This window comes from Macaca thibetana, chromosome 5 (assembly GCF_024542745.1).
Source record: "Macaca thibetana thibetana isolate TM-01 chromosome 5, ASM2454274v1, whole genome shotgun sequence".
NCBI classification, from domain to species: domain Eukaryota; kingdom Metazoa; phylum Chordata; class Mammalia; order Primates; family Cercopithecidae; genus Macaca; species Macaca thibetana.
This window is the reverse complement of record NC_065582.1, coordinates 160981277-161241116: the sequence shown is the minus strand read 5'-3', so window position 1 is coordinate 161241116 and position 259840 is coordinate 160981277. Positions and strand designations below refer to the sequence as shown.

General features: G+C 43.9%; 2 protein-coding genes across 3 annotated transcripts; one reads left to right on the top strand and one right to left on the bottom strand.

Moving 5' to 3' along the window:
- Nucleotides 1-54411: 54411 nt before the first annotated feature.
- Nucleotides 54412-172357, bottom strand: SEL1L3 (SEL1L family member 3). Of its 2 annotated transcripts, none has more exons than XM_050790674.1 (24): nt 172037-172357; nt 155010-155580; nt 142904-143030; nt 141137-141258; nt 140683-140798; nt 137806-137864; nt 129302-129434; nt 127137-127269; nt 125456-125596; nt 111794-112005; nt 109531-109710; nt 97665-97784; nt 95081-95221; nt 91060-91122; nt 89071-89247; nt 85864-85991; nt 83049-83132; nt 74295-74385; nt 74079-74163; nt 71847-71956; nt 65303-65430; nt 64016-64118; nt 63862-63934; nt 54412-55560 (listed from the first exon to the last, which is right to left on the bottom strand). In XM_050790674.1, the coding sequence occupies exons 1-24, from the start codon at nt 172112-172114 to the stop codon at nt 55421-55423; spliced, it is 3315 nt and encodes a 1104-aa protein (XP_050646631.1). In that variant the 5' UTR covers nt 172115-172357; the 3' UTR covers nt 54412-55420. The 2 variants fall into 2 exon arrangements, with proteins under 2 accessions (XP_050646631.1, XP_050646630.1); XM_050790673.1 differs by lacking the exon at nt 172037-172357 and adding an exon at nt 171273-171660.
- Nucleotides 172358-222860: 50503 nt separating this feature from the next.
- On the top strand, nt 222861-237908 carry SMIM20 (small integral membrane protein 20; the record flags this gene model as incomplete). Its single annotated transcript, XM_050789967.1, has 3 exons — nt 222861-223104; nt 236412-236468; nt 237254-237908. Coding segments are annotated over 3 exons (339 nt in total), but the record flags the coding sequence as incomplete, so codon positions are not given.
- Nucleotides 237909-259840: the final 21932 nt, after the last annotated feature.

The following is a 259840-nucleotide window of genomic DNA, read 5'->3' as shown; positions in this document are numbered from 1 at the left end:
ATTAACATTGTAGCAGGTCAAGCAGGCATACTCACCCTGAGCAGAATGGTTGAGTTCTTTCCTCAGAACTGAAGATCTCCTCACCACGCCTGGGCAAAAGCATTTAAGTAGTTTTCTTCCCCCATCCACAGAAAGCCATCCGCCACCCTCAGGATGATTTCTGTGGGCCACGTATTCCAGTAATACTCTCAGCTTTGCAGAACCTCAGGCCCCATCCCACAGGCTGTAATTCAGTAGGCTGAGGGCCAGGAATTTACATTTTTAGAAAATGCCCCAGATTTCATAAGTTCTCAGGTTTGGAAAATAAAAATAAAAATAAATTAAGGCTGAGTGCGATGACTAACGCCTGTAATCTTAACATTTCAGGAGGCCAAGGCGGGGGGATCACCTGAGGTCAAGAGTTCAGGACCAGCCTGGCCAACATGGTGAAACTCCGTCTCTGCTAAAAATACAAAAAAAATTAGCCAGGCGTGGTGGCACATGCCTGTAATCCCAGCTACTCAGGAGGTTAAGGCAGGAGAATCTGGGGGGTGGAAGGTGCAGTGAGCCAAGATTGCACCACTTCACTCCAGCCTGGGAGAAAGAACAAATCTCCATCTAAAAAAAAAAAAAAATTAGATTTAAAAAAAGAAAATGCCCCTGCGTAATTCTAATGCAGGTGATTCTCAAACCATACTTTCAAAAACCCTGACTCCAGCAAAGGGCAAAAACCAAGACCTTTTTCTTTTTTTTTTGAGACGGAGTCTCGCTCTGTCGCCCAGGCTGGAGTGCAGTGGCGCGATCTCGGCTCACTACAAGCTCCTGATCCCAGGTTCACGCCATTCTCCTGCTTCAGCCTCCCGAGTAGCTGGGACTACAGGTGCCCACCACCACACCCGGCTAATTTTTTGTATGTTTAGTAGAGACGGGGTTTCACCGTGTTAGCCAGGATGGTCTCAATCTCCTGACCTTGTGATCTGCCCGCCTCGGCCTCCCAAAGTGCTGGGATTATAGGCGTGAGCCACTGCACCTGGCCAACCAAGACCTTTTTGAAAACACAGTTTACCAGGACTTCTCTTCTCCTTTTCTACCTTTCCCTCTCTTCCTCCCTTCCTGCCTTCCTTGTCTTTTCTTTCTTTTTCTGTTTCTACTTTCTTTTTCCTCTTCCTCCTCTTCTTCTCCCCTCTCTTCCTCTCTTCCTCCTTCTCTTCTCCTCCTCTCTTCCTCCTTCTTTTCTACTTTTTTCTTTTTTCTTTTTTTGAGTTGGAGTCTTGCTCTGTTGTCCAGGCTGGAGTGCAGTGGCGTGATCTCGGCTCACTGCAACCTCTGCTTCCCGGATTCAAGTGATTCTCCTGCCTCAGCCTCCCAAGTAGCTGGGATTACAGGCACGCACCACCACACCCAGCTAATTTTTGTGTTTTTAGTAGAGACAGGGTTTCACCATGATGGCCAGGTTGGTCTGGAACTCCTGTCCACAGGTGATCCACCTGTTTCGGCCTTCCACAGTGCTGGGATTATAGGCATGAGCCCCGCACCTGGCCTGTTATAGGTCATTTTAATTTTTGTATTTAATTTTTCTACCCTCTTCCCATTTTTTTCCACCATGAACTTCTATTATTTTGTCATTAGCAAGACAATATAATGAAGCATAAAAAATTTTGAATTGATACTGGATTAGGGTGGGCACTAAATTTTCTTTAAAATATGAAAAAGAAAAGAAAAAGAAAACCTAGGCTGGGTGCAGTGGCTCATGCCTGTAATCCCAGCACTTTGGGAGGCCGAGGCAGGCAGATCCCCTGAGGTCAGGAGATTGAGACCAGCCTGGGCATCATGGCAAAACCCCACCTGCACTAAAAATACAAAAATTAGCCAGGCATGGTGGTGCATGACTGTAATCCCAGCCAGTCAGGAAGCTGAAGCACAAAAATTGCTTGAACCTGGGAGGCAGAGGTTGCAGTGAGCCAAGATTGTGCCATTGCACTCCAGTCAGGGCAACAGAGTAAGACTCTGTCTAAAACAAAACAAAACAAAACAAAACAAATAAACAAAAATAGCTGGGTATGTGGCAGGTGCCTGCAATTCCATCTACTCAGGAGGCTGAAGCACAAGAATCGCTTGAACTCTGGAGGCAGAGGTTGCAGTGAACCAAGATTGTGCCACTGCACTCCAGCCTGGACAACAGAGTGAGACTCTGTGTCAAAAAAAAAAAAGGAGAAGGAGAAGAAGAAGAAGAAGAAGAAGAAGAAGAAGAAGAAGAAGAAGAAGAAGAAGAAGAAGAAGAAGAAGAAGAAGAAGAGGAGGAAGAAGAGGAGGAAGAAGAGGAAGAAGAAGAAGAGGAAGAAGAGGAAGAAGAGGAAGAAGAGGAAGAAGAAGAAGAAGAAGAAGAAGAGGAAGAGGAAGAGGAAGAGGAAGAAGAAGAAAGAAGAAGAAGAAGAAGAAGAAGAAGAAGAAGAAGAAGAAGAAGAAGAAGAAGAAGAAGAAGAAGAAGAAGAAGAAAAAGAAGAAGAAGAAAGAAGGAGAAGGAGAGAAAGAAAATCTTGCATGACTCCCAGGAAGCATGTCAACTGGGAAGCTGGATTTTGCTCAGAAGCATCCTTTGCTCAGGGGAAACACATCATCTCCTTATATCTTATCTCAATAAGGGACATGTTTCTAGGAATCCAAAGAAACATCCCAAGTGATAGTGTGTACTCAGGACAGGAAGTTCCTGTGGTTCGGGGCTGCTGAGGTCAGAGCCTAGAAAGAGAAAGGGTACTAGAGGTTAAAGAACATCCGCCTCCCAGGTCTGCAGAGCAGATAATTTTCTTATTATTCTCTGTCCTTCCCTCTCTATCTCCCACCCTCCTACCCTCTCCTGCCCCACCCTCCAACACATCTCTGGGGCCTTTCTGGTCTCCTGTCAGTTTGATCCTACACTGCTTTTCTCTTAGCGTGAAGGCCAGAGTCATTATCAGTGCTCTCTCCTGTGAAACAGAGAAGAGGAATAATCATATTTTCTACAGAAGGGTGTTGGAAGAATTAAATAGAAATGCTTGTGTGGCTGGGAACAGTGGCTCACACCTGTAATCCCAGCACTCTGGGAGGCTGAGGTGGGAGAAATGCTTGAGCCCAGGAGTTCGAGACTCGCCTGGGTAACAAAGGAGACACCGTCTCTACAAAAAAATTTTAAGAAGAAATTAATCAGGTGTGCAGCGCATACCTGCAATCCCAGCTACTGGAGAGGCTCAGGTAGGAAGATCACTTGAGCCCATGACATCTAAGGCTACAGTGAGCTGTGATCACGCCATTGCACTCCAGCCTGGGTGACAGAGCAAAACCCTGTCTTAAAATAAATAAATAAATAAAATAAACAAACAAAGAAATAAATAAAGGCCAGGCACGATGGCCCACACCTGTAATCTCAGCACTTTGGGAGGCCAAGGCGGGCAGATCACCTGAAGTCAGGAGTTCGAGACTAGCCTGGGCAACACAGCAAAACCCTGTCTGCACTAAAAATACAAAAATGAGCCAGACGTGGTGCCACGCTCCTGTAGTTCCAGCTACTCAGGGAGGCTGAGGCAGGAGAATCGCTTGAACTTGGGAGGCAGAGGTTGCAGTGAGCCAAGATGGTGCCACGCACTCCAACCTTGGTGACAGAGCAAGACTCAAAAAAAAAAAAAAAAAAAAAAAAAAAAAATGCTTGTGAAAGTGCTTTGTAAATTGTGCGCAGACAAGCCACTGGTCCCTCCCCCTTGCAGTCATTCATTCTCTCTACAGAATCCTAGTAAGTGTGACTGTGTTCCAACAAGTACTCCAAGCACTAGGAATCCCACGAGTCATGAGATGTACTGACAAGGCACATTCTAGGGAGAAAGACAGAGAAGTAGACAGTTCCCAGGGGGTAAGTTTTGCTAGGAGGCTGGGCAGAAGAAGTCACCTCAACTGCAGATCTGATTTATACCCGCCACTTAATCGTTCTGTATGTTTAGGAGAGTTGTTTCACCTTTCTGATCCTTGGGTTTCTATCTCAACAATGTGAACAAGATTTCTATTTCACAAAGTTATTGTAAGGATTAAATGAGATTTCCCGAAATCTCAGGTATTAGCATTCTCCCTTAGAATGCTTGCTCCATCTCCCTGCAGCCTCTACAATTGATTAACATTGCCACCTACTTTTGCTTCATCCTGAGTAATATGTGTGAATCGTGGAGTTAGTGTGCAAGTCCTATTGTTTTCCTAATAAACAGTAAAGCAAATGCTTAGCTGTTAGCATTTTAACAGTTCAATAGGGTCCCACCTAGAAATAGCGCGTGTGCCCCAAGAGTATAAGTACTGAGATCCATAATTAAAGCACAATCCCATTGCATGGCTTGGTGTTGGTAAGGCTTGAACACACACAATTTTATTGATTCTAAGAAGTAAGAATGGAGTAGATGAGAGGACTCAATGCATAGAAGGAAGGATGAGGGGAGGGAAGAAAGAAAGACTTCCATTGGGGGTTGGGAGGTGGCATCGGAGGATAGCCCTGGAGCCTGCAGATCACCAGCCAAGTAGAAAGCGGTTGAGGACTGAAATGGGGGAAAAGGAAGTGCTTTTTAAGGAAAGAACAAAGATCAACTGGGCTCGGTGGCTCAGGCCTGTAATCCCAGCATTTTGGGTGAAGGATGAGCCTGGGGCTATAGATAAGCTGAGGTCTGATGAAGAAGGGCTTGCATGCTGGCTGGGAAGTTTGGACTTGATCCTGATGGATATGGTGAAATTCAGCAGGCGTTTGAGGCCTGAATGCCACGTGTTCCAATTATAGCCTAAGAAGATCTCAGGAAAATTATTTAGAGTTGGTCAGCACAAGAGGTACGCAAGGATGCGTGTACCAAGGTTTCGAGCCTGATGCATTTGTAAAAATACCTCTTGTGCTTCTGATTCTCACTTCTTTGTGTTTTTCCTCCTTGTTCTTTAACAGAGGCTTTCAAATAAATCAGTCCGTATGGAGGTATACATTTATTTCAGCAGAAATAAGCAGTATGTTTCTGATATAAGCAACTGCTATCTTAAACAGCCACAGCTCTTTGAGAAATCAGAGGCTGATGAAAGTCAGAAATCTAGGATCTGTCTTCAGTTCCTTCTGCTGCCCCACCCTCCTAGGGGAGACCAGGGTCAACAGGCCTATCCCCTGCCCCTCTCTTTTTTATTTTTATTTTTTCTATTTTGAGACGGAGTCTCACTCTGTCACCCAGGCTGGAGTGCAGTGGCTCGATCTCGGCTCACTGCAATCTCTGCCTCCCAGGTTCAAGTGATTCTCCTGCCTCAGTCTCACGAGTAGCTGAGATTAGAGGTGCGCACTACCACACCTGGCTAATTTTTGTGTTTTTTTTAGAGATGGGGTTTTGCCATGTTGGCCAGGCTGATCTCAAACTTCTGACCTCAAGTGATCCTCCTGCACTGGCCTCCCAAAGTGCTGGGATTACAGGTGTGAGCCACCGTACTCGGCCTCAACTGCCCCTTTCAATACCCATCAGTTCTAGTCCTTCCTCGCTGCTCACTACTCCTGCAGTTCCTACCCTCATTGTCTCTTATCTCAATGCTTTGTAATGGTCTATGAACCAGTCTCAATGCTGGTTTTATCTCAATTCCTCGACTTAGTAGCTAAGAATTCTGAGTAGCTAAAGGATCCTAAGCAAAACCTTCAATCCTACTGTCTCAGTTTCCTTGTCTGTCAAACAGAGATAATAAATGAATATATCTGCCTCATGGGTTATTGTGGGGATTATGTGAGCTACTGAGTTGAAACACTTATTATACTACATGGCACACAGTAGAAGTTCAGTAAAGGCTTAGTATTAATATTATCACTCCACTCCCACCTCCCATTTTGTTCATTAGAATGCCTAAAAAAATCAAATAAAATAATTGCCAGGCATGGTGGCTCATACCTGTAAATCCCAGTGCTCTGAGAGCCCAAGGCAGGCTTACCTGAGGCCGGGAGTTTGAGACCAGCCTGGACAACACAGCAATAACCTGTCTCTATAAGAAATAAAATAAAAAATTTTTAAAAAAGCTGGGTGTGGTAGCATGAGCCTGTAGTCCCAGCCACATGGGAGGCTGGGGCAGGAAGATTACTGAGCCCAGTTCGAGGCTGCAGTTAGCTATAATTGTGTGACTGCACTACAACCTGGGTGACAGAGCAAGACCCTGTGTCTGAAAAAAAAAAAGAAAAAAATAGAACCAGTAAGCCAGTAGTATTATTAATTGGGCATGTGGGGGATCGCACCGTAATCCCAACTCTTTGGGAAGTCGAGGCCAGAGGATCACTTGAATCTAAAAGTTTGAGACCAGTCTGGGCAACATGATGAGACCCTACCTCTACCAAAAGAAAACAAAATTTAAGGGCTTAAAACAACAACGATCATTGAATATTATTATCTCTCAGGGCTCTGAAAGTTGACTGGGCTTAGCTTGGTTGTTCTGTCAGGGTCTCAAGAAGTTTCCAGTCAGACGGTGGCTGGGATTGGAGTCAGTGAGTAGGCGAGTCAGTCTTTCTTACTCACATGTCTTGTAGTTGATGTTGGCTGCTGACCTCCTAGGACCTTCGCTGAGGCTGTTATTCAGAAGTGCATGTGGCCTCTCCTTCTGGCCTGGACTTCTTCACTGCATGGTCCCTGGGTTTCAACAGACAGTGTCCCAAGAAAGAGAGTCAGATGGAAGTCGTATCACCTTTTGTGACCTAGCCTCAGAAGTCACGCAATGCCATTTCTATCACTTTTGAAGACTGAGTTCTGATTTTTTATCTTGCCCAAATTCCTACCTAAGGGGTCTAAGGAGTCATGCCTTATAAACCATAAATTCTCATCAGAGGGGTTATTTGACCCTATATATCGTGACTTAGTTTTCAATCTGACTCTGGCATAACATTATGACACAAGGAAAAATATTTAACCACAAATATATTTCCATGCCATACCTTGCAATTGCCCTGCAAAGTCTCTTGGGGGAAAAATCCACATTCCATAGAGAATGACCTTTCCCCTTTGTTTTTCTTCCTTTCTTTCCAGATCCAGGCGATAATCAACCAAGAGCCAGGCACCCTTTTAGGTCCCATAAGAAATATTTTACGGCTGGGCGCAGTGGCTCACTCCTGTAAGCAGACTTCAGAGAGAAAGCAGGTTGTGAAAACATTTCTTTTGCCAGGTGCAGTGGCTCACGCCGGTAATCCAAGCACTTTGGGAGGTTGAGGTGGGTAGATCACAAAATCAGGAGTTTGAGACCAGCCTGGTCAACATGGTGAAACCCGGTCTGTACTAAAAATACAAAAATTAGCCGGGTGTGGTGGTGTGTGCCTGTAACCCCAGCTACTCGGGAGGCTGAGGTAGGAGAATCACTTGAACCCGGGAGGCAGAGGTTGCAGTGAGCCGATATTGCGCCACTGCACTCCAGCACCCTGGTAGCTGGGACTACAGGCATGCACCACCATGCCCAGTTAATTTTTGTAGTTTTAGTAGAGACAGTGTTTCACTGAGTTGGCCAAGATGGTCTCGATCTCTTGACCTCATTATCCGCCTGCCTCCGCCTCCCAAAGTGCTGGGATTACAGGCATGAGGCACTGCACCCAGGCAAAAGAAACATTTTACAACCTGCTTTCTCTCTGAAGTCTGATATCTGAGAGATTCCTCTGCACAATAAAACTTGGTCTCCACAATCCTTTATCTTAACCTGAACATTCCTTTCCATTGATCCCAGGTCTTCAGATAAACTCAACCAATTGTCAACCAGAAAATGTTTAAATTTACCTATAGCCTGGAAGCCTCTGCTTTGAGTTGTCCCACCTTTCTGAACCAAATCAATGTATTTCTTAAATGTATTTGATTGATGTCTTATGCCTCCCTAAAATATATAAAACCAAACTGTGCTCCGACCACCTTGGGCACATGTTCTCAGGACCTCCTGAGGGCTGTGTCATGGGCCATGGTCACTCATATTTGACTCAGAATAAATCTCTTCAAATATTTTACAGAGTTTGACTCTTTTTGTAGACATTTTCTTTCTTTCTCTCTCTCTTTTTTTTTTTTTTTAAATTGAGATGGAAGTCTCACGCTGTTGCCCAGGCTGGAGTGTAGTGGCATGATCTCGGCTCACTGCAACCTCTGCCTCCTGGGTTCAAGCGATTCTTCTGCCTCAGCCTCCTGAGTAGCTGGGACTACAGGTGTGCACCACCACACCTAGCTAATTTTTTGTAGTTTTAGTAGAGATGGAGTTTCACCATGTTGTCCAGGCTTGTGTCGAACTCCTGACTTCAAATGATCTGCCCACCTCAGCCTCCCAAAGTGCTGGGATTACAGGTGTGAGCCACCACGCCCCGCCTTCATCGACACTTTCTATTCACTGGTGGGTAAATCACTAAAGCCAGCCCTTATTCAAGGGGAGTGGAAGTAAACTCTACTGCTTGATACAAGACTATCAACAAATTTGCAAATATGTTTTAAAACCACCCACGTTCACCCTCTGGTCACAATTTATTTACATTCCTCCCACATGCAAAATACACTCATGTCCTTTCAAGACCTCTGTAAGACTCTTGTACTACAACATCAGGCCAAGGCATATAGTTCAGGATCTTGTTAACTAAACCGGGACCAGGTGTGGATGCAGCTCCTTGGGTGTGATTTCTTGGGTGTAGCTCCTTGCGTATCACTCCTCTCAATCTGAAGTCCTGTGAGCTAAAAAAACAAGTTGTCTGCCCTTTACACACCCAACATACAATGACAACACAGGCATAAATTTATTTTATTTTATTTGTTGAGACGGAGTCTGACTCTGTCACCCAGGCCAGAGTGCAATGGTATGGTCTCGGTTCCCTGCAACCTCCGCCTCCCAGGTTTAAGTGATTCTCCCGCCTCAGCCTCCCGACTAGCTGGGACTACAGGCACGTGCCACCACACCTGGCTAATTTTTGTATTTTTAGTGGAAACTGGGTTTCACTATGTTGACCTAGGCTGGTCTTGAACTCTTGACCTCGTGATCCGCCTGCCTCGGCCTCCGAAAGTGCCGGGATTACAGGCGTGAGCCACTGCGCCCAGCCAACACAGGCATAAATTAATAGATCCTCCCTTTGGAAATGAAGAAAACAGGAAGCACACACAGTCACTGATCGATAGTAACTCTGAAATTCAGCTGGTTTCATGCTGCCAATTTGTTGATCAGGGTGCAATCCTCCTGCTTGGGTGTAATTCTCCATAGGTCTTGGCTCCACTTTCTGAACTCATGCTTCTGTCCTCTGAATTAGTTTGCCTTTCCTTTTTCTTTTTTCTTTTCGAGACCGAGTCTCACTCTGTTGCCCAAGGTATAGCGCAGTGGTGTGATCTCGGCTCACTGCAATCTCTGCCTCCCGGTTCACACGATTTTTGTGCCTCAGCCTCCTGAGTAGCTGGGACTACAGGCTATGCACAGCTAATTTTTGTATTTTCAGTAGAGACAGGGTTTCACCATGTTGGCAAGGCTGGTCTCAAACTCCTGACCTCAGGCGATCCGCCTGCCTCAGCCTCCCAAAGTGCTGGGATTACAGGCCTGAGCCACCATGCCTGGACTAGTTTTTCTTTTCTATAAAACATAGCTTTGGGTTGAGAGCAGTGGCTCACACCTGTAATCCCAACACTTTGTGAGGCTGAAGTGGGAGGATCACATAAGGCCAAGAGTTCGAGGCTGCAGTGAGCTATGATAGTGCCATGATCTCCATTCTGGGCTATAGCACAAGATCATATCTCTAAAAACAATAATAACCATAAATAAAACATAGCTCATTTTTGCAACGGAGTATGCTTCCTCCCTGAAGACATTTGAGAGCCCACAGTTTTCTTTTTTTTTTTTTTTTTTTTTTGAGACAGAGTCTCACTCTGTCACCCAGACTGGAGTGCAGTGGTGTGAGCTCAGCTCACTGCAACCTCCACCTCCCTGGTTCAAGCGATTCTCATGCCTCTGCCTCCCAAGTAGCTGGGATTATAGGTGCGTGCCACGATGCCCAGCTAATTTTTTGTATTTTAGTAGAGGTGGGGTTTCACCATGTTGCCCAGGCTGGTCTTGAACTCCTGAGCTCAGTCAATCCACCCGCCTCGGTCTCCCAAAGTCTTGGGATTATAGGCGTGAGCCAACATGCCCGGCTTTCTCTTTTCATTCCCAAAGTGGGAGAATTGCTTGAGCCCAAAAGTTCGAGATCAGCCTAGGCAACATAGTACGACCTTGCCTCTCTCTCTCTCTATATATAACAATATGTGTATGTGTGTGTGTATATATGTATATAACTATATATATATATATATATATATATATATAAACAATAAAAACCAAATTTCTTCTTTTTATAAGGACATCAGTCATATTGAATTAGGCCCAGCGTAATGACTTCATTTCAACTTGATTGCTTTTATGAGGACATTATCTCCAAATAATGTCACATTTTGAGATACTGGGGGTTCGAAGTTCAACATAGCTTTTTTTTTTCGGTCGGGGGGTGAGCGGAGAGGTGGATAAAATTCAACCCATGACAGCTACGCTCAGTTAGGTGGTTCTCACTCAGCATCTCTCAAGCAATTACTGTCAGATGCTGGCTTCAGCTGGCATCATCTCAAAGGCTTGCTTACTCACATGGCTCGTGGTTGATTCTGGCTGTTGGCTGGGATCTTGGCTGGGCTTTCAACCAGAATTCTTACATGTGATCTCTCCACATGGTCCGGGCTTTTTCAGAGCAATGCAGCCAGTGACAAACAATTAGACCCTGCCCCTTGAGGGGAGAAATGTCAATAAATTTGCAGACAGATTTTTAAATCACCACATCCTCCATCTCCTAATCCTTTCACAGTGCTGCTGACAGCAAGAGCGTGGTTTTTCTGAAATGCAAATCTGACCATGCTATTTTCTTTCTCATAACTCTTTAATAGTGCCTGATTTCTTTCTTTTTCTTTCAGATGGAGTCTCACTCTGTTGCCCAGGTTGAGTGCACAGGCACAGTCTCGGCTCACTGCAGTCTTTACCTCCTGGATTCAAGTGATTCACCTGCCTCAGGTTTCTGAGTAGCTGGGATTACAGGCGTGCACCACCACATTCGGCTAATTTTTGTAGTTTTAGTAGAGACGGGCTTTCACCATGTTGGCCAGGCTGGTCTCCATCCACTTGCCTCGGCCTCCCAAATAGCTGGGATTACAGGTGTGAGCCACCGCCCCAGGCCTCGTTTCTAATGAGATAGAGGCCAACCCCCTCAGCATGACCTTCAAGGCCTTCATTTCTGCTGTCCTCTCTACCAAGAACCACATTGATACCTGGGAGCCTGTCAACATGAGGCCTCCTTTCAGGGCATTGGAAGTCATGGAATATGATGCTGTTCAAGAAAGGTAAATTTGCAGATAAATACAAAATGAAATTGAAGCAGAGATATGCAGTCACCCAAAAGAGACAGAATGGTTTCCAGACCCAAATACTTGGCTGTAAAACCAACGGAAAGGGCTGTCATGTCCAAATTGAGATTGTGCTTATCAGAAGCGGAGCTGGGCAGCCACAGAGGCTGGCAGCATCCACTCCAGCTTTGTCAGCAGACAGGGAGCCCTGGCCCAAGGGCCTGGCCTGATGATTCTGAAATTTCTACTATGGAAATAAACTATTTGAATACCCTAACTCATTGGGACTAACTTACTTGTTCCAAAGATGCATGTAGCCACTCTGATTATGATCTGGCTTCCCATGTAGCTTATTATGGGAGAGAATTAGACTGCTATGATGGTCCACATACTTCTATAAATGAATAAACTAGCCTTCTGGAGTTAGTCATCAGCCTCCGAGATTGCATTAATGGGAGTCTGTCATGCTCTGCGTGCTCAGCTGTTTTCTGAGCTCATGTGGCTAAGGATAAACAAGGGTGAATGTAGGGTGGGGCAAAAGAGGCACCTTGGACACAAAATTTAAGGAGGCACTCATTCTCAGGGTCTTGCAAGTGTGTTTTACTCTGTTTCCTGTTGCTGTGACATAATACCTGAAACTGGGTAATTTATAAAGGAAATAGATTTTTTTAGCTCATGGTTCTGGAGGCTGGGAAGTCCAAGATGAGACACCTACATCTGGTGAGGGCCTCATGCTGCTTCATAGCATGGTAGAAAGCAGAAGGGGAGAGAGGGCGTGTGCTAGGGAAAACAGGGCTGAACTCCCCGTAACTAAACCCATTTCCTTGAGAAAGGCATGAATCCCTCTGAATGACCTAATTATCTCATAAAAGCCCCACCTTCCAGCACTGCCACAGGGGCAATCAAATTTCTACATGAGTTTCAGAGGTGACAAACCATATTTAAACCATAGCAAATTGCTTTCTGAAACTTTGTGCCCTAGGTGCCTCTCTTGCCTCACCCTAGTCTCAGCCTGATACATTCAGCAGAGCAGGTGCCATGTTAGGGAATCACCATTCTCTGATAAGAGCCTAAGTTCCTAGTCCTGAAGGTGAGATTATAATCTGCTTGCTTTTCCTCTAGGCAAGTGGTCCTTTTTTTTTTTTTTTTTTTTTTTTTTGAGACAGTCTCACTCTGTTGCCCAGGCTGGAGTGCACTGGTGTAGTCTCAGCTCACTGCAATCTTCGCCTCCTGGATTCAAGGGATTCTCCTGCCTCAGCCTCCTAAGTATCTGGGATTACAGGCATGCACCACCACGTCCAGCTAACTTTTGTAGTTTTAGTAGAGATGGGGCTTCACTGTGTTGGTCAGGCTGGTCTCGAACTCCTGACCTCAAGCCAGGCGTGAGCCATCACACCTGCTGGGTGGTCCTTTTGACAGAGAACTACATTTTCCAGCTGTGAGTAAAATGCAAGCAAGCTCTAAAACAGCCTCCCAGGGACATGAGACCCAAGGAGACAGGAGGAATAGGGGAAAGCGTAAGGGAGGTTTAGGGTAACAGTAACACTACTTTAGAGGAGTAGGGTTTATGCTGATTGGGGAAGAGATTAGTATCAATGTCCTAGGCATTCTAGGACAGTGTCCCTGTGGAGGACACTGTCCAAGGATATGGATTGGCCCTCAATCCCATAGACACAGGCTGGCTAATAGACTGGTATCTTTCAGTACCAAATATGTATCATACTTTCTCCCACCTCCAGCTCAATCTTCTATTAATAGCAAGCAAGTAACCCCTCCCTCTCACCCCTTAGTTAGCCCTGGCCCTAAGCAACTAAAGCATACATTGAGTAGCTAAGGTCATTTCTTCTGTTCCCTGGCCAGCTTTACATTGCTAATTACACAGGTAACTCCAGATCCCACTGGACAAGATATTGGGATCTGGGGGGTTATCAGAGAGCAGGGACAAGGCATCATCCTATCAGTGGTAAGACAGCCACCTCTGTTTTGAACTCCTCACATCCAGCGTAAATAGCATCCTCTTATGCAGTGCTGGAGATGTCGCAAGCATGAGTTAGGAGTAGGATGAAAGTAAAGGACAGAGCGAGGTCTCAGATTTCCTATGCATCTGCGCTGGCCAATATTTTAGTACTCCTTTCAAATCAGTGGGTTAATGTAGTGAGGCGAGACCGCATCAGGTTGGTCCCAGGCTGGTACTTGGGATTAATGTATCATGAAAGGAATAAGGGATGTGGCTGTGGTCAATTAGAAAGCCAATGGTGTTGGGAATACTAGTTGGCAGAGTTCGCACTCCCAGCAAGCGGGGCTTTCCCTTTGTCCTGCAGTTTTCTTTCTGTCTTCACCTCTCACCCTTGGCACCCTCCGATGGGCTTGGCCTAGAAAGTTACTTTGTACAGAGAAAGCAATGCAGTAGAGTGAGAAACTCTTCAGTTTTGGCAAAAGCCAGATCTGGCTTTGAATTCTCAATCTGCTACTGACCATCTATGAGGTATTGGTCAAGTTAGTTAACTTCTTTGAGCCTCAGTTTCCCCAGCTGCAAAATGAGGACTGTATACCTACACATAAGTGTGGTTGTATTTGCAAAGTATCTGACAGGTAGTAGATTCCAGTGATACTAGTTATACTGAGGTTAGTTCTTTCGCATCTTTTTTTTTTTTTGAAATGAAAAAATCATTTGAAAAAAAGATTTTTTTTTAATTGATTTTTACAATCTTAATAGCATTGAAGCAGAAAGTGATTGTATTAGAATTTTTGGAGAAAGCTTTCTAGTGGATTCTTTGGGCAAGAATTAATAACGATGATAGATAACATAAATGGAGTATTCACCATATGTATGGCCCTCAACTAAGTACATTGCGTGGGCCAGGCACAGTGGTTTACGCCTGTAATCCCAGCACTTTGGGAGGCCGAGGTGGACTGGTTACTGGAGGTCAGGAGTTTGAGACCAGCCCGACCAACATGGTGAAACCCCATTTCTATTAAAAATACAAAAATTAGCCAGGTGTGGTGGTGGGTGCCTGTAATCCCAGCTACTCGGGAGGCTGAAGCAGGAGAATCACTTGAACCCAGGAGGCAGAGGTTGCAGTGAGCTGAGACTGTGCCACTGTACTCCAGCCTGGGCAACAGAGTGAGACTCCATCTCAAAAAATAGCAATAATGATGATAATAATAATAATAAACTAAGTACATTGCATGAACTAAGTCATTTTATTCTACCAGATCTGTGAAGTGGGACTACTGTCATCTCTATTTTACAGATAAAATGAAATACCAATGTCTCCTAGACAGCATGTTTACTTTCTGTATTGTTTGTTTGCTAAAGAATAGCTTTGTCCCTTTCCCAATTAAAAAATATATATATATTGAGGGGATGGCCAGGCACAGTGGCTCACGCCTGTAATCCCAACACTTTGGGAGGCAGAGGCAGGCGAATCTCTTGAGATCATCAGGAGTTTGAGACCAGCCTGGTCAACATGGTGAACCCCATCTCTATGAAAAATACAAAAATTAGCCAGGTGGGGTGGCACACGCCTGTAATCCCAGCTACTCGAGAGGCAGAAGCAGGAGAATTGCTTGAACCCAGGAAGCGGAGGTTGCAGTGAGCTGAGATCATGACACCACACTCCAGCCTGGGCCACAGAAACTTTGTCTAAAATAATAATAATAATAATTATATATGAAATTTTGTAACACAAAATTAACCATTTTAAAGTGAAAAACTCAGGGGCATTTAGTACATTCACAATGTTGTACAGCCACCACCTTCATCTAGTTATTTATTTATTTATTTAGATAAAGTCTCACTCTATCGCCCAGGCTGGAGTGCAGTGATGCAGTCTTGGCTCACTGCTGCTGCAACCTCCTGGGCTCAAGTGATTCTCCCACCTCAGCCTCCCAAGTAGCTGGGACCACAAGTGCGTGCCACCATGCCTGGCTAATTTTTTTTTTTTTTTTTAGATGGAATCTTGCTCTGTCGCCCAGGATGGAGTGCAGTGACCCGATCTCAGTTCAATGCAACCTCTGCTTCCCAGGTTCAAGTGATTCTCCTGCCTCAGCCTCCTAAGTAGCTGGGAGTACTGGCATGGGCCACCACACCCAGCTAATTTTTGTATTTTCAGTAGAGATGGGGTTTCACCATGTTGGTCGGGCTGGTCTCAAACTCCTGACCCCGTGATTCACCCACCTCGGCCTCCCAAAGTGCTGAGATTATGGTCATGAGCTACAGCACCCAGTCTATCTAGTTTTAAAACATCTCCATTACTCCAAAGTAAAACCCCTTACCCATTAAGCAGTTTCTCCTTGTTACACACTTCCCCGTCCTCACCCACTGGCAACCACCAATCCATGTCTGTCTCTATGGGTTTATCTATTCTGGATATTGCATGTAAATGAAGTCAAGCAATATATGACTTTTTGTTTCTGACTTTTTTCACTTAGTATGATGTGCCTGTGTTTTTGTTGTTGTGGTGGTTTTTTGAGACAGAGTCTCACTGTCACCCAGGCTGGAGTGCAGTGGCACGATCTCGACTCACTGCAACACCCACCTCCCGGTTCAAGCAATTCTTCTGCCTCAGCCTCTGGAGTCGTGGGGACTACGGGCCCCTGCCACCATGCCCAGCTAACTTAGTGCAATGTTTTTATCTGTATTTGGATAAAAACATTATGTTAAGATATACAACTCAATAAAAACATTATATGAAGTGAAAAAAGTTTAATGTTCACCTGGTATCATGTGTTCATCCACATTGCAGCCTGTATCAGTACTTTTTTTTTGGCTGAATCATACTCCATTGTATGCATATACAACAACTTGTTGAGCCATTCATGGGTTGAGGAACGTTTGGGCTCTTCACACCTTTTTGTTATTGTGAGTCATGCTGCTATGAACATCCATGTTCATGTACTCGTCAGAGTGCCTGTTTTCAATTATTTGGGGTATAGATCTAAAAGTGGAATTGCGAGGGTCGCGCATGGTGACTCATGCCTATAATTCCAGCACTTTGGGAGGCCAAGACGGGCAGATCACCTGAGGTCAGGGATTTGAGACCAGCCTGGCCAACATGGTGAAACCCCGTCTCTACTAAAAAGAAAAACATACAAAAATTAGCCGGGCCTGAGGGTGTGCGCCTGTAAGCCCAGCTACGTGGGAGGCCGAGGCAGGAGAATCACTTGAACTTGGGAGGCAGAGGTTGCAGTGAGCCGAGATCACACCACTGCACTCCAGTCTGGGTGACAGAGTGAGACTCCGTCTCAAAATAAATAAATTAATTAAAATAAAAAATAAAAATAAATAAATAAAAGTGGAATTGTGGGGTCCTGTGGTAATTCTGTGTTTAAATTTTTGAAGAACCATCAAACTGTTTTGCATGGTGACTGAGCCACTTGACATTCTCACCAGCAATGTATGGGGGTTCCAATTTCTCCACATCCTCCTCAACACTTGTGAATTTTCTTTCTGTTTTAACACCATCCTGGTGGTTTGAAGTGGTAACCCTTTGTGGTTTCTATTTGCACTTTTCTAATAATGAATGATGTTGAGTTTCTTTTCATGTGCTTCTTGGCCATTTGCATATATTCTTCAGGGAAATATCTATTCAAGTTCTTTGCCTGTTTTTTAAATTGGGTTGTTTGTCTTTTTAAGTTGTAAGAGTTCTTTGTATATTCTGGATACTAGACTCTTATCACATAAACAATTTGCAAATATTTTATCCCAATCATAGATTATCTTTTCACTTTCTTGATAATGTCCTTTACATTTTTTTTTTTTTTTTTTTTTTCTTGAGACAGAGGCTTACTCTGTCTCACAGGCTGGAATGCAGTGGCACAATCTCGCCTCACTGCAAACTCTGCCTCCCTGGTTCAAGTGATTCTCCTGCCTCAGCCTCCCAAGTAGCTGGGCTTACAGGCCAGGTCACCATGCCTGTCTAGTTTTTGTATTTGTAGTAGAGATGAGGTTTCACCATGTTGCCCAGGGTTGTCTTGAACTCCTGGCCTCAAGTGATCCAACAGCCTTGGCCTCCCAAATTGCTGGCCTCCCAAAATGCCTGGGATTACAAGCATGAGCTACCATGCCCAGCCATTTTTTGTTTTTAATTTAAAATCTTTTATTTCTTTTTTGAGGCAAGGTCTCACTCCATCACTCAGGCTGGAGTGCAGTGACATGATCACAGCTCACTGCAGCCTCAACTTCCAGGACTCAGGTGATTGTCCCACTTCAGCCTCCCAGGTAGCTAGGACCACAGGCACGCACCACCATCCCCAGCTAATTTTTGGTATTTTTAAAGAGACAGGATCTTGCTATGTTACCCAGGCCAGTCTCAAATTCCTGGGCTCAAGCCATCCACCCACTTCGGCCTCCCAAAGTGTGGGGATTATAGGCATGAGCCACCACGCCTGGCAATTTCTATTTTTTGTAGTGATGAGGTATGGCTTTGCTGCCCAGACTCTTCTTCAACTCCTGGGTTCAAGCCATCCTCTTCACTTGGCCTACCAGAGTGTTGGTGAGGCTGGAGAATAGGGTCTGGAGGTAGGGAACTTGAGGCCAATTTGTGCTGACTTCCTACAGCTGAATCAAGGGAAAACACCAAGGTCTGGGGGCCAGGAATCTAACCCCAATTCATGAAAATTTCCCAAGGTGAAATCAGAGGGGAAACACTTGGGTCTGGGAGCAGGAACCCTAAGGCCAATTGGCAGGAACTTCCTAAAGCTAAACCAAAAGGAAAAACCCAATCTTCCCAAGCCCAAGTAACAAAGGATCAAAGGCTACTTACTCCCCTACAACTTTCCCCCTCCCCCAGGATAGAGAGGGAGAGTGCCCTGGAGTGGTCGAGGACTGAGCAAGCACTACCCCTTCATCTGCACAGGGCATCAATCTTGGGTCTTGGGTTAGCCATGGGCCAATTCACCTCAGCCTTTAATTAGCCATGGGCCAAATCTTTCATCCAGATAAGAGGTAGCTGATAGGAACCTCAAACGGACTACTTAAACCCCCAAAAACTTTGTAGACGGGGCCCTTGAGCTGCCTGCTTCATTCCACTCCCACCCTATGGAGTGCTTTTTCTTCTTCTTCTTCTTCTCCTCCTCCTCCTCCTCCTTCTTCTTCTTCTTCTTTTTCTTCTTCTTCTTTTCTCCTTCTCCTTCTTCCTCTTCCTCTTCCTCTCCTTCTTCCTCTCCTTCTTCTTCTCCTTCTCCTTCTTCTTCCTTCTTTCTTCTTTCCTCTTCATCTTTTTTTTTTGAGATGGAATCTTGCCCTGTTGCCCAGGCTGGACTGCAATGGTACGATCTTGGCTTACTGCAACCTCCACCTCCCGAATTCAAGCGATTCTCCTGCCTCAGCTTCCGAATAGCTGGGATTACACGTGTGCCCCACCACACCCGGCTAATTTTTTGTATCTTTAGTAGAGATGGGGTTTCACCATGTTGGCCAGGCTGGTCTGGGACTCCTGACCTCATGATCTGCCCACCTCAGCCTCCCAAAGTGCTGGGATTACAGGCCTAAATCACTGCTCCCAGCCAGAGTGCTTTCTTGCTTTAATAAATCCCTGCTTTCGCTGGGTGCAGTGGCTCACACCTGTTATCCAAGCATTTTGGGAGGCCGTGGCAGATGGATCACTTGAGGTCACGAGTTCAAGACCAGCCTGAACAATATGGTGAAACCCTATCTCTACTAAAAATATAAAAATTAGCTGGGCCTAGTGGTACATGCCTGTAGTCCCAGGTACTCAGGAGGCTGAGGCAGGAGAATCGCTTGAACCTGGGAGACAGAGGTTGCAGTGAGCTGGGATCATGCCACTGTACTGCAGCCTGAGTGACAGAACGAGACTCTGTCTCAAAAACAATAAATCAATCCCTGCTTTCGCTGTTTCATTCCTTTGTTACTTTGTTTATGTACTTTGTTCAATTATTTGTTCAACCTGGACATCTCACAATGAAGGGCTGCCTTCCAGTAATACTGGGATTGCAGGTGTGAACCACCATGCTCAGCTGATAATATCATTTGATACAAAAAGTTTTTAACTTCCATGAAGTCCAGTTGATCAATTTTGTCATTTGTGGCTCATGCTTTGGTGTCACATCTAAAACTCCTTTGCCAGCCGGGTTCGTGGTGGCACACACTTATGGTCCCGGTTAACCAGGAGGCTGAGGCAGGAGGATGGCTTAAGCCCAGCTGCAGTGAGCCATGATCACGCATGTACTCCAGGCTGGGCAACAGAGCGAGACTCTGTCTCCAAAAACAAAACAAAATAAAACCATTGCCAAATCCAACGTCATGAAGATTTACTCCAATTTTCTGCCAAGAGTACTATGGCTATTATAATTAGGTAGTTGATCCATTCTGAGATAATTTTTTTTTTTTTTTTTTTTTTTTTTTTTTTTTTTTTTTTGAGACAGAGTCTTGCTCTGTCACCCAGGCTGGAGTGCAGTGGCATGATCTTGGCTCACTGCAACCTCTGCCTCCCGGGTTCAAGAGATTCTGTTGCCTCAGCCTCCTGAGTAGAGTAGCTGGGACTACAGGCGTGTGCCACCAAGCCCAGCTAATTTTTGTATTTTTAGTAGGGATGGGGTTTCACCGTATTGGCCAGGCTGGTCTCGAACTCCTGACCTCAAGTGATCCACCCACCTCGGCCTCCCAAAGTGCTGGGATTATAGGCATGAGCCACTGCACCCGGCCCTGAAATAATATTTGTATGTGATGTGAGGGAGGGGTTGAATGTAATACTTTTGCACATGGAAATTCAGTTGTCCCAGAACCAATTGTGGAAGAGTCTATTCTTTCCCTACTCGTGGAGAAAGATCCTTACATGATTTTGATCTCTGTGGAATATGCATGGAGGCAGGTAAAGAAAAGTCAGCCACTCCAAACCCTGGTCTGGAAACAAGCAGGGAGGCCAGGATAAGTTGATCAGCATTTCAAACAAAGGACAAGGAAGAGGAAAATTTCTAGAGTCACAGCCCTACGTGTAAGTGGGGGAGCTGTTCTGTGTGTACAGTTTTATCAAATGTAAGTTGAGTGGCACTTTCAAACTGATTTAATTTATAAAATGCAGTCGATAGAATGAATGTTGCAAACCAGGTGGTAACATTCAAATCCCATAGTTGGAGCTCAGTACATTCAACATACCCACACACAAGGCTACTCTTTGTACAAGGGAGCTGTAAAGATTTCTATCATTTAGGTAATTTACTTCTTCTGCTTACTTTTTTTTTTTTTTTTTTTTTGAGACAGTCTCATTCTGTCACCTGGTCTGGACTGCAGTGGCGTGATCTCAGCTCACTGCAACCTCTGCCTCCTGAGTTCAAGCAATTCTTGTGTCTCAGCTTCCTGAGAAGCTAGGAGCATGTCATCATGCCTGGCTAATTTTTGTATTTTTAGTAGAGACAGGGTTTTGCAAAATTGGCCAGGCTGGTCTCTAACTCCTGACCTCAAGTGATATGCTTGCCTTGGCCTCCCAAAGTGATAGGATTACAGGTATGAGCCACTGAACCAGGCAACTTAGGAGGGTTTTTATAGAGATAAATCAGTTAAAATATGTGAAGTCCTTAGAATAGTCCTTGGCTCTATAAGTGGTAGCTATTTGCCATGATGATGATCATGATGATGAATGATGATGATGATTATTATTTTATCATCTTCATCATTATGTTCTCCTTACTCTTTAAGCAAGGGGGAAAAAAAGAGCAGTTTACAATATCCACAAAACAGCAATATATCAAATAATAGTTTTTTTTTTTTTTGGAAATGGAGTCTCGCTCTCTCTCCCAGGCTGGAGTGCAGTGGCTTGATCTCGGCTCACTGCGACTTCCGCCTCCTGAGTTCAACAATTCTCCTGCCTCTGCCTCCCGAGTAGCTGTAACTACAAGCACCCACCACCACGCCTGGCTAATTATTTGTATTTTAGTAGAGACGGGGTTTCACCATGTTGCCCAGGCTGGTCTCGGACTCCTGAGCTCAGGCAATCTGACCGCCTTGGCCCCACAAAGTGCTAGAATTGTAGGCGTGAGACACCGTGCCTGGCCAAAGAATAGATTTAAGAAAATATTTGTTAAACCTTTAGAATAAAAATTATAAAACTTCATTAAAAGCCTTAAAGAAGATGATGATTCAATTTATCTATTTATTTTCCCCCCACCTGCACCACCAATGATGATGCAGTTTAAATGATTTGTCTAATAAGGCAAGTCACTCCTTTTTGTGTTTCTCCAAAGTTGTCTTAAGTACTTTTTGTCCCTTTGCTCTTCAAAAAAAAATGTTAAGATCAGGTGAATTTACAGATGAATTTTGGGGGGGGCTTGAAATCTTTATGAGGTTGAGTTCATGCTCATGGATGAGAAGACTTGTTGTCATAAAGTGAGGGGGTCTGGAGTAGCTGAAGCCCCATGGGACCATCAGCCTTTTCCATATACTCCAAAGTACCTTGCAAAGATGATACTTTTTTATGTGAACATGATGTACAAATATTACTAAGCACCGGAAGAGACCAGAGGGCTAAAACAGGGAACTCAGAAATAGAGCCTCATACACATGGAAATTTCATTGTCTCCAAAAGTGCCGTTACCAGTCTGTAGCGATGAAAAGGATTATTCAATAAATGGTACAACTACTTATGTTTACGGACAATAAAACAAAATGGCTTTTTTTTTTTTTGGTGAGACAGAGTCTCACTCTGTCACCCAGGCTGGAGTGCAGTGGTGCAAGTTCGGCTCACTGCAACCTCCGTCTTCTGGGTTCAAGTAATTCTCTGCGTCAGCCTCCTGAGTAGCTGGGACTACAGGCATGCACCACCATGTCCAGCTAATGTTTGTATTTTTTAGTAGAGACAGGCTTTCTCCATTGTGCCCAGGCTGGTCTTGAACTCCTGGCCTTAAGTGATCCGCTTGCCTCAGCCTCCCAAAGTGACGAGACTACAGGTGGGAGCCACCGCCCCCTGCCAAAAATGCAAAATATTACAAACTTTTTTGAAATGTAGCATAATATTTTGATGATATCAGATCAGGAAAAAACCTAACAAAAGCAGAGAAAGCTCAAACCATAAAAAACAACAACAGCAACAACAAATAAGTTGAACCATATGCGTGGGAAAAACCACTACAGTTTATATCACTGATAAAGACCTAATTTCAACAAGAAAGAAGTTTTTCAAATCCATAAAGTTGCAATAATTTGATATAAAGAGATAGATCACAGAAAAGTATACATAAGTGGTCTGAAAAATCTAAAAATACTACATTTTTGCACCCTAAGTTCAACTTCATTAATAATAATAGAAATACAAATCAATGGTCAGGTGTGGTGGCTCACACCTGTAATCCCAGCACATCAAGGCAGGACCATCACTTGGGCCCAGGAGTTGGAGACCAGCCTGGGCAACACAGCAAGACACCCTCTCAATAATTAAAAATTAATTATTTTTTTAAAAGAGAAAGAAATACACATAAAAACTATATTGAGATCCCATTTTTCACCTATCAGGTTGGTAAAAATCCAGAAGTCTGGCTTATGTTATTGTCCATGGTAGAGGAAATGACCCTTTTACAATGCTGTGGGGAGCCAATTTTTACAACCCCTATGGAGGAAATTTGACAATATCTATCAAAATTACAGTTGTACCTACTCTTTGTCCATTTCCATATCTGGGAATGCTTTCCCTAGACATCGACACACGCGTGTGCCATGATAAAAGAACAAGGTTACTCAGTACACCCTTGTTGTGACAACAAAATATGGGGAAGAAGTCACTAACTATTAACCTGGTTAAATATAAATTATAGTAAATTCATATTATGAAATAGTATGGAGCTATAAAACAATAAAGAAACTCTTTTAAATATATTGCTGGTGTGGAATAATCTCCAGGTTATATAGTAAAGGAAGAAAAAACCCAAGATGCGTAACAGTGTACACTAATATTTGGATTAAAAAAGTGAAAATATTTGTTGTATTTTGCTTTTATGTGCATAATTCTGGAAGGATACTAAAGGGAACTGGGCGATTTGAAAAGCCAGAGAATAGGCTTTTTACTATATGCTCTTTTGTACCTCTTGAATTTTAAGCTATGCACTGTATGCATTATCTTTCAAAAGAAAGAGCAATATATTAAAATTGAGCACATTTGCTACATTGAAGTTAAAATTTTTGATATAATAAAAGGTATCATAAGAGGTTAAAAGACAGTGGGAGAATATATTTTCAGTACATGTAACTGAGAAAAGATTTGTATCCAGCGTTCCAAATCAATAAGAAAAAAAAAATCCAATATGAAAATGAACAGAAAATACAATCAAAACACTCACACAAGAAGACACGTAAATGGCTAATTGACATAATAAGAAAGGCTTAATATAGTGATCAGGAAATTATATATTAAAAGGAGTTATCATTTTACTACAGTTGATTGGAAAATGTTTTAAATTCTGACACATTCAAGTATTGGTGAGGTTACAGAATATAGAGAACACTCATAGCTTGCTGGCAGGAATGTAAATTGGTATTACCACATTGGAGAACTCCATGGCAATAAAGAACATATGCATGCCCTTTGACATTGTAGTTGCACTTTTGGGTACATAATCTAGAAAACTTCTAGAACATTCGCATAAAAAGATACATACAAAATATTCATTGATGTATTATTTGTGTTAACAAAAATCAACAAGAAAATGAATAATGCTATCATTACAAAATGGAATATCATATAGCAATATTCCTATTCCAAGATTCCTGTATGTATCAACAAGAATAAAGTGTAAACACGTAAGGTGGAGTGAAAAGCAAACGGTTTGAAGAATATTACTTAAATAAAATTTTAAAACATTCAAATAATTCTACGTAATGTTTGTGCTAATCTACATATGTAGTAAGAGTATAACAAGTAAGCTGGAATTAGAAACACTAAATTCAAGAAAAGGCCAGGTGCAGTGGCTCATGCCTGTAATCCCAGCACCTTTGGAGGCCAAGGCAGGTGGATCGCTTGAGCCCAGGAGTTCGAGACCAGCCTGACCAACGTGAGGAAACCCTGTCACAATTAACAATAGAAAAATTAGCCGGTCGTGGTAGTGCATGCCTGTAGTCCCAGCTACTTGGGAGGCTGAAGTGAGGGGATTGCTTGAACCCAGGAGTCAGAGGTTGCAGTGAGCCGAGATCACGCCACTGTTCTCCAACCTGGATGACAGAGTGAGACCCTGTCTTGAAAAGCAAACAAAAACAAAAACAAAACTCATGTAACCCATAAATATATACACCTACTATGTAGCCACAAAAATTAAAAATAAAACAACAACAACAACACTAAATTCAAGTCACGGTTACCTCTGGGCATAGAGGGAGGATGAAGCTTTTCCTGGTTGTGTGATAAGAACTAGTTTTTTTTCTACCACAATAGGAATAGCGAAGAATGGTTATGGGATATTTTTTGTGGCTATAATATTTTGTTTTATAAAAACCAATGATTGGGTGAGGTACAGTGGATCATGCCTGTAATCCCCGCACTTTGGGAGGCTGAGGCGAGTGGATCACCTGAGGTCAGGAGTTTGAGACCAGCTTGGCCAACATGATGAAACCCTGTCTCTACTAATAACACAAAAAATTAGCTGGGTGTGCTGGCATGCACCTGTAATCCCAGCTACTTAGGAGGCTGAGACAGGAGAATCGCTTGAACCCAGGAGGAGGAGGTTGCAGTGAGCCAAGATCATGCCACTGTACTCCAGCCTGGGCGACAAGAGCAAAAACCCTGTCTCAAAAAAAAAAAAAAAAAAAAAAACTGATTGAAAGAAAAAAAGGAAAAGGTAACAGCTGGTTGGTGGGTACACTAGCATTTTTATTTGTTTGTTTGTTTTGAGACAGAGTCTCACTCTATCGCCCAAGCTGGAGTGCAGTGGAGCGATCTTGGCTCACTGCAACCTCTGCCTCCCAGGTTCAAGCAATTCTCCTGCCTCAGCCTCTGAGTAGCTGGGATTACAGGCATGCGCCACCAGGCCTCGCTAACTTTCTTTGTATTTTTAGTACAGACGGGGTTTCACCATGTTGGCCAGGCTGGTCTCAAACTCCCAACCTTAGGTGATCCACCTGCATTGGCCCCCTAAAGTGCTGGGATTACAGGCGTGAGCCACCGCATCTGGCCTTTTTCTATACTTTTTGATGTTTGAAATAGTTCTTTAAAAATAAAATGAGGCCAGGCACCAAGGCTCACGCCTGTAATCCCAGAACTTTGGGAGGCCAAGGCGGGCGGATCACAAGGTCAGGAGTTCAAGACCAGCCTGGCCAATATTGTGAAACCCCATCTCTACTAAAAATACAGAATTTAGCCGAGGATTGTGGAGGATGCCTGTCATCCCAGCTACTCTGGAGGCTGAGGCAGGAGAATCACTTGAACCCGTGAGGCAAAGGTTGCAGTGAGCTGAGATTGGGCCACTGCATTCCAGTCTGGGCGACAGAGCGAGACTCTGTCTCAAAAAAAATACAAAAAAATAAAATGAACAGAGGAGGAATTTAGCATAGAATGCTAAGGAGCAAAGATATTTTTGCCAGGGTTTACTTTCAGTTGTACAATTTGTAAGCACTGTGACCCTGGGCAAGTCACATAATCTCTTTAAGCCTCATTTTCCTCAGCTGCAAGACGGGGATAATTATAATAGCTAGAAGATTAACTAAGATAAAGGTTAAACAATCTTATGAATGCATGATCCTCGTACATGGTAAGTGATAAGTTCCTAAGACAAACAGATGATTCTAATCCTTTAAAAGTTGAGAAAACCATGTTATCAGGCATGGGGGCATGAGTTAGCAGTTCCTGCATGCTTTCTAGATAGGAAAGAAGTTGCAGGCTTATATTGTTAAGATCCACAATCTAATGTTTTGGTTAAACTATAGCTACAGCATGCAAAGCCCATCATATTTTTAGGGTTTAAGGATAATAGATAGATAGGCACAAGATGTATAAGTATTAATGTATTTTCTCATGTAAAGGAAGGTGTAATACTGTTAATATAATATGCAAGTGTCCCTCTTTGTGTCATGATTAGCATGTACAGGGAGTAAAGGGCTGTAATTAGTATATTAAGTCCTATAAGCATAATAGTGACATTTGATGTGGGGAATGAGGCCATAGTCACAAAGAGTTCTCCTGCTAGATTAATGGCAGGCGGTAAGGCAAGGTTAGTAAGATTTGCTAGAAGAGGCTACTAGTGGGAGCACTGTCTGAAGGCCTTGGGTAAGTAATATGGTTAGTCTATGGACTCACTCATAGTTTGAATTTGCTAGGCAGAATAGTAAGAATGAAGTGAGTGCATGAGCAATTATAAGGGTGATTGCACCTGTAAAGCTTTAAGTTGTCTGGATGAGGATAGCCATAATAACAAGTGCTATGTGGCTTATGGAGGAGTAGGCACATGTTTGTTTCTCCAACATGATTTTAGATCGGTTTGTCGTAGACAAATAGAGCTGTTCCTCATAGGGACAAGATGAGGAACGGATAGGCTATATATTCTGTTAGGGGGTTGAGGATAAGAATAAGCTGTATCATACCGTAACAGCCTAGATTTAGGAGTACTGCTGCAAAAACTATTGAGCTTCCATGTGAACTTGGAGAAGTCACAGGTGAAGTCCATATAGAGGTATTTTTACTATAAAAGTCATGATACATGCTAGTCATATAAGATTATTGGATCAGGAGGTTAATAACTCTTAGGTAGTAAGTATTATTACTAGGCCGGGAGTGGTGGCTCACACCTGTAATCCCAGAACTTTGGGAGACCGAGACGGGCAGATCACCTGACGTCAGGAGTTTGAGACCAGCCTGACCAACTTGGATAAACCCTGTCTCTACAAAAAATTCAAAATTAGCCTGGCGTAGTGGCACATGCCTGTAATCCCGGCTACTTGGGAGGCTGAGGCAGGAGAATCGCTTGAACCTGGGAGGCGTAGGTTGCGGTCAGTCGAGATTGCACCATTGCACTCTAGCCTGGGCAACAAGAGTGAAACGCCGTCTCTTAAAAAAAAAAAAAAAAAGGTATTATTACTAGCATATTTAGTGACCCTGATATCTTTTGAGTATAAATGAGTGTTACAAGTAGAGGAAGGGATCCTACTAATGTGTAAAATAAAAAGTATGAGCTTGCATTGAGGCATTCTGGGTGGTTGCCTCAGCAGGTGATGATGATTAGGGTAGGAGCTAGGGTGGCTTCAAAGAGGATATAGAATATAATTAGTTCTGTGGCGGTGAATGCTATGATTAAAAAAGTCTGTAGGGAAGTCAATATATAAATATAGAACATTTTTCGTGGGAGTGATTCATTGGACAGGTGATATTGGCTTGCTAGAATTGTAAGAGGTAGTAGTCAGGCTGTTAAGATTAGAAGGGGTGATGTCAGCAGAACAGAAGAGAAGATTAATGAGAAGTTGGATGAGTTATTGTTGAACTGGTTACAAAATAGTAGGCTGATGAGGCTGATGAGTAGGCTGTGGATAACCATGTTGATTCAGATTATAGAATTTTTAGAGAATCATGTCATTGGTAACAGTGTAATTGTTGGAATAATAATATTTAGCATTGAAGTAAACTTAGATTTTGTACGTAATCTAGGCCATATGTTTCATTATGAGATTCAATGAGATTTCAATATGAGATTGAAACTAGTAAGGCAAGGCCCACTGCAGCTTTGCAGACAGCAAATACTAGGAGGATAATGGCTATTATGGATGCTAGAGCGAAATGTATAAAGTTATGAGAGTGTTTATAATAAATACTGATAGTATTATGCCTTCTAGGCATAATAGGGATGATATTAGGTGGGATTGATAGACGAATACTCCTAGCAGTGATATGGTATATGCTAATATAATATTGATATAAATCGAGGGCATTTGGTAAACATGGTCTATCATAATCTAATGAGTCGAAGTCATTTATTTTGACTTAAACTATTGACCAATTCAACTCAGTCTAACCCTTTTTGGGCTCGTTCATAAGTCAAGCCTGGGATTAAAATGGTAACTAATAGAAGGGCTGTGCTGATTATTAGTGTCAGGTTGGTTGTTTGAAGGGCTCATGGCAGGGGTAGTAGTAAAGCGATCTCTAAGTCGAAGAAGAGGAATTTGGTGGCTACTGGGAAGAATTCTATGGAGAAGGGGAGGCAGGTGGAGGTTACTGGGTCCAATCCACATTCATAGGAGTTGGATTTTTCTATATAAATATTTAGTGGGGGAGCCAAAATACTATTAGTAGTAGTAATAGGGCCAGTGAGGTGTCGGTTACTAGGGCTAGTGTCAGGTTGATTACTCTCTTTCGGATAGTATCAAAACTAATTGATTGGAAGTCAATGGTACTGCTTATACTAAAAGAGTAGGATCCTCATCAATAGATAGAGACGTATAATAATAGTTATACTACATCTACAAAGTGTCAATACGAGGTGGCGGCTTCAAAGGCAAAGCAGTGGTTGGATGTAAAGTGGAATTTTAATTGGTACAGGAGACAGTGAGAAATGTTGATCCAATAATAACGTGAAGTCTATGAAAGCCTGTGGCTGTAAAGAATGTTGAGCCGTAGAGTCCATCAGAGATAGCAAAGGGGGTCTCAAAATATTCCTAGACTTGTAGAAAGTTAAAGTAAATGCCTAAGGCAATTGTGATGGACAGTGCTCGAAGTATCTGCTTTCAACTACTTCTATCAGTCTGTGGTGAGCCCAAGTAATTGAAACTCTTGATGTAAGAAGTATAGATGTATTTAGAAAAGGGACTTGTAAGGAGTTGAGGGGAAAATGCCTTTTGGGGGTCAGTGTCCCCCTAATTCTGCAGCTGGGGCTAGACTAGAGTGGTAGAATGCCCAGAAAAAACCAGCAAAAAAGAATCCTTCTGAGATAATGAATAGAATTATTCCATATTGGAGGTTTCGTATTAATCAGCATTAGTATAATCTTCATTTGACCAGGAAAAGGACATTTTTGAATCACTTTGACTCTCATCTCTTGACTCTCTTTAGAAGGTGAGATTTTGGTCTCAGATTTGCATGAGAAGTAACTGAACATAAGGATATAAGCTTGTAACTTTTATTTTTTTTTTAAATGCCTGGTATTAAGAAGCTGAGTTCTGATAAGGAGCTGCTAATTAAGTCTGCAAGGATATGGTGCTGATTAATCCAGCTGTACCTGCTGGTAGAAATCCTCTGAAATAATGAAGAGCTGTCAAATTCCTCCAGCAATGTGGGACCACAGGTACAAGCTCAGCTCTTTTGCGTTTGTTTTCATGTAATCTGCCAGGATAACCACAGCGGCACTTACTGCAGGCTTCTCAGTAGAAAGATAGAAAAAAATACATCTGACCAGTCCTTCCACAATGACTTACTGTGTACTTTCTCTGTGTCAGCATTGTACGAATGCTGGGGGTGTCTCAGAATTGACCTTGACTTAATATTGCAAAAATTCTACTGGGGAGACAAAGCAAATACCAAAGAACTAAGACTTGGACAAGATGATAAAAGTACATAACTGTTTCATGGAGTGGTCAAGTCAATGAGCCAGGGAAATTTACAGGAGGAAGGCTTCAGTAAAGGCTGAAAGGCAGCAGCTCCAGCTTTGGTGTGGACAAATGGAGGTTAAAACAACCCACCTCCCACTTCCATGGGAAGCCTACACTTCTCTGCCCCTTGACTTTGATACTCATGTGACTTGCTTTTGCCAGTTGGACCTCAGTGGAAGTGACGCGATGGACATCTTCAAATGTGTTTGCATGGTTGTGCTTTCGAGCCTTTTTGCCATGAGATTGCTGGAGAGGACAAACTTTTACACTACCCTGTTATATTTTGTTCCTGGGGGTCTGCAAATTAAAGTAACAAAAGACAGGGGAATGGGAGAAAAGGCATACAATTTTTATTAATGTTTGTATGCACATGAGTTTACAGAAAAAAAGTAAAACTGAAGCGGTTAGACTCAGGGTTTTATATACCATTTTAACAAAGGAAAGGGGCTTTGGGCTTTGAGAAATGATGAATCATGGGGAAAAAAGTGACTAGGAAATATATGGGAAGGTAATGGAAGACGAGTTATTTTAGCAAAGTTTGTTTATGCAGACTCGTTTAGGTGCTCTCTCTGACGATGAGAGTCTCTCTCCTGTTGGTACAAAAGAGGAGGTTAACTTCACAGGATAAATTTACATCCTGCTTTTAGGCAGAAAAGGGGAGAGTAAGAATTCTTTTGCAACTACTGACTCTTAATCATCCTTATGCCAAGGTGCATTTTTTGGTGTGGCATACTCTGATCCCATTTAAGATGAACATGCCTCACTTGCCCACTGATCCCAGAAGAATAAAAATACATAGAGCAAGTGTAGATGTTGTGAGCTATGCAAAGTCAGACATAACCAGGTTCACACAAGTCTGTGTCTTTCCACAAGGTAAGACTTTTACTGCTGCCATTTCGATTATAAGAGCCACAAGATATATGGAGTTCCAAAGGAGGCATTTTTTTTTTATATAAATAGGGTCTTGCTATGTTGCCCAGGCTGGTCTCCAACTCCTGGACACAAGCAATCCTCCTGCCTCAGCATCCCAAAATGCTAGGATTACAGACATGAGCCACCATGCCTGGCCAACAATTCTCTTGAGTATCACCTGTTTACTCGGTAGTCAGAGTCATAGGCACGCAGGCTCAAGTTACTCCATAGTCAGTCAATATTGCAAACCATAAATAATAATTGTATGCCTAATCAATACATAAATGTTCTCGATTAATATTTCACACAAAACAGAGTAACTTTTTTTTCTTTTTTTTAAATCATACTTTAAGTTCTAGGGTACATGTGCACAAGGTGCAGATTTGTTACATATGTATACATATGCCATGTTGGTGTGCTGCACCCATTAACTCGTCATTTACATTAGGTATATCTCCCAATGCTATCCCTCCCCCCTCCCCCACCCCACGACAGGCCCCGGTGTGTGATGTTCCCCTTCCTGTGTCCAAGTGTTTTCATTGTTCAATTCCCACCTATGAGTGAGAATATGCGGTGTTTGGTTTTTTGTCCTTGTGATAGTTTGCTGAGAATGATGGTTTTCAGCTGCATCCATGTTCCTACAAAGGACATGATCTCATCCTTTTTTATGGCTGCATAGTATTCCATGGTGTATATGTGCCACATTTTCTTAATCCAGTCTATCATTGATGGACATTTGGGTTGGTTCCAAGTCTTTGCTATTGTGAATAGTGCCACAATAAACATACAATATACAATAAACATACAATATACAATAAATATACAATACAAACATACAAAAAATACACATATAAAGCATGTGTCTTTATAGCAGCATGATTTATAATCCTTTGGGTATATACCTAGTAATGGGATGGCTGGGTCAAATGGTACTTCTAGTTCTAGATCCTTGAGGAATCGCCACACTGTCTTCCACAATGGTTGAATTAGTTTACAGTCCCACCAACAGTGTAAAAGTGTTCCTATTTCTCCACATCCTCTCCAGCACCTGTTGTTTCCTGACTTTTTAATGATTGCCATTCTAACTGGTGTGAGATGGTATCTCATTGTGGTTTTGATTTGCATTTCTCTGATGGTCAGCGATGATGAGCATTTTTTTATGTGTCTGTTGGCTGCATAAATATCTTCTTTTGAGAAGTGTCTGTTCATATCCTTTGCCCACTTTTTGATGGGGTTGTTTGTTTTTTTCTTGTAAATGTGTTTGAGTTCTTTGTAGGTTCTGGATATTAGCCCTTTGTCAGATGAGTAGATTGCAAAAATGTTCTCCCATTCTGTAGATTGCCTGTTCACTCTGACGGTAGTTTCTTTGGCTGTGCAGAAGCTCTTTAGTTTAATTAGATCCCGTTTCTCAATGTTGGCTTTTGTTGCCATTGCTTTTGGTGTTTTAGACATGAAGTCCTTGCCCATGCCTATGTCCTGAATGGTATTACCTAGGTTTTCTTCTAGGGTGTTTATGGTTTTAGGTCTAACATTTAAGTCTCTAATCCATCTTGAATTAATTTTTGTATAAGGTGTAAGGAAGGGATTCAGTTTCAGCTTTCTACATATGGCTAGCCAATTTTCCCAGCACCATTTTTTAAACAGGGAATGCTTTCCCCATTTCTTGTTTTTGTCAGATTTGTCAAAGATCACATGGTTGTAGATGTGTGGTATTATTTCTGAGTGCTCAAAACAGAGTAACATTTAACATGAAGAGAAAAAGGAACAGGAGAAGGGGTTAATGAACGAGTCCAAGGAGAGTTATGTGGACAAGGAGAGTGCCCTGGCCTGAGCCCAACAGTCATCAATGTCTTGCAAGAACAGTCCTTAATGTGGGCAGAGCCTTCAGCAGCAGATGCCAGGTGCTGACAATGAGTGAAAGCAAGACAGAGTCTGTCAAGAAGTCCATTTGCAGCTGGTGACGTTCTGCTCATTTTATGGCCCTGGAGTCCTCTGCTGAGGACTGATAGTAAAGGGTTATGCCCTTATCTTGTTGGGTGTTATCTCTGTTGATTAGGACAACATATGAGCCCAGCTGGCTTGATGCCTTTTGAAATGTAAGTTAAAGTATTTTTCTAAGTTGGAATTACTTACATCAAGGGTGCTGTATACAGTAGACCTACTGCAGAGCCTGGAACCCAGCCCAGCTGAGTCCAGCTTAGATGAGCTAAATCACAGCCAACCTACAGGTGCCCGAGTGAAAGACAAATGTTTGTGTCTCTGAGATTTTGTGGTTGCTTGTTCAACAGTATTATTGTAACAGTAGTTTATTCATCCATAAAATGGGGAAATGTATACCTTAATTGCAGTGGTATTATAAGAATTCAGTGAAATAGAAGCCTAAGGTCTCAGATTTCAATACCCTAAGAATGCAACTGATGCAACTGTGGTCACGTCAATATTGCTACCTGATTTGCAATGATTCTTGTACTCATGAGGAAATTCCCTTCCCAGAAGAGGGTTTGTATATAATCCTGATGTTGCTTAGTGTTATGGCATGCCCCTCATCACCACCACCAGCTGCTGGTCCTCACAGCTCTGCCAGGGCCCCACTCTAAGTTCAGGCTCAGCACCTATTGATCGACTCAGGCTGGTCATCTGGGGAACTGCAGTGGAGATTCACCAATAACTAACAGTGAACTTGAACTTCATGATGCAGGACAGCTTGACTCATTTATTCATATAGCAAATATCTATCATGTTCGTATTACTCGCCAAGCAGTGTATTTAGTGTACTAAGCCAGATTCAGGACTTACAGCAGTTGCTTTGACAAGGGGAATGAGGATAGAAAATATTCTCTCCCTCAATCATACTCAATTAGTGAACTCCACAGCCCGGTAGGGCCCCAGAGAGTCATAATTTAGTGAAACAGTTCTTTCAGTTTTGAAACGTTTTTAGAATGGCAGGCTCAAGAAAAGATCCTCTGGACTGGGTGTGGTGGCTCACACTTGTAATCCCAGCACTTTGGGAGGGGGAAGAGGGTGGATCACTTGAAGTCAGGAGTTCAAGACCAGCCTAGACAACATGGTGAGACCCCATCTCTACAAAAAATACAATAATTAACCAGGCGTGGTGGAGAATGCCTGTAGTCCCAGCTACTTGGGGGAGCTGAGGTGGGAGGACTGCTTGAGCCCGGGAGGTTGAGGCTGCAGTGAGCTGTGACTGTGTCTGCACTCCAGCCTGGGTGACAGAGTGAGACCTTGTCTCAAAGAAAAGAAAAGAAAAGGCAAAAGAAAAGAAAAAAAGGCCAGGCATGGGGGCTCTCTTCTGTAATCCCAGCACTTTGGGAGGCCGAGGTGGGTGGATCCCGAGGTCATGAGATTGAGACCATCCTGGCTAACACGGTGAAACTCCGTCTCTACTAAAAATACAAAAAATTAGCCAGGTGTGGTGGCAGATGCCTGTAGTCCCAGCTACTCGGGAAGTTGAGGCAGGAGAATGGCATGAACCTGGGAGGTGGAGCTTGCAGTGAGCCGAGATGGCGCCACTGCATTCCAGCCTGGGCGATAGAGCCAGACTCCATCTCAAAAAAAAAAAAAAAAAACAGAAAGAAAAAGAAAAGATCCTCTGGTAGTTAAAACAGTAAACCCAAAACAGTTCTCCCCTGCAGCCCTCAGGGCCGGTGGTTCAGCCTGGGTCACAGCTCCCTAGGGTCAATATCCTCCTCAGCCCCTGTAAACCCTTTCCCACCAGTGGTCCTCAAATCTATCAGGCATGTCTGTGCATGAGTCCCACTGAACAGCAGTCAGGATATCTTCCCAGAGGACATTTCAGCCCCTGTGCACATGCTAGTCTGCAAATGACTTCCTGGGAGGTGCAGTATTCTTCGACTATTTCCAGTGCATGGATGGGGACTTGCTAGGATCCCTGCTTACAGAATAACAAGGAAAGTGTTAGCAGAAAGGAGTCCCAATCCAGACTCTAAGACAGGGTTCTTGGATCTTGCACAAGAAAGAATGCAGAGTGAGTCCACAGATTAAAGTGAAAGAAGTTTGTTAAGAAAGTAAAGAAATAAAAGAATGGCTACTCCATAGGCAGAGCAGCAGCCCCAGCGCCCTGAGGACTGCTGGTTGGCTTTTTTTTTGAGACAGTGTCTCACTCTGTTGCCCAGGCTGAAGTGCAGTGGCACGATCTCAGCTCACTGCAATCTCAGCCTCCCGGGATCAAGCAATTCTCCTGCCTCAGTCTCCCGAGTAGCTGGGATTACAGGCACGCGCCACCACGGCTGGCTAATTTTTGTATTTTTGGTAGAGATGGGGTTTCACCATGTTGACCAGGCTGGTCTCCATCTCTTGACCTCGTGATCCCCCCACCTTGGCCTCCCAAAGTGCTGGGATTACAGGTGTGAGCCATCGCGCCCAGCCCAAATTTCCTCTTCTTGTAGGCCATCCTGTTGGAATAGGGCCCACCCTAAAAGCCTCATTTTATAATAACTTAAGCACATCTTTGAAGGCGTTGTCTCCAATGTAGCTCATCATACTCTTCAAATGTTAATCGACATTATTCTTCCAAAATGGTTGCTGATCCCTTACTAGCTTTTTGTCATTGTGTTTTTATTTGAGGGTGCAGGCAGGATCCTCATACATAACCAGTGTGGAAAACCTCCTTGCAGGCACCTGGGCTTGTCCTGGCTGCCTTTGTCTGTGATCCTGCCCAAACTTTCCCTTTCCTACTCTTTTTTTTTTTTTTTTTTTTTTTTGAGACAGAGTCTCGCGCTGTCGCCTGGGCTGGAGTGCAGTGGCCGGATCTCAGCTCACTGCAAGCTCCGCCTCCCGGGTTTGCGCCATTCTCCTGCCTCAGCCTCCCGAGTAGCTGGGACTACAGGCGCCCACCACCTCGCCCGGCTAGTTTTTGTTTTTTTTTTTTTGTATTTTTTTTTAGTAGAGATGGGGTTTCACTGTGTTAGCCAGGATGGTCTCGATCTCCTGACCTCATGATCCGCCCGTCTCGGCCTCCCAAAGTGCTGGGATTACAGGCTTGAGCCACCGCGCCCGGCCCCTTTCCTACTCTTGAAAGCTGCAAGTCTGGCATCCACAATCTCTGTCCTATGTAGGGGGAAGAATAGGACAAGGGCTTCACAAACCAGCATTCCCCTGAGACACGCTGGCACTACAGGTGCAGACAGGACGCCTGGGGTGCATCCCAGCATGGTAGGCCAGAGTCAGAGGGGAGAGATTGGGTGCCTGTCATGGCTAATTAATTAAAAACAGTGTCAGGAAACAGGCTGTGCCCATGCATCACAGCCCGCTGATTAACACCCTTCCTGATTCTGTGGGCCCTCAGCAAGATGTTCTGCCTGGCTGAGCAGCTTGGCCGTAGGAGTTGACATGGAATATGAACCAGGCCAGTTCTCAGAGCTCAATCCAGTATGTAGTCTTCATGGAAAGAGCAGACACTAGAAAATAGGAGCTCTCCTTACGGGGTGCCAGCCAGCTTTTGTTTGAAGTCCCTGGTTTTCTTATGTTTTCTTATGTTGACCACAACGGGAATGACCATTAGTGTTTCTAATGCCCCGGGCTTGTCCCCTGAAGAATAATCTGAGTTTCCCCTAAGTGATGCTCACGCTGTTTACCGCTCTGCAAGCTATCAGATGGCCACTTTCAGTTTATTGACCCATGGAGAGATCAACTGACATTCGTTCTGGTGGCCACATTCTCTGGCTTTCTGTTTGCAAAGTTTCCAGAAGGCAAGTCTAGGCCTGTAGAGAGGCTGCCTCTTCCAAGCTCATTCACAGATGAGTTCCTGGCTATGCTGACCACCTGGGCACCCACGGGCCATTCTCATCAACAGCAGCCCTCTGCTCCTTTCTGTCTCCCACTGTTCCCTGAAGCACCGTAGGCACGTCCTCACCCCCATGCCCTTGCTCATCAGTTCTTCCCACCTGGCATGCCCTTTCCTACCTACCTGTCCAAAATCCTGCCCGTCCATCAAGGCTCAGCCCCCACACCTATGGCTATCTTACACTTAATGTTACCAGTCATTCCCCTTGTGAAATAAAAGTAAGAGCCAGCCAGGCATGGTGGCTCATGCCTGTAATCCCAGCACTTTGGGAGGCTGAGGTGGGAGGATTACTTGAGGTCAGGAGTTCAAGACCAGACTGGCCAACATGACAAAACCCCATGTCTACTTGGGAGGCTGGGGCAGAAGAATTGCTTGAGCCTGGGAGGCAGAGGCTGCAGTGAACCTTTTGCCTAGGCTGAACCCCAGCCTAGGCAAAAGAGACTTGTCTCGGAAAAAAAAAAAAAAAAAAAAAAGGTAAAATCCTAAGCCCCCTGATCAACTGAACAGATTCCTCTTAGCTAAGGAGACCTTAGAAAAACTTTTCACAAAACTAAGTTTCCGGCCATGACAAGATGGAAGGTCAGTCACACTTCACTGCGTCCCTTTCCTCACTGTCACTTGATGTTTTGTTTTGTTTTTCTCCCAACTGTTAAACAGAAACAAGCCTTGGAAAAAAAAGAATGGAAGATGCCTCCGCTGACTTCAGTTAACCTCGTGATGCCAAGGCTGGATTCCCCTCCTGTGTTGAGATTTTGACATGACAGCTGACTGGTTTACAAAGCATTCCTTCCTGATAAATGACCACCAACCATGCACTGGTTCTGGCTGGTCTATGGAGGCTGTACACAGAGTTTCTTTGTTTCACCTTTTGACATAGAGACCTAATTTTATTGTGTTTTAATGTTAAGTCTCCACCCCAAAGTGAACATGGGATGTATATAACACATGCTTGCTTACCACGCATGCACATGACCACCCTTCATGAGTGTTTGTAGCTTCTCCTATAACCTGTTAAATACGTATATTTAGGCCGGGCACGGTGGCTCGCACCTGTAATCTCAGCACTTCGGCAGGCTGAGGCGGGCAGATCACCTGAGGTCAGGAGTTCGAGACCAGCCTGGCAAATGTGGCAAAATCCCTTCTCTACTAAAAATACAAAAATTAGCTGGGTGTGGTGGCGCACGCCTGTAATTCCAGCTGCCTGAGAGGCTGATACAGGAGAATCGCTGGAACCTGGGAGGTGGAGGCTGCAGTGAGCCGAGATCATGGCACTGCACTTCAGCCTGGATGACAGAGCAAGGCTCCGTCACGAAAACAAAACAAAACATATATTTAGCCAACCCATTTAGCATAAAACCCGGTCCACCCTTCATCTGGTGAAATGCCTGCATTCCATATCAGTCGGAGGCTCCACTTCTCAGCTTGCAATGTTGTAACCTATCATAAAAAATCAAGTTATCCTTTATAAATTCATAAATCTCGTGATTTTAAGTTGACATCTTTCTTCTTCTTCCCCTTTCTCTCCCCCTCCGCCTCCCAGGTTCAAGCAATTCTCCTGCTTCTGCCTCCCAAGTAACTGGGATTACAGGCATCCGCCACCATGCCTGGCTAATTTTTGTATTTTTAGTAGAGACGAGGTTTCACCACCTTGGCCAGGCTGGTCTCGAACTCCTGACCTTAAGTGACCCACCCACCTCGGCCTCCCAAAGTTCTGGGTGAGCCACCAAGCCCGGCTACTGAATGCCTTCAAATATTCCTCGTATTATGTTGGTAGTGGGGTTGCGAATTTATTTCCTAGCACACTAGGGTGTGCATTTGGATTGCATTTTCTTCATTTTGTCTATAAACTAAGTTTTATTTGTTTTTGAGTGAGCACCTTCTGGACATTGATGGGGATACATAGAGGAGTAGGGTGAGGAAACTAGTTAGTCTGATATAATAAATAGCACAGTGCCTTTGGCTAATGCTCTGTTTCTCTAGGTCAAATGGCTTCTCTCTTAGAAGCCCCCCAACACATATGCACAATTGCTCTGTAAGTTGGTGTAAGGGTAGAGCCTGCCAACTGCTTGTGGTGATGTGTATAATGTTTTTATACTACCTAGTCGTTGGGCCAGCCTCTGATGCTAACATCTGCAATCAATAAACCTGTAGTCCCTTCTCTTGGTTTGGACTTTGCTTCTGGGCACTTTCACCCACTTCCTCTCTCTCACTGGTCCCACTTCCGGTTTTTACGGATGTTAAAAGATCCTCTACGGCTGGGCGCGGTGGCTCACGCCTGTAATCCCAGCACTTTAGGAGGCAGAGGTGGGCGGATCACCTGAGGTCAGGAGTTTAAGACCAGCCTGGCCAACATGGTGAAACCCTATCTCTGCTAAAAATACAAAAATTAGCCGCGTGTGGTGGTACATGCCCCTGTAATCCCAGCTACACAGGAGGCTGAGGCAGGAGAATCACTTGTACCTGGGAGGTGGAGGTTACAGTGAGGAAAGGTCATGCCACTGCACTCCAGCCTGAGCAACAGAGCGAGACTCTGTCTCAAAAAATAAAGTGAAGTCAGATAACAGCTCTTTTCAGTTCTCTGGTTATAAGCATCAGGGCTGTCTCCATGAAAGCTGCAAAGGAACATGAGTTTGAAGGGAAATTAAAACATATTGCTTTAGTATTTACAAATATTATCCTCCGTTTCATCTTGTTTAACACTTGTGCTTTTATTTAGCTTTTAGATTTGTTGGTCCTATCTCTCTAAGTGAGTAAGATGTTTGTTTTGCTGGCCACGCAATTTCACAAACTATTGTATACAGAGTAACTTACAAATAAAATTTGTACAGTTTATATCTTAGGATACAAGAACATTACAAATAAAATTGTACAGCTTCATTAAGGTACAATTGACCTATCATAAGCTGCACATATTTGAAAAATATGATTTGATGAGTTTTGGCATAGGTCTACGCCTGTAAAATCCTCACCACAATCAAGATGATAAGTGTATCCATCACACCCAGAAGTTTAAAGAGCATTCTTCCCTCCCTGCCTTCTACCCCCACACTTCGCCCAGGCAATCATTGGTCAGCTTTCTGTCACTATAGGTTAGTTTGCATTTTCTAGAATTATATTTAAACAGAATCATTCGATAGGTACTGTTTTTGGTCTGACTTCTTTCACTCAGCATACTTATTCATCAATGTTAAATGTGTATTAGTAGCTCATTCCTTCTTATTGCTGAATAGTATGCCATTGTATGGATATACCATAATTTGTTTATCCAGACTTCTTGTTCATAGGCATTTGGGTTGGTTCCAGTTTGGGACATATTACAAAGAGGACTGCTATGGGCCAGGTACAGTGGCTCATGCGTGTAATCCCAGCACTTTGGGAGGCCGAGACGGGTGGATCACCTGAGGTCAGGGGTTTGAGACCAGCCTGCCCAACATGACGAAAACCCATCTCTACTAAAAATACAAAAAGTTAGCTGGGCATGGTGGTGAGTGTCTGTAATCCCACTACTTGGGAAGCTGAGGCACGAGCATCACTTGAACTTGGGAAGTGGAGGTTGTAGTGATTGGAAATCACACCACTGCACTCCAGCCTGGGCAACAGAGTGAAAGTCTGAGAAAGAAAAAAGAAAGGAAGAAAGGAAGAAAGAAGGAAGGAAGGAAGGAGAAAGAAAGAGAAAGAGAGAAAGGCTACTGTGAACTTTGGTGTACAGGGAGATATAGTTTTATTTCTCTTGGATAATTACATGGAGGTGAAATGTCTAGGTTGTATGGGAAGTAGATTTGCCAGATTTAGTAAATAAAAATACAAGGCATCCATTTAAACTTGAATTTCAGATAAATAAGAAGCAATTTTTTAGGATACATATATCCCATGCAATATTTAGAACCTATATTGACAAATTATTCACTATTTGTCTAAAATTTAAATTTCACTAGTGTCCCTTATCTGACAATACTAACTTGGGAAGTGTATGCATAACATTTAAGAAACTGTCAAACTGTATTTTCCAAAGTAGTTGTGCCATTTTACATTTCCACCAACAGTAAATGAGAGTTTCAGTTGTTTTAAGTCATTGTCAACACTAGTCTTTTTAGCTTTAGCTATGATAATGGATATGTAGTGGTATCTCAATGTGGTTTTAATTTTCATTGAATAATGACGTTCAGCCTACTTTCAATGTACTTTTTTTGCCATCCTTACAGTTAGTTTCGTGAAGAGGCTTCAGTTTATTTGCCCCCCACCCCACCACATTTTCTTTTTTTTTAAGGTATTGGATTGGGTTTTTGGTCTTTTATTATTGAGTTTTAAGTGTTCTCTGTGTGTGTGTGTGTGTGTGTGTGTGTGTGTGTGTGGTGGGGGCACAGAGTCTTGCTCTGTTGCCCAGGCTGGGGTGCAGTGGTGCCACCTTGGCTCACTGGAAGACATACCTCCACCTGCCAGGTTTAAGAAATTATCCTGCCTCAGCCTCCCAAGTAGCTGGAATTACAGGTGCACACCACCAAGCCAGGCTAATTTTTATATTTTCAGTAAATATGATGTTTCACCATGTTCGCCAGTATGGTCTCAAACTCCTGACCTCAAGTGATCTGCCCTCCTCTGCCTCCCAAAGTGCTGGGATTACAGGCATGAGCCACTGCACCTGGCCAGTCCTCCAACTTTGTTCTTTTTTTCCCCAACATGGCTTTAGCTATTCTAGGTCCTTTGTATTTCCATATAAATTTTAGAATCAGCTTGAAAATTTCTACAAAATAGAAAAATTTTGCCAGATTTTGACTGGTATTGCATTGAATCTATAAAACCCATTTGGGGAGAATTTACATCTTGAAAATATTAAGTATTTTGATTTATGCAGATGATATACCTCTCCATTTTATTTAGGTTTTCTTTAATTTTTCTCAGTAATACTCTCAGTTTTTAGAATACCAGTCTTGTAAGCCTTTTGTTAAATTTATCCCTCAGTATTTCTTACTGAGTGATGGTCTAGTAAATAGTTGTATTCTTAATTTTTCCTTTCAGTAGTTTATTGCTAACATATCAAAACATAATTTTTTTAATGTTGACTTTGGATTCTACAACACTGATAAGATCATGTAATTGTTATGGTATTTTTTTCTTTTTGTATATGCCTTAGCTTTTTTTTTTTTTTTTTTTTTTGAGATGGAGTCTCACTCTGTCGCCCAACTGGAGTGCAATGATGTGGTCTTGGCTCACTGCAACCTCTGCCTCCCATGTTCAAGCGATTCTCCCACCTCAGCCTCCCCAGTAGCTGGGACTACAGGCGCACACCACCACGCCAACTAATTATTGTATTTTTAGTAGAGATGGGGTTTCACTATTACTGGTCTCGAACTCCTGACCCTATGATTTGCCCGCCCCAGCCTCCCAAAGTTCTGAGATTACCGATGGGAGCCCCCACGCCAGGCCAGTTTGTTTGTTTTTACAAAGGACTTCCAGTACAATGTTGAACAGGACTGACCATAGCAGACATCCTTGCTTCGTTCCAAATCTTAGGGAGAAAGTGTTCAGTTTGTTGCCATTAAGTATAGTGTCGCTGTAGGTTTTGTTATAGATATTTTTTATCAGATTGAGGAAATCCCTTAAGTCCCTTTCTCTTCCTAATTTGCTGGGGTTTTGTTTTTTGTTTTTTGGTTTTTTTTTTTTGAGACAGAGTCTCACTCCAGCTGTCGCCCAGGCTGGAGTGCAGTGGCGCGATCTTGGCTTGCTGCAACCTCCATCTCCCAGGTTCAAGCCATTCTCCTGCCTCAGCCTCCTGAGTAGCTGGGATTACAGGCACCCACCACCACGCCCAGCTAATTTTTTTTTTTTTTGTATTTTTAGTAGAGACCGGGTTTCATCGTGTTGGCCAGGCTGGTCTCGAACTCCTGACCTCAGGTGATCTGCCTACCTCAGCCTCCCAAAGTGCTGGAATTTTAGGCATGAACCACTGTGCCCAGCCTGCTATGTGTTTTCAATATAAAGGGACACTGGATATTGTCAAATGCTTTATCTGCATCTATTGAGATGAGGTTTTATCCTTTTTTAGTCTGTTAATACAACTAATTATATTGATTGGTTTTAAATGTTAGACAACCTTCATTCCTGAGATAAACTACACTAGATCATAATGTCTTCTTCTTTTCATTAATTGCTTGCTTCAATTTGGTAATATTTGGTTAAGGATTTTTGTATCTTTTTTTTTTTTGAGATGGTCTCACTCTGTCTCCCAGGCTGGAGTGCAGTGGCCCAATCTCGGCTCACTGCAACCTCTGCCTCCCGGGTTCAGGTGATTCTCCTGCCTCAGCCTCCTGAGTAGCTGAGATTACAGGCGCCCACCACCATGCCTGGCTAATTTTTGTGTTTTTAGTAGAGACGAGGTTTCACCATGTTGGTCAGCATGGTCTTGAACTCCTGACCTCAGGTGATCCACCCGCCTCAGCCTCCCAAAATGCTAGCGTTATAGGCGTGCACCACCACGCCCAGCCTTTTGTATCTATGTTTATGAGGAATATTGATCTGAGTTTTGTTTACTAATTTTGCGATATTTTGTCTGATTATGACCTTAAAGTAACACTAACTTAATAAAAAAGTTCAGAAGTTTTTTCTCTATTTTTCTGAAAGATATTGTCCATTTTGGCGAGCATTCCATGTGACCTTGAAAAGAAAGTATGTTTTCAATTGTTGGGTGTGATATTTTATAAATGTTAGTTAGGTTAAGGACGTCAATAGTGTCTTTCAGATCTTCTGTAAACCTATCTTGTTTTTTTTTTTTTTTAGTTGTTCTATTACTGAGAGAAGTGTGTGAAAATCTCTAACTTTGTAGATTTGTCTATTTCTTTTTATTTCTATCAAGTTCTGCTTTATACATTTGTCATACTTTGTTACTGGATATATATATATATATATATTCCATCCTACTGACCTTTTTGTCTCTTGTAATACTCCTTATCTTGAAGTCTATTTTATCTAATATTAATAGCCACTGTAGCTTTCTAATTCACTACCTGTACCTTTTAATAATATGCGACTCTTTTTTCTTTTTTCTTTTTTTTTTGAGACAGAGTCTCACTGTCACCCAGGCTGGAGTACAATGATGTGGTCTTGACTCACTGCAACCTCCGCCTCCCGGATTCAAGCGATTCTCCCGCCTCAGCCTCCTGAGTAGCTGGGACTGTAGGCGCCCGCCACCATGCTGGGACTTTTTGTATTTTTTGTAGAGACGGGATTTCACCATGTTGGCCAGGATGGTCTCGAACTCCTAACCTTGTGATCCGCCCGTCTCAGCCTCTGAAAGTGCTGGGATTACCAGTGTGAGCAACCGAGCCTGGCCTCAAACTAGGTTTAAACAACAAAACTTTATTTCTTACACTTCTAGAGAATTGGAAGTCCAAAATCAAAGTGCTAGCAAGGTACATTTTATCCTGAAGCCTTTTTTCTTGGTTTCTAGGTGGCCGTCATCTTGCTGTGAGCTTGCATGGCCCCTCCTTGATGCATATGTGGGAGACAGCGCAAGCTCTCCAGTATCTCTTTTTATAAGGGCATTAATCCTATCATAAGGGCTTGACCCTCATGAACTCATCCAATCCCAATCACCTCCCAAAGGCCCTAGCTTCAAATGCTATCCCATTGGAAGTTAGGGATTCTACATTTGAATTTTGGGAGGACATAAACGTTCAGTCCATAGCAAAAATACAGTAGTCCCTCTGTATCTGTGGGGACTGGTTCCAGGACCTCCCTCAAATCCTTGCATGCTCAAGTCCCTGATATAAAATGGCATAGTATTTACACACAATCTATGCACATGCTCCCATATACCTTAAATCATCTCTAGATTACTTATAATACCTAATACAGTGTAAATGCTGTGTAAATAGTTGTTACCCTGTATTGCTTAGGAAATAATGATCAATAAGAGTTCATACAGTTGCAATATTTTTTTTTTCTTTTCTTTTTTTTTTTTTTTTGAGACAAGAGTCTCGCTCTGTCACCCAGGCTGGAGAGCAATAGCATGATCTTGGCTCACTGTAGCTTCCGCCTCCTGGGTTCAAGTGGTTCTCCTGCCTCAGTCTCCCGAGTAGCTGGGATTACAGGCACATGCCACCACACCTGGCTAATTTTGTATTTTTAGTAGAGACAGGGTTTCACCATTTTGACCAGACTGATCTTGAATTCCTGATCTCAAGTAATCCACCCGCCTTGGCCTCCCAAAGTGCTGGGATTAAAGGCATGAGCCACTGCACCCAGCTTGCCATTTTTAAAAGTAGTATTTTTGACCCAAGGCTGGTTGAGTCCACAGATGCGGAACCCATGGGTATGGAGAGGACAACTGTACTATTTATTTTTAAAGGCTTCTTTCTGGCTGGTTTCTTACTGCAAAATCCAGGTAAGTCCATTGGGGCTTATCTTGTTTTCTAGCTGTGTTTGTTGTCTGCTTTACTTAACGCTTCTGTACAGGTTTTGTCTGTCTGTTGGTTAATCCAACACAGTCTTCCTGACACTAGAGCTTTTGCACCCTTCAAAAATTGCTTTCGTACATCTCATTAAAGAAACACCAAGGCGTCTTCACTCTGTCTAAAGTCACGGCGAAAGCCACAATGCAAAAGATTATATCGTGCACTACATTTCTTTGCCTTCAAAGACACTCAGGTTGTGGCTGATTGAATACCAATAAACACACACCAATTCAGAGGAGCAAGGCCAACTTTCGTTTGTTTTTCTTTATTTCTTGTATTTGGACCTCAGCTACCCATAGTTGAGGTAATCATTCTCCTCAGTTCACGGCACATCATAACCATTGTGTGCAAGACTCTGCTCTTGCTTTATTTTAGTATTTTTTCCTTTCCTCACACAGTCCCTCTCACAACCCGTGCCTCTGAGAACCTAAGTGGTCACACTAATGCATTTGACATATGGTTTAGATGCGTGGTTCTTAGCCAGGGCAGTTAGGCTCCCTCTACCACAGGAGACATTTAACAATGTCTGGAGGCATTTTTGGTTGTCACAACTGAGTGGGTGCTACTGGCATCAGCTAGAGAGAGGCCACAGAGATACTGCTAAACATCCTACAATGTACACACAGCTTCTCACAACAAAGAACTATCTGGTCCAAAATGTGAATAGCACCAAGATGGAGACATGATGATTTAAACCATATGCATATTAGAATACACCACCAGAAGTGGTGGTTCACGCCTGTAATCCCAGCACCTTGGGAGGTCAAGGAAGGCAGATCACGAGGTCAAGAGATCGAGACCATCCTGGCCAACATGGTGAAACGCCATCGCTACTAAATATACAAAAATCAGCTGGGTGCGGTGGCGCACACCTGTAGTCCCAGCTACTGGGGAGCTGAGGCAGGAGAATCGCTTGAATCCTGGAGGTGGAGGTTGCAGTGACCCAAGATTGCACCAACTGCACTCCAGGCTAGTGACAGACAGAGACTCCATCAAAACAAAAACAAAAACAAGAACAAAAAAAAGTGCGTATTCTGAAAGAAAAAATTGTGTATGTGTGTACAGACACACAAATCTGTATATATACATATAAGCGTACATTCACACATGTACATATATAATATCCTTTAGGGGGTTGATTTTTAACTTTTACAACTAGTATTGAGATATAGCTCTGATTCAGTTTCTTATTTTTTTCATTCATCAATGTATTTTTAGCTTAATTAATTTATTTAATAGAGATGAGGTCTCACTATGTTGTCCAGGCTGGTCTCAAACTTCTGAGCTCAAGTGATCCTCCCACCTCAGCCCTCCGCCTCCTACTAAGTGCTAGAATTATAGGCGTGAGCCACCAAGTCTGGCTATTTCTAACCTTTTAAACATATCTGTTGCTGTGCATAAATCTAGTTCCTCATGGCCGGGTATGGTGGCTCATGTCTGTAATACCAGCACTTTGGGAGGCTGAGGTGGGCGGATTACTTGAGTTCAGGAGTTCAAGACAAGCCTAACCATCATGGTGAAACCTCATCTCTACTAAAAATACAAAAATTAGCTGGGCGTGGTGGCGCACACCTACAAGCCCAGCTACTTGGGAGGCGGAGATAGGAGAACTGCTTGAACCCAGGAGGTGGAGGTTGCAGTGAGCCGAGATGGTGCCATTGCATTCTAGCCTGAGCTAGAGTGAGACTCCATCTTAAAAAAAAAAAAAAAAAAAAAAAATCTAGCTCCTAACTTTTTTACTGGTGCCTGGTTTTCTATGACAACCATCAAGCACATCCATTCCCTTACGGATGGACACATCCAGGATCCCGGCTGCTCCAGCTTGCTCTCTCAAACAATGCTGTGTGCATCACCCTCCTTCATCCATAGCCCCTACTGGACCTGTGCAGGGTTTGGGAAGCTCATACTTGGGAATGGGTTTTCTGAGCCCTAAATGCTTTTCCTGCCATATTGTTCACCTGTTTACTCAGCCACCAGTACAATGAGACTGGAGAATTTGTTTCCCCACATTCTCAGGGTATTACATGCATTTTTTTTTTTTTTTTTTTCCTGAGAGAGAGTCCTGCTCTGTTGCCCAGGCTGGAGTGCAGTGGTGCAATCTCAGCTTACTGTCACTGTGTCCGGAATTGGTTCCTTCTGGTGGGTTCTTGGTCTCGCTGACTTCAAGAATGAAGCCACAGACCTTTGCGGTGAGTGTTAACAGTTCTTAAAGATACTGTGTCCAGAGTTTGTTCCTTGAGATGTGTGTGCAGTTTCTTCCTTCCGGTGGGTTTGTGGTCTCCCTTGACTTCAGGAGTGAAGCCACAGACCTTCACAGTGAGTGCTACAGCTCTTAAAGGTGGTGCGCCCAGAGTTGTTTGTTCTGCCTGGTGGGTTTGTGGTCTTGTTGACTTCAGGAGTGAAACTGCAAACCTTTGCAGTGAATGTTATAGCTCATAAAAGGGGCGTGGACCCAAAGAGTGAGCAGCAGCAAGATTTATTGTGAAGAGCAAAACAACATAGACTTCACAGGGTAGAAGGGGACCCCCAGTGGGTTGCAGATGCTGGCGCAGGTGACCAGCTTTTATTCCCTTATTTGGCCCCTCCCACATCCTGCTGATTGGTCCACTTTACAGAGCACTGATTGGTCCATTTTACAGAGTGCTGGTTGGTCCATTTTTGCAGAGTGCTGACTGGTGCGTTTACAAATCTTTAGCTAGACACAGAGCACTGATTGGTGCATTTTTACAGAGTTCTGATTGGTACATTTACAAACCTTTAGCTAGACACAGAGGGCTGATTGGTGTGTTTACAATCCTTTAGCTAGACAGAAAAGTTCTCCAAGTCCCCACGTAACTCAGAAGCCCAGCTGTCTTCACTTCTCACAACCTCTGCTTCCCAGGTTCAAGGGATTCTCTTGCCTCAGCTTCCCCAGTAGCTAGAATTAACAGGTGCCCCCCCACCATGCCTGGATAATTTTTGTATTTTTAGTGGAGATGGCCAGGCTGGTCTCGAACCCCTGATATCAAGTGATCTGCCCACCTTGTTCTTTCAAGGTGCTGGGATTACAGACATGAGCCACTGTGCCTGGCCGTGTTACCTATATTGCTTTTTTTTTTTTTTTTTTTTTTTTTTTTTTTTAGACGGAGTTTTGCTCTTGTCACCCAGGCTGGAATGTAGTAGCGCGATCTTAGCTCACTGCAACCTCCCCATCCCGGGTTCAAGGGATTCTCCTGTTTCAGTCTCCTGAATACCTGGGATTACAGGCAGCTACCACCACGCTCAGCTAATTTTTGTATTTTTAGTAGAGACAGGGTTTCACTACCCCCAGGATGGTCTCAAACTCCTGACCTCAAGTAATCTGCCTGCCTCAGCCTCCCAAAGTGCTGGGATTACAGAGGTGAGCCACCACGGCTGGCCATATTACCTATATTTCTAATGTTTACGATGGGTGTGAAGTGATATATTTGTGTTTTAATTTGTATTTCTTTGACTTCAAGTTAGGTTGAGCAGCTCTTCATCTACTTTAAGGCATTAGATTTTCTCCTTCTATGGACTGTCTGTTCTTGTGCTTTGAATATTTTTTCTACAAGGTTCTGCCTCTTTGTTGTGGTTGATTAACATACACTCTGCACATTCTAGATGTTGATACTTTAGGTGTGGGATGTTGCAAATCTCACACCTTAATACACCAACTTTGTCAGTGGTGTTCTTTCTTGAACAGAAATTCTTTATTTTTGAAGAAGAGAAATCTGTATTTTTATGTACTGTTTAAGAAATCTTTTGTCATTCAAAATGTGTAAAATCTTCTTACATTTTCTTTTATTTATTATTATTATTTTTTTGAGATGGAGTTTCACTCTCGTTGCCCAGGCTAGATTGCAGTGGTATGATCTTGACTCACTGCAACCTCTACCTCCTGGGTTTGAGCGATTCTCCTGCCTCAGTCCCCCAAGTAGCTGGGATTACAGGCACCCACCACCATGCCTGGCAAATTTTTTTTGTAGTTTTAGTAGGGACAGCATTTCACCATGTTGGCCAAGCTGGTCTCGAACTCCTGTCCTCAAGGGATCTGCCTGCCTCGGCCTCCCAAAGTGCTGGGATTACAAGTGTGAGCCACCACGCCTGGCCAAATCTTACGTTTTCTATTACTAGCCTTGTAGTTCTGCCTTTCACAGTTAAGTCTTTAATTCGTTTGAAGTATTTATTTATTTATTTAGATACAGTGTGTTGCTCTGTTGCTCAGGCTGGAATGAAATGGCACGATCTTGGCTCATTGCAGCCTCGATCTTCTGGGCTCAAGCAATCCTTCCACCTCAGCCTCCCAAGTATCTAGGACCACAGGCATGCACCACTACACCTGGCTAATTTTTGTATTTTTTGTAGAGATGGGGTTTCACCATGTTGCCCTGGCTGGGCTCCACCTCCTGCACTCAAGCAATCTTGGTGCAATCAGGTGCAATCAGGTGCGTACCACCACACTCAGCTAATTTTTGTATTTTTAGTAGAGATGGGGTTTCACCATATTGGCCAGGCTGGTCTCAAACTCCTGATCTTGTGATCTGCCTGACTCAGCCTCTCAAAGTGCTGGGACTATAGGCGTGAGCCAGTGCGCCCGGCCAAGGAGTAGACTTTTTAAATTTCCTTGATAAACATCTAATGAGTTCATAGTTTGGTTAATTTCTAGATACTTTACGACTGTGTCACTACTGTAAATGAAATCTTATTTACATTTAATATTACTTAGTATTTAATTTTCTAGTTATTGCTGGTGTAGGAAAACACTGATATTTTTTTAATTGGCATTTTGTCTTGCAACTTTGTCGGACACTTTATTGAAACTCCAAATGACCTACAGCTTGGCATCTCCCTCAATCAGGGAGCAGAAAGAAAGACTACCAGAGTACCACTTCCCCAGCTCCCAAAAGCTGGGAAATGATTAAGCAGTAAATGAATTTGGAGCTCTCGCTCAGACTTTTCACAGTGAAGTCATTAAGAATGAAGAGAAGGAGATTCAAACCATGAGTTATGAACCCAAATGCCTGCATAAAGGAATAAACGGACTAGGTGTAAAACAACAGGGAATGGTGGGGACTGTGGCAAATCGGAAAGGACAGACTCTAACTAAAAAGGGAAGACCTAGTTAGCCTCAGCTAATTCTTGCCATGCAGCAATGAAAGCCCAGTTTTTTCACATCATTAGAGTTTTTAGGAGAAGCCCCAAATCCTTGATTTTACAATATTAGAAATTAATTGAAAAATTTAAAAATACTGAGTGGGCCAAAAAAATTGTATCTGTGGGTTGGATTTGTTTCAACCTACTGGTTGGCAACCTATGGTCTAAGAATGTCCCAAGGGGTGGGGACGATAGGAAAGTAACTGAATATCACTTCTGTACCCTACCCTCTGTTAACCCAAAATATCTGAGACAGGTCTCAGTCCATTTAGGAAGTTTATTTTGCTAAAGTCAAGGATGTGTGCCTGTCACACAGTCTCAGAAAGTCATGATGACATGTGCCCAAGGTGGCCAGGGCACAGCTTGATTTTATACATTTCAGGGAGACGTGAGGCATCAATCAATATATGTAAGATGAACACTGGTTCAGTCCGGAAAGGCAGGACCACTCAAAGCCGGCAGGGGGCTTCAAGGTCACAGATAGGTGAGAGACAAACAGTTGCAATCTTTTGAGATTCTCATTAGCTTTTCCAAAGGAGGCAGTCAGATACGCATTTATCTCAGTGAGCAGAGGGATGACTTTGAATAGACTGGGAGGCAGGTTTGCCCTAAGCCATTCCCAGCTTGACTTTTCCTTTTAGCTTATGATTTGGGAGTCCTAATATTTATTTTTCCTTCACACCTCCTATTTCCTTTTTCCTTCCCTCCTACCCCACATTGCCTTTATTGTGCAGGGTTCTATTCCGGCCAGCTTGGACGCTAGGCTTGTGGAAATTCAGTTTAGAATTTAAGGAGAGAAGAGGAAGGTTGGGGCTTGAGAAGGTGTGTGCTGGATCCAGATCATACAGCCTTGAGAAATCCCCAGAGGACAGATGTCTAAGGTGGGACACGAATTGACAATTAGCTTACCAGCTTCGCCTGAACCCAGGTTTGACCCCAGAACCATGCCAGCATTTCCCAACCGCATTTGGAGCCGAGCAGACCAGGATGGATCCCAGGAATAAGTTCATATGCTGGACCGGAACCAGCCTCCCATGGTGTAAGGGCTGTTGGTGGTAAGGGCTGAATTGTGTCCTGCCACCAAATTCTCATGTTGAAGTCCTAACCCCAAGTACCTCAGAATGTGACAGTATTTGAAGATACAGCCTTTTTTTGTTTTGTTTTGTTTTGTTTTGAGACGGAGTCTCACTCTGGCACCCAGCCTGGAGTGCAATGGCACGGCACGATCTCAGCTCACTGCAACCTCCACCTCCCAGGTTCAAGCGATGTGCATGCTTCAGCCTCCCGAGTAGCTGGGATTAGAGGCATGCACCACCACACCCAGCTAATTTTTGTATTTTTATTAGAGACAAGGTTTCACCATGTTGGCCAGGCTGGTCTCAAATTCCTGACCTCAAGTGATCCAGCCGCCTCTGCCTCCCAAAGTGCTGGGATTACAGGCGTGAGTCACTGCGTGCTGGCGCCCACTGCAGGCATTCATTAATTAGAGGCCGGGGTGCTATTTAACATTCTACAATGCACAAGACAACCCTGCTCCCCAACAAATATGTGTGAGTCTTAATCCAATATGGCTGATGTCCTTATGAGAAGAGACTAAGACACAGACACGCGCAGAGGAGAGACCATGTGAAGACCCCGAAACATGACCATCTACGAGCCAAGGAGAGAGGACTTAGAAGGAATCAATCCTGCTGACGCCTTGATCTTGGACTTCCAGCCTCCAAAACTGTGAGAAAATAAATTTCTGTTGTTCAAGTACCCAGTATTTGGTACTTGGTTATGGCAGCCCCAGCAAACTAATACATTAGGGTTTTTTTTTTTTTAGAAATTGGGGTACAGAGTTGGGTGTGAAGATTTCTGGGGATCAGTGTTGGAAAATCCTATAAGAACACGAGGAAAGGCCAGGCATGGTGCCTCACACCTGTAATCCCAGCACTTTGGGAGGCTGCGGCGGGTGGATCACTTGAGGTCAGGAGTTCGAGACCTGCTTAGCCAACATGGCACAACCCCACTTCTACGAAAAATACAAAAATTAGGTGGGCATGGTGGCACGGGCCTGTAATCCCAGCTACTCGGGAGGCTGGGGCTGGAAAATCTCTTGAGCCTGGGAGGTGGAGGACGCAGTGAGCCAAGATCACGCCACTGTCCTGCAGCTTGGGTGGCAGAGCAAGACTCAGTCTCAAAAAAAAAAAAAAAAAGAACATGAGGAAGGCAGACTAGGGCAGAGTGAGAAGTTGCATTCAGTGAGGTTGCAACCAACATGGAGTTTTGGAGCTGGGATGCCCTGCCCTTCAGCACTGTTCCAAATTGAGGCAAGGGACCTCTGTTTTCCTACATCAGTCATTCTCAAGGTGAAGGGAGTGTGATTTTGCTCCTAAGGAGGTGTTTGGCTGTCACACTGGGAAGCAGGGGTGGCGAGTGTCCACTGCAGCATTCATTAATTAGAGGCCAGAGGTGCTGTTCAACATTCAACAATGCACAAGACAGCCCTGCCCCCCAACAAAAAACCATCCAGCTCAAATGTCAGTAGTGCTGAGATTGAGAAACTCTGCCTACATCAAGGAGCCACTGGCCATGGGCTGCTCTTGCAAGGGTATGCCCTTGGGCAGATCCCAGCAGCTTAGGGCAATTCCCAGTGTGGCGTGTAGCTGTGAGCTCATGTTCCCAACAGATTGGAAATGCATGTGTTTGCCATGAAGAGAGGATCTCAGCAGAGCAGAGTCACTCTCTGGCCCCTCAGACTGCTCTTTCTTATGTTATAAAAATAACGACCTACCATATTTAGGACCTGATATACTTTGGATACTTGCTTTGCTCAAATCTCAGTATTGAAATGTAATCCCCCATGTTGGAGGCGAGCCCTGGCAGGAGGTGATTGGATAATGGGGATGAATTTCTCATGAATGGTTTAGCACCATCCCATTGATGCTGTCCTCATGATAGTGAGTTCTCGTGAGAGCAGGTTGTTTAAAAGTGTGTGGCAAAAAATATAAAAAATAAAAATAAAAAAGTATGTAATAGGCTGGGCACGGTGGCTCACACCCATAATCCCAGCCCTTTGGGAGGCCAAGGCAAGTGGATTGCCTGAGCTCAGGAGTTCAAGACCAGCCTGGGCAACATGGCAAAACACTGTTTCTACTAAAAATACAAAAAAATTAGCTAAGCATGGTGGCACATGCTTCAGTCCCAGCTACTCAGAAGCTGAGGCACCAGAACCTAGGAGGGGGAGGTTGCAGTGAGCCAAGATCGTGCCACTGTACTCCAGCCTGGGTGACATTGAGATTATCTCAAAAAAAAAAAAATATATATATATATATATATTAAAATGTATGTATATTCAAATATATATTTAAATACATATATTCTGTCTCCATATATAGATAGATATAGAGCTCTATCTATCTGTAGAGAGAAACAAAAATAATATAAATAAAAGTCTGTGGCACCTGCCTCGGTCTCTCTTGCTCCTGCTCTGGCCATGTAAGACATGTCTGCTCCCCCTTTGCCTTCTGCCATGATTGAAAGTTTCCTGAGGCCTTCCTGGAGGTCAAATAGCTATCAGCACCTTGTTTCCTGTACAGTCTGCAGGACTCTGAGCTAATTAAACCTCTTTTCTTTATAAATCACCCCGTCTCAGGTATTTAGTTAACAGCAATGCAAGAACGACCTAATACAAGACCATATCCTGTAGGCTTTACATATATTATCTCGCTTAGGCCTCATAAAAAGCCCAAGAGGTGGCTTTCATCGCCCCATTTTATAGCACAGGAATCTGAGACTCAGAGAAGGTTAATCACTCACCTAAGGTTACTGAGCTTGTCAGTTACAGGACCAGAATTTGAATCCAGGACTGTCAGCCTTCAACCTCTGGCTTTTTTGCAAATAGGAGAGACAACATTTGCTAAAACAAGAGCAGCACTCATAGGAGGAGGAGGATGAACTGCAAGCTTAGCCTGGAATGAACATAGAGCCCAGGTTCAGAGCAGCACGAAGCCCTGAAACAATGTCTGATACTGTGCGAACATTCCAAGGCCAGGCCTGAGCTCAGGATTCCTGGGGAGAAGCCTCCTGCCACCTTCCTATCTGCAAACGTTCATGGGTTATGAAAACTAAGCCCTCTCATCAGGAGGACTTTTCTTTTTTCCCTCCTGAAGGAGAATGCATGGACCTTTAGACTTTGTATGGTAACAGTAATTATAAAAAAAGGAAAAAAAAAACACTTTCTGGTAGTCAATTGTATAAAAATAATTTTATTTACTACTGTAAATAAAGTAGTGCAAAGAGTAGTTTGGACCCACAATATTGCATTACTGATTTATTTACTACCTTAGCAGCATGTAGTATACAGACATTCTGCTCTTTCTCTTCCTCTCAAACACACACACACACACACACACACACACACACACGCACACACACACATCCCTGTACAGACTCAGGCAGGCATAAGGGGTAGGGATGAAACTATAAGCTAAAGGCTTACTTTCTGCATATTCCGTTGCTGCCAGTCTATTCTAATGGGTAATTCATGGAGAAGACTACAGTTTAGTACTAAGAATCTTCTAAATGTAATTTCATGGATTGCAATTGAAATGTAAAAGATATCCGACAATGTCATTAAATGATTCGGAAGCGCTGCGACCCTAGACAAATTCAAGGAGAAAAATGTAAACCAATTTACAAAGCTATCGCCCTCCCTGCATTTCCAGGCATAAACAATTTACTTCAAGGTGCCTTATAAATGCTAGGTCTTGGAAGTCAAAGAGAAATCTATCACTTCAGCTTTGAGGAACAGGGCTGTGGCAAACACAAGTACCAAAACATTATCTACTCTGTAGAGTAGTCATAACTTTCTGTTCTTTGATAAAGGAATGAACCACGCACTACGATTCTTAAGACACATCTCAGTGTATAAGAATCCAGATCTGCCACATGGCAAGCTGTGACTCCTAATACATACAATCACTGGAACAAAGGCTGTGATGACCCAGTAGCCCTCCCCACATGCCCTGTGATCAAGATGTTCCTTGTATGTGTTTGATGACCTTTGGGATTACCATTGCCTGATCTGGGTACTTCCTTGTAAGTTGACTTTAAAAAAAAGGACACCAATTGCAAAATTTGCATCCAGTTGACAAGACATTTAAGGTGTTTATCAGGATCTTGCCCTGGCCCCAGCTTCCCAATATCAGCTGTTGAAAGGATTCTCTCTCATCCGGAGAGAACCGGAGTGCACAGTTCACCCACGTGGCTCCAGGTTATTAGTGACTGTGGGCTGGTCTTGGTCAGAGGCATCTGCAGCTGGAGTCACAGCTGGACTTGCAGTGGACGTGGCAGTGTCTGGGGAGGCCCAGGATGGTCTTGGAGGGGGATCACTCGCTGCAGAGACACATGCACAGCAGGTGCTGAATACTCAAAACAGTGCATTCAGGACGTACAACCACACCTAGATTGGCAAGCCAGGAGAGACGCATCTAGTCTAATGACTCTAACACTAACTAGCCAGGCAACTCTGGACCCATTATCTAAGTTTAAGAAGATGCCATCACATGCTGACAATCTGATTTCTAAATAAAAACCCTTCAAGAGTTTCACCTCCAACTGCCAATGCTCATCTCCCAGGGGACATTCTAGGAAGTTCAAGAACGGGTCCCCAAACTTCTGGCTTTTCTGGATATATGCAGGAATTCTCCTTCGGGCCCCTTCCAGTACCTACAGAAGAGGCCGTGGATTCCAACACTCTTCTGAAAGAATAGGAGAGTGATGGGGAGGGGCAGGGTGTTGTAGAATGATGTCATTTCTAAGGTCATTAAAGCCACTACTCTGGCAGGTGATCTAGTGATTAGAGCCCTAATGATGAGGTACAAAGACCATTTTGCAACAGTCAGGAGAACTGGTCTGGGCAAGTCTCATTTATCTGCTGCTAACAAGTGACCTTGGGATAGATACAGACGGCAGACATTTTGGTTGTAGAATGTTTGAGTCTCCTGGGCCTCGGTTTCGTCACTTGTGAATTCAGAGTCTTGGATTAGATGATCTTGAAACCCACTTTGATCCTAAGACTTACCTTCCTGATGATCTCTGAGGAAGTTAATGAAGTACTAAGGCATGTATTTTCAAGCTCAGGGAAATGTTTAAATCACCATGGTAACAAGATAAATCAGCAATCAGTTTTTTGATTTTTTTTTTTTTTTTAAAGTGCCAATGTGTAAATGTAGAAAGAATGTATAATTAGCATTGCCACCGTTTAAATCTTTGGTAAGAGCGTAGTAAAAATGTTTGATGTCTCTACAGGAAGTTAGTCATTATCTGTGTGAGGACTCCCCCTCTTCCACTGGGGGTTTGCAATCACTGCACAAGACCCCTACAGCCCGGCCTAATTTTAAAGTGGCCTCTTTGTCTGTGCTCACCTGGAATGTGCACTAATTTTATTACTGGCCTAGAATCAAGGTAACCAGGACAATAAGCATGCTGTTTAAAAAATTACAGAGTATATTCCAGAGCCAAATAGGAGTGATTTGTGAATTATTTGCTTCCTGGGGGACCATTTTCTGTACATTAGTGAGAATTATCAAGAACTGGCCCAAACTGCAGCCCATGGGCCAAACGTAGTCATTGCTTGTTTTTGTGTGGCTCATGGTTTAAAAACAGTTTCTACACGGTTGAACAGAAGAAGAGTAATATTTCGTGACATGTGAAAAATATATAAAATTCAAATTTTGCATCCATAGTAAAGATTTATTAGAAACCCAGCCACAGGCTTTGTACCGTGGCTCATGCCTGTAATCCCAGCACTTTGGGAGGCCCAGGCAGGCAGATAACCCAAGGTCAGGAGTTTGAGACCAGCCTGGCCAACATGGTAAAACCCTATCTCTATAAAAAATACAAAAATTAGCTGGGCGTGGTGGCACATGCCTGTCATCCCAGCTACTCGGGTGGCTAAAGCAGGAGAATTGCTTGAACTTGGGAGGCGGAGGTTGCAGTGAGCCGAGATTGGGCCACTGCACTCCAGCCTGGGCGACAGAGCGAGATTCCGTCTCAAAAAAAAAAAAAAAAGAAAGAAAGAAAAAGAAAAAAGAAACCCAGCCACAATGGCTGCTTTTCGGCTACAGCGGCAGAGTGGAGTAGTTGTGACCAAGACAGCCCTGAGGGCCCAAAATGTTTATTATCTGGTCCTTTACAGAAAAAGTTTGCTGATCTCTGCTGTTGTTAGGAAGAACATCTGCTTGCCGACTGACCAGATGGAAGCAAAAAGGAAAGAATACGTGGGACTATGTTGAATTCATCCTGAAATGAGAGAATGTTTGCACAAAGGTGGTATAAAGGGGAAAGCCCTAGAAATTGTATGCTATAAGTAAGATCATGCCAACTTCATCTGGGCCTCTGGATCTAGCAGAGACCAGATTCATGTCACTGAAACACTTTTCAGGAGTGGAGATACTGGTAAGATGTGAAGCTAATGAGATAGGACAGGAGTACAACCTCCTCATGAAATCTCTCTGACTATAAGGCTACTGCTTTCTTCATAAGCACTACTTTGTGACATTTTACTCTAATTTTAGTAGAAACCTCATTAGCTGGAAATGTAGATGACAGGAAACAGTAGGAAAAGGTTTAATTAATCTTATACATATCACCTTACTCTTTTTAAAAGAACATTAGGCTAACCACTGAGCCGGAAGGAATGAGTTGTCTTAAGTTATAAATGTATTGAATAGGTTGACGTTGGTTTAAAAGGTTACCTAGTTGTACCGAGGAACTAGTAGTTCTACAAATCTTGCTCTATATGGTGTATTCTATTGAGACATAAAGTTGGCATGATATTAGTAAGACAGGGTTCTTTCTTTGAAATAGTGACTTCTATTTTCCCCTTCTGTTCTTGCCTTTAGCTTCCTTCAGGCAGCTGGCCAGGCTCCATGATTTTTTGGTCTCAGGGGAGGTTTGTGGCCGGGCAGAAATGGAGACGGCTCCAGACATAGACTTTACTTTAGGATTTTTTGTTTTTCAGAAGCCTGATCCATTAAGGCAATTATGCTTGGTGTACCCTCCCAAAGAGTGGACAAAGGAGAACCCTTTTGAGATGCAACAGGTGAGGGAAGGAGCTTCTTGGAGTCCTTGGGTTGTACCCACAGCAGGGCCTCTACCTTGCCCCATCAGCAATCAGAAATGAAGACTTGGGAGAAGAAAGACTAATGACACTTGGCTTCAGCAAAGATGATGGAGTGCCCAGGGGACCCAGAAGCTGCAAAGCCAATGGACCTGGGGGAACAGTGTAGGCCCAGGGTGATGTGTGTCCTACTATCAGACTGGTGACTATCTGAGTGACCCTAGGGCCACCCAAACCCAGGGACCTTTCCACTACTGTGGGAGGCATAAGCCGCAAGAAAGACTGAGCTGCCTGGTGGGATGCGAGCCAGGAGTCAAACACAAGTTCCCTTGAAGGAAAGAATATATATATTTATCTATAAATATACATGTATTCTTTATATATATATATATAAAGAAATATATATTCGTTATATATAAATATATGTATTCTTTTTATATATAAATATATACGATGAAGATCAAGACATTGACTAATCTATTGAAAGTACCAATTGAGCTATCTTGGTATTTTTGATAGATTAGTCAATGTCTTTGTTGAAATGCTTTAAAAAATAATTGAATGGGCCGGGTGTGGTGGCTCACGCCTGTAATCCCAGCACTTTGGGAGGCCGGGGCAGGCAGATCACGAGGTCATGAGTTCGAGACCAGCCTGACCAACATGGTGAAACCCTGTCTCTACTAAAAATACAAAAATTAGCTGTGTGTGGTGGTGCGCACCTGTAATCCCAGCTACTCAGGAGGCTGAGGCAGAAGAATTGCTTAAATCCAGGAGGCAGAGGTTATAGTGATCTGAGATCATGCCACTGTACTCCAGCCTGGGTGACAGAGTAAGACTCCATCTCAAAAAAAAAAAAAAAAAAATAGTTGAATGGGCCAGGTGTGGTGGCTCATGTCTGTAATCCCAATACTTTGGGAGGCTGAGGTGGGTGGATCACTTGAGATCAGGAGTTCAAGACCAGCCCAGCCAACATGGTGAAACCGCATCTCTACTAAAAATACAAAAATTAGCTGGGCATGGTGGCGCACACCTGTAGTCCCAGTTACTTGGGAGGCTGAGGCAGGAGAATCGCTTGAACTCAGGAGGCGGTGGTTGCAGTGAGCTGAGATCTCACCACTGCACTCCAGCCTGGGCAATAGGGTGAGACTCCATCTCAAAAAAAAAAAAAAAAAGGTTGAATGTTTTAGAAAGAGTCTAATAGCAAAGAAAAGCATACTAAGCTTTGGTCATTATGTCTGTTTCTGAGGTAAATCAAGCTATTTATGTGTAGGTGTTACCTAGTGTCAGCATGCTTTAATTGCAGGTAAAGTGCCCCAGAGGACATACTCCTTGAGAACTAGCAGCTAACATTTGTGGTTTTGCTTTGTTTTGTTTTGTTTTTGAGATGGAGTTTCATTCTTGTTGCCTAGGCTGGAGTGCAATGGCGTGATCTCGGCTCTCTGCAGCCTCTGCCTCCCAGCTTCAAGTGATTCTCCTGCCTCAGCCTCCCAAGTAGCTGGAATTACAGGCATGCCCACCATGCCCAGCTAATTTTTGTATTTTTAGTAGAGATGGGGTTTCACCATGTTGGTCAGATTGGTCTCAAACTCCTGACCTCAGGTGATCTACCTGCCTTGGCCTCCCAAACTGCTAGGTGTGAACCACTGTGCCCAGCCCATTTGTGGAGTTTTAAACACTTTACATGTGTTACCTCATTTGGTTATCTCAACTACAACAGGCAGTGGGTGTACTACTATTTCTACTACTTACAGAAGAGGGAACTGAGGCACAGATAGGCTCCTTCCTTTGCCCAAGGTCACATAGTTAGCTAGTGGTAGGGCCAGAATCTTAGCAGCATGACTTCCACACCAATGCTATTAACTACCGTCCTGCACTGCTAGCCTTCTGAATGTAGGGCAATTTAATGTGGCAAATGCCATGACGTGTCAACTATATATCAAAGAGCATATAAACTCAGGAGGAAAATGAAGGTAGTTGGAGCTGAACGCAAAATGGATGGACAGCTCAACTGCAAATCTTGACTATAAATCATTACTTTTTAAAAACAACTGACTGGAAAAAATGCAAATCACAAAATGACAAAACTCTCTAACTTATAACAACAATCCTCACCCAAAGCTGCTGACGGGAGGCTCCTAACTCTCAAATCCGTTTCCTCTTTTTCACACTGTCAGTCAGCACCCATAGTTCATTATTAAGTTTGTTTCACAACACCATGGCTGCTACATGCACCCATCCCTGTCTTCCCCCAGCTGTGGGGCAGGTCTCAGGACCTTGTGCCAGCTCATCAGTGAGACACCAAGTGGTAGAAAATTGGTCTCTGAGCAGCATCACCTTTGCGGCGGCTTCTCCTCACCTCCTCCGTGCCTCGATTTCCCTGCCCCATCATCCCATCAGCTCCACTGTGCCGCTGGAGTACCTTCTTACTTAAAAAGTATTGAAAGGCCAGTCGCAGTGGCTTAGGCCTGTAGTCCCAGCACTTTGGGAGTCCAAGGCAGGTAGATCACTTGAGGTCAGGAGTTCGAGACCTGCCTGGCCAACATGACGAAACCCCGAAACCCCACCTGTACTAAAAGTACAAAAATCAGCTGGGGGTGGTGGCGCGCACCTGTAATTCCATCTACTCAGTCGGCTGAGGCAGGAGAATCACCTGAGTCCGAGAGGTGGAGGTTGCAGTGAGCCGAGACTGTACCACTGTACTCCAGCCTAGGCGACAGTGAGACTCCGTCTCAACATAAATAAATAAATAAATAAGGTCAGGTGTGGTGGCTCACACCTGTAATCCCAGCACTTTGGGAGGCTGAGGTGGGTAGATCACCTGAGGTTGGGATTTTGAGACCAGATACTAAAAACAGAAAATTAGCCAGGCATGGTGGCACATGCCTGTATTCCCAGCTACTTGGGAGGCTGAGGCAGGAGAATCGCTTGAACCCAGAAGGCGGAGGTTGTGGTGAGCTGAAATCATTCCATTAGACTCCAGCCTGGGTAACAAGAGTGAAACTCAATCTCAAAAATAAATAAATAAAATAAATAAATAAATAAATACAAAAATTATTGACAAATTTGCACTTTGATGAGGACTTTTTAAAATACAAAAATAATGTACTACAACTTTTTTTTTTTTTTTTTTTTTTTTTTTTTTTTTTTTTTTTTTCAGACAGGGTCTCATTCTGTTGCCCAGGCTGGAGTGGCATGGTGTGATCATAGCTCACTGCAGCCTTGAACTCCTGGGTGCAAAAGATTCTCCTGCCTCAGCCTCCCCAGTAGCTGGGACTGCAGGCATGTGCAACCACATCTGGATAATTTTTATTTTATTTTGTTTTATTTTATTTTAGAGACAGGGTCTCGCTATGTTGCCCAGGTTGGTCTCAAACTCCTGAGCTCAAGTGATCCTCCCTCCTGGGCCTGTCAAAGTGTTGGAATTATAGGAGTGAGTCACTGTGCTTGGCCTCCTGGTCTTTATTTCCTTATCTGGGCAAGCTACTTCACCTCTCTGCCTCAGTTTCCTCATCTGTAAAATAAAGGGCATAGAATTAAATAATTTTTATGATCCTATCCAAACATAGCCTTCTTTAGACTGCTCAAGCAAGAAGTAGGTATGTGCTGGAGAAAGCAATTGAAAAAGTTTGAGAAAAACGATGAAAATGTATGAAAGAACCATGGGGATATAGGAAAAGCAACACATCACAGGACAGGAGGGACACAGACACAAGAATGTGAAGAGACTAATAATGAAGGCATGGAGACAGAAAAAAGAGAAGACTTCTGATCAAAGCAATTCCACCCGCCCATGAATTTTCATGGCTACCAGCTGGCATAAAATCATAAAGACAAATTTCAGTTCCTCTAACGGAATTGCATTTGTAATAATCATCACAATATTTCTACAGAGTAAAAATGACAAAGATAATTTGAAATGGAAAACACTGACAAGATGCAAAATAAATGACTATACCTGGCAACAAATTTAGGGACGGGACAGAATTTGCATGAGTGAAGTTTATTAACTGGCAGACCACGGGGCATCAAGCCCGGAAGGTTTTGATGGGTCCCTGTTAACCTCCTCAGGTAAATCAGAGAGAAATGATTTCACATTAGCTCCTTGCAACAGTGACTTCCTTCTCACTGTGGAAGAGACGGTGACGTGCACCCCTTTCACTTTTCATTATCTGCTACACAAATAACAGCTACGCAAATGCTCCAATGCCATGTCCAGTCCTAATCTATACATTTGCAAATGTCTCTGTCTCCATGAGTTATTATATCCTTTTGTAGCCGTCTGAGATGGTAAAAAAATCAGTTTTCTTTCTCTCGAGAGACCAGAGACGTCTGTGGGTGTGAGTACCTACTATGCATGAGTTATTGCAAATGACACGACGGGGGCCTTCCTCTTACTCAGCTTATGGTCTAATAGAGGAGATAAATGTAAGAGCTAACATTTATTGGGAAGGTTTTATATGCCAGATAAATGTAACAGCTAATGTTTGACTACAGTTGTCATTTTGATAAGTGTCTTGTGTGTGTTTTTTTTTCACTTAAGATTTTTTTCATTTTATGTTCCTAGGAAGTAGCTACTCTCATAACCTCATTGTATTGATGAGAAATTTGGGGATCAGAAAGGTTAAATAACTTGTCATAAGTCACACAGCTAATGAGTAGCCAGGCCTGGACTCTAAGCCCAAATAGAAGCAAGTAAGGCTTGCTTGTCCTTAACTGCTATTCTATACTAGCTCAGAAAAATAACAATGATTAGTGGAAACCATGCTCAACTAAATGTCCACTTTACGATTCCTGCTCAGTCCCTCCCTCTGAGTCCGTGTGGCCGAGGATTTTATTCATTATGAGTGTTTGTTTATCCTCTTACACATTTGATTGCTTGACTGAAATGGAAGGGAAGACTTCATGCTGCCAGGGGATTTGGCGCTGTGTTTTCAGGCACACAAAGGCAGAATTCTGACGGATGTATTTTCAATGGAAGAAGCTGTATTAGGTCAGTTTCTTAAGCTTTTTAAAGAAAATCCTTATTTTGAGACTTGGTGCGGTAGCCCACGCCTGTAATCCCAGCACTTTGGGAGGCCGAGGCAGCCAGATCACCTGAGGTCAGGAATTCGGGACCAGCCTGGTCAACACGGTGATATCCTATCTCTACTAAAAATACAAAAATTAGCCGGGTGTGGTGGTGCACGCCTGTGATCCCAGCTACTTGGGAGGGTGAGGCAGGAGAATTGCTTGAGCCCAGAAGGCAGAGGTTGCAGTGAGCTGAGATCACACCACTGCACTCCAGCCTGGGTGACAGAACGAGACTCCATCTCAAAATAAAATAAAATAAAATAAAATAAAAATAAAATCCTTATTTTGAAAAATACAATAGTAACTTTGTGGCCTCCCAACAGCCAGGAATTTCATATACCTCTAGAAGGATTCCCATCCTGTGAAAGACGACCCTAGGGATAGGAGATAGCATGACCAAGGGCACCAGGAGGGAAAACACAATTTTTCCGGTAGACCAAAAAAAGAAAAAGAAAAACCCTGCTTTTTTTTACATATTGCTTTCGCTTTTTATAAATCTTTACCTGAGACAGACTGGAAATACTGCACAGTCCAGGCGATCAATATGGACAGCAGAAAGGTTCCCAGAAAGTAGATCTGCAAACATCAGAAGCATGCATTAGTGACTGACAAAGGCCAGAGGCCACAAGGGCGGGGCCGGTGGGAGATGAAACCTACCAGGGCTGAGTGCAGGACAGCACCCCAGAGAAGCCGCAAGTGCAGGTAAAGCCAGGCCAAGGAGCAGGGGCTGAAGGATTCCTCATTACTGTGGCTCCAGCACCTGCAGACAAAGCCCAGGGCATCTTGACGTGTCAGCCAACTTTGGTGGCACGACCCAGGACTGGCATTTTCAGATCCACAAACCTACATTCTTCTGCTTTTGGACAAATGAGCACACTCAACTGACAAAGATGAGAGACAAAGAAATAAAGCCAGTGGCCAAATAAGTGGTTTGGCCTGATCTGACATTCTAGAATCCCAGTAGAAAGTTTAGAAAAAGGTCAGTTTTGTCCTTAATTAAGAGTCAAGTCTGTTCTGCTATGGTGACAGCAAAAATTTAAAAATAAATAAAATAAAAGTCAAGCAAGACCCTGAAGCACAGGACCCACTAGAACAGTATTTCTCTTTAAAGCGCAGATGTAGGAATGCCTCCTTATCTTTCAAAAAAGCATCAGCTAATTAGCCCGGGCACGGTGGCTCACACCTGTAATCCCAGCACTTTGGGAGGCCAAGGCAGGTGGATCACTTGAGGCCAGGAGTTCGAGACCAGCCTGGCCAACATGGCGAAACCCTGTCTCTATTAAAAACACAAAAATTAGCCTGGTGTGATGTTGCACGCCTGTAATCCCAGCTACTCAGGAGGCTGAGGCATGAGAATCACTTGAACCCAAGAAGTGGAGGTTGCAGTGAGCTGAGATCGCACCACTGCATTCCAGCCTGAGTGACAGAGCAAGGCCCTGTCTCAAAACAAACAAGAGGCAAGCATGGGCTAATCAGATTGTTATTCTTTCCATTCTCGTGGAAATTTCTGGTCAGCCCTTAAACTTCAGATCAAGTACCTTCTATATCTTAAACTTCAGATACTTGAAAAGAGAAATACACTCGGATCTGGCTGAATGTTTTCTAGTAGAAGCAAACCCTGGGTTTTTTCTTTCTTTTCTCTCTCTCTCTTTTTTCTTTCATTCTTTTTTTTTTTTTTTTTTTTTTTGTTCTTTTAGTAGAGATGAGGCTCCGTCATGTTGGCCAGGCTGGTCTTGAACTCTTGACCTCAAGTGATCTGCCTGCCTCAGCCTCCCACAGTGCTGCGATTACAAGTATGAGCTACAGTGCCCTGCCTTTTGTTTTTGTTTGTTTTTTAAATACAATTTACATTACAAAATAAGGGTAAAGCTAACTTTAACCAAGAAGCAAACATCATCTACTTGGGTTTCTCAGATTCCACAGTTCTAGAGGCTCTGAGCTCACCTTTCGTACAGTTCCTGGAGAATGGAGATGTTATTAGAGTGGAGAGTTGAGTCAATTTCCAAGAAATCCAAGATATGGTGTGGGATTATAGTACCTTCCTCGATTAGCAGGGCCAGGTTAAAAAATCCCTAAAAACAAACCACAAACCAAACTCATCAACTCCTTGAAATAAAACCTAGACACACACTCTTCATCAGAATGTAAATGTTTACAACCTCTAAAATTTTTTTTAGTCTCTAGAGCCAGATGGTTTTGTCATTTTCATTGATGAATTGTTTCCCTAAATATATGCATCTGAGAAATTTATTTGCAGGAGAACCAGGAGGCTTTCAGAAGCTGCTGTGTCCCATCTGCTCCGAAGCCAGTCAACCGGGAGATTGTCCTTTCTTGCTTACTCTCTCAAAACAGAACTTACTGGAAAACGTGCCCTTGTATCATAAATGAAACAAGAATACTGAGTCGAATGCCATGTCCATTGCCTACAGACTATGCCGTCGGTTGCCATAGCCCTGTTGGAAATCTGACAAAGTGTTTCTGTGGCTAGGGCGGCTTCCCATGACTGACATCCCAAGGCGGTGCCTGCCTTGCACAGGATCACCTAAGGGCACTCATCTCAACTTTCCTAGGCTGGTGCAGAAACCTCTTCTCATGACTCTTCTTGGCACAGATCTCCACTATGGTATATTTTCCTACCTCTTCCTCTGACATCTTGTTCTTGATCCTTAAAGGTAGGACCTGTCTTATTGGGCTGTATGGATCCAATAAAATAAGCACAGTGAGATGGCCCGACCATAGACATACTTCATAAAGGATGGGTACTATTACGCTACCTGGAGAATGCGCACCCTCCATCACAAGCCGAGCAGGTGGCCAGATTAAGAAACAAGCAGAAAACGATGTGGTACTTACCATTAGAACTTGACCAATTAAACTAGATTGCTGCCCTTGAAAGAACTCCGGATCGTGTTTTTAGTGTTTTGTTTTTAACTTCTATTTCAACTTTAGGGGTACATGCACAGGTTTGTCATATAGATTATTTTGTTATGTGTTACGGGGGTTTGTTGTACACATTATTTTGTCACCCAGGTACTAAGCCTAGCACCTATTTGTTATTTTTCCTGATCCTCTCCCTCCTTCCAACCTCCACCCTTAGTGTAGTGTCTATTGTTCCCTTCTATGTGCCCATGTGTTCTCATCATTTAGCTCCCACTAAGTGAGAACATGTGGTGTTTGGTTTTCTGCTCCTGCACAGTTTGCTGTGGATAATGGCTTCCAGCTCCATCCATGTTCCTGCAAAGGACGTGATCTCATTCTTTTTTATGGCTGCATAGTATTCCATGGTGTATATGTACCCCATTTTCTTTATCCAGTCTACCGTTGATGGGTATTTAGGTTGATTCTATATCTTTGCTATTGTGAATAGTGCTGCAATGAACATACATGTGCATGTGTCTGCATAACAGAACAATTTATAATCCTTTGGGTATATACAATCTCATTACTGGGTCAAATGGGAGTTCTGTTTTTAGGTCTTTGAGGAATTGCTAGTGTTTTCCACAATGGCTGAACTAATTTACACTCCCACCAACACTGCATAAGTGTTCTTTCTCTTTGCAACCTCACCGGCACCTGTTCTTTTTTGACTTTTTAATAATAACCATTCTGACTGGTGTGAGATGGTGTCTCACTGTGATTTTGATTTGCGCTTCTCTAATGACATGATCACATCGAATGGCTTTATAATCTTCCCTCTGACCTTGCCTCTTAGTTGCCTCTGACAACAATCTAAATGAAAATCATCATTTACCATGTTGCATACTCCAGGACTTTCACAACCATCATATGTAGCAATCACGATAAAAATACCAGCAGGTCACATTTTGAGTGCCTGCCATATGCGAGGCATTGTTCTGTTTTTTATATTTATTCATTTAACCCTCATAACAATAAACTGATATAGGCAGTATTATCCTCCCTATTTTATAGATGAGGAAACTGAGGCACAGAGTGGTTAAACAACTTGCCCAAGGTTACACAGCTGGAAAGTGGAAGAGCTGGGGCGTCAAACACAAGAGGACAGGGTGCAGAGTCTCAAATCTTAAACTCCCCCAAGGTGCCAAAAATAACCTCTAAATAGATGAAGCGTTAAGTATCTTTAAGATGCACACACACACTCACACAACAGCAGAAAATAGACTACTGCTGCACTCTTTGAAAGGAAGGCACTCTTACAATTTGAGGTATTAAGAGAAAAGAAAAAAATGGCTTTATGAATTTTTTTTTTTTTTTGAGTGCAATGGTGTGATCTCGGCTCAGTGCATCCTCCGCCTCCCGGGTTCAAATGATTATCCTGCCTCAGCCTCCTGAGTAGCTGGGATTACAGATGCCCACTACCACGCATGGCTAATTTTTGTATTTTTAGTAGAGACGAGGTTTCTCCATGTCAGCCAGGCTGGTCTCGACCTTCTGACCTCAGGTGATCCGCCCACCTTGGCCTCCCAAAGTGCTGGGACTACAGGGTTGAGCCACTGCGCCAGGCAGGCTTTGTGCACTTTTAAAGTCTCTAATCAATGGAATAATACCAAGATTAAAATAAGTGGGAAAACAGAGTAGGGGAATAGTTGTATGCAATGTAATAGCTTAAGGTTCATTATCTACTAGATACATAAATAAAGAACTAATTATAGTTAAAATTTTTAAAAGTGTCAAAATTCCAATAGATAAACAGGCAAAGAATAATAGAGAATTTACAGAAAAGAAAATACGAAAAGTAAGTTATCATAAACAAGTATATGTAAAAGTGTCCATCATCACTAGTAATTAAGTAAATGCATGTTAAAAACAGTAAGAAAGTATCAACATATCATTATTCAATTAGCAAAATTAAATCATGAAAGCATCCAGTTGCTGGTAAGACTTCAGTCATCCTTCTCTACTTAACCACTGATCGGTGAGGTATTAAATGGAAAGCCCTTTCAGAAAGCAAAATGGCAGCGTGCTATCATGAAGTCATAAAATCATTTATATATGTTTTTATTTTTACTTTTATTTTTTAAGATGGAGTCTTACTCTGTTGCCCAGGCTGGAGTGCAGTGATCTCGGCTCACTGTAACCTCCACCTTCCAGGTTCAAGAGATTCTCTTGCCTCAGTCTCCCAAGTGGCTGGGACTACTGGTGTGCACCACCACGCCCAGCTAATTTGTGTATTTTTAGTAGAGATGGGGTTTCACCATGTTGGCCAGGCTGGTCTCAAACTGCTGACCTCAAGAGATCCACCTGCCTTGGCCTCCCAAAGAACTGGGATTACAGGTATAAGACACTGTGCCTGGCCTCATAAAACCATTTAGACTGTCTGACTCATTAATAGTATTTCTCAGATTATAAGGAAAGTGTTCAAACTAAGAGAAAAGGCGGAAATATAAAAATATTCATTGTAGCACTAGCTATAATTCCAACACAAGAGGAAACCACCTCCAAGTCTTCCTTGGTAGACTATAAATCCCATACAGGCAAGAGTATGATCTATCTTTTTATCTTATGTCCTCAACACTAATCATTGTCTAAGACATGGTAGGACTAGATAAATATGTGTCGAATCAATGAATAAGTTAGTAAACAAAAGTATAAGCATCCACCAATAAGGTAAAGCTTAAGAAATTATAATGAATCAGTTCAACAGAATATGGGGCAGCTATTAGAGGTAATAATTAGAGACTATGTAATAAAAAGCACACAGTTCTACAATGAATGATAAGACAGATTTTAAAAGTGACAGGTGGCCAGGTACAGTGGCTCTTGCCTCTAATCCTAGCACTTTGGGAGGCCAAGGTGGGCGAATCACGAAGTCAGAGATCAAGACCATCCTGCCCAACATGGTGAAACCCCGTCTCTACTAAAAATACAAAAATTAGCTGGGTGTGGTAGCACATGCCTGTAGTCCCAGCTACTCGGGACACCGAAGCAGGAGAATCGCTTGAACCTGGGATGCAGAGGTTGCAGTAAGCCAAGATTGTGCCACTGCACTCCAGCCTGGCAACAGAGCAAGACTTCGTCTCAAAAAAAAAAAAAAAAAAGTGACAGGCACACTATAGATAACATGACAGATGCATTTGCTTGAGGGCAGGGACTGCAAGGAAACATGAAGACATAAAGGAGTAAAACCCCTGCCATAGAATTATCTGTGCATTCTTTGGTTTATTTTTCTTGAAAAAACATCCTTCATTGTTTTTGTAACATTGGCTTTCCAAAAAGTAAAAATAAAAATTGAAAAAAAAAATCCAGGCCCAATTTTAAGTGACAGGAAATATGACCTAAGGGAGTTTATTTCTATAGCAAATGACTTTAGCAGCAACTCCTTCTTTTCAGAGGAAATGATAACAGAATAGATCATGTCCACTGAGTGTACTTGGCATTGGGCTTAGAGCTTTACACTGAACATCTCATTTAATCCTCACGACCTATGAGGCAGATGCTCTTATTACTCCCATTTACACATGAGCAAATAGAGATTCAGAGATTTAGTGACTCGTCAGGGACAAAGAGCTATGGAGTGAGAGAGATGTGGGATTTTAACCCAGGTACATGACCACTGTGATGTTGTACCTCCACTTAAAAAAAAAAAAAAAGGTTGGCCAGTCACAGTGGCTCATGCCTGTAATCCCAACACCTGGGGAGGCCAAGGTGGGCAGATCACTTGAGCCCAGGAGTTCAAGCCCAGCCTGGGCAACATGGCAAAACCTCATCTCTACAAAAAATTAGCCGGACATGCATTTGTAGTCCCAGCTACTTAGGAGGCTGAGGTAGGAGGATCGCTTGAGCCTGGGGGATCAAGGCTGCAGTGAGCTGAGATTGTGCCACTGCATTCCAGCCTGGGTTACAGAGTGAGACCCTGTCTCAAAAAACCCCACAAAACAGCAACAACAAAGAAATCCCACCAAAGATTGATACAGGGATGAGTTTCCAATTTTTGTTTTGTGGTCAGACTGTAAAGCACAACACCAGAAATCCGTTGCAGCAGAGGGTAACAACTATCCAAACCTCCATCATGAAAATGATTCTGAGCTCCTCACAAGAGGATTCCAAGTAGCAAATGTAGAGGGAATAAGGGAAATTGAGAATCATCATTGGAACAGCATGGTAATAATCATAACAGGCAAAATTCCTGCCCAAAATGTATAACCTCAATCTACTCACGAGAAAACAGAAGACAGACCCAAATCAACAGACATTCTACAAGCTACCTAACAAGCATTCTTCAAGTATCAAGAGTCATGAAGAGGAGAAAAGACTGAGGAACTGTAATAGATTGGAGAAGATTGGAAAGAAATATACAGCTCAATCTAATGTGGGATCCTGGATTGAATTCTGGAACAGAAGAAGGATATTAGTGGAAAAATTGGTGAAATCTACATGAAGTCTGAAGTGTAGTTAATAATACTGTCCCAACATTAATATCTTAGTTTGACAATGGCATTGCGGTTATGTCAGATGTGAACATTAGGGGAAGTCGAATGAAGGGTATACAGAACTCTCACTTATTTTTGCAACATTTCTGTAAATCTAACATTATTTTCAAATAAGAAGTTTACAAAAAAATCATTTATGGAAAAACTCTGTCACTGAAGCACAGCCCAACAGTACAAGCAAACCGCTTCCTATTGTGGACGCACTTCTAATTTCTTCAGTTTCTACCTGGTGAGTGAGTTTGATGTAATTTGGTAGAAATACCCTTTGATGTCTTTGATGTTTGGAGCCAAAGATCCAGTTTTAGGAGCTGGGCGCTTTGCTTACCATCTGATTACTTGTCCTTGAACAATTCATTACCTTTTTCTCTCTTTTTTTTTTTTTTTTTTTTTCCTGAGACGGAGTCTCGCTCTGTCGCCCAGGTTGGAGTGCAGTGGCACGATCTCGGCTCACTGCAAGCTCCACCTCCTGGGTTCACGCCATTCTCCTGCCTCAGCCTCCCAATTCATTACCTTTGACTATAAATAGGGTATAATAATCTCCACTCCCAAGGGATTATGTGAGAATGGCACAGGGGACACAGTAGGTGTTTAATAAAGGCTCACCCTTATGGTTAGTGTCCTCATAGAGTTGTTTGATGGGCGTGTGAAAATGGATGAACAATGGCTTTGTAAATGGTGCAGTGTATGCACACATAAAGGACTGTTAGGAAGAATTCTGGTTTTGCAAGTTCACAAATGGATGTCACCAAGAACTGGGTTTTTTTCTGAGACAGGGTCTTGCTCTTTCACCCAGGCTGGAGTGCAATGGTGTGATCACGGCTTGCTGCAGCTTTGACTTGCCAGGCTCAAGCAATCCTCCTGCCTCAGTCTCCCATGTAGCTGGGAGTACAAGGGAGCATCACCACATCCAGCTAATTTTTTTATTTTTGTAGAGACGGGGTTTTGCCATGTTGCTCAGGCTGGTCCCGAATTCCTGACCTCAAGCCACCCACCCCTGTCGGCCTCCCAAAGTGCTGGGATTATAGGCGTGAGCCACTGCGCCTGGCCAAGAGCTGGTTTTTATTGTGGCTGCTGTTTACCTGGGAGTCTCCATCCAGGGCGGCTTGGGCGTACATCTGCACAGACAACTCCAGGTCCTGTGACTGGTTTTGGTGGCCATAGTAGTAAAGGTCTCCCATCTTCAAATATGCTGCAGGAAATAAAGCACAGATCCATTTGTCAAGTGTTTTTTTTTTTTTTTTTCACACCAACATTTTAGATTAATTGGCCCATTCACATGAATGAAAGGTTTTCCTATTAGTATCTGAAGAACATCTTTATGTTTCCCTGATATGTCAAGAGAGAAACAAGCAAAAAGGCTTTTTACCCAGAGCATCCCTATATCTAGACATATTTTGCTTTCCTTTTTTTCTAAATTTTTTGTGATAGGGTCTCCACCATCCAGGCTGGAGTACAGTGGTGAGATCAGGGCTCCCTGTAGCCTTGACTTCCTGGGCTCAAGTGATCCTTCCACCTCAGCCTCCCAAGTAGCTGGGATTACAGGAGTATGCCACCACACCTGGCTAATTTTTGTATTTTTTTTTTTTTTTTTAAATAGAGATGGGGTTTCACCACGTTGTCCTGGCTGGTCTCGAACTCCTGGACTCAAGCAATCCTCCCACCTCAGCCTCCCAAGGTGCTGGGATTATAGGCGTGAGCCACGGCACCTGGCCCCTAGACAGTTTCTTCTTTGGCCAGGTAGCTCTCCTGAATAGCTCTGCACATCTCAGTCTACGACTTTGCTGCCCAATCAGCCAAGGTTGTTCTAGGTGCTTTACCTCACATCTGACATTTTGCTGTTCATCTTTGATGTCTGTTGTTGGTAATTCTTTGCTTTAGCCATGTATTTTATTTTTCCTCTGAAGAAAAACTTATGTTTAAGAGTGTATGTATCGGCTGGGTGCCGTAGCTCACACCTGTAATCCCAGCATTTTCGGAGGCTGAGGTGGGCAGATCACTGGAGGTCAGGAGTTCAAGACCAGCCTGGCTAACATGGTGAAACCCCATCTCTACTAAAAAACACAGCAATTAGCCAGGTGTGGTGGTGCATTCCTGTAATCCCATGTACCCAGGAGGCTGAGGGGAGAATCGCTTGAACCTGAGAGGCAGAGGTTGCAGTGAGCCGAGAAGGCGCCATTGCACTCCAGCCTGGGCAACAGAGCAAGACTCCATCTCAAAAAAAAAAAAAAAAAGAGTATATGTATTAGTCAATGTCCAAGAAGGAAAACAGAATCCATTTCAGCTGGTTCAAAAGAGGAATTTCATCATGGGGAAGCAGTTACTAGGGTGTTGGGAGAGCTGAAAAGGCAAATGGAAAACAATAGGCAGCTTGAGATCAGCAGTGAGAAGGCTACTATTATCCCCAGGACGTGGGGGCCACAGGGTGCCTGTAATGTTACCAGAGACCCAGAGCCTGGTGCTGAGATCAAAGAGGGTGGAGCTGCCAGGCAGGGGCTGGAACCGTGGAAACGTAGCCCCTGCCAGAGACAGAGTTCAAAGCAGAGAGAGAAGGGGAGAAGTACTTGGGCTTCTTCTCCCATCCTGCAATCTTCTGCCAGTGCCTCTTACTGCCTGAAAGGAATCAGAAGCCCGTGGGTAGAGGAGTCTAGGAACTGTAATTCCTGGAGGCCAGTCCCCTACCATGCAGAGCAGAGCAGAGCAGAGGAATCCACACAAATGACTGGCCCAGAGAATCGCTCCATAATAGCGTTCTCTTTTACATTTTCATTGACTCAGAAGAAATGTCGGGGGCCAGGTGCAGTGGCTCATACCTGTAATCCCAGCATTTTGGGAGGCCAAGGCGGGTGGATCACCTGAGGTCAGGAGTTTGAGACGAGCCTGGCCAACATGGTGAAACCCTGTGTCTACTTAAAAATACAAAAATTAGCTGGGCGTGGTCGTGTGCGCCTGAAATCCCAGCTACTCGGGAGGCTCGGGCAGGAGAATCACCTGAACCTGGGAGTTGGAGGTTGCACTGAGCCCATATCACGCCACTGCACTCCAGCCTGGGGAACAGAGCGAGACTGTCTCAAAACATAAAAATAAAAAATAAGAGATGTTGGGTCCAAGCACTCCATGGGACAATCGGCGAGGAGTAGTGCATTGTGTGAGGCTGAGAGCAGAGTTCAGCGATCTTAATAGCAGAGATTTTTCATGTTCTTTTCTAATTATTTAGAAATACCTCACTTCACACAAAGCTGTCAGAAGTTCCCTGTTACTAAAGATGAAAAACGTCTAATGCTTCAATTATGCACCTGTTTTTCTATACATACCAAAGGAAGGCGCATCGATTTGAAAAACAGAGAAATTATAGTATCTCCAAACACAGTTAACACCCAAGTATCTCCTGGCCAGGTCCTAAGGGGTAAAGGGAAGAAAAAGTTAATTCATTAATATTTCGGCCAAGCGATCAAGGTTGCCTCCATAAAACCCAATTCATTATCCTTAACCTCAGAGCTTCTACTCTGAGAAGAATACATTTTACTTACTGGCCTCTCCTCACAGATGTGTGCTAAATTTGTCTGTGACACTTCAATTCCAGTTTCTGCTGCTAAAACATAATACAGCAAAGCTTCATGCCTAAAAATAGATGATTAATAATAAATTTCATATAGTGGTTCTTACTAATATTCACAGAGAGCTTTATATTCAAACATAAGAGGGCACAAAATAAGCAGTTTTTTTAAAAACCACAAAATCATGAGTTTTTTTTTTTTTAAATAAATATTGTTAAAAATACTGCATGCACTGATTTATTTTCTGTCTTAAAGGCTGAACTCACAGATAAGGCTGGGGAGCTAGTTGATGCAACAGCTACCTCTACTGGCTGAAAGGCATGTCGGATGTTGGCTTGGGAGTTGTCTACTAGCCTTCAGTCCTTGAATCCTTCTTCCATCCTCGCTTAGAGGAGATAAATGGTGTTAAGAAAAAACCCTGTGCTTTGGAGTCCTCTGTTTTATGAAAGGCTTTATAGGGCTTAGGATTCTGAATGAGTTTAATTAAAGCTGAGCTTTTGTTGTGCCTTAGAAGCTTGGCAAAGGAGAGGCAGTTTACAAGGGACTTGATATCAATGGCCAACAGACATAAAAGAAACGTTTGACACCACTAGCAATCGAATAATTGCAAAACAATGAGTGACCACTTTCATCTGTTGAAAGATTGGTACAAGATTCATGTTTGGAATAATGGCAAAGGCTTGGGGAAATGGACATACTCTACAACCACTGCTAGCTTGAGGGCCAATAAATTCAACGGTTCTGGAAGGACAGGCCGAAGGAGTCTTAAGAATGTACATACCACGTGGCCCTACAGTTCTCCCTTGTGGGGGTTTATTCTAAAGAAACAATCAGAGATATGTGCAAAGATTCTGTTGCCACAGAGTTCATGGTAGAGCTCTTTATATGAACAACAACAAAAAACTGGAAACACATGTCTGAAAATCAGAGACTAGTGAAATTAACCCACAGTGTAGCTACTTTCAGACGTGGCCATTAAAATGATGTGTGGAAGGGTATTCAAAAACATAGCAAAATATTTATGCAAAATTTTCCATTCCGTGAAAAAAAAGCAGGGTATATAAAACAGTGCACCCTATTTTTGCAAAACAAAAATATAACCGAACACACATATGTACACACATACACATGCAGATACAAATAGGCAGAGGAAAAAAAAAAAACCCTAAAAATTATCACCAAAATGCTAACAACACTTATTTCTGGGTGGTGAGAATGCATGTCATTTTTATTCTATTCTTTTTACTTATCTGATTTCCTCAATTTTTTATACGTTACCCAGCTTAAGAGTAGAACTCTATTTTAACCATAAGTAGTTTCTCAAAGCTTATTTTTCATTTTAAGGAGTTGATATTAATAGCTCTTTCTTAATTTTAGCTCCACCTAGGAACTGGTTTAGGAAACGGTGGGGAAAGGTTGGGTGAGGGGGAGTAAGGGAAGCAGATTCTGAAATCATCTTTTCAAAACTGCTAAAAGCAGCTTCTGGCAGGCAATCCCTTGGAGACCGAGAGGTGCTGGGGGATCAAATTAGGATAGTTAGACCTTCAGTCAGACATGCTGCAGGTCACAAGCCACGTGGCTGCTGAGTGAGCCAATTCGCAGGCTCTGAGATACCTAAGGCAGCTGACCAATTAGCCATGACTCAGGCTAAAGAGGGACAAGGTCAGCTGAGCAGTGTCCCTTGCAGAGGCAAGCCAGATAACAAGCCCCCAAGTGCAGCTGCAACAACATCCCAAAAGAAGCTTGGGGATTAGCTAACATAGCCTGCAAAATCTATGTTTGGCGACAAGAATCCTTAGAGCAGACCCAAGGCCCCAGACAGAGGGCATGCAAGGGAGGCCCAGCAGAAAGTCCCCCTCATTCTGACACAAGGTCCTCTTCCTAAGGTCTTAGAATTGTCAAGTTTCTTCAGAGACACTTCAGCCTGCACTGGTGTCTCAGTTTCCACCAGGGATTGATGAGGAAAGGAGACAGCGCAGGCCTGCAAACTAAGGTCCAATATTGGGCCAGTGCTCTCTGTGACCATAACTGACTGAGATGTGGCTCGTGTTTACTAAAATGTAACAGCATGAGGTTTTTTCTGGCCAGGCGTGCGGTGGCTCATGCCTGTAAACCCAGAAGTTTGGGAGGGTGAGGCGGGAGGATTGCTTGAGCTCTGGAGTTCAAGACCAGCCTAGGCAACAGTAGAAACCCTGTCTCTACTAAAACACAAAAAAATGAGCTCGGCATGATGGTGCATGCCTGTAATCCCAGCTACTCGGGAGGCTGAAGCGGGAGAATCGCTTGAACATGAAAGGCGGAGGTTGCAGTGAGCCGAGATTGCGCCACTGCACTGCAGCCTGGGCGATAGAGCCAGACTCTGTCTCTAAAAAAAAAAAAAAAAGAATTTTTTCTTAACAGCAGAAACCAATAGGCTGGTTGTCAGAATGGGTGGGGGAAATGCAGGTTGATACTCCCTGCAAGAACATTCACAATGATAAGCTTTATAAAGATAATATCTTGTGTCTAAAGTGATCTGGTGGTGGGGAAGGAAGGCAGGAACGAGTTTTATAGAAGACTTCTATTGTCCAATCACTGTGTAAATCAGGAGGAAATGTCATCGAATTCTCAAGCATTTCCACTGAGGAAACACTGAAATTCATCAGAAAGAGATGTCTAAAAAGGTATGTGATATCCGTAAAAGCACTGAACAGAAATCCACCTCTGGGCCGAGCACAGTGGCTCACGTGTATAATCCTAGCACTTTGGGAGGCCGAGGCAGGTAGATCACTTGAGGTCAGGAGTTCAAGACCAGCCTGGCCAACATTGTGAAACCCCGTCTCTACTAAAAATACAAAAATTAGCTGGGCGTGGTGGTGGGTGCATGTAATCCCAGCTACTTGGGAGGCTGTGGCAGGAGAATCATTTGAACCCAAGAGGCAGAGGTTGCAGGGAGCCAAGATTATGCCACTGTACTCCAGCCTGGGCAACAGAGCGAGACTCTGTCTCAAAAAAAAAAAAAAAAAAAAAAAAAAAAAAGAAAAAAAGAAAAGAAAAAAAGAAATCCACCTCTGTCTTTCATCTTGCACAATCAATCACCTGATGCCTGTACCGCCACCATCCATGTTCACATCTACTGAGCAGTGAGCTCTAGGTAGGGGCTGGCCACTCAAGACCAGATTTCCTCAGCTTATTAAAGCTTCTGAGACAATGCCTCTGCAGAAACCCTGTCCACATTTAGCCTTCTAGCACTTTGCTCTTACTGTGTTTCAACAGATGCCATCTGAGAGTATTAATTACAGATGTTCCTACACTTATAGTCATAGAACAAACATTTACTCAGCATTTTTTAATTGCAGGAAACCCAAAGACAAGCTGCAAAACTATTGTCCTTCCTTGAATTTCCTCAAGCTTTAGGAAGTCAACCAGAGCTTCAAGCTTTATTTCCAATGCACGCAAGTAAAATTGTCCCCTAGACAGTCATTTTGACAGGGAGAGGGGATGGGTGCGGAGAGGAAGGGATTGAGAGAAAAGAAAGAATTTAAGGACACATTTGCTATCCTCCTTTCAGACCCAGCACATGTATTTCTAGAACTTTTATAATGATACATCTTAATCATCAATCCTTTGGCTGCTTGCTGTGAATTATAAATTTGAGTACCCCTGAGCAGTTTCTCCACAATTATGTTATTTTTCATGTGCTCTTTTCTGCCAATGCTTGAAGCAGCTCAGACTATAAGGATGAAAAAAAAAAAAAATCCTGGGGTCTCAGTGGAATTCAGGACCCAGCTTTATTGCAAAAAGGTGAATTTCTTTCACCTGAAGCTATGTATGCTTACTTGCCTTGCCTCAAGCCCACTATAATCTGGCTAACCTCCTGGGTTAAGTATTTTTGGTATATTTAAGATAAAGGACAATAAAATGCGTAGCTTGCAGATAAAACAACACATGTAGGGGTAAGGCAGAGAGAAATGAAACATGACAGCTGGTCTTTCCTTGGCTAACTTCTTCGAGTGTCCGAGGACAGCCTCAGGCATGACAACATTATCTTCTGTATTACGCTGATACAGCAGAAAGCCCTTTTCTTAATCATGCTCCTCTTTGAAACTATCCCATATAAATCTTGGAACAACACGGAAAAGCACAAGCTCATCAAACTGACACATGTAATTTGAAAATAACTTCTAGAATAAATTCACTCACACAAAAATGAAAAAAGGGGATGGACTGGGACATTGATGGATGATTTAGTTCTATTACAGCAGAATAGATGGCACCAAAAAATGTCATGTTGGACTGTGAGGAGGCCAACAAACATGTATTTCCTATTTAACCCCTGGGGAGGGCTTGAAAGCTTGGAGAGCAGGAATGGATGGAAGCACTTTGCCCCAAATAGATCTTGAAAAAGATTTCCCCATCGTAATTGATACAAAACATTTCTTCCTGTTGATACTAAGAGGTTTCAAATCCAGACTGAGACATACCTTTAAAAATAATTAGCTTCTGTATCAAGATTAGCAAAGATATGGCGAAATAAAAATTTACGTATGGTGGGCAAGATAATAAATTGCTAAAACCACTTAGGAAAACAATTGACATTGTCTTGTAAGGCTGAACATGTTCCCCTATGACCCAGAGTCCCCACTCCTAAGTTTATATTCTAGAGTGACTCTTTCTATATGCCCTAGGAGATACACAAAAAATGCTCATGGCCTCATTGCTCTTAAAAAACAAAGGAAACAAAAGGCAAGGCAAGGCAGAAGGGAAAAGGAAAGGAAAAGCAAGAAAAAAGAAAGAAAAGAAAAGAAAGGAAGAAAAAGAAAAGAAAGAGAACTCAAATATTCATTAACAAGAGAATTGGGAAATGAATTGTGATCTATTACAGCAGTGAATATGAATGACCTACAGGTACATGCATCAAAATGTGTGAATCCTATTTTTATTTTTTATTTTTTTTTTGAGAGGGAGTCTTGCTCAGTCATCCAGGCTGGAATGCAGTGGCTCAATCTCAGCTCACTGCAACCTTCACCTCCTGGGTTCAAGTGATTTTCCTATCTCAGCTCCCGAGTAGCTGAGATTACAGGTGCACACCATCACACCCGGCTAATTTTTGTATTTTAGTCAAAATGGGGTTTCAGCATGTTGGTCGGGCTGGTCTCAAACTCCTGACCGCAAATGATCCGCCCACCTTGGCCTCCCAAAATGCTGAGATTACAGGCGTGCACCACCACACCCAGCAAGATGTGTGAACCTTAGGAGCATAATGTTAAGTATAAAAAAGCAGTTGAAGAATTATATATTATATAAAACAATTGGCCGGGCGCGGTGGCTCAAGCCTGTAATCCCAGCACTTTGGGAGGCCGAGACGGGCGGATCACGAGGTCGGGAGATCGAGACCATCCTGGCTAACATGGTGAAACCCCATCTCTACTAAAAAACACAAAAAACTAGCCGGGCGAGGTGGCGGGCGCCTGTAGTCCCAGCTACTCGGGAGGCTGAGGCAGGAGAATGGTGGGAACCCGGGAGGCGGAGCTTGCAGTGAGCTGAGATCCGGCCACTGCACTCCAGCCTGGGCGGCAGAGCGAGACTCCGTCTCAAAAAAAAAAAAAAAAAAAAAAAAAAAAAAAACAATTAAAATCATATAAAGGTCAGAAATAAGCCAAACTAAATTCATTTCTTAGGAATATATCCATATATATTAAAAATATAAAGAGGGCAAGGGGCAGACTAACAAGAAGCTAGGATGATGGTTACTTCTGAGTACTGGCGGTAGGATGGGATTTAATCTGGGAGAGACAGCAGGGCCTTCACCAGCACTGGCCATGTTTATTTTGTTAAGTAGAGTGGTAGCTTTATGGCTGTTCATTTTATTGTCATGCTTTGGAGGTTATGTATATATCACACGTATCAATGATTACATGATAAAAGAAGACAGAAGCCACCCTACTGACTCATGCCACGTCTTCCGTACAAATGCTTGGCTCCTTTTGAACTAACCCCTTTCAGGCTCTCCCTTCTATTCACCATACACAGCTGTTTGATTAAGCATCTTAGAAACAGGCTCTGTCACGTCACTACGCTCTCCAAAATGATCAATGGCTCCCCACTGCTTCATAAATTAAATAAGAAACTATTGATGGCTCCCCACTGCTTTACAAATGCATAATCTGCCATTCAAAATTCCATAAAGTAGCACCTCTTTGGTTTCATTATATATCCCTCTCAAGTTTTACCCACATGGCATAATGTTTTGTAGACTCACTTAGAATTTTCCTATCACTTTGCTTTTGTTCCTGTAATTCCCTACACCATAAATGCTGTTCCCTGCCTGGCTAAGTGGAAATTCCACCCATCCTTCAAGACCACATCATCCATTACTTCTACCATGAAGGCTGTCCCAAGCTTCCCAAACCAGGCATCTTTTCCTCATTTGTATCCCCAGTGATCTTTACATACTGCTCATGGCCCTTGAGCTATAATTGTTCCCTCTATTCACCTTAGTTCATTCAATCAGTAGTTTCTGAACACTTTCCGGGCACCCCTGTGTTTAGGGAACTGGGATAGATGTGATCAGGCAATTGACGTGTAAAGAGCAATCATGATCCACAGAAGAACAAAAGGAAATAAGGAGTTAGGTAGGATTCCTGGGCAGAGGGAAAAGTCAGTGCAAGGGCTCGGAGATCAGATAGAATATGGGCCACATGAGAACCTGCCTGCAGAAGAGATGAGGCAGCAAATTTCCCCAAGCCCTACTTAAGGCATCTGTGGAAGCTTGTGGCCAGGCATCCTGCATTTAAGCGTACTCAGTAAAATCTGCGGAACTGAATCCAAACTCACAAAGGGTGCGGGACACACTTCAGGTCTCCTTTCTCCTTCCCCCAACTAACCAAATAACCAACCAACCAAACAGAAAAAAACCATGATGAAGCTGAGTATTCTAAGAAGGAGGACAAGTCACAAAAATCTTAATTCATCTAGCCCTTCACAGCAGCTTTTAAAATGTGCTAAAGTGCTTTGTGATATTAAATTCAAAAGTAGGACCCAGGCGCGGTGCTCAGGCCTGTAATCCCAACACTTTGGGGAGGCCAAGGTGGGTGAATCACCTGAGGTCAGGAGTTTGAGACCAGCTTGGCCAAAATGGAAAAACCCTGTCTCTTCTAAAAACACAAAAATTATCTGGGCATGGTGGTGGACACCTGTAATCCCAGCTACTCGGGACACTGAGGCAGGAGAATTGCTTGAACCCAGGAGGTGGAGGCTGCAGTGAGCTAAGATCGTGCCACTGCACCCCAGCCTGGGTGACAGAGTGAGACTTCATCTCAAAAAAGCTTCAAAACATCAAAAGTAGGCAAGAAAGCTAAGGAACTAACAAAGACTCCATGAGAGAAACAGTGTTAGACATCATGGGGGCGGGGGTGGGTTGGGGAGGAGTGTTTACAGGAGTGCTCTTCCTTTGGGAAAACCCCAAAAATAAACACTCCGATATTGAATGTTTAGTTCATCCTAAGAAGTTTGTAGGAAGCAGAGGGTGGGAGGTTGGGAGAGCAAGAAGCAGAGAATGAATTAAGTCAAATTTGGGAGTTTTATGAACTGAAGTTCACTTGAGAAACAAGATAAAGCATCCCAAAAAAATTGTAAGGTACGTTTATGATGGGGAAACAGTAACTTTCTGAAAAAAAAATCTTTTTGATTGTGCAAAGTGAGGTCACAGGTAATAAACTTTCACAGGATGATGATAATAAAAATTTGCATTTGGTGCTTTCTTCATTGGCCTCATTTCTCCTACATTTTCTAATTTAAGATTCTCACTCATTGAGATGCTATCTGTTGGTTGCATGTGCAGCCATGGACTAAAAGGGAAAATGTCATTCTTTTGAACTTACACTTTAATTTTTAATTAAGGTTCAAATCAGAATGTGATCAATGCTGAGTCTCATCTAATGTCTTTGAGGCAGTGGACCGAGGACTTTTTTTAGTTATTACTGAAATATCCACATCATTTAGGCAATAAACCAGCCAAGAAAATGTGACTCAAGTTAAAACAACAATGGAATGCTAGAACTGACAGAAAAAAATAAAAGAAAGGAGATTGGTCAAGTTGGGGGAGGGGTCCCTTATTTGTAAAATCTATGAGTAACAGCAAACAGGGAGCATTTGTGGGTCCTCATGCATCATGTTTCATCCCATAAAGAACAAGATGAGATTTGCTAACTCCACCAGAAGGTTAGGAAGAAGGGCATCTGTTTGGTTGTGCCATTGGATACTGGACTTCCAGCAATCCCAGGCTCCTAGTCATGGCAGATGCGGTAAAACATCTATGGAAGAGGTAGCCTGAGCCTTAAACACTGATCTCTCTTCTTGCTAGGAACAAGGTAGAAATTCTGGACTTTCTGTGGCCTGGAAATAAAAAGCAGAGGGTCTCACCTAAGATCCCCTATGCTGTCTCCAGACTCTAAAACCAAAAGGGGCAAGCTTAAAGGAAAGAGAAATCAATGTATTTGTATATCTCTCTCAACTTGATGAGTGTGAACAATTCCCCTAGAGAACAAATTTTTGTGTATAATTAAACATGGAAATGCTATGTTTTCTAATCAACAGTCAATCAGTCCATGATACTCTGAATATCATTACTGGGAGCTGTGATTTCCCTGCAAATTGCTTTCTCAGTTGCATTTTAAGACTCCATTTCATAAGACTATACTGACAGGCAGGGAAAAAAGTTTGCTGTAACGTGGATCCCAAGCTTACCATGAACCTTCCAGGTAGGCATTGAGGCCTTTGCGAATGACATGGCCCAAGTAGCCATTTTTCTCAGCTACATGTTTTGCCCATCTGAAAAAAAAAGGGAAGAGAAAATATGCAAACCATGGCAAATTTAATAAAATGTTTTTCTTCATATGCTCTCAATAAATCCCACTTGGGAATATTTTGCTAGTTAGAATTTTTATAGAACAACAAACCAGAACTGAATGTTAAGAAGGTAAAGAAAATGCATTCTGAGCTTTTCATTTAGTACCCTTTCTTATGAATGATTAGGAGTTGTCTTTTATGGAAACAAAGACATGTAAGATACATAATGAAATATATCCACCAATATGAAAAAATACAATCTCTACCAAGAGTTCTAGTATTCTATTAAGTCATGTTTACTTACTTATTATTAGCTTTCCCTATTTGGCTTTGTTCCCTAATTTATTAGGAGTTTATTAGTAATGACCTAGTCTGTTATAATCTTTAGACTTATAACTACTAAAGTAATAGTTTAAGAATGCATAACTAGAAAGCTAATAGAAGGGGAAGTAGAATAATTTTTTAAAATACTTGATTAGTACAAAGGAAGAGTAAGAAAAGAGATTAAAAAAAGGCCCCCCACAAAAGTGACCCCTGACAAAACCCCCCACAAAAGTAACAAATAGAAAATAAGCAGGAAAACGGTATATTTAAAACCAAACATATCCACAATTACATTAAATGTAAATGGACAAAATACACCAATTAAAAATGAAAATTTAAAAGTACAAAAAATAAAAATACAAAATTTTAAAAATTAAAAAATACAAATACCTAATTTATGCTGCTTACAAGAGACATGCATTGAAATTTAAGAATGAAGAAAAGTTGAAAGTAAAGAAATGGAAAAAGATAAATCATACAAACTCTAACACTAAAATCAGGTATAACTATATGATCATCAGAAAAAATAGACTTTAAGGCAAGAACCATGAACAGAGATAAAGAGGACATTGTAAAATGATAAAGGGATCAACTACAAAGACAAAACAATTCTAAATCTATGTGATCCAATAACATAGATTCAAGATATATAATGCAAAATTGACAGAACTAAAAGGAGAGGTAAATAAGTTCACAAATATAGTTGGAGATTTTAATATACTTCTTTCAGTAACTGACCTAACAAGCAGAAAAAGAAACATCAGAAAGGATGGGGAAGCTCTGAATAACATAATTAACAAACTTGATGTAACTGATATATATGTAGATGTTGTACCCAACAAGTTCAGAAAGTACACTCTTTTCAAAAAGCCATAAAACATATACCAAAATTGACCATATACTAGTCATAAAGCACACTTCGACAAATTTCAAAGGATCGGAATCATTCACAATATATTCTCTCATCACAGTGAAATTAAGCTAGAAATCAATAACGAGAGGATAACAGAAAAACCACAAAACATGAATATTCATGTCAAATATACTAAATAACAAAGATAAAAAACCAAGTCAGTCTAAGTCAAGTTTATCACGAAGGTCAGGTCAGGTTGGATTTGAACCCAAATGTGTTACGAAGAACAATCTTTTGGAGAGCCAGGGTATCAGTGTGAGGGTGGCTTAAAACAGAGGTCGACAAACTCTTTTTCTGTAAAGAGCAAGATACTAAATACCGTAAACTTCGTGGGCCACATATAGTCTCTGTTGCATATCCTTCTTTATTTGTTTTATAACTCCTCAGGAATGTAAAAGCATTCTTAGCTCTTGGAGTCATACAAAACAGGTACCAAGCTACATTTCATCTATGGGTCATGGCTTGATAATTCCTGTAAAACATTTTCAGACATGCAAGACCTCAAAAATGTGCCTCCCATTCACCATACCTCAGGAACCTACTATAGGATGTGCTCTACCAAAATGTAAGTGCAGACCAAGAAAGAGAAAGAAAGGGGTCTGGCAAAGAAGAGAACCAAAAAAGACAGAGATGGAGGGAAAGTAAATATCCATAATAATGACAGTTAATCTCAGCATGACAGCATTGTCCTGAACAAAGACTCCAGGACGGATGTTACCAGGAAGGTTAAATTAACATAATATGTAGATAGGTCTGGACATACTGAGAGGAAATTCAGGCACCTGGAGGAGAATTTGGAGATCAAGTACATAGAAAATGATAAGTATACAGAAAGCTTAGCAAATAAACAATAAAAAATAAGTAACAATCCATAGAAAAGAAAAAGTTGTGCAAGAAAGGAAAAGTAATCATAGTATACTATGGCTCAGTTAGAAATAGCATTTACATGGTCATAATAATGTAAGCCCTGATACTAATGTAACCAAAATGATATACTTATTGGGAAGATGAAAGATGGCAGGAAGTGTGAATGAGCTGAGTAGTGGGAGGTGGCAGAGTCAAAGGAAACTACATCTTTATCGTTCACAGTGGGACATCATTAGACAATGCCTAGCATGAAAATACCAAGAAATAGTGGTATAAGCATGTTATTTAGAAATAGAGACAAATAAAAAATAAATAAAATCAATAAATAAATCTTTCAAAAAAGATTGAAAGTGATTCATTCTAGGGAGCAGAAAATAGAGTCTGGGGGTGGGATGAAGCGGGGTAGGCAAGAATTTCTTGTTTTGCCTTTGTCAAATTATTTTTAAATTTTTAATTAAAATTTTTAATTTTGTCTTGTCAAATTATGTGGCTTTTAAAACTACATGCATGTATAACTGGTAAAAATAAAAAACTCAATTTAAAAAATGCTCAGGCACAGTGAATCTAGGATATGACTTTCCCTTCAAATGCAATGTTTGACAGTCTTACACAACAGCTTTCTCAGGATCTCTAGGGAATGTCTCCAGGTTGCCTGTGATATAGTAGAGAGAACACCACAAGGTTCCTTCCATGTGTCCGCCTTGTGCAGCCTTATGGAAATATTCACCAGCTAAAGTCTGTAATGAGAGATGAACAAACGTTGAGTCATCCTAGCTGGGCTGGTTTCACCGGAGGCTAGGTGGTAAGATGCTTTAAGCCTGATATGATTACAGGCTTATAACTTCTGATAGCTTTAAAACCAGGGCAAGCAACAATTCCAGGAAGATAGCCAATCACAGAAGCCAGCCTCTGAGATGCATGACCTTGCCTCAGCTATTCTGTTGATTAAGTTTACCCAATAAATAAGACAATATGTAATTATGAATACCATTGCCATCTCATTTGATCCTCACATAACCCCCTGCAGGCTAGATAGAAGACTATATCAGAAGTCACACCAGGTGAAAATCCAGGCATTTGCTTTCCTAACCCTGCTTAAAACCTTTCTTCAAACTCATGTGCAAAAATGGCATTTCCAGTAGGAAGGTGAGAATTAGAATGTGACAATAAGAAAACTTCACTCACAGATGTCTTGGGAGGGTTAGCACACATTTGCTATGCATAAAAATATACAGCCACTTATGTCATCAGAGACAGGTAGAGGGAAAGAATAAGACAAACATATAGATGGGTATATTTCCACTGATTACTCTTATTTTTCTGAGGCACTTAGCTATTGTTTTTTGAAAGCAAGGGCGTTGAAGTTAGGCAGGCTTGGTTCAAATCCCAGCTCTGCTCCTTACTAGCTGTGTGGACTTGGGCATGTTGGTTAATCTCTCCAAATCTAATTTCCTTCCACTGAAAAATGTGCCTTCAGATAGCACCTACAGTGAAGGGCTGTTGCAAGGATTAAATGAGATAACACATTCTCAAGGTTTATCACAGTGTTTCAAAAAGAATAGTCTTCCAATTCTTCCCCTCCTACCCCCAAATCTGCTGCTGCCACAATCTTGTTCCTCCCAATAAATGCCACTTCCATTCTTCCAGCGCAACAGATGACAAACGCCCTGGAGTCATCCCTGACTCTTCTCCACCTCTCACACCCCACATTCAATCCACCAGCAAATCCTGCTGCCTCAACCTTCCAAATACATGTAGAACCCAATTTCAGCCCCTCCACTGACACCGCCCTGGTCTCGCCCACTGCCCTCTCTCACTTGGATCCAATGCATGAACCCCCTGCTCCTGTCCATGTCTCCAGTAGGCAGGATCTAGGAGGAACTTTTAAAACATAACCCATCATTGCCCCATTGAACACTGCCCAGTGGTTTCCACTTTGCTCAGAGCAGAAACTAAGTCTCACACTGGTCGGCTTCCTCCCTAGCCCTGTCTCACACCCTCTCCGTCTCTTCTGCTTTCCACTCCACTCCTCTGGCCTCCCTGCTGCTCCTCTAGCACACCAAGCCTGCTACCTTCTCGGGGCCTCTGCACTGCCTGTTCCTTCCTTCCAGAATGTTCTCCCAGATATCTGTAAGATTCCTTTAGGAGTCTATACAATATCACCTTATGAAAGAGGCCTTCCCTGGTTCCCTGGTTTCCATTATAAAATAGCATTTCCCAATCTCCACCTCCTCATACTACATATATATATAAAAGATATATAAATAAAAATTTATATACACATATAAACTATATAAAAATTAAAAATACATTTTTTGTTTGTTTGTTTTTTGAGATGGAGTCTCGCTCTGTCGCCCAGGCTGGAGTACAGTGGCGCAATCTTGGCTCACTGCAACCTCTGCCTCCAGGGTTCCAGTGATTCTCCTGCCTCAGCCTCTTGAGTGGCTGGGATTACAAGCATACCTGGCTAATTTTTGTATTTTTAGTGATGAGGGTTTGTGTTTTTAGAGACGGAATTTCACCATGTTGGCCAGGCTGGTCTTGAACTCCTGAGCTCAAGTGATCTGCCTGCCTCAGTCTCCCAAAGTGTGATGGGATTACAGGTGTGAACCACTGTTCTCAGCCCTCCTGAACTTGTTTTAGTTCTCTGCATAGCACTGATCTTCACCTCCCCTCCTATCACATAGTTATTTGTTTATTGTCTTTTCCATTTGGTGGAATGAAACTTCATAAGAGCAGGGACTGATTTGCCTGCTACTATGTCCTCGGTGTTCAGGGGCTATTTGCCTGGCACTGGGTAGGTGTTCACCACATTTTGTTAAATGTAGTTGAGCTCAGGGCCGGGCACAGTGGCTCACGCCTGTAATCCCAGCACTTTGGGTGGCCGAGGTGGGCATCACTTGAGGCCAGAAGTTCAAGACCAGCAAACCTCATCTCTACTAAAAATACAAAAATTAACTAGGCATGGTGGTGCACGCCTGTAATCCCAGCTACTCCAGAGGTTGAGGCATGAGAATCGTTTGAACCCAGAAGGTGGAGGCTGTAGTGAGCTGAGATTGTGCCACTGCACTCCAGCTTGGGTGATAGAGCGAGACTCTGTCTCAGAAAAAAAAAAAAATAATAATAATGTAGCTTAGGTTATGATTACCAACATCAACATTATTATTAATAGAGTGGACTTCCACTGTGCACTAGGGCCAGGTCTTCACACCACGAAGTGTGTGACCCTATGTTACTTAATTTCGCAGTATCTCAGTCACTTATCTGAAAAATGGACATAACCAGAGTATTAAGAGCTATTTCAGAGGCGAATTAGGATTATGTAAGAGAGCACATGGTACGGTGTTTTGCATGGTGCTTGGCACAGAGGAAATGCTTAATCAACACTTAAGATTGCCATTGTATTTTCATTATTATTAAAACTGGTTTCACACCAGGCAGTCATATCTGGACTTAGCTCTCCTTGCTTCTAGCAAGATCAGTCTCTGCTCCATCTCATTCTATTCCTGTCCTGTGTCATCTCCCACTCCTCCCTCTAGCTCAAGACCCCCTCCTCCATGAAGCCTTCCTGGCTGCTTTGGCCTTCACTGTTTCCTGGCTCCAGAGCTTCGCGTCACACCATTTGCCACACACTTGGCACTTGGCCAGATGCCACCCTTTCCTCTTCACTATCTTGTCTTCCTACGAGACCCCCTGAGCTCCTCGAGGACAGGGACTGTGTCTGGGGTTGTGTCTGGGGCACACAGTGTACCTTCAACAAATGCTTCATGATCAAGGGACCGACCAGTTGCAGAGTGGGCCTCAAGTCTTACTCACTTGATTTCTTCCAGGGACTCCAGGGAAGATGCCATCCAAATGCAGGACTCCAAGATTGTATGATGCATCTGGGTTCCCCATTTCTTCTGCTTTTAACCAGTACTTTGCTGCTTTGGCGTAATTTTTCTTGAATTTGTGGTAATACCATCCCAGGCCATTGACTGCCTGATGCAATCCCTAAATTTTGGAACAATAAAGAAATTAACTTTAGAAAAATGAAATCTAAAGAGCTCTGGAAGCAATTATTGTGGAAGCATTCTGCCTAAGCCTGAACAAAACCTTCCCTTTCTCTTATTTTGGAGCAGATGGCATTAAAGAAAAACTAAGTGCTAGAAAACACAAGCCTGCCTCACAGTCTTCCCAGGTGGGTTTCACCCGACTGCTGCTGGGATTCTGCCTTCCATCTCTGCAGCAATGTTAGCCCCCAAATCATTGTTCTGCTCCTGTGGGCTCTTATGCAACACGCTTGTCTATAAAAGGCCTCTGATTGCCCTGCTGCATCAATAGTGCCCTTGAAATTCATGAACGCTCAACTGAGGCCTGAAACCTGCCCCGACTGGGATGGTTTCTAGGTGATCCGCCTGCCCATCTGTTGATTCCTCTGCCCTGAACACCAACACGCACTCTGTGGGAAGCAGACGCAACATCCTACTTGCACAGCACAGGTGCTCTGTCTCTGCGTGGTACCCCCAGTTCTGACAGGGAATTCAGGGTCTGGGAGGGGCAGAAGCAGAAGGGGACGGCAGTGAAGAATGAGAATCATTTAATACTTTTAAGGCCATGACTATTCCAGATCAATAAAACTGTATTTCCTCATTATTTACCTAAGCTCTGTTAAAATTCATTCAGAATAAAGCACACTAGACATCAATTCGCCACTAGGATGGTACAGAGATGCAAATTTCACACCTTCCAAGAAACCACCTCACGGCCCCATTTTATGGTCCTCTGCAACCAATGACTTCCATGACTACCGTTAAGTTATTTTTCTACTCCTGCCCTAGAGTTGCTGTTGTCAGGAGTGGGGTACATATCAGGGGGTTCCCTCTCCCTGGTCATGTGTCCTCTTGACAACACATAGATGGAGGAACAATCTTTTAGGTCTCTCATTCTATGCTCTAACTTCCTGCTGTATGCAACTTTGAACTCCTCAGGAGACGAGAATGAAGAAGAAAAATCAGCATGGTCATTTTAGGAGTCTTCATCATTAAGGCAAATATTGGTAGCCTTGGAGGCACATCCAGATGCCAAAAGGGCTATAAGGTGCCTTGTCAAGGTGTAGATTTCTAGTAGTTTCTGCAAATCTATTTATTTGGACATCAGTATGCATGCACATATGAGTGTGCACATGTGACTGTGCATGCATTGGGCATGCGTGTGTGTGTGTGTGCATGTGTGTGCATGTGTGGGTGGGGGCCCCTCAAAAGCAACATTGTATCCTCCATTCTGTAGAGCTGTATAGAAACTAGCCGACTTGATGATACTACTTAAGTGTAAATAGTGACAAAAGCAAAATAATTCCCAATCCTAGCAATAAACTTAATAAACAGCCCTGTTATCAATGCACAGGAAACAAATGGGAAACGGACACCACAGAGTTAACCTTCAAAGGAGTTAGGCTTCTGGTTTCCTGAATTCAGTGGCATTTATACCCATTCAATTTCCAGGGGTCCTGCTGCTTGTTATGAGGGCAGCTCCTGATTATAATTTTAGCCTTCAAACAAAATCAGCCCGAATGCTATTGACTGGAAGGTGAATTCAGCTTTTGAATTTTGCTGCCCCTATTGTGGCAAGTTTCTGTATGTATTGTAACTAAAAAGTGACTAATCACTGCAGTGGGGGTGCCGTGCCTGCGACCAACCGCTCACCACCCCATTTCCACCTTAGGGCTTTGTAGGAAGAGGCTGGCCATTTCCTTTTTTTAGACGTGCGAGAGTGTGTGGGTGTGTGTGGTGGAACTGTTTCCCTTTGATAATATGCACGTGTTACCTTGGAAGCTGCTTTCTTCATCAGCTCTAAGGCAAGCCGTCTGTTCTTTTTTACTCCTTGACCCTAAACATTGATAAACAGTGACGATTACAAAGAAAATAAAACCAGACTGCACACATACAGACACATTAGTGTTGAATATAAAATACTTAAACATAAAACCCTAACTTTCTTCATTTAAACCCAAGCTTAGGGATTTCTATAGGCAGTGCTGTTTCATCATCATCATCATTATTATTTCACTTATATTTGTGGAGCACAGGCAACAAACCTCAACTTTGCAGCTTAGCAGTAATCCCTGTGTCAACTGCAACCCTGTCAATCCACAGGTACTGTTGGGGGAAGCTATGAATCAGGTTAAATGGGTTTGGCCATCCTGGATGCTTTCCTCTGGGGACTACCTAATTTGCCAGCCAGATAAAGCACTTTATCTGTGTTGGACAGTCAGGAGTTACCAGGCTGTCGCTTGCAGCCTTCATCAGTGCTGGCTGGGGTCTCCGGGGTGGAACATTGTTGCTCCAGAATCAGCTCAAGAACCGGCTCCACAGAAGATAGAACGCAGCAGAATCGGTTGCCTCAGAGGTAACTAACAGAAACTAACAAGGTTCTTCCAGCAAAATCAAGATGTTCCAGGGGAGGTGGTTTGTCCACAACAGAGAGACACGGGCTTTGGGGTTCTTGTCACAAGAGAGAAACTCTGTGGAACACACTGAGATGTCTGGAGGACCACTGGGGAGATGGTGGGCTCAAGGGTAGAATGGAAGGAGGTCCTTGAGTATCTCTTGGCGTAGATCTGAAAGCAAAGATAGCCAGGCAAGGGGGAGGAGGTGGCTGTAAACCACTGCTGCTTCCAAACTCACTTAGAATTACTGATACCCCCAATCCCCATGTGCCACATGGGGTCCTCCTGGACTCAGACAACAGTTGACAGGATCGCCTGTGATTTGAATGTGAGAGGGTTTTGCAACAAACACACCTACAAACGCTATTTAGACGCTTAGCTCTATAGTAAACGGAAACAGCACTAGTTACCATTCCTGTGTTAATTAACTTTGGCCAAGCACTGTCTAAGTGCTTCATTGACCCCACCTGAGGTGCTGCTATTATATTCTCATCTGAGAAATGTGCCCTTAGTCACACAATGGGAAATGCGGGCAGAATTTGAATCCAGACGGGTGGACTCCAGAATCCAAGCTGGTAACTGCCACTCTCTATTTTCTTCTGCCTATTTCAGTTCATAGCCTCCTTGTAGGATCTGGGAACCATGCAGGATATACTCGACTGGCTGTCTTTCAGGACCCCAAATAAAACTGTGAATCCAACTAAAGGTTAAATTACATATGCCAAGTTTCTACTCGACTTTAACTGGCTTATTTAATAAAACCAATGAACTGAAGCAAAGTGGAAGATGAAAATATTTTTCAGAATGGCACCACTGCTTCATTTAATTAGGGAGGAAGAGGAGAGGGAAAAGGACATAGAAGGACACTTGGAGTAACTGGACGGGGAGGAGACGAGCTTTCTGGACTTCTGGAAAAGCATCAGAAAGACCAGAATCACAGAACGTTAGCGCCTGGTTGAAGTATAATAAGTCTATCTTCTCCAACTCTTTTTTGTTTTGAAGAAATAAAACAGGGGCCCAGAGCGGTTGACTTAGCCCAAGCCTCACAGTTAGAGCTGCAATGACAACCCCCACACTCTAGGACAGGGATGTTTACACTGTACCCGCTATCGAGTCCAAACTGGGATAACTTTTCTTGCACAAAGACGATGTACTCTACACGAATCTGAGTAGTATTGGAAGTTATTAAATGAGAGGAATTGGGAAGCCTGGTACATCGTAAGTACTCAGTAACTACCCACTGAGTGAATGGATGGAGGACAGCTGCTGCTGTCAAAGTCAAAGCTTTATCCTCATGTGGATGCGAGATAAGACGGACTCGACTACCTGGAATGAACCACAGCCACCATCTTGGTACCATCTTTGCATACAAGCCCGATGCCCCCACACAGCCAAATACACTTACTGTTCTTTGCATATGGAAAGCCCATTTTCAGCGTGGGGTTCTTTCACACAGAATACACTTGGGGAGATCTTCTAGCCAGAGGCGGAAATCTTCCCTGAGCTGCTAATAAAGGGCTTCCTTCCTCCCACCCAGAGAAAACTTAGCAAGAATGCAGAACCCCACCTCTCTGCAAAAAAGCCTGCAGGTGTGAGAAAGCAAACCCAGAGAAGGCATTATGTCACTCCCAGAGTCATTTATTTCTGGATTTGCCTCTCCCTGTAGATTGTGGGATCTTGGTGGGCAGAGATAACGTCTGATTTGTGCCTTCATCTTTGGACTCCACTCTGGTGGACAGGTGCTGCTCCTCTGTGCCTACTGATGTCGGTCTTCTGCCTTCCTCTCTGTGTATGAGCTCCCTGAGGTCAGGGACGTGACTCATGCATCCATATGTCCCTCCATGTAGCCCAGAGCCTGGCATTGGGTCAGCCCTGAATGGAATGGTTGCTTATTGAACAGATACATGAAGGCATTGGCACATGGCTCAGATTCAAAGCATTTCCATGTTGATTTGACAACTGGAAAGAGAAGGTCTGAGACCTCAATTTGGAAAACACAACAACCAATAGGTTTTCAGGCTTTGATAGGGTAGGGGGGGTTAGAAATGCAGCCACAGCCATGGTTGTTAATTTCGGAGTGGCCACAGCCGTGTTCTGGAGATGGGCCTGGCCTTGTTTGAAGATCCTTGCTTTTTGGGGGCAGCTGCTTTCTTTGGGTATGGACATAAGTCTGAGAATTTCCTTACCAAAGCCAAAGCTTTTTACTTTTCTAAGATTGATGAATTGATGTCTCTGTGCTTGGGGAGGATGAACACAGACTGTGAAGCCAGACTTCCTAGATCGCAGTTCCAAGTCAGAAATGTACCAGTTGGGTGACCTTGGGCAAGTTACGAAACCTTTCTGTGCCTTTGTCTCCATATAAATGGAGAGCGGCCATAATACACCAAGGTATCACCCTTGTAAGTCGGTTGTAAGGATTTAATGCATTAGTCCGTGCAAAGCAGGTAACAACCACTCAGTCAGTGTGAACTATTACTAATTTTTTTTTTTTTTTTTTTTTTTTTTTTTTTTCCTGAGATGGATTCTGGCTCTCTCGCCCAGGCTGGAGTGCAGTGGCAGGATCTTGGCTCAGTGCAACCTCTGCCTCCCAGGTTCAATCAATTTTCCTGCCTCAACCTCCCAAGTTGCTGGGATTACAGGCACAGCCACCACACCTGGCTAATTTTTGTATTTTTAGTAGAGACGGGGTTTCACCATGTTGGCCAGGCTTGTCTTGAACTCCTGACCTCAGGAGATCCACCTGCCTTGGCCTTCCAAAGTGCTGGGATTACAGGCGTGAGCCACCATGCCAGGCCATACTATTTTGTATAAAGAACTCGGCATTTTACAGTCCCCAAAGTCCATTGGTCCTATGATCTCATTCAATCTGTGGTCATTGCCACTGTCCCATGAGATGAGGTGACTCCAAGGACATACCTGACGGTTACAGAGGTGGGACTTTAATGCTTGTCTGCTAGGCTCTTCCCACCCCTCTCCTGTTGGCTTAAAACCAAGATCTTTATTTTCATCAGCAGGATTGTTGGGATCCAGCCCAATTACACACTATGTTTAAGCTGTAATTAAAAGAGAACTCTGCCTGGTGGCAAACTTGCAGTGCCTGTGGGGGCTGGCAGCTGAGTGCCAATCGATAAAATACGGGTATCTCCTCCAGACTGCCACGATTCTTGCAAAAGCACAGAGAATCCAGGTGCCAAACATAAGACTAATGATTAAAAATGAGAACAGGGAATTGCTTCTGACTCTGCCTTTTTAGCCAACATCCCTTTCCATCAAGAGTGACAGGAGCATATACTAAGTTTCTCCAATTATCGACTCCCTGTTTGCCGGCCCGCCCACAGGAAACTGCTCAGGAGTCTGATAAGAATTGCACAATTTCAGCACAAATTAAGTGATTCTTACCTTGAATAGCACAATGGCATAGTCATAGATTAACGCAGGATCCTCCGTCTCCAGGGCGCCCTTGGCATACCACTCAATTGCTGCTTCGGGATTCTTGGCCACACCTTGCTGCCCCCAGAACAGCATCTGGGCCAATCGTTGCTTAAAGACAATAGCAATTTAGAACAATGACTTTTCCTGTGTAATGCTTAACACAAGACTTTGAAAGGTGGGAGGGCAAACCTATTTTACAATGTTTTCAATTGAGAACCAAGGATTAGCTAGATATACTTTGTCTTCCAACTGGAGGCCAGAGCCATGAACGTGGACTTAGGTAAATACAAGCCCTTAATGCAAGCCAGAAATGAATGGTTCGTGTGTGTCTGTGTGTGTGTGTGTATTTACTGTACCCAGGACCAGAGCTAGCTGGAACTTCGTCAAGAATCAAACTCCTCAAATGGCACTCTTTTGGGAGATATTGCCCTTTCTTTTGGCATGTGATTGGCATGGAGGTCTCTGCACATCTGTATCATTAGGGCATCCTTCTATAGCATTGATCTTTTATCATTTGTCTACATGGCTGTGTCCACCATCAGACTGGAGGCTGGAAGCTCTTGGGAGGGAGGAACCTCAAGATGTTACTTATCTTTGCCCCTGTTCCTTGGCCCCTTTACCCAGCAGAGCTCAACAGGTCATAGAAGCTGCTCAACAAAGACTTAGTGAACACAGGAAGGAAGAAGTGCCTATTGTTAAAAAAGTTAATGCAAGCTCTGGCATACCCAGGAAATGGCTCTGGCACAGTCATTCCCAGGCTGGAGTGCAGTGGCAGGATCTTGGCTCAGTGCAACTTCTACCTCCCAGGTTCAAGCAATTTTCCTGCCTCAGCCTCCCGAGTAGCTGGGATTACAGGCACAGCCACCACACCTGGCTAATTTTTGTATTTTTAGTAGAGACGGGGTTTCTCCATGTTGGCCGGGCTTGTCTTGAACTCCTGACCTCAGGTGATCCACTCGCCTTGGCCCCCCAAAGTGCTGGGATTACAGGTGTGAGCCACCGTGCCAGGCCATACTATTTTGTATACATTCCCGTATTTGTATATCCTTCCTGTACTACAGAGACTGCAGGCTGGGGACAGATGCCCAGGAACGGGGCCAGAGCCATGTGTGTTAACATTCCAGTCCCACATGGGTCGCTTGTTGTCTTTCCTTCTTTCTGCTTCTCTTCTCATCTCATTCTCTTCCCTTTTCCTCCCCAATACTTATAACTTCCAGCAAAGTATTTCCTGAAATGTGGTGAAGACCCCTATAGAGAGGCGGGAGACCTGTTACAAAAGAGCCTCTTGGGCCACGTGTGGTGGGCCTTAATTCCTGCACTTTGAGAGGCCTAAGCAGGAGAATTGCTTGAGGCTGGGAGTTCAAGACCAGTCTGGGCAACATAGCAAGATCCCATCTCTACAAAATATTTAAAAATTAGCAAGGCACGGCATGGTGGCACATGCCTATAGTCCAGCTACTCGGGAGGCTGAGGCTAGAGGATCCCTTGAGCCCAGGACTTTGAGGCTGCAGTGAGCTATGATCATGCCACTGCGCTCCAGCCTGCCCAACAGAGTGAGACCCTGACTCTAAAAAAAAAAAAAAAAGCCCCTGTACTGTCTGCTCTGTCAATGCCTGTGACTTCTTTCTTTTTTCTTTCCCTTTCCCATCTCTGGGCTTCAGCCTCCTTAGCAGCCCCAGAAGCTCTTCCCGACGCTGCTGCATTCACAGGGAGCATTAAGCCCAAGTTAAATCCTTCCTGTGGGAAGGAGGCTTCCTCCCAGTGCAATCAGCGTTCATAGGCTCCCACGAAGGGCTCCTCTTCATAGTGAAATCAAAGCAGGGAAGCAGAGAGGGTGTTTCCCCAGCCGTCTGCCCTTTCTCGTACCTCCTAAAAGTCCATCCAAAGAGAAGAGATGTTCAAGAGACAAGGTTGATCCTTGTGGTCCAACAAGCCATAAATGACTTTCTATTGCTCTTCTAGCTGAGTTCGTGGTCTTCTGGACACCTAATTTCCCCTGCACCCCAGGGTGCATCATGTTTTTCTATCTGATGGATGCATCAATGCACCTGATGGTAGTCTTTTCTTTTCTTTTTTTTTTTTTTTTTGAGACGGAGTCTCGCTCTGTCGCCCAGGCTGGAGTACTGTGGCGTGATCTCAGCTCACTGCAAGCTCCGCCTCCCGGGTACCTGATGGTAGTCTTTAGGGCTGGTCATAAATATTGTGGCTTTCCCTCCTTCTGGGTGAGTGGCAGAACTTGAAGTCAAGAGGGGCCACGCGATTTACATTGGCCAGTGAAATATCCCACTTCTGGGCAGAAGCGGTTAGCCAGTTGGTAGGGTGCTATGGCCATGGCTTGACTGCAATGGTTTTGGAAATCTCTGTCAGCTTGGGCTCTTAAGGGATTGTGACAACTATGGCCTGCCCCTGACAACCTCTATTGGACATGTAGTGTGAGTGAGAAATAGTGGTATTGTTTTAAGCCACTGAGGTTTGAGATGTTTCATTACCACGGTATAACCCAGTCTATCATGGCGGATAGAATCTCTAAGACAGTAGCCTGCATTTTTACCTGAGCTGCTGCATTGCCTCGGGTAGCTTCATGCTTCAACCACATAAAGACGTCTCCATCTTCTTTGGTTTGTACCTTGAGTATTTCATCATCTTTTAGTCTAATTGTTTCAACATACGCCTGAGAAGGAAGGAGGGAGGGAGGGAAGGAAGGAAGGAAGGAAGGAAGGAAGGAAGGAAGGAAGGAAGGAAGGAAGGAAGGAAGGAAGGAAGGAAGGAAGGAAGGAAGGAAATATCCAAATGATATAAGCATGCAAAAGACATGACATTATTCTTAAACCAGCAATTGCTCAAGAAAAACTATATAAATAATTGAAATATGAGGTGTGCCTATAATGATATAAGGTCAAATTCTTTTTAAAGGAATGTATCACATCTTTTATATCTAACTGGTTGTTTGTTCCTATCAAAGTATTTGCCTTGGGAAGCCGAAATTATTTCCACATCTACTTCTATTGCTCAGGCTTGTTTGGAAGTCCACTTTGTGCCAATGATTTCAGAGCCAGATTATATACATGCAGCATCAAAAAGGCAAATCAATATTTTCTAAGTATAACCTTATTTTTGATTCTAACGTATTGCTATCCTGCATGACTAACCTCTTTTTATTTCACAGGTTCTGCTTCAAATATCTTTTGGCTATTTCCAAAAATTAAATCTACCCTGAAAAGAAGAGGGCATGTTAACTCTGAGGATGCGAGAAAAAATGTGCTAGAGGCTTTAAAGAAGAACCCAAAGGGAAAGTTCACAAAATGTTTAGAATTTGCACACAGCCTCCCAGGTATCTGACTCCTTTGAAGAAGATAAAATTCATTTTGATGTATAAACTTTCACTGTTTATTAAAAATCCAGTCCTGTTGTTCCATGGTCTCTCTTTATACATAATGAAGTCGCTCTAACGGTGCCATGAGGGGATAGAGAGGGCTCCCCATGCCCAAAGCATGCCACAGGCAGATGGTGAAAAAATTGGGTCTGCACTAGTTTGGAAAAGAAGCCCCAGAGAAGAAGGAGCCAGTCCTGATTTTCTTTGTTAGTTAATTAAGAAGAGTACTGAGCACTTTGGGAGGCTGAGGCAGGAGGATCACTTGAGGTCAGGAGTTCGAGACCAGCCTGGCCAATGTGGTGAAACCCTGTCTCTACTAAAAATACAAAATTTAATGGGTGTGGTGATACACACCTCTAATCCCAGCTACTTGAGAGGCTGAGGCACGAGAATCGCTTGAACCCTGGAGGCAGAGTTTGCAGTGAGCCAAGATCACACCACTGCACTCTAGCCTGGGGGACAGAGCAAGACTCAGTCTCAAAAAAAAAAAAAAAAAAAAAAAGGTACTGAGAGTCAAAAACTCATAAACTCTAGTCTGCAGCCCTGTTCCTCAGAAAGTCTCTCAGCTGCCTCCTCTACTGGCCTCGTGAAGTCAGGAGTCCCTTCCAGGGGGACTTGGGGGCTGAGACTTGGGGATTGTGCTAGGCTCAAAACCCAGCCGGTAGCCATTCCTGCTGGATAGCTAACCTGAGGAGGCCACCAAGTTAACAGTAACACTTAGAATAACGACAGCCACTACCTTTTATTGAAACCAACTATATACTCAGTGTTTAAGACATGTGTTTTCTTTTTTTCTTCCACTTAATCCTCATAATAAAGCTTCCATCCAGGTATCACTGCCCCCAGTTTACAGGCCAAGAAACAGACTCAGAGGGTGAAACCATGAACTCCAGGTGACACTATAGAGCTGGCCTTGCCAGGTTGGCTTGACTCCAAAGACACAGCTCTCTGGTGCTCCCACAGGATGTCGCCCTCTAGTGAGAAGGCCCTGAAATCCAGTCTGGGCACAGACCACTCTATCTGGTCTATGCTTGGCCAAGCTTATGGCCAGTGTGTATGGAGGGCACCCCATGAGCGGGTGTTTCAGCTTAAACTCCAAGGGGCACTGTCCTGGGCGGTGAGTCTGGAATTGTGCTGAAACCTGAGCTGCCCTGATAAGGAGTTCTCAGCTGGAAGCTTTCTGTTCATCTGATTAGCAAATGAGTAGTGGAGCCTAGATTTGAACCTAGGCCTTTCTAGCTTATTGCACTGTAAAAAAGAATGGCCAAAAGATTGGGTGCCTTTGATGCAGCAGGTGCCTTGCTAAACTCCACTTATGGATGCAGAAACTGAGACTCAGATAAAGTAACTGGCCCAAGGCCCACAGGTAGTTAGTGGTAAGTTAGAATTCGGATCCCCTCAGTCTGATATGAAAGGTACTCTTAATATTTTGTTTTGTTTTGGTTGTTTTTCTTTTTCTCCTTGTTTTGTTTCCTCCTTGAATAAAAGACATAACTCATGAAGACACAGTTCCTTCCCCGCAGTGATTGATATTTTTAGGTGTTTCTGGCAGTGATAATATATCATAAGAACCATCATGGATGATGTGCCAAGCACTGTCCTAATTGTTTTGCCCGGATTGACTCATCAAATCTTTGCAACTTGATAAGACAGTCACCGTCAATATCCTCATTTCACATATGTGGACACGGAGGCCCGGAGAGGTTAAGTAACAAGCCCAACATCAGACAGTTCTTCAAATTGAGGAGTCAAATCCAAGCCGGCTGGTTGCGGGGCCCACACCTTTTACCCAGCCTTACCATCGTGAGAAATACTCATGTATCTGGGTGGTGACATAAATGGTGACTGTGAAGAAGAAACACGTTTGTCCTTTATTCTGAGACAAGGTCTCACTCTGTCACCCAGACTGGATTGCAGTGGCACGATCATGGCTCGCTGCAGGCTTGACCTCCCTGAGCTCAACTGATCCTCCCACTTCAGCCTCCTGAGTAGCTGGGACCACAGGCATGCTCCACCAAGTCTAGCTATTTTTTTGTATTTTTTGTAGAGATGGGGTTTCGCCATGTTGCTCAGGCTGGTCTTGAACTCCTGGGCTCAAACGTTTGCCTTTTGTTTCTGTGTCCTAACCTAGCCCTGCCCCACCTCCCTGCTGGAGTCACTGAGCTTCGCAGCAGGGTGGGACCATTAAGAGCACCATTTTTCATATCAGAGGGAGGGGATCTAAATTTTAACTCACCACTATCTACCTTAGGCCTTGGGCTGGTTACTTTATCTGAGACTCAGTTTCTGCATCCATGAAATGGAGTTTAGCATGGCATCTGCTACATCAAAGGCACTCAACCTACGAGCCATGCTTTTTCACTGTGCAAAGAGCTAGAATGACCTAGGTTCAAATCTAGGCTCCACTACTCATTTGCTGTATGACTTTGGGCAATTTCTGACCTCATAAGGTTGCTTGAGGATTAAATGAGATTGTTTGTCTGACAAAAGCAAGCAGTGGAGAAAGGATTCCCTATTTAATAAATGGTGCTAGGAGAAATGGCTAGCTATATGCAGAAAACTGAAAATGGACCCCTTCCTTATACAAAAATTCACTCAAGATGGACTAAATACTTAAATATAAAACCCAAAACTACAAAAACTCTAGAAGAAAATCTAGGTAATAGCACTCAGGACATAAGCATAGACAAAGATTTCATGTGAAAATGTCGAAAGCAATTGCAACAAAAGCAAACATTAAAAAATGGGATGAATTAAACTAAACAGCTTCTGCACAGCAAAAGAAACTATCATCAGAGCAAACAACCAACCTACAGAATGGGAAAACATTTTTGCAACTTACCTGTCTGACAAAGGTCTAATATCCAGAGTCTACAAGGAACTTAAACAAATTTACAAGAAAAAAAAAAAACCAAACTACTTCATTTAAAAGTGGGCAAAGGACATGAACAGACACTTCTCAAAAGAAGGCATTTATGCAGCCAACAACCGTAGGATAAAAAGAGCTCAATATCCCTGGTCATTAGAGAAATGTAAATCAAAACCACAATGAGATACCATCTCATGCTGGGTAAATAGTGGTGAGTTAGAATTCAGACCACGCCAGTCAGAATGATTACTAACAAGTCAAGAAACAACAGATGCTGGTGAGGCTGTGGAGAGATAGGAATACTTTTATACTGTTGGTGGGAATGTAAACTAGTTTCACCATTGTGGAAGACAGTGTGACGATTCCTCAAAGACCTAGAACCAGAAATAACATTTGACCCAGCAATCCCATTACTGGGTATATATTCAAAGGAATATAAATCATTCTATTACGAAGATACATGTGTGCATATGTTCACTGTAGGGATAGCAAAGACAAGGAATCAACGCAAATGCTCATCAATGACAGACTGGATAAAGAAAATGTGGTACATACACACGATGAAATATTGTGCAGCCAAAAAAAGGAATGAGATCATGTCCTTTGAAGGGACATGGATGGAGCTGGAAGCCATAATCCTCACCAAACTAACACAGGAACAGAAAACGAAACACTGCATGTTCTCACTTACAAGTGGGAGCTGAACAATGAGAACACATGGACACAGGGAGGGGAACAAAACACACTGGGACCTCTTGGGGCGTCAGGGGAGGGAGAGGATCAGCAAAAATAGTGAGTGTATGCTGGGCTTAATACCTAGATGATGGGTTGACAGGTGCAGCAAACCACCATGGCACACGTTTACCTGTGTAACAACCTGTACGTCCTGCACATGTACCCCGGAATGTAAAATAAAATATTTCTTTTAAAAGGAGATTGTGAAAGAGCTTAGCAGAGTGCCTGGGTCATGGCACACTCTCAGTAAATGACAACTCATCATTTTTTAGGACCTTAACTCACACTAAAGTGTAAATGGCTAATTGTTGTTTAGAACGTTAACCCTGTTGGCATTTGCAGTTTAGTACAACTCAAAGCCTTAGGCTGTGGGGAAAAAGATCTAAGAGAATTTTATGCTTTAGAAAACAGAAGGACTCGAACTGGGGGAGGGAGTGTTGGGGCCAGAAACAGTTTAGGGAGCTCATCCTGTGTGCTTGGCTGTACTGGATTGATTTATTTGTTCTGTAACAACATGGCAGGTGCAGACCACCATGCTGTGAGACGGGTGAGAAACAGACACAGAGGTGAGCAGAATGATCCAAGAGTTCACACCCAGTGAGTTGCAGACCCAGGACTTGAACCCAGGCAAATCTGGCCGTGGAGCCACCACACGCTGCCTGCCCCCGAGGCGGGGGTTGCCTTCTCCATAGTTCTGGGGTCACTACAATAGCAACCAGCATCACATCGTGGTCACATTCCTGAGGCCTTCTGTGAAAGCAGACCACCTATTAATACAAAGACTTCTGAGGCAGGAACGACCTTTAAAAGAATGGTGTTCAGTTGTCCATTCATTCAAACGGTTTTGTGGGCAGGAAAAGCCGAGAAGAAGCTGTGGACTAGGGGAAAAAAAAAAAAAAAAAGAAATAACACTAGGCAGTGTGTGGGGTAGAGACAGAGCTGGTGGACACTGGCAGGCACCAAGCGTCCCAACCTGACCAGCTCTGGGATCCTCCGTGGCTTCTGGGTTTTCATTGTGATGGTTGTTGCCGTTTTATAAAATCCACATCTCCAGAATGAGCAGCTCAGAAGTTCTTATCTTAATACTGCTGACCAAGTCACAGGAGGCCCAGTGTCAGGAGACAAGGCAATCTTCAGACCATCTGGGACCAAGCCCTAGAGAAGGCTCCACACTGTCCCGGGGATGCTGACACGCCTTTCATTCCAGTCAGCCTGCAGGCCACAGAGGGCAGTGTTCACAACATATCCTGTCTGTGTGTCGTCAGCTTCAGGAAAGGTGAAGGCCAGGGTGCAGTGGCTCATGCCTGTAATCCTAGCAGTTTGGGAGGCTGAGGCAGGCATACACTTGAGCCCAGGAGTTTGAGACCAGCCTGGGCAACATAGCAAAACCCTGTCTCAAATTAAAGAAAAAAACATTGTGTGTGTGTGTGTGTGTAACATTTTAAAAAATAAAGAAAACCTTAATCAATACAGTAAGTGTGGCCAGGTGCTCACACCTATAATCCCAGCACTTTGGGAGGCCGAGGCGGGCAGATCACTTGAGGTCAGGAGTTCGAGGTTAGCCTGGCCAATGTGGCCCATCTCTACTAAAAACGCCCAAAATTAGCCAGGCATGGTGGTGCTCACCTGTAGTCCCAGCTATCTGGGAGGCTGAGGCCTGAGCCCGGGAGGTGGAGGTTGCAGGGAGCCGGGATCACACCACTGCACTACAGAGGGACTCTATCTCAAAAAAAAAAAAAATACAGTAAGGTCTGTGTTTGTTGGACAATATTTCCTTTCAAGTCCAACAGAGCATAAAGACAAAAAAAAGAAGAAGAAAGAAGAAGAAAGTAGAAGGAGAAGGAGGAGGAGGAGGAGAAGAAGAGGCAGAAGCAGAAGCGGAAGAAGAAGAGGAGGAAGAAGAAGAAGAAGAAGAAGAAGAAGAAGAAGAAGAAGAAGAAGAAGAAGAAGAAGAAGAAGAAGAAGAAGAGGAAGAGGAAGAGGAAGAGGAAGAGGAAGAGGAAGAGGAAGAGGAAGAGGAAGAAGAAGAAGAAGAGGAAGAGGAAGAAGAAGAAGAAGATCCAGGAAAATGACGTGGGAAGGACAGGGAAAGAAAGAGAGGCAATGAGAGAAAGAAGAAAGAGGGAGAGAGAAGAGGGGGTAGGAAGAGGAAAGAGAGAGGAAGAAAGGGAAAGACAGGGGAATAGACAAGTAGTGGAGAGAGAAAGAGGAGAGGGAGGAGAAAGAGGAATAGAAGAAAGAAAGGAGGTGGGAAAGAGAGAAAGAGAAGGAGGGCAGGTGAGGACAAGAGAGGGAGAGAGATAAAAGAAGGAAGAAAGAAAGACCAAAAAAAAACCTTCTAGTTTTTGCAGCTGGGGAGCAAAGCCTCTCAGCAGCCCCACATTTTCCAGAAGCCTCTGCCTTCCCCGAAGTTGTGGAATAGAACAGTTCCACCAGCACCCCTGGGAACTCAGGAGCAGGCTCAGCTGGAGGAACAGGCAGTTGCGGAGCATGCACTTCAACCTCCCACCTCAGGGCCTGGCAGGACCACCACGAGGAACCTGCCTCCTAGCGTGTTTAAAATCAGCTATAATGTTCGGCTCCCAATAGTGCGTGTGTTTTCTTTGTAGAAATTTAACACTTTAGAGATTGGTAAGTCGGAAGGGGAAATAGCAGCTGTAAGGGTGGAGAGTCAGGGAAGCAAACAGCCAAGATTCCCCAAATATGGGTGTCACATACGATGGTGGTGCTGCATGCAAGAGAGGCAGGGGCTCGTGGCAAGGGCTCTGAGTACCTGCTGTCAACAACGAAACATGGGTCCCCTCGAAAAGCACCAGCATCAAGACACTGCAGTGACTTTCTGTTCACCACTGGGTGACCTCTGCACCCACTTCTAGCCATCTTTCCATCAGTAAACACTGAGCACCAACTATGTGTCAGGCACAGTGCTGGGCCCTGGGACACAGAGGTGAACAGATGACGTCCCTGCCTCGGGCAGCTCACAGCCTACTTGGGACCCAGCTCTGTCCCCCTGCACACAACACCCAGCGTGGGAGCAATGGGAGAGATGTGCCTAGGTGTGACGGTGGCACAGCAAGGAGAGTCCCAGGAAGGATTCCAGAGGGAGTGACATCTGAGCAAGAATCGAAGTGGGAAGAGTCAGAAGGAAACGGGGAGGGGCATGGAGCAAGCAAACCAGTGAGCAGACAGGCAAGGTCAGGAGGTGGGAACAGCCAGGCCTGACCAAAAGTTCGGTGTTGCGAGTTTGGTTGGGGAGGTAGCAAGGAACCAGATCAAAGAACGCCTCATATGGCATCCGATGAGCTAGACTTACTCTTTCGGGTGAGTACTTCTCAACCCTGGCTGCAGGGTACAATTCCCTGAGGACTGTATTTTGTTGTTGTTGTTGTTGCCAATTTATAAAATCAACATCTCTAGAATGGGCAGCTCAGAAGTTCACCTCTGATACTGCAGAGTTAAAGCCTGCTGACCAGCAGGCTTATTTTAAAATACACACATACATGTATCCGCATATCATATGCATGTGCCTAGGCCACACCCCACGTCACTTTCATGAGACTCTTCATGGTGGATTCCGTGCAGAGATGTTCTGTAAGCCCCCAGGTGATTCCAGTGTGCGGTGGTGCACTTGGCCTGAGGAAGAGGATGGGAAGGCTGGTGACAGAAAGACCAGGATGGCTGGGGGGAGGTGGCTCACACCTGTAATCCCAGGACTTTGGGAGGCCAAGGTGGGCGGATCACCTGAGGTCAGAAAATCAAGACCAGCTGGCCAACATGGTGAAACCCCATCTTTGCTAAAAATACAAAAATTAGCTGGGCGTGGTGGCACATGCCTGTAGTCTCAGCTACTCCTGAGCCTGAGGCAGGAGGATCGCTTGAACCCAGGAGGTGGAGGTTGCAGTGAGCCGAGATCATGCCACTGCACTTCAGCCTGGGTGATAGAGTGAGACTTTGTCTCAAAAAAAAAAAAAAAAGAAAGAAAGACAGACCGGAAGACCGGGGAGGAGAACTCTCCATCTGCTAGGGCTGCCATAACAAAGATCCACAGCCTGGGTGACTTAGAAATTTTCTCATAGTCCTAGAGGCTGGAAGTTCCTGATGAAGGTGTTGGAAGGCTTGGTTTCTTCTGAGACCCCCCTCCTTGGCTTGCAGATGGCCGTCATTTTCTGCATCCTCACGTGGTCATCCCTCTGTGTTGCCTGTGTCCTAATCTCACCTTGTTGTTGTGTCTGAGACAGAGTCTTGCTCTGTAGCCCAGGCTGGAGTGCAGTGGTGTGATCTCGGCTCACTACAGCCTCCGCCTCCTGGGTTCAAGCGACTCTCGTGCCTCAGCCTCCTGAGTAGCTGGGATGACAGATGCACACCACCATGCCTGACTAGTTTTTGTATTTTTAGTAGAGATGGGGTCTCACTATGTTGCCCAGACTGGTCTTAAACTCCTGGTCTCAAGTGATCTGCCAGCCTCGTCCTCCCAAAGTGCTGGGATTACAGGGGTGGCCCACCATACCTGGCCTCTAATCTCTTTTTATAGGGACATCAGTCCTACTGGATTAGAGGTCCACCCTAACAGCCTCATTTTAACTTAATCAACTCTTTAGAGATCTGATTTCCGAGTATGGTTCCATTTTGAGGTACTGGGAATTGGAACCTCAACATACGGATTTTGGCAGGACACAATTCAGCCCATCCGCTGTTGGAGGAGCTCAGAGGGGAGGTGATGAGCAACAAATTCAGGCAGCAGCAGGGCTGCACGTGGGGAGGAGAGAAAAAGCGGCATGGAAAGCTGTTGGGGGTTGTTGACTGGTGGGATGATGGCGGATCCAAGATGACTCCCCAGGTTCTAGCATGAACAACCATGCCATCTGCTGAGGTGTTTGCAGGGAATGGAGATGAGGAGGGATGTGTTTCTTTTGCAGTATGTAACAATGACGGCAGATGGGGATTTGCAAGAAAACAGCCGGAGATTAAGGTCTGAGAATTATCATATGTGGAGGGTAGCTGAAACCACAGGTGTAGATGAGATCTCTGTCCAGAAAATGCAGAGAGAGAACAGAAGACTGGCAACCAAACCTTGAGGAAGAGCAGCTTTTGAGCAGGGGGCAGAATGTGAGGACTAATCATTTGTAATTAAGCCGCAGAAACAAACAGAAGCACTAGCCATCTTCCTTCTGTCTAGCCTGAAGCAGAGTCCCACTAAACCATAAAGAAAGCGATGTGAAGGGAGAACACTAATAAAGATGAAATGATGTGAACCACGAGTTACATAAAAGAGAGAATGAAGCAAAAACCAAGAAAGCAGTTATTGATGGGTCCTTGGTTTGTTAATTAGAGGTCTGGCTTTCTCTGTCTTCTCATTTACTACATTACGCTGGTGAATTAATAGATTTCTCAACAAAAGGACATTTAAATCAACGTATGACACCGGCTTAAATTCTTAAGAAGCCATTAATTACACATTCTTAAGAAAATGAGCTATGACACAACTCTTCTAACTGTATAATTCCTATCTGTGATTCTTAATCAGGCGACTTTTCAGCTGCAAGACGGATCTTTTCTATTCATCTCCTCTGGTTCTGACCAATTAAACGTTTTCTTTCGTAATCATAACATTTCACATGCCAAATCTTCAAAAGAAAAGGAGCTTGTTAGCAACATACCATTTCCTGTTTGCTAATTTATGCTGAATTTGAATTCTTAAAAGTATAACATACACATGTAGAACATTATTAAGACATCCAGGCTTAGTTAAAAAAAAAAAAAAGCAATTTTTTTTTGGCTTGACTTCGTGCAAATTGTTCTAGAACAATTCTTTTTTTAAAAAAAACTTCATCAATTAATAAATCTATTCCTGTAAATTGAGGTTAAATTACACAGACAGAAAATACACGTATATATTATAAGGGTGTGTAAGTTTGTTCAGAAGGAATCATGATTTTCTAAAGGAATTAGAATATCTATATAGACAGCCTTTTGGTGTTTTAAAGCTTGACTCATGTTCAACATTTACTGACAGCATATATCTTCAAGTCATTTACTTCGTAACCACCCAGTAGTCACTCTCGATTTCTTTTCCAGAAACCAACCATTCCTAAACATCAAAGCTTGCATTTTCTGCATTGACGATTTCTGAGCTCAATCCAGGGGCAGAGCTGGGGACCAGTGGTCTGGTTCCCAGTCAGCCACTCAGCCTAAAATTCAACAATCCTAACCTGGCTAGGCCTATCTCTCAGAGCTGCTCACTAAGCAGGTGCAAATCATGAGTTTATGGCACTCGCCAGGCATGATGGCTCACGCCAGTAATCCCAGCACTTGGGGAGGCTGAGGCATGCGGATCACCTGAGGCCAGGAGTTCAAGACCGGCCTGGCCAACATGGTGAAACCCTGTCTCTACAGAAAACACAAAAAATTAGCCGGGCGTGGTGGCAGAAACCTATAATCCCAGCCACTCAGGAGGCTGAGGCATGAGAATCACTTGAACCCCGGAGATGGAGGTTGCAGTGAGCTGTGATCATGCCACTGCATTCCAGCCTGGGGGATAGAATGAGACTCTGTCTCAAAAAAACAAAACAAAACAAAAAAAAACACAACTACTTATAAGAAGCAACCACTTCTTTGTCTACCATTATTCGATGCAGATCTGTATCAAAGGGCAGCTTTCTTTTATTCTTAGTTATCACCTTTTAGTTGGACCCTATTATTCCCTGTCTTCCAAAAGAAGTCTCGAAACAAACCATCAGTTGGTCTAATGTAATACATTATGGTCTTTTGGGAGATGCGAGTCACTGATTGTTTTGTCCAATGAATCAATAATATTTGGGAGCCTGCAAAACTGGGGGCTGAAGTTAGTGTCCCTCATCTAGTCCTTCATCTGGGATAGGGTGGAGTCTTTAATCATCACATCCTGTTGTCAGTCACCTGGGAGCACTGGGGTAATAAGCCTCATGGCATGGGGCCAGACATTTCTCAAGCACCCAGCAGGGGGAACATAGCTGGGTAGGAAGCTTGCCTGTCTCCACTGTAGACATTGCTTGCTCATCACACATTGAAAAGAGCCCTTACAGCTTCCTGCCTTCACTCAATTTGACCCAATCCCACCTAACATCTTCAGACCTCAGCATCTCATAGGGTATTGGCACAAAGACAAGACACCTATGTTTCTTTTTTGCAAAATCAAAATCTGGCCAAGGCCAAATGGACTCTTCACATACCGGTCCTCTCAAGAATGAAAAGCTTTTCATGCATAAATGTAGGGCTGCCCCTGCATTCGTCCTGAGAACACAGCCAGGAAACAGGAATTGGAGAGCGCAAGAAAACTCCTCTCTCCATTCGATTATGTTCATCCTCTGAAGGCCAACGACGAAAGCAGCCACAGGTGCAGACACTCCATGAAAGCAGGTAAACAGGCCCATAACCATTCCCAACCTTTTTTCTCTCTCATACCTGATCTCCTTGCAGCGTGTGCTGGTCAAGGGGTGTCTTGGTAGCAATATTGCTGTAGTAGGCATACGACAGTTCCCAGTCCAGGGGGTAGTTGTCAATACCCTGGTAGTGTTTGTACCCAAGATTCATTGACGACAGCCTCTCACTCCCCTGGCCTCCAACCAAACTATACAACATGCCCTGTTAGGAAGAAATTTACAAAGTGTTCATGAGATTGTAGATAGGGTCATAAAATCCTAACACTGAGAGGTCATCAGGCCCAATTCCTATATACAATCCTAGCCATTCCAGAAATATGTTAACTTTTTTTTTTTTTTTTTTTGAGACAGAGTCTCGCTCTGTCGCCCAGGCTGGAGTGCAGTGGTGCAGTCTCGGCTCACTGCAAGCTCCGCCTCTTGGGTTCAAGCTATTCTCCTGCCTCAGCCTCCCGAGTAGCTGAAACTACAGGCGCCCACCACCATGCCCAGCTAATTTTTAGTAGAGACAGGGTTTCACCGTGTTAGTCAGGATGGTCTCGATCTCCTGATCTCATGATCCACCTGCCTTGGTCCCTCAAAGTGCTGGGATTTAACTTGCTTTTTCAAAAAAATAATAAAATGAAATGAATCTTTAGGAAAAAAGCCAATCCAGCTTTCTATTGGTTTACAGATTTCCAGCTAGCTGCCCTTCCTAACGTTAAACAGCTTAAAACGCCCTGACTTTTGCCTCTTCCTGGTACAAACAGGGATCTTTCGTTACTTCTATTGTAGCACTATTTTGGGCACCAACCAACTGTCCTAAGTCCCCTGTTCTGTTTCAGCGATGTCATCGATGGACACAGGGTCTGGATGGCAGGCCCATGTCCCATCCTCACACTCTCAGAATGTTTGTGCTGGAAGGGTCTTTGGAGATTGACTGGTCTGACCACCTCATTTCATAGCAAAAGAGGGGCCCAGAAAGGGGAAGTTGATTGTCCATGGTCAACCAGCCACTTTGTGGCAGAGATGGGACTAGACTGTTCTCGTTATTCCACCCTTGTGGGGACTGCTTCTGGGGCTCAGGAAAACATGCTGTCATTCAGGAGCATCTGTAAGCCAGAGGTATCATAAGCAAATCACTGGAAGGGAACATGGAACCATTTGGGCACATCTCAACAGTCTGAGCCTCCCTAACCACGGATACACAATCACCTATGCAAATCTGAAAACGAAAAGCAATCAGGGAACATTTAGCAGTACTTATTGCGATGGTTCATTTTGTGTGTCAACTCGACTGTGCCATCGGGTACCCAGATGAAACATCATTTCTGGATGTGTCTGCGAGAGTGTTTCCAGATGAGATGAATATTTGAACTGGTGAGGTGAACTACGCAGACAGCCCTCTCCACTGTGAGTGGGCATCATCCGATCTCTTGAGGGCTTCCATAGGACAAAAAGGCAGAGGAAAGAGAAATTGGTCCCTTTTTGCTCTCTGCCTGCCTGACTGCCTACTTGAGGCAGGAAGACATCATGTGTTTTTTTGTTTTGTTTCGTTTTTTTTTTTTTTTTTTCCTGCCCTCGGACTGGAATTTATGGCATCATCTCTCCTGATTCTCAGGCCTTCAGGCTTACACTGGAATTACACTACTGGCTTTCCTGGCCCTCAGCTTGCAGACGGCAGACCGTGGGACTTCTCAGCCTCCATAGTTGCATGAGCCAATTGTTCGTAAGAAACCTCTTCCTATATATATCTAATCCTATTGGTTCTATTTCACTGGAGAACCCTGACTAATGCACTATGAAAATGTAATTCTAAATGTTAGGCAAGTTGCATAATAAATTTGGATTCAAAACCAGAAATGAAGCCGTCTGGTATGGCGTTTATTTTGATGACAGACTGCTGGATGCAGCAATACTTTGCTTCAGGGTCCAAGTGACTTCACTTAGCTAAAAAGTGATGTGGGATAATGGATAACAGTCCCCAGCCAGAGTAATCAAAAGAATTTGGTAAGAAGCACCTGTTCTTGAAGAACTGGTGTTCTGGCAAGCCCTGACACTGTTCCTTAGCTGGTACACCAATCATCCCCTCAAGGCCTTGTCTAGAAATGGATGAAGTGCCCTTTTTCACTCACTGAAAGGAAAGGATCCTGTATTTAACACAGCCCCAGGACATTTATCTTGAGTGTAAAGATTTTTAAAGGACTCCAAGGAGCTGCAACATGTCCAGTTCTACCAGGGGCATGCGTGCATTGCGCTGCAAATATAACGCAGGTGACTGATGTTAATGGAGCAATGAAATACTCTACCTGCAGCTGATCCCGAGGAACATTTAATCCAGTCTCATAAAAGACTGCGAGGTAGTAGGATGCTTTATGGTATCCACAGCAGCTGGAATCCATCAGAAAGGGGACGACAGAGCTAATTTGGTGAAGACCATCAACGCTAGAGAGTCTCTTTACAGCCTTCTCAAATATCTTCCCACCGATTTCTAATACAGATTCATTCTGGTTCCTTGGCACTGTAAATAACACAATTCAGAGCACACACAATTAATTACCATGGGATTGTCATGGCTTTAGAAAAAGAGGAAAAGCCAACTAAAGCACCTGAGTTATTGATATGGTTGGTCCTGCAGTGCCTCAAAATATACCACCTTCTAGGGAGGTAAATTAAACTCTTTGGGGATGCCATGGTGTCATTCTGTAAATAGCTTTTCTTTGGCACTAAATGACAGCCTAGTATCCTGGGGAAATGATGTGCTGTATATAGCTCAGAAATTGCCTCAAGAGAGTAATTTCCTCAGTGTAACTCATCACCAAACCAGGACCACTGAAACTTCCAGAGAGACTTTTTCCCCTTCTAAGGCTCCCTAAAGAAGATTGTGTTTGGCCGGGCGCGGTGGCTCAAGCCTGTAATCCCAGCACTTTGGGAGGCCAAGACGGGCGGATCACGAGGTCAGGAGATCGAGACCATCCTGGCTAACACGGTGAAACCCCGTCTCTACTAAAAAATACAAAAAAAACCTGGCCAGGCGAGGTGGCGGGCGCCTGTAGTCCCAGCTACTCGGGAGGCTGAGGCAGGAGAATGGTGCGAACCCAGGAGGCGGAGCTTGCAGTGAGCTGAGATCCGGCCACTGCACTCCAGCCTGGGCGACAGAGCGATACTCCGTCTCAAAAAAAAAAAAGAAGATTGTGTTTTATCTCACAAACAGTTCCTAGGCACTGCTCTAAAAAGTTGAGCAAAAGAACCTTATATTTAGATGCTTTCTAGACATCTTTTGTCCCCAGTTTTTCTCATGGATCTCCAAATAAAAAGAATGTGTCAACTTTTATTGAGAGCTTACAGCAGGCCAAGTACTGGGTTACGTGTCTTATGTAAATTATGTCATTTAATTGGTACACTTTTATAAGGTCGGTACTATTTCCAGCATCCCCATTTTTCACATGAGGAGACTGAGGCCTGGAGAAGAATAACTTGTCTAAAGTTACAAAGGCTGGCAAGAGGCAGAGCCAATCTGTGAGACCCACTTTGAAGGTCACTAAAGCCAGAGTTCACAGTCACCCTGATGCACGTACCCTCAATGAACAGTCAGTTGCCTTAATAGGTACCTTACCACGCGGATAGAGACTTGTTTACAAACTGCTATATGATGCTTCCTTTTACATAATTCTCCCACGAATCTATAAGCTGATCATCATTTAAGCCCAAACAAGCAAGTTTTATGGCCCTAGATGTCCTGTTAGAATCTTCTAAAGTCTATCTTCATTATTCACATCTCTTGTTAATTCAGCCAACGAATGTTTACTTTCTATTATGTGCAAAGCACTATGCTAGATGCTATGTTACAAAAGGCCATATAGGATTACAAAGATACTATTTACATTTAACTTAAGACTTAACTTTTAACTGAAGACTTATATTTAACTTAGGATGTGAGTTAAATGTAAATGTACATGTAAATAATGTTGATTTAAATGTTAAGTTAAATGTCAACTTGACTAAAATTTCACCTGCCTAAAAACTATGTCCAACATTTTTTTTCTTTCTTCATTCCATCAAAAATCAAAATGTTATTTTTTTTAAAGCTCAGGAGGCAATGAGAGAGACTCACTCTTATCAGTCCTTCATCAGGATTGAACAGAGAAGAGTCTCCAATGTGGGAAGGTTGGGGATGGGTTTACTGAAGGGCGATTTCCTTGCAGAGGTCCACGCTAAAAATGGAAGTCGAGATCAGAAGGACCCACAGATGACATTGTGAATGCTGACACGTCGTCAATGAGTGGGTACTGGTGCCTGGGGACACATGGGTGGGTTGGGTGTCCCTGAGAGGGGGACACTGTGCCTGTGCTTGCAGACCCTGAGCTGTGGGGAAGGATGCAGCCACCACCTCCACCAGCTCTAAGGCATCCTCTAGCTACTGGCTCCTGGAACTCCTTCCTGCCTACCTCCTGGCTCTGCTTTTGCTTTTTTGATCCCAAGTACCTGGCACAGTAGGTGCTGAAAAAATTCACTTTACTGAACGAATGGAGTTTGTTCCTTTTTCTGTATTTTTTTAAAACTCCCCAGAGAAATAACAGCTTGTTGTTTAAAAAAAAAAAAACAAACAAACAATGCAGATTTGTATAAAATAAAAACAGAAATCCCCTCTCCCTCAGTCTTTCTTTAATAATGAAGATTAAAAACGATTAAAAGCTTGGTATGTAGGCTTTGAGACTTTTCTTTCATATATACAATAATTCATATCCACATCTATTTACATATCTACATACACATTTTCTTTACCAAAATGGCGTATTATGCCATTGTAGATTCTGACTCTCGACTTTCTTTTTTAAATTAACTACACATTATGAATAACTCCCTGGGGCTGTCAGAAGCTCATTCTTTCTAATGCTTCAGTAGTATTGCATTCCATAGCTGTACCATTTTCCCTACCAGGCCTCTATTTTTAGACTCCTGGGTTGTTTCCAGTGGTTTTGCTATAACCAACAACGTGGCATTGAACATCCTCCAACATTTCCATTTCCCTCTGCTAATCTGTTAGGATGACATCTGCATGATAACGCCCTTTTTCACCAGCAGCCTGCGAAATCTTGTCTTGGATTTTCCCTTTGCATAGTTGAGAGAAGGCCATTCTACCCAGTCTTTAGCTGTGATAAGAACCTGGAATACACTGAATTCAGTAGACACTGTAGCACTCAGAGTTGCAAAATAAATTCCACTGCCACTTATTCATGTGTTTACTTTTAACTATGTGCTCATCTTGGATGCCCCTCTGCACATTCCCAGCAAAGCAACATTAACGTTTGTTAACGATTCATCCCTGCCTCACCTACTCTGCCAAATGCCTAACTAAGATGATGAGTTTTGCCAGAGTACCCATGGACCCGCACTTTGTAGGCTCAGAGGAGGAAGAGACTCCAAACCAAATGAAGCTTCAAATGAAACACTTGCCCTGTCGACCGCTGGCACAGAACCCCAGAAATCATTAGCAGGAGCGCCCAGGTAGCTGAGATTGCTGGAGAATAAGGAGCAAAAAGGGAATCCTTCACAAAGCTCAAATCTTTAGCACAAAAAAACTTTGCAGATTGAAACACAGGCAGTTTGAAAGGGCTGTGTTATTTCTTTTGTACATGAAATGCAAAACTGCCCCCGAAATATAACCAAAGAGTATTTTCCCTGAAAAAGAATCTAAATAATTTTCTGCAGTAGTAAATACAATAAAAAATAATAATCCTAAGGTAAAACTGCTCATTTTGCACATTTGGTAAACTTTGAATTCCAACTGTTGCTCAAAAGCAAAGGCATATTGTCTTGGGTGATGTTGTGTAACTGGTTATTTTAAAGTCAGTTTAATGAAACTGTTAATTTCACCCATCTGGCTTAGCATATGCATTTTTTTCTAGTCAATCTGTAACTAAAAACATGCCTTGTTTATGGAGATTAATGGTTTAATGAAGAAACAAACAAACAAAATAGAAGAAGCTGTTTTCCCATTTTCTTTCTTTCAGCACCCAAAGCTAAGAAACAAAAGCCACCACCACCATTAATTACCCCTTACTATTTTCCATGTAGCCCAGAATCGTTTATTTTGCTTTTTTCCCCCTTTTTCACAGTAATACCATGAGGTCACCGTTTGTGTGCATATCTTTAGAATAGACAGAAAGCAGAATATGAGAAGGTGGCTACTTGCTGGAGGCCCCGGAGCTGGGACCAGCGTCTGTTTGAGAATTCAGGAGGAGAAAGGCACCTCATTCCTTGTGAGAGGAATGGAGACATCAATAGGAAAGTCATTTTTAGTTTCAAGCTTCTGAAAGGTGTAACGCATCCAAAGCAGAAGTTTGAAAGGGGAAAAAAAGGAAAGGAGAAAATGTCACTTAACTATTAAAAGGAATGATCTACACCAAGTTGACTGGTTTGTAAAAACACAGGGCATTCCTCATTTGCACTCTGACCTGGAGATCCTTATTGGGCTCATGGGCTGTTTTATTTTTCTCTTTCAAAAAAAGCCTATTTGGGCCAGGCGCGGTGGCTCACACCTCTAATCCCAGCCTTTGGGAGGCTTGAGGCGGGCGGATCACGAGGTCGGGAAATCCATACCATCCTGGCTAACACGGTGAAATCCCCGTCTCTATTAAAAATACAAAAAACATTTAGCAGGGTGTAGTGGCAAGTGTCTGTAGTCCCAGCTACTCGGGAGGCTGAGGCAGGAGAATGGCGTGAACCTGGGAGGCGGAGCTTGCAGTGAGCCAAGATCGTGCCACTGCACTCCAGCCTAGGTGACAGAGTGAGACTTTTGCCTCAAAAAAAAAAAAAAAAAAAAAAGCCTATTTGTATCTTTCTATATACTGTGTAAATTTTCTTTTCTTTCTTCTTTTTTGTTTTATTTTATCGAGACAGAATCTTGCTCTGTTGCCCAGACTGGAGTGCAGTGGCATGATCTTGGCTCACTGCAACTTCCACCTCCCGGGTTCAAGCAATTCTCCTGCCTCAGCTTCCAAAGTAACTGGGATTACAGGGATGCACACCACACCTGGCTAATTTTTTTTTTTTTTTTTTGGTAAAGACAGGGTTTTGCCATGTTGGCCAGGCTGGTCTCGAACTCCTGGCCTCAAGCAATCCACCCACTTCTGCCTACCAAAGTGCTGGGATTACGGGCATGAGCTACAGGGCCCAGCCTTTTTTTTTTTTTTTTTTTTTTTTTTTTTTTTTTTAAATAGAGACAGGGCTTTGCTATGTTACTCAGGCTGGTCTTGAACTCCTGGTCTCAAGTGATCCTCCTGCATTGGCCTCCCAAAGGGATGGAATTACAGGTATAAGCCTCTGCTCCCGACCCATTATAAATTTTCTGATTTTACACATGTCATTTTCCTCCCTGTCTTCTTCCTTTCCTTCCCTCCTTCCTCCATCTCTCTCTCTCTCTCTGTCTCTCTCTCTCTCCTTTCAGAGCTGTTATTCTCTGAGCAAGAAAAGCATAGCCCATTGTTTGTTTTCTTGGTGTCTCTGTGTATTTTTTTTTTTTAACTATAATGTATGCTTTTTTAAAAAAGATAATAAAGATGATGGTTCTTCAACAAACAACAGGGAACGCAGCTCTTAAAAGGAAACGGTATCCCTCTTAAAAGGAAACGGTATCCCGATGTTATTATGTAACATAATTGTATTTCTAACATCTCCACTCTGCATTTTAAGGTCTCCAAATAAACATCACAATTGTTGGCAAAAATAAAGTCAAAAAGCAAAGTAGAGCTTCGCTAGTGCAGCCAGTCACTCCTTGGCGTATTGTGTGGGGACACCTCTGCCCCCACACTCAGCACTCCAGAGCCTGGGGGCAAGAGGCAGGCAGTGGTCCTGAAGGGGTGCAGATGGTGTCAACCCAGGGAGCCGAGCCCAACCTTGGACCTGGCCCCATCTCAGAGAACCATTTGTTGGCAGACCTTGGACTTCCTTTAGCCACAGGCACCAACTCCCTTGGTCAGAGGTGCCTAGTGCAGATGAAAGGCAGGAAAGTAATAAATAGGTCTGGCCATGGGGCAGATGTCCCTGGGGGCATGCTGCCCAGTTCCCCCCTCCCCTCTCTACCTTCATGTCACCTGTTCAGTGCCTTTGTGTCCTTCCTCACTGCTCCCCACCACAACCAAGAGCCCGGCCTGCCACTGCCATCCCTGCAGCCTCTCACCAGCCCAGTCCTCATCGCCTCTCTTCTCTGGATGCCAGGGCCCCATTCAAAGGGTTTTTGAATTCAAACTGCTCGGTTTTGACAGGCAAGGTGTGACAGGAAAGTAAAAGGAAATGGCCAGCACAACTCTTCAATAATGAAAGAACACACATACTAAAACACCACCGCACTAGCATTAGAAAAAACCCAAATGCTAATGGGGCAATTTCCATGCTCTGGCAGGAGCCATTTTCCTAGAGAATTAGAGGTTCCCCAGGAAACAACATAGAGTTTGACCAATCAGAGTCCTCCTCCAGAGTCCTGAACGTGGGGTCTCGTGTTGGATGCCACCCAAGAGTCTAGACGGTGGTGAGCTACGAGTCACAGCAGTACAGGAGAATCCCTGTGCCAAGCAAGAAAATCAGGATGCAGAGCAGAGGCCCTGGAATGCCCGAGGCAGCAAGGGGACTCGGCCACATCTATATGCGCTGCAGTTGGGCGCCCCGAGTAGCCCCGCCATGTTTAATTCAAAGGCGTGCCCGCTCCTGCAGGCGAGGAACGGGTCCTGTTATACATCAGAGCGGAAAACACCAGTGGGAACAGCTGCGTCTTATACCAGGTTAGCGCATCAGCTGTCAACTCTCAATGAGCCTCCCTCCTCTGCACGCCCTGGCACCTGGCACAGAGTTGTGTGTGGGCTGGTCCACGATTTTCATTGTGGTAGCCCCAGGGCCTGGCACCATGCTGGGATGCACCCAGTACACGAGTCCTGAACTAGGTTTGCAGGTATCTCGGGGCTACTTTACATCTTGGAACCTGTATATCTCAGCAACTAGATTACAGATGGTATGAAAGCAAGAACTATGACGGCTACATTTCTGGAATTCTTTTGTAAATGAGTGTGCACAGACCTGAGCAGGATTCTGGTCTACTGCTGTTGACAGCAGAAAGCTGGTAAACAGCGTCCTGGTAGACCTGAGAAACAGAACGATGTTTACAGAAGTGTCTACCGAGAAAGAGCAGTCGCTCCTCAGAGGAAACAGGCTGAGAGAGAGTGGAAGAAATGAGGGAAATGTAGAAAGAAGCAGAGTAAGCCCATAGATCTCTTAGCAGTCTGGATCGGAGATGCCGCTTGACTAGCACAAACCTTGAACTTGGGTCTCCTGGAAGTCAAATTCCTCATTCCTTCAGTGATTCGTTGACCCAACAAAGATGTTTTGAGTACTAAGGTGAGATCACTTATTCATTTGGGCTGCCGCCATTCAGTTACTCAACAAATACTTATTGAGGCAAGGGTCTTAAAAAACAAACAAATAAATAAAAAACCAAAAACCCCCAAAACCCTAGATACTGTTCCTGTCTTTGAGGAGTTTTTTTTCCCTGGTGTTTTTTTGTTTTTTGTTTTTTTTTTGATAATAGCCATCTTCATGGCTGTGAGGTATAATTTATTTTTGTGCAGTAATTTATATATTGGAGAAAGTCTGGTTTAACCGGAATTTAAAATGCAATGCTTTTATAAAGTGACATAATGTCTACGAAAGAACTTAGTGGACAGAAAGATACCATATGGACCTGGGGAATAGGTTCGCCTGAATAAAGCTCATCTTACTCTGCCTTGAGTTTCACCATTTGATCCTACACGTGTCTCCGTCGCTCACTCTGTGGCAAGCTTGTTAAGGGTGGTGCAAGAAGTGGAAGGATCCAACTTATACTCTGAATTCTCGACAGCACCTGCAACAGTGCTAGGCATAAGTTAGCTGCCTATGCCATATGTTAGTGAAGTGATCCTTCTTCTATATGACCACACATGGTGTGTTTGTGCCCCATACTCACCAAGGAACATACCTCATCCGCCCACACTCCTCAGTTTGCCTGCCTGGCAAACAGCTGTTATGTTCCCACTTAGATACCTCTCCTCACGTCATCTCTCCTGTCTCCCCAGGCAGATGGCTCTTCTCCGATGCCCCCCTTGCCACTGTGTAGGCATCCTCTTTACCAGAACTACCATCCTGCATAATGACTGTCGACTTTCCTGATTTCACAGTACAGCTTAGATGTCCTCAAAGACATCCCAAAGGGTTGAGTGCAGGAGCTCACAACTGAAATCCGAGCACTTTGGGAGGCCAAGGCAGGGAGATCAACTGAGGTCAGGAGTTCGAGACCAGCCTGGCCAACATGGCAAAACCCCTGTCTCTACTAAAAATACAGAACATCAGCCAGGTGTGGTGGCGGACATCTGTAATCCCAGTTACTCAGGAGGCTGAGGCAAGAGAATCGCTTGAATCCAGGAGGCGGAGGTTGCAGTAAGCCAAGATTGCGCCATTGCACTCTAGCTTGGGCAACAAGAGCAAAACTCTGTCTCAGACAAAAAAAAAAAAAAAAAAAAAAGGCTAGGTGCAGTGGCTCATGCCTGTAATCACAGCACTTTGGGAGACTGAGGCAGGCGGATCACTTGAGGTCAGGAGTTCAAGACCAGCCTGGCCAACATGGTGAAACCCCATCTCTACTAAACATACAAAAATTAGCTGGGTGGGGTGGCGCATGCCTGTAATCTCAGCTACTCAGGAGGCTGAGGCAGGAGAATCGCTTGAACCCAGGAGGCAGAAGTTGTGGTGAGCCGAGATCCGTCACTGCACTCCAGCCTGGGCGACAGAGTAAGACTCTGTCTCAAAAAAAAAGAGCAAACAACCAAACAAAACAGGAAATAACAAGTGTTTCTGAGGATGTGGAGAAATTGGAACCCTTGTGCACCGTTGGAGGGAATATAAAGCGCGCAGCTGCCGTGGAAGACAGCATGGAGGTTTCTCAAAAAACTAAACGTAGAATTACTATATGACCCAGAAATTTTGCTTCTGGATACAGTATATCTCCAACAGAAAATGAAAGCATGGTTCTAAAGAGATATTTGTAGACCCATATTCTTAGCAAAGTTATTCACAATAGTCAAGGGGTGGAAGCAACCCAAGTGTCCATCGATGGATGAATGGATAAATAAAGTGTGGTATAAACATGTCATGAAATACCATTCAGCCTTAAGATGAAAGGAAATTCTAACACACACTGCAACAGAGATGAACCTTGAGGACATTATGCTAAGTGAAATAAACCAGTCACCAAAAGACAAATACTGTGTGAGATACCACTTACACGAGGTACCTAAAGCAGTCAAACTCATAGAAAAAAAAAGCAGGATGATGGCTCCCAGGGTTTGGGATGGAGGCAATGGGTAGATGTTTACTGAGTATGAATTTTCGGTTTTGCAAGAAAAGAGTTGTGGAACTCTGAGGCACAAGAATGTGAATATCCTTTACACTGCTGAACTATGTACACCTAAAACTGGTTCAGATGGCAAATTTTGTTATGTGTATTCTGGCACGAATAAGAATTTTAAAAGATAAATCACAGCCCTTAAAGAGGAAAAGTGTAAATATTTGGCGACTCTCTTTTGTAGCAGAAGAATACGGTTATTCTGGACACAACTCAAAGGTGCTGACCTCACTGGACAGGAATGTGGAGGACACTCTTCCACTCCCCACTGGCTGTTAATGAAGCCGAAGCCTCCCCACTCTCTACCCCCTGCAATGTTCTCATCTCTGCTTTGAAGTGTGTTGTTGGCTGAGATAGTGAGCAGATGATCCATCTAAAATCACACAGTGTGGGGGGAAGAAACACTTTCAGGTCTGAAACGTGCGTATGTAGCGGCCTGGAAGTGGAGTGCTGGCTGTGTCTATGAAGAAAAGCTGCTGGCAGGGAAGAAGATGACTCTCAGACAGAACCAGAAATTAGAGCCCATTTTCTCTTGCTCCATGATGTCATCTTATTTGTTAAAAATTCCAGAAAAAAAAATTCCACAAATTAAAGCCCTTTGGGGAAACTATGGGAGCTGATGTTTTCTTTTACGTTAGCCTAAATGACTCTCATTCAAAACACAGCCCCATTTTAATGCTATCCTGGCTCGTAGGGGGCATTCAGTCAATGCTTGTTCAGTAAATGAATGAATGAAAGGTTGTGAGTAACTTCAGAACACACCCACTCAGTTAAATTCCTTATCTTTGTTACTGCGCCTATTCAGTTCCCACAGTAAGAATTCCAAGCATCAAACATCTCATGCCTGAATCCATTCTTACAGCTTATCTCAGATATGAAAAATGTAATATGATGAGGATGTTCTAATAAAGTCTATTAATCAACAGGACAGGACAGGTCAGGGCAGCAGCAGAAAATAGAACGCAAACACAGTTCCTATTAACTAGAGTCATCTGAAGCCCGCCGGAGCCAGCTAGGGCCAGACACTGTGGGCAGGACGAACTTGGAACGAAGGGTATTTGAGGAACTGAGAACGGCAATAGCGTCACACTCGTCTTACTATGGTTCTTTTTATAGGAGATCAGAGTAAAGACGTGCTGGAAATATAAATTCTTTTTTTTTTTTTTACCCTCAATTTGCAAAATCGTTTTTTTTTTTTTTTTTTCTCTCAGCCTTGTTAGGAAACTGGGTGCAATACAAGACACCAGTCTTCTCCCAGGTTTGCTGAAGATGTTATGATAGCCCAAGCAAGGGCCCTGTGCCAGGTAGAGAGATGACCTTAAGGAGTATACGCCCTACCGCTACAGAAGGCTCCCCAGTCCTTCCAATGTGACCTAGAAAAAGAGGCGCTGAAGGCGAATGGGTCCCGGGGCTTGGTTCTAGAAATTCACCTAAACTTCCGCTCTCCCTCCCTGCCAGCTCCTAGGCCAGGGAAAGGCCGAGAGAAGAGGAAGGCAGCTGGCCATGTGCCTCTGGAAGCAGAGGATGTGGTGGCAGGGGAGGCTGGCAGGTATGGTCCCTCAGGGGAAGCTCCTTGGGGCTGTTCTAATTTGGCACCAGAAGACCCCAAAGGCAGTTTAAGCACAAACGGTGGGTCCTAAAGTGGCAAATCCAGCTTTGGGTCCCCCTCTCTCCCCACTGATGGGGGCCCCAGACTCCTAACAGAGGTCAGTGGAACAGGCTCACTGCGTGGGAATCTAGTGGTTCTGCAGCACCCATACCCAGGGAGTCTTAAGGTAAGGGGACTTCTGATTGGGGTTTTTCATTAGATTTCATTGCCAGACCACCATGGAAAATAAATCATTCTAAATTCTTATAAACAAAATTTTGATCTGCAACAATAACATGAAAACATTCTCATAGATAGTATTTACTTTTAAAAGAAAGTTTTGTAAAAAGGATGTGCTCCTGTTTCCAATCAGCCAAACTATTTTTAAGTAGGATCGGAACTCGCATAAAAACAATGTTGGTGTGGATGTGGTCTTAGCCCATTTAGCCTAAACTGTCCAACGTGCATCTCCCTCTCCTGTTTGCGGATCTTGGGGCACGGGGCTTCATCACCTCCAGACAGCCATCCAGCGGAAACCTGGAATTATCTCTGCCCAGTAATAAGAGCAATAACATTGACATAGCAGTGGTTCTCAGCTGGGGGTGATTTGGCCTCCCTACGGACTTGGGAGCATTTGCCAATACCTGGAGATGTTTTTGGAGAGGAGGGATATGGGGAGGGTGCTATCTGTATCTAGTTGTGGAGTCCCGAAATGCTGCTAAACATCCCACAATACACAGGACATTCCCCAACAAAAAAAATTCTACAGTCCGAAATGTCCATATTGTGAGATTGAAAAACCCTGCTTATGTAAGGCTTACCATGTGCTGAAACTGTTCTAAGTATATTTTATATATATAAAATACTTATATAATAATATATATTCTATAATAGATAATACTTATATAATATATATTATAATATAACATTTGTATATTATATATTATATTATATTTTATATGTTATATAATGTAATATACATATATATGATATTATATACACATATGCACACACATATACATACATATACCTATATATGTATACATATCTATATGTCTCTCGATTTATTGAAGCCAACACTAGAAGACAGATAGTATTATCATCCCCATTTTGCAGATGAAGAAACTAAGGCTCAGAGAAATTAAGTAACTTGCCCAAATCACACAGCTAGTGAATGTTAAAATTGGACCCAGGTCAGCTGGCTCCAGAGGCTACGCCACTCATCATACAACATGACACAGCCTACTTATCCTTTGTGCCCACATCCAAGCAGCTATGGAGTCCCTCAGAGCCCGTCTCTACATCCTTCAGCTCCGTTCCTGTCACCATGTCCCACTCAGGCCTGCATCCTCTCCTCGAGGGACCATGGCAATACATTCCCTTCTTCCAGCTCCACGCCCTTCTAGTTCACCTCCCTGCCGTGACCTCAAAATCCCAGATCTCACTATGCCTCTTCTTGTTGCCTGAAGCCCTTCAACAGGTCCCTGTCACCTGAAAGGTAAAGCCCAAACTTCAGGATGGTGTCTGAGCCCTCATTGGAATAATCACTTTGCAGGGCTTCTCCTGCCTCCCCATTGTCACAGCACCATCATGCGACACGCTGTGCTGTTACCACCTCTCAGGGTCTGCTCTGCCTGCAATTCCCACCCCCAACTCTCTTATCTGGCAAACACCTGCTGGCCTTTCAAGAATCAGTCCCAGTGTCTCCTCTTCCAGGAAGCCTTCCCAGAACGCCTCAGCCCTCCAGGTAGAACTGACCACTCCTTTCTTTGTGTCTCCACCATTAGCTTCTATACCTTTAATAAAATGCATTACTATTTTTCTTTGCTTTCAAGTCCATTCCTCAAGGACAGAAGCATTGTGTTACTTCACGTATCTCTGAAGTCTAGCCAAGGTACTGAGTAGTCACTGAGTGAGCATCAGAAGAATGAATGATAAAATATCCTATATGACTTGAATTCTTTGCAGGAGGGTCACTGTTGGCAAAGGAAATCTATGCTGTTAGACACTGCCATTCTTAGGCAGTGGGTGCGATGTAAGACACCAATCCTACATGAGGCAGAAGTCACTTTCTGCATCGCCCCAACTCAAGATCTGGTTCTATGCCCAGGACTACGTGGAGTTGCCTCCCACCACTAAGACAGTTGGCAACTCCCTGCTAGGATCCTCTTCACCAGGCTGAACATCTCCAGCTGCCTTTCCTCTTCCTAACAGGCATGGTTTTAAGATCCCTCATGGCCCTGGAGGATGCACGGAATTACTAAGCAAACCCAAATTGCAATGGGCCTGCAGAGAAGCTGGTGGCATCCCTGGGAAGTTTATGCAGATTCCTGAGATGATGCTGAAAGTGTACTTCAAATCAGAGGTCCCAAGTTCAAGTGCCTGTGGGCTCACATGGGTCAGATCCATGAATGAAGTAAGCAGGAGGTGACGAAATAGACAGGAGGTGCTGTGGGCGGGCAAGGTATGCCTGGTCTGAGCCTCACCTCCACAATTGCTGCCACACAAGAGAAATGCCCAGTCTTGCCAGATCTTTGGTTTTTTCTTTTTTAAAAAAAGCTAGAAATTTGCATTTTCGTACAAGCTTTTTAGATACACATAACTACTTTTTTTTTTTTTTTTTTTTTTTTTAACATATACAACAAGGTATTTTCCAAATCAACTGCATCTGGGGGCTGGCTCTGGCTGCAGGCTGTCCATTTGTGGCCTTGGCTTTAAATAAAGAACTGCTTGAGCAATTCCTAAATTTAAGTTTTTGCATTTAGTGTTGGAAGTGTGCACAGATATATCGAGAGTTGTGGACATACAAGGGCAGAATTTAAATTTGAAATTAAGCTAAAACCTTAGGGTTAAAAATAACTTTAAGGCCTAAATCACCAAAGAGGGTGAGTGAAACAGAGAAAAACAAGGAGCCTTTCTAACCAGTGCCCAAAGCCGAGGCAAAGACTCAATTACCGGTCAGCAAATCTATCTCCAGTAATGCCTGGAACAAGCTGGGGTGTTTGTCTTTCAGCTCCTTCTCCCAGGGGAAGGCTCTGCACATCGAGGGTCTCCCATACTTGCGCTGGAGGTCCAGGTAGGAGTTGTGGAGGTGGCCTACACAGAAGAGGAAACAGAAGACATCACACCCTTTAGCAGAAGATAAGACTCACCTCCCTAAAGCCCTTGGTCCTAAGAGGAACTAGAAAGAAGAGGCCAGACTTGCCATTACTGGATGTTGGTTTGGGTCCTTTTGGGATTTGAAATTGGCTATGATGCTTTTGCCTCCAGGTCACAAATTCAGAGCCAAGTCCATGAGAAATGTGCCAAAGTTGCTGATGGCTGTTGAATAATTCTACAGAATGAGCAGCTGGCCTCTGACTGGTCCCCAGGAGGCCAATATCTAGGCCATTTTCTTGGCATTTGAGTTGAGGAGCAAAGCACAAAGACCCCCAGGGAGGCAAGGCAGTTGAAGATGGTAGGAAAATCTTCCTAATGCCACCAAACAGATGGGTGTGTATGCCTGGCCTTCCATCTCAGGGTATGTCTCCTGATAGTACATAAGTTACCCAAGTCAGTTTCTTTCCTCTTTGGGTTATTACTATTCCTATATATCTTCCCCCTCCGCTTGACAGCATCATATTTTCCGGATGATTCAGCAGTGAGAGCAGCAGCTGGAGACCAGTATAGCCTATTCTTAAATTGAATTGCAGAAGCACTTTCTTTCCACACTCACCCGTCACCATCTCTAATCACTACATGGGACCATTTCATGTGAACCCTATTGGACCGGGGCATGTCTGAGATGCATCCTTCCCTCCACGACCTGGAATGAGAAGTTCCGCTCTGGAGATGGAGAGGCATATGGGCAGGACTGAAATACTCAATTTGCTTTTGCTGATGGCAAAGGCCCCACAGGAATTTCTCTTCCAGATGGAACATATGTGAGTAACTCTAGTGCCACCATATCAAACAGCAAGATCCGCATCACAGAGAAATGTGTAAGTGCTAGATCCAAGTTGGAACACTGGCGGACCAGACAGGACCAAGTTTTGTAACTGATAAACACCCTGGGTGAGTAAAAGGATGTCTGTGCAAATATGAGCACGCATGAAGCAGTCTATTTGAAATTCATTCCTTCTGTTAAAAATTACCGATGTCTTCGAGAATGAGTCAATTTCAAGGATTTAAAAAATAAAACCGAACTCCAAACAACAAAGTCACCGTTCAACATTTCTGAAAGGTAATATTCAGATATTAATGGCCCAAAACAAAAGTGCACTGATGGGGAAACATTTCTAATGATTAATTTATTTTCCAATTCATTTTTATTTTCTTAGGCTGGCCTTATGGATGGGAATAATGCCATGCGAGGCACAAAACACTCGCTTTCATTTGTACTTGTAAACTAGATTTTTATGGTTGGAGCTATAAGATGTTTTGGTTCTTCTTGACTGTCATTGGTCTTGGTAGAATCCAGGTAGAATGTACAATTTCACCTGTATCCACCAGTGGAGGGCTCAAGGTCACACTTGTCCCGGCTGGTATGCGAGCCAGGTCATATATGTTCAATTTTAATCCCATTATGGAGAAGCCAAACATGTGTTTATGCAAATGCACAGAGCTTAAAACAGCTCCCCTGAAGCTCAACACTTACATGCTTCTTGTCTCTCGCCCCCGCGCGGTGCTGCGGATGCATACACAGATACTATTTCTTGAACCTCAGCACACCTTTCATAATATAACTTGATTTGTTCAGCAAGTTGCTTCTCAAGGAGGGGATTAAAAATCTACAAGAAGGCAAGAAAGTCAAATGAACAACAATTGTCATCAAATGTCCATCCACCTCTAGGAAAATGTGTTCGGGTTGACTTCATTCTCCCACTGACATCTCCAGGTGGCCTGTTTGTACACATATCATCCACTCTGGATTTGCAAAGCAAGGTCATTGATATTAATTCAAGGACATGCCAGCTCTGACGGCTTCCCTCCAGCTTCTCTTTGTGTCCAGCTTCTTAAATGAATTTCCCAGAAACTGGGACTCTTCCCTCTTCTTTTCTCTGGCTGCACTCTGTCCCTAGAAAATCACACTCACCTCCCCCTTCAATTCCCACGAAAAGACGCAAGTACTCATGATGTGCCTGCTGCATCAAAGAGCCCTCCTCCCCTCTTCTGCAACCTCCAAGAGCTGGGTGCAAGGCTGTGGCTTCAGGACAGGCCCCCCTAGCGACTCACCCCATCTCACTTGCGGGCCGATGTACCCGTTCCTGCCTCAGCACTCCCAAACACATCTAAATTTAAGCATGTATTGTATTCTTTCATGAATTCCTTGTTTAAGATCCCAAAAGGGAGCTCCTCAGGAACAAGGGACTTAACTCCGTGTGCTTCAAAATAGAGGCTGGGACCCATTAGAGGGTCACATAGTTATTTCAGCGGGTGGTAACCTACAGAGTCTTGGTGGTGGTTTTTGTTTTTATAAAGTAGAACACAAAATATCAGCGTGCATTGAATATAGCAAGGGTACGTATTCTTAGAATAATTTTGTTTCCATTTTGTGTTTGAATATATGTATGTATATGTATATGTACTGTTCATGATATTAAGTACGTTTCTTTTTTTTTTTTTGAGATAGTCTTGCTCTTGTCACCCAGGCTGGAGTGCAGTGGCACAATCTTGGCTCACTGCAACTTCCGCCTTCTGGGTTCAAGTGAGCACATCCAGCTAACTTTTGTATTTTTAGTAGAGACGGGGTTTCACCATGTTGGCTGGTCTCAAACTCCTGACCTCAAGTGATCTGCCTGCCTCAGCCTTCCAAAGCGCTGGGATTACAGGTGTGAGCCACCACGCCTGGTCGATATTAAGCAGATTTCTCATTGTGGACAACCTTCAAATGAATTTTAAACCTACCCATCTTGCTTGCCTCAGCACCTAGTTCAGAGCCTGGCATACAGTAGGTTCTCAATAAGCATTTGTTGCACAAATGACTATTTCATTTTTTCCCCTTTTCACAAAGGTCTCTCACAGAGGCTGTAAGATATCACCCATGGACAGCAGGGCTCCCCATTTTTCCTGATTATGACTTTGTCTAGTGACCCCTGTTTCTCTCAGAATAAACCCCATAGGGTGAAGGGAATGAAAGAATGTTTCCCTTTCAGGTATCAGGTGTGGTCCTTGATCTCCTTAACACAGCCCAGAAAACAAGTGCCCTGAAGACTCCCTCGTGGGGAAACAGCCCTCTCCTCCGACCAGTCCAGCTGCGTTGGCCCAGAGCGTTGGACAGTTCCATTCAGGGGTGGGTTTTGGATGTGGAAGGCACTGTGCAGAGGATTCGGCCCTGAACACAATGCCCTTTGCGATCCATACAACTGCTGCCAACTGACCCCAGCGTGAGCCGAAGGCCTGTGTTTCTGAAGAGAGCAGCCAATGGAACCAAGATTTTAATTTGCTACAGCATCTCTTCTGATACTTTAAATAATAGCATATAAAAGAAGCTTTACCAAATAACTAAGATTCTCTCCTTTCATTAGCTTAATCGCTGGATAGGCAACAGCCTGATGAAAATCTACTCTATAATTAAACTAGTAGTTATTAAAACAGAGGAAGTAAATGGTTTCCATTTTATGAGTACTAAATGAACCAAATGTTAACAGAAATCTATTATTGCCTTTGCTGGGGGAAAAGCCTCAATATTAATGATGTTTGATGACAGAGGCAATGCATGGTCCGGCTTGGGTAAACTTTTATTTACACTGGGCTGCACACCCTGAGGCCCATACCCCTCACCCAGGAGTACTGCAATCTTCCTGATCCCCTGGGACTCACCTGGGCGGGGTGCAGACTGCGAAGGCGATAGTACTTCAGAGGTCCAAAAAACCCTTCAATGCCAGCCACATACCTGCTCCCTCCAATAATGAAGTACCCAGCTGTGTCATTATAATGGAAATCCTCCCGGAAGCTAAAGAAGAGAATGGAGGATTAAGAGAGCTCTGTGCCGGAACTAGATGACTTAAAAGGAGTCTCTTTCCTAGACTCTCCTTGACTTAACCCAAATTGCCCCAAGCTCTTCACTCTGAGTTTTGGCAGATGAGACCAGTGTGGGGCCAGGTGGACCTGGGCTAGGATCCCAATTTTGCTGTTTACCAGCTATAAGACCTCAGCCCAGTCACTTAACCTCCTCTCCAGTGCTGTCTCCTCCTGTGTCAAATGATAGTTCTTCACTTACTGGATGGTTAAGAGGATTAAGTGAAGTATAAAGATGTCAAGCATCTAGCAGAGTGCTTGGCCCACAGTAAATACTCAATATGTACTATTGATAGTGGTGGTATTGTTTGGAATCAATGGAATTGTCTGTCTGGAATTGTTGGTTTTCATTGGAAATATTTTGCTTTAAAAGAAAATAAAAAACCTTGTTGAATGAACAGAAGGTGGCTGTGGGGGAAAGCCAAAAGCGTAGACTATTAGATAAGGACTAAGGCAAAATTCAGTTAGGAAGAGGAGGCCATAGCCAGCTCAGAGGATTTGGCCGGAGATGAGAGGTGAGCATAGGTGATGAGTTAGAGGACCACGCTGTCCTGAAGGGATTGAAACATCAGGAAGGAAAGAGAGGACAAAGTGGGTTGGCATTTATAAAACGCATGAAGGTGTTCCTTGCAACATTGTCTATATTCGCCGAAGATGGGAGAACCCCCGTGTCTATCAGCCAGGACTGGCCCATCCATCCAGGAGAACCCCAGTGTCTGCCTGTGGGGACTGGCCCATCCATTCAGTGTACCTTGGACTTGAGCTTTTTCACTATGCAACTAAAAAAGGGACAAAAGAACCTGGAGAGATCTCCAAAATATAGTGTTAAAAAAAAAAAAAAAAAAAAAAATACAGGACACAGAGCATACCTTTTATCTAAGAAAGAGGGGAACAGATTTTTTTCATATTTGCATAAAGAAACTCTGGGTGGAACTCTATACAGGAAACCAATAGAATTATCTCCCCATGGGGTGCTGGGGGGTTGGGGTGAAGTGCATGAGGGTAGGGTTGGGAGCAAGACATTTAACTGTATTTTTACAAAGTTTTGATTTTTAAAAAAACCATGTGCATCTATTACCTATTAAGAATTTAAAATAAGGCTGGGCACGGTGGCTCACGCCTGTAATCCCAGCACTCTGGGAGGTCAAGGTGGGCGGATCACCTGAGGTCAGGAGTTCAAGACCAGCCTGGCCAACGTGGTGAAACCCATCTCTACTAAAAATATAAAAATTAGCCAGGCGTGGTGGTGCATGCCTGTAATCCCAGCTACTCAGGGGGTTAATGCAGGAGAATCACTCGAACCCGGGAGCAGAGGTTGCAGTAAGCTGAGATCGCGCTACTGCACTCCAGCCTGGGCGACAACAGTGAGACTCATCTCAAAATAATAATAATAATAATTGATAAATAAATAAAAATAACAAATAAGAATTTAAAGTAAGAATGGGAGGACAAGGTGTGATCAGAGCATACATGAACAGTGAGGGGAGTGAGGGCTAAGACAGGTATCCAGTTAGAGGTCAGGCAACAAGACGGAGCCAGGAACCACGAGGGGCAGATGGAAGCAGAAGGAAAGAAAACAAAGTGGCAGGCAGGCAGGCCGCCAGGAGCCCAGGGAGCCGAGGGAGCGAAGGGCCGGAGTGACGACATGGATGGGGACAGGGCAAGCTACCCACAGTTGGATCAGGGAAACCAGGCAACCCAGGGTTATTTCAGAACGGGAGATGGACTGTCTGTTAGCAAAGAACCCAAGCCCTAGCAGGTGCACCTGGCCAGGGAGGAGGCGTGAGATGGTGAAGCAAAGCACATAGCCTGGCAGCAACAGCCGACAGCAGCAACATCGAATGTCTAGAGATTAGCGTCGTCTAAATGCCACCAAAATGGAAAAGAAGTGCTTTAGCTCCTGATATTATTCTTTTCAGAATCTCAGTCTTGTAGGACTGTGAAGATGATGGTCTCTCCTGCCTATTTATGGAGAGGTCATAAAGTTATTATCTCTAGAGTTGTGAATTGATTCTGTTTTCCAAGACCTTGAAAAGACATGAACATTCCAACAGCCCTCATGAGACAGCACAGGGCGCTCAATGGATACAAAGCAATGCTTCTGCAGTAGGAAGCCCCCTTAACAGAGCTGCAGGTGAACGAACTCCCCAGCTTACCTGACCGTCCTCATGCAAAACCGACTGACTGATGCTCACAGCATCCGGGATGCTCACTGCCTCACTGCCTAGAGCTTACTGTCTAGAGCCTTAGTCTCCCCATTTAAAAAACGGAAATAGCAACAGTACCTGCCTGTCTGGTTGTTATGAAGATGAAATAAACTCATATGTAAACAAAGCATTTCAAACAATGTCAGGCACAGAGCAGACACCATAACCGTTAGCAACAGTGATTATCATTTTTAACCTAGTCCTCTGTTGGACTTTGGCTCCCACATTTTGAGTTGCACACTTAGCAAGAATAAGACATGTATACTCTCAAACCAGTTAATGTTGGCCTGGTGCAGTGGCTCATGCCTGTAATCTCAGCACTTTGGAAGGCCGAGGCGGGGGGATCACTTGAGCCCAAACCAGTTAATACCAATAGTATGTTTAATCGTACCATTTACTTAAATATGTAATTCAATAACATATGAGTGGGGAAGAAAGAGTTGTTCTCGGCCGGGTGCGGTGGCTCACGCCTGTAATCCCAGCACTTTGGGAAGCTGAAGCGGGCGGATCACGAGATCAGGAGATCGAGACTATCCTGGCGAACACAGTGAAACCCCATCTCTACTAAAAATACAAAAAAATTAGCCGGGCGTGATGGCGGGCGCCTGTAGTCCCAGCTACTCGGGAGGCTGAGGCAGGAGAATGGTGTGAACCCGGGAGGCGGCGGAGCTTGCAGTGAGCCGAGATCTCGCCACTGCACTCCAGCCTGGGCGACAGAGCAAGACTCCGTCTCAAAAAAAAAAAAAAAAAAAGAAAGAGTTGTTCTTTCTATAAAAACTAGTTGATTATTTTGGGTAGATGCAACACAGGTTACTAAAACCTTGTTGTAACATGTCTTGAAAAAAATTGAGAAAAATCTGGATGGCTTTTGGGCTCTGATTATTTCCACAACTGTCTTTGTTTTCATTTGGAAGAAACAGAAATTGGGTGTTGTTTACAAGTGTGAAAAAAGCCCACAGGAAACTCTAATCTCTAGATTTGTACTCAAAAGAAGGCCCTATCTAGACAGATTGGTAACTGAACATATGCATATATATGTTTTAATTGAAAAAAAATGTTTAAGGGAGTTATCTGTTTTAATGGCTCCTTACATTAATTGAGTTTTTCAACAAAAAACAAATTACTTGGTCCCTAGGGCACTGAACCATAATTTTAAAATTGTCATTATTGTCAAGCAGTAGGGTATCTGTCCAACTTGGTCTTCGTGTACACTGATGTCTTCGCATTTTTCTCCTGCAGATTTCTCAGTGTCTGCACAAAGATTGCAAGAGATTCCTTGTACTGTGCACTGTTTGACGGTCATCAATTTCACTGACATAAAAGCTGAGCTAGACTCTTCCAAAGCCCAAGTCAGCCCCTTTTGAAAACCTGAGACATGCTGGCAAACTATCTTTCCTCTTATCTGGACATAGAAGAGTGCCCTGGTTTATTACCGCAGAGCACCAGTAGCCTGAAAGAATCACCGACGTAGTGAAACAGGCCTCACTCAGAATTAGGAAATAGCTCCAGCTTGAAGTTTCTGTGGTAGGAGAACTTAGAGCTTCAGATTGGCTGCCCCCATGCCCCATAGAGTAACTATCATCTTACATGTCACTTCTTCAGGGCCTGGTCTAAATTTTTTTTTTTTTTGGAGACAGAGTCTTGCTCTGTTGCCAGGCTGGAGTGCAGTGGCGCAATCTCGGCTACTGCAACCTCTGCCTCCTGGGTTCAAGGGATTCTCCTGCCTCAGCCTCCCGAGTAGCCTGGACTACAGGCGTGCACCACCATGCTCAGCTAATTTTTGTATTTTTAGTAGAGACGGGGTTTCACCATGTTGGCCAGATGGTCTCCATCTCTTGACCTCATGATCCGCCTGCTTCGGCCTCCCAAAGTGCTAGGATTACAGGCATGAGCCACCACGCCTGGCAGGCCTGGTCTAAATTCTGACCCACTTGTTCTCCTCAAGCTACCTTACCCGTTTCCTTCCTAGCGCTCACCACGACTTGTAAATTTAAATTTATTTGTGAATTTGTTTTCTGTTTGTCTCACCAGCTTGATATTTTAGCTCCATGAAGGCAGGGTCTGTATTCTTTGTGTTCATCATTTTATTCCCAGAGTTGAGTGCTGTGTCTGGCATGTGACAGGTGTTCAGTGAACAGGTGTTGAATGAGTGAATGAATTTAACACTATAGAGGCCTGAAGCTGTCACCTGTCATGGAGTATTATTGGCAGCCTTTCATTTATGCATTGCACTGCCATCCCAAGCACTTAAATCCTGACCTTCTCACACTATCCTTGTAGGACAACCATCATTATGTTTACATTACAGGAACAAATAAAAAGGAGGGGTAAGAGCCTTGCCTGGGAACACCCATAACCAGTAAACTGGAAATATCTGATGTTTAGTTCACTGGCTTGGCCCACTCTGAAAATGGGGTTCCTGGCAGGGATGAGATTCCAAATGCTTGACCACAGGAACTCTCGGGGGACTCTGGACAGCTCCCTCTGGGCCTAGCTTTACCTCTGCTTATTTCTCTGATGGGGAGGTCTCAGGAGTACAGGCAGGGCAGCTGGGGTGGTGGGGAGGGGCACTCCTGGGTCTGAGTACCACTAGCTTTTTTGGTTTGTTTTGGGTTTTTTGTTTTGTTTTGTTGTTTTGTTTTGTTTTGTTTTGTTTTGTGGCAGGGTCTCACTCTGTTGCCCAGGCTGGAGTGCAGTGGCACAATCTTGGCTCTCTACAACCTTCACCTCAGCCTCCCGAGTAGCTGGGATTAGCCCACCACCACGCCTGGCTAATTTTTGTATTTTTAGTAGGGTCGGGGTTTCCCCATGTTGCCCAGCTTGGTCTCAAACTCCTGGACTTAAGTGATCTGTCTGCCTCAGCCTCCCAAAGTGCTGGGATTACAGGCGTGAGCCACTGTGCCAGGCCGGAGTACTGCCAGTTTTACTAAGAAATTGCTTCAATGCTTCAATTGGGATGTAGAGTTGGTGTGTACCCCAAAATCAGTCTTGATCCCTTGATTCTTCTATGTCTATGTTTATTATGTCTTTACTCAAAATTTTAATATTTTGTTCATCATAGATTATCTGCATTCATTTTGATTTTTAAAAATATCATATTAATATGTTATTTATCATGATTACAGTTGAGTTAAATTGTGTGCCCCCTCCTCCCACCAAATTCATATGTCAAAGTCCAAATCTCCAGCACCTCAGATTGTGACCTTATTTGGAAATAGGGTCATCGCAGACGTAAGTAGTTAAATTGAGATGACACTGGAGTAGGGTGAGCCCCTAACCCGATATGACTGACATCTTTATAAAAAAGGGAAATTTGGACACAGACACACCCATGGGGAGGATGCCATGTGAAGACTGAAATTGTGCTGCCATGAGCCAAGGAGCTACCAGAAGCCAGGAGAGACCGGGAGCAAATCTGTCCCTCGCACCTTCACAGGGAGCACGGCCCTGCCAGCCCTACGATCCTGGACCTCCGCCCTCTAAAACTGAGATAATACATTGTTGTTGTTTAAGCCACTTTGTTTTGGCACTTGGTTCTGGCAGCCCATAAACGAATGCAATCCCTGAGCTTTCTGGCACCTCCTTAAGTTTTAGGCTCACTTGCCTCACCCCAGCCCCAGCCCTGGATCATTCTGTGGCCACTCTGTCTCCCATTCACTCATATAAGCCTCTAGATCTCTAGGATTGGAAAGGAAAGGAAACGAAAAGGGGCCTATGAAATTCAACCAGTTGTCGAAAATGTCCTGGAGCTGGACGTGGGTTTCAGGGGAGAAAGGGGAAGCTCTTATTTTAGACTTCATGTCCTGAAACCAAAACCTTTAATTTCTGGCCAGAGCCCACTTCACAGAACATGGAGATCTGATCTCCAAAGCAGACTCAGATCATCTGTTTCTCCAAAGACAGCTCCCAGGCTTCGCTGTCCTTGAACTTTTCGGAGAAGATCCCCCAGCCACCAGTTATATAACAACACTCCTATGTGTTGAACGCCTTCTGGCTGATCCGAATCTACCTCGGTGCTCTTGAAGACACGTGCTTTCTCCCTAGGCCTCAGCTGCTGTGTTTCAATGCAGCCCTTAAGCCACCCGCACCCTCTCTTTGCAGGCTAATAACACTTCTTTAGCCTTTCTATGAAACTCTAATCCTTTAATCCAGCCATGAAAATAAGAATTGTTCTATGCACCCAGGGCCTAAAAGAAATCAGTCGGACTTAAATGAAAACAGGAATTTTTGTTTTAATTTTTTTTTAGTGGTTTTTTTTTTTCTTTTTTTTTTTGTTTTTTTTTTTTTTTGTTTTTTTTTTTTTTTTTTAGTTTTTTAATGCAGATTCTGATTTAGAAGCTCTGGAGCAAAGTCCAAGATTCTGCATTTCTTTTCTTATCTTTTCTTTTCTTTTTTTTTTTTTTGTTAAGACAGAGTATCACTCTGTCACCTAGGCTGGAGTGCCTTGGTGGGATCTTGGCTCACTGCAACCTCCACCTCTCAGGTTCAAGCAATTCTCGTGCCTCAGCCTTAAGTAGCTGGGATTACAGGTGCACACCACCATGACCGGCTACTTTTTAAATTTTTAGTAGAGATGGGAATTTCACTATGTTGGCCAGGCTGGTCTTGAACTCCTTGCCTCATGTGATTCACCCACCTCGGCCTCCTGAAGTGCTGGGATTACAGGTGTGAACCACCTGTAAAATGCCCGGCCAGGCCAGGAGTTTTTTTTTTTTTTTTTTTAGTAGCATATATGGCCCTCTATTTCTGTCTCTGCCCCTCTTTGCTTCCCTTTCTTTAATAATCAGAATCCAAGAGAATCTGGGTTGTGTGGGACCCTGCGTATCCCCAGCCTGTGTGGAAAGGCAGCATTCTGCTGCGGTGAAATAACAGACTCGAGGAATAAACCACTCCTCATCCCAGACAAAGTGCCTAAAAGTCCTGATACATTTTTTAAAATTATACATTCAAAATTGGTAATTTTTATTTCTGAGCTTTATGCTTATTTTTTATTTTAAGACGGAGTCTTGCTCTGTCTCCAGGCTGGAATGCAGTGGCGCCATCTCGGCTCACTGCAACCTCTGCTTCCCGGGTTCAAGCCATTCTTGTGCCTCAGCCACCCGCGTAGCTGGGGTTACAGGCATGTGCCACCATGCTCAGCTAATTTTTGTATTTTTAGTAGAGACAGAGTTTCGTCATGTTGCCCAGGCTGGTCTCAAACTCGCAGCCTCAAGTGATCCACCTGCTTTGGCCTCCCAAAGTGCTGGGATTACATGCATGAGCCAACACCCCTGGCCTACACTTGCTCTTAAGCCTTCAATTTCAGATGTTCTTCGACATACAATGGGGTTACATCCTAATAAACTCATTGTAAGTTGAAAGTATCATTAGTATGAAATGCATTTATTACCCTGATAAACCCATTGTAAAGTCAAAAAATTGCAAATCAAATCATCATTGGGTCAGGCACCACCTATATACATATATTATCTACTTATGGCAAGGTATCCTGAATTCCTAATGAAGGTTGCCCCACGGTTCTGACACTATAAAATCCACTATTATATGTGGATGTAGAAGTAAATTAAAAAATTATGAAACACAGGCAAGAAACTCAATTCTTAGCTTCTGTAACTCTTGTAGAGAATGGTTATATAAAGATGAAAAGTGACACCAATATCAATAGTTGCATACATTTCAAATCCAGATTATAAACATAAATATAAAGACTGTCTGCTTTTATGTCTTATATGAGGCCAAAGTTACCAACCATTCTCAATAAGCAACATTAATACTTTGATTTATTTTTCAGAATCCTTCATAGAAGATAATTTTCAAAGAAAAAGAATTATAAAGTGCCATGAAAGGAAGAATATACAACGAGATCTTGAGAGAGGACTAGTTTTTCTTGCTTAGAAAAAAAGGTTGTGGGGGAAACAGAAAGAGTTTGTGCATGGTAGGAAAAAAAGTACAAAGACTAGCTACAGGGCAGAGAATAATCCATGCTTGGAAAAGCTGAGTGAGGAGATGCGGAATAACGTCAGGGCTGAGGGCTAAAGTATGAAGATTCCTTAACCCTCATGCAGGCAAATGTTGAATAAAAAGAAAAATCGCACTTACCTAATGGTCTGATTGTGGTAGCTTTTCAAATCCTGTCCAATGCTAGTGGTTACTACTATCTATGATGGGAGAGATACACAAGAATCAGTTATGCCTCATCACCCTACATTACCTATACAGTCCTTGGTGTAAATTACTCATAATATGCGTTGGAGAGTCTTTTACCTGATCAGTTTCTGCAAAAATAAAATTAACAGTTTACTAGCCCTGTGCATATTTTAAGATTTCATACATTTAACTTCCCCAAATGTGACTTGATGTGGTTAAAAATATCTACAATGCAGTTTCCACCAAGTTTCTGATACTTCCAAACTCCAAGCCAAAGGCTCATTTGATGTATTTGTCCTTAAAAGCTCATTGTGTAGAAAGACAAGGAAATATGTATGATACAAGGAGTGTTTTTAACACAAGGAGTGTTTAAAATCTTGCTCTGATTCCTTGAGAGCCTTAGGGGGGAAAACAAGATTGGTGTTGTATGTTCTTCACGCACTGCTGTTCCCAGCTCCCTTTCCCTAAGCACTTGGAATCATCATTCTCATTTTAACAGGGACACTATTTTTTGTCATGAATGCTATTAGCTGTCTCATATGGGCTCTTCTCACGTCTTGGACTCCAACATAAGCCTCTGGACTCAAGGGGCCACTTATACTCTGCTAGTGCCACCACAGAGTAAGTGCTAGGGTGCGTCTCAAAGACGTGGCTACAACACTTGGTATATGAAAGACAAACTAACCCACCAGAAACCAACCCAGTTCAGGCATACAACACGTTGGTACAGAAAAGAAAATGACTCACGCCACTTGTTGGCCTAAACCAACCGTTTAAGTCATTTATACATTCAGTCAAGGCAGACTATGGTAGTCCTACCACAGAGGTGGATTTTGGGTGGGAAGCATTATGTGTTGTTTCGGACCTATGTATATTAGACCAGATAGAATAGAAAGAAGAAGGACAAATGGGCTAAAGTCTACACACACCAAAAAAAATTTTTTGCCCCCACTTATCTGGTCTTTCTCTCCTGCTTTACTCAACTATGTACTCCACCACTAAATTTATCTCCTTCATTAAAGGACTACTTTTAATCTTCTGCTCAAAAATCTTCTATGGTACCTTGCAAGTTGATGTCTAAATTCCCTGATATCCAAGATTCTCCACATTCTACTCATAAAGACATATTTTTTCCCTTCTCTTAGCTTTCTATAGTCTACAAATTTCTACTCTAGTCAAACTGGTTTGTCTGCTAACCCCCAATAATATGCTGAAATACCCTCTTCTCCCTTCATCTAAATCCTGTCCAACCAGATAAATCTTCTCGTGACACCTTCCCTAAGCATCCCAGCATAAAATGCCATCTCCCTTCTAGGATTCAATACAAATCATCTGGCAATTAATTATTTTTAAATTATTATTATTATTATCGAGACAGAGTCTCAATCTGTTACCCAGGCTGGAGTGCAGTGGTGCCATCACGGCTCACTGCAACCTCCACCTCCCGGGTTCAAACAAGTCTCCTACCTCAGCCTCCCGAGTAGGTGGGATTATAGGCATGCACACCACGCCCAGTTACTTTTTGTATTTTTACTAGAGACAGGATTTCACCATGTTGGCCAGGCTGGTCTCCTGACGTCAGGTGACCCACCCACATCGGCCTCCCAAAGTGCTGGGATTACAGGCGTGAGCCACCGCAACCAGCTATCATCTGGCAATTAAGCTCACTTTATAACAGTCCTTTACCTCCTTAATGTTACTTCCATAAATAGTCTACAAGCAACTCGAGCATAGTGCCTTGCATACAGCAGGTAAAAAATAAGATTGGTGAATCTGCTCTGATGATTTGATACTTGTCTCAGGGACAACGGCACTCAGCTGACCTTCTCCATAGGAGAAAGCAGCAACCAGGCTATTATGGCCACCATAATTCTCACAAAGCTAGGAAGCTAAAATGTGGACCACTACTATGTCACTGAACATTTGTAAGTAAACAAACACACATACCAAGAATCCCAGCTCACATTTTACAGACTTTTCTCAGGAAAGCAGCAAGGACTGACCTGATTTCTTTTCTTTTACAGAAAAAAAAGGAAATGTGATCAAACTAAACACCAAGGGAAGACTGTGCATCATCTCATCCACAAGACAAACAAAATGCCTCTTCCACTTTTGTTACAGGAAAATCACAGATCGATAGGAAAAGCTGATGAGAAAACAAAGCAACCAGAAAAAGGTGGCAAACCGGCACTGTGTATATTGAGAAATAGAACTGTCTTCAATTAGAACAAGAGATTTGCCATCATCCATAAAATTCATGTTATGAGAGTTTGAAGCAGTTACGTACAATGCTTTATACTAAAAAGTAGATAAAGACACTGCATCCCACCTGAATTATCACTTATGTGTGTTGGTTATTATGATCTGTTTAATGCCAAACATAAGCAATTGCTTCACTTGCCAAAAGCAGTCAAATCATTTCTTGGCTGAACTAACCAATCCATTTCCTTAAAAAAAATGTTGTAGATCTGATAACACTATATAAACATGGCCAATTATTGTTTTAACATTTATCTTCACAAAGCCTATCTCCCCAGGAGAAAAGGACTGAATTGCTCAGATCACTAAGGCTATAGAACTGCCTGTATGCTTTATTCATTCACCCTACAGTCAAAAGCAGCACTTTAAAAGTTAATTAAATGGGATGGGATCCTTATGATTTAAACTTCCATCTATAAAAGTTTGATTTAGCAAGTGTGTAGTTGTAAAGAGTCTATCATTTACCACAAATTTGCTTTTGCAGATTTTGTTGCTCCCCGGCTTTATGGCAATGCTTAACTTTAAGCGAAAATGCTCGTATGGCGTGTGATGAAGCATGCATACAGATACCTGGCCTCCGTTGAAAGAGATATCCAGTCGAAACCACTCCTTCAAAGGTACGATGAATTTAGTTTTTACAGCAAGGTCTTCCCCTTTGACAAGATGCATCTGAATATGCAAGTAGCCTAAAAGGAAAATTCGAGCACATGAAAATGACCAAAAAATATCTAAGAGTGAGTGAAGTAGCTAGGCCTTTTCAACAACTGTCCTAAGAAACTACAAGACTCCCCCAAATCAAAGCAAAACCCAAACGCTCATTTATAAATGCATTTCTTTGTAAATAAGACATTGGGTTTAAGCTTCCGGGAAAATCAGTTAAATTTGCAGCCCACATTTGGAAGCCATTGCTCTTGCTGGGCTGCCACGTTGACAGTATCTTCCTTATTCTAGACAGACATATCTGTCACTAGGCAGAGCTTCAAAAAATTACAATATCGTTTTAAAGGTTCTGTTTTATACTCACCCTCTTCCGTAAGAAATACAGAAGGTGTGCCGTACATCTCATTAGAGTCAACAAAGTACAGAATCCCACAGAGGTTGGCCTTGCAATAATGGAGTAAATAAAGCCACAATGAAACAGTAAACCTATAAGAGTGAGGGGGAAAAAAATTCTGCAGATTGATATCATCCAAGAACAGGTAATTATGGTTAACAATGACCAAGTAAATTGCTTTCTTTCCAATGAAAGGATGAATTTGCCTTCGCGTTCATCAAGGGAGATCAGCTTGCAAAGCCTGATTTTTGAAACAAAGGAGGTAGTTATAGTAACTGCAAAAGAGAGGAGTTAAGCTTCATTGTACAGAACTAGCAGACTTTCTACCTTGCACCAAAAACTCTGTTTCTGTGCCTCTTTGAGAATCTCACATGCCTCCTATTTGAATTCTTGATTAAGGCTTACAAAGTCAGACATAGATTTTAAAAATCTGGATTTTAATAAGAGGTGATTTGATAAGAAGCTATTTTAATTTCTATGATTAAAAGAAAAAACATAATTAGAGCCTTTTAAGCAATTTTGTTCCTTTCACGGATAAAAGCCATAAGGTAGAAAAATGTAATCATCTACAAATGGCATCACTACGAGATAACAGGGACACATATATGCTATTTTCATGCTCAGATTACGTTATTCAGTATCACGGTCCTGGCTGGCCAATACAGAACAATTAATCTAATTATCCCATTCCTGGACTGGGGCTATTTTAGTCAAAAAAAATATTGTACATCTGTGACTTGTGGAGTGAGGATAAAATAACAGTAGCCAACTTAACTAGGACACATTTAGCCAAGATATGTGATCCATCAATCAGTCAGAAAAGACTTGCTGAACATCCCTTGATACCGCACACAGTGCTACTGACCAGTAGTTCAAAGACGAGGAAGTGGGAATGATTGCATTTTGTATGTGAAACGTGGATCGAGGTCAAAATGAATGCATTGATTTCTCTTCATTTACCCCAGTAACCAATTTACAGTTTGGGTTAAAGTGACAGTGACCCCAGGTTCTTTGCAGATACACACAAAGAATTCCTTTCTGGTCTTTATAATCTGGCCTCAAAATCAGTGGTATGATATGCAAACAGATGGTGCCACACAGCTCCCTCCTGACCCCACCCAGCTGAGCAAGCTCATGAAGATAAGTTATTACAAGGAAGCTTAGCAAGAACATACGCTCGGTAAAGTGACTCAAGATCTTTCTACAGCCAGCAGCATGGGAAGAATTAAATCACTCTGCTAAATCCATCTGGTCTGAGGTGAACCAGGAACCATTTTCAGCATCTTCGATTCAGCAGCAGGAAAAAAAAAAAAAAAAAAAAAAAAAAACATATATCTGGGTCTTGCTGAAATCAATGGAGGAGATCAGAAGTTGTGAGATTTCAAACAGCTCGTCCAATCTTCCACGACACAAAGGCAAAGCCAAGGCTGCAATCTGTGCTGGCTTTGGCTGGCTGCACCTGAGACCTTGCAGGGCCTCAGGCTTCAACACCTTGCTGTCTACTCATGTCATGGAAGGAGGCTAAGGCAAATTGAGGATTGTTAAATGCAAGGATAATTCAAGACTCATTTGAGGTTTTCAGGTCCACCAATTCTGTCTAAGCCACGGAGATCTCAACATTTTTGCAAAACACCTTACCATGGTGTGTCCTCCTAAGGAGTTCTTCCACTAGCCTGCCCTGGTCCTCAAATAAAACAAGCACCTCCCAACCAGCTCCCTTCTACTACCCATCCTTACACTGGGTAATCCATCCGCTGGCGTCGAGTGGCCTCCAGCTCTCGGTTTTGAAACCTCGGGAACTTCTTGACAATGCCTGTGTTTTCTCCACTGGAGGCGTAAGGAAAGCCAAGCAGGGCAACCACATCTGCAAACAGCAAAACGGCTCCCTTTCAATTATATCCAGAAAAACATTCCTTCCCAAATCGCATTCATCCTGAAAGCCTCTGCTGAGCTCCAATCAAACATTTAAGTGAGATACCCTAAAAATACCAGCAAACATCTGTTGAATATACGCCAAGCACCATGCTAAGCACTTTACAGAGACCATGTCAATTACTTTTCATAACAACTCCGTGAAGTAGATTCTATTATTAGTTCCATTCTGCAGACGAAAAGCCCGAGGCTAAGTTCACAAAGTTAATAAGTGATAGAACCACAATTCAGGTTCTGAACTCAGGCTTCTGTGTTCATAACCATTTCACACCCTGCCCTCTGAATGCTAAGAAAAGCATCTGAATTTGTGTTATAGCAGTAAGTTAACACTTTCGTAGTTCTCACTATGGTCCTGACATTTCTGTAAACATGCTACATAAATTTGTTCATTTAATTTTCATTATTATCCCCAGTCTACAGATGAGAAAACAGAGGCGTGGTTGCCAAAATAGTAACTAATATTTAGTGTACACGGGCAATATGCTAAGCACGATTCAGGGATAATCTCACTTCATTTCACAACAAACTATGAAATAGATTCTTTTATTATCCCCATTTAACAGATTAAAAACTGAGCATCAGAGAGGGTTAAATAAGAGATGGAGCTGGCATTCAAACTCAAGCTCTTTGGTTTCAGAATCCATACTCTTAAAATTGCAGTTTTTTTTTCTTTTGTGCAAACTTTTTGCAGTAAATTCAACATACTACCCTACATAAAAATTACTAACCAGATACCTTAACATTGGAAGGTCTTCCATTTTATTTCACAAACACAAAAGAATTCTTCTCTATAACCCAAAAACCATAGGGATGTTCATAACAAACCTTAAAAGGAGAACTGAGTTATTTCATCTATATTTAATACCTACCGCTTTCAACAAGCCTAAGTATGAATTTTTGGTTTTCCATATTCTCCCCAACTGAAGAAAAGAGAATCCACTTAACTCAACCTAGGTATAAGAATACTTTTCTTGGCTGGGCATGGTGGCTCACACCTGTAATTTCAGCACTTTGGGAGGCCAAGGCGGGTGGATCACTTGAGGTCAGGAGTTCGAGACCAGTCTGGTCAACATGGTGAAACCCTATCTCTACTAAAAATACAAAAAAAAAATTAGCAGGCCATGGGAGTGTGTGCCTGTAATCCCAGCTACTCGGGAGGCTGAGGCAAGAGAATTGTTTGAAGCCGGAAGGCAGAGGTTGTCGTGAGCTGAGATGGCACCACTGCATTCCAAACTGGGCGACAGAGCAAGACTCCGTCTCAAAAAAAAAAAAAAAAAGGATACTTTTCTTCTGCTTAAAATGCTCCTTAGTTTAGACATTCATGATTAAATGGTGGAAACCGTCTATTTTCCTGCGTTTCTTGGAGAGAGAAGAGTTGATTTACGTGCAATTCACCAAATACCAATATTGGCACAAATTTTGGAGGCTTCAGCCTAGGATGCTGGACATCGCAGCTCTCATTTCCCAAAGGAAATAAAAAGTTTTATTATATAGAGAGGTACCTCTGGTTTACAACAATTTGGAAATCGCAAGAGCAGTTTTTAGAATCTCAGGCCTTTGTGTATATATTTAATAGGATTAAATAAGCCAATTTCTCCCCAGTAGTCAGAAATCTACATGCTTTGTTACAGGTAGAGATGCATTTGGAAATCCAAAAGAGTGGAGTTATCAGTTTCAACAGAAGCACTTAAATCCTTTGTTTTTCAAAATGAGCTCAATTTGGGCCAACTGGACTTGCTGGTCTATTATGGGGGTTGTAAGAGGGGTGAGAAGTGGAAGTACTGCAAAGGTTTTCTTTGGAATCTGAAGGAAAAATTCACCAAGGAAGTTGACATCAGCTCAACTTTGGTTTGGCTTCCACTATGTTGAGTGGAGCAGAAGAGACCAGATGGCCACGTTAGACCCCTAGGAAGCCTTCTGCTGGTGATGGCTGTTGAGTGATCTAGTGTGCAGTGGAAACATTTGTCAAAACAAATGGGATTCAGTTCTGCCCAACCTGACTCCAATATAAAGAAGCTTCATAAAGGAGGTTTCTAAAGTGGAAAGAGTTAAAAGTGAATGACAATGAGCTCTCCCCTGTCCAAAGACCAAAATAAAGCAGGTCAAATGGGAGAACTGGCCGCAACAGATTTTGAAGGAAAAAGCTCAGACCCAAAGATCTAAAATAATTTTACAAGAACACATACTATTTGTACCCAACAAAACCAAAGTAATGGTAGTTTTCTTTCAAATCTGTAGCTTCACTACATGTATAATTTGGGGTCCTAGGCAGTTTGCCCTTAGTATGATACTGTCTTTCGATTACAATTAGAAGTAATGAACAAGAATGAATTTTGGAGCCGGAGAAGACTTTAAAATTCATCTGAATAACATAAAGGATATGTTATTTATCTCAGGATAACATATAGGTCTATTGTCTATAACTGATTATGGCTGCATGCAATGCTATAATTGACTAGTGATGTCTTGTCATGGGCAGTGGAATGCGGAGAAACAGTACCAGTGCCATCCACCACTAAATAATTAACAGGTAGGAAAACTTAGGTCCAAAGAAGTTTACTGCTTGCCTCTAGAATGTACTCATTAAAGCAGGGACCTTACTTATTCACTATTCCATCCCCAGAGCCTAGAACAGTGTGCAGTACTTGATAAAGACCCCATAAATATTTGATGAATGAATGAATATAGGTGTGGCCAGGTCAGGATTTGAACCTGTCTCCCTTCCTCCTAGTACTGTTCACAGTTCTATAATGTGCATCACACTGCGTAAGCCAAATAATGACCTTTCTTCTTTCAAATCCTTTCCCCAAATTCATTTCTTTAGCTTATTTTGCATGAAGAGCTGAGGTTAAACAAACAAACAAAAAAAGACATAATTAAGACATAAATGTAGAATGCCAGGAAAACAGTTGATGATAGGAACACTTTGCTGTTTTGCTTGTATTATTGCCTCAAATTTTAGAGCAAGAAGAGGCAACAGATATTATATGGTGCAAACCCCTTCATTTGGAGACATGAAAAGTACTGAGTGTCTTATTGAAGATTTCATAGCTGGTAAGAAGCCCTGATATGACTCCAACCTGGCTTTCCCACTGCAAACCAATGGGCTTTTCTTCTCAAAAGTCCTCCCAGAGAGAACCTCGGCTGATATTCAGTAGGTGTGCCCCTGTGCGGATATACTGGTTGCTCAAACACTGAAATATTTATATTGTGGTTTGATACTTGATGTCACCTGGAACCTCCAAGGACCCACCACCCACCCTGGCCCCTTCTTCAAGTTAGAGCCTGGCCCAGCAGCAGCCTCTGGAGCCAGCTTCAGCACTAAGGCTAGCACCCACTGGGGTTCACCAAGGCCCCCCACCCTCACTGATTGTTAATATTTTAAATCTCATCCCCGGGTCAGGTGAGGTTAAGGGACGACTATGTAGCCCATTCCCTAATTTAGCTGAGTGATCAGAACCCTGATACGGATTCCTTGCTCGGGAAAAGGTAACACTTCACGCAACAAAACCCCACTCCAGAGGTGCTTCAAACACACAGCAATGAAGCCACTGAGATCATCAGCCCACCCTTGGAGAAGCTGAAGATGGTCTCAATGCAAGGAATCGCAATGACTATCAGTCTGTAAGCAGAGTCTGCGGGGAAAGAAGCGAAGACTTCTCAACCTGGAGAAATAAAGCCAGAGCACAGGCAGCTCAGTAACGCTTTCCAAACACAAGACATTCAAAAGCCAGTGGCCAATAAGGTGTTTAATTTTCTTTAAAGCCAAAGCCTGAGAATAAAAACTCGATTTTCTAGCAGATATGATTTAGGTCAGAACTTCCTCCAGAAAGGACACCAGGCAGTGAGGCAGGTTCCTGAGGAAGTCTGTGGAACATTTGATGACAGGAATCTTAAGAATAAAACCAGTTCTACTCCTAGTAATTTATCCTCCAAACATGCTTATAAATGTGCACAAAGATACATGTACAAGGATGTTCAGTGAAGCCTTGTGGCTAAAAGCAACAGCATGACCATCAGCAAAAGATGGGTTAAATCAATTATGGTCTGTCAGGCGATGCAATGCTAAGGAGCTGCTGAAAAGAATGAGGTCGGCAGCATGTCCTGGTACAGAAAAATCTACCGTATTGTTAATGAGCGCAGGTCCGTTTCTAGAATCCTCTCATTTGTGCAGGAAAAGAACGGGACACAACTTAACGCTTGTATGTGCAGAGAACATTTCTAGAAGGAGACACAAGAAACTGTTGCTAATGAATTTACTTCTGGGAAAAGGACCAGAAGATTCAAGGGGGAGGGATGTGGAAACTTACTAGTTCCCCTAAACCGTTTCACACTATTTAAATTTTTTTTTATTGTTACCGTGTACACGTATTACTTTTTTGTCGACGAAAGAAGAGAACAAAAGCTCTGAGCACTTCCGGGCAGGCAGATAGAACGAGCCAGCTACATCCCAAGGCCTCCCCACCCTCGGCCTCCGAGGCTGCCCAATCCGCTTCAAAGACACAAAGTCCAGTGGGTGAAGGAAACAGGATGATTCACATCGATAAAAATTCAACTTTAAAAAAAGTATTCTTTCTAATTTAGAACCTGGGTTAGGACTGTATTAGCATATTTCAGAGAGGCGGCATAGCAAAGTCAAAAGAATCAGGAAGTCTGGACTCCAGTTAAACAAACTCCCTGAGCCTCGGTTTTCCTCTTTGTTAAAGAAAGGTTCAGAATAACACTATTTTTCCCACTGAACTATTATGAGGATTAAATGAGACAATGTGCATGAAAAAAGTGTTTTGAAAATCATAAAGGGGAATGCAGATGCTAGGCATTAATTAGTGTTATTACTGAAAAATTCAGACTACCATGATTAAGTGGAAAAAAAGGAATTAGGTCTGTTTTTTTTTAATGCCAAATATATAGTTTATAACTACTAAAAGTACTATCATGACATTGACTTGAATAGTCCTGCTGTATAAACCCTTTTTTCCACAAAGACAAGTCAAGGCTGGTTCCAGCACCTGACTTAACTTTCAATCATTTTGTTGTAATGAAATTTTGTTATAAAAAAATCATACTTCCAGTCCATTGGATCTGAAGATGAGAATGCATTTTTAGTGAAAGGAAAAGAGAGTGGAGAAGAAAAAAACTACCATGTTGCCCCAGAGTTTCTTATTTAAGAGGGAAGATCAGAGAAATGTTCATAAAGCTAGACATTAGGGCACTTAAGAACCTTTCAAGAGTGTTCCTAACCTGCTTATCTAGTCTTACTTCTTGAATTGTCCATCTCACACCTGAGATTGTGTCTTGGAAAATAAACTACAGCAAGCATGCTGCTAGTCCACATTTCCACTCCATGGCAGACAGTAACTGATGGACATGGCACTCTTTCTCAGTAAGTGCGGGCTCATCCTCAGAATCCTACTCAACACCATGTTCTAGGCAGCCACCCCCAATCAACACAAGCTAGCCTGTGAGATGAAGCCTTATTGCCATCTTTCCTGTCAAAGAACGAAGGCTTGTCACCATTTCTCCATCAGGAATTTTCTTCTTTGTGTGCCATAGCTTATGCCTTCCCCTCTACCTGAAAGCTGAATGTCCTTCCCTTCATTCCTTTTTTTTTTCTCTTCTTTTTTTTTCTTTTTTTTTGAGACAGAGTCTTGCTCTGTTGCCCAGGCTGGAGAGCTGTGGCACCGTTTTGGCTCACTGCAGCCTCCACCTCCCGAATTCAAGCAATTCTCCCACCTCAGCCCCCCGAGTAGCTGGGACCACAGATGCATGCCACCACGCCTGGCTAATTTTTTGTATTTTTAGTAAAGATGGAATTTCACCATGTTGGCTATGCTGGTCTCTAACTCCTGGCCTCAAGTGATCTGCCTGCCTCAGCCTCCCAAAGTGCTGGGATTATAGGCGTGAGCCACTGCGCCCGGCCCCTCCTTTATGAACCATGAAAACTCTACTCATCCTTCAAGTCTCTGTCAAAATGTCACCTCCTCTGTGAAGAAGCCACACAAAGTGCTTAACACATACAGGTTGCTCAGGAACTGTTCTTCAGTGAATGAATGACTTAAAATAAATACATAGCTTCATGACATCACCTGGTAGTTTAGCCTAATGAATTAAGTGTGGGATTTGGGAACCAAACTACCCAGGTTCAAACTCCAGCATCTTCATTAATAGCTGTGCAAACTTAGACAAGCTACTCTATCTCTCTGAGTCAGTTTTCTGTTTTCCCCTTGGTAAATATCCCAGTGGAATATTGGGCAAATTAAATTAAATAACAATGGGCCAGACGCTGTAGTTCACCCAGCACTTTGTAATCCCAGCACTTTGGGGGCCGATGCAGGCAGATCGCTTGAGCACAGGAGTTTGAGACCAGTCTGGCCAACATAGCGAAACACTGTCTCTACTGAAAATACAAAAATTAGCTGGGCATGGTGGCACACATCTGTAACACCAACTACTCAGGAGGTTGAGGCAAGAGAATCGCATGAACCCGGGAGGCAGAGGTTGCAGTGAGCTGAGATCGCGCCACTGCACTCCAGCCTGGATGGCAGAGCAAGACCCTGTCTCAAAAAAAAACAAAAAGAAAAAAAATTAGATAACCAGGTAAACCACATAAAGCACTTTGACAGTGCCTGGCACATAGCAAATGCTCAGTAGCAGTAAGTGACTGTAACTATTGGTGGCCACGTTAAAGAGAGTAGCTTTGTCCTCTTCTTTGAGCCTTCACACTCAGTAAAGAAATTGATCCATAATAGGTGCTCAATCTTTGTTTAATTGAATGAATCATGATACATGTCATAGGAGCAGGACCAATAGAGCATTCTGATGGCCAGAAGTTAGGAAGTTAATTTCTGGTTGTGGAAATTAAAAAAAAAACTCAACAAAACTTCAGGGTGGGGGCTAGAAAAGTGTTAGAAATTTGAGCCAGTTGTTGAAATAGGGGCATGATTTTGCCAAGCAGGCATGGAAAGTGGCAGTGGGGGGAGGTGTTGCTTCGTGGGCTGGGGGAGTCGGGGCGGAACAGGAGCTATTCTAGGGGAAAGAAACTGCTTTAGCAAAGACATAGGGGTGGGGAATCAAAGACTTAAACCACAAAGGGGAAGCTGAGCTTACCTGTGGCTGCAAAGGAGAATCCCTGAACAGGAGAAGCCTGCAGACTTAACTAGCACAGCCCCGGTGGGTTTGTCTGGGAAGCTGTGGAGTGTGTGCAGTGGCCCTAGGGAAGGAGCACAGCCACCCCCACCCCCACACACTCCCTCATGTGGCAACACAGCCCTGCAAGGGTATCAGTGTGTGACGTTCACAAACTGTCCTTCCCCCTTGGCTAAGAGCATTCATTCAATCAACAAATAGTCATGAGTGCAGGGCTCTATGCTCACATCAGAACAAAGCAAACAAGTCCCCCGGCCTCGTGGAGCTTGTGCTCCAGTGTGGACCAGGCAACAGGCACATAGGCAACTAAAGATATTCACTGAAACCATCCAGTGGTGATCAGGCTAGGAAGGAAAATGAAGGTGGACAATGACAGGCAGGGCGGTGGGGGTGGGCCTGCTGTCTTAGATAAGGTGGCTGGGGGAGCCATCTTGAGGAGATGGCATTGGAGCAGAGGGGTGAGTGAGGTAAGGAAGTGGCCATGCGGTGATCTGGGAGAAGAGCATCTTAGGTGGAGGGAGCAGTCACACACATGTCCCAAAGCAAGAATGAACTCTGTATGCTCCAGGAGAAGCAAGGAGGCCTCCTGTTGCTGGAAGCAGTCAGGAAGGGTGTGCATGGTGGGACACAAGGCTGCAAGGGGACAGGGACAGATTCCCACAGAGTAAGGGGCATGGGTTGATCTTAACTGGGATCAGTGGGCAATGGGAGGAACTGGGGGGTTTAATCAGGGAGTGATGCAATCAGCTTTCACTGGCTGCTGGTGGGGGATCCAGAGGGTATGATGGGCAAAACTGGGGGGCCACATGCAGGCAGTGCCAGGAGTCCAGACAGGAGGATGACGGCTTAGACCAGGACGATGGCACTCCATGTGGTGAGAAATGCAAGAAGGGACTGAATATGTGACACATACAGTCAGCACTAGGTGACTCTCAAAATAGAGTATGACAGGAAGAGAAGTCCAGGTGGGTCCCCAGGTCTGGGGCCCAAGTCTCCAGCCTGCATGGCTGATTCCTTTCTTTCCGTGACTCCAGCGTGAGTCAGGCACACATGTGATTTGGGAGGGACAACAGAAATGCCCACTCCCTTCCCTCAAGGAAATAAGCCACACTAGGTAGATTCACAGTCTGCCTATGGCTACGTATGCCCCCCACACCCAGGATGCAACAGCAACAGGTGCACCGGGGGCACGTGGCTGAGTCGTGGCACACACGTGTTCCCAATGGCTACTGACTTCTCATCCGGGTTAGGTTTTCCCCGCAGGGGTGGGTAAACGTCTGCTGCATCTCCACCAAAACTCAGCCTCATGGCCTGGCTGGGTCTGGCCTGGCAAAGGAGATAAGCTGCTGAAAGCCACGTCTGGACACACGCAGCCCTCGCCTCGGGAGCCTCGGCAAAGCCGGTGGTGGAGGCCCTCCAAGCACACTTCCAGAATACCAGGGCACAGGAACTTTGACTCTTTTTATACATGAAAAGGAAAATGAAAGCAAGTCAGGGAGTACTTCAGTTCAGAGGCAGGGCCATCGTAGGACACCAGGCACTTGACACAGAAAGCCTTCCCTGAAACCCCACATCAGTGCTGGCTGAGACAGGGACCATACATGACGGGCCCCCTGTGGCTCAGCTCGGAGCCTCACTAATGCCATCTTGTTCTGACTTGATTCTTGTTCATCAAGAAGCCCCTGCTAAAAACAAACCAGAGGCCTGGCCGCTTCCATCCCCACAGCCCAGATCTGGAACAAAGGTCATGGATGTTTTCCATGGGGCCGCTGCAGACGCTCTTGTGATCCGTCTTTTGGAGAAGGAAGAATGTGTGCCCCTTTTTCAGTAAACAAATCACAGCCTTGTGATCAGAGCTTATTTTGAGGGTGCATGGAGCTCCCCACCATTTTCAGTGACTTTAACTCTTGGGAAAGGGTTTTCTCTGCATGATGGTTTAATTCTCACTCCTGAGGTAATGCTCGGAAGCAGGTGAGGAGAAAAACCCCACTGTGCTGTTCCCAAGCCTTGTGAATATGAGAAGAAACAACAAAAGAAGGAAAAGACATTTCACATTTTAAGGGCATATTCAGGCACCCTAAGAACTGAGCCAGTTCGTTAAATGATTTCATTTGGAAACTTCCAGCTTGCAATTCAGTCATTCTTCAATGAGAAATACATGATGTGTCAAATATGAAATGGAATCATTAATCCCTGCCAAAGTCAGAGGTACAGCAAACTGTGGCTGTGTGTGCCCCATGCTCTCTTCCCCTTAACAAATTAGGTAGCCCTGTGGAAGGTATTCCAGACAGATGCCTGCATGGGGCTCTGCCTGGAAGAGGGAGGCACACTGATCATCAAAATGACTGGCTTGACTGCTTTCAGACATTTAACTACCCATCCCACCCTCCCCGCTATGTGCACACACACAGGAAGGGAATTTGCTTTCATCTTCTAGATATCTTTTCATTTAAAGCACCGCACAAACGCAGAATAAGCCAGACAGACAGGGCTATTAAAACGTAGGTTAAAATTGTATAGATTACACAAACACAGGAGCCCCTGTAAAAAATGGTAAAATCTGAATAAGGTCTTGGAGTCCAGTTAACAGTATTAGATCAGCATTACTTCCCCAGTTTTGATGTTGCACTGTAGATATGGAAAATGAGGAAGCTGGGGTGAGGATACGCAGGGGACTCTGTAGCCTTTGCAACTTTCTGTGAATCTGTGATTATTTCAAAATAGTTTTAATCCAGCACTTTGGAAGGCCAAGGCGGGAGGATTGCTTGAGCCTAGGAGTTGAAGACCAGCCTGGGCAACACAGGAAACCCCATCTCTACAAAAAAATTTAAAAATCAGCTGGATGTGCTGGTGCACGCCTGTGGTCCCAGCTACTTGGGAGGCTGAGGTGGGAGGATTGCTTGAGCCCAGGATGTTGAGGCTATAGTGAGTTATGATCATGCCACTGCACTCCAGCTTGGGTAACAGAGTGAAACCCTGTCTCAAAACAAGAAAAAGTTTTGGAATATGTCATATGTGCCAGTTCTAGGGTAAGTGGCCTCTGAGCAGCTATCATGTATGGTGACACAGGTCCTTTCGGTTTTCATTTGGTGCAGAGCTGTTTGGGGACAGTACCAAGAAATCGCCATAGCCATTATTTCCCTAAAGAGAGCCCACCAGAAATCCCATCCCAGAGGTGACAAGAAGTTGATCACTAGAGGAAAAACTTAGAGAGCATGTCCTTAAGTCCCCTTGTCCTACACCCGTCCTGTTGAAGATGAGCTGTCAGGCACTTCCTGCGGAAGGGTCTGCTGCCACAAGCCCATGGATGTCCTCTGCCTGCCAAGCCTGGCTGGGAGTCGGATCACGGGAACCTTAGCAATCCTAAGTCCAACCAGCTCGGTCCCTGGCCCGCAGGTTCTCAAGTTTTAGGTTGCATCAGAGTCGTGAGGAAGGTGTTTAAAATGCCGATTCCAGGCCTTCCTCCACCCCCGCAGATCCCAACTAAGTAGATGAAGGACGGGGCCTAGGAATTTGCATTTGCAACAAACATTTGTGATTCTGTCACAGGTGGTCCTAGGGCCACAGTTGAGGAAACAACTGTGGAGGGCTCCCCACTGAGGGGGCAGAAGAAGAGCTGGCAGGCACTCGGCATTCACAGAGCAAGGCGCTCCTTGCACAATGGAGAGAACTTCAGAGTGGCGCCTCTCAGCGCACACCTGAGATCTCCAGCCCCAGGGCTTAACGAAGGCTGCAGAAGGGCCTGGGAGCCTCCGGGATTGGTCCTGCTGAGGTTGTGACCATGTGGCAATTAGGATAAAACGCAGAATGTGGACTATATCATCATCACAGCTTCTCACTGAGAGCTGATGATGTGCTAAGCAATCACATCTCATTTAGTCCTCACGGTACTGCTCTGAAGGAACTGTTTATTATCCCCATTTTACAGATAGGAAAACTGAGGCTCAGAGAGTTCCAAGGTTACAGAGATAGAAAGTGGCAGGGCAGGAATCCTGCCCAGCCAGAGGTTACCATTCTGTAATACAACCTCCCTTTCCGTCGGAAGGGTTCCTTTAGGTTCTCATCTCCTCCAGGATAAAACACTCTGCTTAAAAATAATAGAGGCCGGACATAGTGTCTCACGCCTGTAATTCTAGCACTCTGGGAGGCAGAGGCAGGCAGATCGCCTGAGGTCAGGAGTTTGAGACCAGCCTGGCCAACATGATGAAACCCCTTCTATACTAAAAATACACAAATTAGCCTGTCATGGTGGCGGGCGCCTGTAATCCCAGCTACTCAGGAGGCTGAGGCAGGAGAATTGCTTGAACCCGGGAGGTGGAGGTTGCAGTGTGCCAAGCGAGATCTCAGCACTGTACTCCAGCCTGGGCAACAGAACAAAACTCTGTCTCAAAAAAAAAAAAAAAAAAAAAAAAAGGAAATTTAGCGGGCTTGCGGGGAATGGGAAGATTTTCCCAATTCTTGTTTCGGTGGCATGAATACTCCTTTCCAGCTTAAAGCAGATCTAACCCTCTCAAAGTCCCTCTTCCTCAGCTCCTTTGTTCTGCTCTTTCATCTTTGGTCCTGCTCTCTACTAATCTTTCTCCTCTCTTCCCATTTTAATTTTTCTCCTTTTGTCTTCAGACTTCAAAGTTACAGACTCAATGTGTCCCTCCATTTTCCCTGTATCCCCCATCACTAATAGAAGAGTTTTCTCCTGCTGTTCGATCATGATACAGGCTATCTGAAAAAAATGAGAACGAGGTTCCTAGCAAGAGAGATGACCTACCATTTTCCAGAGCACACTGTGGAATCCTGTTTGCCTGAAGGTTCCAAATATAACCCATGTTCCACTCAAGGCACACTTGATGATCTTTGAAAGGGCGTTCAAAAGGCGGGATGGTCTGCAGGAGGGTATAATTCTTTGCTACAGCATGGAGCAAGTTTTCCTCCCATTTAACATTCCAGTCTCCGCCACTGTATTTGTGAGTAATCCAGGCGCGTACTATCACTGCAGATACAGAGATGGAATGTCTGATGAAATAATCATCTCTGTAAACCATAATGCTTGGAAATTTCACATGTACTATTTGTGTCCTGCTGGTGTGAAGATGTTTCTCATTCTTCCACCTTTTTTTGTACACGGGAATGCTACTTCTGAACTCGGATGAAACAACTGCTTCCAAATTGACAACACAAGGCTGAGAACATAAATACTCAACCGAGACTTCAGAGACGTTGCGAACATTTCCTTCAAAGACAGTAAAATAAATAAAGTCTTTGTAAGCCACGCTCTGCTCAGCTTTGGGTATCACTGATGTCGTCAGGGAAGTCTGCCTGCCCAAAGACGGTACAACATTCTGAAAAAAAGAAAAAGAAAGTTAGCAATACAGAAAGTTTAAAAATCCTCATCATAACAGATACGTGAATCATTATTTTCCTGGGATAAAAAATATCAGTCTCCATAAAGCAATGAATGAATGCAGGAGATAAAAGATGTCAAAACCACTACTGAAGAATTGGGGAAAAACCAACACACAAATACAATGGAAGATGAGGTCACATTAAACTCTCTCTCCAGACCCAGTAACATCTGCTGATCAGAATGTGACTGTGACATCTACGTGGCAATAATTCCAGAGTTGGTTTTCAAAGGCAGAAGCTGGTTCACAACAAACCCAATAGCGATGGAACCTGCCTTAGAATAAAACAGAGACAACACAGCTTCAGACATTTTCAAACTATTGTCCGGACTTTAAGTGGTGGGTCCGATAGTACCAGGTCAAAGGGTGGCAGAAAAGTGCAAAGTGCACCCTCAAGGGAACATAACAGGGATGCCACCCTGGCCCCTTTTTCTCCCATAAGTTTGAAGCCAGGGCAAGCCTGCATAATATATGGACAGGCGAGAGGTTTCTATTGCTCCCGGTCACACACGAGCAAGCTCAGACGATGGGCTGTGTTGTCCAATTCTTTCTTGGTGCTATGTGCACCAAGAAAGATTTTAGCTGAATGTTTGTTTATCTGGTCATGAAATCGAGGCAAGGTTTTGAGCATGAGGTGCTGATATATGAATGCTAAGAGCTCTCCCAAATATGACTTTGTGATTCAGGTATCCAAAACACGATAGAAAAAGGTCACTTTGGACCACTGCATATCCATTAGGGTGGCTATTATAAAACACACACATACACACAGAAAATAACAAGTGTTGGTGAAGATGTGGAGAATCTGGAACCCTTAGGCACTCTTAGTGAGAACGTAAAATGGTGCAGCTACTATGGAAAGCAGTATAGCAGTTCCTCAAATAAATTAAACACAGAATGATCATATGATCAGGCCAGGCATGGTGACTCATGCCTGTAATCCCAGAACTTTGGGAGGCTGAGGTGGGTGGATCACCTGAGGTCAGGAGTTCAAGACCAGCCTGGTAAACATGATGAAACCCTGTCTCTACTAATAATACAAAAATCAGCCAGGTGTGGTGGTGCGCACCTGTAATTCCAGCTATTTGGGAGGCTGAGGCAGGAGAATTGCTTGAACCTGGGAGGTGGAGGTTACAGTGAGCCAAGATCACGCCACTGCACTCTAGCCTGGGGAACAGAGCGAGACTGCATCTCAAAAAAGAATTATGATATGATCAGATCCAGCAATTCCACTTCTGGATATACACCCCAAAAATTTAAAGCAAAGACTTGAAGAGATATTTGTACACTCATGTTCATAACGGCATTACTCACACTAGCCAAAAGCAACCCCAAGGGTCCATTCACGGATGAATGGGTAGAAAAAATGTGGTATAGCTGGGCGCGGTGGCTCAAGCCTGTAATCCCAGCACTTTGGGAGGCCGAGACGGGCGGATCACGAGGTCAGGAGATCGAGACCATCCTGGCTAACACAATGAAACCCCGTCTCTACTAAAAATACAAAAAAATTAGCCGGGCGAGGTGGCGGGCGCCTGTAGCCCCAGCTACTCGGGAGGCTGAGGCCGGAGAATGGCGTGAACCCGGGAGGCGGAGCTTGCAGTGAGCCGAGATAGCGCCACTGCACTCCAGCCTGGGTGACAGAGCGAGACTCCGTCTCAAAAAAAAAAAAAAAAAAAAAAAAGAAAAAATGTGGTATATACGTGGGATAGAATATTATTCAGCCCATAGAAGGGAATGAAATTCTGATATATGCTGTAAAATGGATGAACTTTGAGGACATGATGTTAAGTAAAACAAGCTAGACACAAAAGAACAGATATTATATCATCCACCTACATGAAGTGCCTAGAGTAGTCAAACTCACAGAGAGAGAAGGTACAATAGAGGTTACCAGGGTCTAAGGGAAGAGGAGATTGAGGAGTTAGGATGTAATGGGTCTAGAGATTCAGTTTGGGACGATGAAATAGTGTGGAGATAGAAAGTGGTGCCGGTTGCACAACAATGGGAATGTCCTTAACACTGCTGAACTATATACACTTACAAATGATTAAAATGGTACATTTTAATGCATGCATATTTTTACCACAATTTAAAAGAAAAAAGTCACTTTGGTCTCCTCTGAGGAAAGAAATAAAAACTCCTTTTTTCAATTCTGACTTAGAACTGTGGGAGAGGCAAAGATGGACAAGACATGAAATTTGGTATCAGGGAATCATGTCTATAAATAATGGCAATACAGGCAAAACGTGGTCAGTGTTCCCACCAAACTGTAAACAAGCCCAAGGGTGCATAGCACTGGGAGAGAATAATTCTAACTGGAAGGTCTGGGATAGGCTTTATGGAAGAAATGGTATCTCAGTTGGGCTTTGAGGGATGAAAAGAAGTTCTTCAGGTAGGGAGACAAGGCAAAGGCACTGCAAAGGGTGTGAACAGCATAAGCCGGGCAAGAGGCAGGGGAATGCAGGTATACTTAGGGAATAGAAAGTAGTTATGTGAACACGCAGGTATGAGGTTGAAAAGAAAAGTAGAGTTTGGCCCTGGAGAACACTGAGTCCCAGCCCAAGGAATGTGAACTTTTATTCTACTGACAGCAAAGAATCAACAAAGGTTTCTGTACAAGGGGGTGGTGTCTCCCTTTTAAAGCAACTGATAGTCAATGTCAATTAGAAACAAGGCTAACAATTCATACAAAAATGAGCAAACGACATAGTTAATCAACAGGTAAATGCTCATTCACAGTAAGATAAATGTAAACTGAAACTGCGCTGAGATACCATTTTTTTACCTACTAGATCAAAAAGTCAGATAACACATTGTACCGACCAGAGTGTAGGAAGCATGCCCTCTTATGTATTGCTGGTGGCAGTAATCTCTAATCTCTATGAGGCCAATCAAGTAATACCTACTAAAATTATAAATGCACTCACCCTCTACACCAACAATTTCACTTCTAGGAGTTTAACCTACAAATACACTCAAAGTTGTGCAAAATGATGTTTGTGTAGATTTTCACTTCAGTACAGTTTGTAATTGCAGGACATGGGGAGCCTAAATAACCATCAAGAGGGAGCTGGTTAAATAAAAAGAGTACATCCACTCCTAGAGTACTACACAGCTATTAAAAGGAAGAAGCTCTTCACGTACAGATAACAGAATGATCTCAAAGGGTTTTGTGTCTGTTTTTTTTGTTTGTTTGTTTTTGAATTTTCAAGATTTTCTTTGTTTTGAGATGGAGTCTCACTCTGTCACCCAGGCTGGAGTGCAATGACACAATCTCAGTTCACTGCAACCTCTGCCTCCCGGGTTCAAGTGATTCTCCTGCCTCAGCCTCCCAAGTAGCTGGGATTACAGACACCTGCCACCACACCCGGCTAATTTTTGTATTTTTAGTAGAGATGGGGTTTCACCAAGTTGGCCAGGCTGGTCTCGAACTTCTGACCTTGGGTAATCCACCCATCTCGGCCTCCCAAAGTGCTGGGATTACAGGCGTGAGCCACCGCACCCAGCCCAGGTTTTGAAATTCCAGGTTTGCTGTAATGTAATTCACACCACACAATTCACACATTGAAAGTGTAAGTTGCAATGTTTTCTAGTAGATTTATAGAGTTAGTCAACAATCAATCATTACAACAATCAATTTTCAAACATTTCATTGCCCCAAAATGAAACCCAGTACCCACTGGCAGTCACTTTCCATTTTTTTGCTTGCTTTTTAAAAACAGATTCAGAAATACCATTTGGATTAAATACACACACACACCACACACACATATATATGTACATGTGCATGTTCACTTGAATACACATATCACTGGTTGCTTACACAGACAAGAATGAGGTGACCAGAAGACAGAATAAGAGAGAAAGATGCGGCCGGGCGCGGTGGCTCAAGCCTGTAATCCCAGCACTTTGGGAGGCCGAGAGGGGCGGATCACGAGGTCAGGAGATCGAGACCATCCTGGTTAACACGGTGAAACTCCGTCTCTACTAAAAAAAATACAAAAAACTAGCCGGGCGAGGTGGCGGGCGCCTGTAGTCCCAGCTACTCGGGAGGCTGAGGCAGGAGAATGGCGTGAACCCGGGAGGCGGAGCTTGCAGTGAGCTGAGATCCGGCCACTGCACTCCAGCCTGGGTGACAGAGCGAGACTCCGTCTCAAAAAAAAAAAAAAAAAAAAAAAAAAAAAAAGAGAGAGAGATGCGCCGGGCGCGGTGGCTCACGCCTGTAATCCCAGCACTTTGGAAGGCGAAGGTGGGTGGATCACGAGGTCAGGAGATCGACACCATCCTGGCTAACATAGTGAAACCCCAACTCTACTAAAAATACAAAAAATTAGCCGGGCGTGGTGGCGGGCACCTGTAGTCCCACCTACTCGGGAGGCTGAGGCAGGAGAATGGTGTGAACCCAGGAGGCGGAGCTTGCAGTGAGCCAAGATCATGACACTGCACTCAAGCTTGGGTGACAGAGCGAGACTCCGTCTCAAAAAAAAAAAAAAAAGAGAGGGAGAGAGAGAGATGCACTGTATATCCTTCCCTAACTTTTGAATTGTGTACTACACAATTTTTTTTTAAGTAGGTGAAGAGAAAGCAACTGTCCTAAAAGGTCAAAGTGGGCTGGGTGTGGTGGCTCATGCCTGTAATCCCAGCACTTTGGGAGGCTGAGGTGGGTGGTTCACAAAGTCAAGAGATCGAGACCATCCTGGCCAACATGGTGAAACTCCGTTTTTACAAAAAATACAAATATTAGCCGGGCGTGGTGGCACATGTCTGTAGTCCCAGCTACTCGGGAGGCTGAGGCAGGAGAATCACTTGAACCCGGGAGGCAGAGCTTGCAGTGAGCCGATATCGTGCCACTGCATTCCAGCCTGGTGACAGAGTGAGACTCTGTCTCAAAAAAAAAAAAAGGTCACAGTGGAAACTGTGTCTTCTGCAAATGGCAGAGAGAATAGGAGAAAGGCTGGCAATTCCTTTTGACCAGTCATGGGAAACCTGTGGGAAGAGATATATAAAGAAGGGGGCACAGTGCAAACTGTCCGTGCCATCCCCCCAGGAGAGGTTTAATTGTTTTATGTTCTCATTCATACTGCCAGATTACAGGGAGGAAACACATATAAAAACCATCTCATAATTAGAAGCAGAGAACGTTACAATGGATGAGTCTGGTGACAAGCCAGTCTACTCTCTTATTCTGCAGATAAGAAAATGACAATCAAGAGGTGACATTCTCCAACACCACACAGCTGGTGGGTTAGCAAAGGCAAGCCCAGAAACCTGGCTCCTCTTCTAGCCGCCCCCTACTCCCACCTTCCTCACGCCATAGCAAATGATATCAGTGGTGACTAATGGTCACCATTCCATGGCCACCTGGAAACTCTAGGCTAAATTCTGCTTCCACATGAATAGGGATGCACCCAGCATTTGTCCATGAACACTGGTTTATTCATTCAGCCAGATGTGCCAAGATGTCGCCCCCACCCTCAAGATGCAAATCACAGTGTTAAGTCCACAACAGAGTTTCACCCAAGGCCAGAGATCACTGGTGCTGGTGGAAACCGAATCAGCCGATGGGTGACCAACACACCTTATTCCAAAGCAATGCCCCGAATGTTTCCCTCACTAATCCCACAAATAAGTCAAATGTCAAATAAGACATTTGCTTATTTTGTGAGACAAAAGGCAGCCCAGCGCCCAGGACATGCAGAGGTGTATTAAATATCACACTTTCTTTTTTTCCAAAGAATGACTTGAAACCTCTTCCTTGTACACCTTAAAAACTCACCCAGGCTCAGCTCTCCAACTATGATATTTTTCTGAGTGGGGATAGATGGTGTCAGATTTTTAATGCTGATGGATGCTAGGACCTCCAGTGAAAACCTCTTTTAAATAGAATGCTTGGGGAAAGGCCATTTGATTTTACTAGAAAAGTGCAGTTCATAATAACCATGTTCATTATTTTACATCTCACTGCTAAAAGTGCACCAGTCCACTTTTCTTTATTAATTAGCGCAGCACCCTGAGCATGGTTTCAGTTTTGTTTGATGGTCCATGCTTATAACATTGTGGATAATGGAGGTATATACAAGCCAGGTGCTATGGCTCATGCTGGTAATCCCAGTGCTTTGGGAGGCCAAGGCAGGAAGATCACTTGAGCCTCAAAATTCAAGGTTACAGTGAGCTATGACAGTGCCAATGCACTCCAGCCTGGGCAATAGAGTAAGGCCTTGTCCCCCCAAAAATAAAAATAAAAATAAGAAGGCATATACACATTTCACCACGTACTCTCCACAGAGCCGTCCCTTCAAATTCTGTTTCCAAAAAACTCTCCATATACTCATTTGAAGATTATTTCATTTTCACCTGTTTCAAAGTCTCAGGTACAGTAAAAGTTACCTCAAGGTATACAGGTGCTATATATATGTTATTCAACATGGTAGTCACAGGTCATATTAAGCACTTGTAGTGTGGCTGGTCTGATTTGAGATGTGCTGTAAGTGTAAAATATACATTGAATTTCAAAGCCTTCGTATAAAAAAAAAAGGGCTGCAAAATACCTCATTAATAATTTTTATATTAATTTTACGTTGACAATATTTGGACACACTGAATTAAATAAAATATATTAATATTCATTATGCCTGCTCTCCTTACGTTTTTATTTTTATTTTTTTTGAGATGAAGTCTTGCCCTCCCATCCAGGCTGGACTACAGTGGGGCAATCTTGGCTCACTGCAACCTCTGCCTCCCGGGTTCTAGCGATTCTCCTGCCTCAGTCTCCCGAGCAGCTGAGATCACAGGCATGTGCCACCATGCCCGGCTAATTTTTGTATTTTTAGTAGAGACAGGGCTTTGCCATGTTGGCCAGGCTTGTCTCGAACTCGTGACCTCAGGTGATCCACGTGCCTCGGCCTCCCAAAGTGTTAGGATTACAGGCGTGAGCCACTGTGCCTGGCCTCTCTTTACTTTTTTAACATAGCTACTAGAGAATTTAAAATTATATATGTGGCTTGAAATTTGTGGTTCATATTGTATTTCTATTGGATAGTGCTATTCTAAATTTGAGGTCAGCTGAATTTCTTGGTTAAAAAAAAAAAAAAAAAAAGCCAGATGGTAAATATTTTAGGTTTTGCAGGGACACTTTGAAACAGTCATAGGGACAACACATAAGTGAATGAGTATGGCCATGGTCCCATACAACTTTGGTTACGGAAACAGGCGGCTGACTGGACAGGCCCACAGGCCTATAGTTTGCCAACTTCTTTTCTAAATTATCAAGCTTTTTTTTTTTTTTTTTTTTTGAGACTGAGTCTCGCTCTGTCACCCAGGCTTGAGTGCAGTGGCACAATCTCAGCTTACTGCAACCTCTGCCTCCCAGGTTCAAGTGATTCTCGTACCTCAGCCTCCCAAGTACCTGGGACTACGGGCGCGCCCCACCACGCCCGGGTAATTTTTGTATTTTTAGTAGAGACCGAGTTCCACCATGTTGGCCAGACTGGTCTCGAACTTCTGACCTCAGGGGATCCATCCACCTCGGCCTCCCAAAGTGCTGGGATTACAGCATGAGCCACAGTGCCCAGCCAATTATCAAGCTATTATCCCAGATAGAGTTTTGAAGAACAAAAGGTGACAGAAGATATGCTTTGTTAGGAGTTGTCATATAGGAGAAACGGGGTGAATAGCCCAACAGGGCATCATTTCATATGTGTGTAGTTGATGGGACTTGATTCTGTATTTTTCTAAGGTTCTCTGGTGGAGAGTGTTGACATTTTGCTATTGTTTCTTTCAGAAAAGATCTAAGTCAGAGGATAACATGAAATTAATCTAGGCAAAGAGATCAGATTTCAAGGACTGAGATGGATTGTTTGACAAGTAGGAGAAGCTTGAATGACAGCTGGAGTACAAGAGAAGAGAAACTTTGGGGTGGGGCAATATTTCCTTAAGTTAATGAGGGTATGTTGGCCCCAAAAAGGGCCTCAAAATCACCCTACGTGGCTTGTGCAGAACATGGTCTAAACCTTTCGAGAAGGTGCTTTGAGGCACCTATGCAATGAAGGAAGCTGGCATCCAGTGGCTTGTAGCAGACCCTGTGGGCAGCTGATTCACCACGAGTCGTGGCTACCTCTGCTATGCACAAAACCAACACTGATTAGCAACACATCACACTCTAAATATTGATTAAGCTGAAGTTGACTTCCTGGCTCAAGTCATGTGTGTGGTTATAAGCTGTTTCCTGCCAGGAAAATAAGGCAATTAACTTGAAGAGTTCCAGCTACAGGCATGACACGTGTCCAGCCTTCATAGGTATTTTCACATGCCAGGTTGCATTAATACAAGCTGAAAATTTATCTGCATATTCCTTTGTTTAGAAATTATGAGTTCAGAGTCTATGTCATTGTTATGTTTCCAGCTTCTAAGATAGAGTCTGACACACAATAAGAATTTGGTAAGTGTTTCTTGCTGAAATAAAAGCACTGGGGCTGGGCGCGGTGGCTCATGCCTGTAATCCCAGCACTCTGGGAGGCTGAGGGGGGCGGATAACCTGAGGTCAGGAGTTTGAGACCAGCCTGGTCAACACGGTGAAACCCTGTCTCTGCTAAAAATACAAAACAAAATTAGCCAGGCGTGGTGGCAGGCACCTGTAATCCCAGATACTCAGGAAGCTAAAGCAGGAGAATCACTTGAAACCGGGAGGCAGAGGTGGCAGTGAGACGAGATTGCGCCACCGCACTCTAGCCTGGGCAACAGAGCGAGATTCCATCTCAGGGAAAAAAAAAAGCACTGGGTGTGGGCATTTCTGCCAGATGCCTCAGTGGCCCTGGGGGCACTTGCATATAAACCAAATGACTTGATCAGTTTTGAGTCCCCACCGCCTTCTTCTTATACTCTAAGTTCTCTTGTAAGGGGTCCCCATCGTTTCTCTGTTTTTCTCCCAGCCTCGTTAATTCCTTCCAAATAGCCTTTACCCTTTGGCATCTTATTGGTCCCTGGGGGTCAGGGCTTAGCTGGTGAACTATGAGGTCAGGGAAGGTGGCACCTTGGCACCCACCTTACCCATTTGGGGCAAACTTCTCCCAGCTATTTTGTCCCTCTAGACCTTTCAGACAACTGCCCTACATTCTAGAACCGTTTCCATTTCTCCACACCAAAAATACAAATTAATTTTTTAAGATTTCTCATCCCTCGACCCTCTGCTGAGTTCCTGTTTATCTGGCAAGTTCGCCCATGTCACTGTGATAATGAAAAAACACTGAGGTAATGTCACGTATCTGTATTTCTATGCCGGCTTTGCGGAGATAATGCCTTAAAAGCACAGTCTAAATGCACCACAACTCTAAGAAAGATATTTGGGGTGAAGGGGGGCATCTGTGTCCCTCAGATTATGCCGTTTAGGCAGCTACAATAGATGTTCCACCTTGAAAGCAACATACTGATCCATTTTGCACACAACGGAGCTGGGCCCTGAAAGATGCTTGAGACCTCAAACATGTTTATACCAGATGTGAGCCCTCATCAAAGTCAAATTTGACAATGTCATGCGCAGTCACAAAACATAGATTCTCTTATTTCTGTGTAAATGTGCATGTATTGTAAAATTTTTTTAAAAAAAGAAAGAAATGGGCCAGTTAATGTGTGTTCATGATAGAAGACCCCAAATAGGAGATCTAAATGCATTGAATTCTGCCTGGGAATCCAGAAACAGATGAATTTATGTATCTTCTGGATGGAAAACAAAACTATCAATATGACCTAAACTTCTTTTAGGATGACTGCATTTGATTCCTTTAAGCAAAATCAATAAGAAGAGATGCTGTTCACATCACCCTCCCTTGTTCCAAAGAGCTGAGGAAACTTGGCTTTGTTCTCCATCTGGTCTCCACTTGGTATTTAAGGAAGGGACAGAGAGATTGGGAAACTTTAAGTCGTTCACATCTTGCTACGAGTTCATTGGCACGTACACGTGTCTGTGGGTGGGTACAATAAGAAAACAATAACTGTTTTTCTCATTCCTGACCATTCTGCCCCATTCTTTTCCTAAGAAAACTGTGGCTCAGGAGGGCTTCCTCTTCAAACTGGCTGGATCACATTTTCCCTAGGTCAAAAAGGTAAGCAAGCGTCTTGCCTTAAAGCGCCTATGTTTGTAATTTCTGCCTACCATATATAAGCAAAAATTCTGTTTAAGTCAACAAAGCATGCAATTAAGCAAAATGGAACATGATGTCAATACAAACTTCAAAATCACCATGTGCTGAGGGAAGCATTTCCCAGTTGAGTATTGTTGCTTCCTAAGCCTGAGAGCTGGCCAGAGCCACACCATCACAGTCATGATCAATAATCCTGGTTGTGTAAGATTCTCCCCCATACTATTTAATATGCTGTTTCTTCCCAGCTCACATCACACCAAGCTACCTAAAGTTGGTTTGCTCTTATTTCATTGAGTACCTACTGTGTACTGGGCACTGGGACGGGTGTGTTAAACCTTTTTTCTCTCTGGCTTCTAACTTCCTCCTCTCACATGGGACCTCATAGACTTCTCCCTTCTAACCCAATCCTCACAACAGCCCACAGGGGGAGACAGCATCCCCACTGACACAGCTGAGGCAATGGAATGCCTTCAGAGAGGGTACGTAACTTGCCCAAGGTCAACCAGCTACCAAAAAGCAGAACCAAAATTCAAATCCACATCAGCTGACTCCAAAGTCAGTGACGGTGTGCCTCTTGTCTTCTAACAACACCCAAAGATGATGCCCTCAACTCACACCCTTGCCTTTACACACCTGTCACCGCTTTCTGGCTATAGGGTTGGGGAATCTCACGACTTTCCTTATTCTCATCTTAAAAGTGTTGGAGTTAAAATGCCACCATGCTGCTATGCCTAGAGTTTGAAGAAGATAGACATTGCCTTACCCACAAACACACAAACGCCAGACTCAGCCAGTTCCCCAGTATAACTAAGCCCTTCTCCAGGTAGAGATGGGAAACAAGGCCTGCCAAGGCTGAATCCCATCAACCATTCCTCACGGGCTGCACATGCCTCCTGCCCCTTGACTCCTTTCTCAGGGAAATGGCATGAGCCAATAAACAAGGTAACTAAATTCACTTTAGGCTATTTATGGTCTACTCCAGTCTATCCGTCTTCCCAGAGAATTGCCTGGGTTATTCTCTCCTACCTGTCCTCTAGCTCTGACACTTTTGCCAACAGGCAGCCAGAAGAAATAGAAGGCAAGAGGCCAACACCATGGCTTGGGAAATTTTAGCAGCTCTGGTCAGGATGAATATGGAAGCTATTGGTTGATGTGAGGTTTGGGGATGATCTCTGTTTTCAAATATTCATAATCCCTCTCCCTCAGGCTAGATAATTGCAGATCTCTTTACCTCGTTTTGATCTTCTTATGCCCTGCATTGCACACATAGTGAGGGGTTAATGAATACTCTTAGATGGATGACCGAGGGTATGTGGTCACTTACAGAGAATCCTGTACAAGACTCTGTCACAGCCACCGTCTGCTAACTGTCCCACATGTGTCTGTGTTGTTTTTTGTTGTTGTTGTTTGTTTTTCCTTTTGAGACAGAGTCTCGCTCTGTCTCCAGGCTGGAGCACAGCGGCGTGATCTCGGCTCACTGTAACCTCCGCCTCCCAGGTTCAAGCGATTCTCCTGTCTCAGCCTCCCGAGTAGCTGGGATTACAGGTGCACACCACCACACCCAGCTAGTTTTTGTATTTTTAGTAGAGACGGGGTTTCACCACATTGGCCAGGATGGTCTCAATCTCCTGACCTCGTGATCCACCTGCCTCGGCCTCCCAAAGTGCTGGGATTACAGGTGTGCGCCACCACGCCCGGCCTCTGTGCTGTTAATGTCCTCTTACTTCTTTGTCCTCAGTCTGATTGTCTAACAAGTGCAGATATCCACTCTGAACATTTCATCTTGACAGCTGACATCAATACTGGCCATCCTGAGATTTATCTTTTCATATAAGAAAATATTATACACTGGAGACCAGAGCTTAGAATGGACAAAATTGTCTTCTAGAAGTGTCATTATCACAGATAGGCAGCTGGGGCAGCCTCAGGCTGGTTCTAGCCAAGTTGGAAGAAGGTAAGAGTTAATGGTGTAAGAAAATAGCAAGAGGGCCCGTTGGGCAGGGAAAGTTCTGCGTGGAGCACAGTACTCAGCACCTGCGACCTCAGTGGAAGCAATTTCATTATCCTTTGCTTTCGAGGCCCTCTCCCTCTCTGAGGAGGCTCTCTGCATCTTGACCTTTGGTGACCTCAGAATTTTCTGGCAGCCGCTGGAACCAGGGATCATCTTTTCAGAAATCTGTTTGGCATCGTTCCGTGACTTATCTTTCAGCCCTCATCACCATTATTCATGCTTTGGCAGTATCCTAGCTACAGACACAGTACTCTTCTTGAGCTGACACTGAAGGTTACTCCATCCCAGCTGACGGAGAAGGAAGGCGCCCACTCCTCAGGACCCTGACTCCAGGAAGCATGCTCCCTGTGAGGGCAGGTGCTTAAAGGCATCTATTCAGAAGCTGATCTCAACCTTCAGCCCTTGTGAACAGGCAAATAGGTGAAGATAACACAAAACAGGAACTGGTCCTCAAATCATAGGCAATTTGGCTTTGGAATGCATTCCAAGGCACATTTGCTGTACACTTGTATGCACATTCATCCAAACTCAAATGCTAAACTCCACCAGCTGCCTCTGGACTACATAAAAACCCCAAACCTTTATCTCTTCATTAACGATGGCAAATATTTTCTGGCTTTACCTTTCTTCCCCACTTTAACATCCTGCTTCTATTCTGTGGCCTGCGCTTCCTGCTTTGTATATTTTAGATTACTTTAGACATGACCTCACATCCTGGCCAATTGCACAGTAGCTGCTAATTGCTAGAGCTTTGCTAATGGCCTGTACATCGATGAAGAATGAGTTACAAGCAGCAAAATCCAGAAGACAATAAGCTAGTGTGGATTAGAGCTGGGGCTCTGGAGGGAGACAGACTTGGGTTTCAAGCTCAGACTGTGTGGCCTGGGGCAACTAACTTAACCTCTCTGAATCTCTGTTATCTCGTCTAAATGGATATTATAATAGCTCCTACCTCACAGGGTTGTTGCTAAAATAAATACTGGATAATGCCTATAAATGACTTAGCACAATGCAAGCTATTGTTATTACCATGTAGGCTTTCAAATTATGAAAGAGCTTTCTTCCTCTAGAGTCTACATATTCCTGAGATCCTGCCGAGCTATTCTGCTCCATCTCTACCCTGCACCTGCCCAGCCCCATTCCCCTGACCAACCACTTCCTCCAGGTAGCATTCCTTGATTGAGCAAAATGCACACAATTATCCATTTGCATTTTCTATTATGTTTTTCAAGGGTTTCATAGGGGTATTTACATTTTCCCCAATTCACACACCAAGCTTCTCCAAGATCAAGAAGCCTTACCTTCAGTAGTATCTCAGGTAGTACAAACCCAAGAGCAACATCCCTAGTAAACAGCCAGATCTTCAGAACCAAATGTGGAGACTACCTTTTAAGTCGGCCTTTTGCGTCCTTTGCAAAATGGCTCTCTTGTTTATCAAAGTCTCTCTTGTACAGTAAGCGTATCAGAAGTTCATCTGAAGGAAGTATACAGAGGCAGGAAGCACTGACATTTCCCCCCACCATGAGGTCCCCAAATCCATTCCTTCCCCATCTGCCAAGACATTCATCCATGCTCTAGTTATTTTCTACATCACAGTATTTTCTAAAATTCCTCTTTCTGGAGCCCTTCCTCACCCTTTCACTATCTCACTTGAGTCTATCCATGGCATCATTTTTCCCCCTGTTCTCTTAATCCCTCTTGGTGCACACAGAACTTTCACATGAGCGATATTTGCTCCATCATCATCCGTCTCTATTCGCAGAGCCCACTTAGGCCCTCAGGCTTCGCTCTCCGGACTCTGACTTCCTGAACTGTGGTGAAGTAGTCCCCCTCCTTGCCAGGTCTTGAGATGTCCATGTGGAACTTTCCGGCCCGGCCCATTTGTACATGAATGTTTCACGCAACACTCTACAACATCACTTCTGCTTCTATGGGTAGCCAGCAGGGCCCTGTGTACAGGCATCATCTGTTTAAACTGAAATCTTGTCATTTGTCATGGCAGTTTTATTTATGATCCTGTGTGCTGTAACCTTGTGGCATAAATATTAAATAATAATATCTCTTGGGTTAAAAAAAATCATTCATGTTAACTGACAACTTCTTATGAAAATATGAAGTAAGCCCAACCACACAATTTGGTATTGGCTCATTTTGAAATATGAGTAAAAGCACGGATTGCTCAACAGGTAGATGCACAGGCAGAATTATAATTTCCATTTTTACACCTTCTTGCTTCAAGAAATGAAACATTCAAGAAGTAAAAAACGTTAAAAGAAACGGGCTGGGTGGCAAATTTCTTCAGAATCAAATTCTAATTCCTGCCAGTATCTCCTAAGTAGTTTTTAGCTTCCAAAAAGGAAGACGCCAAATAATGACAATGCCACATAAGTGAAATGAATTCCGGACAATGACACTGCTCATTTTTTTTTTTTTTTTTTTTTTTTTTGGCATTCTGTGTATTTCCTATTACATCAGTTTCATGATTCAGCATTTTCCATTTCATTTATTTACAGTAATATATGGCGAGATAACCCAAGGTTTCTGCAGGATTTTGGAACATAAGGTACGCTGGGCAGGAAGGGTGTTGCCTTCTGTAAATTTACTATTGTTTAGGAGAACTCAGAACAGAAGCAAGTAAGCCATCAAAGGAACTGAGAAAATTTCTCCCCACCTTGTTCTGAGGGCTCTCAACTACTCTGGTATTTAAAATAAATTGGTTTTGAAAAATAGGTTACTGCCCTTTAGTTGATGACTAAAACAAAAGCCAAGAAGTGTGCAAATTGCAAACTGACATGCATGAGCCAAACATATTCTCTGAAATGACAATTTTCAAGACGCAGCTAAAGTCACCACTCTGGCGGTAAGCGTGTTACAGAGAACTAGATTTCTTTCCGGCATCCGCAACTTGGCTGGAGTGACCAAGGAGGAGTTGAAGAGCGCTGGAGATGCGAGGTGTGTTGGCAGAAAACCGTCCGGGCCGGGAGGACCCGGTGGAAACCAAAAGGAGGGTCGAGGCGGGTGGCGGGCGCCGAGAGAAAGAGGCGAAGTTGGTCACGGGAGGGAAAGGAGCTGCGAGTAGATTGAGAGGGAAGCCCAGAAGGGGTGGGGGGTTGCGGGGGTGGGGGGGGGCTGGAGACCGCGCGCGGCGAGGCGGAGAGCGAACTCCCGGCGGCGAGGCTCTCGGGTGGAGTCCAGGACAAGAAGGAGTCTCGAGGGGAACCCGACCCGGGTCTAGAGAGAGTCCGGGAGGGAGAGGAATGGGCACGAACGAGAGAGCAGCGCGGCAAGTCCGGTCCACGCGCCCCTCTCCACGCCCGGGGTACCCATCCCAGGTGCCGGGAGCGCCCGGGGCGCAGCGGTTAGGAAGAGAGAAAACTAGCAGCGGCGTCCCCGCCCCGCGTGGCGGGTGTCCCCGGCCGCCCCCACCCGCGTCCCCGGGGCCCCGCGCGGAGAGGAGGACCCGGGCAGGGTCCGGCGCTCACCAGGTAGCAGAGGAGGAGCAGCGCGCAGGCAGGGCGGCCGCCGAGGCCCGGGGGGACGCCGCCACTCGGGGGGGCCATGGCTGCGGCCCGGGGGCAGACTGCGGGCGGCGGGGGTTGCTGCTGCTGCTGCCTCGGCCACCCAAGCCCCGCGCCGCGCCGCTGCATGGCGAGGCCGCCCGGATCCGGGCCGGAACAGGTCACCTGGTGCAGGGACCGGCCCCCGCCCGAGGCGCCACCTTCCCGCCCGCCCCCGGCCGGGCCGGCCGCCGCGCGCGGGGCCACCTGCCACCACCTCCGGACCCGCCGCCGCCGCCGCCACTGCCGCTCCCGCCGTCGCCGCCCCCGCAGCCCCAGCCGAGCGCCGGCTCCTCCCCGCCTCCCCGTCCCCGTCCCCTCCCTCCCCTCTGCCTCCCTGCCCAGCCCGCCTCCCGGCCGCTCCCTTCGGCCCCCGGGCTTCCACCCCTCCGGGCAGCGGGCGCCCACGCAGGTGGGCACTGACCCGGGTCCCGCCCCTGGCCGCTGCCACCCCCCGCCCGGGTGGCTGGGCCCCGGCGCACCCCCCTTTCCCTTTCTCTCCGCTCCTCCCCCGCCCCCCTTCCGCGCTCCTGCTCTCCGCGATCCCCCTCCTCTCCCTCCGGCTCCCTCTTCCCTTTCCCCTCCTGCTCCCAAACGCCCTCTCTTTTTCACTTTCTCCTTTTCCTCCCTTTCCTCTTTCTCCCTTCCCATCCTCTTCCTCGCTCCCGCATTCTCTTTCTCCCACCCACCCTTTTGCTGGTAGCACAGCCCAGTTCCCGCCCGTGCAATGGGTTTTTGTCTGGTTGCTTTTTTGGCCGGGGCGCCATTCCCGCAGGGCGCAGGGCGAGTGTGCCCCCTGGAGTTGTGCTGCGCAGCTGCCCGGCTCCCAGGCCTTCAGGATGGATTTTGACCCCTGCCAACCTCCACCTGTCCACCTGCGGGGTTGGGACCGCCTCCTTCCTGGCACGTTTGCAGCCCGGCTGCGCCCCACCCTGCCGGCTGGTTCGCGGCACGGTCTGGATGTTTCCCGAGGGTTTTGTGTGGTGCCGCCGCCGCCGCCACCACTGCGCTCTTTGTTTTAATTGTCCAGAGTATTGGCACCCAGGACGGGTTTGTATTTGATTTGCATCCCTGTGCTCCAGCTTCCACTTTGGACAGAAAAGAAAATGAATTAATTAGGTCAATACAGTAATACTGGAGCCCCAAATAAAAGGGGTGAGGCCCTAGAAGTGCGCAAACAGCTTTTTAAAAAACCAGGACACATCCCCGGCCTTGGGGACGCAGGTTGAGACTGGCTGCTCGCCTACCCGGGTTCTGCGGCCTGGCGGAGAGGGACCGCCGGCCGGCGGGACCACCAGCTTGCCGCTGGCTTTGGCGTTCAGGGAAGCGCTTGGCTGTGTCTAGCGGCTCCGACAACTATCTGGGCCCGCAGCTGCTGCTCTGAAACAGTTAATCCACCTTCCAAAGTTCGCAGAAGCTTTCCTTTGGCACTGGTAGATTTGTGCGGATTGGAACAATAGCCTGGGAGCCTGAGAGGCCACAGCCCTTTCTCTGTGCCACGAGCATAGGTCAAGTCACAACAGACGTCGGGGAGAGGCTAGTGGTGAGACGGGGTGCCCAGGGTGGTTTGACGGGCGTGGGCATCCCCTGTGCCTGGATGTACCCTCAGCTGCTCAGTACAGGCCTGGTCATACCGGGCATGGCGGCTCCTCAGCTGTCATCCACTTTTTTTTTAGGTGACCTAAGAGCTGTGGACCTGTGTGAGTCCCCTGGCCTTATTCCGCCTTATTCCGCCGGTTCTCAAACTTCAGAATTACCTGGAGGGATTGTTAAAACACAGATTCCTGGACTCCAGCCCTAGAATTTCTGACTCAGTTGGTCCTGGGAGGGACTTCAGAATGTACCTTTCTAACAAGCTCCCGGGTGATGCTTAGGCGCTGGTTCAAACAACTCTCCTCCATTTCCAGAACTATTGGCTTTTAGGAAACTGGGCTCCTGCTCCTCCCAGCCAGCTGCCACCACATTAAAGCATTTTGGGGGTTTTGACAGACGTTCCCACTATCTCTGTTCCACTTCAGCAGAAACAAAGCACTTAACATTCTCCTGTGTGACATGGAAAACCATTTATTCTATCGATTGTCCAAGGGAACAAAAGATTTGGTGGCTTTGTCCCAGATCCTGTCTATATCTTTTCCATCAGGTCAAAATACAGACTATACTTTTAATGTATGTGGAAGGAAAATTGTCGGCCAGTTCAGGGGAAAGGGGCTACAACAGGCATTGCAGCATTTCTAGGGTTGCCACCTGTCTTCCTGGGCCACTGTCCGGAGTTTCTCTCCTCCCACATTGCACACAGACTCTGTTGGTCTTCAGGGAGCCAAACGGTCCCTTCTGGTGGTTTGTAATCAGGATTCATGGAATTGGGAGTTTTCAAGGTTTTGTGAGCTTTGAGGGTTTGGGTTTACCTAAGTGTAGGTAACAGAGCGCCCCATTGGGGGCTGGGCTGATTCTAACCTGCCATATCCAACCGCTCACTTCTCCCTTCTTACTCATCCCCTATTGTGTTCCTACTGTGGATTAGGTACCACCAGAGGCCCCAGGATTCCAGAGGTAGGCAGAATGGCTCTGTTTCTGCAAGGAGCATCGGGCATGCAGGAAACCTGCCAGAGTTTGGTCTTCTAAGAGGTGTGTGTGAGTTGCTCTCTCATCCTGGGCTAGAGCTGATGGGATTAACTGTTTCATCCTGTCTTGGAGAGGGGGAGAGAAAACGTCAGGATTTCTTTTCACAGGGGAGTGGGACATTTTGATCCAGAAGACAGAATCAGCCCTCACTCTTGCGTCTCTCCAGCAGTTTGTGTCAGTCATTGAGAGGGCGGTGTCTGATTTCAGGAGAAAGCCCTTTATTTAAAAAGAAATATATTTTCCCATTGTCCCATGGAAGGGTTTGAAATCTCACCATTACAATTCATCAGGTTAAATTAAGTTTTAATACTCCACTAAAAGTTGAAGGCCCCAGGGGGAGATTGGCCTCTCTTATTACTGCCTTGGTGTGAGTCAGTTTATCACATGCCCTTGGAAAGGGACCAATTCCACACCTCAACACGGGAAAGGACAAAGGCACAGAGTCCTGAGCTCATCACCGCCCGCCCCTAGGAGGAGACTCCAGAGGCCTGGAGGGAGGGGCTGGAGAAAGCACTGCATCTGCATGCCCAGGCGGCACATCATAGCATTCCAGGCCAGGTGTTCTGAGGCTCTGAAATTTTTTTTTTTTTTTTTTTTTTTTTTTTTTTTTTTTTTTTTTGAGACGGAGTCTCACTCTGTTGCCCAGGCTGGAGTGCAGTGGCGTGATCTCGGCTCACTGCAACCTCCACTCCCTGGGTTTGATTCTCCCGCCTCAAGCCTCTTGAGTAGCTGGGATTACAGGCACCTGCCACTATGCCCAACTAATTTTTGTATTTTTAGTAGAGACAGGGGTTTCACCATGTTGGTCAGGTTGGTCTTGAACTCCTGACCTCGTGATCCACCCACCTAGGCCTCCCAAAGTGCTGGGATTATAGGTGTGAGCCACCGTGCCCGGCCCAAAATGGTTTAAGATCAGTCACGTCTCAGGGACCAATGTACTTGGTCAACGATTACCTTACTGAGCAAAAATAGTTTTTATAAACCAACTGCATATACTATCTTCTGTCAGTATCATTTCACTAAAAAGACAAGGCCTTTTACTATCAAAAAATTACGAAGAGCCTAACATTCTAAGAAAAGACTGGGTTGGGTGCCACGGCTCATACTTGTAATCTCAGCACTTTGGGAGGCCAACGCAAGTAGATCACTTGAGCCCAGAAGTTTGTGACCAGCCTGGTCAACATGGCGAAACCCTGTCTCTACTAAAAATACAAAAATTAGCCAGGTGTAGTGGTGTGTGCCTGCAGTCCCAGCTACTCAGGAAGCTGAGGTGGGAGGATCGCTCGAGCTCAGGAGGTCAAGGCTGTACTGAGCTCTAACCACACCATTGCACTCCAGCCTGGGCGACAGAGTGAGACCTTGTCTTAAAAAAAAAAAAAATGCTGTTCTTTAATCTGAATATTTTACTTCTGTCTTGTCTTTATGTGTTGTTGCATTTTGCTGTGGATCAGTAAAAACTTACCTTTGGAGTGGCTCTGTCCATGTTGGCACTTGGAAACCCCATTTCTATATGCTAAGGATGTCTGGGGCAAAGAGATCTGCCCCTGCAGAGACAAATGACCTCCGGATTACAGGAGGTGGGTAGGAAGGCATTTTGCAGGAGTAGAGAGTGTTCCTTCCATCCACTTACCCTCCCACGTAAATCTCTGAGACCCAGGCAAATGCTGCCAGTTTCAGGGAATCTTCCCTCATGGCCTCAGGTCAAAACGCAAATGGGTTGGTTCTCTGTGCCCCCACCAGGCATTGCCTGTAACCCTAAGTGGCCATTGGCTAACTCTCCCTTATATTGGGTATGTTAGTTGGCCTGTTCTCCTCCAGTAGACTATATGCTCCCTGAAAGTAGGGGTTGCTTCTTAACCATTTCTCTGTACCCCCATGCCTTGTACATAGAACATTCTTGAACATATTCACTGAATAAAGTTGAATCCAACATCTTCCTTTTTCATTTTTTCCTCTCTTTCTTCCTCCCTCCCTTCCTTCTTTTCCTTTTTAATTCATTGTTGTCTCCCCAGTCTCTTCCCATTAGAACATGGCTGTTTCCACACTCAAGTTTCTCTGTAATTCTGCAGTCTTCTCCTTTCTTCCCCCTCCCTCCTTCCTGTAATTTCAGTTATTCAGAATGAAAATGAATGAACCGTGACATTTGCCTTTTATATCAAAATAAAAAAGAAGAAAACAAAAATAGAAGAGAGTAAAGCAAAAATAGAAGATTGCTGTCAGGCAACACACTCCCCATGCCAATAGAAATACCATGGCCTTTCTTTCTGCCAAAGGTGACCTCTGAAATCTAGACAAATCCTCCATGCCATTGTTTTATGGGCGGCATTTTCTTGTGGCCCCCAGCCATTACCTTCCCTAAATCTATTTCCTGTCTCTGTTTCTCCTTGTTTCAAATTCTCCATGTTTAACAGTTACTTCTTGCTTCTTCCTTCCGTAGAACATCCCATCAGATACCATCCTCATCTCCTTATCCTCAGATCCCATCCTTTGAGCCTCAAATCCCTGACTCTGCAGACTCTCTTCCTATGGGCCACAGAGCCCTTGCCTTGGGAAATTGTGGTAAAGGAGGAAAAGGAAGCATTTGTGTAAACTGAAAGCTTTTCCGTGTATTTTTATGGGATGCTGAAGGTCTTGGAATCACTGGGTCTGTAGCCCTGGCATGCTCCAAAATGAGCTCTATTTCTGGGCCTGTCAGATGAAATGCTGTTGCTCCTAGTTATTTTTGGCTCTTTGCCCTTCTGAATAGGTGCATATTCAGCTCAATTCTTCCCCCCACCCTGAGCTGGGGGAAAAAGCAGGCAGCTTCCCTTAGCCAAGCCCTCCCCTGTGTCAGGAGCACTTTCCCCCTTAAGCAGCAGCTACTGACATAAGCTCTCTGGACAGCCCACGACTTACTTGTGCAGTGTCCAGGTGGGCAGCAGGGAAATCCATTCTCTGGCCCTCTTGGGCCGTTAAGGGAAAGCTTTGTGAGCTGAACATTTCCAGGCAGGTGCAACCAGATGTCCAGGGCCTCCTTATTCATACCCAGGTCTGCATCCTGCCCCACCACCATAGTTGCAGAAACTTCTGCCATCCTTGGGGGTATTGAGATAAGAAGCAGGGATTTCAGGCTCAGTGAGCACAGAAGTCCCTGTGTACTGGGTGTTTGGGGAAGGAAAGTGCACAGGATGTAGAAGATCAAGGGCATGTGTCCATAGATGTAAGGACATCTTTGGGACCAGGTGCAATGGCTCACGCCTGTAATCCCTACACCTTGGGAGGCTGAGGCAGGTGGATCACGAGGTCAGGAGTTTGAGACCAGCCTGGTCAGCATGGTGAAACCTCATATCTACTAAAAATACAAAAAATTAACTGGGAATGGTGGCATGAACTTGTGGTCCCAGCTACTCGGGAGGCTGAGGCAGGAGAATTGCTTGAACCCAGCAGGTGGAGGTTGCAGTGAGCCGAGATCGTGCCACTGCACTCCAGCCTGGGTGACAGAGCGAGACTCTGGAAAAAAAAAAAAAAAGATGTAAGAACATCTTTGATCTTTGATCTTCGAGTGAGCGTGTTGAGAAGAACATGCGTTTGAAAAATGAATAGAGTAGAGAGAAGTTAAGGGTGAATGTCCAGATCCAGTTGGGACAATGAGTAACAGAAGAGTGAATGGGCACCAAGGGAGAGAATGTCACTATAAATAATTGAAAAGAGAGTGAGTGTACATGACAGCTTGGGGAAAGGCAGGTTGTGCCTATAATTCATAGGCATATTTTATAACTGCATCCTGCAGCTCCAATCGCAATCTTGGGTAGGCATTAACATTGATTTAGGGCTTTTAGTCCACCTGATAATATGTAATATCAAGCACAATGAAACGTCATGATCAGCTGCGATGCTTAGTAAAGTCCGTATAAAGTCAAGAAACACACAGAGAAGAGGCAGCTAGAACGGGGTCCTCTTAATAGCCACTTATCTCTACAGCTTTTCATGGAGAGGTTTCTTTTTCAGTTCTTATCAAGTATTACTTTGAGGCCTTCATTCATGTAATTCTCTTGGCAACCCGGAGAGGTAGACACTGTTACTATCATCAGCCTCCTTTTACAAATGAAGAAACAGAGATGTAGGAAAGGTCCCAGGTCCACAGCCAGGAGGTGGCAGAGCCAGTTTGGATTCTGGTAATTTTGCTCAAGGACTAGTGCCCATGTCACTACACCAAACTCTTGCTATGAAGGGCCAATGGAGAGGCAACCAGGTGCATGCTGGGGAAAAGAGGTCACATCTGGGTTTTAGGTTTAGGCCTCTGCCAGCACTTCACCAGGTGCTTGAGAACATAGATTTCTGTCAGACACATTTGTCCAGGGCAACCCACCTCATCATAGCTGGGCTAGCTTGGGAAGATCACTAATCTTCAGGCCTCAGTCTCTGTGTCTGTAAAAATGGGACAAAGTGAATCTACCTGTTTACACAGTGTTGTGAAGGCCAGGTAAGGTAGCATAGTGAGGGTGGTGGTAAATTGTTGAGACTTAGACAAGAGTAAAGCATTGTGTGTGTATTATTCATACTTGCTAACTTCCAAAAAAGGCCCACAAGGAAAGATATAGCTCTTATAAGACCATGAAAAAATTTTAAAAGATTTATAAATACCTGTGGTGATATGTGTCTAATGATGACCCCACTCATGAACCACATCTCCCATTATGACCCCAAGGGAAGTGTTTCCCCAGTTCTTCCCCCCGGAAGTCAGCCACCATACAGCTACCAGCACGTTGTGAGAGGGCCTAAGCTAGCCACATGGATGGAGAGAGAGGTGCTCAGTCAGCCTCCAACCATCCGGGTCAGCCCAGCCCAAACATGAATGAGCAAACCATCTTGAACATCTGTCCCCGTTGATTCTTCAGATGACTTCAACCCTAGCCACCATCCCACTGAAACTGCATGAGAATTTGCAAGCAAGAAGTGCCCAGCTGAGTCCTGTCAGCTTACGGAACCATGGAAGATAAAAATAAAGTGTTTTGAGCCAGTAAGTTTGAGGGTAGCTTGTTTATAGCAATAGATAACTGAAACAGTGCCCTGAGTATTTAACGGGACAGTATAATCAGCTCTGAGCTTCTTACCATTCAAAGCAAAAAGGGAAGCAGAATGGATTAAGGCATTTATTATCTTGAGATTCTGTGATTTACCTTAATGCAGGGTTCATCCAACTGTCTCTTTGCAGTCAAATCAGAATGAAAATTAAACTGTCTTCCTTCCATGAGAATTTATCCTATCTTCACCAAAACTATTTGTGCAAATTCTATAATCCACCTTGCCAGAGCAAAACAAATAATTACAGCTATCACTAATAAGAAAACGTCCCTTGTATCTGGACCAAATCTTTCAAAACTCCAGGTCAAGCCCATTTTCTCCTGTTTGGTTCTCAGCACATCTTCTCCTCTTGCCTCATTCCCATCCCAAATTAAGTCGCAAACGGGCTCGGTGACTCCGGGGTCCTTAGCAGTCAGAATTAATGATTAAAATAGAAATGCTGAAAATAGTTGAAACCGAAGCAGATTGGATGATTTATTCAAACCTTCAGGAAAAATTACTATTCAGGCCAGAATTGAAATTTAGACCTGTGGTTCATAACCAATTAGAATGCAACTCTTCCCTGATGCTACCCGCTCCTCGCCACCCCGCAAAAAAGGGAAAAACTAGATAAAATTCATGCATGACTGTCCGGGTGTCCTTTAGAACCCGCACCCTGAGATGTCAGGAACCTTGTCTGTCTTCTGTGTAGTGTGGTGTTTATGCATTACTGGTGCTTATTAAAGCTTTTTTTCATTAACAGCACCTTCACAGTCTATGATAATAAAAGACATAAAAATGAGTGAATCAGTGATTCCCATTCTCTCCAGTGTGGCATCAATAAGCAGGCAAGGCTGGTCTCATTCTAGGACGTCTAAGTTGTCACATGGGGTATTTACGGTCACCTCCCTCACTTGGGACCCACAGTGGGCACAGGCAACTCTTTGAAGGTAATGAAATTTGTCTTTTATGACTTGACCTCATTTTCTATACTCTTTCTCCCTCATTAGTCTTCACCCCTAAATTGGGCTTTGGAGGCTTCTATGCTGAGAGTCTGCGGGTAGCCTGATTGTTGGGAGACAGGGCCAGACTCAAATCCCAGCTGAGTTCCTTCGCCTACATTTACATAAACACTTTCCAGTCATCAAGACATTTCACATTTCAGTTCATGTTTGCAACAGTTCTGTGAAGGAGGCTGTTATGGGTTGAACTGTGTTCCCTAAAAGGATATGTCGGAGTCCTAATCCTCAATACTTGTGAATGTGACTTTATTTAGAAATAGGGTTCATACAGGTGTCATTAAGTTAAGATAAAGTCAGAAGGTGGGCCGAGCATGGTGGCTCACGCCTGTAATCCCAGCACTTTGGGAGGCTGAGGCAGGTGGATCACTTAAGGTCAGGAGTTCAAGACCAGCCTGACCAACACGGTGAAACCCGTTTCTACTAAAAATACAAAATTTAGCCAGGCGTGGTGGCACATGCCTGTAATCCCAGCTATTTGGGAAACTGAGGCCAGAGAAGCACTTGAACCTGGAAGGCAGAAGGTTGCAGTGAGCTGAGATCGCACCACCGCACTCCAGCCTGGGTGAAAGAGCAAGACTCTGTCTCAGAAAAAAAAAAAAAAAAAAAAAAAAAAGGCATAAGGTGAACCCTCATGCAATATGACTGGTATCTTTATAAGAAGATGGAAATTTGGGGCCGGGCATGGTGGCTCATGCCTATAATCCCAACATTTTGGGAGGCCGAGGCGGGTGTATCACTTGAGGTCAGGAGTTGGAGACCAGCCTGGCCAACATGGTGAAACCTTGTCTCTACTAAAAATACAAAAATTAACCGGTATAGTCGCATGTGCCTGTAATCCCAGGTACTCGGGAGGCTGAGGCAGAGGTTGCAGTGAGCCAAAATCGTGCCACTTCACTCCAGCCTGGGTGACAAAGTGAGACTCTGTCTCAAAAAAAAAAAAAAAAAAAAAAAAAGAAGAAGAAGAAGAAGAAGAAGAAGGAGGAGGAGGAGGAGGAAATGTGGACGATGTGGATGTGGACATAGACACATACACAGGGTATGACAGTGTGAAGAGCCAGAGAAAAGATGGCCATAGGAGGCAGAGACTGGAGCCAGGATGCCACAAGCCAAGGTGTGCTTGGGGCAACCAGAACCTGGAAGAGGCAGAAGGATGCTCCTCTCAAGGTTTCAGAGGGAGCATGGCCTTGCCAGTACCTCGGTGTTGGGCTCCTACCTTTCAGAACTGAGACAATACATTTCCTCGTTTCAAACTGCCCAGTATGTGCTCATTTTTCCCAGTAGTCCCAGAAAACGAATACATAGATAGTTGTTATTTTCCCGTCCTTTTCCATCTAATGTTATTGGGCCCCTATTGTGTTCCAGGCTCTGTGCTGAACTCTGGAGCCTAGACCCAAGGCTACAGGCTGATATAAAGCAACTCAAAGTTCCCAAGCTTCTTACAAAATTTCCGTGCTCATTCTGTTGTGTCTCAGGCTCCCACCGTCGTCCTCACATCCAGGCGCCCCCCGACCCATCACCATGGTTGTATCTGTGCCCCTTCCCACAACTATCAGAGATACACAGTGCTGGGAACGGAAGTGACGTTGAACATCTGCTGATCTAACGCCCTGGTTTCCTGGTGTGCACGCTGAGGTTCAGAGGAGTGGGGTAGCCAGTAGAAAGGCAGCCTTGCACTCAAGTACATCTTCCCACTCCTTGCCTCTGATCAATGCATGTTATATGTCAATCCAACAAACAACAAATATTTGTACTAAATTACTGATGACTGGTAAGCACGACTTATTGTACCTCCCAGAGGTATTTGAATGTGGGACAATGGCTTAACTCAGAGAAGTGAATGTCTAATAGTGGAATGTGGTGCTGCAGGTGGGGTGGGCATGGCAGGGCAGGGAGATTTGAGAGCAAGTGTAGGGTCTTTAGCTCACCGTTTATCTCATATCCCAAGAGCGACTTCTGTGTCTGCTAAGTATAGGACTGGCTACCCTGGAGAATTGTGGAAGTGGGCCAAGGAGGGACTTGCCCGCTTCTGTACTTTGAGAGGCCATGCAGGCTGTGACCAATGGCCTCCTGGATGCAGAAGGAAGCACTGGCCTCATTACTTGCAGGTATCACGACTGCTGTTTTAAACTCCAATACTGCTGAACCTTTCAGAAATAGATCCATTATAGGTCTGCTTTAGCCCCAGGGCTTTCACACAGGTCACTAGAAAATCCAAGATTGCACAGTAATTCAAACTCTTAGGAAGGAAAGAAACAAATTCTCTTCAGCGCTTCCTCCCTCCCCTCCCCGCTCCTGGCCTAAAAGGAAGCACCTCTTCATTTCTGTAGTGCTTTGGAATAAGTAGCTCTTACATTGAACTTGAAATCTAAATTTTTCTTCAGCTATTAATTGATAAGAGCAGCTCATTTTACTTCTCATGCTCTGAAGTAAGATTACAGTGTAAATAAACTGGGTCAGGTTTAGCAGGATGGACGTGAACTGTTCTCTAATTCCCCTTAATCTCCGGTAAAGGAATAACTAGGATTTGGACATCAACATTCAATAAGCAATTATGCAGCTCCCTCATACTCGATCTAAATTAGTCCACAGTTCCCTCAAAAAGAATCCAACCAACCTCCAAACCAGGCTCTTAAATTGCAATCTCTTTGTATTGTTCTGGCTGATGAGAGATAAGTCGACATTGTGGGAGGGGTTTGATTTGATTTATATTAATTTTTAAACTATCTGGGATCTCTCGTTTTACTTGAAACAGATCAGGGAAAAGGGGTCGGTAAACAAGGGTTTCCTCTACTACTGATAACCACACCATGCTCAGCATTTCATGAGCCTGGCTTCTCATTTTCATAGCACATTAGAATCATTATCTAATTATTAATCTCACCCTAGAGTTCTTAGGAGCTTATGACGCCTGTTGAAGTTAATGAAGGCTTTTACCTATAGATCTGGCGTTAAATCATTGTGATTGCCTGAGTGCCCACAATATGGTAGGCGCTGACAGAGCTGACAGAAAGGAAAGAGAATTAAGCAGAATTGGAAATTAAGGAGGGGAAGAAGGAGAAGGCATGGGAAAGAAGGAGGGGCGAGATACCAAATCGAGATAGTAACTTCAAAACACCTCATTAGGAAAATGGGGCAGTTAAGAAAGAACTCACCAAGTAATCTGCTTAAACTTTAATTAATAATGCATTTTTATATATTTATGTGGCACACTTTCTCTAGGGAACCCAATGTGCTTAGCAAACATATTATATAATTAACTCTCTCATATCTGAGTGAAGTGGAGAGGCAGCAGAGTTACTCCGTAACTGGTTGAGCAGATTGGCGGGTGACAACTAGATGTCTTGCTTGGGAGAGGAAAGCCCATGTGTCACTTACCGGATGCCACAAGCACATGATCTCTCTGGGGGCCTAGTACTGTAAGGCTCTGTCTTAGCACCTTCCTAGAATAAGCAGTTTTTGTTTAGATAGACAGATAATGAGGATACATAGATGGAGATAAATAGGTATGAATGACTGTAGCAATCAAGGATGTTTTGAGGGGGGGGATGTTATTTAGAACAAAGTCAAACAGGGTATATTTTAAAAAAAAATACTGCCTTCAAGACAAAAGATAAAAGGAAGTATTTCAAATCAGGAATATTGATTATGGCATTAAATAAAATGAATTTGCAGAGGCCAAATGCCAAATGATGAGACATAACATTTGCTAAGTTGTGTTTAAACGCATTTTGAGTTCCTAAATTGTATCCTCAATGTACTGTTGACAGGATACCATTTAGAAAAAAAAATACCTTTAACACGAATGGTATAAATATCTCTCCAAAAAGTACAAATGCATCTGCCAAACCAGGGGAAGGTAAAAACCAAACAAAACTTAGGAAATTTAAAAATAAAAAACAAGAAGCGAAAGTGGCACCTGCTCAGATGCAGTGAGTGTGGCTTCAGCGTGAGTTAGGTGGTCACGTACTTAAGATTCATGCCTTCATGGCCTACATCCCTTTGATCAACTACGAGAACAGACTTTTGTTCACCACATCCTAAAACCAGTAAATTGGAATCTCCATACACAGAAGGGCAGACATAATCCTTGGAGACATCATGGTAATTAAAACCACAACCTGCATTGCTTGGACACACATAGTAGCCTACAGGAAGTTTCAATGCTGGAGAGGGGTTTTTCAAGTCTTTTTTTTTTTCCTTATGAGACTGTCAGCCTGACTGGAATGCAGTAGTATGATCACAGCTCACTGCAGCCTCGAACTCCTGGGCTCGAGTGATCCTCCCACCTCAGCCTCCTGAGTAGCTAGGACTACAAGCACAGCCACCATACCTGGCTAGTTTTTTTAAAAAAAATAAAAAACGTGAACACAGGGTTTCACTATGTTGCTCAGGCTGGTCTCAAACTCCTGGGCTCAAGTGATCTTCCCACCTCAGCCTGCTGAGTTGCTAGGATGACAGGCACAGCCACCATGCCAGGCTCCTTATCTTTCTAAAATGAAATATGAACTTACATCAAGACCACTGTCAGGAAAGTATAGAGGGAAGGGTGGTGAGGTGGAAGGGAAGAAGCTTTTTTAAAAGCAAACAAAACCACTCTATTGATTCTTAACTCTCCACCTGATTCCTGACTACTTTCCATATTTATTTTATTCTACCTTTTTAGGGGAATTTTTTTCCCCTTTTTTTTAAGAGAAGGAACTTGGCATGTGGGGTAGATTGGTTCTAGCCGATACTCCACAAATTATCAATCAAAAGCCCTTAAATAAGTTTCTTGACCCATCTGAGCTGGCTTTATTTATCGAAAATAATGGTAGCAACTTTCAGGATTGTCCTGAGGATTATATGAAATGGTGGCTGAGAAAGTGCTTTGCAAATTACACAGATGTGTGGGGTTATTGGTATCAATTTTGGACAGGGATGAAAGTCTTCCAGCTCATTGCACAGACACTTCTGAGAGTCAGGTCTTCATCCCCCTGCCCTCTTCCAGACAGACATCCCATGCTACTGCCACTGGAAAGTTCCCAAATCACACTCCAGTTTAAAAGACGTTGGTCTTATTTTATTACTTTCTTCACCCTTTGGACTAACCCAAGTTTAGCTGGCTAATTTCAACATTAGTCAGAGATCAGTCTTTAGCCTTAATATAAACCAACCCGACATTTTCCTGCTTAATCCTCCTGCTTTAAGTAGCACAGAGCCACAAAGACAAAACAAGATCCCTCTTTTTGTGTTCCTTCAGGGGCTGTAGGTAAATTCTCCTTCACAAGATATACATGCAGGCTGCCTGGGGGGACTTTTCTCTAGAGCTTTCTGATATTCAGACCAACTAAGGTTTTCTAACTCCATTCACATTTTTAGTATACGCTATGGTCTGAATGTTTTTGTCCCTTCTCTGCAAAATTCATTCATTAAAATCCAATCCCCAAAGCGATGGTGTTAGGAGCTGGGGCTTCAGGAGGTGATGAGGTCACGAAGGTTCTGCCCTCATGAATGGGATTACTACCCTTATATAAAGAGTCTCCAGAGAGCTTCCTCCTCCCCTTCCACCATGTGAGGACACAGTGAAAAGGCACCCTCTGTGAACCAGGAAGTGGGCCCTCACCAGATACCAAATTTACTGGCACGTTGATCTTGGACTTCCCAGCCTCTAGAACTGGGAAATAAATTTCTGTTGTTTATAAGCCACCCAGTCTATGGTATTTCATTAGGGCCGCCCCAGTGAAGACAGTAGATACAGTTTATACTTTCTAATCTAAAATACCAAAAGCTTTCTCAAACCATGGAAGCCATGGTGATATTTTTAGGTAATATTTTATTATTCCCATTATGAATTTATTCAAAGATTCATATCCTTATCTACATAAAATATCTATTACATATGTTATCTATAGCTATATGAATTATATCTCTACATCTATCTATATAATGGGTTCAAATTCATCTATACCTAATCTCAACTCACCAGATTTAAATTTATGGTGTTTAGTGTTTCTGTGAAGCATCTTGCATCTCCAATTATATAAAAGAAACATTTGAGGACCTAACCAATTTATCTAAAGAAATAGGCCAAATACGCCAGGCATAGTGGCTCACGCCTGTAATCCCAGCATTTTGAGGTCAGGAGATTGACACCCTCCTGGTCAACATGGTGAAACCTCATCTCTACTAAAAATACAAAAATCAGCTGGGTGTGGTGGCACGTGCCTGTAATTCCAGCTACTCAGGAGGCTGAGGCAGGAGAATCGCTTGAACCAGGTAGTCGGAGGTTGCAGTGAGCTGAGATTGCACCACTGCACTCCAGCCTGGCGACAGAGGGAGACTCCGTCTCAAAAAGAAAAAGAAAAAAAGAAAAAAGGAAAAGAAATAGACCAAATACTGGGAAAGACCTGATAGCCTCAAGGTGAAGTCACACTCCTCAAACCATAACACCAGACCCCCAATTGCAATCTCATTAAACCTCACCACAGTCTGGTGAGGGATTCAGCGATTGCTTTTAGTTTTATTTTCAGAAAAAAAGACTGTGAAGATCCAAGGAGATCTGGCCATTTTTCAAGGTCATACACCTATAGCATGGCAAAAAGGCAGGAAGCCGAGTATCTTCAGCCCACACATTTGCAGTAGCCCCAGTTGGATGGTGATTTCTGTCCGAGCAGAGGACGCCGGGCAGTCGACCCCTGTCAGAGAGCTTCACTCTCTTGGGAAATTTTGCAACGCTTTTCCAATTCCTCCAGACTACAGTTAAGCATCCAAATGATTCTATTCTAGCTTTTAATACCTTCCCATCTCCCACCAAAACTGAGGTAGGAGAAATATTTAAAGTCTCAAGAGCACAGGGAGCAAACAACCGTTTCCTTTTTTGTTCCTCTGCAGATGAAGAAATAGCAAAGCTGTTTTTGCATTTCAAACTTTAAATTAAAAAGTTGACTTGCAGAATCCTGAGCTCCACTTTCCTCAGTGAATGGAATGAGGTCTGCCCCTCAGTGGGGAGGTTCTAGTGAGGCTGGAGTGGAGGCATTTCCATGTACATGCTAGGCGTTTCAATAGTTTGGAAAGCAAAACTGATTTAAGGTTGAAAACCTCTAACCACATGGTATAGAACTTTTTTCTTATTTAAAACAATCCTCGAATTATTGGCCATGCTTGTTTTTATTCCACAAAACCTTCTATACCAGGTGTACTAATTATGCGTCCTCTATACAGTGTTCAAAAGTAGGGAGGATTTTGTCCCCCAGAGACATTTGGCAACGTCTGGAGATACATTTGGTTGTCACAACTGGGGATGGGGGAGATGTGTGCTAGTGGTATCTGGTGGGTAAAGGTCAGGGATGTTGCTCAACATCATGCAAGGCACAGGGCAACCTCCACGACCAAGAATGACATGGCCCCAAATGTCACGAATGCCAAGGTTGAAACCCAGCTCTATGACAATCACAGTTACTATTCAGGACAGTTTCTTTCCCCCTTCCTACCCTGTGGCCCCCAGTTCTGCCCCTGCGAGGTTTATTGCTATCTTAACATGCTATGAATTACAATAGCTTGACCCCAAAAGATTTTTCCAGACCTTTTAAATCTCTAAATGTTGAATATATGGAGTACGAAAATGCTATTATGATGTATTTTATTATTAGAATTATAAATGGAGTCAAGAGCATTTACATTTTGAATTTATCTATATTTAATCCTGGTTGTAAATCGAAGGCCCGGCACGCAAAGGCCACACATCACCTCTCAGGAGAGAGATTATGCCAACTTGGTTGGGTGCCTTGTGTTCTATTAAAGTTGAAACCAGGCTTCCCTGTCAGACTGTTATGGCTAAACACGTTCGGATCTGCAAGCAGCAAGCACAGGCTGTTCATTGTGTGCAGAAGAGAGAGCCGAGCCGGACTACTGGAGCGTGTCCCTCCGCCACCCCAGCACCCTCCCCATTATCCACTCAGGACTGGGAGGCCAGCCTGCTCGGCAGCTAACAGCTATTGGGGAACACCTGTAATTGAGTCAAGATGCCAGCCAGGGACTGTGTTGAGGCAAGAACAAGAAATTCTACAGCACTTTCCAGTACGCTTCTGGGTATGTTTCCACAACCCACACCAAAAAACTGGGTCCTTCCCAGTCCTCCACCGATTCTTCCACGTGGCTCTGCTTCGCTGTTAGGATAAGGACAACACTCCGCAAGGGCCCACAAGGTACTGCCCACACCCTTTGCCCTACCCCATCCTACCACGCTGACCTTCATGCTAGTCATCATGTGCATTATGCTTTCCCACCACAGGGCCTTTGCACGAGCTGTTTTCATTTCTTTTCCACCCCCGCAGCCCACTTCACTTAGGTAAGGCACTGGCTCATATACAGGTCATCACTTCCTCAGTCATCATTCCCCAAGGACACTTCCCAGACCTCCCTGATGAAGGCAAATCCTTCTAATATACATTTCCACTGCACCAACTTGTTTCTTCAGAGCACTCCCACTGATGTACTTTTACAGTTGTTTGTGTACTTAATTAAATAATGTCTGGTTATGACATATCATTGTATCCTAAGCACCAAGCACAGCACTTGGTGTATAGTAGGTGCTGGGTAAGTATTTGTTGCCTGGCCATTTAATTTTTTTAAACGAACAGTTTTTTTGTAAATGAAAGAACAAACGAATGAATGAAACTATTGTAAGATCTGAAACCTGGATCAAAGTCACAGGTATGAAACTGTGCGTGTGCTTGCGTCTGGCTAACCATTCGGATTGTCAGTTTCGGTTATTGAAAGGAACAGAAGAGAAATCTTGTCTATAAAACACGGAACGGAGAAAAAAGTGGATACCTCACTTAGAGCGTCATTAAGTTAGAGAACAACTCCCACACTCTGCTCTAAGATGAAGCCAACATCCAGATTCTCACTGCAAACTTGGCTCCCCTAGAATTCTCTGTTCTTCCTTCCCCTGTGCCCGCTGCTTTCTAAACGTGAAATATCCACAGCTGCGCCGTTGCTTTACTTTTTTTTTTTCTTTTTTTCTTTTTTTTTCTGGAGAGGTTAACCTTCCTTCTTCAGTTGTCTGTTGTGCAGTACCCAAGAGGCCAACATTACCGTTTGAGATATTTAAATATGACTTTGAGAAACGAGTCTGTCTTAGATATAAAAGCCCACAGTCACCATGATGAACATGACTGCAATGTTTAAAATTCCTAAATAAAGAGATGCAGCACTTTCTGCATATTCATTGCTGACATGAATATTATATATGATGCCTGTTTTTGTAAGCATTCAGATAAAGCAGTAGGAGAGAATGTGGATTTACTTATTTTTATCAATGGAAACAACTCCACTTGACCAAAGGAAGAATTGTTTCCTCTAGTATAAAGAGCAGTATGTACACGGAAGGCAATTCTGTGTATTAGTCTCTGAGCAAAGCTTTATTTTTATAGGATTGTGTCATTTTATGCACAGTCCCCAAGTGCCTTGTCAGTGACAGCCACTCATTAAATCATTTAAACTATCATATAAAAATAAAGATGGATTTTAAGCTACACTGAGCCAGGCAGTAGGTTAGCAAATACTGATTGCTCCCCGTGGGGTCCCAAGTATTCTTTCAGGTGATGGAAGTACATATGAAAGAAGTACATGGTCTGTTACCTTTGAAAGGACTTAGGGACTAATCAAAGCCACAATCAGATGAACCTCTAATCAAAGTAAAATTATCCAGATAAATGCTGTCTTTTCAAATTGGATTGAAGGTCAGCAGTGAATCAGTCTTCAGACTCAGCCAATAAGGTGGCAGGCACTATGCTGGACAGAGAAGGTACACTGTTCCATCAGTGGTAAACAGTTTAGCAAAAGGTTAGAAAGTCATGAAACTGAAAGAAGAACCTCCAAGAGGTCAATGTGGTTGATGCACAACTGAACTCCAACTTTGTGGCAGTTGAAGGCACAAGAATAAACTTGGTGCCTCTTCCACAAGATTCATTTCCTCTTTTTGGCAAAAAATTCTATAAATTTTCAACATGGAAATGAACATGAGTGTCTCGTGGAGAAGAATAAAAATAAATCTGAAAATGTGGAACAACAAAGAATTCCTGTAGACTAGAGATGGGAGTGCAGGTTGGTTCAACCACTCTGGAAAGGTCTTTGAACTATCAGAGAGTTGAAATACGTTGAAATATGTAAAAACCATCATCCAGTAATTCACTTCTAGATATATATGCCCCAAATTCATGCTCACATGTACCAACAGATATTTGTAAGACTGTTCATGGCAGGTTTATATATAATAACAACGGGATACAACTTAAATGCCCATCAACAATGATATACATAAATAAATGTTGGTGTACTCATATATACATATATTGAGTATACTATACTATTGGCATACTACACGGCATGAAAATGAGTAACCAAAGACCACACAGGGCACCACAGATGAATCTCACAAACATTATGTTGAATGAAAGAAACCATATACGAAGGAATTTGTAGTGTTTGATTATATTTACATAAAATTCAAAAACAGGCAAAATCAAATAATAGTATTAGCAGTCAGAAGAGTGGTTGGTTTCCTTTGAGGAGAAGATAGTGAAGCATTTGTTTATCTGGAAGTTATACATTTTGTGATAATTTCTTGAACTGTATGTCTATTTTCTGTGTACTTTTTAGAAGGTACATTACACATAATAATATTTCAATGATTAAAACATCTTCTCTAAAGCATGTGACCTTTTGAAAATAAAAACACTATAATTCAAAGAAATATATTGCTTGTCAGTGGGACTTCTGCCCCAGATTTTCTGAAATACATGTTCATCCTTTGTCCTTAAGTTCAAGAGCCACTGGCATGGGTGGTGGGAGTGGGAAGAAGCAGTTTTCATCTAAGGTGCTGGTCAGGGATTATCATATAAGATCCAGGAGCTGGAAGGCAGGTGGCAATTGACCAGATTGTTTTTCCAAGCCCAGGGGTGACTCCATCAGGGACATTATTTTCTGGGGATTGTGCCAAATATAAGCATGAGACCAGGGGTTGCCTGAAAAAGCTAGAAACAAGTTAATCAGAGGCAGAAACTGGAGTTAAAGAGAGAAGCCGGAGAGCAGAGCCAAACAAATGGCACCAAATGACAGATATCACTGGTGTGCAGTAAAGGGGAAGCAACTGGAGACACGTTGCGGAGGAGTCCAGGAGCAGGCTGGAAAATAGAAAGAAGGGTTGAAAGTTGGGGGTTGGGTGGGACGAGGCGCTGCTCTCCCACACTGCCATGTTACAGCATTAAGACTCCGAGGAGTCAGAGAATTCTGAATTTGAACTTGGACTTCCAGGTGTTGAAGAAGGTCTATTTGTCAAGGTAGGAGGATACGGCACATTTTGTTTAGCTTGCTGTCTTGATTTATAACTTCCAAATATTTGGTTGTATGGCAGGCTGGTCTCCATTTGTAGTCTTGCCCCAGGATCTGAAAATATCAGATATTTTGCTAGGGTCCTACATTCTTCATTTAGGAGAGACTGCTTCTGTGGCAGAGAGTACATTCTGACCACTACTCTAGTTCATCAAGATTTCTTTGGAACACGGATTCTGACATATCAATGTCACTTTTAGCCGTCCTCCGTCCTGTAGCTATGGGCAAACCCCACATCGAGAAACATAGTTTCTAGTTCATTTATGCCAGTGAAAATGCTGAACAGGACGGGAGTAAATCTTCAGTCTTGTAGGAGCACATTAGATATTTCCCTAAGATTGATGTCAACCCATTCATGCACACGCTGTGGGGGCAGCTGTTTGACCAACACAACTACCTAATCAGTTCTGTCCTGCCAATAAGGATATGATAAAAAGGTTCTCGAATACTGCTGCAGTCAGTATACGTGGGGTCATGGAAGGCTGCTGACCTCATACGTGGGGACTTTTGCAGAGAAGAGATGGAGTGGCTTGACAAGACTTGCCGGTTTCTAGAACTCACTGTCTCTCTCTCTTTTTTTTTTAATGTGATCCTCCACCCTATGCTCCACAACTGACTTTGTGAGAGCAGTTGAATTTGGCCACTTAATAAAGGCAGAGGTGAGCAATACAGAAGGTAATGAGGCAAACCTTCTAGGTAGTCTTCCAAGTTTCTGGCCTGATGGGAAAGATGGCAATGACTTTGGAGAACCAAAAGTCAAGAGTCAGCAAGCTTTTTCTGTAAAGCACCATATCATAAATATTTCAGGTCTTGTGCATCAGTCTCTGTTGCAGCTATGCAACTCTGCTGTGAAATCACTCCTAGTGCAATGATCAGCCATAGACAACACGAAATGAATGGTCATGGCTGTGGTTCAATAAAACTTTACTGACAAAAATAGGTAGTGGGTCAAATTTGATATGGCTATAGTTTGCCAACGTCTGTTTTCAAGTATAATCACTCCCTGAGACTAAGCAAAGGACATCAAGAAATGGGCTAATCTTCTGAGTTAGTAAGTAAAACAATGACAACACCATGTGTCATATTAAAGATGGCCCTCGTTGTGCTGCCCTGCTCTGCAGCTCAGAGACCATCAGAAGAATCCAAGTAAAACACCAATCTCCTTGCACCCTTCCTAACCTGAGAATCTTCTGGGCTCCTGTTTACACTGGCTTTGCCTAAACACTCCTGCTTTCTTTCCCAGCCTCACCCTTTGTCCCTGTCACATACACCATGCTGTCCAGTCATACAGAGCTCTTCTCTGATCCCTCGTTAGCTGTGCAGAGTCATGCCTCCAAACCTTACCCCGTGTTGTTCCCCCTGCTGAAAAAACTCCCTTGTTGCTTTCAAACTCTTACTCATCCTTCAAGGGACCATTCAAATGTCTCTGCCTTGAAGTTTGCCAGGCACCCTTAAGTTGGGTTAATTTTCCTTCTTCCATGTTCTCATAGCACTTTGTACAGAACCATACTTCATCAACACAACTTCAGAGTGATCCCTTCTAACTCATCTCTGATAGTTTAACCTTCTTGTGTATAGTATTTAAAAAATCTGTTTGCTCCTTTCTCACTGGGATGTGAATTCTTTTCAGACACAGGCTACACCTTATTAATCTTCTCTCACCCCAGGGTTAGCACTGAATCCGGCACAGAAAGGATGTGGAGCACATGTTTGCACAATTGTTTAACTCATGGCAGAATCTGCTCGTGCTCACACCACTGGGGCTCCATGGAGTGATTCACAGTTTAGATTGTCTGCTATTTTTATAAGACACTTTCAGCAGCTTAATAACTGGCTCTTCCTGACAAGGCATTTGGGAACTGTGCATAAGTGACAGAATAATACTAAAATCAAATCAAGTTCAGAGATAAATATACAAATCTCTGCTCCACCTACGTGATATGCCCCCTACGAATCACAAAATTGTTTTAGTTGATACAGCTGTTGTGTGTTTTGTACAAGGATTTTCTCTTTCGAAGATATCTCATGAAAATCTCATTCTCTTACGAAATATGAGACCATGTTACACCTTTTCCCTTTTTAAATACGTTTCCTACATCTTGTTGATTTGATCCCCAGTTCCATTTAGAACACTGAAGGGGTAATCTACGCAGTGGGACCCCAGTGGCCTCAAAGTGTGGCTGCAGTTTTTCAAAGTGCCTCGTCGAAGATCGTTCGTAGAAGTAAATCTGGGCAAGATCAGGTTCATGAAATGACACAGGTCCCTGGGCCTACTTCTACATTGTTTATCCAAGGAGAAGGTCAAATGTGTGTTTAAGATGGACACCCTGTTATGAGTTGAAGCCTGCCACATCCTCAGGTTTCCTGCAACACCCACTTTCCAGATACTGCTCTTCCTGCAAATGAGTAAGACAACAGGGCAAACAGAACTAGGAGGTGGGAGGGGCAGATGTGCAGTTATGAGGCCCTCACTCCCTCTAAAATGTGTGAGTAGTGAACCCTCACTTCCTGTAAAACTTCGGACAGTCTCATATATTTTTCCTAATTTACTCCAAGAATTCTTGGGGAAACTCTAGGCTTATAAGAATCTTCTCAGGCCAGGCGCAGGGGCTCACACCTGTAATCTCAACATTTTGGGAGGCCAAGGTGGGAGGACCACTTGAGCCCAGGAGTTCGAGACCAGCCTGGGCAACATAGCAAGAACTAATCTCTCTCTTAAAAAAAAAAAAAAAAAATTAGCCACACAGGGTGGTGTGTGCTTGTAGTCTCAGCTACTCCGAAGGCTGAGGTGGGAGGATTGCCTGAGCCCAGAGGTTAAGGCTGCAGCAAGCCATGATTGCACTCCAGCCTGGGCGAGAGAGCAAGACCCTGTCTCAAAAAAAAAAAAAAAAAAAAATACCATAACAAACAAAAAGAATCTTCTTGGCTGTCAAATCCCTGGTTGGGTAGTGGCATCACTGTTTCTTTCCCTGCATCTCAGTTCCTTCTTCTCTGGTCTCGCCTGCTCCTCCGGAATCTGCCTACGTGGACTCCCACATTAGCCTGAAGCACTCACAGGCAAACTCCTCGAGGTTAACGAGGCCACGAAACAAGAGAGAGGAAAAGAAGTGGTCAAAATTAGTTTCTTTTAGGCTGGATTGATTTCCTCTGGGCCCTGGAATTGGCAGGACATAAATAGATAATCAAAGATTTTTACTTGCCCAGGTAGAGATTATATAATCAGAGGCTGCTTCTTCCTTTGGTTTTTTTGAAACTTCACTGGAAGGAAATTCTCCTTGAGTTCTCAATGACATCGAGCATTCCTCCTCTGCTTTTACTAGGAAATCTTCATTCTCTTTAAGCCAACAGCCTTCAAAGCTAATCAGGTTATTCTATGTAAGTTAATATACACACTGGGGCTTTAAAAATACATCTTTTATGATCTTTGGGGTGTGTGTGTCTTGTGTGTGTGACAAGAGAGATCATACAATGACACAGATAACCCATTTCAAAAATAACCTTTTTTCTTCTTCAGGATCCACTGAACCCAGGAACATGACCCCCATCCCTGTCCACCACAGAGTTCAAAGATGAGCAGGTGAACCTTTCAACTCCTATTAGCAGAAGGAATGATTTCTTTCCAGTCTCCCCCATTTCAGCCCCCATTGCAGTGACTCCCAACTCTGCACCTGGCTCCAGAGCCCAAACTCTTTTTTCCACTCTCCTCCACCTACTTATGTCCCAGGCATCTCCAGTTCAACTCATCCAAGCTGATCGTCCCCTCTGTTCCACGCTCAGCCCACCAGACCTGCTCTTCCTCCAGCGTTTCCTGCGGCACTGTAAATATTTCCAATCATCCACATGAGAAATCTGCTGCCCATAGCAGCCAGGAATTCTTTTCTGCCAGGGGAAACAAGTCTTTTGTGCCCACAGCCACTAGCTCAGGCCCATGACACATTGGATCAGCCAGAGAAGCCTGGCCCAGCAGGGCGCGTCTTTCTTGCTTGTCTCCACATCTGAGCACTTTTGTCTGCTCCATTCCCCCCTCTCTTGACCTAGTTTGGCCCTTAGCTTCTTCCTTGGACTTCTGTAAACACCGGGTGGAAGTGGGCTTAGAGCATCGGGTCCCGGTCCAAACAACCTGCGTTCAAGTCCTGCCTCCACCCAGTCTTAGTTTCAGGACGTGAATGACATCATTTCATCCTCCCTCTGCCTCAGTTCCCTTATCCTTAAGTAAGAACAATGCCTAGCTGGGCGTGGTGGCTCATGCCTGTAATCCCAGCACTTTAGGAGGCCAAAGTGGACAGATCACTTGAGATCAGGAGTTCGAGACCAGACTGGCCAACATGACAAAACCCCATCTCTACTAAAAATACAAAAATTAGCCAGGCATGGTGGTGGGTGCCTGTAATCCCAGCTACTCGGGAGGCTGAAGCAGGAGAATCACTTGAACCCAGGAGGCAGAGGTTGCCATGAGCCAAGATCGCTCCATTGCACTCCAGCCTGGGAGACAGGGCAAGACTCCGTCTAAAAAAAAAGAAAGAAAGAAAGAAAAGAAAAGAAAAGAGAAAAGAACAGGGCTGGCAAGTTTTTGCTACAAAGGGCTAGATAGTAAATATTTCTGGTATTGAAAGTCAAGAAGCAAAATTGAGGCTACTAATAGGCATTTATAAAACTAGAGAGAAAATAAAGATCCACAACGTTTTCGCTGGTAGAATTCAAAATATAATAATAATTGGAACTCATAGAGAGAGTAGAAAGGTGACTGCCAGGGGCTGGGAGTGGGAGAATGCTGAGATGTTGGTCAAAGGGTACAAACTTTCGCTTATAAGATGAGTAAGTTCTGGGGTTCTAGAGTACAGGATGTACTCTAATTAATAGTTAATAGTACTGTATTGTAAACCTGAAATTTGCTGAGAATAGATCTCTAGTGTCACCACCACACACACAAAAAATAGTTACTATGTGAAGTGATGGACATGTTAATTCAATTGTGATAATTATTTCACAACATATACCAAATCGTCATGTTGTATATCTTCAATATATACAATTTTAATTTGTAAATTGTACCTCAATAAAAACAGAAAAAAGTATTATTAATTGAGGACAATTTTATTCATTTATTTACAGAATAGAGGTGGGGTCTCGCTATGTTGCCCAGGCTGGTCTCAAACTCCTGGCATCAAGTGATCCTCCTGCCTTGGCCTCCCAAAGTTCTTGGATTACAGGGGTGAGCCTCTGTACCCGAGCAAGGACAATTTTTTTTTTTTAATTCAGGCCTACTAATGAGAACAACAGAATTCTTTGTGAGGAGGATAACATTTTGTTTAATTAGGGTTTGAACTTAGTATTCCCTATCATCAAAATCAATTTAAGTGTTACATCTGTAAAAATCATTTTTAGCTCACCTGCCAAGCAAGAACAGGTGGTGGGCTCGATTTGGCCTGCAGGCCATGGTTTGCCCACTCCAGGGAAAGAATAGAAGTGATCATGCTAAGTGCTTAACACATCATGACTACCCAAAGGTTGCTAGCCACTATAATGATCTCTCACCATCCTACGCACCTTCACAGGTGGCTTCAGACGCGTACACTCTCAGGGTTTTCTTAGGCTGTCTCATACCTGAGCCTTTGCCCAGGCTGTGCTCTCAAGATCCCACCTCCTTGGAAAGGCTTTCCTGCTCCCCTCCCTTCTTCCACATCTTTCCATCCCTAAGGGACTCCCTTAATCCCTCTTCAAGCTCCTGATCCTTCCAGAGCCCCCCATCCCTGCTTCTCTCCTATTGATTATTCTTCTTCCCCCTTTCAACTTCAAGGTGACACCACGCATCACTCATGATATCTCCAGCTCTGTGCTTAATTGTACTATGTGCTCAATAAATGTTGGCTGTAATGAATGAACCTCCTACCTGCAAATGGAAGACTCAGCAGAAGCCCTCCTTCATTGCTTCACTTCCCAAGGAGCTCTTTGTTCTCAAAGCATCTGAAACATTTGGTCCTCATTTGTTTTCTTATAAATGACACATTATAGAATAACAGCTAAGTGCCTTGGCCCTGGTTACAAATTCCAGCTCCATCACTTCCTGGCTTTGCGGTTTTGTACAACTTACTTAACTTGTCTGAGCCTCAATTTGTTGGTAAAATGGTGATAATAGTGGTACCCACCTCATATGCTGTTTGCAAATTAGATTACATAAAGCATACAAAGCACTTAGCACAGTAAATACCCTACAAATGTCTGTTGCTTTCTTCACAATTTTTGAGCAATCGCCATGTTTTAAGCTCTTTTATTTTTTTTTCTTTTGAGACAAGGTCTCACTCTGTCGCCCATGTTGGAATGCAATGGTGGGATCACAACTCGCTGCAGCCTCGAGCTCCCAGGTTCAAGCGATCCTCCCTCCTCAGCCTTCTGAGTAGCTGAGACTACAGGTGTACATTGCCACGCTCAGCTAATTTTTTTTTTTTTTTTGTATATTTTGTAGAGACAGGGTCTCACTATGTGGCGCAGGCTGGTTTCAAACTCCTGGCCCCTAGTGATCCTCCTGCCTCAGCCTCCCAAGGTACTAAGATTACAGGCATGAGCCACCATGCCTGGCCATTAATTTGTTAATTTCTCACACATATGCTGTGAGGCAGGTACTACTGTCATACCCGTTCTATAGATGAGAAAACTGAGGCAGAGACATTGTTTGTGTAAGGTGACACAGCCAGTGTGGCAGAGCCAGGATTCAAACCAGGCCATCTGGTCTAAAGCTGTGCTGCTAACCCGTGTTGGTATCTTGTAGAGATATGCCTCTTCAGCAAGATTTTAGGCTCTTTGAGGGTAAGGAATGTGTTGCGGAATTCTTCATACCCTTCCTAGCGGCCGGCACAGCACCCTGCATGTGGTGCTCCTTGATACAGATCTGCTGATTCATGTACTCATCCCTCCATCACCCTAATGCGGAGGAGGGGCAGAGGGTTCTACAGAGATTTCCTCCCACCCAGGCCTGACTGCCCGTGAGCATCTTTGTGTCTTACAGAAGGGGACACGAAGGGAAGCAGAAAAGGGGGAAAATACATGAAAAGAGTGCAGGTGGGGTGTCTGGGGAGAATTTCACCTGCTCGGAAGGCGACAGTGGAATTAGAGTCGACCTCAATGAACTCCTATTTCTTCCCGTTCCGTAGAGCACCAGCCCCATCGTCAGTGAGCGGCTGTGAGGACACCAACCAGCACAGGCTGACTCTGCTGATTGTCTGTAACATGCTTGTCCCTCTTAATCAAAGTGATGTCATCCTCTGATTTCAGAAAGTGAAGGATAGCAAAATTAATGTTGGCTCAAGTGGGCTTCTAATGGCCGTGGGCGGCCGAGGGGCTGCAGGCCTGCAGGCCTGCTGCATTTCAATGATGTGCACTGGGATTTCTTCGCTAACAAGGGTGCCATAAGTCTTAATTACCCAGAACCAAGGCCTCACCTTGCTGTGTGTCCCCCGGGAGCTCCCTGCGAAGTCAGTGGGAGCTTTGCCTGCGGTTCAGCCCGGTGAAAACTTGCCTGCAAATGTTTGCAAATTACCTCGTGCACCTCTGAAGGAAACAGGAGGGAATTATTTATTTTTAGAAGGTTGGTGCAGCCGTGCCCCTGCCTCGCCTGTCACATACCTCTGTGTTACTCAAATCCCACTCCCTTCCCTCTGATTAATTCTGAACCGTGGGTCTCTTTTCTTTATGGTTGATGGATACACCTCCTAGGTCTTGCCCTCAGTCAAACTGCTGGTAATGTCCTGTTGCTCTTTCTCCTTCCTTAGGGGGCTCTCTCGAGAAAGCCTAATGCATTTTCCATTAGAGGAACTGATTTGTCCTTTCCTTTCCAGCAATGGAAAGCAATCTCCCCCATGTGGAGGATGTCAAGAGCCCCTAAATGGCTATTCCTTCTCTCTTCGGCTCTTCCTGCCTGGACTGAGGCACCCACGCCCCCGCTGCTGTGAATACTGCCCGTTAACAACACATCTGTTCCCTTCTCCTGAGACTCGCCCTGGGAGAAAAGCACCACTCACCTGGAAGAGCCGGGGAGGTTTGCCTTCCCGCTGGGGCCAGCACAAAGGCTGGCCCTCTTGCCTCGCTCAAGAGGGCAATCTGTGTCCTCATACACGCCCCAGAGCTCCCACAGGAGCAGGCTGAGGCCAAACCTCCTCTGAGCCTGTCCTGTTTGCGTTTTCCTCACACCCTTACAGGTTTCACTTGAAAGCGCTCCCTTAAGAAATTGCTTGCCCAAGGAGCCCCGTTTCTGGCTCAGCGTCTTGGCAACCCAATATAAGCCGCCTCGCTAAGCCATCCTTCCCACTGCAAGCAGAATAGTCTTTTCAAACTGCAGCCTGATCATGCCACTTCCTTTCTTAAGCCTTCAATGCCTTCCATTGTCCAGACTCCGGAGCTTCGGTCTTAATCCCCCGAGACCTGGCTCTCCTTCCATCTTCACCCTCACTTCCCAGAGAGGTCACTTCCTCCAGAGATGCCTATCCAGACCCCCTACCATAAATACTGTCGTATTGAGACTGCCCGCTTGCTTTTCTTTCTTCTCCTCTATCTTCTCCTCTAGACTGCAAATTCCTCTGGAATTCCAGAAACCTAATATGCATGTAGCACATATGAGACCTTCAGTAATTATTTGTTGATTAACAAAATTGAACTGATGAATGATTGAACTAGATACTTCATACATGTTTAATAATAACAGCCAAATGCCAACTTCAAGTTAATATTATATCAACATTTGCCTCCTTGTGATTTATCTAAAGTTCTTGTAAGTAGCAGAATTCACTGGGAATGTATTAAAATAATAACATGTTTTAACACATACATATATGCAGGTTGATTAGGGTGTCCAGTACAATCAATGTTCAGATGTTCTCTGATGTTTCAGGTTTTCATTTCTTTTGAACACTTAGTTTGTCAAAGCCTTCCCAGCCCCCACTGACCAACCTCTGACTTTCAGCAATTCTCTGTCGAATATTAAATACCTTTGCCTTCTCTCTGCATGTTCCCAACAACAACAACAACAAACAAACAAATAAACAAAAAACCTGCAATTTCAAGTGCCAGAATAGCTCTTCTTATCGGAGAAAGAAAGCCTTGAACATCAGTGAACCATACTTAAAATCTGCCATTTCACTGCTGACTTTTCAAAAAAGCATTACCCTGCAAAGAAGCTGCTCTTGGATGCAAGCCTCATGATTGCCAGAGTCATCGAATGTTCGGACTTGCCTAGTTCTCACTTTGGAATTGGGCATATCAGCCAGTAGAGTGCATTAATTCTCGGCATGACCATAGACTGAAACACAAGCAGCATTAACAAATTACCAGTGATAGATATGCAAATGGGCCAAGGACAAATATTAAAACAGCCCTATCTCGCTTTGCCGCTACCTCGTCCTGTCCAAAATTCGTAGAATTATTAATCCTCCTGGAATGCTTAGTAGTGCGTATAGGGTAATATTCTTGAGGAAGCTAATAATTATCTCTTGTTAGCAAGATCAGCTTACTAGTCTTTCACTGCAGGGACAGAAAAATATTGTGACTTTGTTATGCTAAACAAAACACAGTGGCAGGATAAATTAGGACATTTAAACTAATAATAATAATAATAACGTCGCACAGCTATAGTTCACCTCTACATATAATTGATAAAATTAACAGAAAACAGGCACAGTGACAATAGAAGAATATGCATTATGAATGGTTGATTGAGACACAAAGGGACAAACTTCTTCTGTTGCTTATGTTATTATAGCTAATATTTATTACGCACCCACTGTGCAAGGCATAACTCTTATCAAGGACAATGATAATAATAAATTACTACTTGTCAACCATAGTAACTTCATTATGTAACCAGTCAGCACTCTTATTAAGGCTTTGGAATCTATTAAAAGTTTCATTTTGAAACAATGAACCAAGAGGAACAAATTTGTGAATTGTGGATCTGCAATATTAACCCAAAGACTGAGCCTTGGAGAGAAACAAAATTCTAAAGAAAAAAATTAATTTCTGCCAAAGAAAATCTAAGAACATAAGTTAGCTAGCCCTACCAGCTGCCTCTGACTGTGCTATAACAGAGATGAGGCAAATATCCAATTTCGTGGAAAAAATTTATAGACTAGACTTTGAATCAGGCAGAGTCCAACAAGCCTTCCCTGCCCAGTTTTCAATCAAATGGTGTAATAAACAGCAATGTCCTCACATGTCCAAGATCCCCCTCTCTGATCTCTGGATATCACCTTCCCTGATATATCCAGACATAACTCACCCACTGCATTTGCTAGTTTAATTTGCTTAGTGGATGTGGTAGACTGTTTACAAAGTTGGCTGTAGTAAATCCTCACATCAGGTCTGAACATCTCTTTGCAACGTGACTTCATACTACTTCCCATCAAGTGATGGAATCTATTTCTCCTTGCATTGAATCTAGGAAGGCTTTGCAACTTGCTCTAAGCAAAAGAATACAACGGAAGTGATATTTTGGCAACTTCCAAGCCTAGTCCTTAAGATACCTTGTAGCTTTCACTTCTATCATCTTAAATCACAGGGCCACCAGGTAAGGAAGCCAGAGCTATCCATCTTGAAGATGAGAACTCGCGTGGAGACAGGTGGCCCAGCCAATAGCCAGTACCAACTGCCAGACACATTGGCCATCCTGAATGATGGTTCCAGTTACACTACTAGGTGACAGTAGCTGCAGAAGTTACTCCAAAAGAGACCAAGCAGAAGAACCACCCCATTGAGCCCAATATAAATTGCTGACCCTCAGAATTGTGAACAAATAAAATAGTTATAATCTGAAGCCACTCAATTTTGGAGCAGTTTGTTACACAGCAATTGGTAACCACACATGAACAATGTGATAGACACTTTAGAATTTTGCTCAGTACTTTAAAGGAATGACTCTACTCTAACTCCTACACAACACCAGCCTCCAGGACTGTGTTAACTTGTGAAGCTAAGGAATTCTCGTTTCTTTCCCCTTCATCTCTCAAAGCAATTCACACTGAGGCTGAACTGTGCAACCTTCCTTTGCCGAGGGATTAATAAAAAATTGAAGGCTCAGAGATGCTTCTTCAGCGGTTGACTGATGGTTTGTTTACAGTGAGGTGGGTGGACAGGCAACCCCAGCTCTCCTCCTCTGTCTAGGTGAGAAACTGCCACAGCTCTGGCACCACCGCCAAGACCCTGAGGCCTAAGGGAGGGCCTCTGGTGACTGGGACCAATGAATGGTGTATTATAATGCCAGCGCTGGCTGAGGGCAGTGCCTCAGGCCTGTAATCCCAGCACTTTGAGAGGCTGAGGTAGGCGGATTGCCTGAGGTCAGGAGTTCGAGATCCAGGACGGCCAACATGGCGAAATCCCGTCTCTACTAAAAATCCAAAAATTAGCCAGGCCTCGTGGTGGGTGCCTGTAATCTCAGCTACTTGGAGGCTGAGGCGGGAGAATCATTTGGACCCCGGAGGCAGAGTTGCAGTAAGCCGAGATCACACCATTGCACTCCAGTCTGGGTGACAAGAGAGAGAATCCATCTTAAATAATAATAATAATTAATAATAATAATAATAATAATGCCAGGGCTTTCCAGAGGAACAGCACCAACAGGATGTGTATATGTAATCTGTAGGGTAGGCTGGCAGGCTGGAGACCCAGGGAACAGTTTCAGTTTGAGTTCAAAGGCAGTAAGTATATTGGCAGAATTTCCTCTCCTTCCAGGAGATCAGTCTTTTTCCATTAAGGTCTTCAACTGATTGGAGGAAGCTCACCTACGTTATGGAGAATAATCTGCTTTATTCCAAGTTTACTGTTAATCTTATCTAATGTTGGCCAGGCTGGTCTCGACCTCCTGCCCTCAAGTGATCTGCCCGTCTCAGCCTCCCAAAGTGCTGGGATTACAGGTGTGAGCCACCACGCCTGGCCACCTTTAATAGCATCTAAGAGAGTTAGTGCTTCTGGCCTGCTAGTTGGCTTGATTAAATATAGGGGTTTACTCCAGACCATAGTGTCCCTAGCATGCTTTTATACCTTCACAGAAACACCTAGAACAATGTTTGATCAAATTTCTGGGTGGCCTAGCTAAGTTTACACACTATTTATTATTATTATTATTATTATTATTATTATTATTATTATTATTTTGAGATAGGGTCTCGCTCCATTGCCCAGGCTGGAGTACAGTGGCATGATCTCTGCTCACTGCAGCCTCACCCTCCAGGACTCAAGCAATCCTCCCCTCTCAGCCTCTCGGGTAGCTGGGACTACATGACTGGCTAATTTTTTATCTTTTGTAGAGACAGCGTCTTGCTATGTTGCCCAGGCTGGTCTCGAACTCCTGGAATCAAGCTATTCTCCAGCCTTGGCCTCCCAAAAGTTCTGAAATTACAGGTGTAATTACTGTGCCCAACCTGACACATGAATTAACTATTACAGATGGTTTTATGAATTGAATTGTGTCTCCTCAAAGAAAGATAGGTTGAAGTCCTACCCCCAGTACTTCAGAATGTGACCTTATTTGGAGATGGGGTCTTTACAAAAGTAATCAAGTTAAAATGAGGTTGTTAGGATGGGCCCTAACCCAATATAATTGATATCCTTACCAAAAAGGGGAAATTTGGACACAGAGATAGACACGCACAGAGGGAAGATGATGAAGACATACAGGGAGAAGGCAGCCATGTGACTGGTGTAATGTGTCTACAAGCCAAGGAAAGCCAGGGGTTGTCAGCAGAGACCAGGAGCTAGAAGAAGCAAGGAAGGAGTCTCCCGTGAACATTCAGGGATAGCGTGGCCCTGCTGACATCTTGATTTTGGACTTCCAGACTCTAGAACTGTGATGCAATAGATTTCTGTTTCAAGCCATCCAGTTTTGGGTCCATTGTTATGATAGCTCTGGGAAATTGATAGGGGTGGAGAGCTCAGAACCTTGTTTCCAGGTCTGAGAGAAGACCACAGGCACCTGGCCCTCCGGCAGGGGGAGGAGAGGGAGCTGAAGAAGCCTTAAGTGGGTCTTCACTCCTTGAGCTCCTGACCTCACAACATGGACCTTTGACGAGCCCCGGGAGACAGGTCTGAGGGGAGTTGGGAAAGTGTCTACTTCCTCCCAAAGAAGCAAGGTTGCTCCTTAGGTACATGGATCACCAAGTAGGGTGGGAGGATGGAGGTTCTTGGCTGTGAATTTGTGAGTGGAAGGGCCTCAGTCCAGGTATTTGGCTGCTGGTCCTTTGTCCCGTTACAACAGCTCACTCCATAGAGAGAACCCTGAAGAGCAGTCCAGCAGAAGTCACACTGAGCCCCGAAAATGGGCTCTGGAGCCAGATAAACCTGGGTTAGTTCTGGCTCTGCCAGTCACCAGTTCATAATAATGGCTGGCTTTTTATGGAATGTTGAGCACTTCAGGTACGTGGTCTCATTGACTCATTTAAACAACTCATTTTGCAGAAGAGAGACTAAAGCTCAGAGAGGTTAAATGAGCTCCCCCAAATCACACAGCCAATGAAGATTCCAATCGAGGTAGTCTGACCACCAATTCCCCATGCCCAAATTCTTAATCACCATAGCTGATGAAAGTATGCTAGGGACACTATGACCTGGGGTAAACCCCTATATTTAATCAAGCCAACTAGCAGGCCAGAAGCACTCTCTCTGTTAGATGCTATTAAAGGTGGCTCAGCGTGGTAGCTCACACCTGTAATCCCAGCACTTTGGGAGGCTGAGAAGGGCAGATCACTTGAGGGCAGGAGTTCGAGACCAGCCTGGCCAACATTGTGATATCCTGTCTCTACTAAAAATACAAAAAGTCAGGCATGGTGGCGTGTGCCTGTAGTCCTAGCTACTCGGGAGGCTGAGGCAGGAGAATTGCTTAAACCCAGGAGATGGAGGTTGCAGTGAGCTGAGATCATGCCACTGCACTCTAGCCTGGGCAACAGAGTGAGACTCCATGTCAAAAAAAAAAAAAAAATGTTATTAAAGGTACAGAAAAAGCTAGACTGGGGCCTTGTCCTGGAGGTATTGATGGTCTAGTTGACAGGAGGACACCCACTTGGGGATAATTATGACTGTCATTGCCCCCTTCTTTGGGAATATGGAAAGTTTAAGTTTATCCACAGGGAGGGCTTTAGCTACTGGGGATCTCACCATTTTTAATGAGTTGGCATTTTGCTCTCCAAATACATCGGCAGGTGAATGCATTTTATCAGATTTCTACTGGCATAGCAACAGAGTTGAAAACTAAAGGAAGTTGGGCCCCTGCTCAAAATACTAGGCAGCAGGCCCAGATTGTAGCTAATCAGTACCCTAGGCAAATCACTGATTAATTCAGACTTGCTTCCCCTCATTGTGTGTCTTCTTCTGCATCTGTGCTACCTACCTGACTCAAAGGAATGGGCAGGGTGAGGGCTGGTAGGTAGAAGTGCTGTGATGGTCAGCAACCAAAGACCGTGTGATATTAAGACAGTACATCAAGAGATGGCTTCAACATTAATCACAAAGGAGAAATCATAAGACTTGTATCCTGGAAACAGAATGGCCTTGGAATGAATATTAAGAAAGGGCAACACCCTGGTATTAACTGCCTACTGTCTCTGGGTACTTGCCTGTCCAAAGCAAACAGTGGAGCAAACACTGATAGCCTCTGGGGCCAGAGTGTGTTCAGAAGACAGTGTTGTTATATAAGGCAGGTCCTGGTGTCAGATATGCCGAGAACTGGCTGTGTCACACATCTGTGGGGTTAGAGAGTCAGGAGCTGCGTCCAAAAGAATCTCCTCTGCGTTGTTTCATAGATGGGGAGGGTAGGACTCTCTGGCTGCAGGGGGTAGGTAGCTGCAATTGTAGGCAAGATTGAAACTCGCATAGGTTCCTGGAAGCATTGCCTTGGATGACTATATTGGTTTTCTAGGGCTGCCATAACGTAGTACTAAAAACTAGGTTGCTCAGAACAATAGAAATGTTTCTGGAGGGTAGAAGTCTGAAATCAAGATGGCGTCAGGGTTGGTTCCTTCCAAGGGCTCTTAGGGAGTGTTTGTTCTGTGCCTCTCTCCTAGCTTCTGGTGAAGGCTGGCAATCCTTGGTGTTCCTTGGTTTGTAGACACATCACTCCAGTCTCTGCCTCTGTCTTCATATGGCGTTCAAACAGTGAGCCTTTGTGTTTAAATTTCCCTGTTCTTATAAGGACACCAATTATATTAGATTGGAGCCTGCCCTAATGACCTCCTCTCAAATTGATCACATCTGCATAGACCCTATTTCCAAATAAGGTCACAATCACAGGCACTGAGGATTGGGGCTTCAATATATCTTGTGGGGAGGACACCATTTAATCCATAATAATGACCCTGATGGAGCCATTAGACTCCACTGGATTGAAAGCATCTGAAAATTGGGCACAATTTTATTCATTTCATATCCTTATTGCCTAGAACCATGCCAGGCAAATAGCTAGTGCCCAGTAAGTGCTGACTGAATGCAGTCTTTGGCTTTACTAATTCTTACCTGGGTAGTCTTTGGCAAGTCTCTTAGCAATTCCGAGCCTCAATTTGCTCTTCTCTAAAATGGGTATAATGCAACATGCAGGTTGGTGGCCAGGTACCAGGAAGCCACTACACATAAAATGCCTAGCACATAGCAGGTGCTGAGCAAATGGACTTTTTTTTTTTTTTTTTTTTTTTTTTTTTTTTTTTTTTTTTTGAGATGGAGCCTTGCTCTGTTGCCCAGGCCGGAGTGCAGTGGTGTGATCTCTACTCACTGCAACCTCCACCTCCCAGGTTCAAGCAATTTTCATGCCTCAGTCTCCTGAGTAGCTGGGATTACAGGAGCCTGCCACTATGCCCAGCTAATTTTTGTATTTTTAGTAGAGACAGGGTTTCACCATGTTGGCCAGGCTGGTCTCAAACTCCTGACCTCAAGTGATCTGCCTGCCTCGGCCTCCCAAAGTGCTGGGATTACAGGCATAAGCCACCATGCTTGGCCGGAAATTTTTATTTTAAAAGGTGATATGGTTTGGCTCTGTACCCCCTCCCAAATCTCATCTCAAACTGTAATCTCCACAAGTCAAGGGAGGGACCTGCTGGGAGGTGATTCGATCATGGGGGCAGTTCCTCCATGCTGTTCTTGTGATAGTGAGTGAGTTCTCATGAGATTTGATGGTTTTAGAAGTGTTTGACAGTTCCTCCTTCAGATTCTCTCTTTCTCGCCTGCTGCCATGTAAGATGTGCCTGCTTCCCCTTCCACCATGATTGTAAGTTTCCTGAGGTCTCCCCAGCCATGTGGAGCTATAAGTAAATTAAACCTCTGTTCTTTATAAATTATCCAGCCTCAGGCAATTCTTTATAGCAGTATGAAAATGGACTAATAAATATAAAAGGAAATTTCAAACTTTACATGCTACCCTCTAGTTTATATTTCTTTATACCATATTTATTTCATCATATCAATTCTTTAAGTTTTTTTTTTCAAAAACCCTAATACATATTAGGCTAATCTAACCATATTAATCAGAAATGCATTCAGTTCACGATAACACAATCTTCATTTAAACTCGTTCAAAATTGCAGGGTGGAGGGCATTTATTAGCTCACACAATGCCCTCACATAATGCCCTGCTGTTCTGGCATCAGGGAGGGCTTGATCCAGAGTCCAGACAATGCTACTCAAATTTGCCCTTTATCTCTTGGACAGGCCTTCATCACATGGCTACTGGTGGCCTCACTGAATCTTACCAACCTAACAACCCTGGGGAATAGAGGTAAACTTTTCTGATTGCAACCTCAGAAGAGATCCAAGGAAGATACTGATTTGCTTGACTTGGATCATGTGCCTATCTTGGAACCAGCCACTAAGACCAAGAGCATAGGATAGGTGCATTTGCCAGTTCTGGGTCATGTGAATAGGGAAGGGCAGAGTCAGGCTCCTGTGGAATGGGTTCCCTCCAGAAATAAAAGGGCTCTATTTCAGAAAGACATGCTGGAGAGGTTTAATAAGAAATGCCTCTGGCCCTTGAAATGGCCCACAGGACAGAAGATAAATGAGGCTTAAAAAACATCAGGTTTCTAGAAAAGTACTCAGTGTAATTTCTGCAAAAATAAAAACAGAAGCTGTATCTTATAGACAAGAGCTTGCTGCTCCAATTTTTAAAAATGCCTCACTGCTTTTGTGGTCCTTACACTTACATAAATTATTACTAGCGATGGGGAAGGTTGGCCTGAGTCACGTGGACTGAGAGGGCCTATCATTACGTCAGCTGATAACACAGGGATGTCCCTGCAAGGGAGACTGGAACATGGCCAAGTGAGGTAACTCTTTATGGATATACCTAGGTCCCACTTCACGTACAAATGGGGTAAAGTGGGAGTAAAAGCGAGTTTAGTGGCAGGAATGCCAATGTGCAAGGGGCCCTTCCATTGAGAAGAACCCTGTTTAAATCCACTTAGGTTCATGTCACAGTAGTTTTTTCTTTTTTCACTTGTTAGTTTTATACTCTGATTTTATGAAAAATACCCCGTAACTCAGGTTTAATTTCCCTGGGGGAGATAGCTTTGAAATAACTATTAAATCTCTTTTTCCCTCTTTTTGCTGCACTAAGCAAACTAGGAAATATTTTCCCTGAGGACAACAGCCCAGTCATTTGTGCAATAATCATTTTAATGCTATTTGTTTCTTCTTCCTTTTTTTAAAAAAAAAACTTTCCAACAGTGTTTGCATACAGCCCTCCCAATTTTATATTTCTACATTTTCTTTTTTATGAGTAAGACAGATGACATGTTCATGTTTAGGATTTTGTGGGAAATTCAACTTAATTTCATGGCCAGGGGTAAATGTGAATGACTCATTGATGAAATTAGTAAGCCCTTTGCACAGCAATTGAAAATTTATCTATCTGGCACATTCATTTCATTGTCACACAACCACAAGAGGCATTATCCTCAGTTTATAGATGAGGAAACTGAGTTTCAGAGAGATGAAATCTTGTGAAGGTGCCACAAGTAGATTTGAACCCAAATAACCTGACCCAAACAAAAACAATCAACATTTCCTGTTTAAACCCCTTGTATGCAGTGTGCTATTTAATCTCAAAAGAAATCTGTGAGCTAGATTATGAATAACATCTTTATTTTACAGAAAAAAATTGAGGTTTTGAGGTTTAAATAAATCGATAAGATTCAAACCCAGATCTGCCTTATTGCAAAGCTTTGTCCAAACACAGAACTCTTCCCGAAGCCTCAGATAGCTTTGAAAACTTCAAATCTGGTGGAGGTAAGAAGAGAGGGCTGGACCCGAGGCCACGGAAAGGAGAGCAGCCAGATCGAGCCCCCTGCTCGGGCTGAGAAGCCTTCGCTTGCCAAGCCAGCTCTGTGGATGAACTATTTGCAGGCCTTGTTCTTTCAGAAGAGCTGAGGCAGCCTGGATGGAAGCCCAAATGCCAAGATGAAGGTGCCCGACTGACAAAATGCCAGTGTGAGCTGTTGCCTGCTGGCTTCACCTACTGAAAACTTGGGGACCCCCATGTTCACAAAGGCACTGCAGACAGAAAGAAATGTCTGGTAAGCAGAGAGGTCTCAGCAAGCCCAATTATCCACTGCAGCCAATGATCGTGATTGTGGTACATACCCAGCCCTACCACGTGGGGGGTGGCCCGATGCGGACATGGAGGCGCCAGCTGGTGCACCGCCAATTCTTCATCAGCAACGAAGGGCAGCCCTGAGATCTCTCATCCGCCCCAAGCACCCTCCTTTAACCTCCTTTACATGACAAAATTTCTACTTACAAGTTAATCAAAACCCTGACCATGAATGAGAAAGAAAAAAAAAATCCTGTTAATTAAAAATCTCAAAAGATGCCAATGGTAACAGTTTGCAGATGCCTTCTTCTTCTGCTAATCCTACAGGAAAACCAGACATCAGTGATTAGTTTAAGAATCACAGGTGCTGTGATTAGGCCTGAGAGCATTTAGCTGTGACAAGTGGAATGAGAAAGATTTTTAATCTTCCTGAAATCCCAAGCTTTGAAAGTAATTAAATAATTAATGAGAAGCAGGGCTTCCCCTTCCTTCCCAAGAGAGGTTAAGTTCCCAAGTCTCTTCCCTGTGCAATACTGTCTCTTAAATGCATAGACAAAACATCTCCAGTCATTCAACAAATATTTATTGAGCACCTGCTCTGTGTCAAGTACTCTGAAAGGTGGTGGAGACACAGCAGGGAGGTTGACAAAGTTCCTGCACTTACCTTCTAGAATGAGGGATAATTAACAGGTAAATGGGTAGCTTGAGGGTGTTGGAATAAAAAGCAAGATGCATACAGCGTGAAAAGGGGGAGGACCCCTTTAGACCATGTGGTCAGGTACAGTTCTACGAGGTAGTAGCACTTGAATTGATACTTAAATGACAAGTGTCTTTGTCTTCTCTTGCTTATAACTGAATACCTGAAACCGGGAAATTTGTAAAGAAAAACACTTCTTATGGTTATGGAGGCTGAGAACTCCAAGGTCAAGGGGCTGCACCTAGGGTCTCTGCAGTTTCAAGGCGGCTCAGGGTATTGAGTGGCAAGGTTGCCGTGTGTGCCAGCTCAGCTGTCTTCCTCTTCTTAGAAGACCACTAGCTCCATTCCCATAATAACCCATTAATTCATGAATGGATTAATCCATGCATGATCCAATCACCTCTGAAAAGCCCCACCTCTCAATACTGCGACGTTGGGGATTAGCTTTCAACATGAGTTTTGGAGAGGACAAATATTCAAGCCATGGCAACAAGTAAAGCCAGGCCAAGAGCACAGAGCATTTCAGGCAGAGGAAACTGTAAGTACGAAGTCCCATAGGCTACATCAGACTTGATGCGCTCAAGAACAAGCGGAATATTTGTGTGAGGTAGAGAGGTCGGCAGGGACAAATCCGCTAGAACCTTCTAGGACATAGTAAAATGTCTGGATGTTATTCTAAGTGATTGAGAAGGCTTTAGCACTATTTTGTTTCTTTTGTGACAAGGTCCTGTTCTGTCACCCAGGCTGGAGTGCAGTGGAGGAATCAGCTTACACAGCAACCTTGATCTCCCAAGCTCAAGGGATCCTCCCACCCTCCCACCTCAGCTTCCAGAGTAGTTGTGGTGGCACAGGCATGTGCCACCATGCTTGGCTAATTTTTTTTTTTTTTTTTTTTTTGGGTAGTGATGGGGGTCTCAATTTGTTGCTCAGGCTGGTCTCAAACTTCTGGGCTCAAGCAATTCACCTGCTTCATTCTTCCAAAGTGCTGGGATTACAGGCATGAGCCACCAATCCCAGCCTGAAAAGCCTTTTATTGGGGTGTCTTAACAAGGGATCATAAATCAGATTTCAATTTCTAAATGTTTGCCCTGGCTACAGTGTGGGTAGTGTTTATGGGGGTGGGTGGTGGGCAAGGAAGAGAACAAAAATATTCAATGGGACCAATAGTCCATATAAAATAATACTGCCTTTGATAAAGTCCCCGTGACATTTTTTATTGACTTTACACACACAAGCACACTCTTGTGTCACTTAACAGGGATACATTCTGAGAAATGCATCCTTAGGTGATTTCACTGCTTTCTGAACATCATAGTGTACTTACCAAACCTACATGGTATAGCCTACTACATACCTATGTTATATGGTGTGGCCTATGGCTCCTAGGCTGCAAACCTGTAGAGTACGTGATTGAACTGAAAACTTTAGGCAATCATAACACAGTGGGAAGTATTTGTGTACCTAAACATATTTAAATATTAAATTAAAAGGTATAGTAAAAATAGGGTAATCTTACGGGACCATCATCATATACGTGGTTCGTTGTTGACCGAAACATATTATGTAGTACATGACTGTAGTTGTTATTTTCAGAATGGATTTATATGAGACAGGGTTTTTGAGAGAGACAAAACATAGATGGATGGATGGATAGATAGAGATGAGAAGGGATTGATTAGGGGAATCAGCTCACACGATTTGGAAACTGAGAAGTCCCATGCCAGGCATTTGCAAACTGGAGACCCAGGGCAGCTGGTAGTGTGGCTCAGTCCCAGCTGAAGGCCTCAGAATTAGGGAAGCTGATGGTGTTACTCTCAGTCCAAGACAGCAGGTCTGAGAACCTAGGGAACCACCGGTTCAGGTCCTGGAGTCCAAAAGCTGAAGAACTTGGAATTCTGCTTCCAAAAACAGGAGAAGAAGGGTGCCCCAGCTCCAGAAGAGAGAGAAAAAATTTGTCTCTCCTCTGCCTTTTTGTTCTATCTAGGCCATCAGCCAATTAAATGGTGCCACCCACAATGCGTGAGGGGAGATCTTCCTCACTCAGTCCGCTGCTTCAAATGCCAATCTCTTCCAGAAACACCCTCACAGACACAACCAGAAATCATGCTTTACCAGCTATCTGTGTATCCCCTGATTCAGTCAAGTTGACACCTAAAATAAACCATCATAGGATTTCTCTATTGCTTGGCAGAGTTCCATCGTTTCAGACTTTCTAGTATCTTAAAGTAGTACTCTTAATAAATGGATGTATCGTTTTACCCTTCTAGGAGCTAAGGACTGGCTCAATTGACTATAAAGAATTGAGAATGTCAGCTGACCAGGCAACCAGGGAGACGCTTTCCTGACTTCCACTGTGCACACGGGCTGCATAACTGTGTCTGTGAAGTACTGAAGAATGTGCTTGACCTGTAACGTCCAAACGTGTGGCCACCATTCACAGATAGTGTCCTTTGGGAATGGTGTGGGTATAGATGGGGAATGGTCAGTCCTATGAATATGGGGCTATAAGACAGCAAGGCTAGAAAGTATCTGTGCTTTATTTTTTATTTATTTATTTATTTATTTATTTATTTGCACTAATGGTTTGCATTCACATTGAGGAACTGAGACTGTTTTTCACACTTTTGGCCTGCTGATGACCTTATGTTCATAAAAGGATAGAAGTATAAGAAGTTGTTTAAGATAAAACATACTGAAATTTTATTTTCTGTCTCCTTGGATATAAAGTTTCCACTTATCTTAGGTTTAAGTACCTACTCCTCCACAGAGAGGGACCTTGTGCACATAGATTGATATTCTCAGGATGAAAGCAGTACCTTCTACAACTAGGGACTCAGAACAGGAAGACGGTGCTTGTTCCTGATGGCATGTAAATCTAGATTCACTTCTAGCTGGAAGGAGGCAGGCCAGAAATTCAGAGTTGTAGGTCCTTGGCTTGGGTGGATGTGCTACAACGTGAACCATAAACCTCCATCACTTACCTTGGCAGATAGAAAATTGGAATTTTGGAAGAAAGTTTCGCATCAGGCACTCAGACCCAATAAATACTCCCAATCCTTGCAGAGCTACCGAACACGGCACTCCATGTATCAGGCTACCCAGGGATGCTTGGAATGTGTTGACCGGAGCCACCATCAGCACTTGCTGATGACCCTTTGTGGTACCACCACTCACTTTCTGTACTGCATTCTTTCTTCTTCCTTCCCTTTTGTTCTCCTGCCTAGTGACCCACCAGTGCAGATTGACTTGGTGCCCTGGTGCCTGCTATGGACTGAATGCTCATGTCCTCCCACATTCATATGTCAAAGCACAATCCCCAATGTGATGGTATTTGGAGATGAGGCCTCTGGGAGGTGATCAGGTTTAGCTGTTGTAAAGGTGAGCCCCCGTGACTGGATTACTGCCCTTATAAAAAGAGACACAAGCGAGTTTTCTCACCCTCCTTCCACCATGTTAAGATACAATGAGAAGACGGCCATCTGGAAAATAGGAAGCAGGCCCTCACCTGCTGCAGGCAATCATAACACAATAAGAAGTATTGTGTTGGCACTATCTGGTCCAGGAGCAGCTGGACCTCCCAGAAAGACATGAGGTCGGCCTCCACCTGGGTCCTGAACTTCCCAACCTCCAAAAGCATAAGAAATAAACATCTGTTGTTTAAGCCATGCAGCTTATGATAACTTTTTATAGCAGCCTGAAGCTACTAAGATGGTGCCAAGACTGTAAGACGGCACTAGAAGAGAGAGAATAAAAACACAGGTTCTTAAGCGGTCCAAATCCTGGCTCTGCCCCTTGTCCACTATGTGGTTTTGGGCAAAGCTGAATCTCTCTGTGCCTCAGTTCCCAATCTGGAAAATGAGACATCTATTCTACCAGGGTAGGGATGAGATGAGATCATGTGTTCAGTTAGATGGGATCAAACACATGGTAGAGGAACTTAATATGTGTTTGTTGTTATTATAGCTATGGCACTGAAAGAGTTGGGTTAAATAAAATGCAATCTCTTGGCCGGGCGCGGTGGCTCACGCCTGTAACCCCAGCACTTTGGGAGGCCGAGGCGGGTGGATCACGAGGTCAGGAGTTTGAGACCAGCCTGGCCAAGGTGGTGAAACTCTGTCTCTACTAAAAATACAAAAATTAGCCAGGAGTGGTAGGCATCCGTAATCCCAGTTACTCGGGAGGCAGAGGTTGCAGTGAGCCAAGATCGGTGCTCTCTAGCCTGGGTGACAGAGCAAGACTCCGTCTCAAAAAAAAAAAAAAAAAAAAAAAAAAAAATGCAATCTCTCACCAGAAGTTGAAAATCTAGCCTGTGAGATAAAGAGACACTTAATTGTAATATGTGGCACTTCGCAAAAAGTGACAAACACTATTATATAATCAGTATATGGAAAAAAACACCATGAAAGCTGCAATAGATTAACAAGATCTGCAAATTCCTTATCACTGCTTTCATCAAGAGCTGGAGTTCCCCTCCTCCTTGAAACTGTGACCTGTTGACAAACAGAATGAGGCTGAAACAACTCTGGGTGTCTTGCAAGGCAAAACCACGAGAAAGCTTGCAGCTGCTTCCTGATTCTCATGGGGCACTCCCTCTTGGAACCGAGCTGCCATGCTGGGAGATGTTACCTATGGGGGCTCCAGTTGACAGCCCCAGTTGAGCATCCACTGTTGGCCGTAGGAGTGAACCATCCCGGACAGTCCAACTCAGTCAGCTCCCAGGTGACTTCAGCTGTTCCAGTGCCCAGCCACACCTTGTGATGCAGAATGCCCAGTCAACCCACAGAACTGCAAGAGATGATACAATTGTTGTTTTCATCTTTAAGCACTAAGTTTTGGATAGTTAGTTATGTAGCCATAGATAAACCAAACAGGAGTTTAGGAGAGGAGAGTTCTTTTCAAGTCAAGTGATCATGGAAGGGCTCCTAGAAGACGTGGGATTTGAGAATATCCTTGGAGGGAACGTCTGTGACAAGAGACTCACAGGAGAAGGTCATTCTAAAGAGAGGAATGAGTTAGAGCAGAAGCCAGAGTGGGGTAAAGGTAGGCTGCAGATGGCACCTGGCAAATGGACCAGAGCTGCCTAAGCAGGGTGCTGGGAGAAATGGGCTAGAGCCAAGCTGAGACGATTGCTCGTTCCAAATCATGGTGGCTTTGGGGACAGACTCTTTTCATTGCCAGGAAGGAAAACTCATTCCTGCTCTTCCAGGTAAAGGGGCTTTATGGGAAACAATGGGATTTTATGAGTTGGGAGATAAGAATCTGTGGAAAGAATAAAAACTAAAGAGCAGCTGGACCTCCCAGAGAGACACCGGAATTGGAAGTTGCTCAAGATCCCCCAGTGGCCGCCTATCACAGGCACAGCAAAATCCTAAGCCCTTCACATGGTCTGTGGGGCCCACAGCATGGTGCGCTTGCCCTGGCTACCTCAATGATCTGATTTCCTTTCACTGCCTCCTTCACTCACTCTGTTCCGGCCACACTGGATTCCTCACTGATGTTTGAACAGCATACTCTGGCTTCGGCACTTTTGCACTCATAGGTCTTGCCACCAGGATTGTTCTTCCAGATATTTACATGGCTCCCTCCTCTTCACTCAGGTCTCTGTGGTCTCCTCAAGGGTGACTGCTTTCCTCCTGCCACAGTGCTCTTGCCTGCTCTATTTTTCTTCCCAACACAGTATTATTGCCTTTTAAAAAAATCTGGCTCGGTGTGGCGGCTAACACCTGTTAACCCAGCACTTTGGGAGGCCAAGGTGAGCAGATTGCTTGAGCCTAGGAGTTCAAGACCAGCCTGGGCAACATGGTAAAAAACCCATCTGTAAAAAAAATACAAAAAGTTAGTCGGGTGTGGTAGCGTGCACCTATGCTTCCAGCTCAGAGGCTGAGCGGGGAGGATGGTTTGAGCCCAAGAGTTGGAGATTGCAGTGAGCCACGGTCACACCACTGCCCTCCAGCCTGGGCGACAGAGTGAGCGAGACCCTGTCTCAGGAAAAAAAAAAAAATATATATATATATATATATATATATATATATGCGCCAGGTGCAGGGGCTCATGCCTATAATCCTAGCACTTTGGGAGACTGAGGTGGGTGGATTGCCTGAACTCAGGAGTTTGAGACCACCCTGGGCAACATGGTGAAATCCATCTCTACTAAAATACAAAAAATTATCTGGACATGGTGGTGGGTGCCTGTAGTCCCGGCTACTCGGGAGACTGAGGAACAAGAATTGCTTGAGCCCGGGAGGCAGAGGATGCGGGTGAGCCAAGATCTCACCACTGCACTCTAGCCTGGGCAACAGTGTGAGACTCTTGTTTCCAAAAAAAAGAAAAAAAAAGATATATATATAATTATCATTTGCCTCCCCAACTAGAATATATGCTCCATGATAGCAAAGACTGTATAATGCTTAGAAGAGTTCCTGGCATATAGTGAGTGCTCCACAAAAATGGTAGAAAATAGTGAATGAATAAATGAATCCCAGGCAGTTGCAGGGCTTGAGGTATCTTGTTACTTCTCAGCAGGAGGAGTTTGTGGATCTTCATTTTAATTCTCCTCCAGTGTTCTCTGCTTCCTGTATTCCCAGGCAATTCCCACCCCATCTACTCGCTAAGAGCTTTCTTCTCACAGCTCCTGCTGACTCATAACCACGGCTTACCCACAGCTCCCCTCAAGCTGCTACTGTGTTTCTTTGTGCATCTGTCCACCGTCTGTTCCTTCGGCTGACCTCCTGATTCTCCCTGGTTTTCCAGTTGAAGTTCCAGAAACAGAGAATCTGATTAGGTCAGCCCATTCTCCACTTAGGCAGAGGTTCTGACCTTTAACTCTGGTCTGGGTCAGACATCCACATGGCTCCATCAGCTGTGACCACAGGCACAGAGCACAGCAACCTAGATACAGAGAACCATTGTCTCACTCAGCAGAGGCGCATGGATGCAGTGGGTACCTTTAATGACCTGTTGACAATAACTTGAGGCTTCTGGTCAGGGCAGTGATGGACCAGATCTATGTCTTCAGAAGGTAATTTTAATCACCCTGTGTATTAGTCTGTTTTCACGCTGCTGATAAAGACATACCCAAGACTGGGCAATTTACAAAAGAAGGAGGTTTAATGAACTTACAGTTCCACATGGCTGGGGAGGCCTCACAATCATGGCAGAAGGTGAGGGGCACGTCTCACATGGCAGAAGACAAGAGAAGAGAACTTGTGCAGGGAAACACCCCTTTATAAAACCATCAGATCTCATGAGACTTATTCACTATCATGAGAACAGCATAGGAAAGACCCATCCCCAATTACCTCCCACCAGGTCCCTCCCACAACACATGAGAATTGTGGGAGCTACAATTCAAGATGAGATTTGGGTGGGGACACAGCCAAACCATATCACCCTGTGAATAAGACAGTTTACTGATGGAAGAGGACACACAAGACCAGTTAGGAAGCCATAGGAAGGGAGAGCTGATGAGGACTCAAGTCAAGCCAAGGTCAGTGACAGTGAGGAAGAGTAGGAGCAAGTGGGCCTTGAACCTGAAGCTGTCCACCAGGCAAGTGATGCTGGAGTTCAGCAGAGCAAATAGTCTGGAAGTCATAAAGGCATGATTTAAAATTATGGGGTGCAGAGCATAGCAACAGATTAGCTGAGATGGACATTTGGGGAAATCTCTTACATGGAAAGAGTCAAACAAAGAAGAAAAACCTATATATACTTATATAGATGGGCAGAGACTCAGCAAGTCACAGAACCCCATAAAAACAGAGAAGCATTTTCCCCACTTACTTTCTTATTCTCAGCAACACCAGCCCAGAGGTTCTGCATGAGATTCCACTCTGTTTCAAGCCCCAAGCTTCAAGTCTGTTTTTCTACAGCCAGGAACATTATTTCTTGGGAATCCACAACATTCTAAAAATACATTCGCTAGGCTGCAGTGCCACAATTAGTAAAGCTGCTGTCCCAGGAAACCCTCATCATCATTTTGCTTAGATCAGAGAGCGGATTAACTTTGATGTCTGTCTGAACCCTGTGCGATACACCACTGGCGGTCTGTTCCCTGCAAGCATTCAATCTTCACATCCAAGGGAAGAGGAGAAAGTGCTGGAGAGAAGCCCAACCCAATTCTTTCCCCAGTGATTGAGATGAAAATATGCACCCTAGGGCTGCCAACATATCTGACTTGCATCCTATCTCCCTACATCCCTGGAGCTCTCTCTCCCTTTGCACAAATACGTTCCCCCAAACTCAAACCTCCTTTGCCTTTCCCAAACATTAGCACAGTGATGAAGCCCCAAGTGCTTTCATCCATGCCATGTGTAGGAGGTAATTGTGTTAATTTCTGTATCTGTTAGCACTCCTGGTGGCATGCCACTGAAACTGACTCCAATTTAAGTCCAAAGGGAGTTTATTGGAAGCATGTGGGGTGGCCTGCAGAATATAATGAACACTCAAGAATCAGATTGCACGGGGAAACAACCAGGGAAGCTCCAGGATTACAGGCAAGTGGGAGGTATACGACAATCACATCAGAACATTAGCAACGGAAGACAGCTACTGCAACAATGCTGTCCATCTTTGCATCACTATTTTCATGGTCCTTATTTCCGGGAGAAAAAGTACAATTGGACCAAATGATCCAGTTGGATCGTCCCCACACCCAGGCAACACAAGCTCCCTGACATCACAAAGCATTGTAGATTGGTGGTTAAGAGCAGTATCTGGAACTAGCCAGGCTGGGTTTGAATCCTGGCTCTGCCATTTACCAGCCACGTGACCAAGTCATTCTCAGTATGCCCCAGTTTCCCTCTCTGAACATGAGGATACCTATCCATAGGTATTGGTGAGCACTCAATGAGCAAACCTGTGATACTGACTATAGAGGGCAAGTGTTCTACTAATCTTGATGTTAGTATTGATTAGGAATACACAAGGCCCCTGAAACTGCAGTCCGTCCAAAAAGGCCTAGATAAGAGGTCATTCTCCAAAAGACATCAGGAGCTTTTATTAAGGGAAACTGGGTGGCCAAAAGGCAATTACAATCCTCTGCTACATCTTATCCCTCCACCAGACTGTGGACACCACGAGGACAATAGATTCTGCTGTTTTCCTCACAGTTGTGTTCGCCAGCACCTGAAAAGTGTCTGGCATGTTGTGCCTGGCTCAATGAACCACTATTGAATTCACAAATATTGAATGATTCCTTCTGTGTTTCCAATCAACTAGTCCAATGTTTTGCGTGGGAGTAGGCACACAGTAAGTATTTGCTGATTTAACTGATAGGTCAGTGGGAAAAGAAAAACTGGAGGAGTGTGGTTTTCTCAGAAATGGGGAAAACATTGGAATCAAAGAGATGAGCTTGCATTTGGCAGGACTTGGTGGCAAGTAAGTGATAGGTAGCTGTTTTCTGGTGTGTTGATGTCAATTATCTATATGAATGATCTAGACAACCTAATCATTTCTGCTGGTCAACTAACGCCTTTAGATCAGCATCAAGGAGATGAGAGAAACCATGAGTCACTTGGCACATCACCTTGGAGAGGGAGAAGCTCATCTGCCCCAATGGACTTGTCTCTGTCTTAGAGGCACTCCCGGTACCTCACCAGGATGCCCTATTCTCCTGGCAACCCTCCTTACTGGCTTGCAGGTGCCTGTGAGTAGGGCTTGGCTGGCCATCCTGCCAAGCTTGCTCACGGAGACAGCAAGATCTCATGGAGGAGCATATCAGGTCAGACATCACAAAAGCTAAGACCTCGGACAATGCTGTGTGACCTCAGGAGAGTTCTGGTCTCTGGCTGTCAGTGACCAGATCTATAAAATAGAGTAATCCTTGCCTTGCAGCTCAGGGAGGTGTTATCCAAGTGGAGTCACATCCTCAGAGATTTCATCTGGAACTCCTTCTGTTGTAAAAGACAGAACCCAACTCAAACTGGCTTCAGAGAAAGGGGGACCCTATTGCTCATGTTACTGAGCAGTCTAGGGGTAGATCTTCGAGATACAGCTGGCGCAAATCAACATTAGCATCTGATTTCTCCCCATCTCTCAGCCCTCCTTCTGCTGTAGTGACTTCCTTTTCAGTCCCTAAATGATGGCCCCCAGTAGCTCGAGTCTCATTCACTCAAGTTCAAATCCAACTTTCCAGTAGCTGGGATAGACTATGGTTGGCTCAGCTTCGGTCACGTGGCCAGGAGGATGCAACTACATTGGGTGTTCAGGACTGATTCCCAATCAGTACTAACTTCAAGACTGAGTCCTGGGTGCCAACCAATCCCTGTGACGAGGAAGCTTGGTCAGGCCCTTATGCTTAACTCTTAGAGCTGGGAAGAAGTAGGATGAGGATGGGGAGCCCTAGCTTATCTCATGGACTAAGAGTGGGAAAAAAGTGGGTCCCAGAAAGATATTTGGGGTACTATTCACAGAAAAAAGGGAAGTGGCCACTGGGCTGATACAATGAAGATGCCCACTACTCCTCGGTATTTTCTTTCTTTTTTTTCAGAATCTCACTCTGTCACCCAGGCTGGAGTGCAGTGGTACGATCTCGGCTCACTGCAAGCTCCGCCTCCCAGGTTCCAGCTATTCTCCTGCCTCAGCCTCCCGGGTAGCTGGGCCTACAGGCATGTGCCACCACACCTGGCTAATTTTTTTGTATTTTTAGTAGAGACGGGGTTTCACCATGTTGGCCAGGCTGGTCTCGAACTCCTGACCTCATGATCCACCCACCTCGGCCTCCCAAAATGCTGGGATTACAGGCGTGAGCCACTGTTCCCGGCCCTCACCTGGGTATTTTCTATCGTGTGATATAAAGCCGGTGTCACAGGTTCCCTCTGTGTTATGAAGTCTTCTGTCCTCACCCTAACAAGCTCCTGGAAGTGCCCGAGGAGCAGCTGCCACACTGCAGTCATCTGTCTTCCTCCTCTGAATTTCTGTAGCCCGCAGGACCATAACACGTGTCGGCAGCGGGCCATGTCGGTCATTAGTTATCTTTTTATGGATATGTTCTATCTCTTCATCTATGCGACAGGATCCTGGAGAGCAGGGGTCACATCTTATTCATCTTCGTGTCGCCTTAGCACTCTGCCTGGTGTTCGGGGCATGGCAGATAGTCCATGAATCTGGGGAGAGATTGGATAACTGATTTACATGCTTCTGGAGCCACAGAGGTAGACGGTAGCTTGATGCAACTACAAGATTACAAAGACAGAGGAAACCTGTCCTCTCCAAGCTATTTTGAAACGCTTGTAGATCTGTTGTGGCGTAAATAATGCTGCTAGGGTCAAGATAGATATCCTCTTTGCTCCCCAGGCCCAGCTGCTGGCATGATTCCGGCTTATAAAGGCGTGGAGGCCCAAGGAATCTGGGTCGCAGCTGCGCAGTCTCCCTGTGCAAGTCACAGTCAGGCACAGCCCACCTGTAAGGGCAGTGAGGTGCAGAGGGCAGAGGATGGCAACTTGAGGAAGAGGAAACAGGTATCTGTCCTCAGTGGCCCCCACCCAGACAATACGGCAGTGCTCCGTGGCCCCATGGATGGAACCGGACGATGGCTCTCTGCCTTGGCCAAGGCATCCCAGCACAGGCAACAGGGAGAGAGGATGGGATGGAAAAAGAGAGTAGCTCGGATGCTGAAACGACGTTCCTCCTAGGCTAGTCTTGGTGCAGAAGCCCCGGGGCTCCGGTTTTAGAATCCCCCAGCAGGCCCTCTTGGGCCAGAGATTTGTCCCTTTGTCCCTCATACGTACAAACCTCCCTCAAGAAGGACGAGTGAGTGGTCCAAAGCCGCGCAGCGGAGCCGCGGTTCCCTCTCCTGTAAACTAAGCCGACTGATACAAGGATTAATTGCGCGAGCGACAGAGAGCATCCGGCGCACGGCGGACAGTCGCTAAATAAGAAATTAATGGGGGATGGACGAGAAAGCTGGCTGGTTAAGAAGGGGATGGTAAAGGAGGTCTGGAGGGTGCTGGGTGGAGGTGCTGAAGGAGGAACCGGGCCGAAGGAAGGAAAGCAGACAGAACAGGGCCCGCGGGAATCGAGCGCAGCAAAACAACTCCAACCTCAAACCAACGCCAGCACCGGGCCAGCACAGCACGGAAGCCCGGGGAAGGTGAAGGGCGGGGTCCGAGGCTCCGCCTGTGACCCCACCCCTTTCATGGCCCCGCCCCTTCCAGTCATGAGGCCCCGCCTCTGACTCCACCCCTGTCTCGCTCCCCGCTTCGCCCCTCCTCCTCGTCCCTCCCCCAAGGCCCGGAAGCGAAAGCCTCTCAGCCTCTTCCGAGAGGGGTCACGAGCCGGCCGTCGGTAGCCAGGTTTCCGAGAGTGCGGGGCGGTCGGCGGGTCAGGGCAGCCAGGGGCGCAACGCCATGTCCCGGAACCTGCGCACCGCGCTCATTTTCGGCGGCTTCGTCTCCCTGATCGGCGCCGCCTTCTATCCCATCTACTTCCGACCCCTAATGAGATTGGAAGACTACAGTGAGTGATCTCTGACCCCGTGCGGTGACCTGACCCCCCCATACACACCTCCCCCTCCGTGAGCTCCACGTGGTGCCGTGGAAAGAACTTGGCTAGAGGGTTAGGGAGAGCCAGGTTCGAATCCTGCCATGTGCAGCTTTGTGACCGTGGACAAGTTGCTCAACCTCTGGGACCCTCAGTATCCTCATCTGTGAATATTAATAACTACATCATCTATAGTAAAGTGCCGAGCCTCCTGTGAGACTCAGGTGGTCATGTATATGAAAGCAGTCCTCTCAGAAGTCAACGCTAAGTACTAGTTCATATTTACAGTTAAAATTCACTGCATGCCTATTATACGTCAGGTTAGGCATATGTTGGATCGTTTCATTTGCACAAGCTCACCTTGAAGTATGTATGTAAAACATACCCATTTTACAAATAAGGGAACTGAGGCTCAGAGGTTTTATAACGTTCCCAAGGTCACACAGCAAGTGACAAGGCAAATATATCCTACCCCAGGCCTCTGTCCGGAGTCTTCTTGGAGCATTTAGGCTGGAAATGGTGACTGGGGGAGCCAGATGGAACCCTGATCCTCCTGAGCAGAAAGGTGCTTTTACTGCACTTCATTTCCACTCCCAAAGATGTTTTTTGAGCGGGACTGTTTCAAACCCAAATGTTAACCTGGGGCTTTTACTTTTTTCTCTTCTTTTTCCTCAAATTGTTTTTCCGATTCTGCTGGTTTCCTTCGTTTTAAGCCGGTTGCTCACATGTTAATGGTGAATATCCTGGGAGTAATTTTCCTTCTTAATCATTCCAGTCCTATCATTCTAAAAGCCAAACTCTTCTTCCTTGAGACCTATATCTCAGCAAGGATTAGCACTTTCATACATCTGAAACCATCTGTCAGAGAGAAAATATTAGGCATTAGAGGCTCATTTTTGTTCACCAGGAAACTCGAATCGTCTTGAAGATGGAAGAGGGCCAACCCTGCCCTTTGGGAATATTAACGGACACTGAAAGCTTGGCGAATTGAAGGCGAAAGCTCCGTGTAAACGTTCTGCCCATTGCAAATGTTACAGCAGTCGGTTTCTGGAGGCAGAGCGTTTTAAGTGCCCACTCAGATTTCCTTGTAGCTTCTTCTCATTAGCCAAGACTGAAATGGCCACTGTGTTCTGCCTTCCAGCTTATCTGCATGCACCATGTGTGGGAGTAAGGTGGGCTGTGTAATGCCCTGCGGGATCTGTTGCCACCATCCTTCTTCACCGGACGCCTGCCCCAGCGATTATATTAAGGCCACTAGAACTTGGGACAAAGGGTCTGCTTTGCATCCCATTGGAAAAGTCAGTTCTGAAAACTAGAGCTGTTGGTTCTTATCTAGGAGTGATTTTGTCCCTCAGGCTATTTGGCTCAATCTGGAGACATTTTTGCCTGTCACAACTTGGGATGGGGGTGTCAAGTGTTGCTACTGGTTTCTTGTGGATAGACGCCAGGGATACTGCTAAACTTTTTGCAGTGCATACAAGACAGACCCCCATGACAAAGAATTACCCAGCTTAAAATTCGAGTGGTGCCTTGGTTGAGAAACCCTGCTTGAGGTGAGATGGTCAAGATGTGGGCGTGTACTGTGTATCCTAGTAACAGTCTTTTAGGGATACTCCAGAATCTGTGGTTGTCTGAATGTCTTGAGACAGACAAATCAGGTGATGTTCATCGGTGGGTGAACATTTAGTGAATGTAACTATAATATCTGCATGTTTAACTGGAAGGCAGTCTGTGCCTTCCCGCTTTTCTGGTCTTTTTTTTTTTTTTTCTTTTTTTCCGCTGTCACCCAGGGTGGAGTGCAGTGGCCTCATTTCAGCGCACTGCGGTCTCCTCCTCCCAGGTTCAAGCAGTTCTCCTGCTTCAGCCTCCTGAGTAGCTGAAATTACAGGCGCCCACCACCATGCCCAACTGATTTTTGTATTTTTTAGTAGAGATGGGGTTTGGCCATGTTGGCCAGGCTGGTCTTGAACTCCTGACCTCAGGTGATCCACCTGCCTTGGCCTCCCTAAGTGTTGGGATTATAGGTGTGAGCCACCATGCCCAGCCTCTGGTTCCATTTTGATTAATTTGGCCAACTCTGTTCTGGGGATCATAACTGATTCTTTTTTCTGAGACAGAGTCTTGCTCTGTCACCCAGGCTGGAGTGCAGTGGCATGATCTTGGCTCGCTGCAACCTCTGCCTCCCGGGTTCAAGCAATTCTTGTACCTCAGCCTCCCAAGTAGCTGGGAATCAGGTGTGCACCACCAGTCCTGGCTGATTTTTGTATTTTTAGTAGAGACAGGGTTCTGCTATGTTTGCCACATTGGTCTTAAGTGCTTCACCTCAAGCGATCTTTCTGCCTCAGCCTCCCAAAGTGGTAGTGTTACAAACTGACTGCTGTAACATTTGTAATGGGCAGAGTGTTTACACAGAGTTTTTGCCTTCAGTGCCGGCAACTGATTCTTTTAAACAGGTAAATATTGCTGAACAGGTAATATTTGTGGGAAGTTTACTGTATGTTTGGCACTCTTGTAAGCACTTCCTATGTATTAACCCATTTAGTGTTGATAACAGCCCTTTGTGGCAGCTGCTATATGATCATCATCCCCATTTTATATGTGGATAAACTGAGGTGCGAAACAGTTAAATTACTTGCACAAGGACCCACGGCTGATGAGTCACAGATCTGGGACTTGAATTAGTATCCTTAATCCCTAAACCAAGATAGCATACTGCTTGTCTAAGGGGGCAAGAAAAGGCAGTAGGGGAGATGAGTGTCTACATAGCCTACTAGATGAATGACCCTCATCTAAGTTACTTCAGCTCTCTGAGCCCTGCCTGTTTCCTCATCTGTAGCAGTGTAGTTCACTGGATTGAATTTACAGGGTTTGGGGTGAATTAAATGAGGTAACAGGTGTGGAACACCTAGTATAGTCTTATATTAGACATTTCATTAAAATGTTTACAAAATAATGAGCCACAAGGGCAGGAATGTGAGACATGGAGATTTTAGCAGGTGGATAGGCCTGGAGCTGGCTGACCTCGCAGTAAACTGGGGTGAGGTGTTCATTATCAGGTCACGGAAACCCACTGTGTGGTCGGAGCTTCAGCTCATTCCAACACATTCAACTAGCATTTATTTAGCATCTCACCCTGTTTTTTAGAAGAAACCTGGATTCTGGCAATCGCTAGGTACCTGGCACTGTGCTGGGTGTGGGCTGCACCTAACCAAACAACATGGTCAGTCACTTCCTTCTATCGTGCTCTTCCCACCCTTGTCCTGTCCACCTCGCTCCACCCATTCCTGGGACTGAGCTGCTTCCACTGTGCCCCACCTACTGCCCATTCTCTACCTAGCAGCCACAATGGTCTTTTCTGGTGACTTTTGGTTGCTGGTCTCTATCTTATTTGCATTTGTGGTCAGAGAACGTGGACTATATGATTTGGATTCTCTGACACTGGTCAAGATTTGCTTTGGGGCCTGGTACAGGTCAGTTTTTGTAAATACTGCCTGTGTGCTTGGAATGGTGGCTATTGTTGGGTACAGAGTTCTGTATCTGTGTGTGTTAATTACAGATCAAGCTTCTTAATTCTGTTTGAATTTGGATGTCCTGTGGCCATGTTATTAGGTGCGTACAATCTAGAATATTCTGGGTAATTTTTTCTAAGTATTATTATATAAGAATTCTCTTTATTTCCACTGTTCTTCCCCATCTCTATTTTATCTGATTTTATTGTGCTACCGATTCCTTTTTTTTTTTTTTTTTTTTTTTTTTGAGACGGAGTTTCGCTGTTGATGCCCAGGCTGGAGGCAGGCTGGAGGCTGGAGTGCAAAGGTGCAATCTTAGCTCACTGCAACCTCCCCTTCCCAGGTTCTAGCAATTCTCCTGCCTCAGCCTCCCGAGTAGCTGGGATTACAGGCACCCACCACCACACCTGGCTATTTTTTGCATTTTTTAGTAGAGATGGGATCTCACCATGTTGGCCAGGCTGGTCTCGGACTCCTAACCTCAGTTGATCCACCCACCTCAGCCTCCCAAAGTGCTGGGATTACAGGCGTGAGCCATTGTGCTCAGCCCAGATTTCTTCTAATATTTTCCTGGCTTATCTATTTCTCTCCTCATACATGCAGCCTTTGTCCTTATGTGAATATCTTAGAACCAACATAAACTAGATATTTTAATCTGACCTGTTAATCTCTTTTAACTATTAGATTTGATTAATTTTAATTTATTCTATTTACTGACATGTTTGCATTTATTTTTATCACCTTATTTTGTGTTTTATATATATATGTGTGTGTATATATATATGTATATATTTTTTTTTTTTTTTTTAGAGACAGAGTCTTGCTCTGTCGCCAGGTTGTACTGCAGTGGCAAGATCTCGGCTCACTGCATCCTGTGCCTCCTAGGTTCAAGCCGTTCTTCTGCCTCAGCCTCCCAAATAACTGGGATTACAGGCGCATGCCGCCACACCCAGCTATTTTTTTTTTTTTTTTCTGTGTTTTAGTAGAGATGGGGTTTCACCATGTTGCCCAGGCTGGTCTCAAACTCCTGAGCTGAGGCAATCCGGCGGCCTCAGCCTCCCAAAGTGTTAGGATTACAGGCATGAGCCACTGCGCCCGACCTTCTCTTCTATTTCTATGCTTCCTTTTTTCTTCTTTTCTGCCTCAAGCCGCCTTTATTCTTCTCTTCCCTCTACTGGTTTGAAAGTTTTAAATTCTATTTGTGTTCTTTCATAATTAAAGTTTAGAGTTAGCCAGTATCTTTACTCTTGAACAATACAAGGTCCTTATAATGCCTTAGCCTTTGTCCCATGCACCTTTCTTAATATATTTGTCCTGCCTGGTGCCTATCACTCAGCAAATCAGTTAACACCAGGACTACTGTATCTGGTCACTGACTGTTTATCTTCACCTGTGTTCTTTACCTACCGACCCTTCTTACATCTCACTCCTTTCTAGCTTCAGTTTTCTTCCTTCTGACATACATCTGTTACTACTTCTTTGGTAAGAATTTGTAACTGGGAAACTCTGTTTTTGTCTGTTGGAAAATGTATAGAACTGCAGGTCTTCTGCTGTGGTTTTTGAAAAGTTTGTTGTCACATCATCCACATTTGATCATCTCACTTGCTTAATTACAGTGCTCTAATAACGCTTTGGTGTCTTGGAAGTCCAGCCAGCGGAGGGTTATTGAAGTATAGTTATGTGCTGCATCATATTTTGGCCTGCGATGGACCACGTGTATGACAGTGGTCCCAAAAGATTATCATGGTGCTGAAAAATTCCTGTCGCCTAGTGATTCCCTGATGATCCCGACCCTGTGTGGGCCTACGCTAATATATGTGTTGTATCTTAGTTTCTCACACAAAAGTTCAAAAAGGAAAAAATAATAATTTTAAAATAGAAAGATGCCTATAGAATGAAGATATATAAAGAAAGAAAATATTTTCGTACAGCTATACATGTTTGTGCTTTAAACTAAATATTATTATAAGAGTCAAAATGATTTAAAAATTAAACAGTTTACAACGTAAAAAAGTTAGCTGAGGTTCATTTATTACTGAAGAAAGAAATTAAAAAAAATAAATGTAGTGTAGCCTAAGTGTGCAGTGTTTATAGAGTCTGCAGTAGTATACAGTAATGTCCTAGGCCTTCACATTCGCTCACCACTCACTCACTCACTCACCCACCCAGAGCAACTCCCAGTCCTGCAAACTTTATTCATGGTAAATATCCTTTATGGGAATACCATTTGGAAAATATACAGTGTTTTTACTGTACCTTTTCTAGTTCAGCTATATTTAGATATATAAATCCTTACCGTGTTTACAGTTGCCTGCAGTATTCAGTACAGTGCCATGCTGTACAGGTTTGTAGCCTAGGAACAATAGGCTATATCACATAGCCTGGGTGTGTAGTAGGCTACGCTGTCTAGTTTTGTGCAAGTACACTCTGTGATGGTCGCACAACAATGAAATCCCCTAAGGATGCATTTCTCGGAATGTACTCACACAGTTGAGCAACAGAGGACTGTATGTTATTAAGAGCAGTGATCATATTCACTCTTTACAAGCATCACTCGGATTGATTATATGTGAACTAGAAGCTGGAAGGGTCAAATCTGGGGACAGGAAGGCCGGGTACAGGAAGGCTGTATTTCCTGTGACCTCAGGGAGAGGTGACTGTACCCTAAACCAGAGTGGTGGCTATGGAAGTGGAGAGAAGTGACTGCATTTGGGAGCCACATTTAAGAAGCAAACTGGTGGGTGTGGTGGCTCACATCTGTAATCCCAGCAGTTTGGGAGGCTGAGGCAGGAGGATCGCTTGAGCCCAGGAGTTCAAACCAACCTGGGCAGCAGAGCGCAACTCTGTCTCATTTAAAAAACAGAAAAAAAGTAAACTCTACAGGGCTTTGTGGCTGATTAGCTACGGGGCAAAGAAGGAGAATGGCACCCAGTGTTCTGGCTCCAGCAGCTGAGGAGATGGAGATGCTGGTCATTAACAAGAAGGAATTGGTTTTAGGGGTGAAAAGACAAGTTAGTTTGCTTTTGGGCATTTAGGTAGCTTTTGAGGTTGAGGTAGTTGATATGCTCTTGGAGACTTCCCATGGACAGTGGGCTATACCGATCTGTGCTGAGACGCCGGATGCGAGCTGCAGCTGGAGATGGAGCATCATCAGTATGTGGCTGGGAATCAGGTCTCTGCAGTAGGTAAGGGTTCCCAGGCAGCATTCAGAGATTTTAAGGGGCAAGCTGGCCCGGGACAGTGTGCTGGGGAACACCAGTGTCAGAAGGGCTGAAGCACAGGCGGTCAGAGGAGGAGAAAGGCCCACTAAGAAGACTGAGGAGGAGTGGCTAGACAGGTTTCAAACCAGGAGAGGCGTCAGTCACAAGCCCCATAAAGACAGCTCTTCATGAAAAGGGAGTGTGGTCAGCAGGGTTAGGCTGCTTGGAGACAGTAAAAGAGGTAAGTGAAAATATCTATTATATTTAACACAAAGAGGTTAAAAGTGATTGGTTATATTGTTAAACATGCTTTCAGTGGTTTGGAAGTAGGCAGAAGGCAGGTTGCAGTGGATTGAAGAGTAAATAGTGTATTAAGTTGACTATTTATAGATGTTTGGCTGTATGGAGAGGAGAATGGCAAAGTTTCCAGCAGGTCACAGGGTCTGGAAAAAGTTTTGTTTTAGTTTTGGCTGGAAGAGGTGGAGGGCCAAGAAAGTCTTAGACAGAGAAAGCTGCTAGAGAGAGAAGACAGTCCACAGAGTGGGAGGTGGCATAGGATCCTGAGCTCAGGTAGAGGAAAGAACTGTGGACCAAAGGCAGGGCACCTCTTCCACCAGCTCAGGAGGAAGGATGGCGTGGATGCTGCCATATCTAGGTTTTATGTTGGCAAGTTGTGGGCACTTCCAGGTGATGGCGTCTATTCCCTTTCTGACACAGGAAGTCAGGTCATTTATGAGTAAGAGGCACCAACTCTAGGCCATCCTCTCCCTCCTTGGAGCACTGTCTTCCCTGGGCGTCTCCACTGTGGAAGGTCCTCCTGGGTTTGCTCTTTTGCTCCTGCCTTTCAGCCACTCCTGTTAGCCTTTCTTGTTAGGCCTTCTGTCCTGACTGTCCTTCATACATTTCACACCCCAGGATTCTGAGACTACTGGGCAGAAGGCCATCAATTCTTGGATGGACAGGGCAGAAGCCTAGTCCCTGAGAACTGGGTTACTCGTAAAAGCAAGACTTAGGGCTGGCAACTGGCAAGGCAGTCCATGTAGAGCCAAGTGTCAGATCGGTTCAGGCCCTTCACCTCTGCCAGCATGGGTATGGGGACAGGTACGTTCCAGGGTCTCTGCTGGAACAAGCATACAGGCAGCAGAAAAGAAGGGGAAGCCTGTTTAGGTGAAATAAAGCCAAGGAGATCCGCGGTTGCAGAGCAGGCACCCACTATCATCAGACTGCCTTATTGGATTTCATTTTGGCATTCAGCATGATCTTCAGCTCTTTTGTTAACTCAGCAAGGCTTTCCTGAGTGTTCTGTGGAGTACAAGGTCAGTTCTGTACATGATACCTCAAGTACTGAAATGAGCACTGGGCAGATGATGGCATCAGTGGGTCAGTGACCCAAAACCAGAAGTCTGGGTACAGTTCTGCTGTACTTCTGGAGGGAGTCCCAGACGCTTTTTAGCTTTCACCGTGTTGGCATGGTGTGTTTGGTCTGCAGAGGTCACAGTTAGGGAAGAGTACAGATGGCTAATCTGTCTTTGTTTCCTAGAACTAGACAGTGACCCTGAATATGGCCTTTTACAAATAGCATGCATTTGAGGCCAGCCTGTGAAATTAGACAGAATAAGATATTTTCTGTGATCTTGTTCATTTGAAATTTTAATTGGATGTTCAGAAGCATAAAATCATAGGGTTTTGCCAGAAGGGGTTTGAGCTCATTTCCATCCCCTCATTTAGTGACTTGTCCAAGGTTACTCAGCACATTAGTTGCTGGGGGGACACTAGACCCTAACTCCCTTGACCTTGCCTGTACTTAATGCCCTGTCTCACGATGCCTTGAGACAGTGAAGAATGTTCAACAGCCAGCCAAGTGAAAGGCCACAGGGGAGAGCTATGAGGCCTCAGTGCTGCTGCTGCTTGGTCCTGCTGATTTCTGCTGCACCTTGCTGGCCTGGCCCGAAAGGATGCTCTGCCTAGGCAGCACAGGGTACTAGAAATCACCGGATGCAGAAAGAATGCTTACCTTGTAAGAACATTTTCCCTATGACATGCCAGGCACTTAGAATATGCTTTTCAGTCCTTTCCCCATATAATTGAATGAAATGCACAGGCTGACCTGGTCTTGTTTTCTAACTGGCATTACACAGTTCCCTGGATTCAAGCAGGCTCCAGTGAAGAAACAGACCTGTTGACACTGTTGGGAGGAGTGCAGTGCTTCAGGTGCCCACTTGGTCCCCTTCAGCCAACTGGGTCCCACTTGCTGCTGTGGTCATTTGGTTTCCCCCTCAGTCCCTGGTTCTTTCTCGTCACACTTGCTTCTGTGGTCATATGGCTTCCCCTTGGCCCCTGGTTCCCACTCGCCACCAGTGAACCTCCAGTTCTGGAATACCCCAGAGGCAGATGGCGTCTGTCTAGGTACCAGCAGCAACATGGCTGCCCTGAAAACTTTTGAAAGCAATTTTATATTTGCTACTTTTTAAAAGATCGCTTCTTTGAAATAATCACCATGGAAGAGTCAAAATGGTGTTGGACTTTCCTATGCGTGTTGTACAGTTATGTGGTTTTTGTTAGTTAAGAAAGAAACTCAAACTTGGGGAGGCTGAGGCAGCAGAATCACTTGAACCTGGGAGGCAGACATTGCAGTGAGCCGAGATCACACCACTCAACTCCAGCCTGGGTGACAGAGCAAGACTCCATCTCAAAATAAATAAATTAATAAATAAAAGAATCTCAAACTGACGAAAGATCCAAGAACAGTGCAGTAAATTCCTATATTGTCCTTCACCTTGATTTACCAGTTGTTAACATTTTGCCACATTTGCTTTCTCCCCGATATATAACATATATAGATATATACAGATACAGTTATATTTCTATATATTATAATTATTACTGTTATTTTGCTGAACCATTTGAGAGTAGGTTGAAGACATTGGGAGCTTTCATTCCTAAACACTTCAGCCTGTATTTCTGAAGAACGAGGACATTCTCTTACATAATCACAATACGGTTTTCCAATCTAGGAAATTTAACATTGATGCAGTGCTGTTACAGTTTGAGCATTTCTAATCTGAAAATGGAAAATGCCCCAAAATCTGAAATTTTTTGAGCTCCAAAATGACACAAGTAGAAAATTCCACACATAAGTACTTAATATAAATTTAGTTTCATGCACAAAATTATTAAAAACATTGTATAAAATTATCTTCAGTCTATGTATATAAGATGTATATGAAACAAACGAATTTAATGTTTAGACTTGGATCCCATCCCCAAGATACCTTGTTATATATATATGCAAATATTCCAAAATCTGAAAAAAATCCTAAATCCAAACCAATTCTGTTCCCAACCAATTTCAGATAAGGGAATATATTCAACTTGTATGGAATATACAGCCCACGTTCAAATTTTGCCATTTGTCACAGTTCAAATTGTGAGTTGCTTTTATTTTATTTTATTTATTTCATTTATTTATTTTTCTTTTTTGAGACAGAGTTTTGCTCCTTCACCCAGGCGGGAGTGCAGTGGCACGATCTCAGCTCACTGCAACAGCCGCCCCCCAGGTTCAAGTGATTCTCCTGCCTCAGCCTCCCAAGTAGCTGGGATTGTGGGCACCTGCCACCATGCCTGGCTAATTTTTGTAGTTTTAGTAGAGATAGGGTTTCGTTATGTTGGCTAGGCTGGGCTTGAACTCTTGACCTCAGGTGATCCGCCCGCCTCGGCCTCCTAAAGTGCTAGGATTACAGGTGTGAGCCACTGCGCCCTGTGGAATTGCTTTTATTTTAACTATTTATTGGCAGGAGGAAATGGGGAGGTAGGTTCCCAAGGTCATATACTGCACCAGCTTTCATTTGCTTTTTTATTTTAGGTTTCTATCTGCTGATCCTCCACTAGAGCACCCTCAACCAGTAATCCTGAGACTGCTGAGGGAGTTGGGGCTTGGGTATCCTGCAGTAGTTGCATTGTTGTGAATGTTCAAGTAACAAGTCACACAGTCAATATATTTCCCGGTGTGGACATTTAATATAAGGATATGTTTTTGTTTTCAAAGACTTAAACATTATTAGGTAGATTCTTTTACTACCGTACAAAAAAAAAAAAATCAGCCAGTCTGCATGTATTACTAGTTTTAATATTACACTTTGGCCCCTGGACTAGAGATAACGTCCTCAATTAAAATTACAAATCACACCACTGCCTTAGCACCAGGGGGCAGAGTCGGGCTTGCTGAGACTCTGGAGTGGGGAGTTTTTTTACCCAGTGTGCCATAGTTGGGTTTAAATCATTTCTCTCCTGATCGAAATGTACTCACTAGTGAAGTTGTTAATACGTTTATCCTGATTTGTTTACATAGTTAAACCCCTGACTTCTGCCATTACCCTTTTCCTGAGGTTTATATACATTTGCTGTTTTCCAAAGATAGGGAAATGGAAACTTACTGTCAACCTCAATCAAGATGCATTGCTAAATCGTGAGGGGCTAGTTTCCGTTTTCCTTTTAGCGTATTCTGCATTCGCAAAATAAAGTGTCTTTGTGTTATATCATGAATTTACATAAGACTGCTTTGGCCTTAGAGTATTTATAAAACATTAATGGATTAAAGAACCAGGGGATGTAGATAGGACGCTAATACCTGGTTATCATTTGGTAGGAACTGGCTCAGCAAAGTGGTTTAAATTTCCTGACCAAGCCAAACTACAGAGGTGGTTGCATTAGGACAAGGATTATAAAGAGATTATGGTCTATGTAAAATAAATCTTCAGCCTTGCTTCAGCCTCATTAGCAATTAGCAAGAAAGTGTGAAGACAGGGATTTCTTTCTCTTCACTTGGTTCTCCATTGCATCATAAGAGGTTAGAACACAATTAGGCATTCTGTCCTTGCCACCAAAAGTCAGCTTCCTTTGATGCTTGGCAGTCTGCCAGCTTCTTTTGCTTTGCAGTACCTGCCTCTGGAGAACATGTTTGGTACACCAGGATGTCTGATTTTATTAAATCTCTAAGTCTAGAATGCTTTCTGATAATTATTTTTTAAAACTCAAATCTAAAAAAAAAAAAAAAACAAACTCAAATCTTCCCTCTTCCATAGTATCAGAAAATAGACCTTTTAGTTATAGAAAATTATTTCTATTTTTGTTCCTGGCAAGGCTGATGACTGTGGGCTTTTACATGTTGGCATCTTCCAAGAGCATGTTCAAGACATCCATGCTTTGAGACTTACATGTCTATAGGGTGGTGGGGCTCAGTTCTACAATGATTTAATGTCTTCAGAAATGAGGACACCTTTTGTGTTGAGTTATTTCAGAAAGTCTAACATTTTAGAGGCTCCATAATATCCACTCTAGGTGGAAGAAATCTTTTGATATATCTTGAGAGAATCTTGGTTGCCATTTACCTGCTCTTTTTCAGAGAGGAACAGTGAAACCATCAGGCCACTTGTTGCCTGTAATAGGCCTGAGTATCTTATGTGTTCTCTCCATCCCCCTTAGACTTGGATATCAGGATTCCCATAATCCCTGTTGTCCAGTGTTTTATTTGCCACAGCAAAACTTAGTATTGATAAAACTATCAGGTCGGTCATTTAGGATTGACTTTCTGTCTGTCACATGACTAGAGAAGCAAGTTCAATGAATATTAGATTTGGCCAAACCCTGTTTCTTGTACCTTTATGTTTGTGTAACTTTATGAGAATCCAGAGGCCAGAGTAAATAAAATGGCCTGATACTAAATAAGAACTAAATGTGGATTTAAAGAAATAATCAGCCTGATTAAAACAAAGGTCCGATTACGACATTTCGTTACTATAATTTAGTTGTAAACGTCCTTCAGCTCTAAGACTTTCTCCTGAAAAACTGCCATTTGTTTGTCAAGAGACTTAAAATAATAACTCTTTGTTTTCACAGACCTTGGGTTTATTCTAAACCACTTAGAAAGACGTGTCAGAGTGCTTCAAGCCCACAGATATGAAATGCCCAATTTCTCTTGGCCCTTGCCTGTTGGACATCTCCAAAGAGACGGGTTTAGTTGCTGTCGCTACAATGCGCTTACTAATTGGCACAGCACCTGCAGTCAATTAGGGAAGCTTCAATTATCCAAACCAAAGCCACCCACCCAAAGATTAATTTTCTGCTCTATTTCCTATCAAACACATAGCATATTTAGCTCTGAGCCTAGGCCTTCAGTGGAGTGCATTGTAGACTTATAAACTACATCGTTTTCTTCATTGTACTTGTTGCTCCAATTCAGCAGCTTCTCCCTCGTGATACCACACCCACCAGTTCTTTCAAAATTGTTCTTTTGTTGTTGTTGTTTTCTTGTCTTTCCAAAATGCTGAGATCACAGAGAAAAGATGTTAGTTGGGGAGCTTTTCTTTTGAAGTATGGATTCCTTTATTCTTTTGAAAATACCCAATCTCTTTTGCATTATAGGATCTAACTTCCACAACCTAAAAGCTCTGCATAATAGCATATCTGAATTTAACAGCCCTCCTAAATACTGTTTTCTAAGTGTCCCATGTAAATACAAAGATGTTTCTCTCCCCGCCCCACCTCTAAAGAATGATGTTTGTCTCGTGTTTCTCAGAGAGGGAGCAAGCCATAAATCGGGCTGGAATTGTTCAAGAGGATGTGCAGCCACCAGGTAAACTGAAAAAAAAAAAAAATCAAAACCGTATCTCATTTGTACTACTGTGTTGTGTGGTTAGTGTGTATTTGCCTTGGCATGGAGAGTAGGAAAATGCCTTTTAGCTTAGAGACAAGATTGTGATTTTGCTATTTATTTCTCAACGGTTGCCATTTACAGATGCCACCCAAGACTCCATTCTAATATTTCACTCCAGAATACTTTTTGCATGTTTGCCAGGTTCCTCTTTTCCATTTTATAAGTGGGCATAAAAATGTTAACAAGTGCGCGATTAGATATGAGACACGAATAGCTGTTTGGCCGACTTATTTACCAAGCACCTATTTAAACACTCCCCTCATGGGAAAATAGTGTTTACTTGTCAGCTATTTGAATTGATGTGGGGTTCTGCTTTGCACAAGGGCTAAAAAGCTTCCTTTATGACTGAATGGTTAGTTCCTTTAAGAGGATTCAAGTTAGCCAGGAATGAGAGGTTTCTCATTTATTAACCAAAGCTCTTATAATCTGTGGCAACATTCTTTTTTATTTGTTTATTTTTAACTAGGCCAGATGTAGGTCTTCCTATTATGGGGTACAATTCCTGAGCCATTTAAAAGTCCCTTATGGCTGCCATGGCTTCCTGGCCATTTAATGGCAGGGTTCCGGCAGCCTGCTCGCACCTTCTCAAACTACACTGTAAATTGCACAGCTCAATTCTGATGTCGTTTTGTTTGTTTGGGGTGGAGGAAAGTGGAAGGACATTTAAAAATGAATCCTGTTTTTGTTCCTGTGTCTTTCCATAGGGTTAAAAGTGTGGTCTGATCCATTTGGCAGGAAATGAGAAGGCAGTCACCAGCTCTGATTAAGAAAGGAGATTTCTTCATGCTTTCAATCCTGCATGGGGTACAGTCAGTCACCTCACCAGAGAATGACGGCTGGAGAAGAAAACTCCAAAATACCATAAATAAGAGTGTTTGTAACAAAAGACTGTGCACAAGGATTAATATTTCCCTTCTTAAGTATCCAAAGAACTCTGGAACAAATTATACCATTAGGAAGGTTTTCGTGATTCAGTTGATTTTCCAAAATGAAGCTATCTCACCCAGCTGGGTTTGGAGCAATCTGCTTATTATTCTGTCGTTACCACTTACTCAAGCAAGCTGTGATATGAATACAGGCAACCAGTGGGCTCGGGAAGGTCCGGGTCTATTTTGCCATCTTCCAGATAAGAGATTTCAGTAAAAAACTGCCATGCTGAGCTGCCTTATAGAGCTCTTTGAAAATGTTCAAGTTGATCAAGCTCTTTGAGGCCAAGGTACTTCGTGCAGCTCATGCTGAAGATTGCACCATGTTGGAAAATAAATATGAAGCAAGTCAAACTAGATGCATACACTTGTGTAGAAATCAATAATCAATTAATAGAAGTGAAAAAATAAACATTAAAATGATTTATTTCTACTTTGCAGTGGTGTCTTTTTATAAATCGTCTTTCGTAAAGCAATTAAATTATAGTGCCGAGAAGTACAGTTTGACTCGATTATATTTGACTAGATACCTGTGTGCGATTCATCTCTTTGTACTCAGGTAAACATTTTAGAGGCAAATAACAAGTTTGTTAAGACAAATATTATTGAATGGTGATTCTCTACCAGTTACCTCACTAGGTGCTGCAAAGATGAAGGTGAGAAGACAGGTTGAGTATCCCTTATCCAGAAAAGCTTGGGAACAGAAGTGTTTTGGACTTGAGATTTTCTTGGATTTTGGAATATTTGCATATATATGATGAGACATTTTGAGGATGGCACCCGAGTCTACATGAAATTTATTTATGTTTCATGTACTTTATACACATAGCCTGAAGGCAATTTGATACAATATTTTAAAATAATTTTGTGCGTGAAGTAAACTTTTGACTAAAACCATCACATGAGGTCAGGTGTGGAATTTTCCACTTGTGTTATGTTGGTGCTCAAAAAATTTCAGATTTTGGAGCATTTCAGATTCCAGATTAGGAATGCTCAACCTGTCTTCTTTCCCTTCCTCCCTCCCTCCCTCTTTCCTTCCTTCCCTCCCTCCCTTTCCTTCCTTCCCTCCCTTTCCTTCCTTCCTTCTTCCTTTGCTCTGTCTAGCCTCTTACTAGATGATATGCTTCTGAAGTGGCACACTTTTTCATTTTTATATCGGAATGTCTTGCATATTACTGTAGGCTGTCTATGAACTGCCTGATGACATAATTTTATTATTGTGAACCTGGAATTTTCTTGACAGACAGCTGGCCCAATTATGTAATTACTGTCAAGAAGACATAAGGTTGATAGTTCTAAAACCAAAGTCAACATTTTTGGTAGGCATTCTCTAACATTTAATTGACTTACAGTTCACAATCCAGTAAAAGAAGTTGACTCATGAGTGGTACATTTGACCACTTTTTTTTTTTTTTTTTTTTTTTTGGAAAGGGCACCAGGAAGTTATATAACTTAAAGTCAAACATTCTGTGTGAGCATGATTGAGATTTCTTTATGACCGAAGCGAGCATGTGGTACCATCTGCTTTGGAAGATGTCCAGGCTAAAATGACTGTGTCTGAGTTCTGTAGAGAAGAACTATGGGGACTCGATTGACTGTCTTGGATGGAACAGACCCAGATTTATCTCCTGAGTGGAGTCTTTGTCCCGGGCCTGTTCCTGCCCTCAGCTCACCTCTTTACAGAGATAAAGGGGCTATCTGTCCTGCTCAGTTGCCTTGACATTTATAAAAGGATCACTCTTCATGTTGCCAGAGATGTTAACTTCAGACTCTCTGCTGTCCACACGTGACAGAGGCCAAGTTGTAAGAGATGCTATTTATGAGGACTGACAGAGGGCCTTGCGATTTATCCATGAGTTTCCCAGGTGTGCCCCCAAAATGATGACAGAGCGCTTGAAAGAGGGGGTCCTTAGTCAAATCCATTTAGGAAACAGAGTTAAAGTTGATTTTGTTTATTCTAATTTTTCTGATTTCCAAGAAAGGCATAACATTTCCCAAATATATTTGATCACAGGACAGTTTTTATAGATTATCTCTTGGAAGTTGGGAACAAGCAGCAACTTTTGGGGGAAATCTTTATGTCAGAGATTCTTAAACTTTTTACTCTCAGGACACCTTTACACTCTTAAAAATCAAGAAGTCCAAAGTGATTCTGTTTATGTGGGTTACATCTATAGATACTTACTGTATTTGAAATTAAGACAAATTTGAGAAATGTTTATTAAGTCACTTCAAAATATTAATAACAAACATAGGTTAATATGACATTTTTGTGTGAAAAACTTATTTTCCAAGACAAAAAATAACTTGCAAATCTCCTTAATGTCTGGCTTCACAGGAATAACTGGATTCTCACGTCTGCTTCTGCATTCAATCTGTTGCTCTATCACACATCACGTGGCCTCTGGAAAACTCCTCTGTACACATCCACAAAAGGACGAGTGTAAAAAGGGCAAAAAAGCTTTAGTCGTTTTCTAAAAATAGTTTTGACCATACCCCCTGGAAAGGTTTCAGAGACCCCTAGTGGTCCCTGGACCACACTTTGAACCCACTTTTTTTCCCTCTTTAGTCAGGACTTTTGAGAATTGTGTATCTGGATTGTGTTGATTCCTTTAAGGAGTTACTTGTAATGAACTGTGCTTGGGCATGTCCATATTCAGGGTGGTTAGAAGCGGAGGGGAGAAACTAAAGTTTCTCACTGCTATTACTGCAATGAAGTCGGGATCTTCATTTTCAATGTCAAATAACATCCCCTTTAGCAATACTTGAATTTACATTTTTAAATCTCAGAACCAGAAATAGCAACATTGCTGAACACTTGGGACTTTTCTCTTGTGAGATTTAATTGTGTAACTTGGTTCCCTCTTTGTACTGGCTGTCAGGAAGCTCAACCACATTTATAGATTAGCTTTTATTTTTATTTCTTTTTATTTATATTTATTGAGACAGGGTCTTACTCTGTCACCAAGGCTAGAGTACAGTGGCTCAATCATGGCTCACTGCAGCCTAGACTTCCCAGGCCCAAGTGATCCTCCCACCTCATTCTTCCAAGGAGCTGGGACTACAGGCTTGCACCACCACACATGGGTAATTTTTTTTTTTTAATTTTTCGTAGAGACAGGGCTTCACCATGTTGACCAGGGTGATATCAAACTTGGGTTCAAATCATCTGCCTGTTGTTTTGGCCTCCCAGAGTGCTGGGATGACAGGTGTGAGCCACTGCACCCAGCCTGCAGACCAGCTTTTTAAAAAATGTTGGACCTTGTGGAATGTATCTTGGCCATTACCTTACATTCACTTCATCCCCCAAACCCTACCTCCCGCCCTTATTTTCCTTCCTGCTTTTCACTTCAGTTTTCTATCTTATATTGCATGTTAGACCCCTTATTTTAAAATGAGGCAGGGCATAAATAATATGTATTCACTAAAATAATCACTTACACTCTGGTAAGGAAAATGAAGTGAGTTCACAAATAATGATTAACATAATGTAGAATACTAAAAGTGCCTTTAAAGAGATCAGAGTATCAACTAACACTGGACATAGGCAAACCCTATGTTCCTGCAGTCCTGCTTCTGGCTATGCAGCAAGAGTGCATCCACAAGTTTACCAAAAGACATGTTCTAGAATGTTCATGGCGGCACTGGAAGCTACCCAAATGCCCATCAGCAATACAATGTATGAAGAAACTGATGTATTCACAGGATGGAATAGGATACAACAGTGAGAATGAACAATACAATCTCACCAACAATACTGAATAAACTAAGCCAGTTGCAAGAGTACATACTTTTAGGTTCTAGTTAGATGAATGAAAACAGGCAAAATTAAACCCTACAGGTAGGGGTCAGGGTAGTGTCTCTTCTGGGTTTTTTTTTTTTTTTTTTTTGAGACGGACTCTCGCTCTGTCACCCAGGCTGGAGTAGCTGGGACTACAGGCACGCACCACCACACCCGGCTACTTTGTGTTTTTAGTAGAAACGGGGTTTCATCATATTGGCCAGGCTAGTGTCAAACTCCTGACCTTGTGATCCACCTTCCTTGGTCTCCCAAAGTGCTGGGATTACAGACATGAGCCACTGTGCCTGGCAGGATAGTGACTCTTCTTAGGGAGGGACGGGTAGGGACTGGGAAGGGCACAAGCAGGGGTTCAGGGTGCTGTCTGTTGGGTTCTATTTTTTTAACCTAGGTGCAGGTTACATTGGTGTGTTGAGTTTCTGAATATTCATTGAAATGTACAAATATGTTTACTTTTCTAAATATATGTTGCACTTCATTAAAAAAGTTTGGTTTTTTGTTTTTAAGTGCAGAGGCTGGGCGCAGTGTCTCATGCCTGTAATCTCAGCATTTTGGGAGGCAGGCAGATGGCTTGAGCTCAGGAGCTCGAGACCAGCCTAAGCAAATGGCAAAACCCCATCTCTGAAAAATACAAAAAAAATTAGCCAAGGTTGGTGGCATGGGCCTGTAGTCCCACCTACTTGGGAGGCTGAGGTGGGAGGATCGCTTGAGCCTGGGAGACGGAGGTTTCAGTGAGCTGAGATCACGCTACTACACTCCAGCCTGAGCGACACAGCAAGACCCTGTCTCAAAAAGAAAAAACAAAGAAATAAAGAAGAAGAAAAAAAGTCCAGAGATACATTTTAGAAGAAAAAGAGGTTGCATCTAATTGTAATATCAGGGAACTTTCCATGTTGTTGTTCAGTGGCAGGAAGGATGGTAAGATCATGTAGAGTTTGGGGGAAAATTAGGAATACTGTATGTAAGGTGCCTATGATAGTATCTGGAACATGGCAGGGCCAGATAAATGACAGCCAATCATAGATGGAGTAGCTGACACGAACAGAGCTATGGGAAATGAGATTCAGACATCCAGTGGGTGACAAAGGTGCAGAATTTGAGAGCTGCTTTGGTTTGGATGTAGGTGTTGATGGGGAGATCACTATACCGTGGGCTTTACCTGTCCTGTGCACCGCTGTATCCTGCCACGTGGTGTGGACTTGGTGTAGAGTGGGCACTTGGTCAGTGTTTGGAGGGATGGAATGATTAAATGATCAACTGAAAGAATGAGTGAATGGAGGAAGGGAATGTAGTTTAGGACATGTGGCAGACTCCCTTAAATGTCAAGCTGGTATTTCTTACTTAACTTAGGAGACATGAAGCATTTTAAGTAGAAAGTGTTCTGAAAACTTTAAAACAAAACCAGCATGCTTTCCCCAGAGCAGTTCTAATGATAGTTGTAGCTGGAGCAGTTCAAGGCTGTTTGTTAACTGTCCACAAAAAGCTAAATACAGAAATGAAGAATAAGCGTTTAGAAATTTTTGAATCTGATAGAGCAAAACTCAGGCCTCCCTTTTTTTTTTTTTTTGGTATTGTCAAATTTCTAATAACATTACTTTTTAGTAAACTTTACAACGGTCCACCGTGGACTGGTAGCTAGAAACAAACAAAACTGCTCGGCCCCAGATAGTTTGAGAAGCACTAACCTCAAGGATGGATCCCAGATGGTGTTTCCGGGTCCACGCCAGTCCGAGGCTCACAAGTCCTGTGTGCTCAGCCGACTGAAAGAGTTCCCTGCCTCCCAGAGGCTCCTGTATTCTGAAGCATCAGCAGATGAAAACCCCTTGTTTCTTAGCCCTGGACGGGACTTCATGGACATGCGGTTTCAGTCTTCTGGTCTTCACTTACACCTGCTGCGTGCAGTGAGGCCTTCTGCCATTCATTCTACCTGTTGGTAATAAAGCGTAGAACTCATTGCATCCTCTGTGCATGGGAAGACAAGTGGAGCACCCAGGAGGCTGCAGTGCTGGTCCATGGACCGTGCCTGGGGGTGGCATTCACTCTCCAGGGAGCTCTTCTCCATGGAGCCGGGATCTCAGCCAGGAGATGGCAGCCAGGTCATCCTTCCTGGGATCACCAGCTGATGGTAGCAGCTGAGTGACCCTCACTCTTAAACACTTCGGCTCTGCTCAGTGGTCTTTCTCCAGCGGTGATCACCTGAGCACGCTGAGAAGAAACAAGGAGTCACTGCTCCCCAGGAGACCTGAGGAAGCTGAGTATAGAGACTCCAAAGTCGTCTTCTCTCCCTAGGAGTCTCTCTGTCACCACACATGACTACAATAAGATACCAAACAATGAGGTGAGTTTTCCAGACTCTTTTGGTTGCAAGTGACAGAAAACGCAACCCCAAACGGTGCAAAAAAGGTTGTTTACTCATATGATTAAAAACTCCAGAGTCACGATCATTTTTTATCATCATAATCAAACATGAAATGAAAAAAGTAATTATATCCTTGTCAGTGGTCTTAAAATGTCTACATTTTTTTCACTTCCGAGACTGTTTCATAAATTGATAATCTTATTTTTTAAAAAAAAGAACTTTGTGTACAAAGATGTTCATCACAGGATACTAACAACAATTTGGAAACATTTAAGTCTAGAACTATGGTAAATGTGTTTGATGATCTATGAGAGTCATTTAAAATTATGTTTAAATTTTACTTGTACATATTTTCTTTTAAAATATTTTTAAATAAGTATGTATTATTTATAATGATGTGCATATATCCTAACTACTCCTAGAAGTATGTTTACATGTACGTGTGTGTTGTACAGTGTTAGGGATCTCAAAACATTACCAAATACTTGTTCATTCAATAACTTATCTACTTAAACATTTACTGTGTTTAATCAATCTCAAAATTGATTGATGAAAATCAACCTAAAAAAAGGGCTGGGCGTGGTGGCTCACGCCTATAATCCCAGCTTTGGGAGGCCGCGGCAGGCAGATCACTTGAGGTCAGGAGTTCAAGACCAGACTGGCCAACATGATGAAATCCCATCTCTACTAAAAATACCCCAAAAAAAGTTAGCTGGGCATGGTGGCAGGCACCTGCAATCCCAGCTACTTGGGAGGCAGAGGCAGGAGAATTGCTTTAACCTGGGAGGCAGAAGTTGCAGTGAGCCAAGATCATGCCATCGCACTCCAGCCTGGGCAACAGAGCAAAACTCTGTCTCACGAAAAAAGAAAGAAAGAAGAAAGTCAGTAAAAGTAATTATACCCAGAGCCTTCAAGAAAGAGTCATGCTGGGTATCCTAGATAGTCACAGGCTTGGCCTGTCCTGGTAGACATTTTTCAGCTTTCTGTGCCCAACATCTTTTTCCCTCTTTCATGGTCACATCTACTTCTACCCTCCACTCCCACTTTTGCTCATCCCTGACCCATTCTATCTCCCTGCTTGGGTGGAGCTGACTTCACCCCATGCTCCAGGAAGAAGCATGTGATCCAAGTTTGGCCAATCAGAATACTCTGCAGACTCCTGCCCACATGGATTGGATCCAGGATGAGCATGTGACCCAAACCAAGCTAATCAGGTCTAGCTAGAGTTAATGTTGCCTGCTGGCTTTGTGGTCAGACTGGAGGAGCTCTTGTTCACCAAAATTTGGAGCTGTTGGCAGCCATCTTGCCACCATGAGGGCACAGCTAGTTTGAGACTAACATCAAAGCAGAAGGGAGATATTCAGGCCTCCTGGATTCACTTGTGTCTAAAGCAAAGATATCTCTGAATTTAAAAACAAAGTCAATAAGGTCCCTTTTTGTACCAATTTGGATTTTTTGTCACTTGCAATCAAAAAAGTATTGACAAGTGTCTTAGTTCATGTTGTGCTGCTATAACAGAATGCCTGAGACTGGGTAATTTATAATGAACAGAAATTAATTTGGCTCACAGTTCTGGAGGCTGGGAAGTCCAAGATTGAGGGGCCAGCATCTGGTGAAAGCCCCCTGCTGTATATCATCCCATGGTGAAGGCAAAAGGGCAAGAGAATTTGGGTGGGGGACAGAGAAGGGGGCCAAACTCATCATTTTATGAGGAACCCACTCCCAAGATAACTAACCCACTCCCAAGATAACTAACCCACTCCCATGATAATGGCATTAATCCATTCATGAGGGCTCTGCCTAATCACCTCTTAAAAAGTCCCACCTCTCAACACTGTTGCACTGGGGACTGAGTTTCCAACACATGAACCCTAGGAGGCACATTCAATACTCAGCAACAAGGCATCTCCATTTTGTATTTTATTTTAACTATTTTTCTGAAATGTAATCCGCATGGCATATCTGCCTTAAATAAAAGATGTTAAATATAATTTAGTCTTCTCTTTATGACTTGGGCTTATTGTTATTACACAGTTGTGCCTAAGGGCTGTTGGGGTGGGTCAGACAGTTACCCCTTCATTCTGTGATGGGGGACATTTCTGTGCTTGTGAGATTACTGGCTTTTCTGGTTTTCTTATCTCTGCCCTGTCTCACAGCTGTAGAGAGCAGATTCTGACTTCCTCTGATTTGCTCTTTCTAGTCTGCAGTGAGATTGGAAAGCAGTTAGCCAAAATGCTGGAATCTGGCATCAAATGAAAGCAAATGCTTTTAGTGCGGGTTTAGAGGCTCTGGTATGGATAAATTACAGTGTTTTGTGATGTTTTGGCTGCCTTGAGGTTTTTTGGTATTTGCTTTCTGTTTTTGCATTGTTCTGGATGGATGAGGTTTCCTGATATTTCTGTTGGTTGAGTTCTGTTTTTTGGAGTTTTTTTTTTTTTTTTTTTTTTTTTTTTTTACTGTAACAAGATTTTCACCACTAATGGATTGTGCAGTGTGAACAAAATAGCTAGAGTTGAAACGTTTTATAACTTAGCAAAGTTATTCAGTTTTCTTCAAAGAAGGAAGAGTATACCACAGCAGTTCTCTGAACATCAGGCTAATCTGTCACTTGTTTTTCTTCTTTCCTAAAACACCCCCTTTATTTTTCAACTTCTAATGTACCATGCACTGTCTTGCAAGGGGAGAAAAAGCATGGTTGTATCAGAGGAAGCAGTGCACTTAAGGCAGATGTGGAATCAATTTGGGCAAATGTGAGTTGCCAGCGTCTGTACTTTTCTGCTAGTATCTGTGCCCTGGAAAACATCAGAGCCACTTAAGCCTCATAAATGGGATGCTGGTAAACATGTATAAGGGGCACACAGCTTGCCGCCTTTGCTGGGTTGAGTGAAAACCCAAAGGGGCACACTCCCTCTGAGCAATCCTAATGAAGACAACTGTGTTTAGAAAAACATAATAACCAACGTCTGGTTTTGAAATTACTAGGAAAATGGCAGCTCTGGTGCTTCATCTTGTGAAATAAGCAAAATCTGCTTTCTAAGATGCTATTTTTTTATTTTTATTTTTCCTCTCCCTCGATATGGACTCACATTACAGACATAAAGTGCCCGAGCACAAAACCATTCTTTGGTTTTTATAATCAAGAGAGCAGCACCGGTTTTCGATGGTCTCTGCCCTTTGAAAGTTAGGTCCGTGGGTTGTGGAACAAGTTAGGCAGTGGACTGAGAATCCCCAAAGGGTTGATTCCATTTCTTCAATGACTAAATGTGTGACTCCTTGTTCAGGTTCAGCTCCCCATTAACTCTGCCCCAGCTCTTGCCAGACACAGTGGTTTTCAGGGACAATGTGAGTAATTGTAGGGAGTGAGTGTCAGAGGCCTTGCTACAGCTGGTCCCCAAGGCCCTGGCCTCCTGGATGTGTTTTCAGTAAAGGAACAGGAAGACAAATGAGAGCAGTTGCTTCTCTAGTCTCTAGAATGCCTAACACTATCACACAGATATGGCAGGTATTAGGAGCTGAATTGTGTCCCCTCAAAATCCCTATGAATGTGACTATATTTGGAGATGGGGTCTTCAGAGAGGTAATTAAGAAAAAAACAAAACAAACAAACAAACAAAAACAAAGTCATTAGGGTGGGCCCAAATCCAATGAAAAGAAAATTAGGACCCAAACACACCGAAGGATGACTGTATGAAGACACAGAGAGAAGACAGCCATCTACAAGCCAAGGAGAAAGACTTTAGAAGAAACCAATCCTGCCAATACCTTGATTTTAGACTTCCAGCATCCAGAATTGTGAGAAAGTGAATTTCCATTGTTGAAGCCACCCCGGTTGTGGTTCTTTGTCATGGCAGCCCTAGCAAAGGAATACAGTAGGTGCACGGCAATGTCTGTTGGTAACAATCACAACACAAGGTAGCCATGCCATTTCATGGGAAATGAACAGTACACGCTTATAAAAAGCCAAAGGGGGAAGTGATCCCTCAAAGTTGGTAACATCAGAGGAAGCCTTTTGTGGAGGAAAAAATTTAAAATTGGTCTGGAGGCCAGGCACAGTAGTTCATGCCAGTAATCCCAGGTGGGAGGAATGCTTGAGCCTAGGAATTGAAGACCAGACTGGGCAACCTGGTGAGACCCTCTCTTTACAAAAAAGAAAAAAAAATTAGCAGGTGTGGTGCTGCATGCCTGTAGTCCCAGCTGCTTGGGAAGCTGAGGTGGGAGGATTACTTGAGCTTGAGAGGTCGAGGCCACAGTGAGCCATGGTCCTGCCACTGCACTTCAGCCTGAGTGACAGAGTGAGATTCTGTCTTAAAAAATAAAAGGCCTGGAAATAATTGTAGTGTTTAGCTAGCTGAAGAGAAAAGGGTGTCCTACAAGGATTGAAGATGGACAGAGGGATGGAGAGGTGCAGGAAGGCACTAATGGTGTTCTGAGGGCCGTGCGTAGATACACTGGGCTGACGTTTCCTCCACAGGTTTATCTCTGCCCACCTTCCCACAAGGGTAAATCTGAGGAAGACGTTCAGCCTCTAGCTAATGCCATGGTCCTATGAAACAAAGAGATTTCATTTTAGAGAAACATTCACAGAAGGTGATAGAACAATTGTTGAAAGTAAGTAATCCCAGCACTTTCGGAGGCCAAGGCAGGCAGATCACTTGACATCAGGAGTTCCAGACCAGCCTGGCCAATGTGGCGAAACCCCGTCTCTACTAAAAATACAAAAATTAGCCAGGCATGGTGGCGGGTGCCTGTAATCCTGGCTACTTGGGTGGCTGAGGCAGGAGAATCGCCTAAACCCGGAAGGCGGAGGTTGCAGTGAGCCGGGATTGTGCCACTGCACTCCAGCCTGGGCAACAGAGCGAGACTCCATCTCAAAAAAAAAAAAAAAAAAAAAAAAAAAAAAGGTAAGAACTCTGAAATTAAGACCACCCAAGCACAGATCCTGGCTCTACTTACCAACTCTATGACGTCAGAGGAACTCCTTAATCTCTTTCTAATTCAATTTTCTAATCTCTAAAATGAGGAAGCCCCTTTCCTCCCCTTCCTTCCTTTACTCAAAAGAAAATAAAATGAGGATAATGCCTCCCCACTCCACACCCCTCTTTGAAGAGTCCATGAGCAATAGGGGAGGAGCACCTGGTGCCCGGTACACGGGTGCAAGGGATGTTGGCTACACCCAGTCCCAGCAAGTGGTGACTCCCCCCCACCTTCAGCTCAGGCTAAAATCCTCGCATCATCCTTTCTCTGCTTTTCCTCACACCTGAGGACCAATCTGGCAGGAATCCAGGGACCTCGACCATCCGAATCCACACACTGAAGCCTTCTCATCACCTCCACCGATATCCTCACCACCTAAGCCCCTGGCGGCTCTCACCTGGATTTCGATGACAACCTCCTGACAGAACTGTGCTTCTACTTTGTCCCTGTAATCGACAGAATTCTGTGACGGCTGTGTGTCTTGGCCTCCCCTGAGTGTAGGGGGAACTTTGAAATCCCATGGATGTTCCATCCATGATTAAGTTACTAATTGGCTGACTTTGAGGAGTATCCTGGTTGGTCTCTACCTAGTCAGGTGAGCCCTTCAAAGGGACTCGGTCCTTTCTGAAGGAAGAGATTTGAGCTATAAGAGGAATTCCGTTAGGCTTGTTAACTGTCTATGGAGGGGGCCACGTGGCAACGACCTGAAAGTGGCCTCTAGGATCTTAGAGCCATCCTCAGACAACAGCTGGCAAGAAAATGGAGTCTCAGTCCTACAGCCACAACAAAGGATTGGATTCTGCCAACAGCCAGTGAGCTTGGGAGAGGATCTTGAGCCTTAATTTCAGTCTGGAGAGACCTTGAGCAAGGACCCAGCTAACCCATGCCTGGACTACTGACGCAGGAAACTGAGATATTGTATGCTGCTAACGCTGTGGTAATTTGTTATGCAGTGTGGATTACTCGCACACCCCACTTCAGCCCATTCTGTGCACAGTAGTAAGAGAGATCCTGTTAGAACACAAGGCAGATCCTGTCTCTCTTCCTCCCAGAAGCCTTCAATGTCTTCCATTGCCCTTGCAAGAAAAGCCAAAGGCTCAGAACATCTTCCGTGATCTGAGCTCTACCACCTCTGACTTCAGATCCTGTTACTGTCTGTTGTTCTCCCTGCTCAGGATGCAATGGCCTCTGGACTATTTCAGAAATTCATCCAGCATGTACATGTTTCCCCCTCAAGGAGTTCGTTCTCTGCATCTGGTGTTCTTTCCTGCCAGATATTCCCATGGCTCATTCCATTGCCTCCTTCAAATCTGTTCTCCAAGAGGCTCCTTAATCACCATATTTAAATTTGCATTTACATTTAAATCACCATAGTTAAATGCCCTCAACCCAGAAACTGCCACTCCTGATTCCTTCACCTTCTTATAGCACTGTATAGTTTACATATTTAATGTGAACATTATTCTGTAACACTGTATAATTCACTTACTTATTGGGTATATTACTGTGTCTTTCTTCACCTGTTAGAATGTACATTCCACAAGTTCAGGAATCCATGTCTCTTCTGTTCATTGATGTATCCAAACCATCACAACAGAGCTTGGTAATTCGTACTTGTTGAACGAATGGATAGATACTCATCATGAATTTTAACAGTGAGATGCTTTCTGTTTCGACTCTCTGGCAAATGTTGTTGATGTCCCACCCACATCCCCTCCACCTACCCTGGAGGTCATCTAAGGGTAGGTAGAGGGGATGTGAGTGGGACATCACCCACCAAGAAGATGCATCCTGGGTGTCTCACCATGTACTCATGGGGCACATCAGAATTGCTGGGGAGTTAACCCCTAGTGACAACCTTCAACCAGCTGGGATGGAATTTGATGGAGAAACACCCCAGCTTCCTTGCCCCTTGTGGGACTGAGCCTCAGTTGTGCACAGCGGCACTCCACTGACTTAACTGACTTTCTTCTCTTTCCTGTCCCTCCTCCACCTTTCTGCATCACCTCCCAAATAAACAACATGGAACTCTAGCCTCATTTCAGTCTCTGCCTTCAGCCCAAAGGAACCCAGACCAAGCTAGTCTCCTGGTTTGAAGTATTAGGATTGCAAGCCACATTCTTAGAACTAGGCTTTAAGACTGACTAGTAGGTGAAACCTCAAATATTTGCCCTGAGGAAGCTCGCAGAATTCACTCACTTAAGAATTTTAGAACCAGAGGGACTATAGAACTCTCTTCGCCCAGTAGATCTCAAGACTTCTTGGGGTGGGTTATGGATGGTGTTCCTTCAAGGTAGTAGGGAAATCTAAAAACTGTTTTCAATATTCTGAAAGGCTGAGAGAAATCATCCATTTGCCTATGACAAAACCGTGTGAGCTAAATGTTAACATTCACTGTTGGAGGTTGGAGGCATATAACCTTCTTGTAGTATATTATTCTGATCAAAAGCTATTACAGTGGTGGATGTGTGATTAATTTTTACGAAGAAGCAAGACAATGTATTAATTAATCAAAGGCACTGGTGTTTGAAGGAATCTATACGCAGAAACTTTCTGTGTAAGCACATTTAGAAACCACTAAACTAATCCAATCCCCTCATTCTACACAGGAGGCATCTGAGGCTGGGAAAGGCCAAGGGGCTTGGCCAAGGCCGATGGGCTGGGAGTGAAGGATGAGGCTAGAACTTGGGCCTCAAGACTCTCGGTTTCGTGTTCTCCCTTTACACTGGAATGGAATGACATACTTTGGGGAATACGGGATTGTTGTTTCATCTGGAGAATATTTTGATAAAGCCAAAATTTTCCTTAAAAAGCATAGTGAATAGGATTTTATCCATTAGAAGATAAATTAGCTGCAATGAAAAAATGCTGAGTATTTACAACACCAAAAGAGCTTCTCTGTGGGAAACAGCCACGTGGTATATGAAGAATAGTATGAAAGACGTATTCATTCATTCTGGAAGCAGTGTGATGTAATTACACACCAAGCACGGGACCTGGCATGTAGTAGATTCTTAGTGCCTAATTCTTCCATCATGGACCAATCACGTGTCCCCTTCTGGACCTCTTTCTCCTAATGTGTAAAGAGTGAGGAAGGGGAGGTCTTGATCTACTGGGAAGACCCCATATCAAGTTTCAACTTTGCCATGGGATCTTGGGTAAGTCCCTCCATCACCCTGAGCCTTGGTTTCACATCTGTAAATAGCGGATTGATTATAAGCTCTCTATAATCCCTTTTAGCTAACAATTCCAAGTCTCATGGCCTAGATGTTCCCACATATCCCTTCCAGCTCTCACAACCTCTGATTTTATTGCATTTGGAATTGATTTGTTTTTGAGATTGATTTTTTTTAACCTAAGTAAAAATCAAATGACATCTTCCTTTCAGTCTAGCTAATCCTAAGCAAGCAGCTCAGAGAAGAGCAAAGAAGTGTCAACTAGACAAATAGAAGTAGGGCAGCCTCAGCAGGGGATGTTCTAAAACCTGTTTCCTTTCAGCCAAAGGTGATCTCTGGGCAATTACTCTCATCAGTGTGACAGCAGGTAGGAAAGAAAGACCAGGGCCTTGCTCTGACAAATCCAAGAAAGCTTTCGAGCAAGAGGGATGTTCAAACATGGACTCCTTCAAAGCCTAGTTCTTAGCTTCCCTTTTGAAGGGATAAGATTGTTTCAGGGGGTGTGCTGTTCTGACCATGGTCTTTCCAGAACTCTTAGCAGGACCCCATGTCACCACAGCCTCCTAGTCTGTCTCCCGGTGGGTGTTCCAGGGGCATAAGCTTTTGAAAGAATGTCACCTACAATAAACCCTGCATTAAATCAAGATTTAATTCTTGATCTGTTTTGCAACACATGTGTGCATATATATGTGTGTGTGTGTGTGTGTGTGTGTATGTGTGTGTGTATATATACATATGAGGATATGGTGGTAAAACAATGCAATTGATTTCTGTTTTAAGCAGAACTTTTAGAAGTTTTACATCCACATGATCAGGCACCCCAGACAGGCAGGTACATACACTGGCAAGGCCACCCCTGTGAGATAATTTTTAGAATTCCTCTCTCAGACTTGCTTTCGGAATTGAAGGCACAGTTTTTGGACTTTCTTCAATGACAGAGAATCAAGGCATTTTAGGGGTGAATTTGAGTTTTGAAAGTAGTTTTAAGTCATTTAGAGGAAAGATTTGTGTATAAGGTGGGTTCTCTGACTGCTTAAAAACAGGCAGAAGAATTCTGCCTGATATACAGAGATGGAATGAGAAAATTAGAAAATCACCATTTTGCAACTCCTAAAGAAATAATTGATCCAGACAGTGATCATCAATGAACATGTTAGGTGAAAGGTTAATGAGGAACTTGACCTCAGAGGGATCAAGCTGTCACTGCCTGAACCAATGATCAATCTTAGCATCATTGAAATTAGGACATTGTGTGTCTCCTGCTGTAATGCAATATGTAGCACAAAGTCCCACCTGGAGGTGTTTCTGCCAAAAATGCCAATTGTGCTCCTAGAGCTGACTTCCATTCACAGGAATATGGAGGAATGGGAGAGTAGTAAAATGACTTAAATGCCACATCAAAGAGGCAAAGACACAAATCCAGAGTGTGGGAAATTTTCCAGGACAACAGACCCAATTTCTCTAAGTCAGTGGTGTGAAATAAAGATGGCACTGGGGCTATTCAAGATTAAAAGAATGAAGAGTCATAACTATCAAATGGAATATATGGGTCTTTTTTTTTTTTTTTAACAAACAGCCGAAAAAGGAATTTTTACTTTTTTGTTTGTTTGTTTTTGAGGAGTCTTACTCTGTTGCCTAAGCTGAAGTACACTGGTATGATCTCAGCTCACTGCAACCTCCACCTCCTGGGTTCAAGCGATTCTCCTGCCTCAGCCTCCTGAGTAGCTGGGATTACAGGCATGTGCCACCACACCCAGATAATTTTTGTATTTTTAGTAGAGACGGGGTTTCACCATGTTGACTAGGCTGGTCTTGAACTCCTGACCTTAGATGATCCACCCACCTTGGCTTCCCAAAGTGCTGGAATTATGGGCGTGAGCCACTGCTCCAGCCTAGAATTTTTACTTCTGAGGCAATTAGGAAATTTGCATATGAACCAGGCATAAGACAATATTAAAGAATTATTGTGAATTTTGTTAGGTGCAGTCATGACATTGTGGTTTTATGAAAACAATATTCACATGCTTTAGAGCTGCGAAAATTGCAGCTCATTGAAAAATGCAGGGATGAAATGACCTGATGCCCGGGATTTGCCTTAAAATACAAGAGCCATGAAAAAGAAACAAGGAGAACTTTTAAATGGATAACGATAAAGTAAATGTCACAGATTCTTGATAATTATTCTATCTGGGTGATAGGTAAATGGGGCTCCATAGTACCAGTCTCCCTGTTTTGGGTAGAAATTTTAAAAAAATAAACAATAAAAAGGGAAGTAGTGGGGACTTAAAAGCTGGTCATTCTGAAGGTGGGCATCAGAGCACAGGCCCGTGATGGTCCCTTGTCTTAGTCCATTCCTGCTGCTATCGCACAGTAACTGAGGCTGGGTAATTTGTATGAGCAGAAATTTATTCCTTACAGTTCTGGAGGCTGGGAAGTCCAAAATCAAAGCACCAGCAGATTTAGAGTCTGCTGAGGACACTCTGCTTTCAAGATGGCACCTTGTTACTGCACCCTCATGTGGTGGAAGGCAGAAAGGCAAAAGGGCATAAGCTAGTTCCCTCCAGCTCTTTTTAAGGTCACTAATCCCATTAGATATCACACTGGGGTTTGAGTTCCAACATGAATTTTGGCAGGACACACACATTCAAACCATTGAACCCCCTTTACATGAATTAGTACATATATCTTTACAAGGGAAAGAAAAGGAGAAGAAGAGGTGGAGACAGGAAAGGAAGAAGGCAGAGGAGGAGAAGGAGGGGGGAAAAAGGAGAAGAATGAGACACATCTGTATATATACTAGTATGTAATGATCTCTAGGAGATAGAATAATAGGTTTAGAGTGCTACCATTTAGGTAAAAGAAAAAAAAAAGGTAGGGAAGAGGAGGTAAATCTACCTTTCTCTGGAAAGATGCAAAAAAAATCAGCAGTTGTCACAAAAGAGAGAAGCTGGTAGCTGGGCTGGGGTAGGAGGGAAATTGACTTTGATGCCATATACTGGTTTATACTTTATACATTTTGCACAATATATATATATTACCTCTTTAAAATGCAATTTTAAAGAAAAACAAAACAATAACTGAAAAGAGCTGGGCATTTATTCCTCTATTGGTAAGTAGGGCATTTCTAGTCTAGATCAGGTCCTAAGCTTTGAAATATTTTAGGTTTGTTGAGGGGATGTTCACCTCATCTATACCTTTCTTTTTCAGGAACCACCTCTCACAGAAAGTGTATGCTGAAGGGACGGGCCCAGGTGGCACCATTCTATGCCCAAACCATGACTTGGCATACAGTTAATGGCCCACCCTATTCCAGTATGGCTTCAACAATTACATCTGCAACCACCCTGTTTCCAAAAAAGGGCTCACTCTGAGGTACTCAGGGTTAGGACTTTAACATATTTGGGGGGGAGTACATTTCAACCCGTCACAAAGAGCAATACTTCATTGAACTAGGGAACTAAAAAAATGTATTATCTAACCATAATATAGCAGAAACTCACATTGGAAAAAGACTCAGCAATCATAAAACTGCAACTTCTCTAAGCCTAGTAGTTTAAGGGTCTAGGAGTCAGAAGCATCAATGAAACTAGGAGATGAAGACCAAAGGAACGTTTGATGAGCCCACCGTGAGGCTGGTTAAGGCTGAATGGAGGAACCAGTCTCCTGGAGACCAGGAGCCACCAGGATTTTCATATTTTAGTTCTTTCTTTCTCTTTCTCCACTCGCATACACATGCGCGTGCACACACGCACGTTGGTCTCATGTTTCTTCCTTCTTTGAAAAAAAAGAAAAATTGTTAAAATTGTGATGAAATATGTATAATATTTACTATCTTACCAATTTTTGTTTTTTTTTTTTGAAACAAAGTCTCACTCTTGTTGCCCAGGCTGGAGTGTAACGGTATGATCTTGGCTCACTGCAACCTCCGCCTCCCGGGTTCAAGCAATCTTCCTGCCTCAGCCTCCTGAGTAGCCGGGATTACAGGCGACTGCCACCATGTCTGGCTAATTTTTCTATTTTTTAGTAGAGACGGGGTTTCACCATGTTGGCCAGGCTGGTCTCGAACTCCTGACCTCCGGCGATCTGCCCGCCTCAGCCTCCCAAAGTGCTGGGATTACAGGCATGAACCACCATGTCTGGACTATTTTACCAGTTTTTAAGTATGCTGTTCAATAGTGTTAAGTACATTCACATTGTTATGCAGATTTCTTTTCATCTTGCAAAACTCTGTACCATTGAACAGCTCCTCCTTCCCCTCTCTCCTCAGCCCCTGGTGACGACCATTCTCTTTTCCTTATGAATCTGACGTGTCTATGAACCTGCCTATTCTGGGTACCTCATATAAGCGGATTCATGCCAAATGTGTCATTTTGTGACTAGCTTGTTTTACTTAGTGTAATATCCTCAACGTTCATCCTTGTTGTAGCATGAGTCAGAATTAACCTTCCTTTTCGGCTGAATAATATTCTATTGTATGTATATACCACATTTAAAAAATCCATTCATCCATTGATGAACCTTTGGGTTACTTTTAGCTATTGCGAATAATTCTGCTACGGACACGGGTATACAAATATCTCATTGAGATGCTGCTTTCAATTACTTTTGGCATACCCACAAGTGGAATTGCTCAGTTATATGCTAATTCTATGTTTAATTTTTTCAGAAACCACCATACAGTTTTCCATAGCAGCTGCATCATTTAACATTCCCATCAATAGCACACAAGGGTTCCAGTGTCTTCATGTTCTTACCAACATTTGTTTTTTTGATAGCAGCCATCCTAATGGACATGAGGTGGGCTCTCCTTGTGGTTTTGCATTTCTATAAGTCATGTTTCTTCTTGGCTTGATCCTTTATCTTTAACCCTGTTCTCTTGCTATAGCCCTGAACAAGTTTGTCAGTTTTTTAAGGGTTTTGTGTTTTTCAAGTGTACTGAGATACTCATTATTGGCTTCTCTTTACAAGTTCTGGAGACCAAGAACTTTTCTGATAGACATATTGTAAAGTTTCCAATTCCAGACAGTCAGTTTCTGACATGAAGCAGTGCAACAGGTAATCAGAGTGAAGATGGCGGGCCAATTCAACCCAGCTCTAGTGTGTATGCTCCTCAGTGATGTGTTTGCACAAGGTTTGCCTTCTAGTGAGTATTTGTGGAGATTTTAGGTATTACTTTTTAATAGGGATTCCTTTTATATTGGGCAGAATTCAGCAATTTCCAGGGACAGAGTCCCTGAAGGGTGAATGTGTTCTTTAAAACGTCACCGCCCCTCCCCGCCATAAAAATGTATCACTAAGGAAAGGCCATGTGAACATAAAGGAGAAGAGGGCAAGCAAGTGCAAAGACCTTAACCCTAACCCTAACCCTAACCCTAACTTGCTTGGAACTCCACCCAAACCCCAAGGTTAAGGAGGCCAGTGGGACTGCAGAGCTGCTGTGGGGGATAGGAGGAAAGGGTTAAGGGGAGAGAGAGAGAGACCGTAACCATGGTGATGGAAGGTTTATTTGTTTGCTAGGGCTGCCAGAGCAAAGTACCACAAACTGGGTGGCTTCAAACACACATTTATCTCCTCACAATTCTGGAGGCTAGATGTCTGAAATCAAGGAATTAGCAGGCTTGGAGGAGAATCTTTACCATGCCTCTCCTGAGCTTTTGGTCGGGGCTGGCAACCCTTGGCATTCCTTGGCTTTGTAGATGCATCTACATCAACCCAGATGTAGATGTTATCTGCCTGCGTTTTCACGTGACGTTCTCCCTTTGTGCCTCTCTCTTGGTGTCCATGTTTCCTTTCCCCCTTATGAGGACACTAGTAATATTGGGTTAATGACCTACTCTACTCCAGTATGGCTTCACGAATTCATCTGCAACCACCCTATTTCCAAATAAAGGCACACTCTGAGGCACTCAAGGTGAGGACTTTAACATATTTGACGGGGGGAATACATTTCAACCCATCACAAAGAACAATACTTGGTTGAATTAGGGAACTAAAAAATGTATTATTTAACCATAATATAGCAGAAATTCACACCAGAGAAAGATCCAACGATCATAAAGCTGCAGCCTCTCTAAGCCTACAAGTTTAAGGATCTAGGAGTCAGAAAGATCAATGAAACTAGGAGATGAAGACCAGAGAAACACTTGATGAGCCCACTGTGAGGCTGGCGCTCATGGTTCCAATGTGCCTGAGGGTCTGTTCTCTGTCCAGTGGGTTGGAATGTGGCCCAAAAAGATAGATGGTAAGAGCAAGGGCTCTGAGCTGGACCACCTGGGTACAAGTCCAAGTGCTCTCGTTCACGGCTGTGTGATCTTAGGCAGGTTACCTACCCTGTCTGTTTCTTTGTTTATCTGAAAATTGGGGAAAATAATAGAATCTGTTGCAAAGGGCAATTTGAGGACTAAATTTGTCAATGTAGAAAAAGAGCTTAGAATGGCACTTAACAGCTAGTCACGGCCCCACGGACGTTAGTGGTTGTAATTACTGGGGTAGAGCTGGGGAATAGTCCTGCTCCAACGATCCTCTCCAAGCACAAGGATGGTTCATTCAAATGCAAATGGAAAAGAAGTTGATGAAGATCCTATTTTCAGAGGCTTGGGTGGAATTCAGGGAACCAGTAAAGGATGATGAAGCAGGAGGGGACTAGCAGGAAGCCAGAAGGGGCATGGGGAGGAAGTGGAGTTAGCTGGATCTGGTGAGAGCCTGGGGAATGAGGCGCATTACAAGCACCATAGCTGCAGTGAGAGGAAACAGCTGCTGCCAAACCCAGGCTTAGCAGAGAGGGAGTGGGAGTCATGGAGCCTTTTTTCCCATTTTCCAACTTCCCATCCCTGCTGCTGATTTCCCAGTGTTCATTCTCCACTGACTGAACCCATCTGGAAATCAAAGGGCAGAGCAATCTAGCAGATTCTAAGTCCTAGAAGGGCAGAGCATGGATCTGAGGAGTAAGCAGAGAATGAACAGCGTCCCCTTCCCCCAACACTGATCTTACTGGGGGATCCAGGGCAACACCATGAAAGTGGTGTTCATTCCCTGAGCCATATCACCTGGGAAGGGAAGGTGCAGCAGACAGTGCTCATCCGAGTTCTAGGGGTTTCCTACAGTCACGCTGGGGCCACACTAGTGCGAGCCAATGAACTATGAGCAGAAATGACAGGTGGTCAAAGCAGTTAGGAGCCAGCGTGCCTCCTCTACCCCTTTCTTCCTCTCACACAGTCACCTTGGAGGCTGCGTTTAAAGGTAGCACGACTTCAAGATGGAGGAGGAATGCTCAGCTTGCACCAGACTTGACAGAAGTGGGAAGAAAACCTTGATTGGGTGAAGCCTCTGAGATGTGGGGCTGTGTCTGTTACAGCAGCATGGCCCCGTCATGCCCTGGCTAATGCAAGAGAGGACCTTGGCCTGCAGCTGTCCTAGGCAGTGGAGAAAATGTCCCTGCTGAGACTTGGAAATATGTTTGAAATAATGTGAAAAGAAAAAAATGCCCTCACCCACCTCCATGTCTGGGGGCCGCTGGAGGCTGACTGCACTTGTTTCCGAAGGGTCCTAGCTGTGTCATCTGAGTGAGTGGGTCTGTGGGAGAAAGCAGGTAAGGGGAATTAATTGAGAAACTAGACTGAAAACACAGCGCAGGGGCAGGGGGTGGTGAGGTGAGGGTCAAGGGAGGCGGCGGAGGGGGGTGGGGGCGGTGCAGGAGGTCAGCCAGGCTCTGAGGCAGGGGAGGGGTGAGGGGTTGGGGAAGGACATGGGGGAGGAGTACTTCTCACTGTATCCCCAGACTGGCAAAGACTCTAATTAGAAATGATGTGTTTCAGCAATGGAGCATTTTTTATTTTAAGGAGCTGAAGTGCTAAGGTAAGTATTATACCCTTTGATGATCTGTTTGTGTGGTGAACATCAAAGAGGAAGGAGGCTTCCTTTCTGAAATTTAAATGTAAGCCTTCACCTTTCAGTGTCTTGCTGGTGTTTTAAATTCATGCCTAGCACATCACAGGGCTCACAGAGGGGCTGGAAAGAAGCAGAGGCCAGACCTGTGAGCCAGGCCTGGAGCAAGTCCA

Coding starts and splice junctions, on each gene's coding strand:
- SEL1L3 (XM_050790673.1), bottom strand. CDS start 171,437: ATGCAGCGGCGCGGCGCGGGGCTTGGGTGGCCGAGGCAGCAGCAGCAG. Junction 112,006..125,455: donor GGAGATAGATTTGCTGACCG/GTAATTGAGTCT, acceptor TGTTATTTACAG/TGCCAAGGAACCAGAATGAA. Junction 63,935..64,015: donor CTGTCCTGCACTCAGCCCTG/GTAGGTTTCATC, acceptor TGATGTTTGCAG/ATCTACTTTCTGGGAACCTT.